Genomic DNA, 265,119 nt, shown 5'->3' with positions numbered 1-265,119 from the left:
GTGGTCAGTCACTGGGCTGCACATCTACATGACAGACCCCCAACAAAAACCGTGGACGTCAAGGCTTAAGTGAGCTTCCATAGTTCACGACACTTTGTACGTGTTGTCACGCATCATTGCTGGGAGAATAAGTGTGTCCCCTTGAGACCCCACTTGGAGGGAACGCCTGAAAACTTGAACCTGATGACTCCTGGGCCTCTCCCCATGCACCTTTTTCCTTTGCTGATTTTAATCTGTATCCTCTCACTGGATAAATAATAAACTCCAACATGCATATAACAGCCTTTCTGACTCCTTCCAGTGGCTAGGATCCCAGTTGGAAAATAAGTGCTTTTTATAATTAACTCTTGTATAATAAAACGTGCCAATGCTAATTTTCAGAGATACATAGTTTTACACTTGGAGCTTACTTACTAAATAGCATTAAATAAGAGAATTTTCAATCATTGTTGCGTTAGTTGGCAAGCATAAAGTAAACTTCCAGTTCTAACCAATTAGCTTAAGGCAAAATGCAGTAAATTAGTTTATACTGCTAAAAGTAAGACTAATTATTGCCTCATCTTTTTAGAAAATCATAGGAAATATGACTATTACATTTATTTAGAGAAGCGGTTTTGACATGTGGCATGATATAAATACCACTGATTTGAGAGTCTATAAATCTTGTTTTAGCCATGCATTAGACCTTGGTTAAATCTGACCTTCAGTGTACTCATCTATAACCTGTAATTATACTCTTCTTGTAATACCTCATTGAATCACAGTGAAGAGAAAAAGAGAGAAACCATACTAAAAAAAATGTTTGAAAACATGAAAGCATTATAATGTAAACATTATTGTATATTCTCAACTTAGTGGCAACAAAGCAGCATTTTCAATGTAGCTCAATTGTGCTCTTAAGTGGACTCTTGTATAGTAGTTACTTGAATCCTTAACCATGAAATTCATACTTCAAAGCTTAAAATTTTTACTCCTAAAAGTGACATACTTTTGTTGTTAAACTATAGGTGCAATGAGAAGGCTGGGTAAGGAAAACATGTTTTATATACTAATTTATAGCCCTAAAAGAGACAAAGATGGACCATAAGGAGAAAATGTTTCAATAAGCCCACAGTCAACACCTGCTAATATAAATATTACCTTATAAATATGAGATAAAAACACTTGAAAGTTATAATAATGCTCAAATAATCCCATATATGATATAATAATGACATAATATCTAATCAAGATAGACTAGGTTATGTTGTGGTCATATGACCTGGAAATCTCATGGATTAACAGAAGTAAGGTGTATTTCTGGCCAATCCTGTCTCATCAGAGATAGCAGAGCCTTTTGCTCTATATTATCACCCAGTTTGGGTTAATGGAGGCTCTATCACCTAGTGATGTGAATATCTCAACATGAGGCTTCTAAGGTTGTCATAGCGCAGGAAGAGGGAGCATGGCAGGCTTAAACTGGCATAAGGAACTTATGGCCCAGATACTCCGTAGAGCTCATTTTCTAAAATAACTACTGCAAAAGACTATGGTGTTGTTCAGAAAGCCAAATGTAGTCAGCACTGTTCATCTTACCCACAGGCATGTCACATGGTAATGACTTATTGCTAGTATGATATTACTGGCATGAAAAGATACACAAAGCAGATACACCCTGAGTCTCCTCTAGAACCTAGTAAAACAAACTCATATGTTCCTTGGTAGATGGTACATTGTACAATTCGATGTAACAGACACGTGTTGGCCTATACAATACATGATGTATTGGGACACTTGGGTATCTCTCCAGTGTCCATTTATTCCAACTACCTTCTTCCTTGATGAAAGTACACACTAATTTCCCAAGCAGTACATGTAACAGAGGAAGGTAATTTCACTCTATCTAAAGGATGGATCTTACATGGTTTGATGAATGGCCTTCCTTTGTCCAGAAGCTCTCATCCAGATGTAGAGATGTCAATTAAGTGGTGTGATTAAGGAGAATCTCAGTAGTCTTGCTTGAAATAGTTGGTCAACAGTTTCCTTACATGGTAGGCAGATGTAAAGCATGGAACATACCATGATAAAGTCTGAAGATCATGCTAACGCAAAATCACAACCAGTAGAACAAAAAAGAAATGGAGTCTGAAGCCCTGGATTTAGTCAATGATGAAGTCCTGCCCTTCCTCTAAACTTGCAGTCAAAGGAGTTAGCGTAAATCTTCAAAGGCCGTTGAGTCAGGTATTCTCTGTGCAGCCAAAGATATTATAACAGATTTAACACCTAAATTCTGAAAATATCTGCATGTCTACAATATTTACAATAAGTCCAAATACATGCAGTGAGCTGACCAATAAACTAAGTTTACATGACAGCGCATGTGTTTGGGATCCTAACTGAGTTAAAAATTGATAACTCTACAGGAACACTGTAATGAACCTCATTGTATTTGTCAAAGTTGTCCAGAAATAAACAGAACCAATAGGAGAGAGAGAGGGAGAGAGAAGGAGATTGATTTATAGGAATTGGCTTATCCAATTGTGGAGGCCGAGAAGTCCCATGATTTACTGTCTAAAGGCTGGAAAAGCAGAAAAAGCACTTGTGTAATTCAGTTTCAGTCTGAAGGCCTGAGAACCAAGGGAGCCAATGGTGTAAGTCTGAGTACTAAGGCCCCAATATCGGAAAGGGGACAATGGTATAAGTCTAGGTCTGAGTCTGAAAACTGGAGAATCCAAAGTGCTGCTGTTCAAGGCCATGAGAAGCTGGATGTCTGACCTCAAGCAAAAGGAGTAAATTTGAGCTTCCTCTGTCTTTTTGTTCTATTCAGGGCCTCAAACAATTGGATGACACCCACTGGCATGGGTGAGGGTATGCTAATCTCTTCTGAAAACCCCCTCAGGGACACACCAGGAAATGGTGTTTTACCAGATCTCTGGGCATCCCATAACTCAGTCAAGTTGACACATAAAATTAACCCTCACACTCATTGAATAAAATAATCTCTCAGACTAGCTCAGCCCTGATCCTTTTCTCTCCTCTCTTTACCTTTTGTGACAGACTTTAGAAAATTTCCTTATCTTTCTTTCATTTCACTCAAATATCATCCCTTTCCCACTGTCCCAACAGTCTGACTTATGCAGCAATATTTAAGAGGTACACATATTACTTTTACAAGTGGTACCTGCCAACTGCCCATACTTTATGCAAGGAGTTAATTTAACATTAACTGATATTTATCATTAATTAGCAAGCAAAAGTTTTGGTAGGAAGGAATTAAAATTAGCTGAATATGATCTTTAAAATGTGGCTACTATATCATGGTATAAATTGTTAGGGAAGTAAAATTAAAAACAAAATCTTCTTCCAACCCAGAAATCCTCTCCACAAAGGTAGTTGAGAAACACTTAAAAAAAATTGTTTTAATGTTTATTTATTTCTGAGAGAGACAGAGTGCGAGCAGGCAGAGACAGAGGGAGACAGAGTCTGAAGCAGGCTCCAGCCTCTGAGCTCCAAACTGTCAGCACAGAGCCTGAGGCAGGGCTCCAACCCAAGGACGGGAAGATCATGACCTGAGTCAAAGTCGTAGGCCCAACCAACTAACCCATCCAGGCTCCCCTAGAAAAAAAATTTTTTTAACCAATTAAGCATTAAACCAAGATGTCATACGTATCACAGGCAACACTCTAAGTGACTGCAAAAACAGAAAGGACTCACACCCCTTTAGATAGCCAAGAAGATACAACCCGTAATATACATGCTTGCCAGATAAATGATAACTACTCCTCAAGTAAGAAGATGTGACAACACCATTTGTCACACATAGTTCATCCTAACTTTACCTGGCAGTTGGGTGACCACCTATGTTAGCTAACTGGTTTTATCATGATGAAAAACAAACTTCTCATATCCTTATGACAGAAAGTAGTTTTGCAACTTGGAGCAAGGTGCCCACCAAATTAGGCCGCCATTATCTCCCCCTCCCTCGCCCCAGAAACTGGGAAACAAGGGTCCTATCTCCCTTACGTTCAAAGAGATGGTTCAAAGAGACGGTTATCAGGTCCTTGAGAAGCACATTCTCTGTCCTATCACTGACCAACTGCCAATCTAGTCCTCAAAAGGATTTATATACATTTCAAAGGGAGGAGAAAGTACTTCCAATTACAACTTTTCTGAAAAAACAAAGGGAGGAAAATCTTTTATTTTCAACAGAGAGATCAAGTCTCTCTTATTTTTAATTTATATTTATCCTTGCATTATGCATGCATTTTTATTTTATTTTAGTGTCCCAGACAATAACGTGGATGCAATGCAAATTGAACACATATTTCTAAGGACACCTACTGTGGGCAGGCATGTGCTAATCAAGTCCAAAATCTTCATCCTTATTCTAAAATCTAAAAGGCTCTGAAAATTATAAAGTTTTTATAAGTTTGGCGCAGAAATTCTTTTTTTGTTTGTTTTTTTTTTTAGCAAAACTTGACCTAAAATGACATGAGACTAAGCACAGTCTTTTATTTATTCCACTTGGTGTGAATAATTTTAATACATTTTACTGAGAATTACTAATGTGCTTCAATACCAGATAATATCCCAGACTCTGCTCAGTTAGCTTTAGTGACTGTTTTACTTTAATCTTTGAAGGAAAAAAGCATTAAAACATGACACAGTGAAAAGAAGGGGATTAGATTCAATACGCATAAATTGCATTTCTAAAAAACTTAATTCCACGTTATAGCCAGTTAATGGAGATGTAAGACGTTAAATAACAGAAGTTCAACGGAGTAAATTTTAAATATCTAACTGGCTTTATTAATTGATTCATGAATCAGGCAGGCAGCGTCCCACTTAGTAAGCAGAGGGGAGCTCCAAAGGACTACAGAAAAGGAAAGGTTTCTACAGGTAGAGAGGGAGTGAAAAAAGAGGAAATCATTAGCAAAGAATCCATTGTTTTAGGCAAGGTCACCCTTCTGGGGAAAAAAGAAGGGGACTATCGATAAATTTCCTAGTGCTGACCAGGAAATTCCCATGTCCTCCGGTTAAAGGTTCTATTTCTAGGGGGTTGAAACTGCAGTTAGGTTAGGTATTAAGTCTTGGTTTACTGATTTTGGGGCCTTTAACCTAAATGATGCCATTTGGGGTCTGTGGTTTTCTTCTTAACAAAGTAGAAAGAAAAAGAACGAAGTAGACAAACTGAAGGAAAAGGAAAAGGCAAACAGGAAATATGCATATGTGGGCAAGGATCATATTTGTTTTATTTTTTAGTTAACTATCCAGAATTTAGCACAGAGCATAAAACTAACTGAAAACTCAGTAAGTATTTGTGTAATGAAAGATACAGGCGGAAGAAGAGCTGGACAAGCACAGGAAATAGAAAAAGACATTCATAGAAAAACCACAAAGGGAAAAGGAGTGACCAGCACATTCCTGAAACTGGAGGGGGGTGCCACACTCTAGGCCACAGAAGGGCTATAAAGAGACAGGAAGGAAGGAGACAGGAGTGTCTAAACTATTAGCCTAGTGACAGCTCTATAGAGCAGGCAGAGACTTCAAGGTCTATTATCTTTGATCTTTGAAATGCTAATTCACTGATTAAAGACTTTCTGACACTTGTTATTTATACTTAAATTTTCAAGCCACAGCAGCTCACCAGGCAGGAAATTATTCTTTTAGTTGCACTGACAGTGACTGAAGAGCTGAGCTGATGGGGTGAAGTCCTGCCGAGGTCTGAGGGTATCCACCTTTTCTTTAGAAAGAGTAAAAGATACCCCAGCCTCTGAGATGTTTGCATTTGAAAAGAGATGTTACACAGTTTGGCAAGAGCATTGTGGTTTGCCTCTGGATTCTTTGTGTGTGGCAATGTCATCCACAGGCATTCACTCTCTAAGGAGACCTCCAAATATTAATTATTCAGAAGATCCTTAAACCTTCAAATTGTCCCATGGACGATGTCTCCGCTTTTGATTTTGTCCACTGTAAAATTGTGTTGTTCTTGTTAGACCCAGGAGATTTAATCCAGGCAATAGGGAAGAGCAAGAACCCAGGTCCAGGGTGATAGTAGACGCAAAAGAAATGGTGTGTGAGCAAATGAGGTTATCATCAGTTAGGTGATGTTAGTCCTAAGATGCACAAGAATATAAGAAAATTTGAACATGAGGTGAGAAGCAACTTAATGTTAGCTTTTCCCTCATCTTAGCCAGTAATTCTTCATTTTGGTGACCTACAAGAATTGCCCGAGGAAGCTTTTAAACATACTGGTTTCTTGGCTTCAGTTCCACGTATTTTGATCCAATTCCTTCAGACTGGGTCTTGGACATCCATACTAAACACACACACACACACACACACACACACACACACACACCCCTCCAGGTGATCTTAATGAAAATGCAGAATTGCGTACCTCTGCCCTAGGTGATCTGCTAGCCTCCTGCTATAATGACTACTATCCATGTGACCACAGTTACCCTTGTAACTACACGTGTTGTTTTACTCCAAACTTAACTCTTGATTTTTATACACATCTCCCCAAAATTCAACTTCATTCTTCTTGTGTCTGCCCTCTCCTCCCAGGTATCTTTATCACTTCAAACAAGCATCATCACCCCTGACTGGTGGGAAAAACCACCTGACATCTTGCTGTACCTCACACCCCCCACATTCAGTCATCAAGTCCTGCTGACTTTACTTTTGGAAAATCTACCTATTTCCCCATGTCTCTCCTGTGTTCAGAGGGCTCCAGTCCCCACTCACATGCACCTGGGTTACTAGGATCATCTCTGAACCAGCTTCTCTTCTACTCTTGTTTTCCTACAATTCATCCTCCATATACATTTGGTTATGACTCACTCTTGCTGAAGATCATTCAAGATCTTTCTCAGACTGATGGTTACCAGGGTCGAGATGGAGGAAGTAGGGAGGTATTGGTCTAAGGGTACAAATTTGCAGTTATAACATTAGCAAGTTCTGGGGCTCTTTGTGCAGCATTGTGATTATAGCTAACATTACTGTATTATATATTTAAAACTTGCTAAGAGAATAGAACTTAAATGTCCTCGCCACAAAAACAAAATGGCAATTATGTGATAGGACGGAGGTGCTGACTAATGCTACAGTGGTAATCCTCTTGCGATATATAAATGCGTCATGTCAATAGGTTATACATTGTAAACCTACACAACATTATATGTCAATTATATCTCAATAAACCCAGAATAAAAAAGATATTTCTTTTGCTCTAAGAATAAAATTCAACTTGTTTAATTTGACCTACTTGGCCCAGTCCACTTTTACAGGCTAATTTCTCAACCCCCACCCCTAACTCACCCTGTTTCTATGTCTTCACCGACTTTTTTTTCTTTTTTTATTTCTAGGCCGCATCAAATCTGGTCTCCTGTGCGGCCTTCATACGGGATCATGGTTCATTTTGCCTGAAGCACCCGTCCTCACATCTTTTCTCCCCAGTCCCACATCCCTATTCCCCATACCACTTCCCTGTCATGCTGGCCTGACCAAATTCTGGGCACCATGGGTTTCTCAAGTTAAATGTTACCCTCATTCTAAATCAGGTCCACTTAATAAATGCACTAACACCTTGTATTCTTCCTTCAAAGCATTTCCAATAATTGCAATTAAGCATTTATTTTTGTGTTTATATATTTTCCTTTCCCAGGAAAACTTGTGTTCCACGAAGTCATAGACTAGTTCTGTCTCATTGGTGCTAAGTGCCCACGAAGGATCACCGTACAGGTCTCCTAGTCCTCAAACACTAAATATTTGTTAAACAAATGATTAAAATTGGAGCTTCCTCTTTTTGTGGTATCAATATCCATGGGATTCTCTTGACTGGAAGATTGAGGAGTACTCATTATTCCTAGGTTGGCTCTCACAGGGAGGAGCTGAAGATGAGGAAATCAAGATTGTAAGAGACTTTACGATCCTAACTGGATCCTAACACTGAAGCTTCCTCGTAATCTGTGCTCTTTCAAGCCAGTCTATGGTTTGAAAGATTATCTTCCTGGATAAAACCATGTGCCTGTTTGCCCAAAGGGTCCTGGTGGATTACTGTTGAGTATTATTTTAAAGCAGAGATCTGTCAGGCAAGATGTGATGTAGCTCATAAAACATGAGCTGTGGGGGAGGTATGACAGCTAGGAATACCATTCGAATCACCCGGGGACACCAGGGGAACAAGAGATTTCCAACCATTAACATACTTTAGTGATTGCATCCCCTGCTCCAGTGACATTATTAATGTATCTCTTCTTGAGGAGCTATACAGTCTAGAATCATCCTTAACCTTTTACCACATGGACATTTCTAAAGTTCCTCCACTATTATATCAGCTATGTAACTAGAGTTTCTATTCAATAAGATTGGTTGAATCATTTCTATTTCAGAAGCTACTCACAGAAATATAAAATGCTTATGCAAATTTTGTTCTGGCCCAGCGGCATTAAAACAATCGAAGAGTAATCTATTCTTTTTTGTCAGTCATCTAATAATTTAATCACCAATGGAAAAACAATCTACTTTTTTACAGAAAATAATAAGTGTAAAAAATAAGTGAGATTGTAGTATCTAGAATTCTGTAAGATATAATTACTTATACATTTGGCAAATAGTACGTGTAAAGAAAGAAAGACTCTGGTACCTAGAACTATGTAAGAAGATAGCACAGACATAATTACCTATACATCTGGCTTCAGCTACTTGACAATGACAGAGTTAACCAGGTTCTGGAACTAAGAAATTGCTGGAACTCCTGAAAGTATTACCCAGCGGAAGAATGCAGCATGCATAACCTTCATCCTTCCAGATATCTGATATCATGAGCTCAGTCATCTTCATGAGGAGCTACAAATTTCAATATATTGAGCACCTCCTGACAGCAAATAATGGGAAGCAATCTCAGGGCAGTCAACTAATAGAGTCATCCACGGCTTGGAGACCTGTTTTCTGGTCTCAGGGGAAGCCCTGGAGAATGAATGAGACAAGTCATAAAACACCTGTAGAGACCAAGTACAACAGCAGTCCAGGCCCCCATGAGCAATCTGGGTCTCTTTGTTCAACTTTCTGGGTCATCCCTACAGATAAACAGGTAAAAGTACAAAGGTGTACAGGTATAAAGAAAAGACAAAAAATTACATAGTTTTAAGTTTATTGAGCATAGGCAAAAGATTTATTTCCCTTTTTCACCATTCTTTTATTATCAGTGTATATGTATACATATAATATAATAATGACCCATTATTGTAACATAAATCTCTTTATCCATTATTAAAAGAATTTTGTTGCTATTAACAGGTGATATGTAGTCAGTGCCTACTGGGGGCCTGACAACGCGCTAAGCATATTATATGTATTATTTCGCCTAATTGTGACTACAATTAGAGGCTAAGTAACTTGAATAACTTTATATATGAGATATATACTCTTTATATATGAGATATTGTACTATGAAATAACTTTCATCTCATTCAGCTGTGACCCTATGAGGAGTTAATAAACTTTTTCATAGGGACTATAATAACATTAATAAAGGGAGGCTTGGAGGAACATGTGTGGGAAGGCAAAACTAAGTCAAAGAAAGTAAAATCAGATTTCCATGACTTGTTTTCTGTAAACATTTGGATGAGTAACTTCGCTTTGCTAAGCTGGTTCATCAACTGTACAGTCAGATTAATACTAGCTTTATCCTACAGTGCTGCTTTGAAGATTAAAAGATAATATAATTATTTGGCCTTAGGAAATGAAGTATAATTACTGAAATGAACATTTTATTTGCCTTAGTCACATTTATGGAAACCGTGTTTGGTTACCATATGTTTTAATTTAGCAAATGTTTAAATTAGCTCTGGGTGATAAAATTCCCAATGTTGAAGAATTTTAGAAAATGGTATTATACTGCATATTTAATGATATTTGTTATATTCATCTGTTTCTAAAAGCAATTTCTGATCGATGTTAGGATGCTTGAAAATTTGGCTTTTGATCATAATTACATCTAATACTTTAGAAGAAATTTTATGTCAGCTTGATTTGGGACAGCCAGCAGACCTACTGGTGCTGCATCTCAGAGTTCCGCACACATCACCTCGTGTATTAGTTGGTGTCTTGGTCGGCTTAGGCTGCTTGCTCTAACAAACCACCATAGACCGGGTGGCTGACATGACACACATTTATTTTTCACAGTTCTGAGGCTGGGAAGTTCAAGATCAGGATGCCATGCTAGCATGCTTGGATTCTGGTGAGAACTCGCGGCTTGCAGATGGCCACCTTTTCACTGTGTCTTCACAGGGCAGAGAGATACACAGTGCATGCTCTCCGATTGTCTCTTTTTATAAGAACACTAATATAATTATGGAGAACCTACCAGCACGATCTCATCTAAACCTCATTTAACCCCTAAAAACCCTACTTTTAAGTACCATCACATGGGGAGTTAGGACTTCACCGTATGAATTTTGAAGGATGAAAACACTCAGTCCATAACATTTCTAGGGCTGTCATGACAAAGTATGACAAACTGGGTGGTATAAACAATAGAAACTTATTGTCTTCCAGGTGTGGAGGCTGAGAGTCTAAAATCAATATCAGTAGGGCTGGTTCCTGCTCAGAGTTATGCAGGAGAACCTCTTCCATGCCACTTTCTTGGCCGCTGCTAGTTTGCTGGCAAGCTCTGGCATTCCTTGGCTTCTGCTGCATCAATCTGATCTCTGCCCTCATTTTCACACAATGTTCTCCCTGCGTGTCTCTGTGTCCAATTCTCCCCAGGCCATAAGGACACCAGTCATTGGGTTAGGAGCCGACCCTGCTCCAGAATAACCTCATCTTAACTAGATACATCTGCGGTGGTCCTACTTCTGCATAGATTCACATTGTAAGGTATTAGGGGCTAGGACAGCAACATACGAATGGGGGCTACAATTCAATCCATAACACCTAGTTACCTCTAAAAGTATAAAACTTAGACAAGGATAGGAAACCTTATTTAGTTCCCATGTATTCGTAGGCCATATTAGTTTTTCACATTAAGATAAAATATTATTTAATATATTATGTGGTCTCTGTTTTCTCATTTGATGTCTTCTCTTCTTTGAGAAGTAAAGGCAATTGAAATAAAATTCTGAGCTTTGTGAATGAAAGGAAACGCTCATTTACAAAAAGAAATTGAATCCTAAGTGTCATCTGAGAACACTTTGCCAAATCAAATTAGTAATTTGCTGAGTTTCCTTGTATGGTACTTCCAGTGTTTAAAAGTGATTTCTAAATTAGCTATTAAAAAGCATTTAATTTTGCATAAAGCAGCTTTCACTACAGAGCCTTAATTAAAAGTCACTATTCAATTATTTATGTACCACTCTGGGTTTTCAAATGATTCAGAAGGAACTAGCAAGTCACATTTCACAGATTCGAGCCCAGTGGCACACAATAACCCACAGTAAATTTAAAATACTATTATGACTTTCCTTCTATGTGTTTGTATTTATTAGCCTTTAGACACAGCCACTACCCAATGCAGTCTCTAACAGAGCCAAAAAGATGCTGCAAGTATTCTGAATACTCCATAGTCTAGAGCAAGTTGGTTCTCAAAAGTTTTCACCAGCTTGCAGAACAGTAATATTGATAATACAAACAAATCTTTTAAAGTAGGCTCCACGCCCAAGGTGGGGCTCTAACTCACGATCCCAAGACCAAGAGTTGTGTGCTCTACCAACTGAGTCAGGTGCCCCGATAAAAACAAACAAATTGTTAAGAGTTAAGTAAGAATAACACCAACAGAAAGAAGACTCTGTTATCTAATGCAACAGGGCATCTGCAGCTCTTTGGTGACCAGGCAGGCTCTGGGGCTGTGGGAGGTCCCAGTCTGCTGACCTCTAGCCCCATTCAGTTACCTCAGGGGCTCTTGAAGTGAGAGGAGTTTAAGGGCATGTCATGGTCTCCAAAACAATAAGCAAAATGAATGACAGAAGTACTCACCGCTCCTCTGATACCTTGGTGATGCCCAAGAGGTGTTCTGTCATCTGGCTATGGGTGACACTGCCCATCATCGACACAGCCCAGGGAGGAGCCATAGGTATTATATTCCACATGGAAGAAGGCAAGTAGTCCCAGGTGTGGCTGCTTGGGGGCTCAAAGCCCAGAGGCTCTGTGCGAGCTCTCACCAGGTACAGCTTCAAAATTCTAAAAGTTGAGGGGCACCTGGGTGGCTGAATCAGTTGGATATCTGACTCTTGATTTTGGCTCAGGTCATGATCCTGGGGTCGTGGAATCGATTTCCATGTCAGGCTCCCCACTGAGCCTGCTAAGGATTCTCTCTTTCTCTCTCTTTCTCATTCCCTCTCTCTCTCTCTCTTTTAACGTTTATTTATTTATTCTAAGAGAGAGAGACAGAGAGAGAGAGTGCACGTATGTGTGCACAAGCAGGGGAGGGGCAGAGAGAAGGGAAGAGAGGACTCTCAACAGGCTCTTCATTCTTAGCGAGGGGCTCAGTCTTCAAAACTGTGAGATCATGACCTGAGCAGAAATCAAGGCTCAGACACTTAACCGACTCAGCCACCCAGGTGTCCCGAGGATTCTCTCTCTCCCTCTGCTCTTCTCCCCTGCTCGCACTCTCCCACTCTAAATAATAATAATAATAATAATAAAATAAAAGTTTAGGTGTATATTTTAGAATAGGTATAAAAATATATTTTTTTTTTACTTTGAAATATGAAAAGTTTCAAATGTATAAGGAAGAAAGCTGCTGGGATGATTGGATATCCACATTTAAGATTCAGTTGCATACTATTGAAGGACTTGTTGGGTCAGAAGACTCATAAAAATACAGTGTCACTGATTTTAAAAAGTTACATTTTTAAAAAAATATTTATATATTTATTTTGAGAGAGAGAGAGAGAGCAAGCAGGGGAGAGGCAGAGAGAACAAAGAATGGAGAGAATCCCAAGCAGGCTCCTTCCTGACAGGACAGAGCCTGATGAGGGGCTCAGTTTCATGAACCGTGAGATCATAACCTGATCCAAATCAGACACTTAACCAACTGAGCCACTCGAGTGCCCCTAAAAACAACTGGTTTTAAAATCAACAAACTATTTATTTACAAAATCAAGTTTTACAAGTAAGAAGGCTATGGGACACTCTCCTCATTTAAATGCCTAAACTTTTATTTTTCTATTGGCTGAGTTGCTTCTAACAGGATCAATTAAATCACAGAAATTTATTAGGGCTGGTGAGTCAGTTCAACCTCCTAAGACAAACATTGTTTACAACTCTAAGTGAACAAACAATTCTCCAGAACGAGTATTTTCACAAACACTGCTTCCCGTTAAAAAGTAGTTCTAAGGTCAAAGTAGTTCTAAGGTCAACAGTGCTTAGAGAATACTTAATAAAAACGTATTAAATATCAATACAAAAAACAAATAAAAAATTGAAATGTTAGGGGAAATTTCCCTTCTTTTAGTAAACAGGCTAAGATATTCACTTTAGGATGATAAGGAACAGAATACATGGCAAATAAAGGCCAAATATTCTTTGTTCTTTATACTTTTTCCTTATCTCTCTAAACATATAGTAATGGTTGACCTGGTACTTTGAATCCTTGGAGTTAATTGTTTCAGTACTGTTTTATTTTTCCTTTCAGGTTACATTTTAGGAATCTTTACCTACATTGGCTCTTTTCCTTTAGCTTAATCAAGGTTGAATTAAAGTATCCTGGGCTAATCGTTTCTTTTTCCTCTTATAATAGTTCATTGTGAATGAGCATTAGGACCAAGTTTCTTTATATCCTGTTGGCATTTTGACAATTGTTGCAGATTATATAATGTGACCCACTCCCTACCGAAGAGACCCCTGTCCTAATCTCCAGAACCTGTGAGTATGTTTCTTTATAGGACAAGTGGACTTTACAGATAAGGTTAAATTAAGGATTTTGAGACGGGGAGATTGTCGTGTGTATTATCCAAGTGTGATGGAATTACCATAGAAGAATCACAAGAGTCCTGTAAGAGGGAGATGCACATAGCCAGAGGCTATGCTGCTGGCTGTGAAGCTGGAGGAAGGGGCCACTAGCAGAGGAAGACAGACAGCTGCTAGAAGCTGACAAAGGCCAGGACTCTTCTCTGGAGCCTACACAAGGAACACAGTTCTGATGACCCCTTTTAGACTTCTGACCTCCAGAACAGGAAGATAATAAATTTGTGTGTTTGTAGGCTATTGCATTTGTGGTGATTTGCTACAGTGCCGGGAGGAAATTAGGACAACAATGGTCTGCAAGCAGCTTTTACTCATCCCCTTTGTGGGATCTGCATATGTTGCTTGTGGTGTTGGTTTTAGGTGTGTTTATGAGGTCAGTAATGCTCTAGGGAGCACCTCCAGTTAGTGGCCTAAAAAGTGGTTGAAACCCAAGGTGAATGGGGCTGCCTAAACTGCCTTATACTAAATAGCTGGGTTTCTCTTCCGTGTCTCTACCCAAGATACAGATTAGAAAGCTATTCACTGTAATAAAAACACTAACAAATTAATTTTAAATAAGATAGACAACTTAGAGGACCATTCAAGGAAATGGCAATACCTGAACCCAATTAGTGACTCTAATCAGTAAGTTTCAACTGCTCTTCATCACTGCTTAATCTGATTTGAGTTTCCTGTAAATTTGAGTAGAATATATTCATCTTGAACCTTTATTGTTCTGAGATAAGTCTGGAACAATCAGACCACACTGATATGAAAAATGTTTCCCAACTGCAATACTTTTATTCTCTTTAATTAAATATCGATCTTTGAGGTTTCCTCTGATTATCTTCTTTCCTATTTGGTTCAGAGCCCAGATTGTCTACGGCTTACTTCTGCTTCCACGTAAAATTAAGAGTGTGAGCCTGTCTCCTATTATTCTTCTCGGTTTTTATTCTTGCTTTTTCATCTCCTCCCTCATTTACCTTCTGAGATAATAACCTCAGAGATAGCGTGTATGTGAGTGTCTGAGTGTGTGTCTCTGTGTGTGTACGTGTGTGCCCACGTCCGCCAGTTTTGTCGGCTGAAATTCTGCTGAAAGATGGTCTCTAAGAGAAAAGATTTTTAACAAGGCATGGCAAGAAGTTATATCTAGTTGACTCTGGGTTTTACTATTCTAGAGGCTAGTACTACCTCTAAACATCCCAATCAAGTTGCAAAAATTAGATCTTTAACACTAGGTTAAATTTAATTTTTTTTAATTAATTTAATTTAATTTTAATTTAATTTAAATTAATTTAATTTAATTTTTTAATCAATTTAATTTAATTTTTAATTTAATTTTTTTTCCAGTATTTATAAGGATAAGAAAAACAAAACAAAACAAAACAAAACCTATTTTATCCCAAACAGGCACTAGTATGAAGAGTGGTGGTAGACCAGTGAGCACAGCTGCCTTCCAAAATGAACACTCATGGGCCCTACTCCTTAGTTCAGTATTGTTTTGAACAATTCAAGTTTATTACCTGAGTTTTTAAAGTCAGAGATGTACAGCGAGTTGCCTAAACTACTCCATATTTCTTAGAAAATGAGCTAGGACTTTTTCGGAAACAGTACCTTAGAGGGTTCTAGAGCCAACTCCTGAGATGGACAAAAAGAAGTGAGTCACTACAGCAAGCGCTTCATTACATCAGCCCTAACTTTGCCCCTTCATATCTCTATACCCTGAGATCCCTTTCCAATTCCTTTTTCCCTTTTTTTTTTTGTTTGTTTATTTTTGAGAGAGCGCAATTGGGGGAGGGGCAGGGAGGGGGGAGAGAGGACCCCAAATGGGTCTGGGCTGACAGGCTGACAGCAGCGAGCCTGAGGTGGGCCTTGAACTCACGAGATCATGCCCTGAGCCGAAGTCAGATGCTCAACCGACCGAGCCATCCAGGCGCCCCTGCTCTTCATTTTTGCATTGTGATCATATGTCAGAAGGAAGAAAGAATAGCACCCGGGACAAAAATGTGAAGCTAGCATGGGAGTTGACAATGGCACATGCATTTCATGTGGGAGTCAGCCTGTCCAGCTATAACTGCCAGTAGCTAACTTGATACCACTATTTGATAAGCCCTTGCCAGCTGGCTGCTAATTTTTTTTTTTTAAATCCTCATATTCGTGTATGAGTTCTATGCACTTTTCCTGAATGCCCACATTTCTAACATATTTTGCAAGCCCATCTTCAAAGACATCTACTGTATTCATTTAATTATTTACAAATCTTTCCCTATTAGAATTTTTTTTTTTTTTTAATTTTCAGCATGATTTGAAGAACCAACATAGTTTCCCCACATGTGCAAATCATAAAAAGCTCTGGGGAATTAATTGGTTTACTTGAAACTTTGTTGGTCATCGTATATGGAAAATACTTTCTTTATAAATACAAAGGGAAAAGACAAGCAAATCTTTGGACTCCATCTAAAACAACGTTAAGAATTGACATTTGACTTGAATATTTTTAACCACAGGATAGTGGAGGAACTGATCAGTGTTTTTTTTTTATTAATTTTGTTAGCATTTTTAAAAATTGTGATTGTGGTATTAACAAATCCTTAAGTCTTTTTATTATAACATTCTTTTACGGTGTCCTGAGAGCACAGATGTAGGGTTCAAAGAGGTCAGAAAGCAGTTTTGGAGTATCTCCAAGTCTCAGGTTCTATGTATGCATGGAATTATGCCATCACACATGTGTAGAAAGATATATGCTCTTAGAGGCCATCATGTCTAATCATCGGAGTTTGCAAGAGAAGTAACTCAAGAGAAGATAAGAATGAAGAACAGACAGCACATGGCCTCTTTTTTTTAATAAAAAAAATTGGGGAGGGAGAGACCATAGTCTCTTGAATCCCATATGATGCACTTGTCCCCAAAACCACATTACTCCAGCCTTTGAACATAAACAAACACGATTCTCCAAAGCTATTATAAAAATAAATGAATGATAGACATCTATCTATCTATCTATCTATCTCCTACTGGTTTTATTCTTCTGGTAGAACTCTGACCAATACAGATTTTGGTATTCTTATATCTGGATATCATATTACACTAAAAACACTGAATCATTGAATAAGTTCTGTAACATAATGAAACCCATATCTATTTTTAAAGTTGTCATCATTGTCTTTAAGTGCTTTGAATAGGCTGCCAGGAGAGGTGATATTAAAACTACGAGGATACACAGCATTAATTACAATTTTGTGTTCTTCCTATCAACTAGAAAATAACAAGGTATAATAGCTTTTTTTTTTTTTTTTTCAACGTTTTTTATTTATTTTTGGGACAGAGAGAGACAGAGCATGAACGGGGGAGGGGCAGAGAGAGAGGCAGACACAGAATCGGAAACAGGCTCCAGGCTCCGAGCCATCAGCCCAGAGCCTGACGCGGGGCTCAAACTCACGGACCGCGAGATCGTGACCTGGCTGAAGTCGGACGCTTAACCGACTGCGCCACCCAGGCGCCCCGGTATAATAGCTTTTAAAGGTGCCCATCAGAATACAAAACAATCCTGCCCCTATCTCCCACGTGTGATATTGATGCTCATTCACTGAGTTATAATAATTTTGTTACATAAATCATGACCTAAAGGACTTCTCTCTTCTCCACATAAATTCCCAGTCCTTGATCTTTTTTAAAAATTTATTATTAGTATTATCATTATTATTTTGATAGTGGTGAACATAACTGTCTTCGTGGTTAAGTTTTAATAGAGATTTTTGTCTTATGGAACTTAAGATGATTTCTGCAGAACATCTGCTTTTCTTGCTTCTGCTAAGTAACTAATGGCTGATGGGGATGACATCTAAGGTAAAAGGAGATTTCTAGAACCAGAGCTTTCTCCTTGGAACTGTGAGCAATCGATTTGAACATAAGTTAACCGACGCTCATACCTATCCCCGAGTAGGATCTAGGCGTGGTATAGAATGTGAATTTTGTTTGAGGGTCGTAGAGTCAGACACCAGTATGAAGAATGTCGGTAGAGTGGTAAGCACAGCTGCCTTCCAAAATGAACACTCATGGTCCGTACTCCTTAGTTCACTGTTGTTTTGAACAATTCAAGTCTATTACCTGAGTTTTTAAAGCCACAACTCTACAGTGAGTTCCTGACATAGGCTCTTCTTTGTTATCTCTTCGGTCTCTCTTGACTTTTGGGGTAAGCTGAATCCCACTCTAGGCCATTAACAATAATATGATAAATTGCTTCTAGTGTTAGTTCTCCAGATGTGGAACCCCCAGGTTTTTTTTTATCCCCCCCCCCCAAGGTTTTTAAATGAGACAAATGTAACAGAGTTGAAAAAAGCTTACAAGTAATAAATGTATACCTGAACAAGGAGAGGTGTGGGCATTGTATGTATATAGCTATAAGCTGGAATGTTGGGCTCGTCAATAAGATTCCTAAAAGAATTCATTGCTCAAGTTTCTGCTTCTGCTAATGACCAAGTAGTGTCTACGAGATCAAACTCTCCATAGGTAACAACTATGAACTCCAAACAAAGTAAGAGAAACAATTATGTGAAGGCACTGGAGAATGACAAGAAATCAGGCAGATGCTACTTGGGGGTCAAACAATGGGAGGAGTTGACACTTAGAAGAAGAGAAGAGCACTGGGTGGGGTATGTCTCCTCCATACTTTCAAAAAAGTGTGTGCGGGCGTAAAAGCTTTGCACGTGGGGGCAGTTCTGGAATACTGATTCGAATCTTCTCTCTGCCAACCTCTCATCCAAAAAAGTGGAGGCCAAAATGCAGTGAAACAGGCTTTTTTAAGCACTGAAAGATAAAAATCGCAATACCGGGGGCACCTGGGTGGCTTAGTTGGTAAAGCATCCAACTCTGGCTCAGGTCATAGTCTCATGGTTCGTGGGTTCAAGTCCTGTGTCGGGCTCTGTGCTGACAGCTCAGAGCCTGGAGCCTGCTTCAGATTCTGTGTCTACCTCTCTCTCTGCAACCCCCCTTGCACTCTCTCTCTGTGTCTCCTCTCTCTCAAAAATAAACATTAAAAAATAATTACTATTTCAGAACATTATATCCAGTAAAATATTATTTAATAATAAAAGCAAAATACATTTTCAAGTAAAAGTAAACTAAGATAATTTGTCAGCAGATCTATACCTTTAGAAATTCTAAAAATGGGGCTTTTTGGTTTTGATTTTATCATTAAGAAATATGATATAGGGTGAAAACTCGGACCGCAGAAAAGAAGCCCCGGAAATGGTACATAAATGGATAGGCATAAAACAAGTTTGTCTTAAATTAAAAAAAACACATGGACCTGTTAAAACAAGAGGTTATTGTTTTCTGGATGGTTTAATTTTTATAGATGCAGTATGTACAACAAGTTTTATAAGAAAGAACGGGGAAAGGGTAAAGATATCTGTACTGTTACAATATACTTATATTTTATGTAAAGTGTTACAGCATTAACTCTAACTAGACTGAAACTTTTTCATTATAATTTTGAACAATAACATTTGTTCATTATAATCCCCAGGGCAACCACTAAAAGATAACATAAAGTAGTATAGTTAGAAGGCAACAGATTTAAACGGGATTCTAACAAACATTGAATTAATTATAAAAGTAGGCAGGAAACAAAAGACAAAGGAGTAAAAACCAGAGGGGAGAAGTAGGAAAAAATTGTAAAATTGTACATTTAAATTTAATGATATCAATAATGGACCAAACACTCCATTTAAAAAGGCAAAGATTATCAGGTTGGATTTTTTTTTTTTTTTTTTTAAAGCAAGACTCAGTTACCTGCTGTGTACAAGAGTCTACCTTTAAATACAAAGGCACAGATAGCACGGATAAAAAAAGATATGCTATACAAACGGAAGCCTAAAAAGGGTGGAGGGACTATACTATCAGATAAAGTGGACTTCACAAGACAAAGATTGTCATTGGAGGTAAAGAGGAACATTTCTTAAGGAAATTTCTTAAGGAAAACATTTCTTAAGGAAAAATTGGCCAATTCATGAGAAAGCCATAGCAATCATAAATGTGTATGCATCTAATAACAGAACTTCTAGGTACATGAAGCAAAATTGATCAAATGAAATAGACAGATAATTTACAATTGAGGTTGATTTTAATACCCCTGTCTCAGCAATTAATATAACTACCAGACAAAGAAATCATTGAAGACAGAATCTCTGAACAATTCCATCAACCACCATGATCTTACATATATTCATAGAATATTCCCTCCAACAACTGCAGATTGCACATTATTCTCAAATGCACATGATACATTCACCAAGATAGACCATGTGCTGGGCTGTAAAACAAGTCCCAATAAACATAAAAACTCCGAAATCATATAGAATATGTATCTTTTCTGACTATAATGAAATTACAGTAAAAACCAGTAATGTTAGAAAAACAAATATCTGGAAATTTTATTTATTTATTTATTAAAGAGGTTTTTTTTTTTTTTTTTAAGATTTTTTTTTTTTTAAATGAAAGAGAGAGAGATGGGGCCACGAGTGTGAACAGAGGATGGACAGAGGAAGAGGGAGAGAGAATCTCAAGCAAGTTCCGGGTTCAATGTGGGCCCGACGTGGGTTCAGTCCCACGATTCAATGGGATCTTGACCTGAGTTGAAATCAAGAGTCTGATGCTTAACCAACTGAGCCACCAAGGTGTCCCTTAAGATTTTATTTTTAAGTAATCTCCAGCCAGGCGCCCCGATATCTGGAAATTTTAAAATGCACTTGTAAACAGTCCATGGGCCATTGCCATTGTTCATAATATTTCAGAAGCCATTGGGTATTCACATTCTATGATGTGAAACGTGTTTTGATATAAACAAAAGAGTAGAGACTTTTATGGGCAAAGTAAACAGCTTTTCTAAGATCCCTGGAAAACTTTAAGGTTTGGCCAAAAGAAGATAAATGATCACATATTTCATCTGTTAGTTTATCCCCAGCATTAATGCAGCATCAGAATTTAACAATCTCTTGTTACAAGCTGAGTTCATAGCTGCCAGCTACTTCCATAGTTTGATCTATGTCATATAGCTACAGGGCATTGACATCGTCTATCCTTTTATATCACTGAAGTATGCCAGGTCATCTTGTCTCGAGAGATATTTTTCAGTCTCTGATCAACCTTCAAAAAAAGTGTATCACTTCACTAACCTCTGATCTTGTGCGAAATCCTGGTCCAGCTTCTATTGTAACTGTCTTCCTACACTTATGTCTTTAGGGATGTTTTCCAAGGTGGTCACTTAAAGTTTACATCTGGCCAGTGGCTCTTATAACTAAGCATGCATCGGGATCACTCAGAGTGCTTGTTAAAATAGATTGCAGGGTCTACCCCCTAGAATTTCTGATTTAGCATGTCTGGAGGGGATTCTGACAATATCCATTTCTAGCCTCCGGGTGATGCTGATGCTGTTGGTCTAGGATTTTCCTGTTTAAAGGGAAAGAGGAATGCTAAGAAAGTATTTACTCAACAGATTTTTTTTTTTTTTCTCTTGTGAGATGTCAAGACTGAATTGTGATGTTTCAAATCCTTTCACACGTCTTGAGAATACTTTAGAATTTCAGACGAGACAGGAGTTTGAGAGAGCTAGGGAAGAAATTATAGAACTTCAAAAGCTTTCAAGCTAGTCTAACTCAAGGTTCCAGTTTATGGAATTGGGTTGCTTCCGCATCCCAGTGACAGAGGGATTAGAAACCATCTGGCCCAATGGTTCTCAGTGTGTGGTCACTGGACCAGCAGCAGCAGCAGGAGCAGGACCTGGGAACTTGTTAAGAAATGCAAATCCTCAGGCCCCACCTCAGGTGTATGAGTCAGAAACTCTGGGGGGAGGGGGTGGGTTATAGTTCAGCAACCTTAATTAACAAGCCCTCCCGGTGATTCAAATGCACTAATGCATTAGTCTGAGAGCTAGGGATCTAGCCCAGGGATATTTTACCTTTCTTAGATCCGTTCTAGAAATGGGGGGGGGGGGGGGGGGGGGGGCGGGGCGGAAGTGGGCTGAGGGGCTCACAGTTGTTCAGCACTGTGTTGTCAACACCCACAATGCACTCTTACAGAATATGGCTAGACAATACTCAGGAAAGTATTTTTGCTTCTTTCGGAAACAGATAAGGGAAAGTGTCAGGATCATTTTGTAAGTTATGGGCCCACATCTTATTGGCTCTGTTTTAGAGAAGGCACAATCAATAATGATGCATTTCTGTATAGTGCAATAATCCAAAACTCTTACTAAGTAGCAGTCAGGCTGTGGTCCCAATGCTGAACTTTTAAAAGAAGGTATAGGGAAACATTAGACTGAATTGATGATCAACCCTTTAAAAGGGAATTCTTAAGAGACTCTTAAAAACTAAGAACAAACTGAGGGTTGAAGGGGGGTGGGAGGGAGGGGAGGGTGGGTGATGGGTATTGAGGAGGGCACCTTTTGGGATGAGCACTGGGTGTTGTATGGAAACCAATTTGACAATAAACTTCATATATTGAAAAAAAAAAAGGGAATTCTTAAGGCACATTCGCTCATTTATTCATTCATTCAAACATTCACTGAACAACAACTTCTTGCCAAGCCATGCATTGTGCTGAATGGCAATCAAAGATACACAGTTGAGCAAAATACAACCCACCTCCTTTGTTGGAGACATAATAAACTGCAGAAAGCCATACTGGAACAGGCCCTACTAACCATCTGGCCCGGTGTCTGTACGGTCCTGACACCAGGAAGATCAGTGATCACCCAAAACTTGTCCTTAGACCTTGCCCCAGTTGCCCCAGATGACCTACTGAGTCAGAAACTCCCGGGGCAGGGATAGGAGAGGTGCTGCCAGAAATTGAGGTTAAGCTTTTTGGGTGATCTTGATGCATGCTGAGGTTTGAGAACCATCAACCTAGCCTAACTATATTTGACCTTTCCTAGGTCACAGACCACTCGGAGAATCTGCAGAAAACAGAGTCTCGCCTAAAACTTTGGGTGGTGTGAACTGTGAAGTCCCAGTTTAAGGGATAATTTTGAACAGACCCTTATTTTACAATTAAACACAGTAAATACTAAGAGTTAAGTGACTTGCTAATTGGTTAAACAGCTAATTAATGGCAGGATGCTGCCTCCAAGCTTAAGCCAAACAATTCCAAATGAATCTCTATCCTCCAGTAGCAGGAGCATCAAGAGCACAGTATGGGAGGCAGTACGTGTCATTGAAGCCACAGTAATCTATGATTTGAGTCTTTAAAAATCGATCTGCCCACATAAAATGGGAATCCTCCTTCAGAGAAGGGAGGGGTCATTTTCTTTTTGTAATGGCTACAGGAGGAAATGCGCGTGTTCCAAAACTATCTCTGAAAAACAGATACGTGCCTAGGAATTATTCTGTGTACCAAAATAAAATAGCACAACATTTTGGCTCATTAAAAAATAACGTTCTCACGTTACGCGTGTCCTTGCTGAAAGAGCTGAGTATTATTGTTGGTAGAGAGCCTGTGTTCACTTAATTACATACGAGAAAGGAACTAAACGCAAAGGACAACCACAAAAGAGGTAAAGCAAAGTTGAACAAAAGGAGGCATAAGCACAATATCACCGTCCGCATCCACTTTAAAGACAGACAAAGTGAATCTATGCTGTCAGAACACAGGACAATGATTACCTCGAGGAGGACGTGAAGGTGGAGTTTGGGAGAGGCATACGGGACTCTGCTCATGTTCACTGTCTCATCTGACAGCTGATTACACAGGTGTGCTGTTTCTATTTAAGCCATAGATTATGCATTTTTTATTTATTTATCAATATGGAATTGAAACACACAAAACCAAGGTATAGAGATTTTAAGTGTGTAAAGAATAGCTCTAAAAATGTCTTTTTCATGAAAGAAATGTCTTACTCAAATCTAGTCTCCAAGAAGAGGGCCATGGCAGTGTAGAAGCACCTATCCAGAGGGACCTTGAATCCTACTGTCTTTCAAAAGTGGAAAGAAGTAATGGCCATCAGCTCAGAGAAGGTGATGTCAGAGATGCTGAATCAGCTGAGCTGAGGACACCACATTGGCTCAAATCCAATGATTCTATAGCCAGGCAACACCTGAGGTCTTTCCAGACTACTGGTTTTCTTGGCTTGAAAATGAAATATTTTACTTTCCCATATTCCTATGATTTTACAAATTCAATCTGCTGAATTTCAGAAGTTTAAACTTTCATATTTTTAGAGACAAATAGAAAGTTGTAAATGACATATCGGACAAAGGTCTAGTATCCAAAATCTATAAAGAGCTCACCAAACTCCACACCCAAAGAACAAATAATCCAGTGAAGAAATGGGCAGAAGACATGAATAGACACTTCTCTAAAGAAGACATCCAGATGGCCAACAGGCACATGAAAAGATGCTCAACGTCGCTCCTCATCAGGGAAATACAAATCAAAACCACACTCAGATATCACCTCACGCCAGTCAGAGTGGCCAAGATGAACAAATCAGGAGACTATAGATGCTGGAGAGGATGTGGAGAAACGGGAACCCTCTTGCACTGTTGGTGGGAATGCAAATTGGTGCAGCCACTCTGGAAAACAGTGTGGAGGTTCCTCAGAAAATTAAAAATAGACCTACCCTAGACCCAGCAATAGCACTGCTAGGAATTTACCCAAGGGATACAGGAGTACTGATGCATAGGGGCACTTGTACCCCAATGTTTATAGCAGCACTCTCAACAATAGCCAAATAGTGGAAAAAGCCTAAATATCCATCAACTGATGAATGGATAAAGAAATTGTGGTTTATATACACAATGGAGTACTATGTGGCAATGAGAAAGAACGAAATATGGCCCTTTGTAGCAACGTGGATGGAACTGGAGAGTGTTATGCTAAGTGAAATAAGCCATACAGAGAAAGACAGATACCATATGTTTTTACTCTTACGCAGATCCTGAGAAACTTAACAGGAACCCATGGGGGAGGGGAAAGAAAAAAAAAAAAAAGAGAAGTTAGAGTGGAGAGTGCCAAAGCATAAGAGACTCTTAAAAATAGTTTTTGAGAACAAACTGAGGGCTGATGGGGGGTGGGAGGGAGGGGAGGGGGTGATGGGTATTGAAGCAGGCATCTTTTGGGATGAGCACTGGGTGTTGTATGGAAACCAATTTGACAATAAATTTCATATATTTAAAAAAAAAAAGAAAGTTGTAAAATTTGTGACTAAAATGATACTGCCTTGAACTACTCCCAAAATGGGAGTAAAACGTATTCAAATGTATAAATGCAAATTAAGAAATAAGATTACATTGTGTTAAAAATATTCAAATTCTTTAACCCAAAATCCATTTCTATTTTTCTAAATAACCATGGATAAACAAAGATTTATATAAAAATATTTTAAATGGTTATTTTTAAAGGCAAAATTATAAACTGCTTTGTATTGAACATAGAGTGATAAATATGCTCCATCCATAGCGAGAACAATTATATATATTTGAAAATCATGGTTTTGAAGAAGAGTTATTGATATGGTAAAATGTTGTAGAATAATATTTAACAGAGAGCAAGGCATAAAATTGTTACACAATGGACTTACTGTTTAAATAATTAGGGAAAACCATATTTTTAAAAATATAAAAATATTGGAAGGGCTCATCTCTGTGGCAGAAAACTATGTGGTAGCTTCTTCCAAAAGCTTTTTTACATTTTCCAAAATAAACATGCATTTACCTTTTAAATCATAAAGATAATGCATGTTTCTGCTGGTGGAAATGCAAACTGGTGCAGCCACTGTGGAAAACGGTATGGAGGTTCCTCAAAAAAGTAAAAATAGAACTACCCTACGACCCAGCAATTGTTTTACTAGGTATTTATCCAAAGGATATTGGAGGGCTGTTTCGAAGAGGCACATGCACCCCATGTTTATAGCAGCACTATCAATAGTAACCAAAGTATGGAAAGAGCCCAAATATCCATCAATGGATGGATGGATAAAGAAGATGTGGTCTATATATACAATGGAGTATTACTTGGCAATCGAAAAGAATGAACTCTTGCCATTTGCAACTACGGGGATGGAACTGGAGGGTATTATGCTAAGTGAAATTAGTCCGTCAGAGAAAGACAAATATCATATGGCTTCACTTATATATGGAATTTAAGATACAAAACAGATGAACATAAGGGAAGTGAAGCAAAAATAATATAAAAATGGGGAGGGGACAAAGCATGAGACTCTTAAATACAGAGAACAAACAGGGTTGCTGGAGGGATATGGAGTGGGGGGATGGGCTAAATGGTCAAGGGACATTGAGGAGGGTACTTGTTGGGATGAGCGGAGTGTTATATGTAGGGGATGAATCACTGGATTCTACTCCTTAAATCATTATTGTGCTATATGTTAACTGATTTGGTTGTAAATTAATTTTTTTAATTTAAAAAAAGTTAAAAAAAGATAGTGCATGTTCTTTCTAAAGAAATTCAAGTACACAGAGTAAAAAGAGAAAAATTCTCCTTTCCCTTCTCTCCTCCCGGCTCTGCCCAAGACTTACACAGGAATAACAAATATTAGAAAATATTATTCCCTTTCTATGTACTTATAAAGGTATATTATATAAACACAGCTTTCCTTAGTGGGAAAAATATTGTTTTTAACTTGCATTTTCCTTTAATGATATATTTTGAACAAATTTTTGAGTCTACCTCATTCTCTGATAAGAATTTCTATTAATTTATTCTGCTAGTCCTCTTCTCAGACATTTTGGACACTAACATTTTAAGAATGTCTCAGTTCGTTCCCGTTTCATTACTAACAGAATGATCACTACATGTAAATCTGGGGGTACACCTATGGAGTGAATTCTAGAATGAAAGTGCTGAGTCAAAGAATATGAGTTAATATTTATTTTTAAGTGTTAATATTTATTTCCAAATTATAACTCTAATGGCTGTGTGCAAAAGCAAAGAACCCATTTTTCCCATACACACGACCATTTAGTATTGGTTTTAGGAATTTTTTCCAACACCGTGAGTAAATTATTTTATCTTATTATTTTACACATACTGATTAACAATAGGATTGAACGTCTTTCCATGTTGTTCATTTTAATTGACTTTTCATACTCATTTTACATTTTCTCAATTTCTTATTGATTTATAGATGCTCTTTATGTCGTATTGTTGTTAATTCTTCATTTGTATCAAAAATTTTTTCTTCCAATCTGTTGAAACTCTACTGATACCTTAAACATTTTTAATCACATATGTTTAAATATGGAAAAAGTATTGACATTTTATAATCAGATTTTTTTTGGCTTTTGTGTTAATGTTTTTTCCATGCCTCAGTTATAAAGGTATTTCCTACACTTTTTTAGTACTTTTATTTTAACATTAAATGAAGAATTTAAATCTATCCAGAAACATTTTAAAACTTCTTTAAATTTTTAAACTTTTTAAACCTTTAAATTTTTTTAACATGAATTGACTTTTTATTTTATTTCATTTTTTATTTTTTTGTTTATTTTTGATAGACCATGCACGAGAGCATGAGTGAGGGAGTGGCAGAGAGAGAGAGAGGCAGAGAGACAGAATCCTAAACAGGCTTGGCACTGTAAGCACAGAGCCCATTGTGGTGCTGGAACTCACAAACTGAACCATAAAATCATGACCTGAGCCAAAATCAAGAGTTGAATGCTTAACTGACTGAGACACCTAGGCACTCTAAAACTTTGGAAGAATTCTTCGGATGTTTTTCTTCCTTTTTTTTTTTTTTTTTTTTTTTTTTTTGAGTAGTTGACACACAATATTACATCAGTTTCAGGTGTACAACATAGTGATTCAACTCAATTTGTTATGTTATGCTCACCACAAGTGTGGTTACCATCTACCACTATACATCGCTATTACAATACCTTTCACTGTATTCCCTATGTTGTACCTTACTCATGACTCAAGAGTAAGGTAAACTCATTCCATAACTGGAAGCCTGTGTCTCCCACTCCCCTTCACCATTTTGCCCATCACCCACCCCCTCTTGCCAACCATGTTTGTTCTTTGTATTTATTGGTCTGTTTTTGCTTTTTGCTTGTTCTTTTCTTAGATATTACATATTAGTGAAATTGTATATTTGTCTTCTCTGACTTCACTTAGCATAATACTCTCTAGGTCCATCCATGTTGTCACAAATGTCAAGGGTGTGTATATATATATATATGTATGTATATACATACATTTATGTATATATATACATGTATGTATATATATATACAATATATGTGCATATATATATATGTATATATATACACAATATCTTCTCTTTATCCATTTTTCTATTGATGCAGAAACTATTTTAGTATGTGGGTATGTACTACTGCGGTAGCCAGCCACCAAGATGGCCTTCAATTAACCCCATTAACTGGTATTCATACCTCATGCAGCAGCATTCTACATTGTACCATGGTTGTCTGTGTGACCAATAGAATGTGGCAGAAGAGATGCTATGCCATTTCCAATATTAGGTTGTTAAAGATGGCTTCCTGGGGCACCTGGATGGCTCAGTCGGTTAAGCACTCAACTCTTGATTTTGGCTCAGGTCATGATCTCACAGCTCTTGAGTTTGAGCCCTGTGTCAGGCTTGGTGGTGACAGTTCAGAGCCTGGAGTGGGCTTCAGATTCTATGTCTCCGTCATTCTCTGCCCCTCCCCAGCTCATGCTCTTTCAAAAAATAAACATTAAAAACAAAACAAAAAAATGGCTTCCTTCTAGCGCTCCCTTTCTCTCAGATTACTCATTTTGAACAGGGCCAGGGGGCAGCTGTTATGTCATGAAGACTCAGGCAGACTAAGCAGAGGACCTTGTGGTGAGGAACTAGTCTCTGGCTAATAGGAAAGGACTGAGACCCACCAAGCCCCACTGTCAACTTGGAAGTAGATCCTATAACCTTCAGATGACTGTAGTTCTAGCCAACAGCTTGCCTACAACTTGTGAGAGACCCTGAGTTATGGCCACCTAGCTAAGCTGCTCCTGGGTCCTGATCCACAGAAACCATGATGTAATTGTTATTTAAAGCTGAAAATTTTGGGGACAATCTGTTATGCAACAGATAACTAAAGCAACTACTTTTATAATTAGGACAGGTTTTATTTTTCTAAGAAAAGAGACACCTGTCCTTCAGAAAAAGAAAGGACTTTGGTTTGAGAATTTATTAAATAAGTCCTTGCTATTTGAGCATTTCCCCCCTCCATGCTTGCTTTCTTTAGAGTCACTATCTCAAATTCTGTTTGGGAAAAACATCTGTGCTAGAAAACATGGACTATTTAGTATTCTATAATTGTTACATTTTATAGTTTAGAAAATTGATTTTCTGGATATCTCCAGATGTTTATTCATTGAAAGTGGTAGTTTAGGGGCAGGCCCCTTGGTGGCTCAGTCGGTTAAGTGTCTAGCTCTTGTTTTCAGCTCAAGTTACCATCTCAGGGTCATGAGACTGAGCTTCCCATGGGCTTCAGGCTGAGTGAGGAGCCTGCTTAAGATTCTCTCTCCCTCTGTCTTTCCCCTGTTCATGAGTACTCTCTAATAAAAAAAAGTGCTTCTTAAAAACAAAAACAAAAACATTTGTTTGAACTGTAGAGACATAAGTCATTATGAATAATTTGCCTGCAGAACATAGGGGAGAAAAAGTATAAGTGTGGGACTCAGAAGATGGGACTTCTAGTTCCATCTTGGTCACTAACTCTAAGGCCCTGGACAGCTCTGTGCTTCTGTAGATCTCAGTGTGGCTACCTTTGATATAGTGGGAGAGAAGTCAAATATCCTCTAACACACTCTTTATTTGTGATCCCCTAAAATGAAGGGAAAAGCCTCTTACACATTGGCATATAAAATGCAACATGACATATATAGAATAAAAGATAAACATTGACATGAATTTTTTTATTACCAACTGCATCTAATTCTCAAAGTTCTACCTTTCATAGATCTTTTTGTCAAAATATCAGATGCAGATTTAACTTACTCTACTTGTGAAATATGCCATGTATCCCAACTGGCAGTCAGCACTTATCAAATGAGATGGCCAAATTTATTTTCCCATTAAAATTTTTCACTTCTTTTTCAATTCACATAAACACTTTTAGTATGTACTCTAGGATGTAACTATCACTTCATAATTCTAATTTTTAGATGGATGTAGGGTAGATAATGGAGACTTGTGATGAATCAATGGCCCAGAATGTATCAGACACCTCTCATGTCAGGTTCCTTCCTGCTTTTCTCTCAAAGGATTGTCCTATGAGACAATGCATTCTAGAATTGTCCCTTTGTTTATTTCCAGGTGATTTTCATCTTCAAAGCAGTGTACCATAATGGGATGGATGAGTTCATACTTTCTTCTATAAAATAGAACGGCAGACTGGGAAACAGGGGCATTTCTCAGCAGAATTTTAAGAAAGAATACATATACATACATTGGGGGTATTCTAATCACTTCAAGGTGCTGTAAGGCTCTTTATTCTGACTTCCCATCATTCCTGTCATTATTATTTCTCATGTTATGAAAATGACATTCTCACATATAGATGATTTTTCAAAAAGATCTATTCGAATCGATATTTCTCTGTTGGGACAGTGAACCTGAGAGTGCTCTATGGGAAGACAGAAAGTTATCAAAGGCTGATTACTTAAAAGACAGGAGGAATCCATCATGTTACAGATTTACGTGTGTGGTCTAGTCCTAGGGAAAAGATTTCCTTTTCTTCCTGAGGACAAACAGGAAACTAGAAAACTATCTTTTGATACAGGATGGTGACACGGTAGTGATAAAGCTCTTCATATACTTAACTTGGTGACTGTTGTTTCCAGTGTACCCTCTCCATTTCAACTCTTACTTAAAATGTTTGTCTTGAAGATTACCATTACCCTAACAGCAACAGGTGCAGCCCTTAAGTTTTCCAAGGGTTAAGAAAGAACTGTGTCCTAAAACGAAGAGCTTGACCCAACAGTAAGATGCCTCCCACTGCTACTACTGAGAACAAGATATTTTAAAGACTAAAATCCCCTAGTTATAAATATAAACAAAGATCTATTTACATATGTACATTACCTCTCATCCAAACAGGGAGGAAATTGCGCTGAGGGTAAACACAAGAAGTGTGGAACAATGTATTTACATACCTAAAAACTGTTAATACGATCATTTCCTGGTGTTTGTGCTAACGTGCATGTATTTTGGGTCAATTTCCATTTCAGTATGAAGACAACTGAGATGTGGTACTTATCATGGCAAAAGGAACAGAGTTGTTTTTATAGATGACAAGAGAGGAACCTTTCAAAATTCTGGACAGAGAAAAAAAAGCCTAACGCTGAAATGTCGTCTGTGGAAGAAGTCATGTGCTCTGAAGAAATTAAAGCTCTGAGAATATAAGCCCAGATTTTTAAAAAGCCATTTATTTTAAAAAACTGGTTTGTCAAATCACATACACGAGCAGATACACAACTACCAAAGTGGCCCTGTAATAGACACCAGTGGGGCGTTCACCACACAGTACCTGAAAAATACAGCTAAAAAAGAGGAGTCTGTTGAGTATTGAATTTCAGATACCTACTGGACTCCTTGTTGAATGGCTTTAAGTTAGCATATAGTGAGTGAGAGGTAGAGTCCCAAGTATAATAGCTGATGCCTCAGGGCTCCATTTAAAAACAAAACGAAAACAAAAACCATTTCCCCCTTCGCACAAGGGCAGCCTATCCTATTTTTTTTTTCCTTTGTGAAAACGGAAGCCAAGTTTTCTCTTCTCAAATGGTTCAGCATTCCCAGTAAAAGTGTTGTGTGGTGGCCTATTGTGCTTCTTGAGCCATCTAATTTTCTTCACCTTCTGACTCAGATTCTAGGAGAGATGAGAGAGAAAAGTCAGGTTTTTTATTCAGAGATTCCTTTTGTAAAATGTTTATTAAGTAAACGTTATGCCCAACAAGGGGCTCGAACTTTCAACCTGAGATGGAGAGTTGAAGACTCTCTCAACTGAGCCAGCCAGGGGCCCCCAAAGACTCCTTTAGAGTCATGAAAGAGTTTCCAATATGCTACCTACCCCAACCCCCAAAAGGCATTGTTTTTTGCCCTGGTCATGCATTGACTAGGAAAAACAGTCAAACATTCATTCCTTTTTTGCTTTTAAATGAACTTTGCCTTTCTATTTTTTAATTTTTATTTTATTTGTTTATTTTTTTTAAACCATTTTATTGACCTATGACTGATATACAAAAAGCTATACATATTTAACATGCACAACTTGGTGAGTTTAAGATGTGGATTTTTTTTTTTTTTTTTTTTTTTTTAATTTACATCCAAGTTAGTTAGCCTATAGTGCAATAATGATTTCAGGAGTAGATTCCTTAAGCCCCTTACCCATTTAGCCCATCCCCCCTCCCACAACCCCTCCAGTAACCCTCAGTTTGTTCTCCATATTTATGAGTCTCTTCTGTTTTGTCCCCCTCCCTGTTTTTATATTATTTTTGTTTCCCTTCCTTTATGTTAATCTATTTTGTCTCTTAAAGTCCTCATGAGTGAATTCATATATTTGTCTTTCTCTGACTAATTTCACTTAGCATAATACCCTCCAGTTCCATCCACGTAGTTGCAAATGGCAAGATTTCATTCTTTTTGATTGCCGAGTAATACTCCATTGTATATATTTACCTCTTCTTTACCCATTCATCCATCAATGGACATTTTGGCTTTTTCCATACTTTGGCTATTGTTGATAATGCTGCTGTAAACACTGGGGTGCGTGTGCCCCTTCGAAACAGCATACCTGTATCTCCTGGATAAACACCTAGTAGTTGAACTTTGCCTTTCTAATAATGCAGCATGCTCATAAATATTATTGAAGACTGTAATTACTTTTATCCTTCTGGGTCATCTAAAATAAACTTCTCAGGCTTAGTGGGATTCACTCTCATCCATTATTATTCTGCCACCTTGTGTTCCCATTTTTAGCACCAGTCAACTGGTTAATTATAATCCCATAATGTGTAATTAAGCCAAATGCTTTTTTTCCTCCTTTCACAACTGCTGATGATTTCTTCCCCCTTGTCTCCTATAGGGTGGATAATTGAAAAGGTTGTCTTTTGTTTTTTAACACATAGCACTTTTCATTGCTTTGATTTCAGAAAGGAAGGCTAAGATTATAGGCAAGATGCTTGATATGGAAGACACCCTAAGACCTTCAGTTTTAGAGAAGCAACTACAACAACAAAAATCTGTGCAAGAGGTAGATACCTTAAATTATAATGAGAAAGTATTTGCTAAATGACCACCAAAGTCGTTAAATGGAATCATACCTTCTTCTGCATTTTGTAGCCACTCAACGAATTTCTTCATCTGGTCAAGAAAAACACTTTTGCCTTTGGCAACATGTGCTTCTTTGTACCATTTCAATATTGCTTCTTCACTCAGTACATCAGCTGCAATTTCAAAGCAAAGATTTCCAAGTTACTACATAAATATGATGTTAAAAAAAAAAAAGCAACTTTATGTCTCATAATTTAATAGAAAGCAATGACTTTAAATATTGAAAGAGCTGTTATAAAAGAACTCCGTATCTGACACTTATTAAGAAAACAGGAACCAAGCTCATTTCCAATATAGCACAGTGCTGTATTTTGGGAGTTAGCTTGGCAAATACTTTAGTGATGACGATGATATATATCTCATCAGGTATGATATATTGCAAGCTTATCTGTGAGTCACTACTGGGACTTGGAAGTCTTTCTCAGTGCTAATTTGCTGGTAGGAAACTGGGTTATTTTGTAATTTTGCAAATGAATCAGCAATCCCAGCGATTCAGAACACTATGTGTCCTGCCAACTCCAAACACGTCTTGATTAAATAGCAACCTCAAATGACTGGTCTTTTAAGGCGATTTACTCTTTTAGGAGGAAAAAAAAAATGGCAAATAAAAACACATAACTAGAATGTAATAACGCTATTTACAATTAAATATGAAGATCAGCTTTCTGGGTGTATCACAGGACCAACACACTCAAAATCCTATTTTACTCTCTCTTTTTTTTTAAGTTTATATTAAGAGTGTGAGTGGGGGAAGGGGCAGAGAGAGAGAGAGAGAGAGAGAGAGAGAGAGAGAGAGAGAGATAATCTCAAGCTGGCTCCATGCTGTCAGTGCAGAGGTCTTTGTGGAGCTGAATCTCACAAACCATGAGATCATGGACCTGAGCTGAAATCAAGTGTCAGATGCTTAGCTGACCAAGCCACCCAGGTGCCCCTATGTTTATTCTACTGCTAAGTCATGAATCTCTTATAGCATAATATCTTAAGTCACAAGAGTAATGTTTTCCTTGTACTCCATTAAGAGAAAAAGAGACATTAGGTGGACTTCTTACAGGTTTCCAGCAAAATGAATTATCTACTAATACTCGTTACCTTAAATTCTAAACTCCAGAAATGTGCCTTGAAACCCTCAAGTTACCATTAATTTAGACCATTTAATGTTTAGGAAGCAAAATATGAAAATGATAGTCTACATATTTTGCCAATGTTCCAATGGGTTGTCTTTTCAGATTTCAGAGTAAGAAACGAGATGGGATGCAGATAAAAAGGATATTATTGTCCTCAATGCCTGCGCAATCCACCAAAAATGCCGATAAATCATGCTAATGATGTTTGTGCAGTTGAAAGAGAATTTTAACTTACAAAAAATGAGAAAAATAATGAGATTGTTTTCAATGAAAACACCACTATTGTTTTCATTGAAAACACCACTGATGTTTTCATAACCAAAACCTGAAGTGTTTTTTTTTTTTTTTCTTCAAAATTAATAACTGGCTTGGATTCAATGGAAGAGAATGAACTGACGAAAAATACACAGGACTGGCTTTAGAAAATATCAAGTTTGTTTTGTTTGTTTTTATTATTAAATACACTACAAAGCTTAAAGGGAGAAAAAAGTCTGGATTTACTCATCTATAAGAATTCGGTGTAAAAATCAGAATCAGTTGTCCTAGAGAATTATTGTTAGCTTTTAGCTTCCACTTCCAACTCACACCCTGCACTCACAACGATGAAAAACTGCCATCGATTCCCAGCGTTAGTTGAGGCGAGGAGCAAATGCTTCCCAGCCTGAGGAAGTGACTTGTTCTTGTGCAAGGCTGCTTTGCGCAGACTTTGAGAACACTTATTAGCTCCGATATGGATTTTATGTTATTTATTTATTTATTTACTTTAAAGTTTATTTATTTTTGAGAGAGAAAGAGACAGAGAGAGTGTGTGTGTGGGTGTGGGGGAAGAGCGGAGAAATGGGAGACACAGAATCTGAAGCAGGTTCCAGGTCCTGAGCTGTCAGCACAGAGCCCATGTGGGGCTCGAACTCACAAACCGTGAGATCATGACCTGAGCCGAAGTTGGACTAGTAATTGACTGAGCCATCTAGGTGCCCCTCCAACATGGAGCTTAAAAGTCCTATGTAGGGCTCCTGGGTGGCTCAGTCAGTCAAGCGCCCGGCTTTGCCTCAGGTCACGATCTCATGGTTTGTGGGTTTGATCCCGGCATCGGGCTCTGTGCTGACAGTGTGGAGCCTGCTTGGGATTCTCTCTCCCTCTCTGCTCCTAACCCACTTTTGTGTGCTCGCTCTCTCTCTCTCAAAAATAAATAAACTTTAAATAGATAAATGTCCTTTTTAATATTTTGTCTTTGTAGCATTTTTAAGATGCTTGTGATTTAGACAGCTTAAGTTCCAAACTTTTTTAATCATGCTCCCCTAATGGGACAATTTTGAGCGCATACAACCAACATATGTATGCTTTTCAGCTTATAAATTATATGCAAGTACTACAGAACTATTATTATAAAACAAATGGAATTTAAAATGTGACAAACACATAGGGAAATGCTATGTTAACTCCCCACTGTAATGAATTGTGGTGATACCATGCTCATGGTGGAAAGCTGATTGAGGCTGCACTTTAAGGTTATTATTTTTTTTCAGGTTTTTCTTCTGAAGATGGAGAACTCATTCATGTGTTTTATTGCCCCACAGAGGCTGAAAGAGGGCATGCAGCTACTAAAATCTTGTCAACCACAGATACTAGATCATTAGGTAAAACTTATCAGATACACTGTTAGCAGAAAAGGAGACCAGGTGCAAAGCTGAGTTCTTAGAAGAGCCTAATTTTGTAATGAATTCTGCCTGCAAGACCATACTCCTTGTAGAGGGGGGAATAAATAATAACAAAGGGACAAAAGCAACCACCCAGGGCAACTTAGGGGGCAAAGCACAAACATCAAAAAGCTTAAAAAGACACTCAACTTTGGTTTAGTGAAAAGTCTAATCTAAAGAGTAAAGAACTTCTTGAGAAATAAAGAGAGAACTTTTTTTCTCTCCACTAAGGAAAAGTGGGGAGAGTTCTCATTAATAGAAGCAGCAAAGTGTTTGCTGGGATCTCCCAGAGAAATCCTACTAGGAATACAGAATATCAGCGCAAGTCCCGTAAGAAAAGCAGACATCCTACAATTGCATGTAGAACTCCCTCAGATTAAAAAATAATTTTCTCTATCCTGTCTGGCCAACTTCCTCATCACGTCTGGTGGAATGCTGTGTGCCCTTCCTCAGTATCACCCTCTGTGTGCGCCTCATTTTAGAAATGAAACGAGGACTGTAATCCTTGGTTTTCTTCTACACTCTGAAATCCAGGAACTCAGGAACTATTCTGTTCATTAACTCACTTCCAGCATTTAATGGAAGGCCTGCCATCTCCTGTGCATTCAATAAATGTATGATGGACAGATTAATTAACTCGATGAGAACAACTACATATTTCTCAATTTGCAGAGTTAGAATTTAAATGTTAGGTTTTTGTGATGATCAAAGAGGAATTACTGTACGAGTGATTTGAGAATGGCAAAGCTTTCGAGAACATTACTTACATATTTAAGTTAAAAACTATGACTTGGAACTTAGGAAATTCATTATTTTTTAATGAACTAAAATATTCATTACGGGCATCACACAGGGACATTAAGTGAAAAATAATTTACCCTAAGAATATTGATAATGTATAGCGAGAAGGCCACTCACCTTTTTTTTTTTTTTTTTAGAATGAGAACAGGAAGTTTCTTTCAGAAAAATATCCACAAGGGACAGAAATTAACCTAAGAAGTATCTGCAAACAATAAAACCCATGACACAGATAGTGCCAGTACCTGACAGGTTTATATTTCTCTCAGATGGACATGCTGAGAGTATGGTACTTGGCTTTAGAAAGGAAGAGAAAGAAATTATTTCAAAAATGAATAATGTGATGATTGAAGGTTAGTGATGGATTTATTTTTCCTATTGCACAGAAATACAAAAATCTAGATTTAAATCAGAAAGAGAATCTTTACTAAATGACAAATCACCACTTTTTTAGTTCATTAGTGAAAAGTATTATTATTTACAGTTTATTCACTTTTATTTCCCTGTTATTTATATGTTTAAAAAAAATCTTTCAATAATGGCATTTGTTTAAAAAAAAAAAAAGTTTGTCAGAGACATGGGGAATCAAATTCCCAAGTTTCTGTCATCCTCAAGTTCTAGAAATACAGAGAAGATGTGTGTGTACATAATAGATTAAATGGGAGAGAAATTATTTCTAATACATTAAAAAAAAAACAACCCTGCTATAAAGCAAAGTGTTCCTATAGTAAATAAAAGGAATCCACATCATTACATAAAAGACACAAACAAGATACTATTTGATATTTGTTGAATGTGTATGTGTACGTGGAATTAATGAGAAGTATAATCTTGAAACATGTTACCATAGTTCACGGAATTTGTCATTTCTGGCATTTAATGACCCATCAGACAAGTGGTCCTGACCAGCAGTCACAGCATCACCTGGAAATTTCTGAAAATGCAAATTTGTGGGCCCAACCCTGGACCCACCTTCAGAACCTGAATCCCCAAAGGTTGGCTCAGTCAGTTAAGTGTCTGACTTCGGCTCAGGTCATGATCTCCTGGTTCATAATTTCGAGCCCTGTATCGGGCTACATGCTGCCAGCTCAGAGCCTGGAGCCTGCTTCAGATTCTGTGTCTCCCTCTCTCTCTGCCCCTCCCCTGCTCATGCTCTCTCTCTCAAAAAGAAACATTAAAAAATTAAAAAGAACCCAAATCCCTGGGGAATCTGTGTTTTAACAAGCTCTCCAGGTGATTCATATGTGTTATAGCGCTGGGAAAAGAGGGCTTTAATACATAACACTGTTCATCAAGCCTTTCCAGGTGTATTAAATACAGAACAAGGACATCCAAATCCTTGTAAAAACAAATAACATATGTCTCCTGGTGCCCAGATATTTGTTGGATAAAATTAGGTCAAATAAAAGACCACTATCCAAAAAAGGTAAGAAGGTAAACACCATAACTCTCTTAAAAAATGGGATGGAATAATCGCTCCTCGGGGATTCCATGTTTCCAAGAAAAAATATATATATATAATTACTTCTTTCAGAAAAAGACTAGATATATAATTTTGTGCGAAATTATGAAATTACCTAGAAAATAACATTTAGTTTTAACTTCTCAATGATTTATTTTCAGTCTTCACTTTACAGTTTCCTCATTTCATTTACAAAAAGAACGAGGCCAGAATAAAATTGACGTTGACACCTTCCTATGTTCCCGTGGGTCTGCTCATAGTTTCCACAGACCTTACTAACTTTTGATTATTTAAAAAGTGACCACCTAGCTATCAATGGCCTAAGGAAGAGTTTATTCTTCTCCTTTTTTACTTTTTGGTACCCATTTCTTGGTTATTTTATCATTTCTGGTCACTGTTCCTTAGCATATGGGGCCGAACAAGAGGAAATAACTGAAAGCAACCGGTTTTGTCAGTAGTTGTTAAAAGGAGGTCAACGGGGAAGGATGTTGACACTGATGGTTAAAATGAGAAATGTGGAAAAGTGTTTTAATAGATGCCATTACTGACAAAAAAGTAGGGTTTTTTTGTTTGTTTGTTTTGGTGAATAAGTTCAATAATAAAATGAGGTGCTCCTACAGATAAAGCTCCAACACATATGTTTCAGTTACAAAAAGATTTGGTTAGAGACACTGGTTGGGTTAGCTATTAAATGACAAGAAAGCAAATTGTGGGCTTAGGCACTAGTTTATAAAACAGTTCGCTTTTCTGTAGTGGAAAATACTAGCCACTCACAAAGCAAATGGGAAACAAATTTCAGAGGTCTCTCTACCTGTTTATAGTGGAGTCTGCTATGGTGCGTCTGGACAGAATGGCCATAGGCTAGATGGGCATGGCTTCTCCTTGGCTGCTAAAGAAGGTGGGCTAGCAATATGATCTGCAGATTTGGTTCTGATGGGTAACCATGGAGACCATTTACGCCCTAGTTTTAGGATGTTGACTCTCATGACCATGTCCAAGAGGACCTAACTTGGATCTGGCCGGAGGAAAACTCAAATTACTTCAAATGAGACTTAGCAGTCAGTACTTTCTCCTACTGATATAATAAAGATTGTGCCGAATACCTTAATGCTGAGAAAGTAAAATATCACCCAAACACCTGGGGCAAGATATATATCCATCTGAAGAATCTCAACAGCCAGTTAAGACTCTGTGAAGTACCATTAACATCTATAAAATAGTCATTAATAAATAATGTAAAATTTTTATACTAATTCGCCCAAATGATCATCCAAGATAGACAAATGTAAGAGGTACCTCAGTGGCTCAGTGGGTTGAGCACTGGACTTTGGCTCAGGTCATGATCTCACAGTTCACGAGGTTGAGCCCTGCTGACAGCAGAGAGCCTACTTTGGATCCTCTGCGTCACTCTCTCTCTCCCGCCCTCCCCAATTTGCTTGTTCGCTCTCTCTCTCTCTCTCAAAATACACATTAAAAAAGTAGACAAATTTAAGAACACATCAAAAGGAAAAGAAAGATTTGGCTGATGTTAATTTGTACTTTACTTTTTCTTTCTATATTAAATTGCCATTTAAGATTGCCGTACCTTCTACCAAACATTTTATAATGTTCAAAATGTGTTATTTCCTAAGTGTTCTTTCCTCCTCCCCCATAAAACTACATGAACTCAGACCAAAGAATAGTCCAAGATTATTTTTTATATACTGTAGGTATAGAGATGGAGATCAGTTAAAACCCTAATAGCATTCATTTATTGAAGGCAGTGCCAGTTGCCATGACAACCTAATCCTTACAAATATAATGAAAAGACAGTAAAGGGAAATCTAAAAATAGTCATTTCCTTCAAAAACAGGAGCATGGCTGGGCCAAATAATTAAAATACAAAGTAAAAAGCTAATTATTTCAATAATTTTAGTCAGCTTTATGGCATCTGAGAAGATCTCAATATACTATAGGCAGACTTTGGTAATTATAGTTATTAGAGCTAATTCTTACAATTCAAAAATAGACCTAATTACTTTCTGTTATTACAGTCTTTTTCACCACCCCCCCACCCTCCCACAAAATAATAACCGGTTTATCAGTAGTCTTCTGGCAATGTGCCCAGGGGCTTCATCAGGCTGGTTCTTGAGACCATGAATATGTGGCATATGCACTTTCTCTCTTCTAACATAATACGGCTGTCTCACTAAAACTTACAAAGTTTAGCATGAATCCCATGTCTCCCTCTGCCTTAGCCCTTGCACTGGCCCTCAAAGATCTTCAACAAAACAGGGAAACAGAGCGGTAGGGCAACATGGATAGATACCTTTATAAAAGAGAACCACGATCTTCTGAAAAGCTTTCATGAAATGGATGTTGTCATAACAATATTCTTGAACCTTCTGGAGGAGGATCAGCTCTGACTGGCCTTGGGAGCTGAACACAGCCAGGAGTGGAGCGTATTGCTGAAATACAAGTGGGGAGTAAAACCAACCATTAACTTTCTTGGAAGGTACAGAGACAATACTTGAAACACAACAGAAATCTGGAGATTTCTTTAGGAAGCTTTCACTTTAAGGGTTATCTTATTAGAACATTGTGTCCAATCAAAATTAATTTTTTAGCCCAGCATCTTATCAGATTTCTCTCAATGTACCCACTAAAAGAGACCAAATAAAATTCTGACACTATTAAAGGTAACTTATGCTGCTGTTTAAAGGGCACTATGAAAAGGAGGCAGAGTGAGGTCTTGGGGTGGCCACATTTAGTACTGGTGGAGTGTGGAGTTCTTTCCCTAGACATCCCAGACACCCTCACAGGTCATCTTTATGGCTTAGTTCCTATTGTTCCCTTTGTCCTAATTGTCCTTGGCTTCTAGTCACTGATGTTGACCCAACGTTTTCTCATTTCAACACAAATCTCCTCCAAGGAGCTTTCCCTGATCAACTTAACCTGCATATTTCACTCACTCCTCTGTTCTAAACACAAAGGATTATCTTTAATTTGTATGCTACCTAGTTTCCACTAGGCAGTCTTTTTATTTTACATTTATTTATATCTTGAGAGAAGGAAAGAGTGTGTGCATGTGAGGAGGGGAGGGGCAAAGAGAGAGGGAGAGAGAGAATCCCAAGCAGACTCTGTGCTGTCAGTGCAGAGCCCGAGGTGGGGCTTGATCCCATGAACCATGAGATCATGACCTGAGGTGAAATCAAGAGATGGATGCTCAACCGACTGAGCTAACCAGGTGCCCCTCTACTAGGTAGTCTTTGACTTCCCAATTCAAATGTAAACTCTGAAGGAAGATATGTCTTTCATTCATCTTAATATAGTTTTATAGGGAGAAGACAATTAATGAAAGCAAAAACATTTATCCTTGCTCAAAAACATGCTATTTACACAATCAGTTGATCTCTTCCACCACTCAGATACTTTTCAAATGTTTTGGAATTTTTATTTAAATGCTATTTAGTTAACATACGGTACAATACTGGTTTCAGGAGTAGAAACTTTTCAAATTCTAATACCATTTTGTAGTTTACTTAAACAAAAATATTACCAGGAATTTTTGTCATGTAAAAGGAAACCAATACAGTCAGACCATATTTCTCTTTAACTTTAATTATTCTGTGTGTTTTCTGACATTGTGTTTAGTAAGACTTTACTCTTAGACGGGAAATAATGCCTTTGGCCCAAACCTGGGTGAATGGCAGTTAGAACCCACATATCATACAGTTAAGGGCTACAATTGGTCTGTGGCCAAGACTGTTTCCTGTTGATCCCGTACCTTCAGATGCTTAAGGGCCTGCTCTGCAACGAGTTCTTCCTTCTTGTTCCATTCAACAGCATTCATTATACAGGTCCACAGAAGTCCAATCACTGCTGTTTCCGGAAGATCATTCCTCTTCATTTCTTCCTTAACATAGAGCACCACCTACATTTCATGGAAAAAGGGGTCAGAGAGTTAACAGGCAGATGGCAGTTTCCCTGTCACCATGCCTGGTCAGTAGAAGGCTTTGGGTGGATAAATATTCTGCTCAGCCCCTCCCTTCCCAGTACATACTCTCAGATTACAAGAGGGAGGAAAAACACAATGATTTGTTCTCAAAGCAGATTTATTTTTAGTTCCAAAATTAATAGGCTTATCTCTGGCCAGGAGCTGCTGGATAATAGGAAGTGAGAGGGAATCTTTGTTTCTTAGAAGTTATTCTTTTACATGCAGCACCCCTTTGGGTCCAGCAGAACAGACGACTTGAGCTGGTTTGACTCTCTGGGTTTGAAATTAGCTCACGGAGCTGTGAATCTTTACCTCCAACTCACAACTTTAAACCTCTAGATGAATAACGTTTTGGGTTTGTACAAGTCGATTTACCACAATTCATTCTTAATTATTACTTTAGACTCTCGTGAGCCATGAAAATAAGCTGTGAAGTGCCAAAGCCATTTTTTATATGATACATATTAATGCAGCAACACTGGACAGGTTATTTTCCCCTTAAAATTATGTTTGATATGCAAATTTATCCTCAAATCTGACAGTATGGAATAAAAGGTCTGCCTAGCCTAATGTATTTTATATCACACTTGTCAGGAAAAAAAACTTTTCCTTTTGAAATACAACCACAAATTGAGGTTACGTCCTCAAAAGTGATAAAACACCATAATCTATACCTCAAGTACACTACGACTTGGTGAATAACACAACTACCACTCCCCTCATTGCCCCTTTTTAGTGAAAATACATTCTTTTCTTTCCTGTTGGCCTGGGTTGCAGAGGTATCAGGAATGGGTTAAGAAGCTCTGGTTAATTCCCAGAGACCGCGCTGGCCAGAGAAAGATGCAAAGACAGGCGACATCTCTGCATCTAGAAGCATCACAGCGTTTTTTGGGTTTGCTTTTTTTTTCCACCTCATGGAAAATCACAAGGTCTTGCTTGGAGAAATGTTACTGACTATAATGCTGACCTTACTGCCATGAGACTTAGAAATATTTTTTGTTCCAACACCTCCATCTGCTGGATAGCAATCGGTCTGGAATTCTCTAGTCTTAAGCCATGTAAGGTCCCATGTGGGGCTTAGGGCACATACAGTGGTAAGGGTTTGGGACTCAGAAGTAAATGGCAAAAGGAAAGGACTTCATTTAATTTTTGGATTGTCACATAAAAGTTGTTAAAGTTCACATGGGAAGTTTTCTTCAGGCAGGAATTTTTTAAAAATTTAAAAAGATAACAGCGATAGCTACATGAACTATTATTATAAAAAATGTAGTATTTATATTATAGGGATATGCAGTTATTGTGACTATGATCAAATAAGCCATTGGTTCAACTGGTCTTTTCCCATGCTACGAATTCAAAAACCATCAAAAATTTTTGTCTTAAAATTAAAAAAAAAAAAAACCAAAACCCTATATATTCATACCCAGTGATGCACGCAATACATAGTGTTGATTTCAAACACTAATCATATACTTAACCATATTATATTATCTGTGATGAAATGGAAAAACCACCATAAATGGTGCATAACTGACAGTAGATGGCAAATCTATTCGACAGACTAAAATATTTCATTAATCACAGTAGTGTGATAAAATAAATCATTTGTGTGGAAATAACCATTAATTTCTGGAATATGCCAGAGGATTCTGAATCAACACTTTGCAATTGAGATGGTATGAACAGGTACATTAAGTTCCAAGCAGTAAACAAAGGTGGGTCTTCTTAAGGAAGGTCCAGCCTATGCTCTTCGATGTTAATCCTCTCATTCGTGTGTTCTGCAGTGATCTAATAAGTCCAGGTCCCCACCTCCTTGATTGGGCATTCCTGAGAAAGACGCTCCTGGAGCTCCTTCTGCAGTTCCTTCCTGGTGCCCAGGGACTGCTGGACTCGGAGGAAGTCGGAAAGCTCCTTCAGGCCTGCGTCAGTGAAGTATTTAGCAAAATGATCCACGCTCTGCCTGTTAACTGGAAAGAGTTCCTTGAAGACAAAAGGAAAAAGACCATTTCACAACAAACTATTCAAATGTCAGCAAGCAATAAAGGACAAACTTTTCATATTAGAATGGCACTTAGATTATCTCACACACTGGGAAGAACAGAACAAAGAATGATTTTCAAATGAATGAATCTTGGGTATCTTTCTGGAGCATTTGCTAAGCACCTTCTAAATTGGACAGGTTTACAGAGAAAGAAAAAAATGCTAATCAACTTATATAAACTAGCTTCACCTATTTTGAACCATTATTTACTTTTTCTTTCACTTTACTCAAAGTATAGCATATATGAATACAGAAGTGAACTTGCTAAATTAAATGTAAATAACGTAACTTACAAGTTAATGGACAAAAGTCAGGTTTTTCTGATATATATACTATACATACATACATACATATATACGTATGTATAGTATATATATATTTGGGAGAGAGTGCACGAGTTGGGGGCGGGGAGAGAGAGAGAAAAGAGAGAGAATCTTAAGCAAACTCCACGTTCAGCGCAGAGCCTGATGCAGGACTGAATCTCATGACCCTAGGATCATGGCCTGAGCCACCCAGGTGCCCCAAAAGTCAGTTTTAATAATGCTGAGATGACGTGAGGTAATATTAGGAAACAGTACTGACTATTATCTCAAGAACTTCTATTCACAATCTGAGAAAATGCTGCTATTAGTCTAATACTAGCTTGGAGCTAAAGAGAATTTTTGTGATATCTGTTAATGGTGGTGGCTCTAAATTAAGTAACAGGAAGATCTAATCTAGACCCACCCTCCCAACTCTTCAGTTCATTACATAATTCTGTTGGAAATTTTTAAAGAGCAATACACCATGGCTGCTTGCATATTTTTACCTCATTTCCATTTTACCTTACACAGCTTGGAAAAGTCCCAGTAACACTTAGTCATATTCTAATCCTGTGTGACTTCAACACCCAGCTAAGATATTAAGGCAATTTTCAAAGCTTTCACATTTTTCAGACTGCTGCAGTCTAAAAAGTAGATCCAAATTTTTATGGTGGTTAGATTTGCACATATATGGTTGATAGCTATATGCCTCTAGTAAAAATCTCAGTAGAAAAATCTCTAATAGTTTTGCTACCATGTAGAGGGACATAGCCAAAGGCTTCTATGACATGACTCAAATTTCAACAGTCTCTGTATCATAACTTCCCCTGTTGAGTTAGGAGTTTCAAAATGTCAGAGGAGTTGGTGGGAGCAGCTATTAAACGCATTCATGGTAAAACATACATTTCACATCAGACTGAAATTTAGTCACTGACATTGGTTCTAGCATTCAAAAGGTCTAACAAATTTGGGATTTGGGGAACGAATTTAATTTTGATTTTCTTCTAGGAATCAAAATGTGGCTATTTTCCTGAAAATTACATAAAGTAAAAACTCTTATAGAGGATAGATTAAGTCTCAACAAGGCTAAACAGCTTGACCCAAATTATGTAGTCAGGTATATTTAAGGACATAGCAGACTATGCCCATAGCCGGTAATTATTCCATTACTCCGTGCCAACATTGAGTATTCAATTTAGGAACAATGTGACTGCAAAGTTTGATCTAAAGTTATGTTCAGAGGAATATATCAAACATATTCCTGGGGGTTTATTTATGAACTATATTCAAAGTCCTTATAAATGACACATTTAAGACAGTGAGGATTATTACTCAGATTAAGCTGAAGTAAAGTCAGTCTAAGTCCTATCATGATATTTACTGGCTTGGAGCATGGTTTGCATTAGTCAGAAAAACCCTACCCAGGCACAAATCTCCATCACCTCATCCCTAGATTAAGGTCTCCCTGCTTCTGCTCTTGCTTCTGAGTCTATTCAAAGCAAAGCCAGAGTTTTCCAACTTCCACAAAGCTTTCCATTTTACTGAGAATAAAAGCCAAAGTTCCTAGATGATATGGGACCTGCTATGTCTCCATGCTGATCTATACTTTTGTTCTTACCAAACACTCCCCACTGCTGTCCCCAACATGGCATGCCCCCAAAGTCTTTGCATTCTGTTCCCTTTGCCTGGAAAACTCTTCTGGAGATATCTATAAAGCTCACTCCTCAACTCCTTCAAGTCTTTACACAAATGTCACCTTGGGGCAGCTGGGTGGCTCAGTCAGTTAAGTGTCTGGCTTTGTCTCAGGCCATAATCTCATGGTTCATGAGTTCGAGCCCCCCATTGGGATTGCTGCTGTCAGGGCAGAGCCTGCTTCAGATCATCTGTCCCCCTCTTTCTCTGCCCCTCCCCAGCTTGTGCTCTCCAAAATAAATAAAACAGTTAAAAAAAAAGTCACCTTATCAGAGAGATCTTCCTCTGCCACTGAAAACTGCCTCCTACTCTGATATTCCTTAGAGTTTTCCTAATGGTTTCCTAATCAATGGTTGATTTAGTCTGTTGCCTCCCATCCCCTCTTTTCAGAGTTGCTGTTTTTCTTGCTTCTGTATTACAGAAACGGGTAACTGCAAACTTTGAGATATGCTTCTTTTCCCCTAAAATGTACTAGTACGGCCAGAGAGAATTTTGTTGTATGTGTTAAATAAATAAAAATTTCCTCCTTGATGGTGAAATTGACCCTCTAGCTTCTCGTTCATTCACTGAGTTAGCAAATATCAAGCAGGTAGGCTCCACAGAGGATTACCTTGTCCTCATGGAGCTTACAGTGTTTCTGCTAGAAACTTCTACCTGTGCTTCTCGTACCCAAAATATATGCAGACATAGAAACCAAGTAGGAACAGTTAAATGATGTATTCCTCAAAAAGGAAAGACACTTTAAGAATAAATCTATGAAGTGACCTAATTAAGTTAACCAAGCTCTGCCATGGGCATCTTTGAGGAACGATGCCTTAAGAGATAATTGTGTCTTGGGCACCTGGGTTGCTTAGTTGGCTAAGTGTCTGACTTTGGCTCAGGTCGTGATCTCGCCGTTCGTGAGTTTGGGCTCTCTGCTATCAGCACGGAGCCTGCTTCAGATCCTCTGTGCCCCTCCCCTTCTTTTCCCTTTCTCTCTTTCAAAATAAACTTAAAAACAAACAAACAAATAAACCTGAGTCTTTTGTGGCAAACCGTAACAGACTGTATCTTTATTACCAGTCATGTGCCCCCTCTCTTTAAATGAGTATTAAAGTCCCTCCTTGCTGTGTCTGCCTGCAAGGGTGGAACAGTAAGCTGTGACAGAATGAACTTTCCTACTCCAGTGCCAGGCTTCACTCTGACTTTTGGCCAGCAGAAGGTAAGCTTTGACTGCACTGGAGGGGTTTACTTCAGTCTCCCGTGTTTCTGCCCTTTCCCATAAGGACAGAATGGCTTGCATGGGAAGTGTTCCTGCAGGCTAGGTCCCGGAATGAAAAGGTGTATAGATCACGGAGGGATCTAGCCCAGATACAGTTAATCCACAGACTCAAGGATGAGAATACGTCGCCTTCATATGAACTTCCACCCTGCTTGGCAACCTATTCACTTATCTTTTATGATTCCTCTTTCTGTACACAAGGATGTGCCCTAAGTCCAGGAGAAAGTAAGTTGCTATGAGGGCAGGGAACTTTTCCTTCCTGTTCTCTCTTGGCTCCATAGCTTCTTGGAGCATGTCTGGCACAGAAACATAGGCTGAATGAAAATAATTATCGGCAGAAATCAACTAGATGATCATCTAGTTAATCGTTGGTCTTTATCATAGTCTAAAGACTTGAAATACCCAAAGGGCTATTTGAAGGTAAATTTCAAGAGACAAAGGAACTTGAAGAGATAGAGAATAAAAGCATTTACAGTTAAAATTACTCTCAGGTTTTCTGAGGGGAGGAGCCCATTTTACAGTAATCCCTTGGACTGACAGACAGAATTGCACACTAAAACACAGTGGAAGTGAAAACCGAGAGAAAAGGTGAAGAGAAGATGGCAAGGGTGTCTTTCTTTCTTTTTTTTTTTAAATTTTTTTAATGTTTATTTATATTTGAGAGAGAGAGAGAGAGAGAGAGAGAGAGAGAGAAACTGAGTGCAAGACAGGGAGGGGCAGAGAGAGTGAGAGACACAGAATCGGAAGCGGCCTCCAGGCTCTGAGCTGTCAGCACAGAGCCCAAAGCAGGGCTCAAACCCATGAACTGCGAGATCATGACCTGAGCCGAAGTCGGACGCTCAACCGACTGAGCCACCCAGGCAGGCGCCCCAAGGGGCGTCTTTCAATTTTAGACTTTGTCCTAGACTAGAAGAGCAATGTCACTCGGAGAAATCTCTGTCTTCTGCACATGTGTGACTTCTAGCAGAAAGAAATTGTAGGGAGTGGATAGAAATATTAAGAACAAAATATTTCTCTTCATTTGTTTTTGAAAACCACAAAGAAAGAGAAATAAAAAACATAATCAAGCAACTATGATAGTGGGAGCTTCAAATCAACCATAACAAATTTGTTTGCTTTCTTAAATAGCTAAGTCATTTCCATGGTGTCTTGGTATAAACAAGGAATTCTGTTTACACTCTTATTCTGTTAACACATTAATAAGTATGTGAGATTGGTGTCACCCATCTCCAAACTAACACATCAGAAATGTTTAATTAGACTGATGGCACTTTATCATATTGCAACGTTAAATCTGCATACTTACTAGTTACAAAAAAAAAAAAAAAAAAAAAAAGGTTAATTCTGATCAATGTTAACATAATCTCAACAAATATCCAGATCCAAAAATCACAATAGACCCTATGACTCTTTAATTTTCTGATTCCATTCATTTATATGATAAATGTTAAAATGGAATTAATTTCCCTCTGCCAGTAATACAGAAATAAAAGGGACCATGCTCTGATTTAACACAGACCCAAGCACTTCAGTCTTGCATTGCCAAAGCCACGACAGAAACATCAACCCCTTATCCAGACAATACTTACAAGCAGCCTCTTATCTAAGTTGGCTTTTCTCAAAGAAGAGGTAACAGAGTTGGCATCTTTTTCTGCCATCCATGCTTTAAAAAGCTTGACCGCAAATGAGGCTGCAATGCCTGTTTAAAAAAACAGAAAAAGAAACAGTGAGAGTTGAATTCTTTTAATAAGCAAAAACACCGGTAATTGACAGACAGGGGCAAGCTGCTCACTAGGTTTCCTGAAAGGAGTCTGCTGCTCAAAGACGTGATTTGGTACAGAGGAAAAATGGATAGCTCTTTAGGCACAGTTCTGTTTCCATTACTCAAAAGAAAAGGAAAAACAGTTAAAACATTTTTCAAAGTGAGACTCCCTAATTCCAACCTGGAATAACCGTGTCTTTATTTTTACCTTGGTTCAAAACAGATTGAAAGCCCAATATTCTCTAGTTTTTTTGTTTGTTTTGTTTTTGTTTCTCTTTCACCTGTGGTTCACCAGTATTTCATGTCTATAACAGTGATCCTGAGGTATAACAACTAAATCTTGAGACATAAAAATGAAATGGCAGCACATTAATTAACATGCTGATAAATGATACTAGGCAAAATGCATTAATAGTGAAAGATATAAATAAAGCTATAGATGCACAGGCAATATTTACTTTGTAAGTTTATTTCTTGTAAAAAGCATTAAAAAAAAAAAAAAAACTCATGATGGGGTGCCTGGGTAGCTCAGTCGGTTGGGTGTCTGACTTCGGCTCAGGTCATGATCTCATAGTCCGTGAGTTCAAGCCCCGCGTTGGGCTCTGGGCTGACAGCTCAGAGCCTGGAGCCTGCTTCTGATTCTGTGTCTCCTTCTCTCTCTGCCCCTCCCCTGCTCATGCTCTGTCTCTTTCACTCTCAAAAATGAATAAATGTTAAAAAAAATTAAAAAATCAAAAAAAACCCTCATGAGTCAAGCTATAAAAATACAGATGCTGTTTCAAACTGAAGTCTTTTCTAGATATTTTAAAAGAGATTACTAAAAGAGCTAATGTTAATCAGAAAACCACTCAATTACATATCCATATTGACATTAGGATTTATTTCCAAATATAAGTAATTAGATAGCTAGAAGACAGTTCCTCTGTGAACACTACAAATTTCCAAGTTAATGTTACATTTATTAAATTTCCAAGTTAAAATGCAGCTGAAATATTGAACTGATTTTTTCTGAAGTCTTCACTGTTGCAGCCTCAATCCCTCACACCCCCTTTTTTTCCTAAGAGAATTTCTATTTTGCATAGGCCAGGTGACTTCAAGTCTAAGTCCTGGTACCATTTCCTTCTGCAATGATTAGTCGAGAGTCCTCGCTTTAAGCCCATCTGCCCAGGGTGCCTCCCTGGCAACTGCTACTGGGCCAAAACTAGTCATGTGGCCTATGGTGGCCAATCAGCTGAAGGCATGATAAATTATTCTATGTTGAGAAGTACTCTCCCACTGAATCTAAACAAGAAAGGATGTCCCATAACTGTACCAGCAGACATCGTATAATGACCAGGGAAACCATACTTGGAATAAAGTTGATAATGCTATGATTGATAGTGAGAAATAACAGGAGAAAATATCCAAGATGTGAATATTATTGTTTTGGACATAAGAAATAAAGGTTCTTATATGGAACAAAATTTCTTATACAGCAATTTGAGTTCCATCTTCTAGTTAGTTCCAAGTAAGAGCATTCAATCAATGTATCATTTATACAAACACAAACTTTGCCCAAATTTCTTCACTTGAATGAGCAGAGGAACGAGTAAAACAAAACAAAACAAAACACACACACACACACACACACACACACAAAACAAACACACACACACACCCCACAAAAAAAACCCCAAAAACCCACTATGGCTAGGACAATAAAACAGGTGTTTCGAACTGTAAACACTGTTAGTTACTTACACCCACTATCTAAATTTTATAATCATTAATATTTTATATTTGCTTCATCATTGTCCATCAAATTATTTGAGGAATTTGTAGAAATCACTTAGGATTTTAATACAACCAGAAAGACAATTATTTTCTGTTATGAAGGCTAGGGAAATCTAACATAATTAACATTTACTGTTTACATGTTATCTTGTGTTTTTCTGAGGGTAAAATGGCTCACATAAATTACAGAATCTGAACTGTCATAAATCTGAGCTATATTAAGCCCAAAACTATAGAAAATCTCTAAGATCACTCGACTCGCAATTTACTATTCTTTTCTCAGCTACAAGAAAACTACAATCCATTTCACTGCAGGCATGAAGGAGGCTGGGACTTCAACATTTGTAGGAGAGAAACTAAGTTCTAAGAAGAAACAGATGTGTTCACAAAAGCTCTTTTATTTTTAAGGAAAAAATAACTCTTTGTTTTGTGTTGCATTATAACTCGAATATCATTATCCTTCTCCAAGAGCCCACTTTTGTTTTATTCCATAACCAAGTGATTGTATATACGCCTATGAAACTCTTACTGACTTAAAATTAAAGCAAGACTTCGATGCCACCATCTGGACTTCTTTCTAAAACTGAGATAATGAATATCTTAAAAATGGGATCAAAATGAACATCGAACACAAGACTTTGAGAGGTAACGGTTTAGAAGAACGGTCCTAACCAGCGAAATAACAGTCTGGTGGGGGGGCATTTGGGAACATGAAGGGGCCTTTTTTCATTACACTAAATAGAGGTGGGTGCTAGAGCCTGGCAGTTTAAATGCCCCACAAAGTACAATGAAGCATTCTCCCAACAAAATATGCCAGTGGCAACTACATTGAGAGAAACAGTTTGGACGACATCCACTTCAGGGTATTTGATCCAGGCATTAAGCCTTACACCCTGAAATTCAGTTCACTAATAGTTTTTGTCTTTGTACAAGTGTGCATATTTTTTCTTCCAGTTTCCTCCAGTAAACATGTACGATTCTTATTGTTTAGAGATATACACACATTCGCTCATACAGATGATGGGTGGGTAGAAGAGAACACTAAGAGGAGTTGCCGGTACTTTTCTAATCACCTGTGGCTTTACTTGTCTTTTGACACATGACAGGTAAGAAAACGCAAGCGTCATTACCTTCTTTGACTAAGCTGTCGGTGAACAGACTGGTGAGGATGGTGGCGGGAAGGGTGCCGTTGCCCAGCAGGATCCCCGACAGCATCGCCAACTTTGTCTGCTCTGTTTCGGAAAAGGCTTTAAGGAAGAGGAGAAGCTGTGGGTCAAACAAAAGAAACCAGGTCTATAAAGCAAAGGACTAAGGTAGGAAAATAACAGACAAGGTACATTCATGGCTGAATGGCAGACAACGAGTCGGTCGTACGCACAGCGCAAGTATTACCCATCAGAAACACATGCGCGTGCTCACTTATAAACTGGATGCTAAGGAAAGTGACTTTCTCAGGCACAGTTCCTTGCTTCCAAGTTCACTTACGCGTAGCTATAGATAACATCCACGGGAACAAAAAGAGACATATGGAGAATGGTGTGAATAGGTTATATAAAAAATTTACATTGGACTTTGTACAGAAGAAAGGGTAAGTTTTACATAATGAGCAGAACATTTACTGAAATATATTATTGTCCTTCATATTTTTCAGTGTTGGGATGCCCTTGTCCCCATACTATAGCTACCCATTTTCTTGGGGTTTGTTACATCGTACCACACACAAAAAAACAGGGAAAGTCACTAAGCTTTGACATCAGCATATATTTTTCTGAGTTCAGAGCATATAATATTCTTTAAAACAAGACTGTTGCATGAGAAAGGGGTTTTCTAAGTTTCTGCTGCTCTTTCTAAAATAACAAGATTCAAACTCAGTATTTCTTAGAGCATGTAGTCTTAGCAGCCCTGGTGATGAGGTAATGGAGGATATGACAAAGCCTCTTAAGAAAGAAAAGCCCTCTGATGCGAGTTGGAAAGAGCAATTTCAGAGGGGGCAATTGAGAAAGTAGCAACCTCAGGATGGTTAAAGGAGAACCAAAGCAAAGGTGATTATACCCCATTTCCCATTTTTCGTTCTATGAGTTCTCAGTCATGTGGAGTACCCTCCTCTTTCTTAAGGCTACCCCCCCCCCCCCCCCCCCGCATTCCTCTGACTCTATTCCAGGCTATTTTCTCTAGTTCATCAGTTCTTAGGCATGTTACTCAGATCCCCGGGGCTCAATATCACTACTGGGGCCTTGCTCACTTTCTCATTACTTTGCACCAATGAAATGCCATTAACTCTGTACAGTGGGTAGGGCAATATTAACTTACTATCCTTGACAGTTAAAGGATTATTACATTACAGAGAAGTTATGTGAGTCTAAATATTTGTATTATGAGTAATGAGTAAGTGGCAGAACTGGAATCAAACTAGTCCATTTCACTCCCAGGTTATGCCTATTAAAGTGTCAGTGAATTAAAAACAAAGCCACCTTCAAAGTTCATAAAAAAACATGGAGGGAATGAGAGTATCAGTGTGTAAAGCTCCAGGGAATACCAGGAATGGGACACAGTAAAAGAACTGACAAAATCATAGACACTTTGTATCAATCTGGCCTTTCCCTCTGATTGAAAAGATGATTCAGATTCAAGTGAACAATGAAAAATGGTTCCCAAAATAAAATATTAAACACTACTTTTTAAGCCCATCAATATACTCTCATTCATTAAAATAGTGCAAAAGTTACATCTTTTTCTTAAATTCATATTCTCATTCATCAATTATGTTAATCAACATTAAAATCAGATGCTGCCTGTACTTCAGAATATTCCTTTTAAAATGGATATACTATGAAAAATAAATCATTCTTGAAGCATACATATACATCACGTGAATAAAATAGTAAGGAAATTTTCAAGTTACAAATGAGCTAAGAAAAGCATAAGTGGTATTATGAGACAAAAGTGGTAAAATGTCATTTAAAGGCTTTACATTCTCCCTCCCTGCTATATCAATTCCTCTGTTTAATCAGGTGCTTGTTATTTTCTAGACACCTAGCAATGTAATGGACATTTTTTTCCATTTAAGTTTTTTTTTCATATTTATAAAAGTAATACATGCTAGTAGAATAGTATCTGTCACTACAGAATAATATAAAAATGTGATTTCCTCTCTAATCCCGCTTCCTTAGAATTAATAACTGTTATTGTGTTCATTAATAACTGATGTGTCCTTCCAGATTTTTAAATGTACTTATATACCTCTATATATTATATACATAACTATATGCGTGAACAAGTATTGTTTTTACTGAATTATTCATTGATGACAGCTGAAACTTGTCAAGGGTACCAGCTATTTTTCTGAATACTTTCTGTGTATTGAAATTTACACCAGCCTTGATCTTCACTTTACAGAAAAGTAAACTGAGGCAGATAGAAATGAACTAATTTGCCTGAAGTTAAACTACCAAATGGCTGCTCCGCACCTATTTCACGTAACGATTTATCATGGACATTTTCCCCAATCAATTCATGTGGTTACACTCCATTGTTTACATGACTGTACAGTATTCCACGGTAAGGACAGACCAGAATTTAATTAATCAGTCTCCCATTAATGCATACTTAGCTTATTTCTCCAAACTGTGATAAACATCTTTATACATATAGTTTTATGTATCCATGCTGAACTATTCTTAAGAAATGGGAAAATGGAGTCATAGAGAATGCAAATTGTTTTAAAAAGGGATTTTACTGTCAAATGTTCATGATGTATGGATCTGCATTGAACATGGGGAAGCAAATAAGTAGTAAAGTAGATGCTATGGTTCCTTTATTCCCTTGGTTTATAATTTAGCAGATATCTAAAATTGGAAATAATGATCAAGCAACATGCAAATCTGTAACAAGTTAATGTAGTGAGTGCTACATACACACACACACAAGAGTTACAAATTTCAAGAGGGAACATGTTGCAATGACAGAAAGGAGGTCTTCTTTAATGAGGTGCTACTATTTATTTTGCTACTTACTAGAGGCCACTTACTCTATTCAGTACCTTATATGTGATCTCATTGATTCCTACAGCAATCCTAAGGTATGGCATCTTACCGCAGCTATTTTACAGTGAGAAACACCACTGAGACTTACACCCACAGATTATCTCCCAAGATATGCTTTTATCCTCTTTGCCAGACTGTATTTGTGAAAATTAAAGAATTTTACTGGGTATTAGCTGTTGTGCCATATACTCCTTCACATGCTTTAATTGCTTAAATCACCACATCTAGATTTCCCCCTTGATATATTTATTTTTCTTGCATATTTGGAAACTCTAGTTTTTATTTTTAAGCTCTGCAAGGTCAAGGATCAGATGCTATAAAACCACTCCTATAGAGCAAAGTATGTGGTCTTACATAAAGATGAATGAACAAAATCTAGGCTAATCGTGTATTTTCCCCTATAGCAATTAGCTAATGACCTGTTGTACTCATTCATTCAACAAACATTTTTAAAAAACTTACTATGTCCCTGGCACTTCTGCACTATCGGTGTAAATGCACTATTTTCATCCCCCTCCATTTCATTACTTTAAACAGGTAAGGCATTACATTTGAATTTTTACCTTCTTCATTTCATCCTCAAATGCTTTTTCCAAATACTTATATCTCCTGATGAGTTTATTGAAGACCTAAACATAAAACAGAAGCACTCAATATTATGTGAACAAGTTTAAAAGACAATAGGAGGTGTAGAAACTCACCATAATCACAACATGGCCCTAAGTAAAAAGATAACTGTAAAAGAACTGTAAGCATTTCAAAGGAGTTATAACAAGGGGGGAAATGTGTACATAACAATAAAAGAAATTCAAACAAAAGTATAACATGTGAGAAACCAAAAATAACGCTGATAAAAACACAATAATGTTAAACCTGTGAGATGCAGAGAAAGGCAATAGGAAATGAAGGGGGTGACATATAATCACAGAGACCATGGATACGATGGAGAGAGAAGACCTCAGACACATTGTACTCTGGGTGGACACAAAGACGTCTTTAGAAGACAAGCAAAACTTGGTATAACTTCATAGTAATAAAGGATTACTGCCTCCCCCCCACCCCATCTAGTTAGAACCCACAAACAGGGTTTGTAAGTGTGTCAGTGGAATTCTAGGCTGTTTATTTAAGTGAAATGAATGTTTGTATTCCCACTAAATTCAAATGTTGAACACTTAACTTCCAATGTGACTATATTTGCAAGTAGAGACTTTAGGAGGTGGTTAAATGAGGTCATAAGGGTAGGGCCCTAACCTGATAGAACGGATGGCCTTATAAGAGCCATAAGAGAGACTATACCAGGAACCCAATTGGCTGGCATCTTAAATGTACACTTCCCAGCCTTCTGAACTGCGAATAATGAAATTCTATTGTTTTATAGAAATCCCAGTCTATGGTATTTTGTCAAGGTAGCCTGAATAGAATAATAAGTGTTCTTATTTAAATAGAGATTTTTATAAATATTGATTATTTTTATAATTGAAAACGATTTCTGAATCTAATTCCTTTCTCTCTCTTTTTTTTTTTAATGTTTATTTATTGTTGAGAGGGAGAGTGTGTGAGTGGGGGAAGGACTGAGAGACAGGGAGACACAGAATTTGAAGCAGGCTCCAGGCTCTGAGCTGTCTGCACAGAGCCCAACGTGGGGGCTTGAACTCACGAAAGGCGAGATCATGACCTGAGCCAAAGTCAGATGCTTAATTGACTGAGCCACTTAGGTGCCCCTAATTCCTTTCTCTTCTATACACATAATACACTGTCATCTAAAACTTTTAGTTTAGATTATCCCCTAATGTGATCAAGATGGGGTACAAGAGTAAAGATTACAGTGCTGCCCTTTATGAGGAAATAGTGGCCCAGGCAGGGAAGTAGTATGCAATAAGGAAAAAGAATCAATGGTATTGAGATCCAATAAATTTGATTTGATCACTCGAGTCCTAGTACTCGCCCTTGTAGTCTAGCCGAGAACAACTGGCTGTTAACACAAGTCAGTGATAGAACAGGAACCAGCTACTCATGATGCATGTACGTTCAGCTCTATAGTGTTAACGTTTACTAGGGTGCTCCATTCTACAGTCCTGCAATGTCCAGACCTTCATTAGGGCCTAAAGACTTCTAATTTTATTTTTTTACCAATCTAATAAATGCAAAACGATATCATGATTTTACTTCCATTTCCCTAATTACTAGTAGGTTTGATTATGTCTTCATCTGATTTGGGGGAGCCTTGTGTTTCCTCTTCTTTGAAATGCCTACGTCTCTTCCTAATAGGCAGCTTGTCTTCTTCTCTAGTGACTTGCAATTTTTTTTATTTAATGCTGGTATGAATCCCTCATAGATATTACAAATATCTTCTTGTCTCTTTCTTGTTAATAGCTACATGATAGTCTAATATAGCTAATATAGCTATGAATAGCTACATTCATATCTAATATGAATTAGAAAATTTTAATGAGTACTCTACTGATAGACTTCTATGCTGTTACCAACCTTTGATACTATTACAAGCATCACTGATAATTCCCATCGTATGTGTATGTGTCATTCTACACATATGCAAGCACATCTGAGAGTGAAGTCCTAGACGTGGAGTTGCTAAGTCAAAGGGAATGTGCAGTTTTAGTTTGGAAAGATAGTGCCAAAGTGCTCTCCCTGAAGTTTGGACCAATTTATACTCTCACCAGAATTTATGTGAGCCTCTGATTCCTTGTGTTCTGTACAGATGAGAGGCAAAAAAGAAAAGAAAAGAAAAAAAAAAATATATATATATATATAAATAAATCTACCTTAGCTAAGTTTTAATATCCACTGCTTACTAAGAATGCAATTGAGTATCTTTTCATATGTGCAAGAGTTTTCTAACATTTCTACCGAAAAAGTGGCCTGTAGAATTTCTGAACCTAAGGTTTCCCTAAATCCTATTCAGATGTCTCCCTCCTCGCACAACAATCTCTCAGTGATGGGCTTTACCTGAGCATAATTTCGGATGGTTTCATGATCTTCATTTGCTGAAAACACACAGTGGTTGGTCATCTTGGTCTTGTCTCCGTCATCTATGCGTGTTCCTCCAGGGGCTGAAAAGACAAAGGTAATTACAGTTAAGACAATACTGAAATGATAGGAACATTTACAGAGCAGATGAATTCCTGCACCTCAAGGAAAACAGTAAAAGTGGATGTAAAATCTAAAAATCACATAAAAATTGATAGGATGAGGTGTACATGTAGATACATATGTTGTTATGTTTATGTTTCTAATCTAATGCAAGCTAGTTGTTCCATTTCACACTACTACCATAGTGTGTGAGATTATTGTTCTAGATCCTTGACTTCACCAGGCTCCTAACATTCTAAGTCTGGACTCATTTATTCTCAATGTAGTTCCTGGTGTTTCTGACATCAGGACATAGTTCACTTTTTAGGTTTGATAATATTTTGCCAGACTCCACTTCACCAACACTGAGACCGGCCAGAACCTGGCTCTTGTAGATCTTGTTAGTTTCTTAACTTTTTTTTTAATGTTTGTTTATTTTTGAGAGAGAGAGAGAGAGAGAGAGAGCAAGTGCGGGAGAGATGGAGACACAGAATCCAAAGTGGGCTCCAGGCTCTGAGCTGTCAGCACAGAGCCCAACATGGGGCTCGAACCCATGAACCGCAAGATCATGACCTGAGCCGGAGTCGGATGCTTACCTGACTGAGCTACTCAGGCTCCCTTAGACCTTGTTGGTTTCTACTTGAGTAGGTATTAAAACCGTTCCCTCCTCCACTAGCCCAATTATCCATGCAGGGTTGAACAGTATACACTTCGACTGCTCGCTATTTGCATTTGGTCATCAGGCAGCTGTGTTGGCTAGGAAAGTGTATTTTATTCTCTATCGTCTTTTTCCCCCTTGGCCTATACAATATCATGGAATAAATGTACTAGCATAAAAGAATGCATTTTTTTCTTATGACTCAACTTTCTACATTCAAAGGCTCCTCCTGTAAGTTTCAATCATGGCCATTAGAAACACTGGCTGATGAGAAGAACAGAATCCATACTAGGTATTTTTGTTTTCTGATTGTACTTCATTATAATTAGGGTAGGATTCTAGAAGGTTTGAATAAGCCAAGTTAGACTAATGTCTTCCATATACTCAACACATATTTGGAGAATATACACTTGTACCAGCTACTTCCTTTATGCATTTATGTAACTGCCTTTATTTAACTCGTGATTTCAGATCTTTGGATGAAAAGTGCTACACCTAGCCAAACTTTTTCAGATTCCAGCATACCATTTCATAAGCTAATTACTTTTTAGAAAAGTGAGCTCCTTCAGGAATCTATTTTCAGGCAATTAATTTATGCATAAGATTTAATTAGCCCTCTGTAATGAAAACAACCACCTGGAACAAAATTTTATTAAGATGATAATCTTCTAAAAACTCTAGGCTAATGACTCCTATCTGACAGAAGTTAGTTATATAATTGAAATTAAATCTATAGTCTTTTCTTTTAGAGGTAAGTTTTAAAAATTGTATTCTTATACAAAACATGTTATACATGAATAATATTGCTACAGCTTGCATTAAAATTTTTTCCCTCTGATATTGGGACAAAGAATTAATTACCCTTTCTAAAATTTTGGTGAGCCTGCTATTTTCCTCAAAATGTAAGTTAAAAGAAAAGAAAAATATTTCTTGTATCTACTCTTCAAAAAACACAACTGAAAAACCAAGATGACTATTGTTTTAAGAACAATGGAAGAAGGTAAATTTTGGGGTGGGTGTTAAGAAAATTCCCATACTCAATAAGTAAACAAAGTATTTATATAAAAAGAATGTGCCTGGCTGGGTTTATTCATTGTATCAAAGGTCTGGCCTCGGTAGGTACCTGGGGGTTGTACTGGCTGTGCTCCTAAGTCTTACCATACCTTTGGCCTTACCTTCTTAGATGTATGGAGGTAGAGTGAAGGAATGAAATCTGAGCTACAGATATAAATTTGCTGATCATCCTTATATAGATGGTCAATGATGCTTTGAGATCATCAAAGCAAAGTATACAGATAATTTAACAGATATATGGGGGCAGTAATATGGAAACCCAAGAGTCAGGTAAGAGGCATTCAGAGAAACACATGGTCTCATGTAGGGGAAGAAAGTAAACATTTCAAGAATGATAGGAGGGTCAGCAGTACTGCCAGGAGGGCACGAAGAACTGAAAAAGGTCTATAGGATTGACTTATACAGTCACATGTGACTTTGGCAAGTACCAAAACTCATTGAAGACTTGCATAGAATTTAGCAGTGCACCAATGAAAGTATATCGTAATTCATGAAATACAAAAGCCAATCATTGCATCAGAAAATATTCAACTTCACTATTAATTTAGAAATTTTGAAGGTAAATATCACTTACCTAATTGGCAAACACCTAAAAAACTGAAAAGCATAAGAGTACCTAATGTTGCTAAAGGTGTAGATAAACAGAACACCATTTTCGATACAATGTTAATTAGAATCTTCTTTTTGAGGGCTGGTGTCTCTCTGATAGACAGGTAGACAAAGATAGACATAGATATCTCTATTCTTCAATTCATTTATCCCTTGCTAAATATATAAAGACATAATTAGATAAAGGTACAAAGCTATGTGTATACAGATACTGATTATATATTGTGCTTACAATGAAACTAGGAACAAATTAAATATGATTCAAAATCAGTATGATTTTGGTTCTTTTCGAAATCATTCAAGGTAACACTCATAGGTATGAAAGGCAACAACAGATTGCTGAATAAATACAAAACAGTCATACAGAGTACCTTATTTGTATAATATCATCCCATTCTCAAAAATTAGCATATGTAGGTAAATAGATTTCTAGAATGGAATTAACCAAAATATTAATAACAGTTTTCTCTAGGTAATGGGATTTGAACACAATACATATAGTTCTTATGCTTGGATTTGAATGATCCACAGTGATGATGTGAGATCTTTACAAATAGTAACAACAAAAAACTAAAGCAGCAATACAGATCAAAAGGGAGCCTGGTAGTAATTAGAGCCCGCGTACCAAAATGGAAAGATTTCTCAGAAGGAGGAATTAAAATGTGGCTATACCTCAAAATGGATGAAAGTACACACTTTGTCCTAAAGTAGGCTGGCTTACACAGTGTTTCTCAATGAAAGGCACTGATAGCACACTGGGTAGGGCGAATTTTCATTGTACTGATTCCCCCTGCAAAGTAGGTGGCATGCATGCCTCCACTACCAAGTCTTTATAGCAACCCAAACACGTTCACACATTTGCAAATGTCCCCTCAGTAGTTGCAAATCACTGGCCTAGAGGATTGGACCACTTCTAGTGATTTATGGTTACCACACAAACTGATTACACAAACTAAGTTCTAAGAATAAACATGAGAGGAACAATGGGTCATTATGATACCTAATCAACATTTAGATCAACATACCATGTCACTTAGAAAAGCCTTCTACCTTGATGCCTCTGCTCTATTATTTTTATTTTGCTTTTAAACTAACTTTAACTTTTGTAGCAATGTGGATGGAACTGGAGAGTGTTATGCTAAGTGAAATAAGTCATACAGAGAAAGACAGATACCATATGTTTTCACTCTTATGTGGATCCTGAGAAACTTAGCAGAAGTCCATGGTGGAGGGGAAGGAAAAAAAAAAAAAAAAGAGGTTAGAGTGGGAGAGAGCCAAAGCATAAGAGACTCTTACAAACTGAGAACAAACTGAGGGTTGATGGGGGGTGGGAGGGCGGGGAGGGTGGGTGATGGGTACTGAGGAGGGCACCTTTTGGGATGAGCACTGGGTGTTGTATGGAAACCAATTTGACAATAAATTTCATATTAAAAAAAAAAGAAAAAAAAAAGAAAAAGAAACTAACTTTAATAATTTTCAAACTTCTACCTTTAATCCTTTTAGCTATATACTCACAATTACATATTTTAAAAAACCAGATTTAAACTATATTTCTGACATTTTTTGGATTAAACAGAATTTAAGGAAAAGCGGAGGGTTACGTTTCACTGCATGGAAAAAGGGTGGGCTTTAAGGGAAAGGGTGCTAGGGCATTTGGGGGTTAATTAAATATACTGGAAGAAACTAGTGACATACAAAAGCAGGCTTTGTTCCAGAAACATTTTGAATTAGGGACACATGGGGAAGCTGTCCTTTAGCTATAAAGCAAGTAGCCGTGTTGTAACATTAACAAAAACCATCATTTCTGTGCCTCTCTTAACAAATAACTGTTTCTACAGCCACATTACCATCCCAAATGGTAAACAAGGTAAAAATCATAGAGACTCCCATTTGCATTTTTTTTACCAACTCTCATAAATGTAAATTTATAAAGATTTTATCTTGTAAGAAACTATTTCAATGGAATTTAAAGTACTAAAGAAGAAGCTATAATGCATGGCTTACCAAGCATACTGCCAGCCACCAGGATATCAAAGAGTGTGTCTGCATAGCGACGATAATCTAATCTTGAGCCTGTGGAATCCAGAAACTTGGCTACAGCTTCAAGGTCATCACCAGCTTCATTAAGCCCCTGGACAAGTGTATCCCTGAAGACCGTGGGTTCGAATTTCTCTTTTTCATCTAAAATAAATGTTACAAATTATTCTTTTTTTTTTTTTTTTAAACACATTCTATCCCAAGAGCAACTATGCATTTCTCTGGTTCATTGTTCTTTATTTGACAGTGTAATTATTTAAAAGTTTGAAGACAACTAAGTTCTTCTACTAGATTTCGATGTTCTAAAGCCCTTGTTTAAACATTTATTAAATCAAGTAATTTACTTTCTATTTAGAGGTGCCAAAAAATACATTAATTCTATCTAATACATAATAGAATTAATAACTGATCATTTATGTCATTCAGAGAATAGGCCAATGTAATCTACTAATCCTAACCATCCGAAAAAAAATAAAGTAGAACAATCAAAACTTAAAATTTTGTTTCATCTGAGATAAAGAAAATGATCCAGGGACAACTGCCTAAGAATAAAGGAGAATATATAAATAAACAAAGGTTAGGAGGGAGGAAATAAAGAGGGACATATCTTTTAAAAATTATTTTTATTATTAACATATAACATTAGTTTCAATCATCAATATATCAATTCTATAATTGACATACTACTTTCAGATATACAACATAATGATTCAATTTTATATATTTTGCAAAATGATTACCACAATAAGTCTAGTTAATATCCACCACCATGCATTGCTAGATTTTTTTTTCTTACGATGAGAACTTGTAAGATCTACTCTCCTAACAACTTTCTCTTAAACCGTACTGTATCATTAACTACTGTACATTACATCCCTGGGACTTATTTATTTTATAACTGGAAGTTTGTTCCTTTTGACTACCTTCACTCATTGTGCCCACCCCTCCCTCTCTGCCTCCGGCAACCACCAATCTGTTTTCTATGAGTTTGGGGTTTTTTGTTTTGTTTTGAAAGACTCCACACCTAAGTAAGATCATATGGTATTTGTCTTTTTCTGACTTGTTTCATTTATCATAATGCCGTCAGGTCTATCCAAGTTGTTTCCAATGGCAAGATTTCCCTCTCTTTATGGCTCAATAATATTCTATTACATATGTATATACCACATTGTTTAATCCATTCATCCATCAATAAACACTTAGGGTGCTTCCAGATCTTGACTATTGTAAATAATACTGCAATGAACATGGGGGCGCATATATCTTTTTGAATTACTCTTTTCATTTTCTTCAGATAAAATTTTCTTAGTTCGGTATTCTTCAGTTCTAAATTTTTTGAGGAACTCCCAACCCGTTTTCCATAGTGACTGTGCCACTTTATATTCCCACCAACATTTCATGAGGATTTCCTTTTCTCCACATCTACATTAACACTTGTTATTTCTTGGAGGGATGTCTCTTTTTACAAGGTAAGTTATTCCAGGGCACACTTAAAGTATTTAATATATATCATGAACTAGATATGTATATTTATAGCTTCAGAGCAGACACTCTCAGTCTTTTTGGTCTCATGACCCTTTGCCACCCTTTACAAAAAGTACTGAGGATTCAGGGGCGCCTGGGTGGCTCAGTCGGTTAAGCATTCGACTTAGGCTCAGGTCATGATCTCTGTTCATAGGTTTGAGCCCCATGTTGGACTCTGCTGACAGCTCAGAGCCTGGAGCCTGCTTCAAATTCTTTGTCTCCTTCTCTCTCTGCCCCTTCCCTGTATCACACTCTGTTTGTCTCTGTCTTAAAAATAAACATTAAAAAAAAGCTACAAAATAAAATTACTAAAAAAAAAAGTACTGAGGATGCCAAAGAGCATTTTTGTGTAAGGAGGTTGTATCTATGGATACTTACTTTATAGAAATTAAACCAGAAAATTAAAAAATATTTATCAAATAAAAAAAAATTAGTATGAACCAGGCTTTCTTGAATCTCTTTAACACCTGGCTTAATAGCAGACAGATGGAGTCCCATATCCACTGTAATATCACACATCATGTAGCCTCTGGGAAACCACCATAAACCAGAGTAAACATGTAAAAGAGACAAATAATATCCTAGCATTATAATGACAATATTTTTGAATTTGTAGAAGCCCTGAAAGGGCTTCAGAGGATTTGGGAATAAAAATACATGTAGCTTTCTATCCTCAGCAGACTCTAGAGAGACTTCTTGTGGAAGGTCATTTGGAGTCAGATCTTTTTTTTTTTTTTTTTTAATTTTTATTTTTTAGTAATCTCTACACCCACTGCGGTACTCGAACTCATGACCTGCAGATCCAGAGTTATCAAGAGTTGCTTGAGCCAGTCAAGCACCCCTTAAACAAACCTGATCTTAAACAAAGCAAGGATCATACACTGTTGAAAAGAAGTGAAGATGATAAATTGGAGGAGGTCAGAAGAGGCAGAAAAAAAAAAAAGCTAAATTAAAGGTAAAAGTAAGATTCAATTCAAAGGACTTCTTCACCTTTACCTTCCCTTTAGGGAGAATGAGTTGGGTGTGGAAAGGGAGGGGCAAAAGATGAAACAGATACTTCACAAAAATCTTACCATAAATACCTTTAGGGAGATAAGTGGATACTGCAACTCTAAGAAGGGAAGAGGGAAAGGAGAGGAAGAAGAATATATTATATAAAGAAAAGAAACATTTCATGAATAAAAGAGTTCTTGGAAATGGGATGTATGATAAAATAAGTTAAAAACTCAATAGTAAGAGCTGAAAGACAAAGCTGAGAATATCTCTTAGAAACGAGATTTAAAAAGTCAAGAAAAAAAGACCTAGAAAATAAGTGCAAAAAAATAAGAAAAAGAGCAGACAAGTCAAATGTTTAAATAATGAGCATAATGAGAATTTTTTTAAAGCAATCTCTACACCCAAGGCGGGGCTCAAACTCACAACCCCAAGATCAAGAGTTACCCGCTCCACCAAGTGAGCAGCTGGATGCCCTCAGAATTCTTTTTTCAAAAAGGAAAGAAATGATTTAAAAATTTCAAGAAAGTTTTACAGAGTTGAAGGACATGAGTTTCCCAAAAAAGAACTGTCTAGACACCAGCACAAGGATTCAAAGTGGGCCCACAACAAGGCTCACACATTATCGAGAAATCTCAACACTGGGAATAAGGCGGCTATTGGAAGTTTCAGGGGTAAAAACCCAAATCACATACAAACTACCAAAAAACCAGAATGTCATTAAATTGCTCCACAGAAATATCAGAAACCAGATGAAATTTCTTCAAAATTCTGAGGGACAACGATTTTGAAACCACAACTCAGTGTTCAGCCAAACTGTTAACTCAGCACAAAAGCTGGATAAATGTATTTTGAGACACCTGAGGCCTCAAAAATGATGTTTCTCATAGAATCTTTTTTAAAAGAGCTACTGAAGCAGACACTCGGCCAAAAATGAGAGAATAACTCGTGATTTTAAGTCAGGAGATCCCAGGAAAAAGGAGGAAAAAAGAACATGAGCCAGGAAATAGGATTCTCCAGGACACCGGTGAAAAGACATTTCAAACATTTCATGTTGACAGCTGTACTGCAGGCCCAGGGAGCAAACTGACCTGGGGAGCTTTTCACTAAGAGTCTAACGTGATGGAGGATAAGAATTCCTAAAGTTTTTGTATTGGAAGATTTACATAACAAAGGGAAAGGTTAGTATCGACTAGTGTTAAGGCACAGAAAACTCATCAAAAAAGGGAAGATAAATTATGAAACATTAACTCCAGAGACAAAATGATGTTCAGAGAGATCAAACCAACCGCATAACAGTTGAGCTATGAATAGCAGGTATAAAGTCCCAATAATATAAACCCTAAATAGTGGCCAAGCTAAAACTGCGTCACAGAGAAAGAATTGAGAAGAGGTCTGCACATGAAAGAGAGCTAAATCTTCATCTTCCAGAGTACAAACAGGAAAGTCAGGAAATAACCATGTAAGGATGGTATTTGGTTACATGAATGTAAAAATTAAAAGAAGCACGTAAAAAGCAGAAGGCATTTCTCTGGGGGATCAGATTTGCTGTCTCTATCATGTGTCTTGCAGAATTCTTTTGACTATTTAAAACGCGTGACTGTGATACAATTAAAAACTACTTGAAAACCAGACAGCACCTGCCTGGTTTGTACAGACTCACTGTTTTCCTGATCTAGTAGAAGGGATGAGTTGTAAGGGGTTAACACCACAGCACAAGAACCAGAGAAGAATGGCATTCCCAGTACCAGTCAGAGTCACACAGCATAAGATGCCATAAAGACAGACATAAATTGAACACTATTTTTCATGAACAAGAGATAAAAGTCCTTTTGATGACATAAGCAAAACATTAAGCAGCCCAGAACATGCAAATGTTGAATGCAAAAAAAAAAAAAAATTATATATATATATATATATATATATATATATATATATATATATATATACACAAAAATTAAGGTCTTGTTTTGTAGAGGGGGAGGAAGAGAATGGGAACTCCAGAGGAATAGATTATGAGAGGCTGTTAGAGGGGGTAATCGTGACTGCACACGAGGAACTCACTGGCAAGCAAGGGAAACTTCACTCCCCACTCAGGGTCCAGATTTACCAAAAGGTAATTCTCCTTTCCACTTGGGAGAGAAAGTTTTCTTTCCTTGTAATATGAGAACATGAGAAGAAAAGACTCTACAAGTTGTTTACTGTCTTGTAACCAGCTTTCAAAATCAACTGACGCCATTCCTGCAATGGCACTACGACACATTTGGAGTTGACTCAGGTGGTAGAACAGACTTTGATGATTTGAAAATTATTAATTTGAAGCAGTGGAAAATGAAAGCTGGTACACAGGTAAAAATCTAGACTATGCTAAGAATTCATGCAGAGGGCTTTGTTTTGAATCTAAGAGACAACTTAAAAACTTGTGTCTGCACAAAGCCCTTCATTTCGGTTTTATTTTCCTAAGAGATTTGCCAAGGAAGAGGAAAGTAAAAGGAGGGAGACAGCAGGTCACGGCCGAAGATACTTCAACAGTGAGCAATAACGCAGTAGGTCAAGATGATCCCTTGTAGCTCGGGAATCTAAAGAAATCGTGATGGCATGAAAGGATTAATCATTCTTTTGTAGGCTGAAAAGCAACTCCCATCTGCTGAGATAAAATGCCCACCCAGTGGAATACAAAATTCCCCAACAAGAAAATGGCCACAACCCTGTCAAACGTTTGGAGAAACATGACATTTTACCCAAAGGTTCTTTTTTATCTGAAACAACATTATGTGTAATTTGTACTTCACATGAGGACAGTCTAGCAAAAAAACTAACAAAATCCTAATGAAAATATGCTATTACTCCTTGAGTTTCCATTTGACAGGTCAAACCTCCCTAGAAGCGGGAAGTATATAATTAGGGTCTCAAATTTATACTGTGTTGGTGAATCAGAAGTGTGACACTACAGAGTTAGTCATGCTGGCCCTTGTACTGACACTGAGAAACAGGTCTATTTCTGATGCTCAAATATGTCCATAAGTTATCTAAACAAAATGCTTTCACTGGAAACCATGGTAACTGGTTAATATAACACTTTTCCTACCTGTTAATTAAGTGATAAATAGCATAACTTACATCCCTTTTTGAATGTCACTTAGTTATAATAAATGAGTAAGAACTATGATGGGTTTTCTACCTATGTGCATACACACACACACACACACACACACACACACAGAGTTCAACATTTGAACATTTACCAGCTTAATTGCTAACACTTACTGAAAATCTAAGAGTGTTTAAAACTGTCAACACAGATGAAATGGAGTATGTGGTCACTCTGGTTGCCTGTAGTTGGTTACTTTTTTCTCTCTCCTATTTTCAGTAATTTTAATCCAATTTCTCTACAAAATTTATAAAGAGGAGAGTTCAGTCATTAACTATTTCATTTAGCTAAGCATAACAATGGCTCAGGGGAGAAATTCCATCATTTCAAATTCCCACAAGCCATACTAGAAAACATAATCTCTTTGAAGAAAGTATCATAAACAAGATGTGCATATTTTATAAAGGAAAAGAGTCTGAATGGATTTCTAAATGATGTGTCGCGTCATAATGTTTAATTTTGATCTTAGGCAATAAAAATAGTTTTGTTTCCCTGACTTGGCATGGAAGAGCATTATTAGCTTTGTTAGAAAACAATTTCAAATTGAAGACAGACCTTCAGAAGACAGCCTAGCAAAATGACCTTGAGATATCCTCACTAGATTTTTTTCCTTACCTCTACAAAACTGCCAGCCATTTATCTGAAGTCAGCCCTATCATAAGAGCAAAAGAAAAGCCAAAGCACGATAAATCATCAGGATGCAATTCACTATTATGAAGAGCAGAAATTGAGGTTGACTCCATTTTTTTTTTTTTTTTTTTGGATTTCCAACCAGCAGTTTGGCACAAAATAGCTCAAGTGCTTAAATCCCCAATAGATCTGAGTCATATGAATCCACATCAATGGCAAATAATATATATTTCTGGGTAGCTCTGAGTATTCCAGCAGCGGTAAGACACAGGCACAATCTTGCCCACTAAATGAATCAGAGATAAACCAGCTCAGATTTAGAGAAAACCTTTCTGGCTTAAAACTGAAGACTGACTCTAAGGGCCAGTTGACTTGTTGAATCACGCCTGCTGTTGTGCAATACACCCTTGGGCCCTCTCTTGGCTTTTAAGCTCAGTTACCGTGAATCAGCGTCCCACGAATAAAGCTGGAGATCCAGGTCTGAGATTAACATGTTCCCCAGTGGGCAGGCGATGGCAAACCTTTCTGCACCTCACAGTTGGACATATATTAGGTATTATCACATTACCAGGCCCAACAATACCTTAACTATAATTAGCTTTCTGAACTATATCGTTCCTTACTGATGAAATCCTTCTGAAATCATCCACATCATTTTCCCCCCATTGACTGCTTTAAACAATGAGATAAGGAAGGCACATTGACTGTAACACCTTGTGTTAATATCAGGGTCCAGATTTCAATGGGGAAATATCATGGGGACACAATTTATATGACAAAGATGGGACTAAGCAGAAGGAGATGGCTGAGGTCATATGTATATTAGTTTATAGGGATGAGCCAGGGATGGAAAAAAAATAGAAAACGGGAAAGCACAAGACAAAAATGACTGTACAAAATAACCACCTTTTGCTTAGTTTACAGTTTCTTAGTTTCATTGTTTCAGTACGAATGTGAATTCCCTGCAAGCAGCATCTACAAAGAAATCCAGCCTCACGGCTATCTAGCTACTCTCATGAACTCTTCCACTCCATTGATTGCATGGAGACTTCTTTTTCTTCTGCAAGGCTAGACTTGCTACTTATGCAGACACAATCCTTACGCAAGACAGCGGAAGGTTCAGGGGCCACCTCAACACTGGAAATGCCAAAGCCGTAACATATGGGTCATCAATTCAACAATGTAGCACATGATACCATTACATGCCATTATGTTTCATAATCAGTAGTGAGGCCTTCAGAGAGATATCCCACCATCATTTAGCTTTCTACATGATATTTCCTTAAATACGTTTCAGTTACTATCCTAGTGTTAGTCAACATAATAATCTTGTACCATGTTTCCTTTTAAAAAGTTTCCTAATCAGGTTATGGCTCAGCTATTTTTTTTTTTTTCTTTTAAGTCCAAGAGGACTTCTGTATAAGAATGCCAAACTGATTAAACACTTGAAATTTAAAACCATTCTTTATGCAGAAAGGGTAGGGAGACGAACATGACCTAACAATAAGTCATTCACACAAACAGAAATTTCCCCAGTCATTAAACAGATTCGACACTACCTTTCCACAATAAAAGACACTTGAAAATACTGAGTTTTCAAGATACTTAGGCAATACATTTAATGTGACCTCTTAAATTCTCAAGAGTAAAAACTCCTCAATATCTCCTTCCCTAGATTACCTCTCTCCTAAGTTTTACCATCTTTGCTTTCAACATTTCCTTAAAAACAACAAAGAAAGCAAAACTCAAATATAAATGTGATGTCAAAAATAGTAAAGTTTATCTAGTGTCTTCCTAGCCTCACAGGAGAGTGAGGAAACCGAACAGACAGAATCATCCTCATTTTGTAGATAGACACAAAGTTTAAACAAGTTAAATGACTTGTCTGAGGTCAGAGACCTAAATAACCTTTCAGAGGCTTGGAGGCAGAAGAACTTCAGATTTTACATTCAGAGCCCAGGAGAGTAGAACTAGTGAGCTTAGGTGTGAACAAGGATAATTTGAATCCTTCCCCAAACTCCTGTCTTGCTGAGAACTTCACCTACTCTCTCAGCCCCCCAGTCCCACAAATATGCAGCACAACCTACCCCTTTTCCGAGTTTTGAACCGCTGGCCTGTTAGCACTGGCTTCTGATGCTTATTCATAAAATTTCTGAAAACAAAGAAAAAAAGATTATATATTTCAAATAAGCAGTTCATACAAAAATGTATGGCTAATAAGCATATGTTCAACCTCACCTATACTGAATATACTTTTAAAAAGCAAGGTGTAATTAAAAAAAAATTTTTTAATGTTTATTTATTTTTGAGAGAAAGACAGAATGTGAGCAGGGGTGGGGCAGAGAGAGAGAGAGGGAGACACACAGAATCTGAAGCAGGCTCCAAGCTCTGAGCTGTCAGTACGGACATGGGGTTCAAACTAGGGAACCATGAGATCACGACCTGAGCTGAAGTCATATGTTCAACCAACTGAACCACCCAGGCACCCCAAAGCAAGGTATAGTTTTAACTGTTGAACTGGCAAAAATTTTTAAAGTTTAATAATATCTAGTGTTGACAAAAGACATAGGGAAAACCACAGACATAAACTCTGGCATAGGGAATAAGTTCCACACAATACTTTTGGGAAGCATTTGGTGAATATAAATATTTACATGTTATAACGTGTAGTCTAGCATTTCTTTTCCTAGAAATTTACCATTTTACCTGCACAAATATGCATATTTATGTGTGTGTGTGTGTATAAAGGTTTAGCTGCAGCATTGTTGAATGCATAAAAACATGCAAAGTTAAATGCTCATAAACAGTCATCTGGTTAGATAAGTTATCATAAGCCATTAAGTGGAATGTTATGAAGCTATACAGAAGAATGAGTTAAATCTAAATAAATGTATTGCACTTCTTGCTCTGGCTACCTCTCTGATTATGTTTCCCACACCTGCATCTCTCCCCATCACTCACTGTGCTCCAGCCAGACTGCCCTCTTTCTTCTTCCAATGTGCCAGAGAAGGTTTCCTCTCCTCTGGGAAGATCTCTCCCCAGCCCTTGAGGTGGCTCCCTCACTGACACACTCAAGGGCCTCTTTTTCAGAGAGGCCTTACCTGTACATCCCCACTACTGGTGTCTGTTCTTTCTCCTTTTACCTAGCTTTACTTCGCTTCACAGCCTTTAGCAGCACCTGACATTCCACTGTTATCTGTTTGCCTGAGGTCTACTTCTCCCATGAGGGTGCAACCTCTAGGTGAGTAGGGACTTTGTCCGTTCTACTAAAAGCAGTATCTTTAGCATCTAACACAATGGTAAGTAAAGAGTGAGCATTTAGTAAATACTCGTTAAATAAGCTGTTGCAGACATGGAAAGATGTTCAAGGCACAGTGTTAATGGAAAAAAGCCAGTTAAATAAAAGTGTGAAGCATAACTTTTTGGTTAAAAAGAGAGTATATGCAATATTTGCTTTTCTCTGCAAGGAAAATTTTAAAAAGAATCAATTATCTTTAAAAAAAAAAAAAAGTAAAAAAAACCCCTGCTCCATAAGATCTTTTACAAATTAAGAATAACCTTGTTGGCATTAATATTATAACCTGAAGATATATCCAGGTTGCCTAAATTATGAAGACCAAACAATTTAAGAGAATGTCAAGCAAATGATTTAATTACCTTTCAAGGGTCTTCTTTAAATTGTGATTTGAAAATGTTTAGATTTTTTTCTGATTAAGTCACTATTAAACAATCAAGAAAATTTGCAGTATTTAAGCGAATTATTTATGTCTCAAAGTTTAAAAAAAATCTTCAATAACATGGAAAAATTATTCACTTTATACACCAAAACCTTCTTTCCACAAACAAAAGAAGAAAATCTCCTATCTTCATATAGAAAGCAATCTGCTTATCACTCAAAACTTTAATCATAATTTAATTGGAATTGATTAAAAAATAAAGTAACAAACACAAAAATTTCTTCTATAGTTTCAGTACAGACAATTTTTATTAATACTATAGTGTGAACTTAATATATCATGCTTTGTGATATAAAGGTGACTAAGCCAGATTCCGTGCCCTCAAGGAGCACGCCTAGGGGAGATAAAATCCACAAACATTTACAACTCAACAGAAGTACAACCTAGAACAAGCTCAGAGAAAGTGATGGCTCTTGGTGTTTGGGGCAGCTGCTACATACTGAAATAATTACAAATGCAATAAACTCTATTTGATACAAGTCAGAAACAGAGCTTCTCATGCATTGTTTACATTCACCACAAAACTCATTCAGAAAGTTCCTCGTTGGCATTTTCAGCAGATTCACTCTGGATTAGCAAACAGGTCACTGGGGGTACATGTGATAAATGGGCGCGCACATACATGTTTATAGTTTCTACCCCCCCTCCCCAAACATTACAAATATCACATAAAATGTTTTCTTGTGCCAGCAAAGAAAAACACCTGGTAAAGAGTTTAGGGCTCATACTGAGATATAAGAAAAATAGACCCCAGGTAGCCAGAAGCTTTTCCAGCAGATGAACACGCAGGAACGAGTTACTCTTTGCCAAAGATGTCTCCATTTTGTAATCAATAAAAAATACTTTTGAAGTGTGAGCCTTCACTAAGAGTTTTATTTTAAGGTCCAGAAGATAAACTCACAGAATTCTCTACCTCTACCTTTGCATTTTGTTGCTCTTTTTTCTGCTAATGAGGAATCACCACAAAACACAGCCTACCAACGACAGAGTTACTCTATTTTAAACATCTTTAGCTCCATTTATATTTATACTTTCTTCAGTTCTAAACACAAAAGTTTGTTTCTTCGTGGTCTAGTTTCCTGGGCTTACCATTCACACTCTCCATATACTATATGTGGAAGATAACATAATAAACATGCAAACAAAAAAGTATACAAAGATCTTGACGAACACAACAGCAAATATTAAAACAAACACAAACAGAAACTCACCTACTGGTATTGAAAGACTAAATGAAGATATTCTGCTCAGCAAGTCTCTATCGCTTAGCTGTTACTATTTAGAGCAGAGGTCTGGCTTCTCTCTAAATTTAGCAATCCACGCTACATTATAATCTGCTCCAGTGAGGGTCAGGCTTTATAAGGCACTCACTGAAGCTGTGGCAAAAGAGAAGCAAGGGCACTTTGAATAAGAAACTGTGCTAGTTTAAACCTGGGAAAGTAACAAAAAGTAACAAAGACAGCTCTATTAGGCCAACATCAAAAGCTTATTTTTATTGGGTTGCATTACAATTTACAACTTGACAACAACTAGAAATGCATACTTATGTGTGTATGTGTCTATGTGTATGTATTTTAAAATCAATTTTACAGAATCCTCAGAGACAAAACTTATGTGGGGTACAACCTATGCATGCATATATGTATGCATATAAAACAATAAGCCAAACACACAGACAAAATAAAAATAAGCTCATGCTGTCCCCCAAAATGGAAAAGCTCCAGGGTTTAAAATAGTATTATTCAAGAAAACTGTATGCAAAATGGTAAAACAAAATGGATTTAAATATTTCACCTGCCATCTAAGAGACTAAATTTCTTGGATATTCCACAAGACAAAAAAGACAGTGAAGTATTAAAATGATTCAATCAACCAAAATTCAAAACTAAGCACCCTATTCATGAAATAAACTTTTTGAATACATTCCTATTTAAGTCTAAATGGAAAGAGTTTTAGGTTTAACATAATAGATGAATTTCACCCACCTCCCTCTATTAATATTCTAGCTGTCCTGGGTCCTTTGCAGATTCCATCCCTTACTCCCAACAGGACTCAGGGCCCAAGTGTGATGATGGGCCAGCACTCAGATGGACTGGCCTCTTGCCAACAGTGCACTAATTCTGCCAGTTGTCCAGCACACCGTGAGTAGACTGCCCTGTTGTATGTGCTCTTGCTGGTGCTCTCCTTCTTTCATTCCCTTCATTTTGGAAAGAATGTGATCTGCCAGAGAAGGACTTCTTACTGTTCCTAAAAGGGGATGATTGTTCTTCTGGTCTGGATAATATTTGAAGTGTGATAATCTGCCTTATGTAATATGTTACACTGCTAATATGCACATATAACTATGCTATCCAAACAACCTCAACTTTAGGAATACGCATACACAGGGGGTGCCTCGGTGGCTCAGTTGGGTGAGCATCTGACTTTGGCTCAGGTCATGAACTTACAGTTCGTGGGTTTGAGCCCCGCAACTGGCTCTGCGCTGACAGCTTAGAGCCTGGAACCTGCTTCGGATTCTGTGTCTCCCTCTCTCTCTCTCTAATATAAACAAATAAACATTAAAAAAAAAAAAGTTGTTTGGGAAAACAACTTGACCTTTAAGAATCATGAGTATGCACACAGGACAGTGGGGTGCAAATCTTCTGCAAAGGGATAAAAGAAAATTGTTTCAGCTCTGTGAGCCACATGGTCTGTTTCAACTACTCAATTCTGCTGTTATAGACTGAAAGCAGCCACAGACAATATGTAAACAGGCGGTCGTGACTGTATGGCAATAGAACTTTATTTACAGAAAACAAGTGGTAGATCAGGCTGGGCTCCCAGGTTGCAGTCTGCCACCCCCCATTCTAATACAGTGCGTCCAACAGGAGTGTCTGTGACGGTGGAAATGTTCTAGATTTGTACTGTCTAATACGGCAACTACTAGACACATGTAGCTGTTGAGCCCTTGAAATGTGGCTGGTGTAACTGAGGAATTAAAATTTAATTTTTATGAATTACAATGAAAATAGCCAATGTGGCCAGTCGTTACGGTGGGCAACCCAGTTCTAAAGCATTCATTATAGCCTAACCCACTTCAATTTAATAAAAAGGTGAAAATACATACAAAGAATATGACGTTTTTAAATAAAGTGGCTTGGAGGAGCGTTTTGCCCAAATTTCAAAACCTGGTGGCTATCGTGAGAAAAGAAGAATCCAGCAAACTTCAAAGTGAAACTCTCTCTGGGTAGTAAATAACCCTGGAGACAGTATGAAGGAAAAAAAAAAAAAAAAAAAAAAAGACTTTCCGTTCTAAGATAATAAAAGTTACCAGGCAGCAACATCATCTCCAAAGTATAAAGTGTTTGGGAATGGCACCGTAACACCAGCACACAAAACTGGCAATGTGATTGCCACTTCACGGCAACATTCCCATGAAGCACTTTGTGCTCAGGAGGAACGTTCAAGAACTACCTTTTATTCTATACTCCAAATGAGCGAAATAATGTACCATAAGAAGAATGAACTAAAAATTTCCTAAAGTTATAAACTCTCCTCCTTTCCATTAAAGCTAAAACTCTAGGAACATACATCATAAAATCCTTCACTAAAAGTTGTGTCCAGGAGTCATTCAGGTTCATAAAAATGATCTCAGAAGAAGCAAAAATAATTAAGTTGCTCTCTAAAAGTGTAAATTACTAACATTCTAAAGCAATAGACCAGATAAATGCCTACAATAACACTACACTTTGTTGCCAAGAACAACATTAACTTTTTAAATGTCCTTATGATTTTGTACCAAACAGCCTCTGTACTCAAAATCATCCCCAGCCTCTACAGAATTCTTCATTATATCTCCAGGCACATTCTATGTAAGTTTTAGTTTTTATAATAATTGGAAAAAAAAAAAAAAAAAACAACGAAATTTCAAATAGTAGCCTATCTATAAAAAAAAAAGTTTCTAAATAAAATCAGATATTCCCTTCTTTAGTACAAAAATATTAGTCACTCAAATGCCACTCTACTTAATACTGGTTCAGATTACATACATATAAACATGTTACCAAGTCTTCTTACACAGTGAATGACAAAAACATTTTCCCTCTAAAATCTAAAATAGTACTTTAAAGAAATATAGGCCAAGGTCACCTGGGTGGCTCAGTTGGTTAAGCATCTGACTTCGGCTCAGATCATGATCTCGTGGTCTGTGAGTTGGAGCCCATGTCAGGCTCTGTGCTGACAGCTCAGAGCCTGGAGCCTGTTTCATGTTTCAGATTCTGTATCTCCCTCTCTCTCTGCCCTTCCCCCACTCACACCTGTCTCTCTGTCTCTCAAAAATGAATAAACGGTAAAAAAAAAAAAAATTTAAATATCACTATTATATTCATGTCCCATTTACTCTTATCCTTAATGGTATGAAAGAACAAAAATAATCTTTCTTAAAGAGTACCAAACTTAATAATAGTTCTCCCCTCAAAAACTTGACAACCATCTCCAGAGGGATATTAATGGTGGAAATTTAAATTGTGCTAAGCAACCACCTTACAAGGGAAGAGTGACCAAAACCCAAAGGAATTGTGCTGTGGAAAAAAAGCACTAAGAGCTTACTACTCATCTAAATCTTTTTCTGATATAGAGGCATCATGATAAAATTTTCATTATCATATTTCCAAAACAATTTCACACCTTACACTTATTAGCGTATCTACCTTGGTTCTGAATGGTGATACCTTGTTTTCCTTTTAGCAAAAATAGAAATATTCTAAAAATCACATTTTAAGTATCAATGTACAACTTCTTCAGAGAAATACATTAAGACAATGTGTAATGTCTGGGAATGCAAGCTGGTGCAGCCACTCTGGAAAACAGTATGGAGGTTCCTCAAAAAACTAAAAATAGAACTACCCTACGACCCAGCAATTGCACTACTAGGCATTTATCCACGGGATACAGGTGTGCTGTTTCGAAGGGACACGTGCACCCCCACGTTTATAGCAGCACTATCAACAACAGCCAAAGTATGGAAAGAGCCGAAATGTCCATCAAGGGATGAATGGGTAAAGAAGATGTGGTATATATACACAATGGAGTATTACTTGGCAATGAAAAAGAATGAAATCTTGCCATTTGCAACTACGTGGATGGAACTGGAGGGTATTATGCTAAGTGAAATTAGTCAGAGAAAGACAAATATCATATGACTTCACTCACATGAGGACTTTAAGAGACAAAAAAATGAACATAAGGGAAGGGAAATAAAAAATAATATAAAAACAGGGAGGGGACAAAACAGAAGCGACTCATAAATGTGGAGAACAAACTGAGGGTTGCTGGAGGGGTTGTGGACAGGGGATGGGCTAAATGGGTAAGGGGCACTAAGGAATCTACTCCTGAAATCATTGGTGTACTATATGCTAGCTAATTCGGATGTAAATTTAAAAAATTAAAAAAAAAAAAAAGACAATGTGCAATGTCACTTATTTCCCCTTAAGTGAAGTTATTTTATAAAACTTTTAGGAAGTTGAATAAAACCCTAAAATGCTTTCACTCTATCAATTCATGTCCTCTGCTTAATGTAGATTGTAAGAAGTAGTTCAGGGCATGCATATTCCCTTCTCTGGGCCTTCTCCTTTCCCCAGATGGATTCTCTCCCCCAGATCCTTCCCTTCCTCCCTTAACAACTAACCAGGCATATTCATTCAACTTCACAGATAGTCTAATGTTACTGATGTGATTCTTAAAGTCTCTCAACACTTTGAAACACACACACACACACACACACACACACACACACACACACACACACCAGAGATTTATAAGAGCACACTTTGGCTTTTAGAAAGCCAGGTTCTCAAAAATAATGTTTCAAAGTATTTTAATAGCAAAACGCCCCAAAACCTCTGTTCTAGGTAAGTTAAAACATTTAGAACTTCTGTCTACAAGCAAAAGTATTGTGATGACTGCATACCTACAATATTTCAAACCACAAATTCTAAGAATTTAGAGGAAATGGTGGCATAAAATAAGTACATGCCAAAGATTGGGCAGCTGTGGTTTAAATATATATTAATTTGTATTTTGGGGGGTGCTTATTATGTGTTAAGCATTATTCCAGAGCAGTGATCTCATTCCGGGGTAATTATGTGCCCTGCAAGGGAACATGTGGCAATGTCTGTAGATATTCTTTTGTCATGCTGGGGAAGTGCAGATGCTACTGAAATCTAGTAGGTAGAGGATATAGGTGCTGCTAATAATGGACAATGCACAGGAGAGCCCCCGCCCCCCCCCCCCCAACAAAGGGTTATCTGGTCCAAAATTTTAAGTGTGCCAAGGTTGGAAAATCCCACACTAAAAAGGAAAAAAAATTGTGAGCAAAACCAGAGACAGCCTATGCTCTCCAGAGTTAAAAGCTGTGCACATACATCTAAACATACCAGAGCAGTAACCAGGCAGATATTTCCTTGAGTGACTTATTTCTGTTTGCCAAACATTGATGTTAATTTTAGAGAAAACACATTTATCACTGAGTACAGCTTGTCATAACTAAAATCAAAAGTGCAATCAGTATACAAAATAAATGCTTGCCACAGTCTTTAATACTAATTGCTGTCTTTCCACATGGATAATTGTGCATCCTCTGATGATCAGGCGGAAGACGGAGGGTAGGTAACAATGTGGGATTGAAGAGGGAGGCAGAAAATGTGGAGGGCGAGCGAACAAACTTTCCCTACTTACGGATATCACAGCACTGAGATAAAAAGACCACAAGGAAAAGATAAAAAGTATATGACTGAAAACTACAACTGTTTAATTTTTTGGACTTGGAGAAAACAATGATGTGTTAAGTAGAAAGAGAAAAAAACCTAAACGCCCACCAAATTCTATATACATGATACAATCTAAGCTACACAAAACACACGTGGTCAAGAGAGTGCATAGAGTTCAGGGAGCATTTTATTCCTGTTCTGTTATTTGTCTGTATTTTCTATAATGTAAGAATGCATAGCTTTTTTAATTAGAAAAATTGCATGTTTAAATGGGAACTCTTTAACCTCTTTTGAAGTTTAAAGCAATCCCCAAAGTGTGGCAATAATATTATCTGTGCATAAGAAGAAATATGACCTAGGCTCCAAATATCATTTCCTACTAAAGAACAAAGGTCTCTTGGATAAATGACTGATTCCAAGGTTAGAGCAGGGAAGATTCAACATGATTCTCAGAAGTCATGTGTCAGAAAGTACTGAATGGCTTTTAACAAAGAAAGATAAAAATAGATCAAACTACATAAAAACTATCCTGAAGACAATCCACTGACATCACCTGAGACAATGTGGCCACAAAAATAATTAACAACAGCGTGGAGAATAACTCAGTGAGTAAAATAAGAATCTGGAGGTCCAAACTCATTTATTTTAGCGAAAAGAAACAGATCAGTGCACAAGGGAAAGAGAAGTAATTAGACATAAATGTAAGTTTTCTTTTCAGTAGAATGCCAATGGAAAAATACAGAAGGAACATGGAGTTAGAAAATCATTGTGCCAAAAACTGATTCTTGCAAGGATCATCAATGGATGCTAAAAGTGCCCTGACACACTGTGTGCGCGTGTGCATGCGCATATGTAGAGGTGCTTGATGATCAACAGGATATTTGAAAAGCCTCAAAGCATCTTCACATCAGTTACAAAAAGAAAATGCTAACTCTGCAGTGCAGCAACAAGATAACACCTCAACCCAGGGACAACAGACATCACATGACTCCAGACGGTTTACAGTTAGAACAGGATATTATCTGCGTGGCATTCCAAACAAAAATGCATGATCTGAATCTAATGATGAGGAAACAAAGGCACGTCTAGGGACATTCTCCAAAACAACTGGCCTGTATTCTTCAAAAATGTTAATGTCTCAAAAACAAAAACAAAAACAAAATAAAAACAAAAATCAAACAACTATAGCAAATTAAAGGAGACTCAAAAGGACATTACTAAATGCAGCATGTAATCCTTGAGTGCATGCTGTACTGTGAGGAATTATATACATATTATGTGTGTGTGTGTGTGTGTGTGTGTGTGTCTATACACACACACACACGTAATGTATTTAGGATAGTACTGGGGGTAATTGATGAAACTGGAGTGTAGACTATGGCGGTAAGTATGGTATCTATTATAAATTCACTAAATTTTACTATTGTACTGTGGTTCTTTAACAGAAATATCTTGTAAAGAAATATGCTCTGATGAAAAAAGGGGCAAAGTGTATACAACCTCCTTTTACATGGACCAGAAATAAAGTGAATATGTAATTATAGAACCAAGGAGCAAAGGCAAACATTGGAAGACATACATGCTTTAATGAATGAGGGTGGGCAACAAGAGTAATTCAGAGAGCTGAAAAGGCCCAAGAACCTAAAAAACACAGGGATTTTGTATTTTTTGGGACTGCTTAGAAATAAAGCTTGCCATAGAGAGAGTTACTCTAACTTCCCAGATCCTTCAGAATTTGGTCAGCTGTGATGTAGGAAATTACCCTGCTGTATTGATTGCACACTCCAGTAAAAAAGCAAACAAACAAGCAAAATAAAACCCAACTCTAGATTTGAAGATCCTTAGAATACATTACTCTGGTTAATGTATTTCTTTCTATTTGTCCCATGTACAGTATTACACCCAAACGCTTTTACTGTAACATCATAATGAGGGTTCTTTATACTGCTGCACATACAGACTACACAAAATCCTTGGCACAGCAAGCTATATAACCTGCTTAGCAATGCCCTGCACTACGTATGTTATTCCTGCCACGGAAGTAAATATTCTTCTATATTACAGTCCTAATTGAGGAGATATTCAGAAGGATGATATGAAAGAAACTATTATTAAGGATTACCAGTAAAGTCAGCATTAAAAAAATGTGTATGTATGCAAAATATGTGAGGGTTTTTTTTAAGTGTTTTATTTATTTTTGAGACACAGAGAGAGACAGAGTGCAAATGGGGGAGGGGCAAAGAGAGAGGGAGATACAGAATCTGAAGAAGGATCCAGGCTCTGAGTTGTCAGCACAGAGCCCGAGGCAGGGGTTTGAACCCACGAACCGTGAGATCATGACCTGAGCCGAAGTTGGGTGCCTAACCGACTGAGCCACCAGGGTGCCCCAGATGTGAGGTTCTTAAAGCTAAGAAGTTCTAGCTTTGAGTAATTCAAAACAAATACCTAAAGCCAAAATTATGGTTCCTAAACAGAAAAGGCTTCTAAAATTTTTAAATAAAACAGGCCATTATTTTTTCTATATATCTAGAAAATATTTATCTAAGCAAAAACCACCTAAGCACAAAATACTACATAATAACTGATGAAGGGGTGCCTGAGTGGCTCAGTTGGTTAACCATCTGACTCTTGATTTTGGCTCAGGTCATGATCTCACACTTCTTGGAATCCAGTCCCATGGCAGCCTCGTGTTGGAATCTGTGCCGACAGTGTGGAGCCTGCTTGGAATTCTCTCTCCCTCTGTCTCTGCTTCTCCCCTGCTTGTAGGTACATACACTCTCTATCAAAATAAACAAACATTTAAAAAAAACTGATTAAAAAAAGATATATTCCAGAATTTTCCTATCAAATTACTTTTTTCCTTCAATACAAGCAATGAAAATATTTTTCAAAAAGCAATTTAAAACACTTATTGATGGGGTGCCTGGCTGGCTCATTTGGTAGAATGTGTGACTCTTCATATCAGGATTGTGAGTTCAAGTCCCACATTGTGTGTAGAGATTACTTAAATATAAATATTTAAATAAACTTAGAACAATTTATTGAGGGGCACCTGAGTGGCTCAGTTGGTTAAGCGTCCAACTTCGGCTCAGGTCATGATCTCACTGTTTGTGAGTTCAAGTCCCGCTTCGGGATCTGTGCTGACAGCTCAGAGCCTGGAGCCTCCTTCAGATTCTGTGTCTCCCTCTCTCTTCCCCCCCCCCCCCCCCCGGCTTGTGCTCTCTCTTTCAAAGATAAATAAATATTTTTTAAAAATGTATCAATCAACTGAATTATCAACAGAATAAATATAAAATCTCACAAGTTGATGATTTGGAAGGGCTATATCTATCAAGATGATTTTATGTTACTCTTTGTTTACCTTATTAACATATGGTCATACCATTTATATTATAATGCATACCACTCTATTACTTGAATAAGGTGTGAAAAAATACTTTTTATAGAGAAAATAATTCCTTAAAAATTGATAATAAGATCAGTTCATCATATATCCATGGTTGCACATTTAGAGAAAATAAGGAAAACAGATGGAGATAAAATATCTATAAATCTAACTTTAAGTAATGGCCACTGTATACATTTTAACATACTACATAATTCTCTATTAGGTTGGTACCTACATACAGAAAATATTTAAATCCAATTCTATCACCTTTTCTAACGTTACAGCAAAGAATAACCTAAAAAATGTCCTTGCATTAGAACTTGCAGTTACAAGATTTGATTCAATGACATCCTCTAGGATCTTTATTTTATTTTGTTTATTTTTTTAAGTTTATTCGCTTATTTTTGAGAGAGAGAGAGAGAGACAGAGAGCAAGCAGGGGAGGGACAGAGAGAGGGAGAGACAGAATTCCAAGCAGGCTCTGCACTTGAACCACCCAGACGCCCCACAGGATCTTTATTTTAAAACCTATGTGTTCTAAGGGGGCTCCAGGGGCTCAGACAGTTAACCATCCAGCTCTTGATTTTGGCTCAAGTCATGATCTTGCAGTTTGTGGAATCCAGCCCCTCATGGAGCTCTGCACTGACAGCGTGGAGCCTGCTTGGAATTCTCTCTCTCTCTCAATATAAATAAACTTAAAAAAATTAAAAGCTATGTGTTCCAATGCATCACTTTAGGAAAATCAGAATCATTTTATTTTATTGGACTCTGTTAAACTGTAAAGTACCACTAACACACTGATGGCATAAAAACTAACAGTATAAAAGGGCATAAAGTGAAAAATAAAGACACTTTCCAACTTTTACTCATGATCTTATGTCCATGGAGTAGCATTCCACTCCATGTAAACAATAACAAATTTAAACCTTTGACATTGTCTGACTTGTATCCTTTCAGAAAATGTCTATGCATATATGTCAACAAATTCACATACGTGTGTGCATAGAAAATGGGTTGAACATTTACAATGAGCACCCAAGATATGCCAGACCATGTGCTATCAAACGATCCATAAATTCATCAGTTTACCATGTGTACTACTCCGAGGGGAGATGGGGACGATGGCAAAGGCTACGTATGTATGGAAATAGAAGGTATACCAGAAATCTCTGCACCCTCCCCTTAATCTAGTATAAACCCAAAACTGCTCTAAAAAAGTAGTCTTAAAAAAAAAAAAAAAAAAAAAAAGAATCAGCAGGGAGTAGTGCCAAATTCCAGAGGGCAAATCATTTTATTAAAGTTGATTCTGTGTCACATGCAAAACTGGTAGGAGTCTATATGACTACTTGTTCAAGTGGGAAGTTAGAAGATAAAGTTATAGAAATGGGGATTGAAGTATATTCCATTCTTCTCTTAACCAAGGAGAGGAAAGGAGAATCTTCTAGAAAAAGGATTACACCCCTGACTAGTAACCAGTGGGAGAATTTTGCTTTGGAGCATTTGCTTAAAAAACATGATCATGGATTTGCAGGAAACTCAAAGGTGGTGGTGGGCAGGCATCCAAACATTTCCACATTTATGAGTTCTCTCAACCAAGCCTGCAACCATTCCCCCCACCCCCTCACCCTGCCCAGAAGGGGACCTGCCCAGGCCTGTCTGGCAGATGAAGCCTTATTTGAAGGGTGGCACAAAAATCACTTACCATCCACACGAGTATTTCACAATTGCCAAAGCACGAACTGAATAGAAATGTCAAAGCCAAGCCCCGGACTTGGTGGTATACAGCACACTGATGATATGGGACTGTATTCCTTGGAATAGTTTTATAGCAGTGGACTACATAAATTCAAATGTAAAAAGACAAAATCCCCAAACACTGAACAAAATGTAGCACAGACCTATAAATTCTCAAGTACATTTTTTTTTTAAGGTTCAAACATAAAGAGAATAGCTTGTTTGTATTTATTTATCAAACATATGACTGGTACTAGTCAACAGGAATTCAACAGGGGTTAATCAGACAGGTTGCACAGTGCTAGTTTTCTACCAAGTGGAGGTTTAACCCAAGCACTGCACAAAAACCTGGGGAGTGCGAGTTAACAAGAATTAATAGTCTCCAGTATGTTAAAATAATCCCATGATGCATTTGAGTTGTGGTTGTGTTTATTAATGTTTTAACAATATGTTTTACTTTTTTTTTTTAAGTTTATGGATTTGAGAGAGACAGAGACATCATGAGTAGGAGAGGGGCAGAGAGAGAGAGAGAGAGAGAGAGAGAGAGAGAGAGAAACCCTAAAGCTCCGCGGTGACAGCAGAGAGCCCAAGACAGGGCTCAAACTCACAAAACCATGAGATCATGACCTGAGCTGAAACAAAGAGTCGGATGCTTAACCAACTGAGCCACCTAAGTGCCATGTTTTTTGTTTTTGTTTTTTTTTTTTTTACTTTTTAACTTACAAGTGATAGCCATGAAGCATAGAACCCTTTGAAAACCAGGGACCCAAAACCCAGATCTTCATCTAACAATCCGATAACGCACTGATGTGTCAAACCACTTGCTTGAGGTCATGCATTCCATTCTAACATTGGTGATAAAGCAGAGATAAAAAGCAAAAAATGCCTTCCCATCAGGGGCTTCATACAGGGACCAGTCAGGGCCAGAAACTGATCAACCCGGTTTCCATTCAGTGCACTTTCCAAAAAGCCAACCAAAGTTGTAGCATGGGCTAGGGCAATTATTTACATGATACTCGAAGGCAGTTTTTTCATTATTTGCCTCATAGACTTTATGGTTTAGAATTAGATAGAGTAAAGCATAAATATTAATTTTCAAGGCTAGTTCAGCACTTGGATAAATTGAACTGGCACAGGCTACCTCCCCCAATGCCAAGTGGTTTTCCACGGAGTTCCGTTACGGAAACATGTATCTTTAGTGAGAGGATTTAACAAAAGTCCTGCTTCTGAGAGACATGTAAATAAGAAATTTATGGCACAATGGTTTCTAGTATCACAGGAGCTGGTTATCACATTGTTTCCTGCAGAGGCTCACCTCTAACAAAAGCACAATCTTCACACTCCTCAATACCAAAGCCAGACACCTTTCCCCTAGGCAGCAATTTCCTCTGTCCGTGCAACGTGGGGTTCTCCTTCCTGTTTATAATAACCTCATTCTATTACCTCGTGTACTGAGAAAAACACGTGCCATTTGTTTTTCTTAGAAACGATCACAAAAAAAAAAAAAAAAAAAAAAATCCAGGAAGCTGTCGTAGTTTGAAAAGAAGTAAGGTCCTCTGTGCAAATGAACAAGAACAGGAGGACAGTAGAATATTCTAAAACTGCTCACCCAACAGTGGCTTATGATATATTCTCTGCAGTGTGTAACAGTTTGTATTCCTTCTGATTACTCACCTCTGCCTGGTGGTTTTCTTGATATTTATTTAAAAGTCCTCAAAGATAATAGTACATCTAACCATTGTTTTTTGAAAGTCTTCATCTAACATAAAATTTGAAATATGAATAGACAAAATATAATTCTACATCTTTCAAACACTTTGCTCAACATAAGCCAAATCATTCCATTTGGCATTTAACTGCCCCAAAAATACACTTGCTGAAGAGACCCATGGCATCAGCATCAACATCAGAGTGAGCTAAGAATGAGAAGTACTTTTGCGCATACTCTGCTCACATCAGTGCATGTTATATTACAAAATCAGAAATTATTCTAAGTCATGTGTTTTATTCCCTAGTAGATGCAAAGGGAAGATACTGCAGAAACTCCTAATGACAACCACAATCCTGCATTAAAATGGTTCACATTAATCTGATTATTACATCCCTGCTTTATCTCTCAGGTTTAACTGTTTCAGCAACATCTCTAATCCACTGAATAAAAGTAGGAAAAAAATAGATCAGAACAGTCCAACTGGAAAGAAGTCAAAGTGAGAGAATAAAAACTCCTAAAATTCCTTTAAGGTATAGATTTGAAGAATTCTATGGATCAGAGATTCAGAAATATTTAAAAACTAAACTTCAGAAAGAATTTCCTGCTTATTTTCTAGGTATTTATATTTTAGTTATTTTGGAAAATTTCAAAGCATATTGTAATCAAGGACAAAATATTCCAATAGGTGGCATTTTCTTTTCCATTGTTTGTTTTCATGTCTATTATCAGCTTCCTGCTACCACCAATGCTGAAGATAGTGGTTTGTACTTTTGGATGTAGTCTTAAACATGTGATGTCACATTTTATAAACTACTCGAGAGCAAGAACATACGATCAAAGTGTGCTTTAAAATATAATCTACTACTTTCATGATCTTAAAAAGTAGACATATTGAGGAAAACATACCTTTGAATGAAATCACTGCTAGCTCCAGTATAGTTGGCTGAAAAACTGCAGCCAATATTTATTTTATAAATATTTATGATGTTATAATATTTTATGTAATTGTTTTTCTTGGGGGTTGTCCTCCCTGGAATGCTGTCCATTTTCTGGTTTGCCAAATTCATCAGCCCTTCCAGACTTGGTTCAAAATCTCACTTTCTCCAGGAATTAGCCCTCCCACTGAGCTCCACCCATTCTGGAATTCACCTTTGTGTCTGTACTGCTCTGGTTGGGGATTGGAAAAGGCTGTGGGGAGGTGGGGTCATTTGAGCTGAGAAGGATTTGAGTAAATTTGATATGCAGAAATGGGTGGAGGAAGGCATTCTAGGAGCAGGAAGCCGATGGGTGGGTAGAGGAGTAACAACATTGTTCCAAGTAGAGCTGGAAGATTGGCAGGCACCACCAGAGAAGCCACTCGAACCCACAAAGGGCTCTCAAAGGTAGGAGCTGACATAAGCAGAACCTAAGCAAACCTATGAGCTGACATAAGCAGAATAGAGCTTTAGGATAATTTCATCATTCAGTCCCTATTGGTTCAGGGGCTGATCTATCTCCTGGAGGACAGCACAAGCCTCTTGAAGATAAAGATCATGTCTTATTCCTTTCTTTTTTAAGCTTATTTATTCACTGAGAGACAGAGACACAGAGAGAGAGAGAGAGAGAGAGAGAGAGAGAGAGAGAGAGAGAAACACACACGCAGGGCTTGAACTCACAAACTGTGAGATCATGACCTGAGCTGAAACCAAGAGTCCGACATTTGACTGACTGAGCCACCCAGTCGCCCCTCATGTCTTAATCTCTGTGACTCATTGGTCATACCAGATGCACACCAAAATCTTTCTTATTAATGAGATATAATTATTGGCATATTTTTTGAGTCTCTCTTTAAAAATAATTTTTATCTTCCCAAATCTAGGAAGATGAGCATATAGCAAAACTAATGCCAATACAATTTTACACTGAAATGTTTCCTCAACTAGGCCTGTAATTGTGTTCTTCTCAACTGTAAATAGACAGGATTGACCCTAAAAATAACAACTTGTTTTTTTATAACACTTTACAGTACAGGGCATCCTCAAAGTCACCCTGCAAGTTTGGTATATATATATATATATATATATATATATATATATATATATATATATATATATATAAAGAAACTGCAAGCAAGGAAGATTGCCTTGGAAAATACATCTCATCCCGGAAGCTGGAGCCATGGTTTTCTCCAATTCCCAGGGCTATGGTTGTGCTTGGCTGTCTCCCAGAGACCATCCATAATCATTTCCTACCAGATCAGAAGAGGCTACTTAATGGGCCTGCTTTACTCCACAATCAACAGACCAGGAAGAGATTCTTCTGCTCAGAGGGTGATCAATGTAATTTAAAGGGCTGCTTTGTCTTCTGGGTTTAACACAATCCCACAATAGACAAGTGACAAGAGACAAAACTGCCAATTTTCTTCCCTAAATGTATTAATTGGGAAAGTAAATACTAACTTTTTCCTTCTGAGGCTGAAATAGCTTTCTACTTTTCATTCGTGGAGCAGTTTTGTTATACTCTGATAAGAGGCACCGGCCGAGAGGTTTAAATTCCACAGTGATACAGTTCATATAAATATGCGTTGACGATATACTAATGTATGCTTCAACAATATCTGGCCGTGATACTGGATTGGCTACATTGCCCTTAGACAGTGTGAAGACTTGGCTTTGAAGCTTCATTAAAACTTCTTTAAAATCTTCAAAGTCTGGGAAGACGTTTTAAAAATCATACATACAACAAATTTCCTTGTTGACTTTGGGAAACATCAACATTTAAAAAGTCCATAACATAATAAAAGAAACCTAAAGGTCAGGAAACACAAGTTATAAAGTTGCAAATATCCAGGGAAGTGTACGTATGAAAATAAGCAAATGCTGAGTAGAAGTCTTGCGGGCACATGTTCTGAGTGTGGCCCTTAAAAGCTTACATGAGTACACTTCTCCGAACAATGCCACTCATGACAGTTTGACCCTTCTTTTTCGGAAACGGTTTATGAGACATAGAAGAAATCAGTGTCTCTGCTTCATTCACAGCTTGCTTTTTTTGGTTAAATTAAATGTATCTGCATCCCTCGTTCAGACTTATCTGCAAATTACTTTGTCATTTTCCAAAAAGGATGAAAATTAGCTTTCGGTACGATATTCATAAGCCTGTGACACAAGCATTGAGTAATGCCACCTACCTTTGAGTTTTGTGGAGAAGTTAAAATGTGAGGTGAATAGTTTATGGAAATGCATTGTTTGGAAGACGGTCCTTTGCAAACTGAGGTGTAACTGTTTGAACATGGAAACGAGTAACTGCATAAGCTGAACTCCAAGTATAGAGAAAGAATATTTGCATTCATATTAGTCTTCTGTTTTGTTCAACAATGACAATTTTTAGAAACTATAATACTTCCAACTTCTCCTTTTAAAAAACTTCATTATGGAAAATTTCAAACACACCCCAAAGTAGAGAGAACAGTATAATGAAGTCACTGCATACATCACCCGCTTCAATTGTTAACCAGTCAGTTTTCTCATTAATATTCTTACTCTCAGTCCCTGTCCCCCATGGTCACAGAATTACACTGAAGCAAGTTTCAGATGTCATAACATTCCCTCCTTAAATAATTCAGTACTTATCTCTAAAGATAAGGGATTTTTTTAAAAAAATACAACCACAATAGTTCTTTTAATTGGAAAATCCAGGAATGGTATGCAAAATCTGTAACCACGTGCATATCAACATTTTTTTTTTCTCGGTTGACAGCATTCATCAATCAGAATGTCAAGAAGCTCGACACCCAAACATTTAAAGAACTTCAGCCCTTGGTGATGGCAGGTGTGTTCAGTGCCACATCACCTCATGATGCCAGGAGGGATTAGTCAAGTAGGTAAACAAATCCACCTAAAATAACTTAGAGATGCAACTGAACTCAATTCGGCAAGCACTGAGCATATACTAGGTGCCAGACACTGGATTATGGATTTTGAGAAACAAGGGTAAATTAGTCCTCGTTAATTCAAAGTTGAGAAGGAGAAGGGGTCAAACAGATTAATAAGAACTATAATACAACGTCATGAGAAGGGTACCTGCTTCAGGTATTTTCATGGGGATCCAGATGAAGCGGCGATGATGGGGGGTGGGGGAGCACTGGGGCTCACAAGAAGATAGGTGAGAATTCAAGAATGCCAATAATGGTACCAGCAACTCCCGTGTAAAGATTTTACTCATTCCCCTAGCTGAGGGGCACGAAGAAATGTGTTTATTATCATCTCTGATGCCCTCAGTGGATGAGGTGATCACGAAAGCCAGAGAGAATTTACATGTAAGTAGTATTTCAAAAGTTGAGCGGTCCAGCAGATATGAGGAGGAGACAAGAGACTTAGCGGTGAGGGAAGGGAGGGCATTCCAGGAAGAGAAAAGCAGGAACAAAGGGGTGGAAATTACTGGCATGTGAGGGAACCAGCAGTGTGGTGACCTCTGAGTGTGTGGGAGGGGCTGGCTGACTGGAAATGCCGGCTGGGACCAGAAGTTGGAACTAGCAAGCAAGAACTGGGCCTCTGTTCTATGGCCAGTGAAAAGCTATTGACACGTTTTAAGTGGACCGACTGGGCCTTTACAGAGTATATGTTTCATCCTTGGGTGGATGATGGTGCTCAAGGTTTATTGAACTGATGGTGCCTTGAACTACTAGCTGGATGGAGTAAGAGGAGAGAGAAGCAGGCTATGTAGCAATCCACTGTGGACAGGCCAGGAGAGGTCTAGGGTGGCACTAACAGAAAAGAGAGGAGGAGACCCCAAAATATCAGACATTTTAGAAAACATTATTTTAAAAAAGGTGATGAAAGAAACAGAAGAGAGACCAAAGCATCATGCAAACTTTATTATGCAGTGTGGAACAGTGTATTGTATGCTTCAATTTCTGTCCAAAGTGGGAATATACATCTAAGTTACAAGCATATAAAATATTTCAGTAAGGATATGAGAGAAACAGATACCAATGGTTATAGGTCATGAAGAAAGGACTAGGAAAAGAGGTAGGAAGGAGACTTCTACTTTGGTATACTGAACTACATGAATCTGTTATCTACTAGCTAGTTGAAAGAATGTATAATTTCCCCCTTCCCCTTACTGCCAGCCACATAGGCAGAAAATAGTAGGAAAAAAAGTTCTGGAGACAGATCTGGGTTCCAGTTCTGGCTCTGGCACTCCCTAACTGTGGGGCCGTGGGCAAAGTAATTAAGTTCTTCTAGTTTCTGTCCTCTCATCTGCCGAATACAGATAATACTGGCTAATTCCTGGGTCACTGTAACAATAGTTAAGATAATCCTATACAAAGCATCTGCTAGAATATCTGAAACAAACTAAATACTCCCCAAGTGGGTGGTCACTGTTTTATTATTAATGAAACTTGTTTGACATGAATACTTTCTTACTACAAGAAAAGTTCCTTGGTCTAGTTTAAGGTGTGCTCATTAGCTAATCTTATTCCTACATTAAATATTTATTCTGTACAAAATGATTAATGTAATCCATCCAATGAACGCTATCCATTACATTATCTGTTTCTAGGAACTTAAACAACATACTATTTATCTGTATTTCTTGGTAGATGTTAGTTTTTGTCTTTAAATGGCATTGACTCTAAATTTACTGAAGTCATGTATTCAGAGGCCTAAATACCAATCAGATGCCATAAAACACCAAGAAAATAGGTAATAAGTTGTTATCCTTGAGGAACTGACAACCTCAGGGAGACAAACAGGTGTGACCTTCAAGTAACCATGGCCCCAATTTGGCATAAGACATGGAAATACTGGCAATGAAGTACCCAATTCTGGACACACATCCACTGTAAGATGTTGTCACCAGTTGGGGGAGGCTCCTCTGCAAGCATTTCCTTAGGTTTGTGGGTTTCTTCTGCATGATACTATGTTCTAAATAAATTGTAACTGTGGCAGTAACAGCATTTTAAGTGTTACAAAAGATTGGTCACTCTCAAAAGCCTTACTACTTGTTGTTTGAACAGCCACATCATTATTAAAGCATCATCAAACAACAGTTTCTTTGTTATACACTGAGATGAATAATTTCAAAGTATTTTCATGTGAGATGTTAGGGCTCAGATCTGCCCCAGCATGCAAAGATGAAGCCTTAAAAAGAAAACAGCTGGAGTTTAGAAAAGATTTTGTTAAATGCAAGAAATAATGATGAACATCTTCCAGGATTTCAGAAGCGTTAGTGAATGCTTCAAAAATAAAATAAAATAAAATAAAATAAAATAAAATAAAATAAAATAAAATATAAAAAAAGAAAAAGATCAAAGGCATATGGCCAGAGGAAAATGAATTTCATTTCATATATGGCACTGTGGGGAGAAAGCGCGGTGGTAGGGATGCTTAACAAAAAAAGGTCTAGATAATTATTCAAATATTTTTCTTTGAAGCAGATGGGTCTAGGAAGAAACATCAATACTAGTCCGCAGAGAAACAACAGTGACACGTAAACACTAATTTCTAAAAGAAGCTTTCAATGATGCCATAAATATGTTACGGATGCGCGCCCTGGAGGAATGACTGACTTCGAATTAGCAAGCAAGTCTTGCTTCTGAGCCACAGGAGGTGGTACACACTTCTATTTACCCCCTAGCTACCTACGGTGGTAGCTCAAAGCTCGAGGCAACATATTACAGTTGAATGAAGGTTGGATTAAGAGGCTAATCTAAGGCTATATATAGGCAGCAACACCAATTTAATCTCCGCCCCCTTCCCCTCCCCTCCCTATTTCCATAAATCTCAAGATCAGAGTTACAAAGACTGGGAACTCTGGCAGAGCAGAGGCCCTTCCTTCCCCCCTTCCCCCAGGCCGTCTCTCATAAACGAAGTATTAGTTTAAGTGTAAATTGCTTCCAAACATCCTTAACAGGCACCACAGGGCGATCAGATCCGGTTTTCTTCCACAGCTTCCACAGAGGCCAGAGGAGATGACAAGTAGTGTGTGTGTTGGGGGGGGGGGGGGAGGAGTAGGGGGGAGGGTGTTAAGGCTTGCCAGAAGAGAACTATCTTCTTCAGACACTATTCTCACGATGCGTCCCCCTCGCGCGTACTGGGGAGCTCTCCTCGCCATCCCGCCCCTAGCCCAAAGCCCCAGCGCCGGCCTCTGGGGAGCCGCATCTGGCCGTGCCACGCACGAGACCGTAAGCACCCGCCGCTTCTCACCGCGTGGCCCGCCCCCGCCGGCTCCCTGTCCCAGGGTCTCCCGGGGCGGCCAAATGGGGCGAGCGGCGAGTCTTCAGTCCCGGGTGCGGATATGCGATATATGCGATGGCAGTCGGGTGGAGGGCAGGCTTGCCCACCGGGGGGCAGGAAGCCGCCCCAGCAGGCACATGCTTCCTCCCCGCCAGCTCCGGCCCGGATGGAAGCCCCCCGGCGGGGCGGCGCCCGCGGTTCCCGCAGCCCTCCCGGCTTCCCGTGTCCCACCCGGGTTGCTTCTCACCTGTCCGAGGAGGTAGCGGCGACGCGCGAGGCTGCAGGCTGCGGCGATCCCGGCAGCGGCGGTGGCACCCGCGGCAGTGGCGGCGGCAGACAATGGAGGAGTGAAGGACAGACACATTGACATCGACCCACGGAGCCCGGCGCAGCCCCGCCTCCCGCGCCGCCCCGCCTCCCAGCCCGCCCCTGGCCCGGGCTGCACCACTCCCGGGGAAATGGTGGGGGCTTACAGAGACAGACAGGGAGGTCTGTACGCCCCGAGTAGCCGCGGCCGGACAAAGATCATCTGAAAAGAGAATTTAAATGTGGCGTATGTCTAATATGTGAACATGGCGGCAGTATGGGGGTGGGGAACGTGGAAGAGGAGTTTCATCTCCCCCTCTGATTTTCTCCGTTGGGTTTTTCCTGGCCCGGCTGCTCCAATGGGAGCCTCTCGCTGCTTCCTCCTGTAGCTCCTCCTCCCGGCCCGGCCAATGACGCGCAGGGGGCGGTGACTGTCGCTGGGCTAGCAGCGACCGACCGCTCGGCTCGCCCGAGCTCGCCCGCTGCTCGCCCGCTGCTCGCCCGCCGGTGGGAGGGAGGAGAGAATTCGAACGCTTCCGTGGTTGGCTATTCGGGGTCCTGGGTTTCGAGCTGCCCCAGTGCGGCTGGCGTTCCTAACGCGCGCACACATATCGTTTCTTCTTAATACTTTCAAAGAAACAATCATCTTCAAGCTGGCGGGAGCAATGGTTCATATAACGAAAGGCGAGCTGACCCAGGAGGAAAAGGAGCTGCTGGAAGTCATCGGGAAAGGTATGGGTGCTGGGCTGCGACCGGGCGCTGCCTGCCTGGTCTGGGGGAGTGGCGGAGCCCTGGAGGCGCCCCTGGCCGGACTGACCCTCCGCTGCTTTTCAGCGAGGTTGGCTGCCTCGCACCGGGAAATAGCGTTTCTCTCCATGGTCTCGGACCGGTTGCGTGGGCGGAGAGGAGCGGAGCGGGAAGCACTGCTGGGACTCCAGCTGAGGTTGCAGAGGTCCGTCTCCCAAATCAGCTTTTGGAAACATACTCGTTTCCAGGCCCCAGCTCACATTGTAATGAGCGACCTCGGTGTGTGGGTCCCTGGATGCACATTCTTCAAAACTCTCAAGGTGATTTTGACCACCGTCAGTCCGGGCAACAGTGGCCTCAGGTTCTTAGAAGGGTGTCTAAAGGGCCGTTTCGACTTCCGGAGGCCGAAAGATCTGGATCCTTTAGCTGTCCCCGCCCCCGCCTGGGGGGTGGAGGGAGCTCCTAAGAAGGGTTCTTTATAAGGGCACAGAAGTAGGTCGGTAAATCGCTTCATTGAGGGTTCTACATCCTGGCCTCCCCAGCTTCCTTCCAGAAGCTCCCGGCCCCCGCAGGAACCCGCAGGGAAGCGAAGAGGTTGCCTAGGCGTCCACGGCCGTCGGCGCACTTAGCACAGCATGGATCTTCTCAGCGAGTTCTTCTGTGCTTTCCCTTCCACTCCCCCAACGCCTGTCCCACTTCCGCCGCTCCGGGTGCTGGGGCGGGAGATGCAGGCCGCGGGGACGAGCCTGAAGCCCTCAGTTCCCGAGTGGACGCCCCAGAGGAGCTCCCTGCTGAGTTCCGTTACCCGGCAGGTGACAAGAGTGTGACTTCGTGGCTTCTCCTGCACGGTCACGGCTCGGGATGGGGATGCATGGGACTGCGGACATAGTTAATGTGGTTGATTGAAGCTCAAGAGTGAGATAGCCACATCTGACCTGGAATGGCAGAGAGGCCACTTACGACAGCATAAAGGCTTCCCAGTGTCCAGTCTTGTTTCTGTTAAGCAGCCAGGGTCAAATCTGGATCCCCCAGAGACCATGGCAGATTTATTTTTCATGCTGACAAGGCAAGTCTAAATGTAAAAGAAAAATCGGATTTGAACCCAACAGGTGCTGATGAACGGATCCCACCTCATCTGATGTCAACAATTTCAAGTCAGTCACATCTACATTCATCATGACAAGAGTTCTTTGCCTAGAACTGTGTGTCCTGTAGTTGCTGCTTTTAATGTTTCTTCTGCATGGTCCTGGCCGACCTTTTTGACACTGCACTCTTTCTGTTTTTCCTGAGGCTCTGGGATTCCAGTCAGCAAACATGTAAGCCCCAGCTGTGTGCCAGGTACTTTGGTAGGCAAAAGGAAACAGGATCCACTCAAAATCCACCAGGGATGCACATTCTGCTTTTAAACAGAGCTATCAGTTTTTCAAAAGTGTAAACAAATGAACAGTTTTGTAAGGTGGGTTTCTGGAAGGGGCGGGTGGGGAGGGGGTGGAATCCTTGGAACATATTCCTAGGTGTACAGTTTTTATTTTAAAGGTGGTATGAAAGATAACTAATTAAGTTTAGTCTGGTTAGTGCTGTGATGTTTCTGGGCCCAAATGGAGCATCAAGTTGCATTGGTTCACAGACAATGTGGTTCACCAATTTCATTGGCCCAACCCATGAGAATAACTGAGATGGACTTAGTCTGTGACGCATTCTTATCAAGGGAAGGTCCATGGGATATCTCTGTACTCTCAAAGAAAAATAATGGGAGATATGAGAAAATACCAACTATAGTCAGCCTTTATTGAATGTTGGTATGAGCTAGCGTAATTCTTAGCACTTTACAAGTATCGATCCATTTAACCTTGATGAGCTAGGAACTGTTATTATTTTGTTATTTATTTTTCACACACACACACACACACACACACACACACACACACACACAGTGTGTGGGTCGGGGAGGGGCAGAGAGAGAGGCGGAGACACAGAATCCCAAGCAGGCTCCAGGCGCTGAGCTGTCAGCACAGAGCCAGACCTGGGGCTTGAACTCACAAACTGCGAGATCATGACCTGAGCCGAACAAAGTCCGACGCTTAACTGACTGATCCACCGAGGCATCATGAGCTAGGAATCCTACCACAATCATTTGCTGGTGATGTGGCCTTGGACACATTGCTTTTTCTGAGCTTCTGGTTCTACATGGTACCTACCCCACAACATTGCTAGAAGAATGCAACGAGTTAGCGTCTATAAAGCATTTAAAATGCTGTTTGTGTTGTCTGTTATTACGGTAAATGAATCGACAAGTTGGATAACTTGTCCAGTGTCACACAGGGAATAAGTGACAGAACAGAGAGATCATTTGGCCCGTAGTGCTAGAAATACGCTGGAGTTGAAAACAGACCAAACAAAAAATGATACCAATACCACAGCAGTCCTTACCATATTCACTTCTAGAGGCAATTTAATTTCAACAAAACATTATCATCTGTCAAGTTAAATTAATTTTAGTTTTAAATGTTACTGATTCCATAGTTTTGTGTGCATTTAATTTGAGAAATAACTTTTGGTTTATAGTTGAATAGAGTTCATAAGCAAAGTTTATGTTTGTACTCGTAAGAATCATTTTTTTTTTTAAGTGGGCTGGTAGCGTTCTTAATGTTTTTGCTTTTGTCTATGTTTTCCCTTTGATACATTTCTCAACCTGGAGAAGTACTAGATTAGTCAGCACTAGTACTTGGAACTGACAATAAATTTTCAGCCAAGTGTGACCTGCCATGTGGGCCAATCTCAAATAAACTCAGCACATTTTTGAGTATCCGTTTTAGGCCTGTCACTGCCCTCTAGAAGTTAAGCAGACTGCAAGTGAGACTTAAAATCCAGAGAGTACTGCGTGTTGCTTCTGGACACCTTTAGAACAATTTCTTCTTCAAGTGAATTCACTTGGTAGGTCATTTACAGGTTACCTATTTGTTAGAACACCCAGAAGAAGTTCCAGATAAAACCGGGAAGCTGTTTGGTATATACCATTTATATATTTCAGTTAATGATGGCATCCATTTTACAACTTTGAAGAAGAGAAAATTGAAATCACAGAAGCACATTTAATGGGCTTATATTAGGTGTAGATTGGCCCGTTTTTCTAAGTTCTGATATCTTTTTTGTTAAGCACTGAGGAAGCACTATTTCAAAATAAATAAAATCTTCCTTTAAGAGTATAAACCAGAAGATCTTCAATCACTTATCTTGTTTGGTACTTAACAAGAAAGGAATGTATTTACTACTTTTTTTTTTTTTTTTTTCACTGTTTGCATAAAAGGGGTTATGTAATAGTCTTGGACAATAAGGTGTATTTCACCAACGATATTGAAGTATAATGAAAGAACAATCAATGGTGCATATTTAAAGTATATTCCAGACCTTCTATATTTTCCTGCTGATGTTGTTAAGTAAGGAAGATCAAATTAGAAATCATCACAAGGTTTTCCTCTTGGGGTATTTTGCTCATCTATTTTCCAAAATCTGGAAGCCCAAACAGTTTGAAAAAAATTTTTCATCCCATTCCTTGCATTTCAGAAGGCTAACTGGTACTCAGTGATATGTGTGTGTATACCTCATCTTTTATTTACTTATTTTAAATTTCTCACTGACAGGCCAGATATAACTTAGATTGTTGGCCACTGGGCTAAGCATTTTATACAATTATTGACCTGTTCTCTCACGTGAGCCGTAATCCCCAGATTCCCCCTAACATGTAGCATGCTTTGACAGGCTCACAGTCCCTATGGTGCTCTCCATTTACTGAGCAAACATCTCCTGATCAGATGGAAAATAATTTCAATTATTTTTCACTGGCTAATGGAAATCAATTGAAGCATCTTTCTTAAGTGAAATTAGGGTGCCGGAGTTTTTGTTCTGGTTTAATTCCTTTCTAAAGATGTGGCAGAAAGTCTCTGATGAGAAGCCCAGGTATGGCTAATGTCCCATGTAGAACTTGCTCACGTGCTTGAAGGCCTTCCTCACTCATTCTTTAGCCCCTCATCCAGTAGTACTAACTGTCCTCAGATGGAGTCCAGGGTGGGAAAAATGCACTGTTTACGAGGTAGCTGCTGTTGTAATCCAGAGACTTGTAGATCATTCGCCTGACACATTTCCCCAGCAGAGCTATTTCTCTGTCAATCTAAGAGACATTTCTCTGCCTGTCCCCTGTTGGTGTCAGACAACCAGATGACCTGCCTGCAGAGCAGGTCAGGGAGAAGGAAGCAGGCTGATCTTTATTCTGCATTCCACATTTAACTCTGGAAAACTAGCCGAATTTAGCATCTTCTTGAACTGTAATTTTCAGTTAAAAGAGAGAAATAACTCCTCACTGTGGGATTCTCCTTTTATGTCCTTTCTGGAGGAGAGGCTTATCTCAACCTTTCTTCCTGAGAACATTCAATTTCATTTGTCTCGTCCCTGTCAAACCAGAAATTTTTTGGCAGAACGAGTGGCTGACTGTTATTAATGATGATAATAGCAACATTCTCTCTTGCAACTACTTGCTTCTGTCAGTATGCCTTACAGAAGACTGGAAAAACCTGACAGTTGTGGCCCAATTATGGCTTATTTCCAAATGTACAAAGGACTAACCTTCAAGTTTAAGTTAGAGGACTTTCAGTATGAGAGCCTGATTATTAACCAAAAAGCACTTTTATATGGAACCAGGCTTTAAAGATATGTTTACTTAAGCATTTCTAAACCAAGAATTCTATTATAAGTATGTTGCCATCAATTCACAGGGCCTAGTGATGACAGAGAATATAAATACTGACTGTATTTTGAACTCCAATTATTACATTGACTGGAATTTAAGCTTTAGATGGTGGGCTGGACTAGATGCCCTTTAAGATTTCAGTATTAAGAGTCTTATTTATGCTTTGTGGTTACTGTATCACTGCCAAAAAGAAAATATGGCCAATTTAATATACTCTAAGGTCAGTGGAAGTAAAAACAAGATGGGGCTATTTTAGTTACTATAACTCTGTTCTGGGTAATTACTTTGTGGGAAAAATACTATGTGTTGATGCTTTGTTTCTTAACAATCTAACCAGACTAGTTTTAGTTTTACATATAACCCTTTAAAATTTGTTTCCGTGGTGTTAGATTTTTTCTGTTATAATGATAAATAACTTTAGTTTACATTTTCTTCTTCAGTCTTCTTTTTTTTCTTTTTTTTAAAGGTACTGTTCAAGAAGCAGGAACACTGTTAGCCAGCAAGAATGTCCGTGTCAACTGTTTGGATGAGGTAAAATTAAAATTTTTTTTTTAATGTTTATTTTTGAGAGAGAAACAAAGTACGAGTGGAGGAGGTGCAAAGAGAGAGGGAGACACAGAATCCAAAGCAGGCTCCAGGCTCCGAGCTGTCAGCACAGAGCCCGACGCCAGATTTGAACCCACAGACCTGGAGATCATGACTTGAACCAAAGTCAGACGCTTAACCAACTGAGCCACCCAGGCACCCGAGGTTAGGTAAAATTTAAAAAGCAGAATAAAGTGTTTTATTTTCTATGAGACTGGATAATATATAAAATACAGTAGTAGGAGTTCTTATCTAGCATTTGTGATTAAGTTATACTGATCTCTAAACCAAGTGTAAGCAGGCAGTTTACAAAATACAAATAAGCATGTAAAAACATGTTGAATTTTATTAATAATCAAATAAGTCCAAATGAAACCAAATCATATTATTTCTTGTAAAGTGTGGGAAACATTGGACTTTTTACGTACTAATGGATTAGGTATAAATTGGCATCACATTCTGGAGAACATTTTAGAATATGTGCCATTTTTAAATGTACATACTTTTGATACAGCAATTCTACTTGTAGGGAAAGTTAACTGAACCTAACCTCAACTTTCTAGTATAGCTGCTTTCCAAAATAACTTTCTGCAATGAAGGCGATGTCTGTTCTGAGCTGTCTGATACCAGCCATTAGCCTTGGGTGGCTCGTGGCTACTTGATTATTCAGTGTGGTTCTAGTGCTGGAAAGTTTACATCACTTGCTCGTGCAGAAGGGGAAGGGGTTTTATTGATCCTTCCAGACATAGGTAGCAAAATTACTGTCAGACGAATTAAAGTTTCAAGCAAAAAATTTTAAAAATTTTTAAAAAGATGAAGACTCTCATAGATTAAATTAGTAATCCACCAAGAACATACTAGCCTTAGGTGTTCACTTTAAAGCTTATAACTTTGAGATTCATAGAGAAAAAGATAGAATTCAAAGGAGAAATTTGTAAAACTGCTGAAACACTTTGACAAACCACTAGATTAAGTAGAAAAAAAGTAGTACAGGGAAAAGAAGATTTGGATAACTAATTGACAGACAGTGTACTAAGATAGAAAAAAAACAATAGTACATTTTCTTTTACATGGAACATTGATAAAAATTAGTCTGTGTTACACTATCTTATAAAGGAAATTTTAGCTAATTTCAAAGTTTACCTAATGCAGTAGTAGACATTACAAATAAACAAAAATATGATCTGAATAATAAAGCAACTTGAAATATTAATTTTAACTGTCAGTAGTTCTTGGTTAAAAGAAGAAATAGAAGTAGGAATTGTCTACTATTTAAAACTGAGAACATTTATCAAAAGCTACTATTTATCAAAAGCTGTGGTATGTGGCCAAAGTGATATTCAGGGAAAATTTGCATTTGTCACATTTATCATCATTGCTATTATTATTATTATTATTATTATTATTATTATTTTGCAGCATTTATTGTACTTTCAACTTGTGTGGTATTCTGAGCTTTCAACTAAAAATTGTTTTAAAAGATTAGGGTATGCTCAGAGAATAAAAGGAGTGAATGAATGAATTAAAATATAAATAAACATTTAAAAAAGCCATCAGGCACAAGCAACAAAAGAAAAAAATTAAAATAAAAATGTTTGTGCTTCAAGGTATACCATTAAACAGTGAGAAGATAATCCCACAGAATGGTTCTACAAATCCTATCTGATAAGGGAATTGTAACTAGAAGCTATTATGAACTACAACTCAACAGTAAAAAAGACAAATAACACTATTAAAAACTGGACAAAGGATCTAAATAGATACTGTTCCAAAAGATACTCAAATGACCAATGTGCACATGAAAAAATGCTCAGTATGAGCTGCCCGGGAACTGCAAATCAAAACTGCAGTGAGATACCATGGGACACCTGCTGGGATGGCTATAATAAAAAAGATAAATAATAATAAGCATTGGTGAGGTTGTGAAGAAATGGGAATCCATTTCAAAACGTTGAAAAAAAAAATTAAAAAAAAAAAAAAAAAAAAAAAGGAGCGAAGGACTGGTAAATGCTACAACATGGATGAACCTTGAAAACATTTGCCAAGTCAAAGAAGCCCGTCACAGAATACTAAATATTATGATTCCATTTGTAGGAGCTGTCCAAAATAACAAATCCATAGGGACAGAAAGTAAATTAGTGGCTGCCTAGGGCTGGGTAGGAAGGTGGTGAGGTGTGTGTGTGTGTGGGGGGGGTGGTCCCTGATAATGGATAGGTGGTTCCTTGTGGGGGAAATAAAAATATCCTAAAATTGATTGTGGTGATCCTTGCACAACCCTGCAAATATACTGAAAACTATTTGATTGTATGTATTAAATGGTGAATTTTATGGTATGTGAATTATGTATCTCAATAAAGCTGTTTAAAAAGGATAGAAAAAAAAACAAAGTTCTCAGCATAAGAACAAAATATTAGACGCAGTCTGGAAAGTATGAGCCAGAAAATGATGTATATAAGTACCAAGAAAGTAAGAGAGAGTATAACTGCAGTAATAAAGGAAATTTTCATAAGTTTTTGTGTTGAAGCCAATATATATGAAAACCCATATAACAGTAACTTTATAGAAAAATAAAAATGAATATATTCATCTCATATAGAAGTAGAAAAACTAGAATAATTAAGGAAAATTTGTGTAAATATATTTAAATGCCAACCACTTCCTAAAGCTGCAAACCTGAGTATGCTTTCCAAAATGTTCAAGGACTTCTCATTTTACACAGATTGCAGTTCATAAAAAGATGGGAAGATACCCAACTCATTTGATAAGACTAGCGTAACACTGATGCCAAAATAGGAAAAAGACCAAGAAAACCTTGGGCCCAATTCAGTTTATAACTCAGATAGAAAAACTCTAAGATACTAGCAAATTGATCCAGTAGTATGTCAAAATAATAATTAAATAATAACCAAGTAAGGTTTCTCCAAAAGTGATAGGATGGTTCAATTTAAGAGAATCTTTCAATATTATCCATTATATTACAGAATAAAAGAGAATCACCTATGATTATCTCAACGGATGCTATAATACCTTTGATAACATTTAGTGTCCATTGATGGTAAAAGCTCTTAACAGATTAGGGTAGAATAGGTTTTTTTGGTAACTTGATAAAAGATTTGTGGAAACCTTCCCCAAACAGTAGCGTCCTGCTTAATGTTAAAACATTAGACACACTTTCATATTTAATGGTAAAACCTTAGAAGCATGAGAATCAGGACAAGGAGATTCCTGAAGATTCTGTGAGCAAACTGCAGATACATTAGGCCTCCTTGGTGTTCCTTGAAGGCAATACCCTTTGCTCTCAAAGTTTCCGACTTGCATTCCCTTTACCTGGAGCAGTCTTCCCCTAGTTATTTAAATTCTTTGTGTCTTCACTCCCTCAGGAAGGTTTTGTTCAAATGCCACCTCCTTAGAGGGACATTTCTTAACTGTCCTTTTATTTAAAAATAATAATCTCTTTCTCTCTGGCATTCTGTTTGCCTCTTACTCAATGTTCTTTCCCTGTAGCACTTGTGTTACCCCTGCCTTATCACCTCAATTAAAATTTAAATGTCAGGGACTTAGACTGGAGGAGCATGGGATTTGTTCATTGCTATCCACAGTGCATAAATCTGTGTCTGACATATATTAAGCACTCAGTAAAGATAATACGTAGTAATCATTGCATTCGAAGTTTATAATTTTTTGTTCTAAGTTATTATAACCCTTAATAAAAAGAAAGAAAAGCTTAGTATAAATTATCACTTAACATGTTTGGCTTCTCTTACCTAGGGTCATCCAGGCCAGCACTGAAATCTGATATGGGAAAAGCATACGCTGTGTTACAGACATGACAAAGATAACAGGTTCAGAGATTGCACAGCAAATGATATGTTTGGGTTTGCTCATTACCTCTTTGAAAAAAAGCTCTCATTGATTAGTTCTGAAAACCAATCCCTGTTACGAAGACCAATGATAAATAAGAAAGAGCAAAAATAAAGAAAAATTTAAAGGGAGAGAGAGAGAGAGAGAGAGCAGAAAAGGAGTATCAGGAAACAGGAAGGCAGTCAGGTAAATGGACAGAAGTGATCAGCAGAGAGGACAGTTAAAACACAAGCAGACATAAAAAAAGTGAAGACACTTTGCAATTGCAATGTAAGATTCAAAAACTTTGCACATCTCCTTTGTTCTTAAACATCTTTTCACACTGTGTTGAAAGCTGCTTTAGGTATATGTATTTATTTATTTTAAATATATGGGACAGTTCTGCGGTGTCAGACTATATTATAACCTTTACTTATACAATGGGATTGCTGTGTGATAAATCGCCTACCTGCCTGTACTGTGTCCTTCTTTTCCCCCAGGCTGCACCTAGCTTCTTATGTCTAGGTTATAGCATCCTACGGGGCTACCACCCTAGTCTTGCTTTGAATGCATTTTTGTCTTATTCAAAAGGTAATAACCATATAATTCATCCCCACTTCCTCAGAGCTGCCTCTGTGTAGTGAAATCCTGATTACCCATGCACACCCGAACCACTCCCAACCTTTAAATACCTCGTCCTTGTAGATACTCCCAACAAAGGGAGTCTTAACATTATAATCTTACCAGTTTTTTTATTGTTCTCAAGAAACATTGGCTACTCCTACTAAGATGTCTCTTGTACAGCCCCTTGAAAGGTCTCAGCCTTCGTATAATTCTTATATCAGTAGCACTTCTAGAATATTGATGGCTTGTGTTCATAATCATAGTGTGGACTCATAAAGAACAATTCAAATTATGTTGACATTCTAAGATTCACTACAGTAACAGATTCTACATTTTAATGTTTATTTATTTTTGAGACAGAGGGAGACAGAGTGTGAGTGGGGGAGGGGCAGAGAGAGAGAGAGGGAGACACAGAATCTGAAACAGGCTCCAGGCTCTGAGCTGTCAGCACAGAGCCCGATGCGGGGCTCGAACCCACGAACCGTGAGATCATGACCTGAGCCGAAGTCAGACGCTTAACCAACTGAGCTACCCAGGCGCCCCCAGAGTCTACATTTTAGAGAAGTCTTCATCCAGAACAACTTTGAAATTCCAGCACTTAAAGAGTTTTCCTGGTTTGCTTTGAAAATCCACTTAGAGAACACCTTGCTCATTTATCTACCACGTAGCATCAGATACTCAGAACAAATAAGGCTGGATGTTTCGCTGGATATGCACAAAACATGCAGACTAAACAATGTAGTGTGAATATGACCAATCATTTTTTGATATTTATATTGTATATATGATCAAATCATATATATAATCAAAATGTAAATGTGGTTTGGGGTGTCATTTTAAAAATGATACTATTATAATATACATTTCCTGCATCTTGTTTTTCTCATTGGCAGTAATTCGTGGAAATTTCTCCAATTCGTTAGATACAGATGCAGTCAAGAGGTTCACGATTACTCTTTTCGTGGTTATGATTTACAAGTGGATACAACATGCTTTATTCAACTTTCTCATTGATAGGCATTCTGATTGTTTGAGATGTTTTTGTTTTCATGTTTATGCATTTGTATCCATTCGTTCATTTGTTTCTCCAGTAGCTAAGTATGTGTGGTAGAGATGTGAACCCTGATGATCTAGGTTCTTGTGCCTCCCTGGCCATTTTACTGGTTATGTGAGGTTGAGCAAATTTCTTTGAAACTATTTGCTAATAAAAAATTATCATATCAGATAACAAAACTCTTATTTTTCCTCAGTAGTTTATGAAAGATCCAAGTGAGAAAGTCAACATAAAAGTACTTTATGAGTTTATTAATTCATGTTTCTTTTATCTTTTTAGTTTAATTTCAGGAGTTGTTCATAGGAGAAAAGGTAAATAAATATAATTAATACTTTTTCCCTTTTTGTTACAGAATGGAATGACTCCTCTAATGCACGCTGCATATAAAGGAAAACTTGATATGTGCAGATTACTTCTGCGACATGGAGCTGATGTAAATTGTCATCAGCATGAACATGGATACACAGCCCTCATGTTTGCTGCACTTTCTGGTGACGTTTTAGAATTTATTCTAATGTATCAGTGTCAGTCACCTATGCAAAATTTTTATAAGTACATAGATACTTTTAAATTACATGCTTTTTTATTATAGTAATTTTAAGGTCAATTCTTACAGGAAAGGTGGGAATTGGTTCTTGAAAGGTTGTAATGTATAAAGTATGTTAAATAGTTAATTTGGTGATATGTTTCTTTGCTTATTTAAATCAGCTGATTGTATGGACAATATATTTTGTGTAGAGTTAAGGAGTTGGATCATTATTCTTTCAAGTGAGTTCCATTAACGTTCTGTATCTTTGTATGTTGAAGTAATATGAAAACTTCTTTGGTCTCTTGAAAAAATAGCTGCTATGTTAGAGCTGTCTGTTTGCTTCACTGACATTTATGTCCTAAATATGCTGATCCAGTTAGAAACTTACTCTGATTTGTGAATAAAGACAATTGGGAAATATTTACAATTAAGTGGAGTCATCTGTATTTGTAGGTGTTTTTGTTTTTGTTTTTGTTTTTTTAAGAAAAGGAAGATATAATACTCTCATACCTTAAAAACAGTAATCTATATTTTTATAATCCTGGAAGAGGAAAGCATTTCTGGAGAAGGGGTGGGGATAGTTTAATAGATGATGGGGATTAAGGAATGCCCTTGATGTGATGAGCGCTGGGTGTTGTATGGAAGTGATGAATCACCAAATTCTATACCTGAGACTAATATTGCACTGTATGTTAACTAGCTTGAATTTAAATAAAAACTTGGAGGGGAAAAAAGAAGGAAAGCCTTTCTAAGTGTGATATAGAAAATATAGAATATAAAAAGGACAACATTGGCCAACTTGGTTATATATAATCTTAACATTTCCAAATAGAGAATATACCAATGTATAAAGTACAAATGAAAAACTGAGGAAAATGTTCATTACATATCTTAAAGGGTCATCTCATTATGTAGCAGGAGCTCTCATAAATCATATAGAAACAAGTACTGCAATAGAAAATTGGACAGAAAATTGAACAGAGAACAAAAGACATAGAGCTGGCCCATAAGGATATAAAATATTTCTACCAATTAGCAAAGAAATGCAGTTGGAAAAATAAATGATCATTTGTCACTCACTGTATTGGCAGAGGTTAAGGAAGAGTGATGATGTCCAGCATCAGCATAGGGACTTCTCTGCACTGTTTTGGCATATGCACATCTGCCCAACCTGCTAGAAGCCAGCCTGGCAAAATGCCTTTAAAATAGGCATAACTTTGATTCTGCAGTGTTTTCCAGGAACTGTTCTATCCTGCAGCAATTAATGGAAAATGCTGGTCACTAAGTATAGTCCATAATAGGAAAATATCTGTAATGATTACATTAGCAATAGAATGCAAATAGAATAAAAGCAAATGATAGACCGTCACCTGTTGTATCATTATTCCAGGGCCTGTGGATGTGAGGATTGGGATGGATTAGTAGTAGATATTAAGGGGAGATTTTTCATTTTATCACTCTTTGTTGTTGATATTTTTTGTTTCTTTTCACTTTATACGTTATCAGTAAAAAAAATACATTTTGTTAAAAAAAAAAGTGATACTCAGTTCTATACCATCTTTGTATTCCCTGATGTTTTTCCCCCAAAATGAGGTTAATCTCTATATGGGTTTTTGTATTATTTTACTCTTTACTCTGGTTATGATTTACATTTCAGAGAAAATGAAAATATTCACAAGATAGAAACCTAAAACTAAATGAGGAAAAAGGGTACAGATCATTTGAAGGAGGTGTTTTCAGTTGGGCATTTCCTTAATATTAACAGATACGTCCCCTTCTAACGTCAGGTAACAAAGACATTACGTGGGTAATGTTGGAAGCTGGTGCTGAGACAGATGTTGTCAACTCTGTAGGAAGAACAGCAGCTCAGATGGCAGCCTTTGTGGGTGAGTTTTTACGGCATTTTTTAATTAGGTTGTATCCAAAATGTCCTCCGTGAAGAAATAGCACTTCGCTTCTCAGAGTACAAATAGTGTCATGTTTAGTTTTAAAAGAGCAAAATGTTTACACTTTTTTGGGTTTTGTCTAACTTAATGAAACGTCCAGTGACCCTTTGGAGAAAATGAGCAAGCTATCTTGAATTTCCACCTTGTGAGATACAAAGAATAGTGGGGCCATTTTAGTTGTAGTTAAATGCTTTGATGACTGTATCTTATTTCTTTAAGGAAGTAGTTTAACCTAAAGTCAAGAACATGAACTGTGAAGTCAACAGTCCTCAATTGAAATCCTGGCTGTGCCAGTCAGTAGCAGGTTACTTAATTATTCTGACCTTTACTTTATCCATTGTAGCATGGTTCCTGGTTATTGAAAGGATTAAATGAGATGTTGACTTCCGGAGCTTTACGGGTAGCACTAAATAGGTGTCATCAGTTACTGTTGCTAATAAAAATTGCAACAATGCAGTTTTTTCATAGAAAGGAGATTAATAATAGTGTAATATATAGCTGTTTCATTTTCATGCTCATCAAGCACAAACTTTTATTGTGTTGTGCCCAGTATTTCTTGGTATATTAATCCTGTTACTGGACATAATATGAGGGGTTTGGAAGAGAGTGGCGTGAATATTTGGTCATTGGTGTTTTAGTCCAACTGAGTTAGCAGTTAAGGAAAGTCAAAAAATAGACAAGCAAATATATAAACCTCTGATTTATTGGGAATGCAGCAAGTGACCTTATAGGACTGATAAGTCATTAAACAAATAATTATTGTTTGCAACCTATATACCAAGCATCACTGTAGGTGCTTTGGATACAGTGGTGAATGAAACAGAGGCTCTTCATGTGTTCAGGCAGTTGGAGGCTAATAGCAATGACAACCATTGTGAAATTATACTTCAAGGCACAGCTTAAGGGTTTCATAGAAATACGTCAAATAGAGGGATCTTGTATCCTCTTCCAAGGGGGTTTTGAGAGAAATTACATTTAAGCCATGGAAATTAGTCTCGTACAGGAGGGCAACAACTGTGTTTTGTTAAATTTTGTTACTAAATTATCTCAAAACGCTAATAGTACCTACCAGTGATTAAGTCAGGTAGTCACTGAGTCAGCTCTGTGAGAGCGAATATCCTTATTTTATCTCAACTTCAGGAGGATTTAAGTATGGTCTTGCAGTACAAACTTCAGAGAAATATTTATCTCCCACAGTTAGAGTCTCCCTGGTTGTCCCCAGCTTACCACTAGGCTCATTTTGAGGGTGTCAGTACAAAGGGAAAATAAGACTCATCTAGGAAGCTTGGTTCTCATATTTTAGTTCACGTCTGCTGCTAATTCATTACAAGATCATGGGCACATCGCTTCTCTGCAGGACTCAGTTTTCTGATCTGTGCCCTGAGGACTAGCAGTTAGATGAAATGAGGTTCTACTGAACTCCCAGTTTTCATCATGTCCACGATGTAGCAAATGAGAACGCAGACAAAGGTTCAGTAACTTTCCTCAGGTCACAGGGCTGGAAGTGGAGAGGCCTCTTTTTTCACACATGAATACGATGCTCTTTTACTTGCCTTTCTCTTAACACCACTAGATCCATAGAAATCTAAGGTAGAAATTGTCCCCAGTCCCATCCTAAAATAAGAGAATTGTTTGCATTCCATTTGAATCTCATAGACGAGAATTAAACCCTTTTGGTCTACACGATATTTTCCATTATAGGTAGTCTTTTTAAAAAGTCATCCACCCCCTCTTATTGTCCTCAAGCGGAATGGTTTGTATCAATATGTGCACGCATATGAATGATTTTTATCTTTTAAAAAAGAAAAATCTTTTAAAAAAGATTTATCTTACAAATATATTTCTTATAACTTGTTTCCTTCACTTACTAGTATGCCATGGAAGTCCCTCTCATCTCGGTGGATATAAATTCAGTTATCTCCACTGAATTTATGTCATATTCCATATGATTCAGACATACCACAGTGCATTTGGCTGTCCCCTACTGATAGTTTTTAAAAATCATTTCACTACAAATAATGTAATAATTATCCTTGGTCATATATATTTTACACGACAGTGCTATAATACCTATAACACATACTCTCAGAAGTAAAAGGGCTGAGACACAGGGTATGTATTTTTAATTTCAGTGTAAGTCTAGATTGTCTTTTAAAAAAGGGCATAACAGTTCACATTCTTATTTTTTTATTAAAAAATATAAAAAAAATTAATTTTTTTAAATTTACATTTATTAATTTTTGAGAGACATAGAGTGCATTTGGGGGAGGGGCAGAGAGAGAGAAGGAGACACAGAATCCAAAGTAGACTCCAGGCTCTGAGCAAGCTGTCAGCACAGAGTGGGGCTCGAACAAACTGTGAGATCATGACCTGAGCCAAAATCAAGACTTGTACGCTTAACTGACTGACCCACCCAGGTGCCCCATGATTCACATTCTTTTTTTCTTTTTTTTTTTTTTTTTCTTTAAAGTTCGTTTATTTTTCAGACAGAGACAGAGTGCGAGCATGGGTGGGGTAGAGAGAGGGAGACACAGAATCTTAAGCCGACTCCAGGCTCAGAGCTGTCAGCCCAGAGCCTGATGCAGGGCTCGAACTCATGAACTGCGAGATCATGACCTGAGCCACAGTTGGACGCTTAACCAACTGAGCCACCCAGATGCACCCGCCCCCCCACGCGCCACACACATACAGTTCACATTCTTATGAACATCTTCATCAGAACTGGGTGTTTTCACTTTTTTGCCAATCTGGTAGTTGAAAAGATGGTATATTGTAAATTTACATTCCCCTCATTATTCACGAAATTAAGTTATTTTCTGCTGTCGGTCATTTCTATTTCTCTTTTCTGTGGACTCTCATACTCATTACTTATTTATCCTTTGGGTTGTCTTTTTCTTACTGTTTTGAGGAGCTTTATGTGTATTATGGATGCTAACCCTTTTTCTATAAAATGTATTTCAAATAGTTATATTTCCTTCTTTTGACTTTATGGGAACTTTTGCCATAGAAAATTTATTTTTAAGTAATCATAGTTTTTCTTTTATAGTTTCCGTGGTTCTTGTCTTGTCAGAAGAGTTCTTAAATATGGGTTAGTTGAGGATTCTCCTAAATGCCCTTCAAATTTTTTTTTTTTTTTTGTACTTTCAAAATTTAATTCTTTAGAGTTTATTTCCCCCTGGATATGTAGTTAATTGTGATAGCACCACTTACTAAACCACCCAGCATTTTCCCACTAAATTGTAATACCACTTTTGTGGTAAGTTAATTTCTCTTATATACTGGTATCTATTTCTGGGCCCCATATTCTCTTCTACAGGCCTGCTTGTCACTCTCTGTGTCAATACCATATTGTTTGATCACATTGACTTTAAACCACTTGTTCCTTTCAGGTCTTCCCGTTTGAATACCTTCCTCTGTCCCCCCATTTTTTTGGTTCTTCTTGGACTTTTATTAAATAGTTATATAATTATTTTCAGAGAATTGACCACTGTATGATAAGACATGCTATTCAATCGCATGGTATGCTGATACATTGATTTTTGTGTATGTGTGTGTGTTTTAGAACTTATTTTTGGTACCTTAATAATGTTCATTAGATTCCCTCAGATCAGTTCTTTCTTTTAAATGAAACTCCATTCTTTTAAAATTTACTTCTAGGTAATTTGTAGTTATTGCCCATATTGTAAGGAGAATTCCCACCACCACTGACTGCCACACTCTGTCATTTCTAGCTGGTTATGGATAATAAGGAGAAAGCTATTGATTTCTGTATTTTTCTTGTCATTTTTATTAGAGTCTCCTGGGTTTTATAGCTGTTCAATTGCATTTATTTTCTGTTTGAATTTGCTTCAGGCTTCAAAGTAAGAAGCAATAATAGTAGTGAAAATTGACATGTCTAGGTTTTTTTTTTCCTGTTTTTAATGGTAATATTTTTAGCTCTTCCCTTTTTATGAAATTGCTAGTAGTTTTATTGGTACAGAATCTACTAATACACTTTTTCATATATTATAACCATTCTTGATTCATTTTTGTGTTTTTGCCTTTGTCAATAACCTCTTTGCTGATCTCTTTATTTTCCATCTTTATTATTTCATTTTAGTAGTGTAACTACTTCTATACCTGTATGTTTATAAACCCATGTAGGTGTGCTCTGTTCTCTAACCCAGAATGAGATATTCTTTCTTTTAACCGGTATTCAGCTTATGCATATTTATGGTTACTGATAAACTTGACTACGTACCTCCTCTTTTACCACGTTTTTACACTTTGTTTTACTTAGTAGTTTTGTGTGCGTGTGCATGTGTGCATGTGTGTGTGTGTGTGTGTGTGTGCGTGTGTATGTGTGTGTGTGTGCTTAATGTGACTGGCCTGGTCATGTTAGAGTACACTTATTTCTTCTTTTATTAACTTGAAAGATCAAGAATGCTTTCCCATTCCACTAATTCTTACTTTCCTATTCATGACACTCCCAGTAAAACCCATATTTGTTGGTTATTTAAAAACAAGAACATGGGAATGCAAGCTGGTGCAGCCACTCTGGAAAGCTGTATGGAGGGTTCCTCAAAAAACTAAAAATAGAACTACCCTATGACCCACCAATTTCACTACTAGGCATTTATACACAGGATACAAGTGTGCTGTTTCGAAGGGACACATGCACCCCCCATGTTTATAGCAGCACTATCAACAATAGCCAAAGTATGGAAAGAGCCCAAATGTCCATCGACAGATGAAGGGATAAAGAAGATGTGGTATATATGTGTGTATATATATACATGTATATATATACACACACACATATATATATACACACACACATACAATGGAGTATTACTCGGCAATCAAAAAGAATGAAATCTTGCCATTTGAAACTGTGTGCATGGAACTGAAGGGTATTATGCTAAGTGAAATTAGTCAGAGAAAGACAAAAATCATATGACTTCACTCATATGAGGACTTCAAGAGACAAAACAGATGAACAAAAGGGAAGGGAAACAAAAATAATATAAAAACAGGGAGGGGGACAAAATAGAAGAGACTCATAAATATGGAGAACAAACTGAGGGTTACTGGAGGGGTTGTGGGAGGGGAGATGGGCTAAATGGATAAGGGGCATTAGGGAATCTACTCCAGAAATCATCGTTGCACTCTATGCTAACTAATTTGGATGTAAATTTTAAAAAATAAAAAATAAAATTAAAAAAAAAGAGCCAGGCAAGGAAAACAAACAAACAAACAAAGAAACAAGAACAAAATTTTCCTCTATGTCCCACCCCCAAGAAACTGTATTTGCCCATTTAGCAATTCGAACATGAGAAAATACTTCTAAACTCATTGATTTCTCTACTTTCTCTGTTTTGCCTTTTCAGGCCTGGGACTTTCCTTTCCTCCTCCACCACTGCCACCAGCTGTGGACTTTGCTGAGGGAGTTTAGTATTTTTAGTCCCGATATGTAATTAGAGTGTCATTCAAAGTGTGTTACTTCTCTTCCAGTAATCCTCAGAGTCAACTCATGCTGCCTCCACCCATTATTCAGACTAGCCATCTCTGCTACCAGGCGTTCTCCACTCCTCTCCCCTCCCCCCTAGCTCCATCTGGAGCTCTCTGTGTTCTCATTTAGGTTTGGGCTACAGGACCTTCTGGGATGGTTTGTAGGCTGAATCTGGTTTGAAACATATCATAACAGAAATTCTCTTTCTCTCTGAAATGTGAGTCATCCCTGGGTAGTTTCATGGTTCTTGTATCACTGTGCTTTTCCCTCAGTCATTTGTAGAACTCCCTTCACACTTTCCTACGTACTTATAAATGAGAATTTATTTTCCTTAGTAAACTTTCCATATATCGTTCTGGAAGTGTGTTTTGAATTTCAGCCTATCCTAGAAAATAAAACATTTTACTAAGATGTGTTTAGTTGTATGTGTGTGTGTGTGTGTGTGTGTGTGTGTGTGTGTGTGTGTGTTCTCAGTAATCCTTCCTAAGACTGACTCAGTGACCCTATTCAATCAGGAAGACTTAAGTCTAGTGATAGTAATTCTGGCCCCAGATTATACACTGCCCCCCCTGCCCGCCCCCAGCATATATTTTCTGTAGTGATAGTACTGTTTTATTTGTATTTACTCAGAATTTATAAATTAAATACCAGTAAAACTAAATATTTGTTTTGGTTATAAGTATATACATCACTCTAATATAAATTATTAGCAGATTATTTAAAATAAAATATCAAAATAATGTAAGCACTACCTAAAATGTAAAAAAGATTAATGCTGAAAATATTATTATTTTGTCCTTCTTACAAAGATGGAATCTCAAGAAGCCTCTCTATTCCTGTGACTGTGTCATTGATACATAGCTGGTATTTTTAATGTATCAATATTGCCAACTGCTCACAGGGACTGTCCTGACTCTATTAGTTGAGAGGCTGATGAGAACACATAGTAACAAGCTAATTCTCTATTTACCCGACTTTTTCCTCTTCAACTTTTTCTCTGTCGATTTTAAGGTTTTTAGGAGGTAATTTTAGAACTTTTTTTGTTTTTTTAAGTAGCAATACCCATCTTTTTATTGAAGCTGGATATAGACTGCCTTTTAAGGAAGGATTGTAGTTTGCCTTCATCTTGTCTGGTTTCTTTCTGCACAGTTGTAAATTTCCACATGCGGTGACCAGTGTTAATTTTGATGCCGACATGTTCATGTCCTGCTTGTACATTTGCTTGATGGACTGTTTCTGTCTTTCCCTCCGTGAATATTGTGGAGGTAGAGATGATCATTTGCTAAACAGAGCACCTCATGTTTCTAATATATCCTATTACTGTTTGACATCCCCTCAAGGTACATATATTGGAGCTTTTTGAATAAAAGAAAGAAAGAGGAAGAGAGAGAGAAAGAAACAAACACACAAACAAACAAACAAACCCTGGTGTTTGGGTACTTAAGAACAGCACTGAATACCAAAAAGGAGATTGTGGTCACTGCTAAAATTTCCCTTCAAATCAGGGACATGTTCTTCTATCATTTGTTTAATCTTTAAGTCTCGATCCATTTCTCTTTTTCTTTCTGGGACTTGTGTTATTTTTCACTACTACGTTTCTCGATCTGCCCTTCAGCTCTCGTCTCTTCCATAATGATTACCATTTCCTAATTTTTCTGTTTGGAGACATTTCATCTACTTCATCTTCTGCATTACTATTTTAGTCCTCACTACTATACTGGGTTACCTGTTTGAGTTTGTGTGTTAATTTTAAAGTTTTGAATCTTTCTGCAATCCGCGAGACTTCACATTTTGTACTCGATCTGCTTGATTTGAGTGTTCTCGTTTGGTGATTAGGGGTATGGTTTGGTGCTGGTTTGGGTCAGTGGTCGTGGTTGTAAGTGCACTTCCCACGAAAGAAGCCATCTGGTGGAGGCAGCACATAGTCTTCATGTTGCTGGATCCCTGCAGGAACTTTGCTCTGTATCTCCTAGGCAGCGAGGTAAAGCTGGAGGGTTGTGGAGCAGTGAAGAGAAGAGCCACTATCTCTATACCCGTGGGCCCACGGTCAACAAACTGGAAGATATTTTGTCCTCAAGCAGACGCTGCCAGGACCATGCATAAGCTGGGCAGGGGCCACCCAGACCACTCTCCCGGAGCCCTGGTGCCCTGGGCCCACTTCCCAGGACTTTCTGCTGCTGGTCCCTCCCACCTCAGCAGGCAGAGAAGAGGAAGAAGTCTCTCCTCCAGAGATCCCGGAAGAGTCTGCACCTACAGCTGTGCCCTGCGAGGTTCTGGCTGCTTGCCCAGAGTGGCCTCTTCCCCGCCCCAGAGAGTTAGTGGTGAGGGAGCCTGGGAAGGAGAGGCAACAGGAACACACATTCAGGCTACCAGCTTCTCCAGGGACAGTTTTGGTTTCATAGAACCAGTTTTACCTCTAGAGATGGCTTAGAGAAGTGGCATAGGGATCTGTAAGAAGTTGTAAAGCGGATTCCAGGCTGCGCCGGCAAAAGCTTTTCCTCTAATTATATTCACAAAGAGGCCAAGCTTTTCTCAAATTCAAGGGAAGGGGAGATAACAACAACAACAACAATAATAATAATAATAATCTATATATAGTGAATTTACATTCTGTGTGAAGAAAGCCAGATGTGATTAGGGAAGAATGACCATCATTTCTGTAAGGGTGGAAGAAGAGACATTTAAATAGAATAAAAAACAAACAACTTTTAATCTTTTTTTTTTAATGTTTTATTTATTTGTTTTTGAGAGAGAGAGAGAGCACAAGCAGGGGAAGGATAGAGAGAGAAAGGGAGACACAGAATCTGAACCAGGCTCCAGACTCCGAGTGGTCAGCTCAGAGCCAGATGCAGGGCTTGAACTCAGAATTGCGAGATCATGCAACACCCGGTTGCCCCCAAAACAACTTTTAAAAAATATTTAGGGTCAATTATAAATTGAACTCCCCCCCCCTTTTTTTTTGTAGTCTCCATAATCTTCCTATGTACTGTGCATTGTGTCTTTATAAGGAGATTATGTCTTGACCTCACAAAACATGCTTATAAATGTTCCTCAAAACATTTTACCTCTCCTTCTCCTCTTCTACTCTCTTTTCTTGAAAATGAAAGACGTTAATGCATGGTTACTTCACAAGAACACAGCAACATACTTAATAAAAAATTGGAAAATGTCCTATTTTGAATAATAAAATAACAGATTTCCTATTTTTCTGTTAAAAGGTCAACATGATTGTGTGACTATAATCAACAATTTCTTTCCCCGAGAGAGACTGGATTATTACACGAAACCCCAGGGACTGGATAAAGAGCCAAAACTGCCTCCAAAATTGGCAGGCCCACTGCACAAAATTATTACCACGACAAATCTTCATCCTGTCAAGGTAGCATAGTGTTTTTTATCTTCGCTTTTCATTTAAATATTGCTTCGGAGTTGCAACTTCTCTTGGTTATATAAGATCATCTTGGTTGGGCTTTGCCAGTGTAGAGCTTGTGATGGAGCTCTGTTGTTCAGTTGGTACAGTGAAGGAGTGTTCTTGGTTTAAACCTGAGAGTGAGGGACACAGGCTAGGGCAGGAGGAGAAGCTAGGCAAGGAGGTGGGTTCAGCTGAAGCATACTTTCCACCTCATCTCACGGCAGCTCTGGACTGTTAATGGTTCCAGAGGGGCAAGGGAGTCAGGCTTTTGTATCACTCAGTTGCCAGTGCCGGAAACTTGTTCCCAGAGGGAAAGGACAGCCTCCCAGCTACTGCCAAGGACAATGGCTTCCTATGGATGAAGGCAGTTCCCTGGAGAAGGAGGCAGCTCTGAGCCCATTGCAGCCAGCACACCCAGGAACTGAGGCTTAGTACACAGGCTGCTAAAAGGACCTCAGTGGGGCACCAACAGCATCTATTACAGTAAAGATCCTTCCAGGAAATGTTCTGAAATATAATCATGAGCACATTTTTTTAAAAAATATTTTTATTTTATTTTTTTGAGAGAGAGACAGAGTGTGAGTTGGGGAGGGTCAGAGAGAGAGGGAGACACAGAATCCCAAGCAGGCTCCAGGCTCTGAGCTGTCAGCACAGAGCCTGACACAGGGCTCAAACTTACGGACTGTGACATCATGACCTGAGCTGAAGTCGGACGCTTAACCGACTGAGCCACCCAGGCGCCTCAGTCATGACCACATATTTTAATGCAAGTAGCTATTTGATGCCTTTAAATAATATAGTTCTTCCAGAATTAGTTAAATCACAATAGATTTTCAGACTCTTTAGAACAACCCAGAAGTTCACATGGCTTACCTGAGAAACTTTAAGAGCCATTCTGAACTACTGTCTCTAATATTTTCTTCATAGTTTACATACAGACTTTTTTTATTTGTTTAAAAAATGCATTTTTAAATTTAATTAATTAATTTTTTCATAAATCAATCCACATGAGCATAATTTTCTCAGTGAATCATTATAGAAAACTCTGTGTGCCACAGTGATGCTGTCCTTTTTCAAATTTCAGTGATCTGTATCTTCATTTATAGCGTATAGATTTGATAGTAATTCAGAACTGTTTGGTGAGCAAGACGACAAATTGGATAAAAAATTAATAACATTAGTACAAAATGTTATTATAAATGCAGTGAATTAGATGTCCTTTAAAGTCTATTTTGGTGAATCTGTGGAACATACTGAACACCATTAAAATAAGCGGGCAGTTTGCATAAAGTAACTCTTTTAAAGACTGACACTTACCTGAAGATATAAGTTCCAAATTATATGTAATATTATTACTTTATTGATGTTTCCCTTTGCATACAGACTTTGAAGCTCAAGAAACAAACTTACAAAACATAGCTGCCATCTGCCTTCCTTCTTCAATTGTTGTACTTAATATTCTGAAAGAACCCCAGGAGGTAACACTTGTGATCCTAAGTGGGCAAAAACAGAAATTCAGCCACAAATCGTATGTTTGTATTTATGGTGGAGATTAAGTGGAACTTAGAATTTAACTTTTAGAAAATACGTAGCCCTTCTGTTACGATGGGTTTTTTTCCCTCCCAGCACACGCAGGCAAAGAGATAAGTCCCATGTAGGAGCTCCTCCTCGTCCGTGGCGCTCTTTTTCTTAGCGGTGGTGCAGGCTAGGGTAGGAAGACAAGATTTTTCCTAGGGTATAGCATTTCTCCACATGGAGAATGTGTGCGGTTTTACAAGGCCCTCCAGCCTGAACATTATGGGATCTTCTGGTTTAGACTGATTTGAAGAAGTTCCCTGTATTTTTCTGATTCACTGTCTTTTATATCTGTTTCTACCCCTTGAGACTGCAGTAATCTCAATAAATGGGAATAATTGAGTCTGTGGAGTAATTTTTTTTTAGTGTTTATTTATTTTTGAGAGAGAGAGAGAGAGAGAGAGACAGAGCATGAGTAGGGATGGGGCAGAGAGAGAGGGAGACACAGAATTTGAAGCAAGCTCCAGGTTCCGAGCTGTCAGCACAGAGCTTGATGCAGGGCTTGAACTCACAAACCATGAGATCATGACCTGAGCCGAAGTCAGACGCTTAACCGTCCGAGCCACCCAGGCGCCCCTGTGGAGTAATTTTTGATATTTATATGTAACCCAGTCTCTTCGGGTTAAATGTTTTAGTAGTTACTGTTCTTTAATGATCTTTATTACTTTTTCTTTTTTTAAATTTTTACTTCTTCTTCTTTTTTTTTTTTTTTTTGAGAAAGAGAGTGCATGCCCGTGCACACGAGCACGGGAGAGGCAGAGAGAGGGGGAGAGAGAATCTTAAGCAGGCTCCACACTGACAGCGTGTGCACTCTCTCTCAAAATATTTTTTTTTAAAACTAAATAAATATAAAAGCGCATACTTGAATAAATTAGAGTAAGGGTATATTTATACAGGCAATAAATTGTAAACATATATGAACTGAAATAGCCTACATTATATATTTTTTAGTACATTTGGTCTTAAAAGAGATTATTCTGTAATTATAGTACCTTCCTTCAAACCACACCTTGCTTTTTGTAGCTATAAATGATCTATTCACTTGGAAACCTCCCCGCCCACTTTGAATAAAAGTTGTGCAGTTGCTATCGTGGTGGCTTATTTTCATTGCTTTCCCCTTTTCAAGTCAGCAGGGGTCTTCTTGAAGCGTATTATAAAAAGGTAACTAACAGCCATTGTATAGAGTTACAGACCTTTTGAAATCACAGAGAGCCTCCTTGATACACAATTCACCCTTTCACTGCGGTGCACTTAACATAGCTGCCTGTGCGTCAAGGTTAAGTGGCTCCTGTAGCGATATGGATGTTTGTTTTCAACAGGGACTTGGAGAATTGTGCTGATGCTCAGAATACAGAGGTTATACAGGAGAAAAACAGAATCACAGGAAAAATGACAACAGAATTGAGCAGAGTCTCTAAATGGTCAGGAGACAGATGTACATAACTTTTTAAGGCCAGAATTGTTGGTATTTTTTTTAAAAGAAAAATAAAAAGAATTCAGAATGTCACTGTATAAACATATTCTTACATTCTTTGGGAGATGAGATATATCTGGCTTTTATGCTTAATGGAATATATTTATTCCTCCTCAGTAATTAATAATGAGATTTTCTTTATAATGGATTACTTTATAATGCTCAAAAGAGTAAAGGAAGGAAACTAGTTCAAATAATATTTTTTTGTGTTTATAAAATGTTTCAGTAAGCTCATAGAGCTATGGTTATGTCTTTTTTTTTTTTTTTTTTGAGTACGGTGGTATATATTACAAAGTAAATAAAGCCTAATATTTTCATAAAAGGAAAAAATGAATCTGGGTTCTAAGAATTTTTAAACAAGGTTTTATTTATAAGTTTAAGATCCTATGTTTTGATTATAAACGCTTCATGCAAAAATATACAACAGTTTCAAGTGAGTGCACTTGACAGTAGAAATACATGTAATTAACAAGCCTTCTCTGCCAAAAGTTAATTTTTGATACATGTTATTATGTAAGTTGTCAGCAAATTTACCAACCGGACTTCTCCTTATACTTATTTCATGAACTTTATTTTCTTATTGAGTGCTATATTTTAAGTAAAATATTATATTATATACCAATCTAGTGGTGTCAAAAATAAGTTCAAATCATATTTTAATTTCACAAGAACACTTAATCTATGTTAAATTTCTAATTAGGCTAGGCATGGGATTTATGTAAGTTAACAAATTATCTTCATATCTGAAGAAAAGGATCTAATACATGAAATCTGCTTTCTGTGATTACCTGATATTTACATTACCCAAGATAGGTATTTAGTTGTAACACAAAGGTTAACAAATACTGACTTTTTGCTACGTGTGTACAATTGTGCCCATGTTACACACGTGTTTGCATTACTGTTATGTCCCCATGGATGTTTACATCTGTCCTGTGCAGACCTACTTCAGGTAATCTAGCCTATAACAAAGCCAGTAAAAAAAAAAAAATTAAAAAAAAACAAACTCCTCATTACACTGATTTTGGACTTAATCTATATACATATAGGAGAAGTGTGGGACTCATAATGCATCAAATTTGATAACTCTCTAGTATTCCTCCTTTTAAAGCTATTATTGCTTTGACCTATTCTCATTACCATAGAAGATTAGAAGCATATCATAAAAATTTCCACAGAGAAATGTAGTTAATTGGAAAGTAATACACTTTTTATTTTTAGACTGCTTCTTGTGAAAATCTCATTTCTTTATAATTAATAAGAATTAATGAGAATTATAGTACTCCTAACCATGAAATTCTAAAGCTCAGTAATGTTAGCTAAAAGTAGTGATTACTTGGTGATTTGATTCTGTATATAAAGGATATGTGAGTATGCCACTTTTATCTTTGGTAGAAGTGCTTTTAACCGAGAATCTAAAATCATCTGCGTGGCATACTAACACCCTGGTTTAGCTGGATGGCAGATCACATGATAACTTAGATATAAAGAGCTCAAGAGATGTCACGATGCTACGGTCCTCTGTATTAGTTTCATAACTTTGGTCATTGGCAGTTGGCATTCTAATTTGAATTAACATAGTAAACATATGACCCTGAGAAAGACATTATTTGGTAATCTATTGAACTCAACCCAAACTGACTGCCTAATTTTGTACATGGAAAAATCTCTCATGGAATTTCTTCTTTTTTTTTTTTTCTCGTGGAATTTCTAAGCTCACTGTAATTTCTTCTAGATCGTGATGCTTATAAATGAGAATCCTCTACTGGCAGAAGAAACAGCTCTGAATAAATGCTACAAGGTGATGGATTTGATTTGTGAGAAATGTATGAAGCAGAGAGACATGAATGAAGTGTTGGCTATGAAAATGCACTACATCAGCTGTATCTTTCAGAAATGCATTAACTTTTTAAAAGATGGAGAGAATAAACTGGACACTCTCATCAAAAGGTACTGGGTTTTTTGTTTTTTTTTTTTTACCATGTCATATGTAGAACATGCTCAAATGGATAATGAATTATTATGTGAAGCCTCATTATGGATTAAAACATGAAGCCATTTAGCAGCAGTCGTTACTGTTGGGCTCACATTTAGTCTGTAAGAAACGAAAGACGATGTTACATTTAGACTGAGTGGTTATTCAGTTCTGTACTTTCTACAGTGATGCTTTTGTTATCCCCAGTTTACAGGTGAGGAATCTGAAGTTCGGAGAAGTTAAGTAGTGTGTGTAAGATGTAGAAGGTAGCCCAAGTCCAGCTTTGACGATGGGTACACCGTGCCGTAGGTTCCTGGTCCGGATTCGCCGTGGCCCTCAGTGTACCTCCGTTACTGAATCTGCGAGATCTGTGTGTTATCCTTGTTCTCTGAACCACCAGGGATCAAATTCCCTTACAATCACACTGAGAAAAGTGAACTGTGTCAGAAGGGTGTAACTTCATGAGAATTGTCGCTCTTTGTACAAATAACTGGCATGGTAATGAGTAACTAGCTAACCTGATCATGACAGTTAGTGTGTTTTATGGCAGGGGTTGCTTTTATAAATACGGCTCGGGGCCCGTAAACCTGATAAGGCCTAGCTTAGCATGCAGCTAGAAGAGCAGTTTGAATTAAGTCTGTCATCACGAGTTGAAGAGACAATGAAAATCTGAAGTAGAAAAGAAGAAACTACGAAAAGTTCATGGGTTTGGCTGTGAGGAAATGCTTAGGGATCAAACTCCAGTTATTTTGTTAAAAAAATATCTTACAGCTTGCTAAGAGGCCGAGCTTCTGATGGCTTTCCGGTATACCAAGAAAAGATCATAAGAGAAAGTATCCGAAAATTTCCTTACTGTGAAGCGACACTCCTCCAGCAACTGGTGCGAAGTATTGCTCCTGTTGAAATTGTAAGGCTCCTCACGGTCACTTAGTTAACTCTCCCAGTAAGACCTAATTACTGTATTTTGAACAATTAAAGGCAAGTTCTCTTTAGCATTAATTTATTGTTTATTTGATAGATAAACCAGTACAAAGTCCCACGCTAGATGAAAGGAGGAACTGATTGTCTAGGTTGACGGTTTCTGGTCGTGGGGGATGTGAAGGGATGGTCACGGGGAAGCTGGTTGTATGTCTTCATAAACAATCTCAAAGTGTGTCCCAGCTTCTGAGATTCTACCTTAATGCCTCTGATTATAAATTTTCCATACTTAACAAAATTCTGTTTTTACTTCCCAGCTGTAGGAAGTAAAATTTAACTTCATTGCCTGGTTTTTTTTGTATTTATTTTTTAAAGTTTATTTATTTCAAGAGAGAGACAGAGAGAGAGCATGAGGAGGAGAGGGATAGAGAAAGAGGGAGTGAGAGAGAATCCCAAGCAGGCTCCTCACTGTCAGTGTTGAGCCCGACGCAGGGCTCGATCTCATGAAACGTGAAATCATGACCTGAGCTAAACTCAAGAAATGGACGCTCAACCAGTTGAGCCACCCAGATGCCCCACTATCTGTTCTTTAAATTATTTATTGCCCTTTTGTTATATATTTATTTACGTATTTCATAAGACACTCCCTGGCTTCCTTATTGTGAACAGATTTCTGTTCACCATATCTGCACTAGTCATGCTTTTATATATTTCAATCAAAGCCTCATCAGCCTTTGTCTACTTGGTAAGAAATTGGTCCTGACACTGGTCACATCCATGGCTTCCTCCCTCCCTCTGGCAGTGTTGGTTCTCCTCCGCCTTCTCTAGTCTGTCCCATCCTTCTCAATGTGAAAAATAAGGACAAGTCAGGGTGCTTATTTATAAGGGTACCAGGTGCTCCTTTATACATTAGGAATTCATGTATTCAGAACCATGAGATAGGAAAGATCTGAAGAGACCAGATGATTTCATGAAGTTCATGCATTGATTTATCCCTGATCTCCATGATTTCGTGTAGAGAATTTTTACCTTTACTTTTTAATATATGTGGTTATTTGGTATTCAGACTTTTGGAAGATTAAGGTTAGCAAATTATGGGGGTGGTTCATCAATTATGAATGTGCTTTTGTTCACATATTAAACTCCACCTAACCATTAATTAAATTGATAGGGTTTATTTATTTGCATATACTCAGAACCATATCAGGGAGGCAGACCTGATATGTCACAGTGGCTCAAAAATGGATTCCCACTTTTCAACCCAATATCCTTTAATGTTTTTTAACCTTTATTTTAATTTTTTTGAGAGACAGAGACAGAGCGCAAGCCAGGAAGGGGCAGAGAGAGGGACACAGAATCCAAAGTAGGCTCCAAGCTCTGAGCTGTCAGCACAGAGCCTGATGAGGTGCTCAAACCTACAAACTGTGAGGTCATGACCTGAGCTGAAGTCAGATGCTTCACCAGCTGAGCTACCCAGGTGCTCCTCCACCCAATATTCTTTAGCCATAGAGATTATCGTACACATGCTTATGACCTCAGGGTTGCAAGGCATCAGTTGCTGTTCCGCCAAGCTCACGTTTTTATCCCATTAAGGCAGGAAGAGGAAAGGGGTCTGTAGCTAGAAAACAAGGTCTCCCAGAAACCCACTGCCTGTGCGATGTGACCACTCTTAGGTTCGCAGGTTGTCTGGGGAAATGAGTGGTTTTAGCTGATCTAAACCCTGCTGCTCTGAACAAAATTTTGCTTCTCTTAGTGAAGAAGTTGGGGGAATGCCTGCCATGTGGCGTTTTCAACATTAACAAGTGGTAGACGACATTACACGTTCAAAGGGGAAAACGGCAAAACTAACAGGAGCCGAGAGTACTTTAAAAAAAGTCAAAGCAGACCAACGTGGGGTTCAACAATTCATTGTAGTTCTGTATCGTGTAATAATGTTAGAGTTTATGCAGTACAGTTATTAATGTATATCCTAGCGATCTGAGTTATTGAGAAAAGGTTTATTAATAAAGATAGTGGGGCACCTGGGTGGCTCATTCGGTTAAGGATCCAACTCTTGACTTCGGCTCAGGTCATGATCTCGTGGTTCATGAGTTGGAGCCCTGCGTCGGGCTCTCCACTGACAGCACAGAGCTTGCTTGGGGTTCCTTCTGTCCCTCTCTCTCTGCTCCTTCTCCCCACCTCAAAATAAATAAACAGACTTAAAAAATAAAGATAAGATAGTATGAAATGCATTTTACACTTGATCTTAGCCAAAAGGCCGAGAAGCGATATATGAAATGCATTTTAAAACATTTTTCTCTTTAAAAATTTTTGTTCTTCCAGAATTATATATTCTCTCTGGGAAACTATATTTATCTGGAATGCTGGTAGTTGTGAATGTCCCGCGTAGCCACTGTTTACTACCTAAGGGGTTTTGTTAAACTGGCAAGTTTACAAGCCTCTGAAGCAATGCTAATCTTTTCCTGTACAACGGTAACTCTCAGGGTTGCCTGCCACGTCACCTACGGCACTTTCTGCCCACATGGGTGCCTGGGCCCTCCTGCAGAGGTTTTCATCCCCTCTGCCTCCTGTGGCTCTTGGCTTCTTCCTGTCACAAATCCCAGCAGGAAGTTTGAGGCATAGCTACATTTAAGAAGTGTTGAGTCCGCATTGTAACAGAGTATACTTTTAAAGAAGTTTGGCTTTTGTAATTGACAAAATATATTTTAACTTCTGGAAGACTAGCTAATGTCTCAGTTCTTACAGGCTGTGTTGAGTGTTTGTTTTTAAGTTGAATATCTTTCCATGAGATGAACTCTGGTACCTAAACAAATTTGTACTTAACAAAGTGGATGACAAGGTTGTGTATAACAAGAAAGTTCCTGTCCCCCCAGCAGTGACAAGAAAGGTTCCGTGACGTTGTCTAGCTGTACCATCAATTTTTTTTCTCAAGCAATAATTCACACTAATAGCCGTGCTCTTGTAACATAGGTAAAGGCTGTGTCATGTATAGCCTTATTGACTTTGTCTCTTGTGTGCCTGCTTCTGGACAACATTGTTTATGGAGTATCGTCTCCGTAGTCTTCCCATGTTGATTTGATCTGATTTGATTTGATTTATCTAAAGTTGGCAAGGTGCAGCGAGAGAGGGAGAGAAAACCCAAACAGGCTCCACTCTGTCAGCACAGAGCCCAAGGTGGGGCTCGATATCATGAACCGTGAGGTCATGACCTGAGCTGAAACCAAGAGTCAGATGGGTAACCAGCCGAGCTTCCCAGGCACCCCTCCATGGTGATTTTAAAGTGTATTTTTCTCTTCTTCATGCCTACTCTAGGGTTCTGATCCCACTGCATTCTCTGTACTTACCCAAGCCATCACTGGTCAGGTGGGTTTTGTGGATGTCGAATTTTGCACAACCTGTGGAGAAAAGGGAGCAAGTAAAAGATGTTCTGTATGCAAGATGGTAAGAATGAAGTTCTTTGAAGTTCACTGATTTGGTTTAGGTTTCATATCCGAATTGATAAACTGAGTTTTAATATTCTACATACAGTGATTGACGTTAGTTTTCTAATAGACTCTAATATAGTATAAATTCTATGCATCTCATCCTTTTTTTTTTTTTTTTTTTTTAATTTTTAATGTTTGTTTATTTTTGAGACAGAGAGAGACAGAGCATGAACAGGGGAGGGTCAGAGAGTGAGGGAGACACAGAATCTGAAACAGGCTCCGGGCTCCGAGCTGTCAGCACAGAGCCCGATGCGGGGCTCGAACCCACGGACCGTGAGATCATGACCTGGACCGAAGTCGGACACTCAACCGACTGAGCCACCCAGGCGCCCCTATGCATCTCATCCTTAAAAGTAGTTCTGGGAGAGAAGTATGGGAGAAACGTAGTTCTGTGCCTTATCTTCTCTCAAACTTCCATATTGCCACAGCTTCAGTGCTGACCACCTCCAAGAAAAAGAATGCAAGAGAGTGAATACAAAAAAGATAATCCATAAGGGATTGAGGCTGGTGCAGACCTGAGAACCTAAAGTAGGACAGTTCATAGATATGCAATCTCGACTCTTCTGATGGCGGCTTAACTGCAGTCTCTCCATCATGTCTTCTATGTAAAACTACAACTCCCTTCTTACTGCCACCGATCTTTAAGCTCTCTGGACTGTATTACCCACTTCTGTCAGAATGAACTTTGAAAGGGCATATCTAATCGGGTTCTTCTCCTCACAGATACTACCTGCAAGCATTCATCTGTGCATTCACTTTACACTATCCATTAAATCAAGTTCCTATTGTTTTTAAGGTTGAAATTCTTCAGCATATTAATAACATTCATCACATTTTGCTTTAACCTACTTCTCCGCTTCATCTCTTTTAATTACTTCTTTGGACCTTGGTTTCTTTATATGTGAAATGGGGTTAGCGTTGTAAGAATTTATTGAGACCATCTATATTGGTTAACTGTTGCTGAATATAAAACCCTCCAAAATTCAGTACTTAAAATGCAGTAATTTGCTAATTTCCCATGTTGGCGGTTGGCTGAGATGGGCTGAGAGGGGCTGGGGCACTTTTTCTCCATGTGTCTCTTATCCTCCTTAGACCAGCAGGCGGCCCGAGCCATCTCATAATGATGGCAGAAGTAAAAGAGGGCAGGTGAAAACACATGAGGTCTCCTGAAGTCTAGCCTTGAAATTGTCATGCTCTCTCATTCCTTTGGCCAAAGCAAGTCACATGGCCAAATTGTAAACTCAGTTCTTCCCTTCATTAAAAAGAACTTTGAAGTCTCATGGGAAAATGTAAACATGCAGGGAAAAATTAAGAATTGGGACCAGTGAAACAGTCTCCAGTATGTGTCATCTATTTATAAGGGCCTCGCACAATGCTTGGCATAGAATCTTACAAAACTCTAAGGTCCATTTGCACAAACTTCTTGCTGTTCCTTGAGCATATAATTCATTTCCCTTCCTCTATTTTTGTACAAGATAATCTGCCTGGAATGCTTCTTTCCCATTCCTCTGTTGACTGACTTCCTTCATTTAGAGGGAGTCACTGCTTCCTCTGTGCTCCTGTTGCTATTACTACACTTACTAGGATATAAATCATGTTGTTGAGTGTCTGCCTTCCTCCACGCTGCCCTATCCAGCTCTTTCTCAACCTACCTTCTTCTGAGATAACTATATCTCCCTTGTCATAGTACTGTATCATTTCTGACACATAGTAGGTTCTTTTTTAAAACAAATTTTTCAATTGTTTATTTATTTTTGAGAGAGAAGTAGAAAGCAAGCAGGGGAGGGGCAGAGAGAGAGGGAGACAGAGTCCCAAACAGGCTTGAACGCGGGGCTTGAACTCACAAACTGTGAGATCGTGACCTGAGCTGAAACCAAGAGTCGGACGCTTCACTGACTGAGCCACCCAGGTGTCCCCACATAGTAGGTTCTTAGTAAATCACTTGTTGGAGTCTTTGGTAGACTGTTCGTTGTATATCCATTATTGTTATAAAGCATGAGCTAAAAATTACAAATCTAAATTAGTGTACCTTATGGTTTTAAAAGAAAGCATACCAAACAGCATTTTTACAGCATAGTTGTTGGTTTAGTGTTATAGTTGGAATATCATGCAGTCACAGCTCTTGAAATGAAATAAACTTAATTGTTTTCAGGTAATATACTGCGATCAAACTTGTCAGAAAACGCACTGGTTTGCACATAAGAAAATCTGTAAGAATCTAAAGGACATTTATGAAAAACAACAATTGGAAGCTGCCAAAGAAAAGAGTGAAGAGGAAAACAGTACGTATATAAAAAGCAAGCTCATGGAGAAGAGGAATGATATTATTAATATTAACACAGGGCACCAAGGGACGGAGTATTCTCTGGGGACTGAGGAAACTTGGAGTTGACCAGCATAAGAATCACACTTAAATTTGTCCCTACTTTGGGTTGCTGGGATAATGTCTAGAATATGGTTAGCCTAGAAGTCCCTGGAAAACAAAGAGGTACAGAATTTTAAGGAATAGGGTTTATTCCATATTCTACATTTGGACTCAGGAGTGTACCCTGCAACAACAGGACTTTAAGTGAGTATTCACTTATCCTCTACTCACAAAGGATTTTAAGGTCTTCGACTAAGGAAATAATTACATTTCCCCTAATGGCTACCCACAGATTTTAAGGTTGGGAACCTTTAATTTTTTAAATTAGATTACAAAGCTGTAGGTGAAATTACAGAGCAAATTTATAAATTACAGATTACATCGCAGACCTACTGTACAGATTAGGTTTCTATAAGTGTCTGGGCATAGAGTTCCCTATTATTTTTTTCTCTCCCTCCCTCGTGAAGTATATGACTCATTTTCATCAGAAACAGTGAGTTGCTTCAGCAATGGTTCACAGACCGTAGTGGAAAACAACATCCACTCTATGCCCCACCCCTGAAAATATATCATACGTTCTGGGGAGCGCATCTAGTTTGAAAAAGTGGCCCAGGTGTCTCGGATACAAAACACTTCCCCCTCCACCCCTTAAAAAGCTGTACTGCCTTTACCACTTGCTTGAGAAACACTGTTAGTAGGATTGAATGATGTGCACAAAATGAAATTTAATTTATATAAATAAATTGTTACGAGAACAGCCAGGCTTTCTGCCACGCTTTCTCGTGTCTTCTGGACCAAACTTCTGTATGCTCTGTTTGGAGGGCAGAGGATAGCAGCTGGTCTCGTACCAGACGAGCGAGAGAGTAAGACTGTCAGGAAGCATGGGAATTCCCAGTTGCGAAGCATCAGCAGGTGCCATATGCTTTTCTAAATGTCTCACGCACCTCTACTTCCCACCAGGGTAGGATAGCCTTTATTATCCCCCACTTTACAGATGAGGAAACAACCTCGTACAGGCCATCACCTACCCAAAGACATCAAGGTAATTCACGGCAAAGCTGTATTTAAATGAAGATTTTATCAGATGCCAGACAACCATTTAGATTTCAAGGCCCGGCTGTGGAGCCAGAGGCCCGGGTCCAAATTCTGGTTTGCTCCTTCACTCTGAGTTGCCAAACCCTTCTCTTCTCAGTTTCCCCATTTGTAAAAGTCATGATAATGATAATAGAGATAATTTACCTCACATGGCTATTGGGAGGATTAAATAATTTAATACACGGAAAGCACTTAGAAGAGTGACCGACATGTGGTAGGAACAACAAAATGACTTTTTTTTTTTTGTTTTGGTCAGATGGCAAACTTGATGTCAATTCTAATTGTGTTAATGAAGAGCAGCCAGAGGCCGAAACGGGAACTTCCCAAGAGGATTGTAACCCCAAAGAGTCTGTAGAAGGGGAGGAAGAACGTCCTCAGAGTGAAGTTGGGTTGGAAGGCTTGCAGGATGCTCCTGCAGGTCCACAGGCATCTGAGGAGTAAAAGCCAGAGCCAGCACCAGTGTGGATGGTTCGTACCCTGGCAGGTAGCTGGAAATCTCATGCGACTGTATCCTCACTGCCTCGTGATACCTGCATGGCACCATGGCAGGATTCCATGTTTCCTAGAATAGACGCTTTCAAGCAAAGCTCTGTCTACCATGCCCTAATTTCCTCGTGCTCTCTGTACTGTCATTGGACCGATACCACAAGGGAAAAATTTTTATTTCAAACTATAGAAGAAACATTTTTATTCCCTTTCTGAGGCCAGCTTCCCTGCAATTGTTCTCAAAGCAAAATACATCCCTTAAAGAAGAAATAAAATATAGGCTGTGGGGAACAAAGGACCCAGCAGAATAGGTGTAGGAGAGAGATTTTCAGGAAGGAAGGATTTTTTAGCCACTGAGACGGGTAGTTAGATGAATCATAATTTATATGCGAGTAAGATGAATATAAATAGCATTTACAATAGTGAAGCCCTGCTTATTAAGATGCAATGAAATGAAGAAAAGTTTTATGTTACAGAATCTGTCCCAGTTCAGCCCATTGTAGTTTTATATAGGAATTATCCTGAGCAGTCTGAACTTTATATAGTTCCTGTGGTGACGTTGTATATACAGTATTTGTACCTTCAGAAATGTTAAATCTCCCAGAAGGAACGAAGGCATAGCCACAGTTATCTCAGCATGTGCTTTAAAAAGGATATTTCATGAAATGTTTGATTCAATAATGGCTAAACATAGTGTGTCCGCAGTTATGAAACTAATTCACGTGCCATATTCCACTTGAAAGGCTTTTATCTTCCCGTAAGCTTTTCATGTGGCTCTTCCTGTCCAGAAACTGATTTATAACTGTCACTTTTAGAATGTCCCGGCACCAGTTTTTAGCTTACACAGTACCGAAGCAGGCTAAGGTGTGATAGCCAAAGACAGTGCCGTGTTTCAGAGTTTCTTGTGATGATTGTAAAATAAATTGTGCCTACTGTATAACCAACTCTACACCTTGTTTCCTGGTTTATGCTGTCAAGGGGTGGGAAATATTAAAGAAATAATAGAGGACTTAATTTTAGGAATTTCAGCAAATACTAGAGAACAACGTAATTAGTAATTTAATGTGCACAAATGCAAATCACAGTGACTAAAATTCCCACCTCACTTCACTGATCACATTCTTCTATCTTGCTGGTTCTCCTCTTACACCGAATGACTTTTCTCCCAGTCCCAGTACTACACCTGCACTCCCGCTACCATGCTGTTCCCGGAGGACTTCTTGGGGGCAAATTCAGTGTGAAGGGTTAACTGGTTGGGAATCAGGCAGACTGCACCTAAACTTGCCAGTCATGACAAGCCTCCTTTCCCTTGTCAAGGCACCTCGTCTGCGCACTGAGAAACATTCCGCTTTGACTCGTGCGATAGTCCTCCTAGGCTCTGTTCTCCCACCAATCTGTTTTATACCTGTGTTATCTGATTGTTTTTTCGTGTGTGTTATCGCCATTTTGTGTTACCATTACGATGCCTGTCTTCGGATAACATGGAGGGTTGTGAAAAAGCAGGAGGAAATAGGAAAATCGAGAGATGTGGTGTTGTAGAGGTACCTTTTCCCTTCATTGAAGTGAATGCTAACATGAATCAACTCTAACACCGCTACAACCCCCAGTGGACAAAGAAGACTTCAGGTATAAGCCATGTCAACATGAAAATTTTCCATAGATGTGATTCAGGGAAGAGGTGGTCAGAAGATGGAGTTTAAGACACAATGGGGTTCGTTCTGATTATAATCCCTTCCTTTGTCATACTTCAATCTCAGAGTGATATTTCCAATTAAGATAGGTGGTCATCCAGTTCATTTTTTTTAAACCGTGTTGAATTACTTTTAATATGCTATCAAGAAACTTCTCAAACAAAAATATGACCTAAAGGATTAAGATAGTCTTATTATTCCAATATGTTTCATACCTAGAGCTGATGTAATAGAATATTGGTCAGCGGGTTTACTAGGAAACTGGATTTTGCTTTTTGATTCAATAGGTGATAACAGTAGTTAACACTGAAAGTTACTCTATCCCTGAAGTTATCGTTTTTAATCTTTATAACAAGCCTGTAAATTAGACTTTATAACAAGCCTGTAAATTAGACTTTATTTTAAGCCCCATAGCACAGACAAGGAAGAGGTCAATTAACTTATCCAAAAGAACAGAGCTGGAACTCATCCAGGTCTCCAGTTCTGACCACTCCATTATATACTTTTACTATGTTACCTTTGCTGTAGTATCTCTGCAGATATAAGATAATAGAGCTCTGAAGGCAGGCCATTATTTTATAGGATTTAATGAATATTTTCCAGGATCTTTAAAACATGACTGATTTTAGTCATCTATCACGTACATGGGTTTACTTGAATTTTAATATTACTGGGTACTGAACTTCATAGAAATTCTTCAAGTAGATATTCCTTTTTTTTTTTTCCTAAGTAGGTATTCTTGCAGTGTTTTTATCTTCTCAGGATCCCATCTCACCTGCATCTGAAGCCAATGAGTGCCCTTCTTGAGTGGGAGCTTGTACATCTTCCAATCCAGGTGTTTTTATGGTTGCTACTGGTAGCCGTGACCTGCTTCTTTGACCACACCCAGGCCAATCAGAGCACTTCCTAGAGGTTTTACATTCCTGAAGCTGAAGAGGGGAGGCTTTTTTTTTGTATTTTGTTTCTCTCTTACAACAGTGATTAAATACAGGGATTCAGTTCCAGAGCTGTGCTGACATGTGGAGGCACCTGAGAGAATACAGCTATTGAACACACCCAAGCAGGCAAGGGATAGAGGGAGGGAATGCTGTCTGAGCTGTTGAATCCACTGAGTCCTGGCAGTCTACACTGGGCTTACATGGTTTGGTTACATGAGCAAATTTCCCATTTGGATATCTATAATTTAAAACCAAAGAATTCTTACTAATACATTTGTGACAAGTGGAAGACAAATGGGACCAAATTTTTAAAGTTAAGTGCATATAAATAGAGCTAAAAGGAAAATGAAGTCATATAACTTAAAATTTTGAAATTTATGTGCTCTTAGAAAGAACATACAATAGCAGTTCAAGGTTTTTGATTTTTGTTTTTTGTTTTCTTAACAGTTCAAGTTTGGAATTAAATCATGGTTATCATTTTGGTTGGAAAGGAAACCACCAATGCAAGGTGTTTTTCTTTATGAATGTTTTTTCTAGAAAAACTCATTTGCTTGAAATTGTATAGAAATTAGTGCATATTTATATAAATTGTGATAATACTAAAGCATTATTTACATAGATAAAAAGCAATATCTTAATTTAGTAAAAAGCAAATTTCTTCTTCTCATAATTCCTTCAGCAGATAAATAGGAGATTTCTTTTCGTCTAAAAGGTAATTCTGGCCTAGTTTATAGGGCTGTTTTTTGGAATCCTTTAAGGACTTATATGAATACATGAAGGCATCTTTTGAATAAAAGCCAAATCATAATTTGTCTAGAATGAATCAGGTAGCTACATAACTGACCAATTCAAGGCAATGTATCTAGATAATTCATAAACTAATATGGAACCACTTAATTCCAGGATGATTTGACATGGGTAAGATTTAAATGTGAAAAAAAATGATCATTCTCTGAAAAAAACCATGAGAAAATTCTTAATGACTTTGCCTGGAAGGAGGCCTTCGTAAATAGGATCCTAAACCCAGCAGCCATAAAAGGAAACAAATACAGCTACACTTAAAACATAACCTGAACACTTCTGCCTCTGGAGAGGTAGAGTAGACATACTTTTCTCTATTCCTTCTGCTAAGTAAAACTAAAATCCCTAGATATGATACATCAAACATAAATAAGAAGACTTCTCCATAAGGTGGAGAAAGAAGGCAGACTGGCTGGGGACCTCAAGAGCCAGGCAGTGACATTCAGTTTGTTCTCTTGAGATTTTTTTTTTTTTTTTTTTTGCCTCATATATCCCAGTTTTGATGCTGAAGAAGCAGGCAACATGGAAATACCAACACTAAAAATAAAAAGTCCCTAAAAAGGCCTGCTGGCCTGCCTTGTAGATTTGTGACTCAAGACTGCAACATCAACTCATTCTTGAATTTCTAGTCTACCTAGGCCTGCCCTACAAATTTTGGATTTGTCAGCTCCTAAGATGGCATGAACCAAGTCCTTGAATCTCTTTCTCTCTCTTCCCCCTTCTCCCTCTCTCTCTCTCTCTCTCTCTCACAATATATATATATATAGGATATATATAGGATATAGATATATATAGGATATATATACATACAGTTTCTGTGGAAAGTTTCTTTGGAGAGCCCTAATGCACCAGGTGTCTTACTTTGGGTAGTTATATAACAAATAACCTGTATATAACATGTATATAACAATAAACATGTATATTTCTCACAGTTCTGGAGGCCAGAAGAGATCAGAGTGCCAGCATGGTCAAGTTTTTGGTGAGTACCCTCTTCCTGGTCTACAGAGGGCCATCTTCTTACTCTGTCCTCACATGGTGGAGATAGGGTAGCCAGCTCTCTGTCCTCTTAAAAGGGCACTAGTCCCCTTCATGAGGGCTCTACTCTCATGACCAAACTACCTCCCAAAGGCCCCATCTCCAGATACCATCATGTTGAGGGGTAGGTTTCAATATACAAATTGGGGGGGGGGGGGAGGAGGTGGGGACACAAACATTCACTCTGACATCAGATAGAGTTCATAAAGGACACAGCTGCTCCGGGGATAAGAATAACCATTAGATCAAGCACTGACTTTGAGAAAGCTACTCTACCTAACACCTTACATCCATTTATGTAACTTAATCCTTGAGATTTAATGAGTTAACTATGATTACCATTTTAAATAAGAGGAAATGAAAGCTTACAGAAGTTAGCTAACTTGTCCAAATGACGACTAGTAAGTGGAAGAGCGAAACTGGGTCTGATTCCAGAGCTGCAGCTTTTAGCCGCTTCCCTATCTACATCTATATAATATTTTCTCTTTCCTGGTCATGAGAGCTCCTGACGGATCCTAATATACTTTTGACCCACATCAGCTTGCATGTTCTCTTTTGCTTAAAACAAAGAATTTAATACCCTCTCAACTATGTGTTCCATTTTGGTAGAGTTTTAGGTTACCTCAGTAAGGATCATGTCTTTTATTTTGTGTTTCTGCCTAAATGGTGTTTTATTACAGTCACATCCATTCAGTAGCCCTTCGTTACTGAATAAAAAACATTGAGGAGTGCATTTTAAAGCAAATCTTTTTCTTCATACAAATGAGACATCTTTCCATTAGTTCCTTAAAAAGGAGATTAAGTAAAATTTGCTAGCCATATTTTTGTAATTGGAATAATTTTTTCATCCTTTTCAGTTGCTTGCAGGATTAAAAATAAAATATCAGGCTCCATATTTTTTTTTACAATTCTTTCAGTAGTTAACCTGGAGATTACAATATCTCATCTTAAAGTTACTGCAATCTATTCAAAATTAATACTGCTTATGCAGTTTATGGGCCAGCTTAAATCGGATCCCAAATGTACCATTTTCATCATGAAATAGGTTGCTGTTCTGCCCGCTCAACGTTTTTGCTTAGTGGGTCTGATAGTGCTCCACTTCTGATGAGTAACGTTAGTCAGAGTTGCCTGATGTTCTTTGATCAGATTCTTAGTACTAGGATGGATGCAGTAGCATGCCTAAAACTGCTATTTGAACAATTACTAGCTCTCTGCTGAAGGTGGTATGGCCTTATTCAAGAACCTTTTGAGGCTGCACTGTGACTTTCTTAGAGTTTGCCAGACTTCACAAATCATACTTACCTACCATAAATACTTTCAGCACCACGGATTATACCAAGTTATTCTGTTACCTGTTGCTGTATCAAGGATGCTTAAATTACACTGAAATCGATCAGCTGGAAGCATTAATAATCATTATCTCATATAGTTTCTGTAGGCCGGAAACCCAGGAGCAGCTTAACTGAGTGGTTCTGGCTTGGGGTTTCTCAGGAGGGTGTGGTGCAGCTCTTGGCCAGGGCTGCAGTCATCTGAAGGTTTAATTAGATCTGGAGAATCTGCTCTCAGGATGGCTCTTTCTTATGGTTGTTGACAATAGGCCTCAGTCTCTCACTGGCTTTTTGAAGTTGACCTCAGTTCCTCACCATTGAGCCTCTCCAGAGGATTGTGTAAGTGTCCTCATGACGTGGTAGCTGGCTTCTTGCAGAAGTGATCCAGGAGAGACAACAAGAGAACATTTCAGCTCTTACCACAACCAAATCTTGTAAGCCATGCACTATAACTTTTGTCTTGCACCACTCGTCTACATCAATGCCCAAATCTCTGGTTTTTCTTTCCCCCAAGTATAACCCTCTGCCAAGGATCATGGCTGAATTTTCAGATTCTGGCTTTGTACAGAATCCTAAGTGCCCACAGGGGAAAGGAGGTTACAGATTCTCAAGGACGGTTCACTATTCCCTCTAGGGCTTTTGTCCCTTGCCTATTTTGATTTCAGCCCCACCTATAGTGCCCACACTGTGGTGGTATCTAAGCACCACCAGATAGGAGGAAATGTCACTCTGCTCTTTGTAAGCTTTGATCTAGCTCTTTAGCTTAGCTGGGGAAAACCAGCAATGCATTTTGTCTCTCAGTACCAGGCAACTGCTAAAAGCTTTTCTGGTTCCTCTTTCCTCCAGAAGCAGGCTTCAGGATAGGCAAAGCTCAGACCACTAGCCCACACGCAGAACTGGCAACTGCCTTCAAAGGTGAGATAAAACGACAATAGACTGGATAAATAAATTGTGGTATGATCATACAATGGAATGCCGTACAGCAATGAGAATGATAGGGCTGTTGCCTCATGGGTGAATTTTACAGTATTGAGTAAGGGAAGCCAGACACAAAGTAATTCAACTTTTGTGATTCCATTTATATGCCTTTCAAAGACACACACAATTAATTTATGGTTTAGAAATCATAACAGTGGCTAGGTAATAGGTAATAAGAGTGGTGACAGACTGAGGAGGCACTTCACATGCTGGTGATAGTCTATTTCTTGTTCTAGGACTGCTGTTACCCGAACATGTTCATGTTTTGAAAACTGTTGAGCTGAACATTTAATGATTTGTGTACATTTCCATATACGTGTATTACTTCAGCAAAAATTTAAAATGTGTAGGAATTGTATTGTTGGTGTTTCTGTTTACATTTACATATTTCAAATAATATACTAATTATACAATATACTTAATCACAGAGAAGTTTAATGAAGAACTGGAAACCACTAGGTTTTCTACAGATACCAGGGTTTATCTCAGTGTAATGGTGAGCATTTGAGCAGATTCTGTGCCTTTCTCATCAAGGTATTTTTCCTCTCGTGTTGGAACTGTGTCCCAGTTGAGGGAGGTAATAGCCATAGCTGATCTCTTCATGGACCTTACAAATACAGCATCTTCTGGGTCATCAAACACAGTTCTGCAAAAATGGCAGTAATGTCAGACAAAAAAGTCATTAAGCCAAAGTGAAATTTTGATTTAAACAAATAAATGAAATCTTGCCATTTGCAAGAACATGGATGGAACTAGAATGTATTACGCTAAGTGAAATGTTAGTTCAAGAAAGACAAATACAGAATTTTACTCATATGTGGAGTTTAAGAAACAAAACATGAACATAGGGAAAGGGAAGGAAAAATAAGATAAAAACTGACAGGGAGGCAAACCATAAGGGACTCTTAACTATAGAGAACAAACTGAGGGTCGTTGGAGAGAAGTTGGGTGGGGAGATGGGCTAAATGGGCATTAAGGAGGGCATTTGTTGGGATGAGCACTGGGTGTTATATGTAAATGATGAATCAGCAAATTCTACTCTGAAACCATTATTATACTATACGTTAACTAACTTGGATTTAAGTTAAAAAATAAATAAGGAAACAACCCTCCCCCCTCCCCCACAATAAATGCCATATTTTTCTGTGTTATTGGTAGCATAGTACCACTAACAACTCTTGGCTTCTACTGATAAATGACTTTCAGACTAAGGAATGATATTTTTATTGTATATATTGTTTATTTTTAAAATACAGTTTTTTAAATATATTTGGGATTGGCTATTCCACATTCATATGTTCATGATTTAAAACCAGTGTTAAATGAGATTATTAAACTATTTGTAGATGTCATATGCTTATTAGTATTTAACTACATTTTATTAGAAAGTTGCTATTTCTCTACATTATGCTATATTTTATTATTTTTTAAATTTTTTGTTAAAAAAATTTTTTTTATTATTTTTGAGAGAGTGAGGGGGAAAGGTGTAGAGGGGAGGGGGGGAAGAAGAGGGTCCAAAGTGGGCTCTGTGCTGACAGCAGAGAGCCCAACATGGGGCTTGAACTCACATACTGTGAGATCATGACCTGAACCGAAGCTGGATTCTTAACTGACTGAGCCACCTAGCTGCCCGTACATTATGCTATATTTTATAAGTGTTCTTGGCAATAATATTTTTCAATCCTGAATCCAAAGGAAAAAAAAATACCCAAGTGTAAAATTTAAAAAGAATTAATGACTTTAAAATTCATCAATGTTCTTGAATTTGAAATGTTTTTCATAGTTTAATGAAGTATTTACTTTTGAAAATATAAATTCCCATGAATATAAAATGTTAATCTACATATCTGCTTTCACTGAACATATTTAGAGGAACATTAAACATTTGTAATTTGCTAATAATTCTTAGGTTTTATTTTTTATGCACCAAATCAGCTTTTCATTTATTTCTGGTTATAATAATAATATTAAAAACCTAAATATGTAAAATATGAATAAATAGCTTGAACTTATTTATCACAGAAAGACAGAAGTTTTTCTCATCTATTGAAGAGTTAGTCGTTTTTTAACTCATTAAAATCTATTTGGGAAATGAAGATAATTTAAAGTCAATACAATTATGAAATAATTTGATAATAAAAGTAAAGTTAAAAAAATCACTTACTTGTCTACATTATTCGCAAATGAAAAATCTATAAAAAAAATACATTTCTAAGTTAGTATTTTCCAAATAATTATTCAGCTTTTTAAAACAGTAAAACCGTGCTATAAAGGAAAAGTCTAGAGCACAACTCTCTGATTTTTGAATGAGCATTTAGATAAATAATTCAATCCATCAAAAATGCCTTGATGCTTAAGCTCAAATTGAACTTTTCTCTTAGTTATAAGTGCCTTAGGTTTGAAGCAAGTTCTTTAATTCAATACAGTTCTCAAAACTCTGAGAACAGAATGCTTAATCAATTAAGTTACCAGTGGAATCCAAGTGGGGATTTTTGTAATTATGATATTGAGTCTCATGTGCAGAAAGTGATCCTTTTTCTCAGATAGACACATGAATCTATAAATGGACTACCAGACCAAATGAGGAGAACTATTTAGGGCAGTTTAAACCTTTTGAATTCTTGGCATTAACTTCAAAGAAATAGAATAAACAAATCCTAGATCACAAGAATCTCCATCTTCCCTAGCTTTGGAGCTCAAAGGCTGGTCCACAAAGCCGGGATTTCTTATGGTATCTTCCAGAGACTGTCATTGCTTTGTTCATTCCTCTCCAGAGGCCTGGTGCCAGGCCAGACATGGAATGTACCAGCACCTGTTGGGCCACCAAAGCCCACAATACCACAAGCAGCAGGGAGCACATAGCCCCTGCCTTAGAGGAGTTCATGGAATTGTTCCCTTCACAAATGGCTGACCATTCCATTTCTGATTTCCCCAGTCTCTCTTGCTGCATTTTTTTAAGAATTTACATTTTACTTACTTACTTACTTACTTACTTATTTATTTATTTATTTATTTATTTATAAGTAATCTCTATACCCATCATGGGGCTAGAACTCACGACCCTGTGATCAAGAGTCCTGTGCTCTTCTGACTGAGCCAGCCAGGCACCCCTTCTATATGTTTTAATTATAAAATGCTCATTTTGCTGATAATGAATATAAACTAGAAAATAGTAGAAAATGAAATCTCCATTTGATCTTTCTCATTCCTCTTACCAGAGGGATCACTATTAAGAGTTTTGTGTGTAGATTTCCAGCCTCCTATGTGCATACACATGTGTACTCACATATGTGAACTCAGTTCCAATTTTGTCATACTCTGCATTTTATTAGTCCATGATGTATTTTTCTTATACTCAATACCCCATGGAATAATTCTAAAGTGCAATGGTTCATGTTGTAGGAATGTTCCATCACTTAATATTCTTCTATGAAGGACCATTCGGTGTTTTCATTATTTTTTCTTTTACTTAGAATGTTTCATTGAGCAGCTTTATACATAAATCTTTGTTGTTATGTGCAAATACTTTTGCAAAAGAGGCTTCAAATTTAAATGCTGTTTTGAATGGTTTGCACATTTTATATGTTGGTGGATGCTGCCATATGGCTAAGATGGTTAAACTAGTTTACACTCCCACCAATAATTTATAAGTTGTGCTTTTTTCTCCCTTAATCTTTACTAACCTTCTCAGCGTTTGCATATCTGCAGGACAAAATTGATATCTCATTGTTTTATTTTCCATTTATTTGCTCACTAGTAAGGCTGATTATGACACATCACATTTATTTCCTTCTCTAAATGTCTTGTTCATAGCTTTTGTCACTTTTTTTTTAAATTTGGAGTTTACAAATTGATTTATAGGAACCCTTTAATATAATAGGAATTAGCTTTTGCCTATTGTATATATTGCAAAGATTTTCTTTTAATTTTGTTCCTATATCATATAATGGTTGTCATTTTTATGTAGTTTAAATCTGTCAACTTTTCATTTTTATGGCCCTGAGTTTTGTGCAAAGCTTTGATTGTACTTCGTCTCCTTGGGATTATAAAAGTTTTTCTTTTTTCCCCCATGTACTTTTCAATTCATTTATATTTAGATATTTAATCTCTCTGGAATTTATTTTTCCTTATGATGTCTCCCGAAGAAAGTGGTTTTTGTTTATTTCTTTGGCGCAGAACTGCTCCGTGGCACAACTCCAGTGTCCCCCAGTCATGGCTTCCAAAACCTGCTCTGCTGACTGTTGATTTTTGCCTTCACAAATTCTTCTGACTCTGCAGTTTTCTCGTTGCCAACCAATCTCGAGTTCTCACATTGACCCCTGGTACCTCTCTGAGGCTTCCTGCACAAATAGCACTTGGCATTTGCTTTCCTGGATGTGCCTCATGTCGTTGCTTCTCAGAGTCAGAGATGTTTTTAAGGCCTGGATTCCCAAGGCTTCGATCCCCCAGCTCAAAAGTTTTAATTTTTACTTTTGTCTGGATTCTGGCCTCCCTGTCTTATATCTGGATTCACCCACTCTGCTGAACTATCCATTTGCTAAATAGTCTACATGAATTTTGTTGTTGTTGTTGTTTTCTTCTTCTCTCTTCCTAACACGCCTCAGCTGCTAGGCCTAGGCTCTGGGACATCATCCTCAGCTTGGTCTTAGCCCTGCAGTTCCATCTTGTTTGGGGGAGAAGAGCAAATACAGAAATCCAGCAGTTCTACTTAGACCACTACTAGTCATTTAAAAATGTTGGGGCGCCTGGGTGGCTCAGTCGGTTAAGCGTCCGACTTCAGCTCAGGTCATGATCTCGAGGTCCGTGAGTTCGAGCCCTGCGTCGGGCTCTGTGCTGACAGCCCGGAGCCTGGAGCCTGTTTCAGATTCTGTATCTCCCTCTCTCTGACCCTCCCCCATTCATGCTCTGTCTCTCTCTGTCTCAAAAATAAATAAAGGTTAAAAAAAAAATTAAAAAAAAAAAGTTATTGATATTTTCATTTATTTTAATCTCCCTTAATGTCTATCCCTATTTAGGTAGTTGGTGGGAAATCCCCCAATGTCTACTTCCTTAAAGCCGTATAAAAGCCCATAGCATTTTGATTCTGAAGTTATTGGTTATCCTGCAATAAGCATGACAATTAATGGAAATCGGTGCATGTCTTTTACCCGTTTTACAAGGATGGATACGTGGCATGTGAAGAAACTACAAGTTGACCTTACTTCTCAAGCTGTTAGAATATAATTGGTTTCTTTCCCAGTATAAGGTTAAAGATAATGAAATCAAAACGTGGTGTTAAAATTACCTTATGAACAATTTTAAGTATGGTTTCTTCCCAGTTAAAGGATTCAGAGTCCTAAATGTGCATGTCACAGCAAGATGAGATTTATATAAAAACAAATATAGAAACTATAAAACTGTAAGACATATTTTAAAAAACTTACATAGTGGGTTTTATTAGTTTCATTGTACGTGTTCAGTTATTAAGATAAGCTAAAGTAAGCCAGGCTAAATATTGGGCTAAAAATACTATTTAGTTGCTCTGATATATTGGCGTTTTGTAGGAAATGAGTAGATTAGGGCCATCCTAAGTTTTAGGAGGGCTATAGGTAACATAGCTATGAATTCAGAAGAACAACTCTCAGGTGCAGTGAAACACTCTCCGTATTCTTTCTTCCTCTGATTTCGTTTTTGGAGGTTTAATATGAAAAGTAATAAAGAGAATAATAAAAGGATAATAGTTTTTTTCTGCAATCTCGTTGCACTAAAGAAAGGTAAAGCGCTAAAGGTAGTGTTCAACCGTCTTCCTCATACTTGTAATAACAGTAGCGCTGAAAAACAGATGGAATGGCTTACATTGTTTTTAAGAGTGTGTTACCTATTTTTAAGAGTGGAGATTTTCTATCCAGAGATTCACTTCCTGCCATAGCATGGCTCACTTGCACTAATCTGATAACATTCAGTTTGTGTAGCTTACATGAAGTGAAAGAAAAACCTAGGAGGAGACTAATAGAACAGTTCAGTTTTTATCACGTCCTTCATATGTGTCAGATAGGGTGGTGGCAGTGTGTGTATATAATGAGTGTGTGTATAAGAGTCGTGACAGCCAGAGGAAGATATTGTCTGTCCCTAGTTTTAAAAATCAGAAAGCTGAAACAAGTTAGGGTCAAGATTAATAAAACTTCTACTTACTAGCACAGCTGGTATTCAAACCTAGGGGGAATCTGATCCCAAAGCTTGTGTTCTTGCCTCTATGCTAGTTGTTCTCTAACTGGGGTGTATATCAGAGTCACCTGAAAGGCTTGTTAAAACAGCTTTCTGGGTCCCATCTTTGAGTTTCTAATTTAGTCGATCTCTTTTGGGACAAGAATTTGCATTGGTCGCAAGTTCTTATGCGATGTTGCTGTTACTGGTTTAGGAACCACACTTTGAGAACCACTGCTCTACACTCTACTGCATCCAGAACATGTCCTATGGACATTTCTTCCATTCTCTGGGACATACAGTGGGTAAAGGGACAAGTTTAATGACATCTTGTGGAAACAGTCATACAAATTGATGCATTCTACAATTTAACTGGCCTGGTCCCTAAAAGAGTCATGGAAACAAATTGCAAAATTTTTAAATTTAAAAAGAGTAAAGGTCCATAACAACCACATGTTAAGAAATTTAATTGGATTCTGGTTTGAAAGAGCAGCTATAGCAGCCATCTTGGAACAACTGGGAACATTTGAATATGTATTATTATGTATTAAATAGTATGAGTACACTCATAGTTTTTTAGGTATGATAATGTCATTGGGGCTATATAGAAGAATGCCCTTATTTTTAAACTTAGAGGCTAAATTATTTAGAACTGAAGAGTTGTGATACCTGTTACTGAAACATCTAAATGGTTCAGTGGTATTTTGAGGTTTTCCAGTTAACATGGAGATTGGGGATGGCCAATCAGATGTAAGTAGAAGCTTCTGAGGAGGTCGTTCTTGAATAAAAAGGCAAAGCCTCATTTATGAAGGGTGGTGAATATGACAGAATATTAACAATTATTGAATATGTAAGTGACATTCTTTCAACTTTTCCTATGTTTTGAAATTTTCACATTAAAAAGTTGAGAGGAAAATCTTAATTTTGCCATTCTTTTCCTCTTGCTCATTTAAAAAAATGTTTTATTTTTGATAGTGCGTGCAAGCATGAGTGGGGGAGGGGGGGAGAGAGAGAGAGAGGGAGACAGAGGATCTGAGGCCAGCTCCGTGCTGACAGAAGAGAGATGGATGCAGGGGTCGAACCAGGGAACTGTGAGATCATGACCTGAGTTGAAGTTGGATGCTTAGCTGACTGAGCCACCCAGGTACCCCTCTTGCTCATTTTTGACTAGCTTAGCTAGTTGTAGAATTTTTGATTGACAATTACTTTTCCTCAGCTTTTTAAAAGCATTGGATTTGGGGCACCTGGGTGGCTCAGTCAGTTAAGCATGTGACTTCGGCTCAGGTCATGATCTCGTGGTCCATGAGTTCGAGCCCCGTGTTGGGCTCTGTGCTGACCTCAGAGCCTGGAGCCTGCTTGGGATTCTGACTCCCTCGCTCTCAGCCCCTCCCCCGCTCATGGTCTGTCACTCTCTGGCTCTTAAAAATAAATAAACATTAAAAAAAAATTTTTTTTAAAGGCATTGGATCACTGTCTTCTGACTTCCATAATTGCAGTTGGAAAGTTTATTGTGAATCTATAACTTATTATGTTATAGGTAATCTACAATTTTCAGTCTATTTTTAGATCATTTTGCCTTTGGTGTGGATTTTTGACATTGTTATATGTTATTTATGTCTTTGGATTAATTTTCTGTGATAAATCTAAAGGTTCATATCATTTGTCAAATTTGGAAAATCCTCAGTTGTTATCACCTCAAACATCAACTTATGCCCAATTTCTCTATTGTTTTCCTTCAGGATTACTAAACTGATGCTGGACCTTCTGTTTCTAATGTCTCCTTGTCTCAACAGCTAATTAATATTTTCTATCTCTTGCTTTCTCTATACTACATTCTGGGTAGTTTCTTCAAAATCTTTTTCCATTTTAATATTTTTTTCCTTCATTTCTAGAAATTTTTTTTTTTTTTTTTTTTTTTGCTTGTGGTTTTGCAAATCTATGTCATCTCTTTGGCACAGTGTCATGAGTAAAAGGGTTTTGTCTTTGCATCTTTTTTGTACCTCCTTGTGAGGCCTGGCTGTATAGCAGTCACCTTGTAACCATAAATCACACTATGAATAGAACAAAAGATAGATGTATTCTTAAATACTGATATCATTGAACTTTGCACTAACCCTGAACACCCTCCCTTTGTACTATTTGCTATGTGAGAAAAATCTCTATTTCCTTAAGTCAGTGAAGTTGGATTGCTGTTACATGTAAGAAATTAAATTCTAACTAACGAAACATCACTGAAAATATTCAAATTCTACTTGTGTATAATAAGTGTGTGTATATGAATCCAACCTAAATAGTAACAGTGATTACTTCTGGGTGAAGGAATTGTAGATGATCTTTATTTCTTCTTAATATTTTTGCCATATTATCAACAACTTATAGCTTTAATTGGTGAAATTGTCCAGTGATAGTGGTAATAATAATAAACAAAGCTTATTTACTGAGCCTTTTATAGTTACTAGATACTAAAGGAAGAATTTCAAGGTAATATCTCATTATTATCACATTACCTCATTTAATTTAATATACATAAACAGATAAAATTGCATATCACTTTAATTGGACTAATAAAATTGGAGAATATTTATTCACCATGTAGGGGCTTAGCTTATTGTCAATTGCAGCCATTATTATTATAATCAAAGTAACCAAAAGTCTGAGGAATTTTAATTTCATTTTTCTTCTGGTTTCAAAATACCTGGAGGTATTCTCTGAGCTGGTTTTTGCTTAAACGGTGATCTAGGATTCCAGGAGGCATCTACTTTTCCTCTGAATGCTATTGATTGAACAATATGAGCCTTTTTGTGATTAAAAATGGTGATCATTGATCTTCTTTCCTTCTCTGTAACTTCTGACAAATGCAAATAGTAATGTTAACTTCGTAGCATTATAGAGAAGCATTATAGAGAAGCATTATAGAGATTCAGAAGATAATTGAACACTTGGAAAAATGTGTTTATCTGAACTATGTCATATGTGAACATCCTGTCAGAACTGCGAAGGGCTATCACAGTTATTTCCTTGGAGGTAAAAGAGGCCCCCTAAAGGGTAAAATGTAACATGGTGAGGTTATTTTTGTGGTTCATATAAATGGACATACTAGTTCATCTACAATGTCTAAAGGTGTATTCACAAAGAAATTGTCATTGATTATATATGTCTTAATAAATATATTTACAGGATTTCAAAGAAAACGATTTTTAGAACTTAAATAGGCCTTAAGAGATTTAGTCCATTTCTCTCATTTTTGAAATAAAACACTAAAATGCTGGGGACAAATGATTTGGCATCCAACACATGTATGTCAAAATCAGGGCAAGGAGACCAATCCTTATGCTCAGTTAGATGGCCTTTTCAATACAGTGATCAAGAGAAATAATTCCTAAGCTAGGGAAAATTTCAGAGCAAACATTTTGAAAATAAATAATTGAAAGTCCATTTACAAAGAAAATTATTTTCAAAGACTTTCAGCATTTTTAAGCTAGTGAGCTAGAAGACTGTCCTTCACTTATTTCTCTGCCAGAGGTGTCCTTACGATTTCGATCAAGCAACTCTACTCCTGGAAGGTGGTAGATTATATATAAACGGTACAGGTTATATTGGCACAAAGGGTTTTGGTAGAGACCTGCAAAGAGAGAATCCAAGTTTAGATGTCAGATTTCAAAACAGGTTTCATGTATCACTTGCTAAAGTATGGGAAATTGCAGAATTAATATGAAACATAAGAACATGTAAAACTCTGCTCCATGGACCAAACCAATGGCCCCACTAAAACTCACTTTTCAGAGCGGCCCTTTTTTTCCCATTTGTTAAATACACTCATCCAACAAATATTTCCTGAGTGCTTACTGTATACTAAGAATGGTCCTAGGTGCTGGGGACATAGCGTCTACCCCATCTACCACAAATGATGAAAATTTTAACATGGCTATAAGTTAATTAGTAAAGAAATGACAAGATATCAGCTCTGCGGAGGCCTTAATGCTGCTGTCTGCTGAAGTATTTGTTCCCTCGGTTCTCTTCTAGTCTCAAAGGTCACAAAGGTGGCTGTGTGGAGACGGGGAGAGATGCAGTACACTGATCTAATATCGTTTTCTTCCTCCACTTTAAACCATCGCACGCAGTTCAGATTACATAAATACCAGTGGCGGCTTCAGAGCTCAGCAGGAGCAGAGCTGAACAGGTGCTGATCTTGCGTCTTGTTTACCTCTGGCCAGAAGCACGTGCTTCTGATTTCCTTTATGCAGGTGCTGTGATACCTAATGAATCATGCTGTCTAGTACAGTGGCCGGAGGTGGGAGGCAAGCACATGTGGAAGAGCTCCTGGCGTTTCTGACGTCACATACTTTAGACATCAGCGTGCAGGTGCATTTAAAAAATTTTTCAACTAAAGTTGTGAGAGTTTTATTTTCGTGGAAAGAGTGAAGTATCTTCCCTCTTCTTCCCTAGGTGTGTGAAACAGGGTTACTTTAATACAATGTGAAAGAAAGCTTTCATGATTTCCACTTGAATATCTTTAGCTACTGGATTCTGCCAACGTGCAATTTCTAGAAAAACACTTCGGGAAGATACATCTCGTGAGGAGAACCACTAGGTGGCAGTAGTAGAAAGAGTTCCAGCCGTTGTGCGACTACATCGCTATCACAAAATGGGGCTCGTGTACTGTACATGTTAAATTTAGGAGTAGTGCTCTAGCATTGGACTGTAAAATACAGAGACGCTTGATAAAAGCATGAAAACCCTAAGCATCATAAGCCCAGGAAAGAACAGTTGGCAACATGAAGAAGGTGGGGGAGTGCTTCAAAGACAATGAACTATTTTGATAAAAACTGAAAAAGTTGATCATCTGGATGTTTTCCCTGTAGGTTATAAAACATTTTGATATTTATCATATAAACACAAACTTTTCTGGCTAATGAAACCATTACATGTAGCTATTCCCTGTGGAAAACTTGAGCTTTACAGGGACTTAAAGTAGGCAATGGAAGACACCTGGTACATAATAAACAGAAGCAATCAGAATGAGGAAGGCATAAAAGAAAATGTAGATCCAGGAGCAACAAAGAATTTAAAAGAAAGGAAATATGTATGCATTGGGGGAAATAAGAGGAAAAAATGAAACAAAATTTTCAAGATTTCTTGAGTGACAAAAATGGTTTAAATTGTTAACTTGAAAGGAATTTAAAGTGGTAACAAATAATTATTACTACTGAACAGGGAATAGGACAGATGTATATTAAACCAGTAATAAGGACAGGTTTTTGTTTTTTTTTTTACGTTCATTTATTTTTGAGACAGAGAAAGACAGAGCATGAACGGGGGAGGGTCAGAGAGAGGGAGACACAGAATCTGAAACAGGCTCCAGGCTCTGAGCCGTCAGCACAGAGCCTGACGCCGGGCTCGAACTCATGGACCGCGAGATCATGACCCGAGCCGAAGTTGGCCGCTCACCCGACTGAGCCACCCAGGCGCCCCTAAGGACAGGTTTTAAAAGATCCACAGGGATCATGTATTGGAGCCAGAAAGAGAAAAGAACATCCTACAAGGATGTAAAAGCAAAACACAATTGTTTTTAATGAGAGTTTAGGAGGAAGAAAAAGTCACAGATGCTTCAGTGCGGAAGCCTGTTCTTTGGTTACCGTGTTGGAGAATCACAGCTGATGCTTCATAACCCTATTGTACATTAAAGGGGGGGGGGGGGGGATAGTCTGCCGTCGCCTGTGATGTAAATCGAAAATGTAGCTATGACGTTTCCTCTTGGTACACCCTTCCCATTCTCTTTTCCCTCTGAAAACATTCCTATTTCATTTCTTTCGGCTTTTTTTTCCTAGCCTTCAGTTAAGTAACTTCTTTATGTAAATTGAAAACCAAGCTTCGGCTCAACAAAACATCCAATTTAGATTTACTGCTGTTAGATTACTTATAAAGAAGGTGTCTCAATACTGAAGACTTGATGCGTTCATTGTGGCTCACCATTTATCTCATTCTAAAGTAAAATCTAAGTGACAGCAAGTCAGAACACTGGGCTCTTAGCCCAGCCTCTGCTTAAATTAACTTTAAAAAATAGAATTAAATCGTTTGAGAGGCATTTCATCTTTACGATTTTTCACTTTGTTTTTCCTTGCTCTTAAGTTTTAGAAAGAAGCAATCTTATTTCCAAACTCTTTTTCCCCCCTTCCATACTATTAAATACTCAACATTTTGGATTTATGAGTTTTGGATTGATGCTGTAAAATTACCATAAATTAAGTTTCTAAGATATGAAATCAGTTTCCTGTGTCTGAAAGTTCTGAAAGCCTTCCATGATGTATGGGTACATTCCTTTAGAAACTATGAAGCAAAATTGCTTACACTTTCACTTTCAATAGGTTAATACTATTTAATCCACTTTCCCTCTAGGCTACTTATAGAGTACACCTCGGTGGCGCCAGCACTGTCTTGCTTATCTTAATTTGGGATTCTGAGTCTCAGCAATTTACATCTATCCAATAATATATCAAAATGTCTTTACTACCTTACTGCACAGCTTGAATTACATGAGTCACATGTACGAAGCTACTTCTTGAAACAGAAGAGAAAAAAGTTATCTAAATAATTGGCTTCAGTTAATTTTTTAAAACTTTTAAAGCTAAATTGAAAACCATCATTTAAATGAACATTAAGGGTTTTAAGACCCCCTTTGAAGAAAGTTGATGTGATTAATAATGTACCAACATGTTCGCTTTAATAGATGGGGAAAATGATACAGAGAAGTTAAAAGCAGTTATGTTCTGTGTCTGTGCAGAACAGCCTGCAGAAGCGAGTTCAGCTGGCAATGGTCACACACTAAGATTCTGAGGTTCTGGCTCAAGGTTACTTAGCAAGGGCAGCATCTCCGTTGTTTACCACCGTCTTACTTTAACAACATCTGTGGGCCACTGCACACCACGTGCTCGTACTGAATATGGAAATCATCCCTGATTATTAAAAGGCAAACCTGGACTAAAGCAGGGGATGAAGACAGTAGAGGGGTCAGAATATTCTCTTCTTCAAGACAAACAGCAAAGACCCAGTTGGCTCTTGTTATTGGGTGGATTGTTTTGTTGTTTGGGAGGGGTGGTCCTGATGGGGTTTGGAGGGGTGGCAGGCGTTCGGAGCTGATGGCCAAGAAAATTTTTGAAGACATTTTTGGTGCAAAAAGGTGATTTTTATTAAAGCTCGGGGACAGGACCTGTGGGCAGAAAGAGCTGCACTGGGGTTGTGAAGAGTGACTGCTTATAGACCATGGAGTTGGGAGAGATGAAGTCAGGAGGAAGTTTCTTAAAGGGTTTCCATATGCTAAAGAAGGTTCATTTACTGGAGGCCTAGATTTTGTCAAGCTGAGGTCGTTTTTTCCTCTAGCAAAGCTTAATCATTGAGATGGTAGGGAGTTCCTGGAGAAGGCTATTGATAAGATTGCTTTTTTTTTTTTAATTTACTAAGATATTTGTAAACTGATGGAGACTATTAGTGTAACTGTTTGTTTTCTGCCCTTTCCTTTGTTCTTGGGCAGCTGGGAGTGCCTGGGGAATGTCACATCCCACCTGGGGGCCCAGGTGGTGTATGTGGTGTCAGCTTGCCTTACACTCCCTCATCAGTCCCACTTGAGCCATTTCAGGTAGAGGCTCGAAGGCAGAGGCCATCAAGATCATAGCCCCACCCTGATCTCAGTGTCCCTCTTCAGCCCCTGTCTATTTGCCATCTGCAGTGGACAGGGGCCAAGTGGAAAAGGATAGAAAATGTTGAAGATGGAGTCTGAAGAAAATGGAGACCATCTCTTGACAAGGTCACTCTGTCTCTAATGGTGAATCCTTAAAGGGCTTCTGGGAAGCAAACCTTAAAAATTATGCAATGCTGGGGCGCCTGGGCGGCTCAGATGGGTTAAGCGTCTGACTTCGGTTCAGGTTCATGAGTTTGAGCCCCACATTGGGCTCTGTGCTGACAGTTCAGAGCCTGGAGTCTGCTTCTGATTCTGTCTCCCTCTCTCTCTGCCCTTCCCCTGCTCATGCTCTGTCTCTCTCCCAAAAATAAATAAACATTAATAAAAAAGTATTTAGAAACTTATGCAATGCAGGTGTCTGAATGTACTTCCCAATAGTGGAGCTTAACGAAACAAAAAATTTGAGAGAAATGAGGAGAGTGAAAGTTTAGGAACAGCAGAATGTAAGTATTTTGTGGCTGCTGCTGGTGGTGTTTTCCTGCTGTGTGCTGGGAGAGAGACAGGGGGACTGAAGGTCAGGGAACATCATTAGCCAGAAAATGGGTCTTTGAAACACGTAGCTCCTGATTTAGAAAGAGTTCACAGAAAGGGAGGAAAGAGGAACATGGAGCTGGAGAGGGAGGGTGTGGAAAGGTAGACCGCCTGGAGAGAAGAGGTGGGGCCCTCCTGACTCAGCCTGGAAGTCAGGAATTCCAGTTTCCAGGACCTCACACTCGGCAGCTGGGGTAGGCCTCCCTGAAGCTCCGGGCCCTGTGTCTCCTGGGCCATCTCTTGGCAATCCTCCTCTTAAACGCCAAAGGAGGGGAAAATGCCGAAATGGATTAGAAGTTTCCCCTCCAGGCTATTTTCTCACCCTCTGAAGAACTTGTAACTGGAGTGGAATAATAACAACACTTTAGCATTTTATACGGTTTTACAACTTGGAAAGGCAAAAATGTTAACACTTGAAAATATATGGATCTCTCATTTTAATTAATGAGCTGAATCTAATCTGTGATTGCAAATGAGGCTCAGAGAAACTTAATCTGAGCACATTACTGCACAAATGCAATTAGTAGTCTAGTACATGTGAGACTTTCCCATATAATATCTTCAACCAAAATGGGGCAAGTGTTCAAAGTGTGCATATTTGCTACCAAAGCTTTTCTACAATTTTATTTTTGGGTAATTGGACATAGCATTCTCTCCCTTTCAAAAAATGATCCCACTACAAGATTCTCATTTGGAACAATTGTAGTCGTGTAACTTGAATTAGATGGCCATGATTGTAAGTAGAGGTCGCTTCAACTGTTGTGACAGGAAATGATAAGGACGTTATATGACCAGGCTGGCCAACCTAGAGAACTAGAAAAGGCAACCCCACCTCAGGGCTGACACAACTCTGTGCTCACATACTTGCTTAACAAGGGAGACGCAGGCTGGATTTCAGACTCCACTCACTTCTGCACCAAGCACTTTGTTCAGGGCATAATCCTGTTGACTCCCATAGGACAACCTTGATTGGTAACTTCCAAATCTTGTCTTGTAAAATAAATCTGATTAAATTATTGAGTTCTTACATTTAGCAAATTGTCCATTTAGTTGCACATCTAGTTCCTTCTGCTCTCTAAGAAATATTTAGGCTGAAAGTTATAAAACCATAAGCTCCAGACGGGGTCTTTTTTGTTTACTTTTGTGTTTCCGTGTAGCAGAGGGTCATATAGTGAATGTATGATAAATATTTATTGAATGAATGAATGAATGAATGAATAAATAAATGATAAATATTTATTAAACAAGTGAATGGATTGATGCTAAACAAAGAAACAAGGCATGAGTTTAAATGTTAACATTTCTTTGTAGTTTGGTTAAGTCTCTGAGACCTGCGTGCCCACCATTAAAGGGGAAATCATTCTAATCAGATCATAGGATTTCTGTGAAGATTTAAATGAGACCATGATAAGAAAGCATATTCTCAACAGGAAAGACATTCAAATATGTTGTGATTATAATGATTATTATTTAAAATGTCATTTTTTTAAAAAGTAGGCTTCCTGCCCAGCACAGAGCCTAAAGCAGGTCTTGAACTCAAGACCCTGAGATCAAGACCTGAGCTGAGATCAAGAAGTCGGGTGCTTAACTGACTGAGCCACCCAGGTGCCCCAAGTTGTTTTTCAAATCTATTTACAACTTAGCAGAATTTTCTAGACTGCATGCATCTCAATTCATTATGTAATTTACATAAACCACAGTAATACCATTTTTGTTTTTATTGCTGCTTCCAAATAACATTAATGTCAAGAAATGCTTTTTCAAAACATGTCTGACGGAGTTAGCTTACTATTTCAGACAATCTTAAGGGCTAGCTATTAGCCCATTTTATGGAAAAATGAAGGTAAGTGAGAGTTCCAGATCAGTCGTTTAATCCCAGAAGCATTTGTTCCGCACAAAAGGGCCAGATAATTCCAATATGCAGGCCAATCCTGACTATTTCCCAGACCATATCACATTTCATAAATAAGCCTGGAGTTATTTGCATGTTAAAAGGTGTCTGAGGGGGCAAGACTGCCATGTTGCCAGCTCCAGGGGACACCATTCAGTGTGTAGGCAAGATCAATGTGCCCCTTGGACCTGTACTGTGCAAGAGCTCTGAGAAGAACAAGACAGGAAGTAACCAAAGATGATGAAAACCTAAGTAGAGGAAGCAGAAAAGAAAGGGTGGTGATAGATATGTACTAACTAGTGAGTGGGTGAGGATAATAAGGGAGGGCAAATGGTCTTGACCAACTGCCCAGTTTGTGGCCCGAGTTGGTGTGCTGAGGGGAGGGATGGGGTGTAGGAGTCAACTTAGATTACTGTTTGTTTCCTAAACATCTGTCTTCAACTTCTTTCCAAAGGAAAAATCAACAAGATTTTAGATTAACAATGACAACAACAACAAAACATAGAGCTCACATGAACTTGGTGTCATTTTAACATTGGGGTTTGAACAACCTACCTATGAGCATCTAAGTCATTTTTCCCCAATACAGTAGGTGTAACTGATTAGCACTGAAAATATATGAAAACTTTAATTACTCTATGAATTGATCTGATCAGAATCTCCACCATCAACACCATTTTACACATACTCAAAACACTGTTTCAGGCAAGTCTGAGAAATAAATAGAAAATAAATAGGAAAAAAACACATCAACTTCACGACATTATGTAAACAAGTCTCCAAACTCTAAAGTTTGAAAGCCCACTCATTGGGCTGAGTGTCTTTTCCCTTGGTACACCCAAAATAATTTGTCTTCTGTTCTACCTGTGTACAGGTTATTTACCCTTCAAGAATATAAGCTTATTAGGAATGCAAGCCGGTGCAGCCACTCTGGAAAACAGTATGGAGGTTCCTCAAAAAACTAAAAATAGAACTACCTACGACCCAGCAATTGCACTACTAGGTATTTATCCAAGGAACACAAGAATGCTGTTTTGAAGGGACACATGCACCCCCATGTTTATAGCAGCACTGTCCACAATAGCCAAAGTATGGAAAGAGCCCAAATGTCCATCGACAGATGAATGGATAAAGATGTGGTATGTACACACACACACACACACACACACACACACACACACTGGAGTATTACTCGGCAATCAAAAAGAATGAAATCTTGCCATTTGTAACTACATGGATGGAACTGGAGGGTATTATGCTAAGTGAAATTAGTCAGAGAAAGACAGATATCATATGACTTCACTCATATGAGGACTTTAAGAGACAAAACAGATGAACATAAGGGAAGGGAAATAAAAATAATATATAAACAGGGAGGGGGACAAAACAGAAGAGACTCAAATATGGAGAACAAACTGAGGGTTACTGGAGGGGTTGTGGGAGGGAGGTAGGGCTAAATGGATAAGGGGCATTAAGGAATCTACTCCCGAAATCATTGTTGCACTATATGCTAACTAATTTGGATGTAAATTTAAAAAAATAAAATTAAAAAAATAGTATGAGCTTATTGAGCAAGAACTATGTATTATTTATTTTCCCAACCCATTTCACACTGTCTTCCACTACGTAGGTCACCTCCTTCCTGGGGGTGATTCAGTATACATGAATGAAATTTTCTGTTCACCCACTGGAAAGCTTTAAAAATTTTTAATTTTTTTGGTGTCAGCTTTATTAATATAATTTGCATACCACATACCACTCATTGTTAAGTATTCAATTCATGTTTTTTAGTATATTCAAAGAGTTGTGCAACCATCATCACAGTTGATTTTAAAACATTTCATCACTCCCAAAAGAACCCCTAATTCTTTAGCTATCACTCCCCAGTCCCCCCTTTCCCTCCCAGCAGTGGACAAACAGAAATCTATTTAAAAATAGTGAACTCTCAGTGTTGTTATCACAATAGATGTATGTATTCTGGACACATCATATAAATGGAATCACATAATATGTGCAAACATTTATATTTTAAATAAAACCAAACATACAGGTGTAAACATGTAAATCTTTTGTCACTTCCATCATTTCCCTTTGAGATGCCATATCAATTCTCCAAAAAATGTTTTCCACCTGTTATTCTTTCAAAAACGTATTTTTAAAACGAATAAGATTTAGTCTTCTTTTCAGGAATATTTAAGTATTTAGTTATACCACTGATCTAATTGAAACTTAAAAAAATGCAACCTTTCCTGTGTTACTACTATTTTAACTTATGGCCATATAAATATACAAATGAATACTTAGGCTCTTCAGATTGAGCATTCCCTTTAATTCCTTCACTGTTGCATCAATGTCCGTTAGCTCATTGTGGTGTAGCAGGAGGATATGCAATGAAGGTAGAGAGTGCAGGCCTGAAAAACATTATTTTGTACAAAATCTTAAATGCTTTTAATGCTAATTAAACATGCCAATTAAACAAAAGCAAAGAACACATTTCAGCTGGTAAAAGGAGTCACTACTAATGATGTGAATTGTCATTGAGAATACAACAAAACATACGACTTTGAATGATTGAGTGTGATGTGGGAATGTAGAGTCAATTTCTTCCCACTGTTATTGTTTTACATTTTTTCCTGTAGCTATCATTTTTCTGTTTGATTTCAGAGAGGTTATTTTCTTTACTCTTCTTTTTATTGTGTTTTGTTTTGTCACTGTTACTTAGATTTATAAGGCCAATCAAGGGAATAATTACTCATTTGAATTGGTACTTTCCCCGAAATTGCGCAGCTAAATATTTTCTTCACACAATAGGAAGAATATTCACATTACTTTTGTTGATTCTAAATTTCACATTTCCCCGCATTTTTAGCATAAATGAAAGTGGGTTGTGTCTTTACTATAGCCACATCATAGTTGAATTGGAAGTTTTCTTTCTTCACAGTACATGAAATCATGGTGGATCTTTTTTTTTTTTTTAATGTTTATTTATTCTGAGAGTGTCTGTGTGCAAGCAGGGGAGGGGCAGAGAGGGAGATCCCAAGCAGGCTCTGCAGTGTCAGTGCAGAGACAGAAGCAGGGCTCCATCGTGCAAACTGTAAGATCATGACCTGGGCAGAAATCAAGAGTAGGATGCCTAATGGACTGAGCCACCCAGGTGCCCCGAACTCACGGTGGATCTTAAAATTTATGGTATTTTGATCCTATGATACATGATATTAAAAAAATGTTTTGTGCTGTACCTTTTGTATTTCATGATCATAGTACATCATGTACTTTTATACCTGACTTGAAACTGTCAGCTTAGATACGTAAAATTAATTCAGAGTGAAAGAGGAATTTGTCTGGCAAAAATTATAGTCACTAAAAACATTAAGAGTATTTATAAAATCTTCATAAAGTTTATAAAGTTTGAGTGGAAAAATTTTTATTTAAAAAAATTTTTTTAACGTTTATTTATTTTTGAGACAGGGAGAGACAGGGCATGAACAGGGGAGGGTCAGAGAGAGGGAGACACAGAATCTGAAGCAGGCTCCAGGCTCTGAGCTGTCAGCACAGAGCCCGACGCGGGGCTAGAACTCACGGACTGCGAGATCATGACCTGAGCCGAAGTTGGCCGCCCAACCAACTGAGCCACCCAGGCGCCCCCAAAATTTCTATTTAAAACATTCTTTTACATTTTGAATAAGGTATATGACAATATTTCACTAGAACTGTAGTCTAAAGCACATTTCTTTCTTTTTTTTTTTAACATTTATTTATTTTTTGAGAGACAGAGTACGAGCAGGGGAGGAGCAGAGAGAGAGGGAGACACAGAATCCAAAGCAGGCTCCAGGCTTGTCAGCAAAGAGCCCGACCTGGGACTCAAACCCAGGAACTGTGAGATCATGAGCCAAACTCGGCACTTAATTAACTGAGCCACTCAGGAGCCCCTAAAGCACATTTCTTAAAATGAAATGTATATGAGAGCATTTTATTTTTATGTATTTATTTTTTTAATGTTTATTCATTTTTAGAGAGAGAGAAAGAGAGCGCACATGAGTGGGGAAGGGACAGAAAGAGAAGGAGACACAGAATCCAAAGCAGGCTCCAGGTTCTGACCTGTCAGCACAGAGCCCAATGTGGGTCTTGAACTCACAAACTGCAAGATCATGACTTGACTGGTAATCAGATGCTTAAATGACTGATCCACACAGGCATCCCCATAAGAGCATTAAAAAAAATAGATTTCACTACATATTACCAACAGAAATATTAAAATAGATCATTGCCTGCCATTAGCTATATGATAGTTACCAATTATTACTCAATTGAAAATCTATTCAAACAGCAGAAAAAATGTAAGACATACCTTCTATCTCGAATATGGCATTGTTGTTTAGATATAGTTCTGTCAGACAATAGTTTCTAGTTAGAAATGTTACTCCATGGAGCTGAAAATGAGAGATAATAATATATTTTCTATAGTAATTATATATATAAATGTGTATGTATATACATATATGTATAAAGTTATAATGAGATCATAGAAGTTTGATGTTTGCTGTTATTATTATTTGTCACCTATTGGTTTGGGCCATGATTTCACATCTGGACTGTCTGAGGACTTTGTGATGAAAAGGGTGTGTTCAGATCATTGAAGACAAACCTTTCATAATGTCTTGACCAAACGTCTTTGCATGGTTTTCGAGGCCCCTGTAATCTGGCCTAGCCCCTTTGCTCTATCTAACGTTGTTCCCTCCCAGTTCTGCCTCCTGCACTCTCATTGGAGGTGGTCCCGTGTACCCACTGATTCACCATCACACATTATTGAGTGACTAGTGTGTGCCACGGGCTCTGTCCTCAACAGTGAAGCCATTTCTGCAGCTGTGTGTGAGTCACGCCTTCTCTTTAGCCTGCTTGACTTTTCTCTCTACATTTCCCATAATTCTTAAGGATCAGCCATTGGCCGGCAGAGTGAATCAAACCATCCTTGAGTGGACCTCCGTAGGAGGTGTCCCCTCCTCGGGGGATTTGCTGAAACCATCCTTTGATCTCCTGGCATCTCACTACTGTCTTCTTCTCACCCTGTTTTGACCCACTTTTTGTTTCACGAAACTTGCACCTGCTCCAGCTCTTGGAGTCTATGAACCATCTCTGCTCCTCCAGCTCAGTGTCCTTCTGTAAGCAGATCTCAGTTTAGCAGAGGATGGTGTAATCTGAATGCACACAGGAGGGCAGGCCCAGTGCTAACAGCCTGACCAGCCACAACTCTTAGGGCAAAGAAAGGGCAAGGCACAACATCATCCTGTTGCTTAACAGCCCATCTTTTTAAACAAGGACTTTCTTGACAACCTCCACACCCATGAACCTCCATTGTCTTGACCACTCCCACACTTCATTTGACTTCTACAGTTAATCACTTACTTGATAGTTTTATGTCTTCATTAAGGAAAGGAAAACCATATTTCTTCGGTATCTTATTGCCTCCACCCCCTCCCCCATTTTCCTAACAATATGGTGAAGTCACATCTTATTTTTAAGATCAGTTTTGAAATTTAGTTATATGAACTGCAAAGAGTCAAAAGCACTCTTGAAATTCCTCAAATGAACCATTAAGTACTATACCCAGGAAATGGGGTATTCCACTCTAAACTGAATGTCAGAAGTGGCTCTGTTACTCTACCAAAACTCCATTAAAAAAAAAAAAATTGACTCTATGACTTGGGTAAAATTTAACAATTTGTTTGAGTTGTGAGGACGGATGAGTCAGAGGCAGGGCGGTATCTTCTAAAAGCTGCAGGTAAGTGAAATATAAGGCTATCTGTCTACTTAGTACAGGATCTATCAGGGAGACTATTCCCATTAATAGTTGTTGACCAAGTGCTTCGTATTTTATAAATACAAAAGTATATGCTCATGATTATACATTAGTTTTAAGTGTTTATTAAAGCTTATCATAGGAATTATTATCAGTGAAATGTTTTTGGCCTTTGATGGATTGATTCAGATAGATGCCAACCGTGTGATTGAGGATTCATTGCGAATTTTAGTCACGCCCTCTTATAGCTCAGAAAAGCTATGTTAGATTTGTGTCCCAAGTTGCACAACTGATTTCTTTAATGAATTGTTTTTTATTTTTCTGTTGTTGTTATATTTGCAACATTTGCAAATTATGAAGCTATAAAAGGCACATGTGCTGTTTATCTCATCATTTTACAGATTCATCTGCACCAAATTATGTCAGCGCCCATGCAGGAGGACCACCAGTAATTTCACCACAGCTTTTGTTAGGTCATACGAGGGGCTGTGTTCTTCCCAGGTAGGAGACCTACCAACACAATGAGGGGCGGATCCCAGTTGGCTTCCTATCCCTTTCTACTCTTCCTTCTGGCCTCCTGACAGCAACTCACTGGCTTCCTTCCCCTTACCACTCCCTGATCTAATGATAGCCACACCCGACATAAATATAGAAAACAAACCCCATTGGAAAGCATAACTTTGTCTTCTCTTCTTTTCCAGTTGCCTGCCCGACCACACATTGACAGAACATTTCTAATTAGTCAGGGCTTTAATTTCTCTTGCATTACTTATTAACGCAGGAAGAATACTAATAAACTCCATAATTTCATCTTGATTATAGCATCACAGTTTTCACAAGAGCATTAATGTCATTGTACCATGATGACTGGGATTTTAAGACTGCACTGTTTGTTGGGGTGAGATGCATAGGAGAATGGGAGGAAAGAGATAAAGCCAGACCATGAGGACCCTGGGAGCTATTACAAGATTTTGTGCACAGGAGTGTGACTGTTCAATTTTATTTTAGAAAGAAAATGGCAGAGAAGAAAATGGTCTAGAAAGGATAGTAAGTATAATGGGAGGAGTTGAAAAAAAGGGTGTTACGCTAATTCAGAAGAATATATGGTGGCCCAGAGTAAAGTAATGACAGGGAGAAGAGAGGTAGAGGGTATTGAGAGAGAGACAGCTCTAAGGTGGAATTCACAAGACTGAATAGGCATTGCAATGTAGTAAGCTGTTGAAGGCAAGATCTAGGCATGAGAATTGGACACATGCTGATTGTTCTGACATTCATACTGACAGTGTTAAAGTAAAACGTTATTATAGTTATCCATTTAGAAAAGTCTACGCTATTAATTCTAAGGATCGCCTTAGGATTTATATTGGATGTGACATTTCACAAATCATTTATTTTAGCTCAAGACTTGGCACATAACAAATGCTCAATAAATCACAGCTATTATTACTTCACCATTATTATTATTATTTTTAGAGAGAGAGAGTTGAGAGTACTTAAAGCACTTATAGGTAACCACTGAAGTACTAGTGGAGAAAAAATTATGCCAGCATGAATTTAGAATTGAAGAGGCATTCATTTATTTATTTTTAAATGTTTATTTCTTTTGGGGGAGAGAGAGAGAGAGAGGAAGCACAAGCTGGGAAAAAGGAGAGAGAGAGGAAGAGAGAGAGAATCGCAAGCAGGCTCCACACTGTCAGCACAGAACCAGATGTGGGGCATGATCCCACAAACTGAGATCACGACCTGAGCCAAAATCAAGAGTTGGACACTTAACCGACTGAGTCACCCAGGAGCCCCATGGAGGCATTCTTTTAGAACAGGGCTTCTCCACCTCTACAACTACTGACATTTTGGGCCAGAATATTCTTTGTTGGGGTTGGGAGGGCTGTCCTGTGCATTATAGTATGTTTAACAGCAAATCTAGTCTCTATCCACTAGATGCCAGTAGCACACACACACTCCACTTGTGACAGTCAAAAATGTCTCCAGAGAGTGCCACATGTCCCCTTGCAGGGGAAAGAATGGGGGTGGGGGTCTGTGTGCAAAGTCACTGCTGGTTGATAACTGCTGATTTAGAGTCAAGGGAAGAGGGAAGAGTCATATTTATTAAATGCTAACTATTAGTTGGCCCCTGACCTAGATGTTTTTACAGACATTATCTAGTGTGATGCTTACAATAGCCCTTTGTTATTTGTTTTATCCCTTATTTATCTAGGAGGAAACTGAGGCTCCGTGAAGTTAACCAACTTTCTCAAGGTAACAACAGAGCAAGGATTAAAATCCAAGTCTGTCTGACTCTTGGATCAAAAACTGGCCTATAGTACACCATAATTTGGTTCCTTAAAAAAGAGGAACCTCTATATAAAGTAACCAGAAGACATTAATTTGAACATACATACTTTGAAGTAATAGAAAATATTATCAGTTTAAGTAACGGAAAATACTCTATAAATTATTTTTCTACTATATCAGCAATGTTTTTCACCAAAAATCATATTTAAAATATACCCAAAAATATTTGGTGTGAAACTGACAAAAAATAGAAGAGAATTAATCTCTAAACATATATGTCCAGTGTATACTGAGCCAACTAAAATTCCATGATGTATATTGTAAAGCTACTTGAAAAAAAGGTAGTAATCCAAATAATTCTTTACCAATATTTAAAATAGCACATTAAATATTATTATTTCATTTTTCAAATGCTCTAAGCCGTTTTTAGAACAAGGTATGTTTTACATAAATGAATAAATAAATATATTTATACCCAAACCTTATTGAAAGAACCAATTAAAGTTGTATATATTGGCTTTTGGAATATTTTTCATCACTCAATCTAAAAGTTTCCATTACTCAAACTAAGAGTATTTTCTATTCAAAATATTTTCAAATTAATGTCTTCTGGATGATACGTATATCAATTTATTTAATCTTCATGATAAACTCATAAGGTAAGAGTACTATCATTACCTTATTTTAAGAAGTGAAACTGAGGTACAGAACTGTTGAGTAACTTGTCCAAGATTACACAGCTAGCATATGGCAGAACTGAGGTTGACTCAGGCTCCAGCGTCCTTGCTGGGAACCACTGCACTTCATTACCATCCAGAGTAGGAAGCTGAGCTGTCAGTCAAGCTCATTTCCAGGCTCAGCTTGAGTCACTGGCTTGACTTGCCCCATTCACTTGATCTAATGTTGATCTCTTGGGTAATATGGGTATCTCTCAAAAATTGCTTGCACCTGGCTGACCTACAACCTACCAAGTTTCAAAAACCTAGGGGCAAATCACCATAGGCCAGTGATTAAAAAACACGATGGGGGGTGGTGGGGGCAGCGCCTGGGTGGCTCAGTTGGTTGAGTGTCCAACTTCTGTTCAGGTCATGATCTCACGCCTATGGGTTTGAGCCCCACATTGGGTTCTGTGCTGACAGCTCAGAGCCTGGAGCCTGCTTTGGATTCTGTGTTTCCCTATCTCTCTGCCCCTCCCCTGCTCGTGTTCTGTCTCCCTCTCTCTCTCTCTCTCTCTCTCTCTCTGTCTCTCAAAAAATAAAATAAAGTGTTAAAAAATTTTAAAAAATGATGAAATTCTATAATTATGTGTTACTTAAAAGGGTATATTGTTGTATGTTTGATGACAGAAATCACAATATCTCCTAAATTTACATAAATGTCTAAGTATTAGTTGGGTAGAGTTTTAATACATATTGAATTATGTAGGAGAAGAAAAGAAAAAAGTCAATATACTTCCAGGATTCCTAAGTTCATTTTTATGGTGCTATTGTAGAAGAAATGAAAACAATGCATTCATTTGTATCTCAGTTCAAAATATGTACAATATGTGAAAATAAAATCTATACATTAAAAATATTCAGGAATAACTATATTTATCCAATACAAAGACTTTTATTCTCATGTTTTCCCCTCTGTATTCCATGTTATTGAAATTTTTGTATATGCCCTTTTACAAAATAGGTTACATTTTTTGGTTAAATCATTTTAAATCATAACTAGATACACAGTGTAGATATCTATGAATTTCATAACCATTCAGTGAAGCCTTATTTAGGTTATTTATGTTGATTTACTTTTTTGAAGAGGTTTTAAATATTTGGCAAAACATAATTCTCTCAACAAAGTTGACATAAAGGATAGAATTAATGTTGACCTGAGGCAACAGAAACATGTAAGAGCCCAAATTATATGGAATGCATGTTAGTTCATTTTATTCCTTAACAGTTCTTATGCTCTGCCATGGGATTTGTGCTGCTCTAAATTTGTTTTTCAGAACAAGGTATGTTATATATAAATGAATATATAAATATATATATCCAAACCTTATTGAAAGAACCAACTAAAATTCCATGATATATGTTGTAAAGCTACTTGAAAAAAAGTAGTAATTCAAGAACTCTTTACAAATATTTTAAACAGCACATTAAAAATAATTATTTCTTTTTTCAAATTGTGAATTGCTAATTTTGAGCATCAATGTCCCTTCCTAAAATAATCAGATTTGTGCTATTTACAAAATTCTCAATATGTGCTGAATGCTTGGGAGATAGGAAAGAGTAACGTATCTTAATGGTGTAGAAGAATGAGTCCAGGATCTTTCTTTCTTTCTTTTTTTTTAATGTTTATTTATTTTTGAGAGAGAGAGAGAAAGAGAGAGACAGAACATGAACAGGGGAGGGGCAGAGAGAGAGGGAGCCACAGAATCAGAAGCAGGCTCCGGGCTCCACGCTGTCAGCACAGAGCCCATCGTGGGGCTTGAACTCACAAATCTTGATATCATGACCTGAGCCAAAGTTGGATGCTCAACCGAGTGAGCCACCCAGGTGTCCCAGAGTCCAGCATCTTTCTCAAAGCAATTTTGCTTATTTTAATCTGACCATTCTCTGGTTAGTTAGTATGGAATATGTTATAAATAAGTATTTCAATTATTTTTTACATGATGAAGTTTATGAACAATACCTTTGCCAGAAGAGGTACTTTTATTTAGATTTAGTTTGTAAAATGTGTCACCTATTTGGTCTTTGCTACATGGCAGAAACTCAGATTCCATTTTGACAGTTGCTTGGTGAAGCAATATACGGGTTTTTCATCAAGTGCTTCTTCTAATCTGAGACAAATGAAATATACCCAAGTACTGGCCGTTCTTCCAGAAATAAAAGGATACTAGCATTGTGGCACCAATATTAAGAGTTCATTATTGGGGCACCTGGGTGGCTCCGTCGGTTGTGCGTCCGACTTTGGCTCAGGTCATGATCTCACAGTTCATGGGTTCGAGCCCTGCATCAGGTTCTGTGCAGACCGCTTGCTCAGAGCCTGGAGCCTGCTTCGGATTCTGTGTCTCCTTCTCTCTCTGCCCCTCCCCAACTCACGCTTTGTCTCACTCTGTTCCTCAAAAATAAATAAATGTAAAAAAATTTTTTTAAAAAAGAGTTCATTATTGAATGAATTAAAAAACAATTTTTGAGGTGATGAGCCCAAACACAAAAAGATCAAAAGTATAGACCACTTGAAAGTGTAGTATAAAATGCAAATCACTCAACTTCTCATGGAAGGTTGGTAAGGATTAGCTGTGGACCTAAAATTCCCTCAGTCAGTTATTCTAGAAGATGAGACAAAGAAGGGGGTATTTAAAGGGCCTCGGTTAATGTGCATCTAAGAGCAGCAACCTCCCACTAATTACATGAGGAGAGATGAGAAAAGGTGACCCAGAAATGGAGGTGCTGCAGAATTAGTGAATATCTATGCAGTATGAGGAAGAAATGGGCCCTCAGAGAGCATAATAAAGGAACCAGAGTTGCCTGAGCAAACCTAGGAAAGCTGGGGAATTGGAAGCAACTTTTACCTATTGAATCTGCAAGTCTAGGGTCAGATTAGATGCTCCAGTTTTATCACCCACTAGAGAATGATGAGGAAACATACACCTGCTTCTAGCCATGTTAGGTTCCAAATACACCAAACTACATTCATTGCCTCCCAAGAGTATAGCTTTCTCATATTCCATTCCAGGTAGTTTGCAAATGCCATGCCCTTACCATGAGTAGAGAGAGCCACTCCCTCCGCCCTTCTTAATTTTATCGTTAGAGCAGGTACCATCACATTTATTGTTACATTCTGTCAGTAGCCTAGCCATAAGTACAAAACGAGCCACATCAGACAGGATGTTTTGGCTTCAGGTAACTTCTGAGCTAAACTCAAACTGGCACATAGATGAGAACACTTATTACCCCACATACCAAGAAGTCCAGAGGCTATGAGAGCCTCAGTCCTAGTATCACAATGAGTCTCTGGGCTGTACTTTTCTCTAAATGTTGCTTACATTCTCATGCTGAGAGAATGGTTCCTGGCTTCATATCTAGGCAAGAAATTATCGAGGAACCAAGGGACCTCTCTTCTAGTGCTCCCTTTTAGGACTGAGGAAACGTCTCACAGAAGCCTCCTAGCAGATGCCTCCTCCGTCTCTATTACCATAATTGGGTTATGTGCCCATTCATTGACTAGCCACTCACAAGGAGGATGGGATTATCCCGATTGGCTTAGACAGTATAGGATCCATTCCCTGCAACTGGTGATGCGGTATCTACCTGATTAAAAAAGAGAAGTATGTACCAAAACCTAAATTCAGATTCTGCTGTTTAGGTAAAAAGAAAGAATGGATATTGGATGGACAACCAATAATATCCAATACACATTCCTCAACAAAATTCTTGAGTATAAAAGAGTAAACAACAAAGATGTGTTCATTTTACTTTACCACTTTGTGCCTTGGTTTTTCCTAAATAGAGGGTAGTTCAAGATACTCTCTAATGTAAGAACAATGCCAGTCACAGATTCTGGTCATTGTTAACAAAATGTTGCAATTCTAAATATTTACATTCCTGTGTCAGTGTTGATGTTTTTCACTGTATTTTCACACATCATTTCAATGCTGGTATATTAACTTCTTTGCGGTCATCCTAGTGCTATCTAGATTTTAAAGAAAAGTAATAATCGTGGGGCTCCTGGGTGGCTCAGTTGGTTAAGGGTCTGACTTCGGCTCAGGTCATGATCTCATGGTTAGTGGGTTCGAGCCCACAGCAGGCTTTATGCTGACAGCCCAGAACCTGGAGCCTGCTTCAGATTCTGTGTCTCCCCCTCTCTCTGCCCCTCCCCCGTTCAAGCTCTGTCTCTCTCGCTCTCTCTCTCTCTCTCTCTCTCAGAAATAAGTAAACATTAAAAAAAATAAAATTAAATAAAAAATAAAGAAAAGTAATAATCAAAATTTTACACATGGATTTTGTTGAAGTACTATCATAGCTAATATGTTCATTGGAGTTTGGGATCCTGAATAAGACTTCTTTTTTTTAAATTAATTAATTTTTGAGAGAGAGAGAGAGAGCACAGGAGTGAGCAAGGGGCAGAGAGAGAGGCAATCCCATGAGGTGCAGAGGGAGATAAAGAGAGGGAGAGAGAGTGCAGAGCCCAGAGCAGGGCTTGAGCTCACCCAAAGTGGGGCCTCAACTCACTGTCCGTGAGATCATGACCTAAGCAGAAGCCAGATGTTTAACCAACTGAGTCACCCAGGTGCCCCCTAAATTAAGGCTTTAATTTTTTATGGACTATAAGTATTCAGCAGCTTAGCAACCAGCCAATTATTGACCCATAGGAAAACTTACAGGAGCTCATTTACTTATCGAATGAACACCGGATTTTTGGATAAGGTATCTTTTCATTGCTATACGAACTAAGTAAGTCTATTTTTTAAAAGAACAAAGTTAAATGATGATGATGTTGGAAATAATATAGTGAGTTTGTTGAATGTACATAACCAGGCACATGAAGAGAAATCAGCCTCCTCCATTCCTTCCCCACCCACTGCCCTTCAGAAACAAAAGAAAGTAAAATAGTTGAGTGTGTGTACCATCCTTTCCTATGTATATAATGTGTCTCAAGTCAATTGTGTGAAAATTCAATGACTGGAAATGGGGTAGTGTTCACTAACACAAAGCTAAAAGATATTTAAGAATCCCTAATTATATCTTTCCCTGTAGACACATTGCTGATATTTGTACACGTTCTTTCCTTCAGAGATGAACACCACAAGAGGCACACGTGAAAAACAAAGAGTAGTCAGTTTGGCCATGCTTCTGATGATTTCCGTCTTTTTCTAATCAGAGGTCGCACACTGTGACCCAGGATCATTTTTGGCAGAGTGTTTAAAAGAGTTTTAAACTTGCGTGCCCTTAGGTGGTGCGTACACTTTCCATTTCAGTTGCTAGTCGCCTGGGCCTTGAAGGTGATTTGTTTGTTCTCTCAGAAATCATTTCAAGCTCACGAAACTTATACTTACACTTAATATGAGAAGCACTTTCATTTTCCATTTCCCACTTAGTTAGTTAAGAAAAAAAAAAGAGAAGACTGAAAATGCCATGTAATATTGAAATGCTTGTATAAACATGACTGCTTAGGGATTCTGTGCTTTGAGTCGGGACTACTGTTGACAAGCAGACTACTGCTGAAAACTGAAATTATTTCTTTTTAATCAGCTGGTATTTGAAAGTCGAAATTCAGAATGTTAAGATTGGATCATGAGTTCATAATGAACAAAACACAAGCTGTTGGAAAGTCAAATTTTTGAAAGTTGAGAATAACCGACTGATGATTGTCTAAGCTCGCATTTTAGTTCAGTTCTGCTCTTTGCCTTGGAAAGAACTTGGAGCCCCAGCCAGGCACCCACTATGGGGGAGGCAGTGGGAGGGCACTGCCTCCCAAACTCTAGCCTCCAAGAGAACCTTTAAGGGCCATACTCAGTGAACTTCCCTGCAGTTGGGGACATGGTGGCTTACCGTCTGGCACTTCCTGAGAAAGTAGATTGGCTTAGGTCACTGGGAGGTGACCACCTGCTTGGCTTCTGACAGCAGGAAAAAGGTGTGTGAGTGCTGGGAAGTGCATGCCAGACCACTGAAGGAATATTGATCTGGGGTACTTTACAAGGGATGCTGCCCAAGGGCGTAGTTTGCCACAGCCCAGAAACTGTCAGTTTCAGGTACCACTGGGATAAAAGGGGAGGAGGAGCTGGGAGAGGCCAACGAAGAGGAATTAGACTTGAAAAAACCTACTTTGGAATAATCCATTAAAAGAAAAAAAGTTGACTTTACACATCTGTTAGTACCAGAGGGTACAGATCATGTAAGAATTTTGTTTCTTACTTAAATTAGGAGTATAGAATATTAATACTTTTAAAGATTAGCTTCATCAAAAACATGAAATTAAGATTGTGATTTAATTATAGAGCTATTTAAAGATAAAATAGAACTACCTTATTGTGATGTAGCCATAAGTATTTTAATTTTTTAAACCTAGAGAGATCAATGACTTCCGTCAGTTCCCTGGAAAGGAATGAAAAAAATTAACATTAGCAACAATTAATTTAATTTAATTTAATTTAACTATTAATTAGCAACAATTAATTTATTCATGGGTAAGGTGGGTCATATAGTAGGTCTTTGGAATAACTGTAAAGGCCTCTGTCTTTGTTCTTTCAAAGTTGTTGGCACACCTCTCTACTAATTTCCAGAATACCATCGCTATACTTCATTCATTTGAATTAAGATTTTGTCAGCCAGTTAAAGAAAATACTTAAGGAAAACATTTGATCACATTCCTAGAAATTTACATCTCATTGTGATTACATTTATTGGCACTACAATTAAAAAAGGAGATTTGGGGGCACCTGGGTGGCTCAGTTGGTTGAGTGTCCGACTTCAGTTCAGGTCACGATCTCACAGTTTGTGAGTTCGAGCCCCGCTTTGGACTCTGTGCTGAGAGCTCAGAGCCTGGAAGCTGCTTCAGTATCTGTGTCTCCCTTCCTTTCTGTCCCTACCCCGCTCACTCGTTTGCACTTTCTCTCTCTCTCTCTTTCAAAAATAAATATTAAAAAAAAAAAAAAAAAGGTTTTACTGGGTACAGGGCAGAGGGGGAAAAGTGAGTGTGGAAGACCTTGGACTTGCACATAAATGTGGAAAACACCATCAGCTCCTACTTCCACAATGTCTTTGAGGTTCTTACTTTGGGGTTGTCCAGATCTTGGCCACATTGTACTTAAGACATGGAAATGGCAGTATGTCAAAAGACAGAGACTAGGTAGTGTTTTACTCTTCCTTTGTTGTTTATTAAATATGGGATCAAAATATCACCATCCTTTTTGAATTATACAGGTGGTCCTGAGTCCTGTTGCTATGTGGCTCACTCAGCAAAGGGACAGGCCTGGGGTGGAGAGGGGGAATTATCAGTGAAGTGGGCAAAATCCTGAGAATAGTCAGCCCTTGACTGCTATGGGCTCAAATATTCAGATCTCTTTTATTTCTAATGGCAGAAACTGTGTGCCCAGGCTGGGTACGTACACATATATGTCTTTATCAAACACTGCATAGAGCACACACTCTGTGGCAGGCACTTTTCTAAGCCCTTAAAAATCGTTAATGTTAATTAATGTTATATACATTAACTCATTGGTGGTAACATCCTTTCACAAATTTTTGTGTTTTTTTTTTTTTTAGCTTTGCGACACTGAGGGACTAGTATTTTCCTATTTTTTGTGAAAACGTATTTTCTAAATCATGCAAACAACATTTCTAAACAAAAGCAACTTTCTCACCAACTTTTCACGTGGAGAGATTTCAAAATTCAGAAAAGTTGAAGGAATAGTACATTGAAAGCTTGGATAGCCCTCACAATTTTTAATATTTTGCCACACCTCTGCTCGCTATCTCCAATCTATATAATATATGTCCTTATTGTTTGATAGTTTTCTTGGTGAACCATTTCAACATAAATTGCAGACTTATCGTAGGGCTCTCGCTCTTAAACACCTTGAGCATGCGTATCCCTCAAATAGGGACATTCTCCTGCAGAGGCACAATACCATTATCACCCCTAAAAATTAAATTGAATTCAAGAATATCATCTACCATGCTTTTCATATTCAAGTTGTCCCTGTTGCTCCTGCACATCTTTGTTTCAATCCAGAATCCCATCAATATTCATGCACTGCATTTTTAGTTGGTATACCTTAGTTTTGTTAAATTTAGAATAGTCACTCCCTCTCCTTTTATTACCTTCACACTGACTTTGTGAAGAGCCCAGGACACTTTTCTGAGAGAATGTCTCACATTCCTGATTTGTCTGATGGCTTCCTCATGATTAAATTCAAGGAGGGCCGTTTTTCAGTTACAAAGGTAATGATTGCCGCATCACATTATGAAGCAAGTGATGCCACTTTGCCCCACTCTTGGTGAAGGAAGTTCAGTCATGGGGTTCAGGCTGCATCTGCCAAGTTTCTCCATTGTAAAAGTATATGAATGTTGTCATTGAGCAGTTATGTGTGGGGCAAAACTCTAACAACTATGTGTATGTCTTGTCCCCCAATAACTTATTCAATGGATTTAGCTTCGGTTGATGATACTTAGTGAATCAGAAGATTTGGGATTATAAAATGCTGATTTTTCTGATGCTCTCATTCTTTTTACACTTATTAGCTGGTATTCTGTTCAATAGGTGATGGGTATCAAGGAGGGCACTTGTGAGGAGCACCAGATGTTATATGTAAGTGGTGAATCACTAACTTCTACACCTGAAACTAATATTACACTGCATGTTAACCAAGTGGAATTTCAGTAAAAACTTGGAAAGAACATCCACCCCTGCCCTTTCTTTCTTTCAGTCATTCTCTTCCACACCTTACTTGTATTTTTTTCTTAAACGTTTTCCGTTGTTGTTGTTGTTTTGTTTTTGTTTTTGTTTTTGTTTTTTAATTCTCAGAGTATCCCAAACAAAAGACTTCAAGCAGAGTGCATGTCCTTTAGACATGCACTCTTGGTCATTGAACACTTCTCTGGTACACAAATCAACTCCTAATAGGAGACTGATATGCATAATGCATTCTCCTCCACTGTAGATATGTAGCCTATTTCTGGGAAGAAGAATTTGGATCTTGGTACACCTAAATTATTGCACTGGGCAATAATGATAATACATTAACTTCATCCGTTCCCATGAGAAATAAAACAATCATTATGTGGTAGGAGAGAAACTCAAGTCCCACTTAGAGGATTTCCCCAAGGATTTCCCAGAAGGGTTATTTTAATACATTAATACTTTGAAATATCAATTGTGTCAAATTAATGTCATTAATTTTCTTGTACTAGTTGTATTATATAAGGTAATAAAGTTGATTCCCTTTTAAAAGGACTTTAATTCAAGTCAAAAGGGTAAATTCTGCACATAAACCTGTTAGAAATCAATAAAGGGCTGTTGCCCTTTATTTCGGGGTGATGCCAGTGGAAGACAGAGAAGAAATCCTACGACTAATGATGGCAATGACTTATGGCGACAATAACATGTTAGTTCTGTTGTCACAGTATGCATTCTCCATGATTACTCAAGGAAATAGTTGATTTTGTTGTTGTTTTATTTTGTTTTGTTTTCCTGTTTGGCAACAGAGACTCCAACAAATAACCTAGTTTACCCAGTTTAATGGTGTCCGGGCTGAGAAATACATATAGTTTTTGTACCCAGATGTATTAAATGATAACTTAGTATTCTTAGGATATAAAATGTATTGTCCTTTAGTTGAGAAGACCAGTAATTACTCACTGTCAGAGGATCAATATTTCTATTTTTTTCTAGTGTTTTAAAGCTTTTCTTATTGTTATCTGCTTACCCTTGTACTACACAGATGTTAAAATCATGAAAGGCTTAGAGATGCGATCTTTGGCCACATAAAATATGTATTATAAAGCTAATTGATCTATAGAGAGATTCAAAGCATGACTTTAAGTGTGTCAGAATTATCTACTATATCTGTTCCATTCTAAAATACCCATTTTTAAAAATCCTAAATTGGCCAGCTCTTTTTTCCGTTACTATAAAGAGATTTAGAAACGTTACCAAGATAAATATTTTTCTCTGCACTTATTAATCTAAAAAAATTATACATCACAAAAGAAATATGTTTATTAATAAAGGATTTCCACAAATCACCAGCAATAAAGTGACTGACTTCAATGATAGATAGAGTGAGACATTTGCTTTAAAAAGTAGCTGAGTTCCAAAGATTACATGAGTCGAAATATGTCTAGCCTATTTTAAAATAATACATAGAATTCATAGAGATTGAAAAGCATGAAAGGGGGGAAAGAAGAGTAGGAGTAGGGTCATTGTTATTAAATTCCAAGTATAGCCGCACAGATGTCACTTGTTGGCTAGTAAAAACTGTGGTCCAGTCCAACCCATAACTTCATCTTCCTCCTACACATGGGGTTCTATCTCAGGCATTGTGACTGCTCTGTAGAAGAGCCCACATTGCCTCTCCCACCTTGGGGAGTTGGAGGGACATGAAAGGGGGTTGTTACAGGAAGAGGTTTTCTTACTTACCTGTGAAATTAGTATAGGGGTTGTTGGCTAGGGGTATAATACAATAGGATTATTATTATAGTACAGAGGTATAATGAGCCGCCATTCTGTAATAACAGTAATAATATTAACTGTATTAATGCTCACTGAGTGCTTACTGTCAACCAGGCCCTCTACTTTCTACTATCACACCTAATCTTCACCCAACAACCTTGTGAAGCAGATAGCATTGTTATACTCAGGCAGGAGCCATGGTAGATAAAATATGGGTCCCATTTACATGTGAATTTCAGAGAAACCCAAGGAAGTGTAAGACATACTTAATACTAAAGAAAAATTATATTCATCTGTTTCTCTGAAACTCACATATAACTGGACTTGCTGTATGTTTATTTGGTAAATCTGACAATCCTAAGTTTTATGGCATGCCCAAGATTACACAGCTGGAAGAGACAGAGCTGGGATTCACACTCAGCCTGGCTCCATAATCTTTGTTTTTATCTATTTTAATTTCGCCTTTCTAATAGAGACGCCAGTGAATGGTAAAATAATTAGAGGTTGGTACTTGCCTAGCCAGTCCTTGGGGAAAACAATGGAAAAGAACATGTGAATCTGTGAAACATTATAATATGATGCTCTTCTAATTCTTATATAAAGGACACTTACTTTTGAGAAAGGAACAGCTCAAAGACATCAGCATCCCTCTTGTGGCCACATATCTTTAGCTGATCTTCAACTGCCTGATAACATATAATTAATCTGTCAAGCCACATTCCACTGAGCAAAAATACAGAGACATTTGCAGTCAATAACAATAACGTCTACAAGAAGATCAAAAGAAAGGTGAATAAGGAGGCAACCACTCTAAACTAATAAATTTCAACACTACAATTATATATTATTTAATCATTTTTGTGGTTGAATTTCATTATCCTTAATCCTGGGCACAGATGGTAAATAATTTTTTTTTTTTTTAAATTTTTTTTTTCAACGTTTTTTATTTATTTTTGGGACAGAGAGAGACAGAGCATGAACGGGGGAGGGGCAGAGAGAGAGAGGGAGACACAGAATCGGAAACAGGCTCCAGGCTCCGAGCCATCAGCCCAGAGCCTGATGCGGGGCTCGAACTCACAGACCGCGAGATCGTGACCTGGCTGAAGTCGGACGCTTAACCGACTGCGCCACCCAGGCGCCCTGGTAAATAATTTTTAATCAAAAAGAAAAAAGTTTGTATGTGTACATATTAACCAAAAGCAAGTTTTTTTTTTTTAATGTTTTATTTATTTTTGAGAGAGAGAGAGAATGTGAACAGGGGAGAGCCTGAGAGAGAGGGAGACAGAGAATCTGAAACAGGCTCCAGGCTCTGAGCTATCAGCACAGAGCCCGATGCAGGGCTCAAACCCATGAACCATGAGATCATGACCTGAGCCTAAGTTGGACGCTTAATCGACTGAGCCACCCAGGTGCTCCCAAAAGCATGTTTTTGATTTTCTATGCGGCCGAATGATTTGGTCTTTAAATATTCTTAAATGTTCTTTCAAACATGAAGAATTCATATTTGGTAGCTTTTTCATAAAGCTTACAGAAGATCCTTGGTATCACCATTGCAGGTAGAGTAGGATACAATACATATTATTGTACAGGTGTTTCACATTGTAACTTCTCAATAAACGTCAGACCAATGAATAAGTGAATAGATATCATTTCCCTTTCTTTGCGAAGGAACAGTATCTTCATTTTTCACGAGTTACTAACATACTTGCACCGTGGGAATTTTTGATGGGAAAGAAGTAATTTTTATTCCCATAGGCTTTGTTTTGAAAATACAAATCCAACAACAGCAATTTAAGTGCTTTGCTTTTTCTTTTTAAGAGCCTTTGCTAAATTACAAAATAACATTTACAAGCCACATGGCCTAAAATGATACAGAAAAATTAAAGCCCATCTATAATTTGCCATGAAGGAGTAAAGCTAACAAGACACAACAAAAGTGGAAAGTATAATTGTTGCACTACTGGAATCTTATAAACATTGTAATTATCAGAGTCAAAACAATCACCAAATTTCAGCTGGGATTTGTCGTGGGTGGTGAGGTTGTGTTGTCAGTGATTTATGAAATTTTGACAATAGCTTTGTTATTTAGTAGAGGACGTTAAGAAGAGTTAGATTTAATGGAATGAACAAATATTGAAAGAAGAGAGGAAGATAGATATACCAGGGATTGAGAGTCACTGTTAATGTATTTCCCAAACTTCCTTTGTTACCTTGTTACACAAGGTGGATCTTGGGGCTTAGAGAACTCATTGGCTCAGGTGGAGGCATTTCCATCAGGGCATTTTGTGACTCTATAAAGAGCAAGCTGAATTGGGGGCTTGGATAAACCCACTGGATCAGGCTTAGGCATCTGGATCTGGATATTTTAACTTAATCTAAACTATCAGCTTCTACTATAAACAGCCAATTGCAAGTGTGTTAAAGTGTTTGGGATGTTAAAATCCAGCCAAAGTAGAATTAACAATTTGCAGCTCTCCATGAAAGTTTTAAACGGGCTTTTAACTCAATTCCGCCATTCTACACCTAGCACTCAAAAATATACTAGTCTGTATATGTGCGTGTACCTGCACGCACACACACACACACACACACACACACACACAATGTGAAGTTCATTGTTCATCTCAGCATACATTTTCTATATTTGTGAAATATGCCCCCTTTATTGGAATATAGGTTACATTAACATGTAACTTCACAAGAATATAGTGTAGTAGCTTAAAAATATATACAGACAGATATCTAAACATATAAAGATATCCAAAAGTAAAAATGCCATTGGCAGTATAACATGTGCTAATACCATTTTTGTTATCAATGACATGTATACACATACATGTGTGCATTTGCACACACTCCAAGTCGGTAACAAAAGTTATCACTTGAGATCATGGGGGACTTTCATTTTCTAACCTGTACATTTAAAAATAATTTTGGGATATTTTAAGAAGTACATATTAATTCAGTAATTGGAAATTGACACAAACTTTGAAAATGTAGAATAAATATTGTAAGGATTTGAGTCAAATTTTGAAAATGAGATGAAAAGGGAAATTGAAACAATCAGCATAATATGCAAATCGCTGGTGTAATTATTTACACAGCTTTTAATCATGGTATGTTTCTTTCCAACCAAAAATTTGGTATGAATCTAGTAACAAGTATTAATGTCAAAGTGCCAAAGAACACGAAAACGTGCCAAGAAGTTTCAAGTTTCAGAGCATCCGTGGTGGAGCAGTTCCAGGTCCCAATCAACACACAACTTCACGAGCAGCATATCCCTTTCATCTAAAGACGCACAACAAGCATTCATTCCCTGAACTCTGTTTCTATTGTGGTAAAATATATATAACATGGAATTTACTATTTTAATGGTACAGTGCTGTGGCATTGAGTGCATTTACATGGTAGTGCAACCGTGGCCACCATCCATCTCCAGAAGTTTTTATTCTTCCCCAGATGAAACTCTGTACCCGTTAAACACTAACTGCCCACTTCCCCCTTCCTCCAGCCCTCCGGCAACCATCCTTCAGTTCTCTCTCTCTATGGATTTGACTACTCCAGGTACCTCACCTAAGCGGAATCAGACAATATCTGTCCTTTTATGCCTGGTTAATTTCACTTAGCATAATGTCTCCAGGGTCCACCCATGTCGTAGTGTGTGTCAGAATTTCCTTCTTTCTTAAGGCTGAATAATATTTTTTCATAGGTATTTACTACATTTTGTTGTTCCATTTATCAGTCTATGGACACTTGGGTTGCAACCATCTTTTGGTTTTTGCCAATAACGCCGCTATGAACATGGGTGTACAAACATCAATTTGAGTCCCAGTTTTCACTTCCTTTGAGTGTAATATACTCCGAAGTGGGATTGCTGGATCATATGGTAATCCTATGTGCAATTTTTTGAGAAAACATCGTACCATTTCCGTAGCAGCTGCAGAAAACAGCATTCTTTAAGATGGACCATTTTTAAAATAGTGGTTCCATCATTTGCTGAACCACAGACCCCCGAGTGCTTAGTTCAGGTGGTGACTAGTTTAGTTTATTAGACTAGCGAATAAATGTAGTGATGAATCAGGTAAGGTGTCCGCTGTCTGTGAGTAAAGCTTTTACTCAGAGAGCACAGGACACACAGAGCTGTAAAGGAAGGTTACAGGTGTTAAGGGATATGGGACAATGAGGATATGCTCTGATGAATACAGAGGGAGAAGAAATTACTGTCAGCCTAGGAACTCCACGAACATTTCAGGGCATGAGTGACAGTTAGGCTGGACCTGAAAGGGTAATGAGAAATTAAAAACAGAATATTGATGAGCGTGCTTCTAATCAGAAGGGAGCAAATACACAATGGAGAAGAAGCAAGGAAAGAAAGTATGACACATGTATGGTTTGTGGTCTTTGAATGCAGTGAAAGGCCTGTGGAAGGTAATTGTGAGAAATATACTAAGAAAGGTGGATTGGCGTCATATTATCTGTGCTCGGAAGTGTGCACTTACTCACCGTGCAAACAAAACTTTTATAGGCCCGAAGAACTCAAACTTAAAATCACATGTTGTATGTAATCTGTAACTTAAAATCAATTTCATTTTATAAGATATATATGAAATACATATTTTAGCAACATGATAAAGTCAGCGCAAGAGAGTCCAACAAAGTTCTCTTTTTTTCCCATCATAACTACATCCATGCTTTTAAACACTCTCCAATATCAAGTCATTTGAAAGACATTTTTCTTCCATCTCTTTTGGTGCCCTTGCTGTGCTGGTACTCTAAAACAAGGGGCTTGAGAACTCTGGAGTGATTAATTCAGCACTGGACTCCATTCTGGGGCAATAGGAATTAAGGGATGTTTAAACTGCAGAAAAGTTGTGACAAAGCAAGGCCTCAGGAAGAAGACTCTAGCAGGCGGAACAGGTACGATCGGCTGAGGCACAGAGACAACGGCAGGTGGGAGGCACGGCTGCCACTGGCAAATCAGGGCGAGGCCCCAGGAGAGTGGCAAGCGGGAATGAGCGCCGAACAGACAGGACAGAGGGTGTGCGGAGAGAAGGGAGAGAACGGATGGCAACTGGCAAATAAGAAGGTTGAGAACAAGGGTGAGCAAAGTCACAGGTGGTGATGATCATGTGAGGACATGAAGAGGAGGAGGTGTCTTGGAAGGGAAAGTGAATTCAGCTGGAAATGCTGAAACTGTGGCGCTGGCGGCTGGGACACACGGGTCGAGACATCCACCAGAAAGCTGCAGGTGGAAGTGTGGATCTCACCAGAGATGTCAGGGTGGGTATGCACAGCGTGGTGAGTCAGGTCCTTACAGAGGAGGGAGCGGGACCCAGGTTAGATGGTTGGCAGGTGTCTCCATTTATAGACAGGAGGGAATTGGGTTGGGAGAGCGGAAGGAAGGGGGTTTGGGAGAATGCTCACAAAGTTAGGAGAAACAAGAGCAGAGTGGGAGCCAAGAAAGCAAATTTCAAGAAGGTAGGATTTGTTATTTTTTTAATGTTTTTTAATTTAATTTAATTTAATTTAATTTAATTTAATTTAATTTAATTTAATTTAATTTTACTTTTGAGAGAGAGAGAGCAAGGAAGGAGCAGGGGGTGCGGACAGAGGATATGAAGCAGGTTCTATACTGTCAGCAGAGAGCCTGATGCAGAGCTTGAACTCAGGAACCAGAAGATCATGACCTAAGCGGAAACCAAGAATTGGATGCTTAACCGACTGAGCCACCCTGGTGCCCCTCAAGAAAATAGAATCTGAATCTGCAGTGTTATGTAAGGTAGTAGGTAGAGGGTATTTATTACTCAGAAAAGGTGTTGAATCTGGACAACAATGTCAGTTGTCTGATGAGTGCAAACAGATTTCCAATTAACTGGTTAACAAACCAGGGAAATAAAAGCAATCCAACATGGAATTGGGGTGTGGGCAGTTCTGGCACAGGGAAGATAGCAGCAAGCTTCCTCCACTGCCCTGATGCCTTAGGATCTAGATAAAACAGAAAAAAAAATGTTTGATAATTGTGGAATTGTTAAATCCCAGAAGAATTAAGTCCACATCAGAATCTATAGAAGAAAGATTCTCTTTGATGATTTATGTATTCTGATGATAAACTCCTATAGCTACATGCAACTCACATGCACCATAGCTTAGTTAGGACTTACTGTCAGGAGCTTCAGTTCCTTAGAGAACCCCAGCCTTGATTTCCATGGTAGCCCCAAGCCTTTCCAGACAAATCCAAGAACCCTTCAACACTTGGCTAGCTCCTATGTCTAACACTTCTGACATTTTTTCCCCAAACATTCTTTAAGCCTTTATCTTAACTGCCCTCAACTCTGCTTTTACTGTCCATCAAAGAAGAAATGCCATTTCAGGGAATGGCATTTCTGGGTTATATATATTTGTTGGAGAGTCAAGACTCCAAGATTATGTCTTTCTCGCCTACTCCCTAAACCGCCATTGTTATATATGCGGCAGATGGCAAGCCGGAAAAGGTTCATGTCGGTCCACTAGTGTGGAACAGAGGCACCCCCAAACCCTACCCCGGAGATTACGGACCCCGAGCCCCAGCGCAGGGCCTGGGGTTTGCCGTGGTTGCACCCCCTCCGGCCCGACCCCACCTGGCAGCCTCCAACTGACTGGGGCTTTCGCGCAGGATTCCAAGGGTTCGTGGCCTGGAGAAGAGGGCACCGCTCACCCTGAGGCTGATCTCCAGGGCAGTTTCCGGAACACTGACTATGCGCGTTGAGTGAATGCGCGGGCCAGATGGTCAGGGGCCCAGGCCATCCGGGCACCCAGGAGGCCAGCAGTACCTCCTATCCAGCCAGCCCGGCCCGCAGCTCATTGTTCTGTTACCAACAGTTACCGCAAAGTCGGCAACTAGAAACCAATCCAAACTAGGGAGGATTTGAAGGCAGTCGCTGACTTCTGTGACGTTTTCACGTGTGGCCCTGCAGCGTCCTTCACGTTACACCCTGGATGCACTCCTGTTTCCCCGGGGTGCGGGGAAGCGTGCTGTGGATGCCAGAGAGCAGGTGATCAGCTATATATACCAGAGTGCGAGAGAGCACCCCAAAGGCAGTCTCCCAGTAATAATAATGTCATTGATTTGAGCTCTAAGTATCAGAAAACGCAGCTCTCTGAAAATTAGATGTACCACTGACCGCCACGAGGAGGCTGGGGATGAAGGTACACCCTGTGGAACCCTAGTGGAGCTTGTAGGAAAAAGGAAAAAATCAGTACCGCTAATCCTGCCTTTATTTAAAATGTTGACATTCCGCCTCTCATGAATGCTGCTGTATTAATTTTGAATTTCTAAGAAAAAATATTGCCTAAGACATTTATTTTGATTGCTGACTTTGAATACCTTACGTTTTTGAACTAAGGCCAATGTCTAACTTGCTTAATCCTAGACCTAGTCTTAGGATGGGCACGGAGGTGGCATTATGGAGGAGTCCCACGATTCCAGGTGCACAGAAAAATGGAACTCTTGGAGGATCTTATTGTGAAGAGCATGTTGGCTGAGTAGCTGAGAAGTCCTCCCTCTGACAGAAAATGGGTAAGTTGAGTCACTGTTTTTGCAAGTCTCTTCCAATCTCTAAGTCTTTTTTTTTTTTTTTTTTTTTTTTTTTTTACTTTTTGGATCCCCTAGTTCCATTGGAACCTCTTGCATAGGCTGTCATGTGATCTTGTTCATGTGAGTTTTGTTTCCCTCTAGCTTGGGATGCTTGAGATCTGTCTGTGCCATCACTATTTTCTGCCAAGGCCGAGTACACTGCATTTAGTAAACGTTGGTTCAATTGTATGAGTTGGTTGCGTGGGTCCAAATTTGAACTTGAAATCTAAAAATTAAATGTAGCTTTTAGAAATAAGTCAGGCTACTTGCATTAAAAAAAAATGCTGGTGTTGGGATAGAGTGTTCAAAACTGTCTCGGTAGAGAAATCAAACACACACTCTTTTAGTACTTCTTAGAAGTATTTGGGTCTGGTGGAGGTGGGTGGGTAAGCGTCTACCCAGTTATCACAGGAGTAATTATCTGAGAGTGTTGAAGTCGTTTTTATCCCAGAAGTAAAAATCAGTTGAGAGGAATGATCCACTGAGAAAATGCATAAAATAATTTATTGGTCCCTTTTTGCTGTGAATATGAGTTATATAATTTCAGATTATCATTCACGTAGATGCTACATGAAAAAATGGGAGTACATACTATTTGCTCGTTTTTGTACATTATACACATGCGAGTATTAGAATCATATGCAAAATACTTTTATGGAGCATCTTACGTAAGTAAACTACTAAGCAGATAATTTCTACTAAGATTACGTTTAAAAATTTTATCCTTATTTAAAAAATCTTTTTACTTAATGTTGATTAAGAAGAAAAAAGAAATTAAAAAAAATCTATTTTAGTAAAGGAACTCAGGAATTCATTTATTATAGGGTCTTAATGTGTTCTCTCTTGGAGAAAAATTCACCATTTAACTGACCATGAAGACTAAAATAATGCAAATTTAATTATGGAATGTCAAAGATGGAGGTTAGTGAAGTACTTTTTTGGTAAAGGAACATCATAGAAATCCTCACATGGGTGGTATCACGTTTTTATAAAAGAAGCATCCTTAGCAGAGTGAGCAGAGAGATTTTTTTTACCTCCATGAGATGGGAGTCTAGCCTGAGGAATTCAGCTTGAATTTTGAAAAATCCATGTAAAATGTACATTCTGCTTTATAATCAATCTTGTTTTAGTATAAAAATAAAGTTGCTCCCCCTAACTTCCCTCAAATCTTTGAGTAATATTTACATTGAGGCAAGACACCCTGTGTTTATCCTGTGGCTTTACCTCCCTGGCACGCTGCCATTGCCTGCAGGGGTATGCATACCCCAGTTTGAAAGCTCTATCGTATCATGTATGTGGCTTTGGATAAGAAGAAAGAGCCTGTGCTCCAAGTCAGGGCATGTGGGGTTTGGTCTCAGCTCTAACATTAACTAGTTGTTGGCCACTGTCAGGTCACTTAATGTCTCTGCGGATTAAGTGTTCCTTTAATAGTAAAATGAAGAAGTTGAAAGTTTAGCACAAAAATCTATTATTTAATTACATTCTTCTAGACAGGTAATGTGTGTTATTCTCAGAATGAAAGATTCTTGTTGAGTTGTTGACATATAATTGTTTTTTAAGAACCATTTTTCAGTGGAAAATATGTGAGAAAAAAATATGCATGTGATGGTTATCTTTAAAGCTAAATAATTTTTTTAAATATTATCTTCCTAATTTTTCCCTGAGTAATTAGGGCAGTAATAAGTCTGGATGCTATTTTTCCAAGTGGCTAAAAAATATTTATTATATAAAATCATCATTATCTGTCATTTTCTACTGTAAAGAATGTACAGAGAATGAGCAACATAATCACCCACAATCAAAGCATATTCTTATATGTATAAATATATCTTTTTATGATATTTGATAAGCAGAGTATCAACATTTTCATTGTTTTAAGTTTTGGTAAAATGATATATCATTTTAATTGACAGCTACAATTTTTTTGTTTGTTGACACAAAATGCGAATGAAATAGAATATTGAGAATTCATGGAATTCTCCGTGAGTCTTTCATGTTACTGCAAGTCTTACAGGAAGAGGCACTGACTGCTTTTATTCAGGACTATATTTAAAATTTTTATAATGAATAGCCTTGGAAGATATAGTGTCTGCCTCCTGAGCAAAGAGTAGGTGTGTTTTTGGTTTTTTACTAAGCAGCATAATAAATGTAATGTCTCCCTTATGATAAAGATGAGACCAGGCAGGCTTTTACTGCCTAGTATAAAATATTTGGGTTTTCCAAGTTCAGGGTTCCTCTCCTCCAACATAACCCATTATATGTGACCACATCATCTGGCCTGATTCTCAGGTCTCTGGAAATTGTGGCTGGAGGAATTGGTGCAAATACACATACTCTGGTTGTGCTTGTTACTGTGAATACTAAACCGTCCCTAGTCTCTGACCCAGAACTCTCATATCATCTTCCAGCCTCTATGAAACTGTGGCTCACTCACTTGCTTCTGCCTATGTAGGTTTTTTCCTTTTAATGAAAAGTGTCCATATAATTTATTCAGCCTTCATATTTCTCTTTACCATCTCATGAACTTCCATCTTTTAAACTCAACTACTGAATTGAATTTTTGTATTATATTCCATTGTAATTATTCTTATGGTTTATTTATTCATTACTATATTGATGGACATTTATGTTGGGCCAATTTTTTTTTTCTTTTTTGCTGTGATAATCAATGCTGTAATAAATGCTTCTGGATGTTACATCAGGTGAAATTCCTTGATGGTATTAATGAGTCATATCTAGGAATGTTCCTATCTCTATAGGATGACATTTTATTGAATTTTGCCAAACTAATTGGAGAAAAATTTTATCTCAGTGCTTTAATTTGTTTAGTGAAGATGAGTAGCTTTGAAATGCCTATTAGTTATCTGTATTTTTTTTCTTTGATTTTTCTTTTTTCTTTTTCTTTTTCTTTTTTAATTTACATCCAAGTAAGTTAGAATATAGTGTAATAATGATTTCAGACCTAGAATCTGGTGATTCATCCCCTATGTATAACACCCAGTGCTCATCCCAACAAGCACCTTCCTTAATGCCCATTGCCCATTTAGCCATCCCAGCACCCACAACCCCTACAGCAACCCTCAGTTTGTTCTCTGTGTTTAAGAGTCTCTTATGTTTTGTTCTCCTCCCTGTTTTTATATTATTTTTGCTTCCCTTCCCTTATGTTCATCTGTTTTGTATCTTAAATTCCATCATATGAAAGAAGTCATATGATATTTGTCTTTCTCTAACTGGCTAATTTCACTTAGCGTAATAGCCTCTAGTTCCATCCACGTTGTTACAAATGGGAAGATTTCTTTTCTTTTTTTTTTTTTTGATTTGACATCTAGGCTCTTTTCATACTTTGGCTATTGTCAACAGCGCGGTTATAAACATTGGGGTGCATGTGATCCTTCAAAACAGCATACCTGTATCTTCTGGATAAATACTTAGTAGTGCAATTGCTGGGTCATAGAGTAGTTCTATTTTTAGTTTTTTGAGTAACCTCCATACTGTTTTCCAGAGTAGCTGCACCAGTTTGCATTCCCACCAGCAGTGCAAAAGAGTTCCCCTTTCTCCACATCCTCGCCAGTATCTGTTGTTGCCTGAGTTGTTAATTTTAGCCTTTCTGACTGGTGTGAGGTGGTATCTCATGTGGTTTTGATTTGTATTTCACTGACGATGAGTGATGTTGAGCATTTTTTTATGTATCTGTTAGCCATCTGGTTGTCTTCTTTGGAAAAGTGTCTATTCATGTCTTTTGCCTATTTCTTCACTGGATTGTTTGTTTATTGGGTGTTGAGTTTGATAGGTTCTTTATAGATGTTGAATACTAACCCTTTATCTGATATGTCATTTGCAAATAACTTCTCCCATTCCTTCGGTTTCCTTTTAGTTTTGCTGATTGTTTCCTTCACTGTGCAGAAGATTATTATTTTGATGAGGTCCCAATAGTTCATTTTTGGTTTTGTTTCCCTTGCCTCTGCAGATGTGTTGAATAAGAAGTTTCTGTGGCCGAGGTCAAAGAGGTTTTGGCCTGCTTTCATCTCTGGGATTTTGATGGCTTCCTTTCTCATGCTTAGGTCTTTCATTTCTGTGAATCTTCATTTCATGTTAGTTGTTTAACTTTTAACATGCAGATGGAAATGACTTAAGCCCTACAAGCTAGATCTATAGAGCTTCCCAGTTCTTTCTTTTTAAAAAAAATTTTTTTTTAAACTTTATTTATTTTTAAGACAGAGACAGAGTGTGAGCAGAGGAGGAGCAGAGAGAGAGGGAGACACAGAATCCGAAGCAGGCCCCAAGCCCTGAGCTGTCAGCACAGAGCCTGACGCGGGGCTCGAACCCACAAACCGCGAGATCATGACCTGAACCGAAGTCAGACGCTCAACGGACTGAGCCACCCAGGCCCCTCCGCGCCCCCCCCCCCAGTTATTTCTTAAAGTCACCCAGTGATTCAGATCATCTTGTAGCATCCTGTACAACTGTCTTCCCTTGCTTTCCTCTTCCTGGCTAATGCCTGCTGCCTAGCAGACTGCTGAGATAAACTATTTCTCTGTCCTCAAAGTACCCCTTCGCTGATCCCCAGAATCTATGCCCAAGATGCTATTACCTGATGTTCTAAGTGTTGCCATTGTTTAAATTGTCAGAGTGATTGTGGGTTCTGAGCAAATAGAGAAGCATCAGTCTCTTGCCAACCCTGTGACACATTTGTCACCATGGTTCTAAAGGAATATTGCCCATATGTATTTTTCTTGAAGTCTCTCAGGAAAAGAGTCATTTTAGTGCTTACTTACATAAACCCATTTTCTCCCAAAATTCACACACAATCCTCCAAATAGCTACCTTAATAGGAACAGGAGGTGGTTCAAGTTTGGAAACATTCCTAGACTACCTGGAACAGCTAAAAAACCTCTAGACAGAACTCCAGCTTAACCAAATAATATAATTTTCAATTCTAAACCTGTGCTGGCTTCAGTGTGGTTTTACATTTTCTCCCAAGATCAGTGGGCTCCATGTCTACTCTCTATCTATGCCCTCACAAAGCCACCCTTTGACTATCCCTTGTGAATAGAGGAGAACATGCCCATCAGGGTTCTAGGTATAGAGTGTGGAAAAGATGAGGGGACAAGAACTCCTGGTGAGCTCATCCACTTGTCCCATGGGGTGGGCAGGATCAGGGGGTGGGGAGGCCAGAGGAAGACCTGAGCAGGAGCTTTTATCTTTTAATTTAATTTAATTTAATTTAATTTAATTTAATTTAATTTAATTTAGTTTTTTAAGTAGGCCCATGCCTAGCATGAAGCCCAACATGGGGCTTGAACTCATGACCCTGAGATCAAGACCTGAGCTGAGATCAAAGTAAATTGTTTAACCAACTGAGCCACCCAGGCATCCTGAGAGCAGGGGATTTTAAATCATGGAGCCTGGAACAGAAGACCTCCTACCTGAAATTAGCATGGTAACTGGGTAGAGAAGTCATCTGGTTCTTTAAAATGAATTTCCATTATAGGATTTCATTGTGTGATGTCATTAAAATAACCAATCCTTCCCTTACCTTGTTAAATTTAGATTTCATGAATTATTGATACAGAGAAATTTATCCTAAATTGGCAGAGAAGTCTTATAAATGCTAGTCAGAATACTGTATTTTGTCACATATATGATTTAACAATCAGACATCTGAAGCATAAGTTCTCTCTCTATACATGTGTGGGAGTATGTACATGCATGCATGTATGTATGTATACATATACATTCACACACATACGTGCGCACACACACACACACACACACACCTTATTACTAGACAACATTTCAATGCCCCCAATGATCTCTCTCTCCTGGTTTTCATATCCTTGTGTAATCCTCTCCCCTTGCACATGGGCTGGATTTATGGACTCACTTCTAGTAAATAGAATGTGGCAGGAGGATGGGATATCACTTCTGAAATTAGGTTATAAAAGGACTGTAATTTCTGTCTTGAGGACCCTCTGTCTTGTTCTGTGGCCTGGTCTGAGGTAAACTTGCATGATGTTGTGAGCTGACCTATAGACCCACATGACAAGGTATTGTTGTCTCTGGCCAACAGCCGGAGAGAGGACCTGAAGTCTGCCAATAGCTGTGTGAGTCAGTTTGGGAGTAGATGCCCCTCTACTGAAGCCTTGAGATAACTATAGCCCTGGCCTGGCTTGCTGCCTTCTGAGAGATTCTGACCCAGAGGCACCCAGGTGAGCCACACTCAGAGTCCTGACACTCAAAATGGAAATAATAAATGTTTACTATTTGCAGCTGCTAAATTTTGAAGTAATTTGTTATGCAGCAATAGATAACTAATGCATTTATATGTGTATTATTCTATTATATGTATGTGTGAATTTAAATTACAAGTACAAGGAAGGCCAAAAAGTCACATTTCTCTAGTCAATTCAGTTATTTTCAAAAGAATCCTTGTCCCTGTTACCATATGTAGTAAACATTTGACAAAATTTCTCATCCTGACAATTTCCAGATTAATATTTAAATCTGGAAAGATAAATTTACTCTTGGAATGTTAGCTACATGCAACCACATGTTTAGATGTAAAAATAAATTTGACTCTTTTATCATAATGTAATTTAATTGAAGGATAACTTCAAAAAATTTTTTTTATTAAACTACAACTTAATCTAAATTGTGTTGTGTTGACTTTAAAAAAAATCATTACCCAAATAATACTATTGGCAAGTCAATAAACAATTTTTTAAAATCTTTTTATGAAAACTTTTTAAATGCAATATATATTTTTAAAAAATGGGACAGAATAGAGTACTATTGTTTTGTCAAACTTTGGGTATTATATTGGGGATGTTTTATGTCTCAATACATTGTTTTCTCCGAAACTCTTTTTTAAAGTTTTTTTTTTCCCTTTATTTAAGAGAGAAACAGTGGGGGGAGAGGGGCAGAGGAAGAGAAAGACAGAGAGAGAGAGAGAGAGAGAGAGAGAGAGAGAGAGAGAATCCTAAGCAGGCTTCACACTCAGAGTGGAGCCCAACACAGGGCTCAATCACACGACCCTGGGATCATGACCTGAGAGAAAATCAAGAGTCGAACACTCAACTGAGTGAGGCACTCAGGCGCCCCATCTCAGAGGCTCAGGGATCCAAAACTGCTAAGATTTTCTTCTCTATACTCCCATAGATTTTAAAGTAAATTTTAGAATGAAGACTCAGCTTGGAAGTCATTTTCCTTTATGGCTTAGATTAGTTTTGCATAATAAGATCATTGTTAGCAGTGGCATCCAGGATTCTTGGGGACAGATTATTTGTTGCTCTTATTTCCTTCCATACTAAAGTGACAGGGAGAGACTCCCAAATTAGCTCCAGGAAGCCTAGGTTACCGTGTGTGGCCAGCTTGGGCCATCAAGCCATTTAAAGGAGTCTTCTTTCTGCATGAGATGACCCAACATCCTTCCTTTATGCACTCATTCATTCAGTCAGGCATTGAAATTGACTGAATCCCTACCATCAATCAGATACTCTGCCAAGGACTGGAGAATGTGAATAAGGCACTCTCCAAAGAAAAGGAGTTATGAAGCAAATAGTATTAGTACCCATAGCTCTAAACATACTTTAATTATGTTTGGTTCTGCTTGATATTGGCTGGTATTCAAATAGATTATTAAAGATGTTTCTATTATTTTCTCAGAGCCTGAAGTGTTTCAATTACTCTTGTACATAATTCCAAACTGTCTTATTGACTGTAATAACTGTGTGCTCTTTATTGCCTTTATTCAGCTGTAAGGTTCTTATTAAAGATGCTTTCATTACCAACTTTTCACACAAAGCAAGTAGGAGACAAAGGTTCAATAATCATTTTAATTATAGACACTACATTTTGGAAAGTAGTTCAGAAGAAATCTTTTTCAGAAGAAGTACAAAGACATTGAGAGGTTTTTTGCATTTCAAGTTTAATGCTTCTAAAGTTTTAGAAAATAATTTTTGTTTCATGAATCCTTTTTAGGTTATAACGAAGAAATAAAATGTGTTTCCACATTGGGGAATGGTTTCCAAGATGCTTGGCAATTTTCCTTATATTTGGATAGAAAAGATAGACAAACAGCTCATTTAGGCTCTGTCCAATTTAGCCTTTCCCTAGTGATCTGGATTATGCAGGAAGAAGCAGAAATCAAGCTAAAGGCCACCAGATCCCTACCATTTGTATAGGTGATGGCTTCATGTCACTTTTGCAGGCACAGATTATTAAAAACGGGTGGGGAAATATGGGAAGGAGAGTGAGCTAATAAAACAAAGGAGAGAGAGCAAAAGGGGAGAAAAACATAAAGGAAAGGGAGTGAAGAGAAGAGAGGAGACAGAGTCAAGACAAGAAAAAAGACAGCAGAAATACAGAGAAACAGGAGAGAGAGAAAGGAAAGATGATCCGGAATTATATTGTCTCTTGATCACCCTCACCATTTGAAAAGAGAGGCACTACTTCATCCTGGATCTCATGGCCCAGGGAGGCTGGTAATTACAGCTCTCTAAACTCCTGGCATCAAGAATGGGCACATAATCCAAGATAGGCTAAGTAGAATAATCACTCCTAGATTTTTCAAGTTGTAACTAAGGGGAAAGGTGGGGGGTGTCTATTCGTGGTGGTGAAGCTATGTGGTGTAAGACCTAAAGTTAATATTACACGTACTGCCTTAATATCCAAACCTGGGAGGGCCTAGAATGACCTAACTGCATGTCCCCCTCCTCACTCTCTTCCCACAGGCAGAGTGTCCTAGCCAAGCAACCCTCCTTATCCAACAGAATGAATACAATTGCTGCCTGTCCCTGAGTGGCAGGTTTCACTTCCTTGCCAGCCCAAACAATGATTCAAACAATCCAATCACATCCTTGTGTGGGAACGAAGGCATCTCACTCTCTTGTCACTACAGACTCTGCCTCCCACAGGCCCTGGCTATTCACTCTGTTCCAGAGCACACCCCCTGTGTGGTCTTGCATGTTATGCAGCAGCGTCCTCCCCTGGGCTGTGAGTGTAGGGCACTAATAGACTGCTACCCGTCGTATCTCTCCAGAGTCAGGTGTTATGCATTTGGTCATCCCCATGAGCCTGGGGTGAAGATCCTGCCCTTACCAATAATTTGAAGAGAAGGCAATTAAAACAAGCTGTGATATAAACCGGGGGCTGCTGGGCATGTTTCCAGCCATGTATAGTAGCTGGGCTGAGAATGAAAACGTAGCTCACGAAGAGTGGCAGAACTGGGAGAAAATGGGAGAAAATGATTTGGAATTCCTGGCTCTAGTCACCACTGAGGTCCTGCCTTTCCAGCAGTTTTCCACCTTTTTTTTTTTTTTTTCTTAACTTCTTATCGCTTGATGAGGGGTTCTTTCAATGGCATCCAAGAGTTTAGATGGATGTAGGCAGCCAGGGGAAAGAGGGGAAAGAAGGAAAAGTAAAGAAAGAAAAGTTGTACATGGTGAGTCGGAATCAAGAACCAGCTACAGTCACCTCACTGTGAATCAGTGAAGTCAATATTTGGTTGCCTTCATTTGAATGGAAGTTAATGGCCTTTTATTTACTAAGTACCTAACTGTGTGACCTGTACAGTTCTTGTAGAATGAGAAGATATATAACAGGTGTAGAAGGCTGCTTATAGTCCAATATCATGAACAGGGAAAAATATCTCCAGACACATAAGGTATATTCTATAGTGGGATAAGGAAGATATCACCCCATGTGGAAAGTCAAGTATAAAGAAATTAGAATATTACTTTTCAGGATTTATATTTGAAAGCACTGAAGTTCTTTCTTGAAGGCCCACAGTTTTCTGTATAGAAAATGAAGGAATCTTAAAGTTTATATGCTGATGAACATTAGAAAATTTTTTTCTCACTGAGGTGAAAGTCACATAGAAAGCATTGTTTTGATTTTTTTTTGTTTGTTTCTTTATTTTGAGAGTGAGAGAGAGAGAGCACAAGCAGGGAAGGGCAGAGACAGAGTGAGAGAGAATCCCAAGCAGGCCCTGGGCTGTCCCTGTGGAGTCTGACACGGGGCTTGAACCCACAAACCACGAGATCATGACCTGAGCCGAAACCAAGAGTGGGATGGTTGACCAACTGAGCCACCCAGACATCCCATAGAAAACATTTTAAAATGAACAATTCAGTGGCATTTAGTACAGTTACAATGCAACCATCACCTTTATCTGGTTCTAAAACACTTTCATCATGCTCAGAGGAGATCCATCCCTATCCCCATTTCTCCCTCCACCCAAACCTCCCCCACCCCAACCCTGGCAACCACTAATCTACTCTCTATCTTTATGAACGGCCTTGTTGTGGATGTTCCATATGAATGGAATATATGTCTAGCTTCTTTCACTTAGCAGAATGTTTTGGAGGTTCATCCATGTTTCAGCATGCTTCAGCAATTCATTCTTTTTAAGGCTAAATAGTGAACCTTTGTAACAATGTACCACAGTTTGTTTATTCTTTCATCTGTTGATAGATACTTGGGTTGTTTCTGTCTTTTAGCTATTGTGAATAGTGCTGCTAGGTAAATTTATTGGAACGCTTTGTTATTTGTTAGAACACTTGTCTTCAGTTTTTTAAGGTATATGCCTAAGAGTGGAATTACTGGGTTATGTGCCAATTCTGGTTAACTGTTGGAGGTGCCATCAAATTATTCTCTAAATGTGGCAGCCTAAATGTAACTGGATTTCACAACCCTAGCCACAACTATTGGTCAGTCACAGAAGCTAGTACAATCAGTTTTTGCCTAGACTCTTTCCATTGTCTTATCATTAAACTGTTAGTGTATGATCTTAGAAGCTGCTGTTAGCCATGTTTCTACCTAGAAGGTGGACTTAAAATAGAAGAAAATGAAAGTAACATACAGAGCAAGAGCAGGTCAAGTTTAATGGTGTTAGTTCTTCCTTCTAGCTAGTTCTACTCCTGCTTTACTTCACTGCAGTTTGGTTATGGAAGTTAATATACTTTCCTTTTGGTTCAAGCTACTTGACATTAGATTTCTCTACTTTAAATCAAAAGTCCGACCAAGTTAGTTGATGTGGTAATATTATCTTGAGGTGAACTTCTTAATACCCTGGCATTTTCACATGCGTGTGTCGTTTCTTGGGTCTATATCTGGCCCAAACTGACCCTAATTTCTAGTATAATGCTTGCCAGAACTTCTGTCTACTGATAGCCCTGCTCCTACCCTCCACCACATTGAGAACTAATAAGAAAATGTGAAAATATTTCTGGTAGAATTGTATCTTTTTTCTTTCTCTTTAAAAATTTACATTACTGTAGTTGGAGAGCTGCCAAGAGCTTGAAGTACAGCTGCATTTTTGAATTAATTAAATATCATAATCCTGTTTGCAGTTTCTATCAGTAACTAGAATGAATGTTATAGAAAGAGCATTTACTAAAAGGAATGTGTTGTGTAATTTAATGTATGCTAAATGTAGGTGGTCTAAAGACTATTTTACTGCATTCCTAATTTTACCCATAAACTTTAAAAATTCTGTCACTGAAGTGTGAATACCATTCAACAAAAGGAAGTCAACTAAGCCCTTTATATAACATTATTTTAAATAATCTTTTCTATATTTTCGAAGTCAGATTGTATAGTTAGTTAATCCATCTACCTATTGTAATATTAGGTGGTGAAAAATGTCCTGCATCCTGTCTCTATACATTCTTTTTCAATTCCCTTTTGTTGACTTTTCTTATATTTTGTATCATAGCTTTGGTAACTAGGATGTCGTTGGGTGAAGAAAATCCCTTATTTCCGATCTTTGTCATTTACAAATTAGTGACTCAAAGTATTACATGTGCACTCCCATAATTGTTTATCTTGGTGTGGCCCATGCTGAAAATTATTTCTGCTATCAAAATTATTTTGTTCTTTGACTTGATCTCTTGGTATTTTTTGGTTATGTTTTCTCTAGAAGTCAGGAATTGCTTGTCGGAAATCCCTTGACAAGAAAATTTACTAAGAACGTTACTGTTTTGGTAAACTTGACAGTTTCTTTGCTAACAAATTCTAGCTTCCATAGCTTAACTTCTTACCCTACAGCTATTTTTTCCTCTCGCATGATTTTCTTCATATACTATTGTGGTTTGGATACTTTTTTATTAACTTTGTGTTGTTACTTAGATATGGATCACACTTAAACTGTATAGCTATGATAACTTAACACTTTGTATTACTTAAGATAATTTAAGACACTTTCTTTAACTGGTGGAATGATCCTGAGGCTCTTGTCTGGAGCTCCATTGGAGGAGACCCATTGGAAAATCACACAGTCTGGCTACGGCTTTTTCCTACAGTGGCTTTTATAACCTGGATCATATTCCGTTTATCTATAAATGATCTCGGTTGTTGTTTCCAACAACCCTGAGTATAAGTCCCTGTGATTTATCATGTACAGAGTCACTAACTGGTTCATTGTCAGTGATAGGTGCTAACTTTGGAGTAAAGGGGTTGTCCTAAGTTATGAAATTTTCATTATAATATCAGGACACTAAGCTTTACTTGTTTACACAGTAAAGAACAGTAAAGAAGTATCTTGTGTCTATTAATAAGAAATCCAAAGGGCGATCAGTTCTCAGGGTCAGAGCTCTAGATCTCTGCTAGTTTTATTTTTAATTTTTTTAAGTTTATTTATTTATTTTGAAAGAGAGAGTATGGGGGTGGGAGCAGAGAGAGAGGGGGAGAGAGAGAATCCCATCAAGGCTCTGCACTGTCAGCGCAGAGCCTGATGCAGTGCTCAAATTCATGAACCACGAGGTCATGACCAGAGCTGAAATCGAGAATCAGATGCTTAGCCCACTGAGCCACCCAGTTTTCCCTAGATCTCTGCTAACTCTATTTTTTAATTTTTATTTATTTTTACTTGTTGATTTATCTTTTAATTTTTTAGAGGGAAAGAGAGCACAAACAGGGGAGAGGAGCAGAGGGACAGAGAAAGAGAGGGAGAGACAGTGTATCCTAAGTAGGCTCTATGCTCAGTGCAGACCTGACGACCTGGGATCATGACCCGAGCTGAAATCAAGAGACTGAAGTCAAGAGACCAACTGAGTCACCCAGACACCCCTCTGCTAACTTTAAGTCCTATACTCCTCTAAGTTGATTTTCTTTTCAGGTTTTCAGTTAGCCTTTCCCATCCCAAAACAGTATTAGCAGCTCCAGATTTTACTTCTGATATGCCACTATTGAGAGGAGTGCTTACTTTCTATTATCACCTTATGGAAGGGGAAACATTTCCCTAAATGCTTCCCTTCCATGTATCCTTGGGCAGAATGGAGTTACATGCCCACCTAAAATCAGTCACTGGTGGGGTGCCTCGGTGCCTGGGTGGCTTGGTTGAGTGTCTGACTCTTGATTTTGGCTCAGGTCATGATCCCAGAGTCATGGGATTGAGCCCCCCATCAGGCTCTGTGCTAAGCATGGAGCCTGCTTAAGTTTCTCTCTCTCTCTCCCTCTCTCTCTCTCTCTCTCTCTCTCTGCCCCTTTCCCTGGCTCTCTCTTTCTCTCATTCTCTAAAAAAAAATCAAATCAAATCAAATCAATCACTGGCAAGGAGAGTGGTATTGCTATGATTGGTAGACAATCAAGATCCTCTCTGATGTGCTATATGCCAGGGGGACTCACCCTTCACTGAACTGGGAAGATGATAGTTTGCACTCATCTGCCTGGACTCCCACATAGATGCCCTCCTCCACCTGCTAGAGTTCTACACCACCCAATGGGCTGTCCTCCTTCCCCAAGGACATGATCCTCCTGTGGCTTGAACTCTGACACTATATCCACTTGTCTATCCATCTATGCTCCCCCTACTCTTGGGGAGATGCTCTGCCAGTGTGCTGAGGCTGAATTCCCTGTATGGGCCCACTGTGTGCATGGACGCCTTCCTCATCTGCTTGGGCTGTGACGCCTGTGACCTCCTTCACACCAATGAGATTTGACTGCTTGCCCAGCCGTGTTCTGTTCCAGAAAGAGTTAAACTATGCTCAGATGCAATTTTTATAGAAGTCTATTTAAAGAATAACAAATAGCTATCTATTTAAAGAATGGCAAATAGCTATGTACAAAGTAAAAATAAAGCAATGAGACTTTTCCACTCACAGAAAAAAAAAGGAGTTGTCAGAATAGAAAGCTGTGATAGTGTATGTATACTGTTGCTATAAGACATACAGCTAATACGTATGGTGTTCATAGAATAAGAAAAATATAACTATTCCCCCCAACCCATCAGCAGTATCTCATGTTGCAGATGAGATACAGAGAATAGCAATTTAAAATGACATTTGAACTTTTCTTTATTGTTAAAATTTTTTTTAAATGTTTATTTAAAACCCCACGGGGGTGGGGGGGCGGGGGCACAAGCAGAGTGTGAGTGGAGAAGGGGCAGAGAGATGGAGACACAGAATCCGAAGCAGGCTCCCGGCTCTCAGCTGTCAGCACAGAGCCAGACAGATGCAGGGCTCAAACCCATGAACCATGAGATCATGACCCGAGCTGAAGTCGGATGTTCTACTGACTGAGCCACCCAGGTGCCCCTCAAATAACATTTTAATGTTTAAAACTGTGTAGCAACCCTTGACAGTTAGAAAAATAAGAATAAGAACCTGGCCCTATTGTTCCCAGAAATGAATTTAAAATAAAATAGTTGCTTTTTAAGTTGATGTCATGGTACTTAATAGTCCCCAGCACAGCTGCATTGCAAGAAGGCAACTTTGAGTGGCAATAAAATAAACCTTTTATGTTGCTATCTTAGCTGCAAGATTTCCACAGCATATTCATTTTACAGATGAGAAGCCCGAGGCATGGAGCGTTAAGTACGAGGTCCAAGATCACACAGCAAGCAGGCAGAACAGGCAGGACCCACTCCCATGCAGCCTGGCTCCTGTGCCCTTCTCTATAGTGACTGCTGACCTGTGGGAAAAATACCCAACTGCGGTATTATCTTTAATAGGAGAAAGCTGGGAAGTAACTATAGAAGAGAAAAGGTTAATGAATCATCTGTTCTGTGGAAATTAAACAGCTGTTAAAGAATGATGCAACCAAGTCACATTTATTGACAAGCAAAGGTGTTTAGTTTATCACCCAATGTTTGCTGTAAACACTGAGTAAGACCATCTATAGATTATAGGGAGAGTAGTTGTGTAAACCTATAAATGCCCAAAGCAGGATGGAAAGATTCCAGGCAAATTGTCCTCAGGGTCAGTTGGGAGAAGAGCAGGATCTGGGATGTGAGAAGAGGAATCTCAGGGGATAGAGGTATATCAACATGATGCAGGAAGGAAAGGTCAAACACATCCCCTGAGGTAGAGGAATGCTCAAGAGGGTTACACTGTCCAGAGGTGGGGGTGGACCCCACAGGCTGGAGGCAAGGGCTTGTCCTCTCTCAGTTTCATGCAGGGACATCACCTGCCCAGACCAGCTCCAGGGTGATGTCAGGCATATGTAGGCCAGGAGTGCTCACCTAGATCCTTCATCTTTTCAGGGCTAACAGGCACCCTGTGCCTACCAGCGTCTCTCGGGTAAATGCTGCAAAGAGCTTGGGTTCATGGAGAGTCCCTCACGAGACAAAAAAAGCTCAGATGGGTCCAAGACTCAGGTGTCCCTTTTGGAGCCTCTGTTGGGGATTGAGCAGCCCTTACTCATGAATGGTCTACTCAGAATATCCTGACCTGGCTTCTGTTTAACTCCCTTCAGGGGAAGTTCAGGAACCTCCATCATGTTCTGAACACGTGGCTGGTGCAGGGTAGGGGAGCTACACACAGGAATGAGACTCAGTTCTTGGCCTGGGGAGGTGAGTGGCCAGGGTTAATTTGCCAGTCTGTTGCCTGTGAATCTTGTGTCATTCCATTGGAGTGGTTTTCTTTTTGACAGTGAGTAAGGACCCACTTCCAGAATGTCAGGCCAAATGGGTAAGGCCAGGAGACTTGGAGCCCTTCTGTCATAGTGGCTTCTTCTGTTTTCATACCTGTCACTGCATGATGTTACTTGTCAACATATGAGTAGCATTGGGCTTCCCTGCTGGAGTTAAACTCCACAATGGCAGATCTTTCCATGCAGCCCAGATCCTGAACCCAGGATCAGAGAGGGAAGACTCAGCCTGGCCCCTCTGGCTGGCTCCCTCTAACTAGTCACAAGGTCCATTGGGTAGTTGAGAGAGTCCTGGGGCCTCATAAGGGGGGAAGGTCCCCATGCTTGATGTCTCCATTGGTACACTCTGAAGGTGGCCCTAGGATGGGAGAGGATAGGGCTCCAAGGCTTCTCCCAAGATGGCATGGTGGTTATCCGCATATGGTTTCATTTCTTACAAATTCACTGCACAGTTTCAGGGGTATTGGAGCTCTCTGTTTAGCAAATGTCAGAGACATTTTAGGTAACATTTGGGGACCTGTGGAAGTTAGGAACTTGATGAAATTAAAATGGAAATAATTTTATGGAGAAAAAAGTCCAACTGGAGTTTCAACTGGGATTTCACTAAATTTATGGATTAATTTAGGGAAAATTCAGATCATTATAAATTATTAAGATTTCCAATACAGGTGCAGGAGCATGAAATCTTACTTGTTTTGAGATTGGTATCTGAGAGGGCAAGATCATCTTTTTTTTGCTCCTTTTTTTTCTGTTTTTTTTTTTTTTTTAAGACTGACTTGGCTATTTTTTTAAAAAAAAATTTAAATGTTTATTTTTGAGACAGACAGAGAGAGAGAGCACAAGTGGGGGAGGAGCAGAGAGAGGGGGAGACACAGAATCTGAAGCAGACTCCAGGCTCTGAGCTGTCAGCACAGAGCCTGACGCGGGGCTCGAACTCAGAGACCATGGGATTGTGATCTGAGCCGAAGTTGGATGCTTAACCGACTGAGCCACCTAGGTGCCCCCTGACTTGGCTATTTTTGGTTAAATATGTGATATTGGGCATGGTCTGTGACAGAATTTGTACTTGATCTTGGAGTAAGCCTTCAGGAGCAGCATGAGGAAGTGGTGACAGCATTATTCTAATATCTTCGGTGAATCGCTTGACTATGGAAGGTTCTTCCTTAGTGATTTTTGATATAATGAATAGCAAGTTAGCCATAGTGATTCTATTAAATATTTTTTGACATTTTTAACATTTAATATTTCATATTTGACATTAAATATTCTAACATTACTATTAGCTCTCTTCTTTCTGTCTGTTCTTACTCCTCACAAGAGTTTTATTTACCCGAATGTATTTGCTTAAAGTCTCCTATTTTATAAGCACTGTTTTAAGCCCTAGGGACTTAACCAGGAAAAATTAAAAATCAAAATCTTTTGCCCTTATTAAGATTACGTTTTAGTGAGTACAACTCAGTTATACAACATGATGTATCTTTGGCCAGAGATGTGTCCATGAAAATAGGAAAAAGTTGATGCTCGATGAAGATGTATTTAATTTGAGCTATGTGTCATATTTCTGGCCTCTCCCACTTCCCAGCACGTGGTTAAGTTGCCCTTCCTTGATCTCTTTTGATTGAGTGGGGCCAGATAACTAATTATTACTTATGAGTTGTAAATAAAGATAATTTGGGGCACTTCTGGGTGGGAGCATTGAAATGCCAGTGTAAGATAATCTGGGACACTTCTTTTGCTCTGATCTGAGGGTGGGCAACATAGGAGATGGTGGCTGCTTCATCAGCCTGGGCTCCTGAATGACTGAGACAGTTTGTGATATTGATCCTCTGAGATTTTGTGGGGGACACATTGTTTGTTCCTGCAGGATAGCTCAGCCTGTGCTCACTGATATAACAGGTTTAAAGGAAAGCAAAATGAAACATGTTATATTAGGATTTGTGAGCAGTAAGGTGCCAAATTATACTTGTACAGCACAAGGAGGCAGATATAGATCAGGTTTCGTACAATATTCCTTCCACTAGAATCCATGGGAATCCTCTACTAACTGCCTCTCATTGTCTTTTCCATTTTCCTGTTTCTGGTCACTGGCCCCACATTCCATGCTCGCAGCTCTGGTTCATTCCCTATTTAGTGCCTGGCACCTTCTCTTCATACACTCTCTGATGCTGTTGAATTAGAGCTGGCATTGACCTTTTATTATGGATACCACATATTTCTGGTTTCAGTCATTCGATACTCTACATTGTGCCAAGTACAAACATGAACATCTTCTTTGCAGCCTAATAGGTCATTTGGTCTAGCTGATATGCTAATTTATTTGAGAGGGCCAAGGTAATGCTGCAGTATTCCACTGCATGTTGATACACTTAGGCTGACTTTCTTATTTTCATCATTATTACTTTATTAGTAAATGACATTTTGGTTCTCTTATGTCCATTCCATTTTCCTCCCCAATTTAAATGAATGAGGATTGGTAATATTGGAGAACCACTTAGGCAACTAGAACTGTGGGATATGTTGCTAGGGCAGTATTGTTCAACATTGGTTCTCTGATAGAATTAAGAGCTCTAAAAGACTCCAGACCCAGGCAGAACTCCAGACCAATTGCAATGGAATGACTGTGCCAGGACTTTGGCATCAGTATTTTTTAACCCCCTCTCCCCTCCTGTTGATTCCAATATGCAGTTGAAGTTGAGAATCACTCTTGTAGACATTAGTGCTGGGTCAGGTGAGGGCAGGTAGCCAAGGTAACTAGCTGCAGAAGGACACAGAGGAGAATGAGGACTAGGAGATAAAGTCTTGCAGGGCCTCCCAGTGAATACTGGCATGCTATACATCTTATTCCTGACGTGCATCAAAGTTGGGCTTAGACACACTTGACGTCTACCAGGATTCTGTATTTTGTGCTGGCTTCTCCTTCTCTCTTCTCCTCCAGCCAGAGCTTGAAAAGCTACTCCTAGGGTAGCAAATATTTAAAAGGCAAATCTAGGTGAATAGAATCATATTGCAAAGTCCATTAGGAGAGAGGCAACGCCTAAAGGATAAAACAAAAAAAAAAAAATTGGGAAGACACCAGAATGGAGTCGGGAGGTTGAGCAAAGGTGAGAAGGAAGGGTGGATTTTTACACGCAATGGTACAATGAGGCTGGGAACCCCAGCTCCATTGTTGGGGCAGCCACCTTCAAAGAGCACGGTGAGCCTGGGCAGGGAAGAAAGAGCAGATGGCATGTGGCATATTTTGAAATAGAAGCCAATCCTTAGCAAGTAATAAAAACTGACTTTAGCAAAATTGTTTCTATATCTATTCTTCTTGAATGATAGAATAGGGCTATATTAACATTTTTTTAAGCAAAGAAAATCATTCATTTATGAGGAAAAACCTCCAGCAGTTGAATGTCTCATAAAAATGACACCTCTTAGACAGAAAGTAACCTGTGTTCACCTAGATCTTGTACCTCAATATAATTCTACTAGGGTGGGTTAGGGGTAAGTGTTTTACACCTTAAAGGTATAGAAAGATACTCTGTAGGCTGGGTTGGCACCCACTTCCTTGCTTACGTGCTTTTCCCTTCTCCTTCTAACATCCTTTTCCGACATTCTCTCTCTTTTTCTCATCTTTTTCTAGCCTTCTGCGCTTAGGAGATCCCCTGCCTGCCACAGTGACTCCACCCATCAGATCAACACCCTGGGAGGTTCTTGCCCTCCCTTCTGTTCTGGTGTTTCCTTTCATCAGTATCATCCTTTCTTGCCACTTGTGTCTGTTCTCTAATCTCAAATTCTTGTCTCTGTCAGGAGGCTTTTTCTAAACTGTGTGATTTCATTTCTCTGCTGCTTCCATGAGCTCCCTGAGAAGCCTGAAGCTCAGCTAAATCTCTCCAGGACTATGTGCAGTAACGTACCCAGTGAAGCTTTGTTTAGCATTCCCGAGAAGTGAGTCACCTGAGCCCTCCATGTGTAGAGAAAGCTGAGAAGGCCTACCTGAGTGGCCGAATGCTCCCTGAACCTGAAGTCTGCAACCCTCAGTTGAGAGTGTCATTATGTCCTCTCCTTGATCTTCTTGCTTTGGATCTAGTAGAATATCTCCTTGTTCTGTCTGTTCCAACCAAAGGAAGACTGCCAGAAGTCTGTCTGGGCATGATTTCCTGGATGCTTTGTTTCTATATTTTGTAGTGAGAAAAAATGATGAGGTTTCATGTAGAGGATGTTGGTGGTAGTTCCCACGTTCATTCTGCCTCTGTGTCTTACTCTTTGATGCCTGGGACCACTTGCCTCTCTGCTCTGTCTACTATCTCCCTGACTTCTGCCATTAAATGGAATTTCTTCTTAATGTTTATTTATTTATTTTCAGAGAGAGAAATAGAGAGTGTATGCACGTACATGCACGCAAGCCAGGGAGGGGCAGAGGCCAACAGGGGGCTCGATCCCATGAACCATGAGATCATGACCTGAGCCAAAATCAAGAGTTGGGCAATTAACCAACTGAGCAACCCAGGCGCCCCTAAATGGAGATTTTTAACTTCATTAAGGGGGGAAAGTGGGGTAGGAGAGAAAAAGTACAGAACAGCTCAGAATCTCTGGGGGCGGGAAATAATTTAAAAACTTTTCCACTATTATAAGATTATTGTATATTTTTATAAGAAACAAAAAGTCTTGCTTTTTTAAAAATTATGCTCCAGTGACTTTATATTGGTTAACTGCAAACATTTTTAAAGGAATCTTTTTTTTTTCTCATAATAGGGTCAATTTTTTTACTGCTCAGTGTAAAATTCCTTATTTGGTTCACATTTGTTACAAATTAGATCATTAAATTCTTAATGCCCTATTAAAGAACTTCCACATCTCACATATTCAATATGCCCTTAACATAATTTTCCAGCGTATTCCTATGTACTGACTTAAATTTTTTTAAGTATAACATATATTTTTAAACTAATGAATCCTGGCTCTATTCTTTTTCCCTTATGGCATTCCTTTATCATCACCACTGGTGACATTTTTTTTTCTGTTCTTTCTCAACTTCTTTAATTTTTTTTTTTTCTTGTGTGTGTGTGTGTATGACAGAGAGCATGTGTGTGCATCCATGAGTGGGGAAGGGGCAAAGAGAGAATCTTAAGCAGGCTCAATGCTCAATGCAGAGTCTGATGCGGGGCTCTATCTCATGAACTGAGAGATCATGACCTGAGCTGAAATCAAGAGTCAGTTGCTCAACCAACTGAGCCTCTCCGGCATCCCCCCAACTTCTTTTAAAAAAACATTTCAAACATACCTGTAGAGAGAATATCTTGCCAATCTTGTTTTATCTATCTTTATATATTTTTAAAGAGTATTTGAAAACAAATCCCAAATATATCATTTTACCTTTGGTAAAATTTGGTAACTGTAAGAGGTAAGGACTTTTAAACGTGAAATGAATATTAGATGACATTAAGCAAGAATTTAAATTATTTAGGTACAAATGTGGTTAAAACAACTAAATAATTTAAATTCTTGCTTGATGTCATCTAATATTCATATCATCCTTGGATTTCCTCAGCTCTCTCAAAAACATCCTTTTATGATTGATTTGTTTCATTCAGGATCCAAGTAAAGTCCTCAGTTAGAATTTAGTTAATGTGTTTGTTCGGTCTCTTCAAGCTACCTTCACTTACTACCCTCCCCACTTTTTAATTTAATTTAATTAATTTAATTTAATTTAATTTACAATTTATTTATTTTGAGAGAGAAGGAGGCAGTATGAATGAAGGAGGAATAGAGAGAGAGAGGAAGACAGAGAATCCCAAGCAGTCTCTACACTGCCAGTACAGAGCCTGATGCAGGGTCTGAACTCACAAATGCGCAAGATCATGACCTGAACCGAAACCCAGTCAGATGCTTTACCGACTGAGCCCCCCCAGGCGTCCCCCCACTTTAATATTTTCTACTTGTTGGATAAGCTAACTCGCTGGTCCTGGGTAATAGCTCGTCTTCTGCACTTGTTTGCTCCCTAAATGATAGTATTTATCTTATGCTTCTGTCAGCTGTTTTTTCCTATAAATAGGAGCTAGAGCTTTTCAGAGGATTGAGTAAATTTTGGTGCTTTTCTTTCTCTCTTTTTTTTTTTTTTAGGGAGAAATACATTATAGATGGCATTTTGTATGTCTTGTTACAATATTGAAGGGACCCACAAGGTCTTCTGTCCTGTTTTTGGTGATACTAAGAGGGATCCACAGATTCAGGAGATACCAGCCAGGTTATCACATTGTAACATTCTTATCCACTTTTTAGCTAAAGGTGTAGCAGCCTTTAATATTGTTGAATTCCTTTATTTCATTAGGGGTTGCAAAATGGTGACTTTTCTTGCAGTCTCTCTGTATTTATTAGCCATCGATTCTCCATAAAGAACTTTCTCTTGTCAGCAATTTATTACCCAGAAATACAGTTTGTACAGGCACAACAGAACAAGTGCTTTATTTTTTTCAGTGTATTGATTCATTTTCAGAATGGTGGATTGGTATTAGAAATGTCCAAGGATGACCAATGAATTTTTGTTAAAGTTTTAATATGAATTCATGGATTTTCAGGTGTTTCAATCCACCATAGTCATTATTATTTTTTTCATCTACTGTCATTGTAGTTCAAATAACAGAATATTAAGCTTTTCCAAATTTTCTTATCTGGTGGGCATAGACAGATGACAGAGCAGAAATTCTTAAGGTGACCTGTGTGTCAGACTCTGATGAGTAAGAATTGATAGTTGTTTTATGTTTATGAAAATTGGCGTGCGTATGGTAAAAGACCAATGATAAGGTTTTGATAAAAAGTTGTGGATATATGCGTATTCACCATAAAATTCTTTCAGCTTTGTTGTAAGTTTGAAATTTTTCACAGGTAAAAAAAAAATAAAGAACTTGGATATTACGTTAAGACTCTCTGAAATAAACAAGTTGGGCTACATCCAGCTAAAAAGCTTCTGCACAGGAAAGGAAACCATCAACAAATGAAAAGGCAACCTATAGAATGGGCAAAAATGTTTGCAACTCATATATCTGATAAGGGGTGAATATGAAAAAAATTTAAAGAACTCACACAACTCAATAGCAAGAAAGCCAAATAATCCAATTTAAAAATAGGCTGAGGAGCTGAATAGACACGTTTCCAAAGAAGACAAACAGATGGCCAACAGGTACATCAAAAGATGCTCAACGGCACTAATCATAGGGGAAATGCAAATCCAAACCACAATGAGGATTCACCTCACACCTGTTAGAATGGCTGTCATCAAAAAGATAAGAGATATCAAGTGTGGGTGAGGATATGAAAAAAAGGTAACTCTTGTACACTGTTGGTGGGAATGTAAATTGGTGCAGCCACTGCGGAAAAGCAGTATGGAGGTTCCTCAATAAATTAAAAATAGAACTACGATATGATCCAGCAGTCCCATTTCTGGGTATGTATCCAAAGGAAATAAAAACAGGATTTCGAAGGGATACCTGCACTCCCATGTTCATTGCAGCATTATTCACAATCGCAAAGATATATAAACAACCTAAGGGTTTGTCAACAGATAAGTGGATAAAGAAGATGAGGAATATTATCCAGCCACAAGGAAAAAGGAAATCCTGCCATTTGTGACAACATGGATGGACCTTGAGGGCATTATGCTAAGTGAAATAAGCCACACAGAGAGAGACAAATACTTCATGGTATTGCTTATATGTGGAATCTCATAGAAACGGAGAGTAGAAAAGTAGTTACCAGGGGCTGGGAGGTGAGGGAAATAGGGAGATGTTGGTAAAAGGGTATCACCTTTCAGCTGTAAGATGAGTAAGGTCTGAGAATCTAATGTATAACATGGTGACTATAGTTGATAACACTGTATTGTATCACTGAAATTTGCTAAAAGAGTAGAATGCTTAGAATTTCTCTGCCCTTCCACCGCCACAAAATAGGTAAATATGTGAGGTAATGGCTTTGTTAATTAAGTTGATGGGGAGAATCCTTTCAAAATATATATGTATGTCAAATTGTTATGATGTGCACTTTAAATATCGTACAATTGTGTTTATCAACCATACCTCAGTAAAGGTGAAAAAAGCATCCTTTAGTGAACACATTGAAAATTATAGCATAACACAAGAAAAAAATGAGTGAAAGCGTTTTTAGATTTTGGGTATAAAGGGAGATGTATGTGTTTCCATTAGTGCATTGAAATTTCGAACAGTGGCACTCAGACATCTACAATGTCTGTTGACCTCTGATATGTGAAATTTTTCTCAAATTAAATCAAGACTATTGAGCTGTGTAGGGATAAAAGAATCTTGATTTGTTTGAGAAACACATTTTGAAAAGTTATGATGAAGTTTAATGGGAAACATACTTGTATAGAAGCCTGGGCATAAGGTTGAAATTGATCATCACATTGTTTGTTTAGAAAAGAAAACATAACATTCAAAGAATATGTTGGAAGCATTGAATTTCTTCACATGAGAACACACACATTGAAAATGATGAGGCTTGGATAAAGCATAAATTACAGACTCTTTTTTTTCTTAGAAGTGTTGAGCTTTAAAAAATATGCATATATTATTGGGAATACTAAAAATCAGAATATTTTTGCATAGGGAATACTTTTGAGGAAAAAAAAAGATACAAAATAATGGGAACATTTTGTTAACAATACCAATGATTAGACTCTGACAATTATTCTACCAATGGAAGAATAAAATGACAGAGAATTTACAGCATGCCAAATACATAGATTTTCAGCAGTAGCCTATCATTGCTTGCCTGGGTGGTCTCCCATTTCCCAGAAGAGAGAATCACTGAGTTTCATGATAGTCATGATGTACTCTGCACCAAAAGGTCCTCTGTGTGGGGGGAAGGTGGGGGGGAGGGGGAATGACTTTTTAAAAAGTCATAGAAGGGGGTAAAAAAAAAACCATAGAAAAAATTTTGTGAGTTATGTAAACCAACCCATTTACCCCTAAGAAAAACCACACCTAACTTCTTCCAGACAGATTAGAATCTTTCTTATTTCCAAAGACCTCCTGAGAAGGAGTTTCCATTTCCTTACTTTAGTATTTGACAGGCTTCACGCTCAAGAAGACTGCTCTTTCGCCTGTGTTAAATCTTTCATGGTACTGCCAAGATTTTGTTCGTATAATTTCCTCTAAGGGAAGACAGGCAGACGACTGTCTTCAGGAGATCTTTGTACCTCTGTTCCCCTTGGCCTCCTTTTTTCTACACTCACAATTTCCATCTTTTAAGGCAAAGATTGCAATGCCTTAGGGGTTAGGTGGATAATACATAACTTACCGGATTTGAGATTGTAGGGAGTGGTGGCAAAGTGGAGAGTCAGTGCTCCTCCGAAGGCATTTAATTGCATCGTCATTTTATGTACTGGTGAGGCCAAGCCAATGAAGACTTTGGGGTGAATTCTGCTTATGAGCTGCCCACTTCCATCCTTGCTATAGGCCTTCCTACCAGGGTAGAACATGTTAATAAGGTTGTATTTGCCTGTGCATACAGTGGAATACCCAAGTCTTAGTTTAACTCTGGTGAAAGATGTTTGTCTAGATTTCATATCTTCTGCAGGAGATTTTAATGTATGCATTAGCCCCAAGATGGCCTTCCGTGCCCTTGTCTCCTGGTGTTCATACCCTTATGTGCTAGGCCTGTGTGAGTAGCAGGATACATTGGAGATGAGGATGCATACCTTCCAGTGCTAAGTCCTATAAGTCATGAGCAGCTTTCCCTCTGTCTCTTAAATCACTCGCTCTGGAGGAAGCTGCAGCTATGCAGTGAGGAACCTCAAACAGCCCTGGGCGAAAGACATGAGGCCCCCAACCAACAGCCCAAACTAACCTGCCACTCTGATGAGTGAGCCGTCTTGAAAATGTATCCTCCAGTTCCAACCAACCCTTCAAATGCCTATGGGACCAGCCAACAGCTGACTAAAACTGAATGAGAGACTTCAGGTGAGCTCTGCCCACAAAAGACCTGAGGTCTTGACCAATGGAAACCTGATGTGTAATAAATGCTTAGTATTGTTTTAAACCACTGAGTTTTAGAGGAGATTCGCTGGGCAGCAATAGATAATTTGACAAGTAAAGCTGGTGGATTTAGAGCTATAAATCCACAACTGCAGGCATCTATTACCTAAAAGGAGTAGAACAACAGTCCTGGTGACCCATTCCTCTCAGTTTCCCTTTTAAACAACATTTTCTGGAGTGCCAGGGTGGCGCAGTCCGTTAAGTGCCTGACTCTTGACCTTGGCTCAGGTCATGATCTCATGGTTTGTGAGTTCGAGCTCCACATTGGGCTCTGTGCTGACAGCGTGGCGCTTGCTTGGGCTTCTGCCTCCTCTTTCTGCCCCTCCCCCACTTGTGCACACACTTCCTCTCTCTTTCTCTCTCTCTCTCAAAAATAAATAAACTTGGAGCACCTGGGTGGCTCAGTTGGTTAAGCGTCCGAGTTAGGCTCAGGTCATGATCTCACTGTTCGTGGGTTTGAGCCCCAAGTCGGGCTCTGTGCTGACAGCTCAGAGCCTGGAGCCTGCTTTGGATTCTGTGTCTCCCTCTCTGCCCCATCTGCTGCTTGTGCTCTCTGTTTCTCAAAAATGAATAAAAATGTTAAAAAAAATTTTTTTAATTAAAAACTAATTAATTAATTAATTAAAAAAGAGAAATTTCCCTAGTTTAATGAGATATAATTGATATAGTATTATGTAATATTAAGGTGTACAACATGATGATTTGATATATGTACATATTGTGAAACTATGGCCACAGTTAAGAGTTAACACATCCATTGACTGATTTACCCTCCCAGTTTCTTTGGCAATGGGGATAGAGATGTTTTGTTCTTCCTCAGGAATGGAAGCTAGAGATCATGTAGAAAGCATGGTGATCTTACATGGATCCATGTCATATTTTTTCCCATGTCACACTGGCTTTTAATTATCATTCTTTAATAGCGAATATTAATTGAACTTTTACTGTGTGGCAGCATTATGCTAAGAGTTCTGCCTGAGTTATCGTCATATAATCCTCCTAATAGCCCTAAGAGGTAGCTATTATTCTTATTTTCCAGTTTACTGCAAGACAGCTCTAAGGACCTGGTGAAGTAAGCTGATGTCTAAGTAGTTGTGAGTTTTTAAAAAATGCTCTATGACTTTTCTGCCCCCAAATATCTGTACAAATCACACATCACAGTTACTTCTATTTCATAAGTACGAGCCTTGAATGTTTTTCAAAATAATCTCTTAACAGGGTAGTTGGTCACTTCATGGATATATGTTTAGCAGATGTGTTTCGTACCCCTTCTTGGGAAAACGGGTGTGTGGCCCTTGCCCGGGAAAGCGAGGCATACAGGTCTGCGATTCCAGGGAGCCCAGCTGAACGAGGGTGCCAGCTGCTGTGCTCCTCCACCCATCCCTGTCTGCACTGAATTCCTATTTCCCATGGGCCATTCCTGGCCAGTGATTGAGTTGGCAGGGTCAGCAATACATTCCTGTTCTGCGGGATGCAGGGCTCCTCTGAAGGATGATGCCAGATGGTCCTGCCAAAATCTCTCACGACTACACTGCAGTCTCATACTCTCCTACCCATCCTGTCTCCTTGCCTCTCTCATTCACCTGAGGTTGGACATGCATAACGGTCTAAAAAGCACCCCTTTCCCCCTTGCCTGTCCTTAGGCCTCTCACAGGTGTGGTTGCCTCAAATTTATCTCCTGCATATTTAGTTCTGTCTTGGCATCTGCTTCTTAGAAGGCATGGACTGGCTCATAGTGGTAGCACATGAAGCATCTATGGTGACAATGTGACGAGAAGATATCATGAGCAAGCCTAAAAGGACTTGGGGAGGATTCAAAAGATAAGTAACACATTGTATAATTTTGGTTAAGCAAAACTCATGCTGTGCTTAGAAACAAATCAAAGATTATTTATGGGGAAGTTAAGAGGAACCCTATTAACAATAGAATTGTTGATCAAAAAAAAATGAAGATACGTAAGGATGGGGGTACGTGGTCTGTCTGATAAAGTTAGGTACATTTAGTCATCTAAAATAAAGAATACTCACATATAGCAGATGTTTTTGGTGCCCTGCTTTATCTTGCCCTCGGCCCATTTCTGATTTTAGCTGTGGCAGGTGTGGACAATTCTGGACAGACTCAGGCTTGTGACGACAGCATCCTACCTCAAGCACATGCCAGGAGAAGAGTTACCAGATTTAGAAAATAAAGAAGAAGGAGAAGGAGAGGAAGAAGAGGAATACAGGACACTCAATTAAATTTGAATTTCAGATAAATAATGAATAATTTTTAGTGTAAATATGTCTCATGTAATATATGTATTGAAAAAATATTTACTATTTATCTGAAGTCCTAATGTACCTGGAATCTTGTATCTTACTGGCACTCCTAGCCAGGAAGGTCTCCACTTTTCTGTCTTGGAGCTTTTTTTGAGGCCATGGGAGCTCTCTCACCCTGAACTGATGCAGCCTGACTGTGAAATGGATTTAATGTCCCAGGAGTAACCCTCAACTAATGGAGAACTGTAGCTAAGGGATCAATACTCAGCAACCTGTCCTTCCAAAGGAGAAGTGAGCATTGTGTCTGTTTCTGATGTCCCTGCAATATCGAGTCTCTGTTTCCTACAGCAGCAATCTCAGTAACACAAGCCTATACTGGCATCTCCTTGCCTTCTTATTCCCCCGGCTTCACCTCTCCTGCTTCCTGTGATTGTCCTTCTGATAAATATAATTCCATGTCTTAGGATCTGCATTTGGAGGGATCTAAATTAAGACAACGTAATTATGCATTAGGCAAGTATATGCAATCCCTTTTCCCAAAAATAATTCCAAGCACTCATAAAGCTGAAAAATGAGTTTGCATAAATAGATGGTCACCTAATTATATGAAGATATAATTTTAGATTCTAGTAAATAAAAAATAAGGCAATTTGCCTTTCAGGAAGACCATTTTCCTTATTTGGCTGTAAATAAAATAAACCACACATTAATTTATGGTCAAAAAAAATTCTCATGAAAACAGTAACCCACAAGTATGTAAAAAGGGAGCAAGTGGAGTTAAGCAAATCCATTTTCTAATATATGCACTTTGAAGGCAATATGAGTTTTGTTTAAAGAAGTGATAAAAAACAGTTTGTATGGGTGTCTGTAGAGGGTTTGGGAAGTTTGTGATTATTAGCTCTCAAGTACTTCTGGTCATCAGTATAAATATTGTGTTACTATTGAAGAGTTACATTCATTTTTGGCACTGTTTTGCACTTCATCACAGTTTTCCAGTACTTTTAGACTATGCGAGGTTGTGCATAAAACAATCAATCATCCCCTGTTGGCTGTTTGGCAGAGACAGCCAATGACTTGTTCTGTCATGAACCGAATTCATATATATTCATGAGGCCCAGAGAAACACTTCATTGTTTCAGATTGTTTTGTTATTTTAGAATAAATCATAAAGACACCATCCCACCCATAGCTGGTAAAGAAATATTTGTCCTATGATCCTCACTTTTGTGGTTTGTAGTGTTTTAACTTGCACAGGTTAGCCCACATTACATGTCTTTTTTTTTTTTTTTTTTAACAGTAAGTTACATACCTTTTTAAAAAACGCCATGCCTGTGTTCCCTTGTATCAGCAAAAATTAGAGACATCTAAAAACTGAAATGACCTGTGTCCTAAGGTAGGGTGATTTAATTTTCAGATTGGGGGGGGGCATGGTAGAATGGTAAACTTCATACAGGCAGGTGTTGTGTAAGCTTCCAAATTCTAAACATTTCAACCTTTTTGTCCCTCATTTATTTGTGCAGAACCTTCCAAGAATCAGTTGTAATTGTGTAATTTTATATTCTGCCAGGATGTCTGCATGAACCTCAATAAAAGCAAAAATATCACCATCAGCATGAAAACAACTTACTGAGAAAGCTATTTTAACACCTCTGATTAACAGAAGAGGTGAATAGTTCTATTTAAAGCCATCCAAATTCCTCACATTGTCTGTCTTTCCTAATCAGTAATCATATGCTCATAAAATCTTGTAAAATCTAGGGAAATAAAATCCAGAGACAGTGAATCCCAGAAACATAAAAGTCATAGAACATTCTTAATCACCACCAATGTGATTCTCAGAAAAGACAGTTTATTGGATCGTCCCTATGAATTATGAGTTCAGCAATAAGACTTGATTTAAACATTTACTGTCTTTGCTTCTAACAATGGCTATTTGTTTAGGTGGCACAGTGCCTATTTAAAACTTAGTCAACTTCTTGCCATAGGGATCAACAATATTTAAAAGGACAAATGGTAATATAAATGTGGCTCCACACAGGGTTGGGATCAGACTACTTGGGTTTAAATCCTGACCCTGGGTGTATTAGATGGTGAAATTCAGACAACTTACTTGATTTTTAACCCTCAATTTTCTCATCTGTATAATATGGATACTAGTGTTTATCTTATTATTATGCAAAAATATGCTGGCCATAAAGTAAGAAGTAGAAATTTTAGCTATTGTTTTCATTCTTATTAACTAGTGTGCTTAGCTGCAAAAAAAAAAAAAAAAAAAAAAAAAAAAAAAAAAAAAAGGAACAAGAAGAACCCACCCCAACTAGATTAAACAGAAGATGTATTTACATATTTATTTTTTAGGAAAAAAATGTATTAAAGGAGACCAAATGGCTCATACATTTTGGAAGTGGAAGGTACAGAGAATCTGACTTGGAAGTGATATGAAATGGGCAATGTCTAAGTCATTCTGACGAGGCTGCCAAGGGGCATATATACTGGAGCTCACACAGGAGTTACATAAATCATGGAGCACAATGCAAAGTGAAAATATGAGGCCGCTTGTTCAAAAAGTAGGAAAATTTCCATTTAAAGACACTGAAATAGAGAGCTCCTTTTTCCTGCAGGCTCCCTCACCACCTGTCATGGTGTTTTGTTTTGTTTTTTTTATTTGCTATTTCATGTTGTTCAAAGCAAAGAAAAGTGAAATTAAAAAAAAAAATTTACTATGAGTTTTATTCATCTTCATGTTGTACCATGTCAATCTTAAATGCAGATATAGGAGCATTTAGCTTATATGCAGAATTACTGAAATCTCAATTCATCTATCATAATCTGTACCTGCATATGTATTTCATTCTTACCAGAGGCGTAGAAACATTGCCCCAAATTAACTTTTTTTTGACTTCTTGATATGTGGGTATTCTACCAAAACTCACTCTGTGAGCCATCCTGATAAGCAGGAAGGACTGATAAGAAAAGGAGACTTGGGTTGTCCCATCTGTCCCTTTTCTTCTGTCACAGTTCTGTCAGTTGGCTACTGCAGAGGAATAACATGAGTGAGAAGACCTAGGAGAAGGTTCCTTGGTTGTGTTTCTTGGAACGACATTGTCTTTTTTCTGTTTTGGAAGCAAGATCTGGTTCGAATGGGGAAGTGTGGCTTCTCAGGGCTGTCGGCGCTTGTCACCCCCACACCTGTCACTCCGTAGCAGACATGACACATTTGTTTTGTCCTTGCTTTGAACCTTGCTGGGCTCCTACACATCGTGGGTCTATGGAATGCTACTCTTACAGGTCACTAAATGCAGATGGGCAGTAAGGAATTAGGTCAGACACAAATACTGTGCAAATTGTTACATTTAGCATAACCTGGTTGGGGTATTCCCTGAAGATTTTATTTTTAATTTAGGAAGGCATATACTTTACTGTCTGAATATTCTTTTCCAAGAAAGTAAATGCTACTTAAAGGAACACACATCAGGCTACATGAGACTAAGCAGAAGAAATGTGTGTATAAATTCATCATTGTCCTGTTAGGTGCAGAGAACTTAATGACAAATGTCATCTGACAGAGTCAGATTTATGATCCAGAATTAAAAAAAAACAAATCCCTATTGGAAAAATGTACAGTAGCTTAAGCTACCTGTGTTATCTCATAAAGTCAGTTTGATAGAGAGATATACTCTCACTCAGTTCCCAAGGATCTTCTCTTGTGACCTGTCATCAATATGTACCCTCAATATTGATGAGCTGAACTCAAATAAAAGAAATGCCTTCCCTCTAATAACTGGAGTTGAATGTGTAAAGTCATCATGGTAGGGTGTCCTGAATTCTTGAAATTCATTTTCAAACTCATTTTTCATTCTTTTTTAAACTTCTATTATCCTTTCAATTAAAATTTGTTGGTTTCTTTTTTCATTTTAAGACACGTTAATTTTGATGTGTTGCATATTTCACTCCATCAGATGTATTACTCAGATTTTGTAAAGAATTTCTTGGCTATAAGATTGTTGGAATATTAAATCTTCCTTTTTGTTTTATTTTACTACTCTAAAGACCTTACATTCTGCGTGCTGTAACAAAATGTTAAATTAAGTCAGAAATACACAATTCTTTTTTTCTGTAGATAAACTGGCTTCCATTTCGTGACTAAAATTTATCAATTCTGATGATTTGGATGAAAATATATAATACAGATACACACACACACACACACACACACACATACACGGCACACTGGGAGCCTACTTTGTTACTTTATTTTCGGCGTGTTTTTCAGAACTGACATAACTTATTGCTCAATAAATATTTGTTAGGACAGATGACTCTGTGAGTAACTTACGAGCATTCTCATGAAGATGTTAATTCACCTCAGAATGGATAATAGATTTAGGTGAAGAAACTTCACAAAATTAGGTTTCTCATTTTGCATTACTAGCATTTTCAATTACATTTAAAACAATTTTTTAAAAGGGGTTAGATCAAGAACTCAAAGAAAACAAGAAACTTTTCTGGAAAAGTGGTTGTGTGGGTGCTTTTCTAAACGGAATCATGAAGTTATTGAGCACAACATTGATACTCCACCAGCTCTACCTTAATCCTCAGTAAAAAAAAAAAAAAAAAAAAAATTTAGCTGAGCTCATGATGACCCATATTAAATTTCCCAGACACTCTTGATGCTAGAGTGACTAGATTTTAAGACCAATGAGATATGAGCAGAAGTGACATATACAATTCAGATTGCACTGTTAAAGGTAGAAGATTAAAAATTAATCGTAGAAAAGTGCCTGTGATTTGGGATTTATAGTACATACAGCCAAATTTTGGTTCTAAATAATGCAATGCCCAAGATAGAATGTTTTTGGGCAAAAATATGGTAAGAACTCGTTAATTTTTCAGTGAACAAATTAATGTAAGATGGGAATCGTTGACCTATATATATACATGCATATGTGTATGTGTATGTATATGCTAGTTATAATAATTAAGTATTTATCTTCCAAATAATTTGCCACAATTCTCTTGATTTTGGAGCTCCAGTTTTCATCAAATACTTGCTTGGACCATCTCTGTCTGGCCTTTCGAGGAGATTGAGTGCCAGTGAGGTGATCCTGAAGAGCTAAAAAAAAATAAAGTTGATTTCCTATACTTACATGGAAAGACTTAGAGGCAATGTTAAGTGAGAAAAGCAAGTTACAAAATAATGCATAAAGTATAAATCCAGTAGAATAACAAGTACAAAATAAATTTATGTATAGCTTGGCATGCATATATGCCAACTCATATGAGTGTATGTATGTGTGGGTGTGTGTATGCATGTGAATGTATAAATTAATAGAAACTTTTTAACAGTATATGGAGAATTGTTAATAGTAGTTACCTCTGTGGAAGAGCAAGCATTGGGAAGGGAGTTAGATGAAGGCGATACATAATTTTTTAGTCCCTGTGCTTCGTTTGTTTGAATACTGTAGAATGAATATGCATTTAGAAATTACTCGGGGAGTTTCTATTTATATGTATGTGTAGAGTGAAATAAAAATATGTATCATCAAAGTTAAATATATATCCTATTACTTATTAAATATTTATATATGATAGAAGTAAAAGCAAACTCAAGAAGGTTTAGTTTAACTATATTGCCTGTGGAAAAAGATTTTAGATTTTTTTACTTCCATAGTAAAATCGTCCCTGGTTTGACTCCTCATTCAATAATTTGCTGGAAACAGCTAATGGGTGAGTTAAATGCATTATTTGAAAAGCATAGGTCATGATGTAACCTTGCAGACTGGCTGTTAGTATTATAGGTAATATCACCAGATCATTCATGCACCATCGACTGGTACATTAGAGGCACTCGGTGGATGCTATTATTACTGAGATTATTCTTAAGTGTGAAAAACTGAAATTAAACCTTTTTGATACATCATAGTTATAATTTCATTAATCCAGGAAAAAAATTATGATGTAGGGAAAGACAGAGCTTGACAGGAAAAATGTAGGCAATGTTTTAAATAAGCATACTTCGTAAATGACTTCAGTAAAGTTACAATTAAAAATGTTTTATAACAGGGCACCTGGGTGGCTCAGTCAGTTAAGCATCTGACTTTGGCTGAGGTCATGATCTTGCAGTTTGTGAGTTCAAACCCCTCATTGGGCTCCTTGCTGACAGCTCAGAGCCTGGAGCCTGTTTCAGATTCTGTGTCTCCCTCTCTTTCTCTGCCCCTCTTCCACTCATACTTTGTCTCTCTCTCTCTCTCTCTCTCTCTGTCTCTCAAAAATAAGGAAACATTAAAAATTTTTTAAAAATGCTTTATAATATATATGATGCTATTTGTAAATTAATTTAGGGGACACCTGAGTGGGTCAGTCAGTTAAGCATCTGACTTCAGCTCAGGTCACGATCTCACGGTTCGTGGGTTCAAGCCCTGCATCTGGCTCTGTGCTGACAGCTCAGAGCCTGGAGCCTGCTTCAGATTCTGTGTCTCCCTCTCTCTCTCTCTGCACCTCCCCCACTTGCACTCTGTTTCTCTCTGTCTCTCAAAAATGTATAAATGTTTAAAAAAATAAAATTAATTTATAATTTTATGTATCACATAGAAGATAAAATGAAAAAGTTCTATTCATAATAAAGAAATCAATAATAGCAGCAAACAGGGGCGCCTGGGTGGCTTAGTCGGTTAAGCGGCCGACTTCGGCTCAGGTCATGATCTCACGGTCCGTGAGTTCGAGCCCCGCGTCGGGCTCTGTGCTGACAGCTTAGAGCCTGGAGCCTGTTTCAGATTCTGTGTCTCCCTCTCTCTCTGCCCCTCCCCTGTTCATGCTCTGTCTCTCTCTGTCTCAAAAATAAATAAATGTTAAAAAAAATTAAAAAAAAAAAAATAATAGCAGCAAACACAAAGGAACCAAAAAGACTCTAAACTCTGTCAACCCTATCTAAGGAAGATCAAATAAAAAGTAATGTTTAATCATCTTAGATCATATATATGGGTTAAAATTAATTATTATTAAAATTAATTAATCATTAAAGCTAACAACTAAATTAATTAACAAGTAATTACGATTAATTATTAAAATAAACCAATAACTTAAATAATTTTAAGTGTAATTTAAAATAATTAAAATATCACAAATTATATAAAATTCCTAAAAATCTGATGAGTTCTAGTATAACATTATCAGATATAATTTAAGAATATGTCATAAAAATATTTGTCAATTGCATCATTTTTGTATGTGTGTATAAACTTTCAGCAGATCCCAAGCACAGCTATTTGTCTTTTGCCATTTACAGTTGTTTTACTCTGATGCTTTTGCAAAAGTGCTCTTGAAAAAATGCTTCATCTTCAAAGAGATTCATGGAAAAGACCCTGATATATACTCTAAAATACAGGTTTCTGATAACTTTAAGATTATAACATTAAACTGAGTAAGAGTTTCTAAAACTCCAATGGAAAACTGATTCATAATGCTGTTAATCCAAGATGAAGCAAAACAAGAATTATATACATAAGATGAATGAACTATAAAAATGATTATAATTTTTATGACTTCATTTATTTATTTTTATGTATTTAGATATAATTTTTTGTCACATTGGTTTCCATACAACACCCAGTGCTCATCCCAACAAGTGCCCTCCTCATTGCCCATCACCCACTTTCCCCTCTCCCTCAGCCTCCATCAACCCTCAGTTTTTTCTCTGGATTCAAGGGTCTCTTATGGTTTGCCTCCCTCCCTCTCTGTTTGTAACTTTTTTTCCCCTTCCCCTCCCCTGTGGTCTTCTGTTAAGCTTCTCAAGATCCACATATGATTGAAAACATATGGTATCTGACTGACTTATCTCACTTAGCATAATACCCTCCAGTTCCATCCACGTTGCTGCACATGGCATGATTTAATTCTTTCTCATTGCCAAATAGTTTTCCATTGTATACATAAACCACATCTTCTTTATCCATTCATCAGTTGATGGACATTTAGGCTCTTTCCATAATCTGGCTATTGTTGAAAGTGCTGCTATAAACATTGGGGTACATGTGTCCCTATGCATCACCACCCCTGTATCCCTTGGGTAAATTCCTAGCAATGCTGGGTCCTAGGGTAGTTCTATTTTTAACTTTTTGAGGAACCTCCGCACTGTTTTCCAGAGTGGCTGCACCAGTTTATATTCCCATCAACAGTGCAAGAGGGTTCCCATTTCTCCACATCCTTGCCAGCATCTATAGTTTCCTGATTTGTTCATTTTAGCTACTCTGACCAGCGTGAGGTGGTATCTCAGTGTGGCTTTAATTTGTATTTCCCTGATGGTGAGTGACGTTGAAACATCGTTTCATGAGTTTGTTGGCCACCTGGATGTCCTCTTTGGAAAAGTGTCTATCATGTCTTCTGCCCATTTTTTCACTGGGTTATTTGTTTTTCGGGTGTGGAGTTTGGTGAGTTCTTTTTAGATTTTGGATACTAGCCCTTTATCCATTTGCAAATATCTTTTCCTGTTCTGTCAGTTGCCTTTTAGTTTTGTTGATTGTTTCCTTTGCAGTGCAGAAGCTTTTCATCTTCATGAGGTCCCAATAGTTCATTTTTGCGTTTTATTCCCTTGCCTTTGGAGATGTGTCGAGTAAGAAATTGCTGCAGCTGAGGTCAGAGAGGTTGTTGCCTGCTTTCTCCTCTAGGGTTTTGATGGATTCCTATCTCACATTTAGGTCCTTCATACATTTTGAGTTTATTTTTATGTATGGTGTAAGAAAGCGGTCTAGTTTCATTCTTCTGCATGTTGTGGTCCAGCTCTCCTGGAACCATTTGTTAGAGAGACTGTCTTTTTTCCATTGGATACTCTTTCCTGCTTTGTAGAAAATTAGTTGGCCATACATTTGTGGGTCCAATTCTGGGTTCTCTATTCTATTCCACTGGTCTGTGTGTCTGTTTTTGTGCCAAATACCATACCGTTTTGATGATTACAGCTTTGTAGTAGAGGCTAAAGTCTGGGATTGTGATGCCTCCTGCTTTGGTTTTCTTCTTCAATATTATTTTGACTATTGGGGTCTTTTGTGGTTCCATACAAATTTTAGGATTGTTTGTTCTACCTTTGAGAAGAATGCCGGTGCAATTTTGATTGGGATTGCACTGAAGGTGTAGATCGCTTCGGGTAGTATTGACATTTTAATAATATTTATTCTTCCAATCCATGGGCATGGGATGTTTTTGCCATAAAATACCTAGGGATAAACCTAACCAAACATGTAGAAGATCTATATGCTGAAAACTATAGAAAGCTTATGAAGGAAATTGAAGAAGACACAAGGAAATATGACTTCATTTAAAACATTGCTGGTTCTTAATGTGTTGTTTTATAGATTTAAAGTACTGCTTTTTCTATTCTCTTTTAAGCTATCTGCAACTTACTGTAGTTTGGTAAAGTATTTAAATACTTTAAAGCTAAAGTATTTAGGGGTGCCTGGGTGGCTCAGTCAGTTAAGTGTCCGACTTCAGCACAGGTCATGATCTTGTGGTTAGTGAATTTGAGCCCCGTGTCAGGCTCTGTGCTGACAGCTCAGAGCTTGGAGCCTGTTTTGGATTCTGTGTCTCCTTCTCTCTCTGCCCCTCCCCTGCTTGTGCTGTCTCTCAAAAATAAATAAACATAAAAAAAAGAAAGTATTTATCTTTTTTCCCTACCCGATTCTTCCAGAATTCAGAAAGTCTTATTAAATATTCTTATTTATCATGACAATGTATGTATGTTACATATGTTCAATAAGAATCTGTTTTTCTTGTAACAAGACACAATTGAACAAGTCCTTGGCTTGGCTTCCTAGCCTAAAGAAGCTTTTGAAAGTCCCACCTGAGATTCCTTATTAAAAGTTCCAGCAAGAAATATTTAAAACAACCTATATGAGGAGTGCCTGGGTGGCTCAGTTGGTTAAGCTTCCAACTTCGGCTCAGGTCATGATCTCAGGGTTGGTGAGTTTGAGCCCTACACTGGGCTCTCTGCTGTCAGCACAGAGGCTGCTCCAGATCCTCTCTCCCCCTCTCTCTGCCCCTCCCTGTCCCCTTCTCATGCTCTGTCCTCCTCTCTACGCCCCTCCCAGGCTCCTGTGCGAAAACCCATGTGCATGCTTTCTCTCTCTCTGTCCATCTCTCTCTCTCCCTCCCTCTCTCTCTCAAAAAATGAATAAACATTGGGGTGCCTGTGTGGCTTAATCACTTAAGCGACTGACTCTTGATTTCAGCTCAGGTCATGATCTCACAGTTTGTGAGATACAGCCCCCTGTAGGGTTCCTCACTGACAGTGTGGAGCCTGCTTAGGATTCTCTCTCTCTGTCTCTGTCTCTGTCTCTGTCTCTCTCTCTCTCTGCCCCTACCCTGTTTTGTTCTGTGTTTATGTGCTCAGGCCAAGTTTATTGAAACTGGAAACTAGACTTGATTTGCAAACAAATTAGTTTTACTATGGTTATCTTTGATAGAAAGGAGGTGATTACAAAGAGAAAAACATATGTTTTAGCAATACTCCTTTGTGGATACCAGATCTAGGGCTATTAGTTATCTTTGAGGTTTTGTTTTCCATCCATAAAATGGACCGAATCCTAATTCTTCTGATTTCCTCCAGTATCTGCCTAGAACTCTCCAAAATAGCATTTCCAAATTTCTCCTACTCTTTTGACTTGGAATCACTATAAGACTAAAACTGCCATTTCCCTGAATCCAGGCAAGGTAAAGCTAGACAGCTAGATATACACTTTAGGGAAATCACAACAGCTTATGTGTGGACAGTCTCCATGCCTTGTTGCTCCGTGACCACTTGGGAAGAGCACCAGAGACGTTGACTCTCTGCCCTCTGACCTTTCTGCCCTCACTCTATCTGAACATGCTTTGAACCGACATCTAGAAATTTTCTCAACTGATTGCTGTCCATACTCAGAAACTGAATGTATAATTTGTTCAAACTATGAACACTTGTTTTCTTTTTGTTTCCGTAGGAAGGCATCTTATTAAAGTACTTGACTGCTCACATCACATAGAGGCCTAATCTATGCACTACCATCTCCCAAAATAAAATATCCTCCCATTCATTCTGTCCTAAATAATCATGGGGATATATGATTGCTAATATATCATGTTATGCCAATGTAAAACAAAAACTTTTAAAAATTATAATTCATCTGAGTTGTTTGCTTAAATCTTGGCTCCTGGGAATCTCTACTCTGGGCAATTTTTAATCCTTGGCTGTTGTTTTTATAGTCCTCATATTAACCTCTCTGGTGTGTTATATACTCTCGAGGGTTTTACATGCCTCTCGTCAGCTGCTCATGCACCAAATGGTGTCCATCAGGATTGAACAACTGAATGAAATCAACAATAACCACATAAATGATGAAGACAGTGACTACATGACCCTCCAGCCTGATGACTCAACTAATGGAAACAGCGAATGTGTGATTCTTCAGTCTGACTACATCAACGGTGCTAACCGAGAAGAACTATTAATGCTCTTCTGGTTGGTCATATTCTCAGCCTGCCAACAGGGGAGAATTGTTAAAATAAAAAACAGAGACTGACTTTGAAAATTCCCTGAGCAGACAAAACCGGTTTAGTCTTTCAAGCAAAGCTTAATTTAACATATTTTGCAAGACTGACTTGACCTGGGCTATTTCTTGCTTATGCCTCTGAAAATCAAAAGGAAAACTTAAACTGTTTCTCAAGGTTGATATGAGGTAACCCCTGACCAGTTCCCTATCATTTAAGAAAATTCTACTATTATGACCAACCACTGTGAAGAATAAAGTCACTGGTTTCTCATTATATAAGGTGCTTTATAACAAAATACCCCTGAGCCTCATTCGACATTTTGGTTTGAGTGCTTCTCACTTGCAAACTGTTTTTTTGGTGTGTGCACAATAAAATTTCACTAATTACTACTTCGGTGCTTCATCGGTTTCACTGTGACTATTTCTGAACTTCTGACAACTAGTACTTCTCCCAGTTACTCAATGGAAGTGGCCAATGGAAGAGTTGCTGACATCCGGAAGGTGTCTATGCAGTCCCCACAGATGGGCAACAAGCCCTTCCTTGAAAGGGCATCAGGGTGGAGGGTTGCACCTCTGCATCTGCCACATTGTTAAGAGAACTTGACAAAGTAATTTTAAATCTCAACTGGAAGCATAAGCAAACCAGAAGACCCAACAAATTTTGGAAAAAGGAAAATAGTGAGAAAGGATTTGCTCTTTCAGGTATTAAAACATATTTTAAAAGCCTCAGTAATCCTTGTCATAGGAATAGACTGAAACCTCAGTGACACAGATCTGAAGGCCAAAAACAACCACCTGCACCAGAATATTTAGTGAGTGATTGTGGGACAGCAGTTCATTTTTTGTTTGTTTTATTTTTAGCTATTTTTTTTTTGAGATACTCAGATTAAGGCAATGATGTATATCATGAATATCAGGGTACTGTCCATTTCTTACAGTCGACCTCCATGTTGTAGTGGCCTTGCTGATAATCAGGTTTCTTTAAAAAAAAAGAAAACCCCAATAATTTCATGTTCATAAAAGTGTCCATAAATGGAGGCGATTAGGTTGTTGATGTAAGATCTTCTTAGTTGAGGATATAAACCCCAAATGTTTAAGACTTACAGAAAGCTGTAGGTCGGCTGTTTACTCTGCTGTGACAAGCGTCTGTGTGGTAGGTCACCAGCAGCTGTGAGTCCAGTGTGGAAACCAAGAAAAAGCACCAAGATATAGTACATCTGCTCCAGTTGTGTGGATCTTTGCATTTATGTATATTTGGCTAATTAAATCATAATTCTAGTATTATGAAGTAGAGTAGGCGTGAGAGGCTTAGTTTCTTCTTGTTAATCTGTAATTCTCTTTAAGTCTGAAATGTTAATGGATAAAATCAGTGGGAAAGGTTTAGATGTTCAGTAAGACTTTATTTAAAAATTTACTTAAAAATTTCGGGGGGAAGCATAACAAATAAGTTCGCTACCTTGCACCCTATCAAATAAACGTTATATAATAAAGTCTGTGAATCACAAAGAAGTAAAGTGTGCATATATGTATACCTGACCCTGGTGATAGGGAAAGCTTTTGTAAACATGAAGATATAATCAGAAACTATAAAATAAATGAATTATATATGTCATCATATATACCCATGCCACGCGTAGACATAGACTAAGTCTTATATGTAAAAACCATATATGATTTAGCCTCTAAGCAGTCTAAGACAAAGATTCACGTGTGGGTTTTTTTTAGAAATGTGATCCCAGATGGCAGCAGTGAGTGGCAGAAGCAGAAAAAGTCAATACAAGGATACATTATTCAGTTTGCTCCTCTTTGTGTGTTAAATTACTCTGTACCTAGAGATGTTCTGAGAAGACTACAAATATCCTTGTACTTGGAGGCACAAGGAAAAAGTTCCACTGCCCGTGGACCTTCTTAGTCCACGGTGGCAGTAACCAGAGAGTATTGATTCTGCCATGTTTTCACGTTGCAAAACTGAGCACAAGTGAGTGCCTGGGGGTGTGCTACTATCAGGGCAAAGAGAGCCCAGAGCAGGAAGCAAGAGGTTCAGGGACAAGGTCTTCAGGTGAGTGTTCTCAGGCTGCACCCAAAGGAAGCTGGGTGAAGCCAGCAGGGAAATGGACTTCACAACAGTGCTGGGAATAGGAGAGGAGGCTGGAGCCCGAGACGGTGCCCACGAAATGCTCAATGCTACAAACAAGGAAGACCACCAGCATGATTAAGTTGAAAAAACAAACAAACAAAACAAAACACTGTCTATTCATGATAAAGCATTTGTAATAACTTCATAGGTAAAGACCTCTTACAAATACATGGAAAGAATAAAGTAAATACAATTTAAAGATGAAGAGGCAAGTTATAAAGGAAGAAAAAACCTGATGGCAGACATGAAAAATGGTCCCATTCATGAACAATTTTAGAGATGAAGTGAAATATTCAACACACAATTTTCACCCATTAAATTGGCAATTCAATAAAAAATTATTCTTCTCAGGTTTAGGGTGGATCGAAAGAAATGGGCCCTTTCACTTATGGCTGATGATTATCCAATAGAATATTTTTGAAGAGCAACTTGGCATTATTCACAAATAGGCTAAAGTGAGCACACAGAATAATCAAGGAATCATTTTTTTTACTATAGTTTTCAGAACTTAAACTACATAAAAATATGGATTAATTTTCAGAGTAGTTAAAATTGCCAATTAATAAATGAAAAAAGAACCAATGCAATAATGAGCAAAGAAATGAAAACTTATAGTGTCTATTACCCATTTAATTTAAAAATATTCTTTATCAATTAAATCACGAGAATATTAAAAATTGACAATCCTAAATGCTTATAAAGATGGGACATCTACAGTGTAGGTAAGTTTGTACATGAAGCGTTGGAAACAATTGGGTATCTGGAACCAAACATTATGGAACCCATTTTAAGGAAATGATAAGAGATACAAATATTGATGCACAAAGATGTTTTCTTCAGTATATTTGAATTGTCAAAGAATTAGAGACAACTAAAAAGTGTCTGTTTGAAATACAGACACTTTGAAATATCTATCCACATGAAACCTAAGGATGAAATATTAGAATCTTTCCATGTTAAGTCAGGAAAAATCTAAGATTGCCTACCCATCATCGCTGCTTTAAATTAACATCGGTGGAAAGTTTTAACCAGAGGCATAAATAACAACATAGGATGAGAAAAAAAGTACAAAATAGTGAAAAGACAGGAACAAAGTTATCATTATTGCCAGATGATGTGATTATCAGGAAATACTGAGATAGTTAACTAAAAATGTATTAAACAGCATCAGTACTGTGGTCAGTTACAAGATCAATTATCCAATTCTGTAGCTTTTCAATGAACATTTAGAAAATATGATGTAAGAGACTCTCATTTCAACAGCAGCCTAAAACATAAAATATGCTTCTGATTAAACTTAAAAAATGTATAGACAGATACAAATAAAACTACAAAACCTGAATAAAGGACAGAAATAAACAGAACACATGGACAAAAACTTAAGAAAAAATAAAGGAAGTGGGAGGAAACCTTTGGAGGTGATTAGATAAGTTTATGGCCTTGATTGGGGTGATAGTTTCACAGTGTGCATCTATCTTCAAATCACCAAGTTGTGTACATTCTGTATGTACAGCTTTTTATATGTCAATCGTACCTCAATAAAGTGTTTTTTCTAAAAGAAAATAATTTGTGTCTTTTTGAAGACCTAGAACACCGTTGGAATATCCTGACTCTGACCTCCCAGCCCCTTGTCTGTCGCCAGTAGGAGAGCTATGATTTATGCAGCCAGAGTTTGTCCCAAATCACCTCCACTTTCCCTCCCTCTTTTTCTTTTCTCCTCTCTCCAGTTCTTCAGTCCCCTCGTTTTCCCTTCCCCCCCTGTCCTTTTCAGTTTTCCCTCTTTAGTTTTTCTTTCTTAATGATACTCCTGACCTACAGAGGTGATGGTTCAACCCTCAGCTTTTAGCCCAGCCCTGTTTTCAGGCCTGGATTCTCTCCTCAGTCCTCCATTTGATTAGGGTTATGCTCACCCTATGCTAAATATTTCTGAAATTTAAATTTCTTCTACAACCCCTCAGAGTTATCTGTCCAAAACCCCAAACTACTCATGTCACTTCTTTGCTCAAAATTCTAGGAGTTCACGTTGATTTTAGAGTAAAATTCAAAGGGCGGCTGGGTGGCTCAGTCAGTTAAGCATCTGACTTTGGCTCAGGTCATGATCTCACAGTTCGTGATTCGGAGCCCTGCTTCAGGTGAGCCCTGCTTCTCTCTCTCTCTCTCTCTCTCTTCCTCTGCCCCTTGTGGGATTCTCTCTTTCTCTCCCACTATCTGTTTGCCCCTCACTCCCTTGTGCCCTGTCTCTCTGTCTCTCAAACAAAAAATAAACAAAATAAAGAATCAAATTAAAACTCCTTAGGCTGAGAAAATGTTGTTCAAATTCTTCCAGTGCTTATTTCTCTGGCCTCTTCTAACTACTCCATGGGAGGCATTTCAAGGCAAGCAAGACGGGTTTAGTTTCTAAAATTTGCTGTGCTTTCTGTCACTGCCAGATCTTTGAGCACATACTATTTCTTCTGTCTAGAATACTGCAACTTACTTGCTTTTTAATCTGCCTCCTTCTGTTTATCCTTAATACTGTGCTCGGAATTCACACCCCGTGGAAATCTTTCTGGTCCTCACCAGTGACTTTGAGCTCTAGATCAATTCTTTGATTCTCTCCTGCCCTGACTTCTAGCCCTATACTGTAATTATCTGTTTAACTGACTGTCTTAATCTTGTGCAGTGAATTTAGGGGAGGCAGTTTATTCTATCACTGCAGGGCAAGCCACAATCTCTCGTACATACTGAGTACTCAGTATATGTTAGCTGTAGTGGTAAATAAATGAAGGGCAACAAAGAAAGCATATTATAAATCCCACAGTGAAAAAAATGTATCCCTTTGGCATTGATAAGGAAAAATCAATTTTTAGGTCCAACGTGGAGAGGTTGAGCAATGAAGATGAGGATTTAAGATGTGAATTCTTGAAAGGCTGTAGGCCTTGTTTTGAATCATATGATGATTTCACTGGATCAAAGAGTGGTTTGGCAAGCAGTTGTTAAGGAACACTGAAACAGTGCCAACATTTCTGAGCTGATCTACTCCAGAGTGAATAAATTTTAAGGAACTGTAATTATCATGTGCATTAGCCACCTTTATAATTGGAAAGGGAAAATAGCGTTGAGATCGTGCCGTAAATGACAACATTTATGTGCTTAAGGGTTGTCTTTAAAGGCTCAATCTTATGAAGATTTCATCTGGAGGGACGCAAGCCTTTCAAGTGCTTCAGCCTCGGACTTGTATGGTATTTGGAGACAGTCACCCTAGGGCGTGGCTGTGCACAGTTGTATTTTGTTTTGCTCAACTTCTGAGACTAGCAAGATTCCCAGGACTACCAAGTATGGCAACAAAACCAGCAGAACATTTCGATGGTCACTAAACAGCTTGCAATGTCCTGGCAGGAGCGGACTTTCCCCAGTCTGTTTTAACTTCTTCTTTGGCTGTTTGTCAGAAGAGCCTTTTCTCCCCGACCACCGTCAGGCCAACAGCCCCAACTGCTGTATAAACAGGCTGGAGAGTTAGGCCCGAAGGCAATCTAAACTGTTAGTTGACATAATAAAATTCTAAGCCATAAGATGTTTTAAGGATCCTCTCTGTCTTTCCTTGTTGAAAGCAATTTTAATCAATGCTTCTTAATCAGAGAATAATGGTTAAATTGTTTCCATGAGATTTTTAATTGACTTAATCTTTTGCCAACCTTAAACGAAGCTAAAGCCTTCAATAAAGATTGCAAAAGTACCAATTAAAGGTAAAAGCAATGGCAAACAAAAAAAAAATTAATGATCATAATGCAGACATGGATTTTCCATAAATAAATTATTTTTTCTCTTCAAAATAAACTATTAAATCTTTTCTCTTCATATTATGTGTTCCAAGCCATGCTTGATGTCAGTATGAAATCAAAGTGATATAATAAATCCTTAAAGTAGCAAAGGCATGGTTTATTTTTGTTGGAATTATATTTTAAGAGAGCAAATGGATGTCAGAAAATTCCACATGTAACTATGTCGAGATAAAGGAACACTATTTTAAGTGGGGATTGTTTTGTTAATCAATGTAAAAGAACTATCTTCTAATGGATAAAAAGTCTCAAAAATTGACATGCAACTTTAAAATATCAAGATAGATAAAATAACTTGGTATTTTGGAAATTGCAAATGTTTATGAAGATGGTATGAATTCTGGTGTAGAAGCTTAGATATGAAAATATATATATTGTGATATATATGTATGTATATACATATGCATATGTATATAATGCATATATACATGTATGCATTTCTTTATATTTTTAAATCAATTTAATTTAAAAACCTGGCCCTCATTTTCTTTTCACTCCTTCCCTTGCCCCTCATCAAGGGCTTTGCAGAGTTTTCTCCATAAGGCTAAGGCACTGGGGAGGTTCCTCTAGGCACTGGTGGTCATCAGCAGTCATTCCCTACTGGATACCCATTTCTAGGCTACATGTTCCCTTCAGGTTCAGAGGCTATGGAATTACATTTTTTTGGGGGGAAGATGGCGGCATAGGAGGATGCTGGGCTCACTGCGTCCTGCTGATCACTTAGATTCCACCCACATCTGCCTAAATAACCCAGAAAACTGCCAGAAGACTAGCTGAACAGACTCTCTGGAGCCAAGCATAGACGAGAGGCCCACGGAAGAGGGTAGGAAGGGCGGAGAGGCGGTGGGCACTACAGGGACTGGTGGGAGGGAGCCAGGGTGGTGGAGGGGCAGCCTGCCCAGCAAGGCAGAGCCCCCAAGTCTGACTTGCAAAAGTGGAGAGGCCGGACTGCATGAGTTCTGACAGCCAGTGGGACTTAACATCTGGAATGTTATAAGCCAACAGCTCTGCTCAGAGAGCGGGAGGGCGAGAGGACAATGGGAGGGAGAGGTGTTGAGCCCCAGAAGACAGAGCTCAGCTCGGTGGGGAACAAAGGCTCTGGGCAGTGCCATCTCCCTCTCCCATCCCCCAGCTGAAATCCCAAAGGGAACCAGTTCCCCACACGGAACTTGCTTGCGCCTCTCAAACACCCAACGCTGTGCTTCTGTGGATCCATCCCTCCGACGGGTCTGCCTGTCTCCCTCCTGGTGCTGCAGGACCCCTCCCACAGGGGACCACCGATGGCAAAGGGAGCTAAGCCTGCCCCTCCCGCCCCTGTGCACCTTGCGGATCCACCCCGGCTAATATGCCAGATCCCATCAAAGCAGCACCACAAGCCTGGATGTGTGCAAGTAGCCCAGACAGAGGCCACACCACTCCACAGTGAGTCCTGCCCCTGGGAGAGGGGAAGATAAGGTACACACCAGTCTGACTGTGGCCCCAGCGATGGGCTGAGGGCAGACATCAGATCTGACTGCGGCCCCGCCCATCAACACAAGTTACTCCAGACAGCACAGGGGAGTGCCCTACAGTTTGGAGCCACCACAGGGACTACCCAAAATGACAAAATGGAAGAATTCTCCTCAAAAGAAACTCCAGGAAGTAGAGACAGCTAACAAATTGACCAAAAACGTTTTAAGCAATATAATGGAACATGAATTTAGAATAATAGTCATAAAACGAACCGCTGGACTTGCAAAAAGTGTAGAGGACAGCTGAGAATCTATTGCTACAGAGATCAAGGGACTAAGAAATAGTCAGGAGGAGCTAAAAAATGCTATAAATGAGGTACAAAATAAAATGGAGGCAACCACAGCTTGGATTGAAGAGGCAGAGGAGAGAATAGGTGAATTAGAAGATAAAATTATGGAAAAAGTGGAAGCTGAGAAAAAGATAAAAAAATCCAGGAGTTTGAGGGGAGAATTAGAGAACTAGGTGATGCAATGAAATGGAACAATATCCGTATAATAGGAATTCCAGAAGAGGAAGAGAGAGAGAAAGGGGCTGAAAGTGTACTTGAACAAATCATAGCTGAGAACTTCCCTGATCTGGGGAAGGAAAAAGGCATTAAAATCCAAGAGGCACAGAGAACTCCCTTCAGACATAACTTGAATCGATCTTATGCATGATATATCATAGTGAAACTGGCAAAATACAAGGATAAAGAGAAAATTCTGAAAGCAGCTAGGGAAAAACATGCTCTAACATATAAAGGGAGACCAATAAGACTAGTGGCAGACCTATCTACTGAAACTTGGCAGGCCAGAAAGGAATGGCAGGAAATCTTCAATGTGATGAACAGAAAAAATATGCAGCTGAGAATCCTTTATCCAGCAAGTCTGTCATTCAGAATAGAAGAAGAGATAAAGGTCTTGCCAAACAAACAGAAACTGAAGGAATTCATCACCACTAAATCAGCCCCACAAGAGATCCTAAGGGGGATTCTGAGAGTGAAATGTTGCAAGGACCACAAAGTACCAGAGACATCACTACAAGCATGAAACCTACAGACATCACAATGACTCTAAACCCATATCTTTCTATAATAACACTGAATGCAAATGGACTAAATGCTCCAACCAAAAGGCATAGGGTATCAAAATGGATAAAAAACAAGACCCAGGGGCGCCTGGGTGGCTCAGTCGGTTAAGCGTCCGCCTTCAACTCAGGTCACGATCTCGCGGTCCGTGAGTTCGAGCCCCGCGTTGGGCTCTGGGCTGATGGCTCAGAGCCTGGAGCCTGTTTCAGATTCTGTGTCTCCCTCTCTCTGCCCCTCCCCTGTTCATGCTCTGTCTCTCTCTGTCTCAAAAATAAATAAACGTTAAAAAAAAAAAATTAAAAAAAAAAAAAAAAACAAGACCCATACATTCGCTGTCTACAAGAGACTCATTTTAGACCTGAGAACACCTTCAGATTGAAAGTGAGGGGATGGAGAACTATCTATCATGCTACTGGAACTCACAGGAAAGCTGGAGTAGCCCTACTCATATCAGACAAACTAGAATTTAAATTAAAGGTTGTAGGGGCGCCTGGGTGGCTCATTCAGTTGAGTGTCCGACTGCAGCTCAGGGCATGATCTCACACTCCGTGAGTTTGAGCCCCATGTCAGGCCCTGTGCTGACAGCTCAGAGCCTGGAGCCTGCTTCGGATTCTGTGTCTCCCTCTCTGACCCTCCCCTGTTCATGTTCTGTCTCTCTCTGTTTCAAAAATAAATAGACATTAAAAAAAAATTTTAAATAAATAAATAAATAAATTAATTAATTAATTAAAGGTTGTAACAAGAGATGAAGAAGGGCATTATATAATAATTACAGGGTCTATCCATCAGGAAGAGCTAACAATTATAAATGTCTATGCACCAAATACGGGAGCCCCCAAATATATAAAACAATTAATCACAAACATAAGCAACCTTATTGATAAGAATGTGGTAATTGCAGGGGACTTTAACACTCCACTTACAACAATGGATAGATCATCTAGACACATGGTCAATAAAAAAACAAGGGCCCTGAATGAAACATTGGATCAGATGGAGTTGACAGATATATTTAGAACTCTGCATCCCAAAGCAACAGAATATACTTTCTTCTCGAGTGCACATGGAACTTTCTCCAAGATAGATCACATACTGGGTCACAAAACAGCCCTTCATAAGTATACAAGAATTGAGATCATACCATGCATACTTTCAGACCACAGTGCTATGAAGCTTGAAATCAACCACAGGAAAAAGTCTGGAAAACCTCCAAAAGCATGGAGGTTAAAGAACACCCTACTAAAGAATGAATGGGTCAACCAGGCAATTAGAGAAGAAATTAAGAAGTATATGGAAACAAATGAAAATGAAAATACAACAATCCAAACTCTTTAGGACGCAGCGAAGGCAGTCCTGAGAGGAAAATACATTGCAATCCAGGCCTATCTCAAGAAACAAGAAAAATCCCAAATACAAAATCTAACAGCACACCTAAAGGAAATAAACAAAACAGCAAAGACACCCCAAATCCAGCAGAAGAAGAGAAATCATAAAGATCAGAGCAGAAATAAACAATATAGAATCTAAAAAAACTGTAGAGCAGATCAATGAAACCAAGAGTTGGTTTTTTGAAAAAATAAACAAAATTGGTAAACCTCTAGCCAGGCTTTCTCAAAAAGAAAAGGGAGATGACCCAAATAGATAAAATCATGAATGAAAATGGAATTATTACAACCAATCCCTCAGAAATACAAGCAATTATCAGGGAGTACTATGAAAAATTATATGCCAACAAACTGGACAACCTGGAAGAAATGGACAAATTCCTAAGCACCCACACACTTCCAAAACTGAAACAGGAGGAAATAGAAAACTTGAACAGACCCATAACCAGCAAAGAAATTGAATCAGTTATCAAAAATCTCCCAACAAATAAGAGTCCAGGACCAGATGGCTTCCCAGGGGAATTCTACCAGGCATTTAAAGCAGATTGCAATCGCAATCAAAATTGCACCAGCATTCTTCTTGAAGCTAGAACAAGCAATCCTAAAATTCGTATGGAACCACAAAAGGCCCCGAATAGCCAAAGTAATTTTGAAGAAGAAGACCAAAGCAGGAGGCATCACAATCCCAGACTTTAGCCTCTACCACAGAGGCTCTGGAATTACATATCCTACTGGAACTTTAATGAAGGTGGTTATCGTGCCTTTCTGAATATTAGCCACCTGTCTGGGACACTGTCAGGGAGTAGGGCTTGGCCTCTGGTCTTTCATGAAGCATATATACCCAACCCCAGTCCTTCCTTCCCAATTCTACCTCCTCCTCAACTTCCTGGATGAAGGCAAAGGAAAAAAATGGACGCTAAGTGATTGTCTAGAACAAATATCCTGCCACATATATAAAGGAGATCATCTAAAAACAATCTAAATATTTTATCAGAAGAGAATTAATGGATAGTTTATATAAGATCCATGTAGCCCATCCAATGCTAAGGTTGAAAAGAATGAGGTAAACCTGTATGTTCTGATACAGGAAAATGTCCAAGATAGGTCATTAAATACTCAATGTAATTTGAGAAATCCTATGTATAGCATGTTCCTGTCTTTATGACAAAAGTTAAAAATATATATGTGTATGTATATGCATATCATATTTAAATTAGCTTATAAATGCACAAAATGTTGGAAAACATCACAAGACACTCCTAACTGATTATTCCTGGGTAGTGGGGTTGGAGGAGAAATGGGAAGAGGTGACTTTATCCTACTTAATGAACTATTGACACAGTTTATAACATGCATGTATCCTTTTCATAATTTTATAATCCTATTTCTTAAAAAGGTAGAAATCTGATGATGCAACTCTTTTCCATAATACAATAAGCTTAAATATTATGAAGTAATCAGCTTAATTTTCTTGTTAATCGTATGAGATCATTAAGAAGGACACTTGTTTAGAAAATTTAAAAATATAAAGCAGTATTCTCTTTCAAGGTTCATAAATAAAATATTCTGTGCTGAAAATCTGCGTATATCCTTTTCTCTATTTTAATAATTATATTTTAAATAATTTTACTGATCTTAAATACATTGTGCTGTGTATTAGGATTAGAAATGTAAATCACCTGATTTTACTGAGATTAAAATAAATGTCTTTGTCATATGAGGACTTTAAGATACAAAACAGATGAACATAAGGGAAAGGAAGGAAAAATAATATAAAGACAGGGAGGGGGACAAAAACATAAGAGACTCTTAAATATGGAGAAGAAACAGAGGGTTACTGGAGGGGTTGTGGGAGGGGGATGGGCTAAATGGGTAAGGGGAACTGAGGAATCTACTCCTGAAATCATTGTTGCACTATATGCTAACTTGGATGTAAATTTAAAAAAATAAATTAAATAAATATAAAAAAATAAAAACTAAATGTCTTTATATTATTCTAAATTGTAATACCTAATCCTCAGAGACCCATCTCCCAAATATTCTTCTTTTTCCCCCAATTGTCCTTTCCTTTGTATTTCACCATTTGTTAATTTAGTCTATATTTTCAATAAAGCCTTCCAAGAACAGAATTTTGAATAATGAAAAGAGCATTTGCAGGAATGAAAGGCATAAAGGCATTAAATTGAATGGTGAGCATGAAAAACTACTATAGAAACATAAATCTAAGGAATGGAAAGAAAGGAGGATAGCTGGCTCATGAAGATGTTTGTTCTGCAAGTAAAAGGATCTAACTGACTTTTTTTTCTAGAGAGAAAGAGAGAGAGAGAGAGAGAGAGAGAGCACGCAAGCAGGGGAGGGGCCCAGAGAGAGGGAGAGAGAGAATCCCAGGCAGGCTCTGTGCTGTGTGCTGTGAGCATGGAGATGATGACCTGAGCTCACATCAAGAATCAGACGCTTAACCCATTGAGCCACCCAGGAGCGCCTCGACTAACATTTTTAAATGAGATGCTCTGATATCCATTTTTAAAAGATCCTGCTGTTGAGCACCTGGGTGGCTTAGTTGGTTAGGCGACCAACTTTGGCTCAGGTCATGGTCTCACAGTTCATGAGTTCAAGCCCCAGGTCAGACTCTGTGCTGACAGCTCAGAGCCTGGAGCCTACTTCAGATTCTCTGTCTCCCCTCTCTCTACCCCTCCCATGCTCACACTCTGTGTCTCTCTGTCTCTCAATAATAAATAAACATTAAAAAAAAATTTAATAAATAAAAGATCCTGCTGTATCTTATTCTGGAGAGTGCATTTTAAGGTGATGAGCCTGTAAGATGAGAGATCAGTTAAGTAGTTAATGACAGTAGCCCAGGCAAATAATGATGAAAACTTGAACTAAGCCAGTTGCTATCTGGGTGATAAAAAAAGAAGGGATGTTGAGAGATGTTTGTTATTTATGGTTTTGCAAAAAACACAGGGCATAAGTTTTATAAGCTTATACAAATATGTCTACACAGTAGTTTATACTACTTGAGAATTCCTGAAAGTAGGGAATTAGGTTTAAAAAATCTAGGGGCAGGATTACATGACAGTAGGTATGTAAATGAAAGTGTTTGTGTTACTTGACAAAAGGTTTCTAAACCAAGTTCTAGCATTCTACTCTAAGAAAGCATCCGACTAATTTGCTGCCCGTCGCTGGATAGATTTCTTGAGCTTTGATTCTAGCTGTCTCTTAGACAATTTCTCTTGGTTTTCCACCAGCACCGTAACCACATCCTAATGCAGTCTAAACTCATTATTAAACTTTAAACTCTTCCAGCCTGGTTCCCCTGACCCCACCATTTCCCTAGTCACCCAGCTTTACAACTTTATTTTCACCTTTGCCTTCATTTCCAATCAACTGCCAACCTATTCTCAGTGTCTCTGATCTTTGTCCTAGCCTTCCCTCTCTCTTTCAAGTTCAGGATTTTTTTTTTTTTCACCTGAGTTCTCGAAATAATGTGCCTCCTTCCTATGTTGCAGTGTAACTCTGCCTAACCCATATCACGCATTGCATCTAGAATCAGTGTTCTGAAACCATGTGTGTGCTCTTGACCTTCCCCTGCTTATAATCTGTCGGGGCGAGTGAATATTTCATTTAATGAGATTGCTTTGGAAAACTTTGTTATTATCTACTAAAGTTGAATATACAAATTCTCTATTTCATCCACTTCACAACTAGATTTATATTTAACAAAAATATATATCTATAGATGCATCAAAAGACAGGCACTAGAATGTTTATAACAACTTTATTCATAATAGCCACAAGCTAGAACCAATCCAGTCTAGACTAGATAAATGAATTGTGGATGTCAATGCAATTCAATAGTATACAACAATGAAAAAAGTCATTCTTATATCAAATTCTAAAACAGGCAAAATTAATAACTGGTGTCAGAAATCAGAATAGTAATTTTATTTTAGGGAGGAAGAAGAAAGTGGTTACTAGGAAAGGGGACAGGAGAGAAACTTTGGGGTACTGGAAATTTTCTATCACTTTACCTGTATGTAAGTTACATGGTGTTTTTACTTTGTGAAAATAAAAAACAAAACACATATATTCACATTCACATCCTTCAGTGACTCTTCACTGTTTACCAAATTATCTCCAAACTTTTAAACCTGCAAAGCAGGACTGTAGTTAATGATGTGCTCCAATCTGCCTTTCCAATCAATGTAGACACAATTGTTTTCCATGTTCCCTAACACATATCCTTCATTCCAGCTATATAGTAGCTGTGGGACCCCTACACCACACCTCCCATCTACACAGAACTTGGAAGCAAATTACTTCATTAAAACATACCAGAATTGAAATTAGGAAGTTTCTGCAGCAACTTTATTTCCCAGAAAAGCTGTAGTGGTATTGGGCCAGATTCTCTGCTACGTTCTTTTTGTCCTCCAGTTTTCTGACATACCAAGGAACTACAGATTGTTAGGCTTCTACTACTGGTGAGGTAAGGTCCTAATAGGTTTAGGCTTGGCCAGGAAACCCATTGGTACTTGAATAAGAGATTCCTCAGGAAAGAGTGAAACGAGACTGCATGCTGCCAGGGCTAGGAGCCTGACTTGGCTGTGGAATGCTCCTGAGGTTGGTGGACAACAATCAAAACCACAATGATCAAAGTATTTTGCCAAAATCTGGGTCAACATTGATAGCTGTGAGAATCAGATATGGCTGCCAAAATTTCTAGTGAGCAATGGTATCACCGTAGGTGGTAATTTTTGTGTCCATCTCTGTGGAACAAAGCATTAATCAGTCACTGGAAGACACCAAGAATATCCAGGCCCTAGGGAGAAATAAATACAGGAAAAAGAAATGGGTTCAGGTTTTGGCCAACTGAGCTGAGCTTCAGGGCAGGGCTTCCATCTGACTGTACAAACTGGAAGAGTCTGGAGCAGAGTCCTAGTTAAACAGATGAGGTAACTGTGATGGAGACTATGGGGACAGGGCATGTGTGCAGTCTACTGTCGTGCATCTCACACCTTAGCACGCAGAACAAGGACTGGGAGAGTTGTTAGAACACAGGTTCCTGGATTCTACCCCAGGGGGTTCTGATTCAAGGTCTCAGGACCTTTTTTAAAGCTTAATTATTTTTGAGGGGGGGGGGAGGGGCAGAGAGAGATGGAGACACAGAATCTGAAGCAGGCTCTAGGCTGAGCTGTCAGCACAGAGCCAGATGTGGGGCTCAAATCCATGGACTGCGAGATCACGACCTGAACCGAAGTCGGCCACTTAACCAACTGAGCTACCAGGTGCCCCTAAAATACGGTTTTAGAAGAACTATCAGGGTTGTGTGGTACAAAACGAATTCTAGCTCCCATTATTGGGGACAGGATATTTAATATGCTACCAACCATGCTCACACTGAGTTCAGGGACTTGTGTGAGCTGAATGTACGGTGAAGAGATCAGTTCTTACTGTGCAAGGTAGCAAACGCCAGTGAAAAGGACAACTTACTAGTTTCCCTAATTTTTACAACCATATGGAAGCCCTCTTCTTACTGTCTTGACATGTTCCCTAGAGCTTGCATATAAGGTTTTCCTTAATAGCAGCTTGCTGGCATTTTTAGGAAGTTTCCTGGAGAATTTGCCTAGGCTGGTGGTTTATAACCCAGGACCGTTTTGCACATCGGGGACATTTGGCAATGTCTGAAGAAGATATTTTTGTTGTTCACAGCTGGGTGAGGGAGGTACAAGTGGCATCTAGCGGAGAAAGCCCAGGGTTGCCGCTAAACCCCCTACAATACACAGGACAGGTCCCATAACAATGACCTGGCCCAGAATGTCGCTAGTGCCAAGACTGAGAACTATATCTAGGGATGTATCCACTGGATTTTGAATTTCCACTTGGGTCTTGTGTCAGGCTACACAGCGCCTTATAAACAGCACTATGTAAATTAATATTATCAGTGTTGGGGATGCTTATAACAACAACAAAAACACATTTATTCTACAAATAAAACCAAAAAACATTTAAACAAAATAAAAGAGACAACTAATAACGGTGGTGAGGGAGGAAGAAAATGCTACAGAAGGATCAAGTTAAGGGGAATTCCTTTAGTGGAATTCTAAACAGGAGCTTTAGGGAAAAGGCAAGAGGGTAAGCGCTGTGCCTCATTCAGCTTTGCAGACCCTGAACTGCAGCATCTTTGACAAATACTGGACTCGACACATATTGACATGAAATGAATGAAAGATGTTAATCCATCCTCTTTTAAGGATTTTTATGCATGAAGATTCTCTAGTAGTTTTCTTTCTCTTCTAAACTAATGGTGGTCAATGCCATAAGTTCTCTTATTAATTGGAACACTCTGAACATAGTTTAAGTCCATAGAGAACGAGATATAGCTCATTATTGCATTCAGTAAACATATTTTGTTTATATTTATTCTGGTTCTTCCCCTGTCAGAGATAAAAAAACAATTGGTCAGTCTAATTATTTTTAACCAAAGAACATTTACACATTCTTTAGTGTTTAATCAAACTAAACAATCTCTTTCCTTTTAACTTTTGTTCTCCATCTTAAACTGAATAATTGTGTTTGTTGGAGACTTCTCTAACCTTTGAAAAATCACTTTTAAATTCAAAGACTCTAATGAGAAACAGGACTTTTAAACTCATATTCAGTGACTATTTTTTCCATTTCTTCTGGGCCTGGTTTTATGCTAGACACTTTCATTTTTTTTTTTTTTAATTTCTTATTGAGATAGGTAAGTTTAGTGATGTTTTACACATGAAACAACTAACTTAGTTTCAGGAAATATAACCAGTTCATACAGATTACAAATGCCAGAAATAAGATTCAAATTCAGTTTTTCTGATTCCAGTGCTAGGAGTCACATGATCAACAATACTATTAGAGCATTTAAATTCCAGCTTTTGCACATCAGAGTAATAGCGGTAATTCTATACCATTATTTGATTATTAATAATAGAACAACATCGATGACTCAACGGAGGACCAGAAAATAGATTTCAAAGCCTAAAAACAGAAGTTGCCCAACCACCATATTGAATGGTGCCACATCTAATGCTTTCAAGGTCCTAGCATTATTCACAAAATTAATAGCTTAATTACTGTATCTTCATTTTCAAACAGATAATATTGTCTTAATTATCTATGGATATGTAACAAATTACCCCAAACCTTAGTTAGAACAACGTTTACTATCTCATAGCTGCTGAGATGGCTCTGGCTTAAAGTCTTTCATAAGGTCACAAGGTATAAGCTGGGGCTGCAGGCCTCACGTGAAAGATGGGCTGTGAGATTTGCTTTCAAACTTATCCATGTGGTTGTTGATAGAATTCAGGTCTTCATGGTTTGTTTAGTGGAAGGCTCCCCTTCCTTGTTGGCAAGAGACATCCATTCCTTGCCACTTGGGCCAACTCTCCATAGGAAAACTTATAACATGGCAGCTGGTTTCTAGCAAAGCAAGTGAGGGAGCTACAGCAGGTAAGGAAGACAGAAGTCACAGTCTTTTGGTATAACCTAAGCATAAAATTCACATCTCATCACGATATTATATTCATTAGAAGTTAGTCACTAGGTCCAATGTACACTGAAGAGAAGCAGATTGCCTCAGGGGTGTGAATATCATGAGTTGAAGGTTATTAGGGGCCATTTTTCTGATTGCCTACCATAAGTATTAACCAATTTTTGAGTATGTGAAAGGACAGTTTTTCTATATTTCTTAAATAATTTATCCACTTGTTGAACATTATTCGTAAGATAAAAATCATTCTTGTATCACAAGGCTTTCAAAGCCATCAGACAATTGGCCACTCTGATACAATGGATGGGGTGCTGACTCCAGACTTGAGGAGGTAGAGGGCAAGGGACTTTCTTTACTCCTAGTTCTATCTAAAGTGAGTCTTGGAGGAAAGATATGTATTAGCCAATGAGGAAGGGAATGAGGAAAGTGATAGAGGGAGATTTTCCAAATAGAAGGAGAACCATGCGCATACGAAGTTTTGGAGATGAGAAAGAACATAGCTTGCTCAGGGCAATACTTTCTTAATCAATTATGTCAAACATTTATACCCATAATCTTAGAGTTTGTGGTTGTTCTTAATGAAGTACTGTTAAACTGCTCAGAAGAACTGTTAAATAGCAAATTTGTGATTATTTCTATTTTATCAAAGTAGTTTTCTAATTTGATCCTGTATGATGTATTGGATCTAAGAACTCTAAATTTTTCCTGTCCACATGCACCAACCATATTGCCCTCATCCTGGCAATTTTGCTTCTGCCTGAGGTAATATCCTAAGGCTGAGTCTGCAAAATACCAGATGCAAAACAGAGTTAACAATTATAAATAAATTTGGTCAATCGGATTAATCCACCATAATAATTAAACTGCAAGGGGAGCCTGGGTGTCTCCGTTGGTTAAGCATCTGACTTTGGCTCAGGTCATGATCTCATGGTTTGTGAGTTTGAGCCCCGCGTCGGGCTCTGTGCTGACAGTGTGAGCCTACTTTGTATTCTGTGTCTCCCTCTCTCTGTATCCCTCCCCCACTAGTGCTCTGTCTGTCTCTCTCTCTCTCTCTCTGTCTCAAAATGAATAAATAAACTTTAAAAAATCAGAAAAAAGGAATTAAACTGCAAATTAAAATATCTTGTTTTACTGTGACACACAGACACACAACAGAGTAATGGTGAAGAGATTAGATTCTTTTGACCCCCTTGCTTCATTTAGGCATTGGGTCTACTGGTAAATGGTTAATAGTAACATCCTTCATGTAATTAATATCAAGTACTCTGATAAGCAGGATAAAAACTTCTTCAGTTAGTATTTTAAGAGGATGCCTAGTATATAATCTCCATGTGCATACAGTAAACTGATGTATTGTTTTTCAGGAAGGATGTTAGAATAAATGACTACATACAACCTTAGGATAGGGATCTGATTGTTATGAAGAAGACATACACATTAAATTGAATTTTTTTTACTTTAGTTTTTATAATTTTGATTATGTAGAATTTTGAACATTTGAACCCTTAACCCATGACCAGTCTTGCCCCACCTACACCTCTAACTAACCTCCTCCCAAATTATTTTTGAAGTTTATTCCAGACATCCTATCATTTTGTCTAAGAATATTTCAGCATATACCTCTAACAGAGAAATAGATGCTGATTCTAAACAAAACCATAATAATACTTTCCTTCTTGAAAAACTCAGTAATTTCTTAGTATTATTAAATAGTCTTTATTCTTAATTTTACTTTCTTTTTATATTGAGAGAGATAGATGGATAGATGATTTTGGCCGGCAGGAGATATTTGGAAAAGTCTGGAGACATTTTTGGTTATAATGGAGGGGGTGGGGATATAGTACTGGCATCTGGTGTGTAGAAGCCAGCCAGGTATGCTGCTAAATACACAGAACAGGGGCGCCTGGGTGGCTCAGTCGGTTAAGCGTCCGGCTTCGGCTCAGGTCATGATCTCGCGGTCTGTGGGTTCGAGCCCCGTGTCAGGCTCTGTGCTGACAGCTCAGAGCCTGGAGCCTGTTTCAGATTCTATGTCTCCCTCTTCCTCTGACACTCCCCTGTTCATGCTCTCTCTCTCTCTCTCTCTCTCTCTGTCTCAAAAATAAATAACTATTTAAAAAAAAAAAGTTTAAATACACAGAACAGCCCTCCATAATAAAGAATTATCTATTTCAAAGTGTCAATAGTGCCATTTGGAGAAACATAGATGGATAGATGGATAGATAGCTGAATAGATACGTAGGTAGGTGGGCAGGTAGATAGGTAGATAGATAGGAATAGCAGCTATAACAGACCCAAGTTTATAAAGGGGAGAGATACAAAATATCTATGCTATCAGGTCATGTCAGTAACTGCACAGAAGGCAAAAATAGATCTAAAATTGAAAAGATGATTCAGAGTGTGTAATTATTCCAATCAAAATATCCCATAAACCAGAGGAAATTTCGTGACTTTTTTTTAAAAGAATGGAGAATGGTAAGTAATATTAATGGAACATCTGTTGCAGGTGTGGATAAAGAAGGTCAGGGAAGTATGTTTCTTATGTGTGCAGCAGAGTCAAAGGCAGCAATGAACAAAATGCTTAGTAAATACAGATAGAACATGTGTTGGGCAGCTAATGAAAAACCTAGAAAAAATTATTTTGAATTTGCTAAACAATGATCTGTCCGGAATGGCTTTTTTTATGCTAAATGCTATGAATTTTCACAATTGTGACATATTTTTAAGATGAAAATTGATAGTATTTCTTTACTGCAGAAAGAGCTATGCTCATTATTCTCCACACAGAACCCCTGGCAATAATTTACCTAGTGGAGCAGCAGTTCATGCAGATCAAAGCTGCATTATTTAAGTGTGTCCAGGGGGCAGATTTTAGCTCCATATGCCTTATACTTTAAAGGAAAAAAAATATATCGGTTTGCTTCTTGAGAAACAAAATATGTTTAATAGGTGCTTACTGCAAGTCTAGCAAAACTCACCCGAACTCCTTCCTATTATCTGGGAAGAACCCGCTCCCTACCCTAAATACTCTAAAATCTGGGGGGAGTGCGGAACAATTGTGGGAATGTAAATCTCTTCAAATGAACAGCAGTGTATTTTCATTTAAATTAAACCCGAATGTGAACTAGATTCAGGAAAGGAAATGGCAGAGAGGGAGATAGTCTGGAGTTGCTATAGAATGTGCCTGGCTGCTTTAGCTCCCAGACAACTGATGAAGCGCAACTCTGAAATTTCAGGCCATTTGTATACCAAGCTCCTCCTTTTCTGTAGTCTTCTCTTCTATTGGTAAAATTCTTTTGCAGGGTCATGTAGGGATCCCACCCCTTCTCTGTGTTTTCACTCTGAAGCTCTATACAACTTTACACCTGAATGAACGCCAAACCTCACTGGATATATAAAGGGAACCTTGAAGAGGAATTTCACAGTTACAGTGCAGAAGCAGAGGGAAAGGAATTAACCAGCTCTCCAGCCAAGCAAATCCTCTCCTCACCATGCTTCCTCCTGCCATTCATTTCTATCTCATTCCCTTTGCATGCATCCTAATGAAAAGCTGTTTGGCTTTTAAAAATGATGCCACAGAAATCCTTTATTCACATGTGGTTAAACCTGTTCCAGCACACCCCAGCAGCAACAGCACGATGAATCAAGCCAGAAATGGAGGCAGGCATTTCAGTAACACTGGACTGGATCGGAACAGTAAGTGTGTTTTACTTGCATGGATTTTGTTTTTTTTCTCTTTTGGTAGCATTAGCTCACATTCCTATAGAATCGTTTCATTGCTAACTAACCTGAACCATGTATATTTTGCTAAACAATCTGGGAGTAATCTACTGCATGTGTAGATTGGCATTCTTCCCTACAAAGTTAATGTAACTAAAACAGTGATTTGATAATGCAGGCGAGGACTTAAGTTCTATCAAACATCCAAAAAAGAAAATGTTTCTAGGAATTAAACTGTTGCTTTTTAAAAAATCATGCAAAACAAGAATTTTTAAAAAAGTGTTCTTCTACGTAGTGTACATTCGGGTTGTTTTCTGTGTATTTCAGGACATGTACAATTGTGGTAAAGTGCATAAACATGACTAACCAAAGTATGTATAGGAAATCATAAGCTTTCCGGGAAAAAAAAAATGGCTCACAAGGATTTCTAAAATATGTCTAGTGAAATGGTTGAAAGTTTTGATGATGACCAATGTAAAAGAGAGATGTAACTAAAAATATTGGAGAATCCTATTTTTCCAACATAATTACTTATTAACCAGATCCAAATTGGGCTAATTGTATACTTCTGTGAAAGAGTGGGGAAACTTTTATAACTTTAGAGATTTAAAATAATAGCAGTACAATAATATTTTGTACAGGGAGTATTTGTTTTCTTTTCTGTTTGCTGAATTGACACACTAATCAAACATTACTTAGAGGGATTCAAATTTCTTCTCCTAACTTTTGCTTTACTCCTTTCAGGAAAAGTTCACATGCTAGCAAACAGGTTTTCATAGAGACACAGAAAAACAGTGCACAGGAAATCTTACACAAATCTTTTGCTCCACCTCAATTCCATTCAACTGCTAGAAGTAATTTTGACCTTTGAGAAGTCCACGCAAATAGGGCTGTTAATGTCTTTCTAAGAAAACCAAGGTGTTTTCACTTTCTTGAGGATAGTTGCTCTTATGTACAAAGGCGGTATCTGATTATTATTAGATTACTGAGCAATGTGGTGGGTATTCATGGTCAATGAACTGTCACTGCAAAAATGCCAAATCGGTATATACTTGGGGAACAAAAAGCTAGGCAAGTCAAATTCATCTCCGGCTCTTTCCAGGTGCATTCCTAAGGCAGATGCAGGAAGGGAAGCTGGAATCAGAATGAGACAGGCAGAGCACACTGACCAGTCAGCTAGTTTACCCTTTCACTTTAATCCCATGCTCTATACGGATGTATGTGTGTCTACATAAATTGTTTTACAGCTACTGCATCCCTTTAGGCTATGTCTCCCACCTCAGAGCTACTGAGGCCGAGAGACAAAGTCCAACTCCTCATTCAGGATCTACTTCAAATTAGCCTTCAGGATTCCACTTCAAGGCAAGACTACTTCACCGGTCCTTAGCATTTTTATCTTTTAAATTTCAGCAGTCTATCCTTATAAACATTTTTTTTTTTCTGGTTAACAAACTTTGATTTCTTTTCAAGATTGTTACAGGCAATTTTCCTCAAGTTTGGGTAACAAAGCAATGGAAAGGAACACTCAAACATTTCAAGATTAATTTTTGCTTTAATTGCATAAGGCATGTAACAAGAAACAGCTGATTAGAGAACATACTTAACAGATTCAAATAACTAAACAAAAAGTTTGCCATGACCAGCCTTCAGGAAACGAACACCATGGTTCCTTTTGCAGTTGTAAATCAGACATGTTAGGCATTTTTCTGCCATAAAATTCATGGAAATGTAGCCAAGTTGTTATGGCAACCATACGTTCCTGATTTAGGGGCTTTTATATTCTTCAAATTTTGAGTTGTAGTGACATTTTGCCTTTCAAACATTTTAATATTTGTTTTTAAAAGATAGCTTGGGAATTTAGGTTTAAAATGTAGTTATTAAGGTTGATATGCAAAATGTCAGACTTTGTACACACATGTATGTATGATTCTCTGCAGCTGAATTTTATAATTGAAACAAAATAGAGAGAGAGCATACACATTGTACACAATATTTAAATACTTTTCACATTTTCCCAGGAGATTTTTTTAAAAACCTAATTAAAAGCACTTGCAGATATTAACTGATATGACCTGTGAGAAAAAGAACATTATAGTCTCTTAGCTCACTGAAGAAGGAATATTTACACAAGTGTAAGAACTGTTTAACCCTTACTGGGGAGTAAGACTAAAAAACAATGGGATTTTCAAACACTTCAGTAAGCAATTAGTTAATGTTACCCATGAAAACAAAAATCAGGCCTAGTTCATTTTATTTCAAAAATGTACAGCCATTTGAACTGATCATTTTCACGGAAGTTATCTCTACACCCATCCAGGCAGATTTTTGCATTGTGAAAATGAAATAGATGTTCCCTTTCTATTTAACAACTTGCTATCATTTGGATACAGTTTTTGCCATTGCAGATGCCTTTGTTGTTGTTGTTTTTGAAGCGTTCATTTGCTTCTTCTCTTTCATGCACGCTCTTCCGTTTCCTGTAGGTAGAGTTCAAGTGGGTTGCCGGGAGCTGCGTTCCACCAAATACATCTCCGATGGCCAGTGCACCAGCATCAGCCCCCTGAAAGAGCTGGTGTGTGCTGGTGAGTGCTTGCCCCTGCCGGTGCTGCCCAACTGGATAGGGGGAGGCTATGGAACCAAGTACTGGAGCAGGAGGAGCTCCCAGGAATGGAGGTGTGTCAATGACAAAACACGCACCCAGAGAATCCAGCTTCAGTGCCAAGATGGCAGCACGCGCACCTACAAAATCACAGTGGTCACCGCCTGCAAGTGCAAGAGGTACACTCGGCAGCACAATGAGTCCAGTCATAACTTTGAGAGCATGTCGCCTGCCAAGCCAGCCCAGCATCACAGAGAGCGGAAAAGAGCCAGCAAATCCAGCAAGCACAGCCTGAGTTAGAACTCAGACTCTCGACACCAGACTGGCTAGTAACCATCTGCTTTACAGATCTTATTGCTTGGAAGACTCAAGCCTGCCATTGCTATTTTCTTACTTGAAAATAGATGCTTTGTGCTTTGATCAAACCCACCAAGCTGTCCTAAGTATCAGGACCTTCTCTGGGAATAGCTTTTCTTTTTCAAGTTTTTCAAGATGTATGCATATCCTTGAGTGCAATTTGCATTTAAATTCCATGCAACCTGTAGTTTTAATTCCCCATGGTTCTCGAAAGACTGGTGATACTATATACATCACTGAATCATTACTTTTTAAAGCAGAAAAGGGCTTCTTGGTTATCCTCCACTCTCCAGCCCATCCCCCACCCCACACCATCCCCAGCAAAACCCTTTCATAATTAAAGAGTTAAAAAAAAATTGTTGCCATGAATCTTCACAGTAACATTTCAGAAAGGTGCTTTTTTTTTTTTTTTTTTTTTTTTTTTGGTAATTTTCATGGGAAGTTTAGCAGCCATGAGTGATCTCCTTTGAAAGAGTGAAAGATATTGTGACATTTCACTTCAAAAATAAGCCCTGTAGCTTTTTACAGTCTCATAGTATGAAATTATACCCTGCATGCTGACCCTTGCTTACAATGGAATGCCAGAAATGCATGGCAGCAGCTAATAAGTAAAACTGATGAACTATTTATTTGTCAATGTTATTATTTAATGAGCTTTCACATGTGATTTTTTTTCAAACTGTTAATTTTTTATGTTTTGAAGCTTTTCCATGTACCTAAATATTTTCCTGTATGATTTGTGGTTGATCTAGAAATATGAGAATACGTGTAGATATGTAAAATAAATATTTTAGTCTCCTTTTTACATATATGTTTTATCATGAACTTTATCAATAGTATGGATCCTTTTAAATCAATAAGATGCTTTGTAAAACTGAAATATATAATACCTTTTTGTTTAATCTGTGCAATCCGAAGGTGAATTAACCTTCAATTCCATCAGTTTCTTTTAAAGAAAATAAACACTGCTAAAAGTTGTTGTCCTTGCCTTTAACATGTATGAAAAAGGTGCACGTGTACCAAAATTAGAATTTATGTATCAGAATAATTGATTTCTTTGATAAGGCACATTCAAGTTTTGAAAAAAAAAGTTCTTCAGTAACAGAGGAGAGAAAGAAAGACAATCTTTTCAGTAAAGGGATGATTTAAAAAGTTGGGTGACAATCCAGTTGTAGTGAGTTGTAATGAGAATATCATATGTATATACACCTGGGATGCCAAGTCTGCTGCCCATTATAATCACCTGGAGGAGATAATTTAAGACCCAATGTCCAGGCTGGCATCCAAATTACATCATACTTTCTGGGGGTAGAACTCAGATAGCAGCAGATTTTAAGGTTTTCCAGGTGATTCCAGCATACAGCTAAATTTGAGAAAGGACTTGTGAAAAAACTACTATCATCTGTTAGGGGAATTTTGAATACTATTGCGTGCCCCTCCCCCACTCCCAAACAACAAATAAAACCAAATAAAAACAACAAAGGAAACAAAAACTAATTTTTCAGTATTTTCGAGTCTGACATGTTGAAACATTAAGCAACCTAGCCCCAGTCTTGAACCAGATTGTACAGTTATATAACTGATGTGCCAATTCAATCAAATGATTCAGCCCATCGCTCCGCATGAAAACCAAAGGGGCTTGGTTATGGGCTGATAAGATCTTCTGGGTTTTCCCTTTTGGATTTTGAACACAAAGGGGTCCTTGCTCCTCTTCTGTAGCAGGTTGTGCTTTTGTAATTGCAAATTTAAACATCACATGCGTATCACACATGGCATTATAAATTAAATAAGGACATTTTGTCCCTTTCCTATGAGAGGTAGGAGAGTCTCAACCTATATGAAGACAGAAAACCTCTCTAGATTTTATAATAATGCTATTATACCATCAGATAATGTAACAATTCATAGTCCACTATTGATTTATCTTCCAGTCTTACTAACTAGATATTAAACTATCTCATATTATATCATATTAATACTTGAGACACTTATAATAATTATATCACAGGTTGAATATACCAAAAATGTATTGTTTCATATGTCTATTTCAGTGGTTTAACATTGCTCAATATGGGATATTTCATATAACAGACATTGAAGACACTGTAGCCATTTCTTCTGTCTCAACAAGAAGGCACTTTTAATAGCCTTAGAGTTAATCTTAAAAATTAGTGTGTTCCAAGATCTGAGGCATAAAAAGGACTTGACCTGACAATGGCTTTTCAGAATCAAGAAGATTCTGCTGTTGCCTTGAAAAAAAAAAGTTTATTTACTTTTGAGAGAGAGAGAGAGAGAGACAGAGGAGAGCCCGGAGCAGGTTCCCAGCTGTCAGCGCAGAGCCTGACACAGGGCCACAGGGCTTGATCTCACAAACTGTGAGGTCATGACCTGAGCTGAAATCAAGAGTTGGCTGCTTTACCCACTGAGGCACCCAGATGCCCTTGTTGTTTACCTTTTAATAAGAAAATGTTGAAACATAAGTTTGGGTGATAATAAAATGCTAAAATCTTCACTGATTTGACTGCTAATGTGAATTAGTAAACAAATGTACTAGGAAAAATGAAATGGAGTAAAAAGATTATAAGACTTCTCTCGTCTCTGCTAAGTCAAGAATTAGATCGATTTCTCATGGTCACATTTAATTTACTGATCTGTTTCTGGCGGTGTTACATTGATGATACATCCATTGTGTGGTATTTGACATCAAATGAGAGGAAAAGGTCAGCAATCAATAAGAAAGGCCTAGGATACAATCAAGCTCCCAGAGAAGAGTGCAAATTAAAAGTCAACAGAAAGAGTAGCTTTACAGTTATTTAAAAAGGCGAAAAAGCACTTGCATCTGAATTGCTGATTTTATTTGAGGTTTTTTTTTTTTTTTTCTGATTAAAATATACGTAATTGTCCTCTCACCTTAGTAGCTATCATTTCAAAATGGTGAATTGTGATAATTTCAGCAGATTCTGACCTCTAGTTCACATTCATGATATCTATCCATGAAGGATTTGTTTGTCAAATTTATTTTTGTTGCTGTGAATAAGGACTTTTTCAAGAGGCTTCGTAGATAGAATATAGATACTAATATTGATATTTATACATACATTAGATATATAGATAGATGTGTATATTAATAACAAAAATGAAAGAAAAGTTAATAGCACATATACAAATAAATAATACAGATAGTGTGCTATACCCTAGTTAAACATGCACATAGAACCTTTAGAAATACCTACTTACAAAAGAATTAACATTTTTCTACAAATTACTTATATTTATTCATTTACATTAATTACAAATAATTGCTAATTGGCAATATTCTATCAGCCATGTTTATTTTACTGTGTATTTTTTGAAAAGCAATGAAATTTAAGTTGCTTTAAAAAATTTAATTTTGAGAGAGAGAGAGAGAGAATGTGAGCGGGGGAAGGACAGAGAGAGAGGGAGACAGAATCTGAAGCAGGCTCCAGGCTCTGAGCTGTCAGCACAGAGCCCGATGCAGGTCTCGAACCCACAAATGGTGAGATCACTACCTAAGCCAAAGTCGGACTCTTAACTGACTGAGCCATCCAGGTGACCCGCTTTTTTTTTTTAATATTAAAAAGAAACTTAATCTATTCCAGCTCAATGTCAAATTAATAAGGTTTTACTAGACGGTCTTGCTGTATCATTCATTCTATCTGCTACTAGAATTATTATTTTTTAATTACATAACCTGATATATCTATTTAGCATGATATTTACTTGAATAGGTATTGAATAGAATGGTTAAACTAGGTAGTTATGGTGGAAAGAATAGCACTCTGTCAAAGCAAAACCAGGAAACTTCCTAACAGCTGAATAAAGTCTTTGAACATTTAAATTTGCCATATGAAATACCCTTTTTTTTGCAATCACTATGAAATTTAGGTATCAAAATCAAATTCATTATAGTTGGATTTAAAACATTATTTGAATTTGAAGTAACTCTTGAAACTGTTTTTTAGCACTAAAGTGGCAACTCATTGCATACCTTAAATTTGGCATTTATATGCTTCCTGTAGTCATACAGTTCTAATGGAAAGTGAAATGCATGGAAAATCTTTGATGAAATCCTTGTAGACACTCAGAAGGAATTCAGAGGGAAAATGATTTAGGATCCTCAGTGCTAGAGTGTATTCTCTTGTTAGGATGTTTACTTCCCTTAAGTGTAGACAGGTGACTTCCATCTTGGTCCTGTTGAAACCTATTTAAAATACAGCTCTGTGTTGTGTTAAATGAGTCGAGACTTGTGAACTAAGTAGACATTTGGCCACTGTTATTACATTCACAAAGGGAGACCTTCTAGAATAGATACTGCAAAAGGCATTCTCCTTGTCAGTATCATTTTCAATTCCATTGGTTTATCCATTATTCCTGACTCTTTATCTAACGTTGCATTTGGTGCCTTTACCTGCATAGTTTGTAAATTGTCTTGAAGAGCTACAGGATGGCAAGTACTGCAGAAATCCCAATGGAAGGATGTTTTAGCTTCCTGGTTCAAGAATTGTTTAAAATGAATGCCAAACTGACTGCATAATTATCTCCAGTGCAAATTAGACTGAGTGTTCATCCTCCACATTGGCAGACCTGCTTGCTGAAGGATTTGTTTTCTGTCACAAACAAAGAAGAACGAAACAGTTTGGGAGATTTATGAAGAAACTTTAATGTTTTCCTTTGAATTTTAGTAACTACACACTAAGGATTACCTTATATTAGTGATTTCATTTTTTTAGCAATTGGATTAGGCCCTTGAATCTGAGGCAGAGTGTCTAAATTGAATGATATCATCAGTGATATAAATATATTCAACCCAAATTCATTGTTATTAAAACTGATCAAGGGTTTGATAGGCTTAAAGATATTTATTTATTCACTGTTAAAACTATAACTGTCACTTTTTTTTTCAGTAGGAATAAATGCCTTTTTTCGGGAATTTGTTATTAAATTCACACAAATTTAAAACTCTTTTACATTGCAATCTTGGTTAATTTTCACACAGTGATCATTTGAGTCCTCTTATTCATTGAGGTGTTGATCTAAATTTGGCACTGAGAGACAGACTAAAACACAGAACCCAGCAGTCTAGTAACCAGAACTTTTTGACAATCCATGCAATCTTTAATTTGCACTCTATGTCTATACCGTTGACCCTTGAACAACATGGGTTGGAAGGTGTCGGTCCAGTAACACATGGATTTGTTATGGTACAGTACTATAAATGTATTTTCTTTTACGATTTTCTTTTTTTTGTTGTTTTAATTTTTAATTTTGTAAAAAAATTACAATCAAATTAATTAGCATATAGTGCAACAATGATTTCACAAGTAGATTCCCTTTACCCATTTAGCCCATCCCCCACCCACACCCCCTCCCGTAGCCCTCTGTTTGTTCTCCATATTTATGAGTCTCTTCTGTTTTGTTCCCCTTCCTGTTTTTGTATTATTTTTGTTTCCTTTCCCTTATGTTCATCTGTTTTGTCTCTTAAAGTCCTCATATGAGTGAAGTCATAGGATACTTGTCTTTCTCTGACTGACTAATTTCACTTAGCATAATACCCTCCAGTTCCATACACGTAGTTGCAAATGGCAAGATTTCATTCTTTTTGATTGCCAAGTAATACTCCATTGTATGTATATATATACCACATCTTCTTATCCATTCATCCATCGATGGACATTTGTGCTCTTTCCATACTTTGGCTATTGTGGATAGTGCTGCTATAAACATTGGGGTGCATGTGTCCCTTTGAAACAGCACACCTGTATCCTGTGGATAAAGTGTACCTAGTAATGCAATTGCTGGGTCATAGGGTAGTTCTATTTTTAGTTTTTTGCGGAAACTCCATACTGTTTTCCAGAGTGGCTGCACCAGCTTGCATTCCCACAGACAATGCAAAAGAGATCCTCTTTCTCCAGATCCTTACCAACATTTGTTGTTGCCTGAGTTGTTCATGTTAGCCATTCTGACAGGTGTAAGGTGATATCTCATTGTGGTTTTGATTTGTATTTCCCTGATGATGAGTGAAGTTGAGCATTTTGTCATGTGTCGGTTGGCCATCTGGATGTCTTCTTTGGAGAAATGTCTATTCATGTCTTTTGCCCATTTCTTCACTGGATTCTTTGTTTTTTGGCTGTTAAGTTTGATAAGTTCTTTATAGATTTTGGATACTAACCCTTTATCTGATATGTCATTTGCAAATATCTTCTCCCATTCTGTCAGTTGCCTTTCTCTTACGATTTTCTTAACATTTTTTCTCTAGCTTACTTTATTTTAAAAATATAGCATATAATATATATAACATAAAAATGTGTGTTAACTGTTTTTGTTATTGATAAGGCTTCTGGTCAACAGTAGGCTATCAGTAGTTAAATTTGGGGGGAGTCACAAGTTATACATGAATTTTTGACTGCAAGAGGTTGGTTTCACTAGGGGCTCCTGGGTGGCTCAGTCGTTTGAGCATCAAACTTCAGCTTAGGTCATGATCTGGCGTCCATGGGTTCAAGCCCCACATCAGGTTCTGTGCTGACAGCTCAGAGCCTCGAGCCTGCTTCGGATTCTGTGTCTTCCTCTCTCTCTGCCCCTCCCCCACTCACTCTCTCTGTCTCTCTCTGTCTCTCTCTCTCTCAAAAATAAATAATAAAAAAACATTAAAAAAAAAAAAAAGAGTTTGGTATTCCTAACCTCCATGTTGTTCAAGGGTCAGCTTTGACTGACAATCTTTACCAGCTGGAGATTTCAATATATTTGTTTGCTTTGTTTCCTCTCTTACTTCTCATATGTAGCTTATATAAAATATTTCAAGTTTTTTTAATTCCTCAAGTTTAAAGTAAAAAAAAAATAACCAACTCTTCCTTGCTACGGATTTCTTTGTTGCAATCCAAAGATAAACGTGCCAGATGCATTTAATCATCAAATGAAGTTCCATTTTGCTTGTTCAATACTGTCTTTCCTAAGAATTGGTTAATTTTGACAAGTTTGTATACTGATTAAGAAGTGTTTTACATTTAATCTGTGACTTAGTTTGACCTTAATGTTTATTTTAGAGAGAGAGAGAGTGAGGGAGAGACAGAGTGTGAGTGGGGGAGGGGCCAAGAGAGAGGGAGACACAGAATCTGAAGCAGGCTCCAGGCTCCTAGCTGTCAGCACAGAGCCCGATGCAGGGCCCAAACCCACAAACTGTGAGATCGTGACCTGAGCCGAAGTTGGACGCTTAACCAACTGAGCCACCCAGGTACCCCTTAATTTGACATTCTAAAAAAGTAATAAACAATGAAGTTTTCAATTTAACTTATTTGCAGCTTAAAACAAATTTTTTTTTTTTTACATTTATTTATTTTGAGAGAGACAGAGATAGTGTTAAGGAGGGGCAGAGAGAGAGGGAAACAGAGAATCCCAAGCAGGCTCTGCACTGTCATTGCGAAGTCTCATGCGGGGCTCGGACTCATGAAACTGTGAGATCATGACCTGAGAGGAAATCAAGAGTCGGACTTTTAACTGAGCCACGCAGGCCCCCCTGCAGCTTTTTTATGTAGTCTTTTTATACAAGTGACTTCAAGACATGCAAACTTGTTTTGTTTCTAAGTTTTTGTTTAAATTTCAGTTAACATACAGTGTAATATTAGTTTCAAGTGTACAATATAGTGATTCAATACTTCCATACAACACCCGGTGCTCATCACCAGGAGTGCCTACCTAAATCCCCTCCCCTATTTAACCCATTCACCCCACCCACCTCTCCTCTAGTAAACATCAGTTTGTTCTCTGTAGTTAGGAGTCTGTTTCTTAGTTTACCTCTCTCTCTCTTTTTTTCCCTTTGCTCATATGTTTTGCTTCTTAAATTCCACATATGAGTGAAATAATATGGTATTTGTAGTTCTCTGATTTATTTTGCTTAGCTTAATACTCTCTAGCTCCATCCATGTCATTGTAAATGGCAAGATTTCATTCTTTTTTTAATGGCTACACACACATACACACACACACACACCACACACACACCACACACCACACACACATATCACATCTTCTTTATCCATTCATTAGTTGGTGGACACGGGCTATTTCCATGATTTGGCTACTGTAAACAATGCTTCTATAAACATTGAGGTGTGTGAGTATTTGAATGGGTATTTTTGTATTCTTTGGGTAAATACCTAGTAGTGGATTGCTGGATCGCAGAGTATCCAGCAATTTTTTTGAAGAGCCTCCACACTGTTTTCCAGAGTGGCTGTACCATTTGTGTTCCCATCAACAGTGCAGGAGGGTTTCCCTTTCTTCACATCCTCGCCAACACCTCTTGTTTCTTGTGTTGTTGATTTTAGCCATTCTGACAAGTGTGAGGTGATATCTCATTATACTTTTTATTTGCATTTACCTGATGATCATGTCTCTTGGCCATCTATAGTCTTCTTTGGAAAAATGTCTATTGATGTCTTCTGCCCATTTTTAGTTGGATTATTTGTTTTTTGGGTGCTGAGTTTTACAAGTTTTTCTTTTTCTTTAAGTAGGCTTTATGTCCAATGTGGAGATCAATGCAGAGCCCAAAGCAGAGCCTGACATGGGGATTGAACTCATGACCCTGAGATCAAGACCTAAGCTGAGATCAAGAGTCAGATGTTTGTTTAACTAACTGAGTTACCCAGGCACCCATACATACTTAATATATTTGGATACTAGTCTTTTATGAAATATATCATTTGCAAATATTTTCTCTCATTCCATAGGTTGCCTTTTAGTTTTGTTGATTGTTTCCTTTGTTGTGCAGAAGCTTTTTATTTTGATGTAGTCCCAATAGTTTATTTTTGCTTTCATTTCCCTTACCTCAACAGACATATCTAGAAAAATGTTGCTATGGTCAGTGTCAAAGAGGTTACTGCCTGTGTTCTCTTCTAGGATTTTTATAGTTGCAGGTTTCACATTTAGGTCTTTCATCCATTTTGGATTTATTTTTATGTATCATTTAAGAAAGTGGTCCAGTTTCATTCTTTTGGATGTTGCTGTCCAGTTTTCTCAACACGATTTGCTGCAGAGCCTGTCTTTTCCCCATTGGATATCCTTGCTTCCTTTGTCAGGGACTAATGAAGTTGGGAATTGTGATGTCTCCAGCTTTGCTCTTCTTTTTCAAGATTGCTTTGGCTATTTGGGTTCTTTTGTGGTTCTATATACATTTACGTTTGTTTTTTCTAACTCTGTGAAAAATGCTGACGTGAACTTGTAAACAGAAGATCTGGGATATAGTTTAAACTCTGCTGCTGCTAGTCAGTGGGGTGAAATTATATTTGTGTCTTAATGTTCCTAAGGCTCAATTACTTTATCTATAAAATAAGCGACGTGGACCAGATAATGTCTAATGTGCCTTCTAGCCTAAAATATTCACATTCTGTTATCCTCCAAAATTAGGCCATATTTTCAACCGCACTGACACCCACAAAGGCAGAATTGACTAATGCTACTCTCTGGTTCTGATGATCTTTCCAGTTCATTCAATTGTGAAATTTCAGAGTAAGATTTTGGTCAGACTTGTTATGGAATTGACATACTTCATCATAATCAATACCTTGTTAAGGTAGGCAATATAAAACAAAATTGGAGACCCAGCTCCAGGAGGGCTGAAACTATAGCCTGTTACTGGACATCTCTCACATTTTGTCTAAACTTGAGCAAACACCAGGAACATGTTAAAGACCAGGCAAAGGTGAGGCAACTTTGCACAAAACAGACTAGAAATTTTCTCTATAAAAAATAGTATTGCTACTCTATTGCCTACTCATTTCTAGAAAAATAATAACAGAAAGCAGCTATAATCTAATACAGAGAAGTGGGTTTTATTGGAAAATAATGTTATGTTCTGTTGACAGTTTTCATTTTGAAAACCTTAAATATAAATACATATTATTATGTAAGTGGTCAAAATATTTTGTGATATTTGGAATTCATTCATTAATCTATTCATTTGTTTAATATTTGTTGAAAATCTAGTCTGTGTCTACTAGGTTCTAAGAACATATTGGTAAAAAAATGGTAATCCATTTAAGAAGATAAAAAAATGCCCTCCTACAAAATGCAAAAGTAATTACATATGATCTCGTTTTTGAGCAAGATTCATAGGACATCATTGCTATGATCCATTATCTAAATTGCACTATCTGGACTTAGAGCAGAAAAAAAATATTTAAAAAGGGAACACTAACATTGTCATAAAAATTTGAGGTAGACTATAACAAACAATAAACGTATACTGGAAAAAAGTTTTTTTTTTTTTCCTTATGATTTTTAGGTCAGCCAAATTGAGCTGAAGCCTTTATTTTCAAGCAGACATAATCTTAGCACTAACTTCCTGAAAAGAACCTATCTTTTTGTACAAAGTTGTTATCAATTTTATACAGATTTTTCTCCTTATTTAGATATCCTAATAAATTGTTTTTTAAAAGACCGTCTTTTTCTGAACAATATTAAATATAAAAATTCCTGTTTCCTAATAGCTTCCATATATTAAGTGGAATCATTTTATTTTGCTGATGATAGCATGACTAAAGGCAATAGCTATAGACAATTTCAGCAAAATATTTATTTATTTATTTAAAAAATTTCACTGTTTATTTTTGAGAGAGAGAGAGACAGAGTGCAAGTGGGGGAGGAGCAGAGAGAGAGGGGGACACAGAATCCGAAGCTGGCTCCAGGCTTCAGGCTGTCAGCACAGAGCCTGGACTCTGGGCTTGAACTCATGAGCAATGAGATCATGACCTGAGCCAAAGTCAGACGCTTAACTGACTGAGCCACCCAGGCACCTTAGCAAACAAAATATTTAGATATTTGTTCATCTAGGGCACCAAATATTGCTTGTATCCAACATTTGCATAGATATTTTAAAATAATTGTACACTTTAGAAATAATGTCATGGAAATCAATTTGCTCGGGAGAGGAGTCGTGGGGTGATCGGGCTGCCTGATTAGGGTAAACTCCCAGCAAAGTACTCTCCCCAAATGTGGAGATGTTTATAGATTACAGCAGTAGGTCGCAGTGATACCATGCAAACCATACTGATATTGCGTAACTTAAGTTGGTTCTCAGTCATTAACTTACGTTTGAGGGTACTACTTTTTTAAAGACGTGGATTGCATTTGTGTAAATTTATATCATATCCCCATTCTTCAATCCATATAATGGGAAAGAAAAGTCAAGAGAATGCCTCTGGCAGATGTTGGAACTGGAAGAAGGCTCTTTTTTGATCATAGTGTTCCTTTGGAGTTAAGACATTTATGATTCAGTAATATTATTAAACTGAAACAGGTGTGCTTTCTGGACCTTCTGGGTTAAGGATTTTCTGTTTTGTTTTATTGTCTCTTTTATTACCAGTAGTCGTGATAAGTATGTTCAATGGGAGGATGACCACAGTACCAGAAGAGCTGTGTGTTAAGTTGAAATGAAGAGCTGGAAAATGCTGATGACAGGGGAAAAAGGCTTGTAAGGGCACACAATCAACACCATAACACAGCTTTGGAATGAGTTCCGAAAAGCCACAGTCTCTCAGGACTGCTGCCCAGAAGAGGAATTTTCAGAGGCTGTTCAATTTCAAGGTCATGAGATGACCTGCTCCTCTCCTTCCCTGGTGAAAACAACAAACAAACAAAACAAATATAAACAAACAAAAATCCTCTCTCCAGCCCTTTTTTAACTACTGGGACCTAGTATCCTACACTAGGTCATTTCCATTTTTTAACATTTTTGATTCCTCTCAAATACAAACATGTCTGGAAGAGAAAGTACATGAAGGGAAGGTTTGCAAAGTCAGTGGCTACTAGGACCAGTAGCTTAGAAGTAAGACAAGGGAAAATGATGAGGATGATAGAAAAAAAAACCCCTGCATAACAGAGTGCTCTGCCATACAGTAGCAAAAATTCCACCAAAAGTCCAAATACTTTGTATGAACTTTCCTAATTTTTAAATATTAGCAGTAGACTTAAAAACAACAACAACAGCACTGTACCTACTGAACTCTGCATACCAATCTACTTATTGGGTTTAAGTTTTTAAAGCTGTTTAAAATTAGGCTAAACTGGTCTGTGGGCCACATGTGGCTACTTAAATGATTTCTCCCTCAGGAGTTAGGAGACCTTAATTCCAATCTCAAGTCTACTGTTTCTGAATGGCTTTAGCTAAAATTCAGCTAAAGTATAAACCTCTCAAGATCTGAGTTGACATCTCTGTATTAGTTGGCATCCCCAAAAGAAAACAGACAACACACTCAGAATAAGTTAAGGAAGATTTATTTACAGGGGGATTAATTATACAAGTCTGGGGTGGGGGTGGGCATGTCAGGAAAGCACAAGACAATGGTAGAGGAGCAGCAGAGGAGCACAGCAAAGCTGTCACAGCCTGAGACCATAAGAAAAGAGGGAAGGATGAGGTATGGGACTTTGGCAGGCAAGGGCACCCAGGAAGAGGAGCAGAGGGCTATGGTCGATTTGAGGAGTCATTTAGAGGAACCTGCAAATCAAGGGAACCAAGAGAATAATAGCCTCCTCACTTTCCTTTCTCCTTCCTCCTCTGATTGATCCCCTGGCCGGTCTCTCCACTGGCAGTCTCCACCAGAGGCCGTGGGCTTGGGAGTGGTGGATGTAATCCATATAGATTAATCTTAGGGGAGGGTGAAGAGTAGAGGGTGGATATGGAGAGCAAAACCTAAGTTGTCTGGCACAATCTCCTCTAGCATACTTTTCTTTACAATGTCTGGAACAGTGTATTACATTAAGTAGGCACTGAGTTGTTATAGAATCTTTGTTTTTAATTCCTAGAATGTAGATACAGTAAAACCTTGGATTGTGAGGAACTTGTTCTGCCAGTGTTCTGCAAGACGAGCAAACGTTTTAAAAAACTTAACTTGATAAACGAGCAACGTTTTGCCATACAAGTAGCACGTGATGCCGAATGTCACATGATCACAGCTGAGCCAATGGTTCTCTCTCACGTGCTACAGGATTGTGGGTGATCATCTCCCGTGCTCCGATGCTCTGCCTCAGGCCTCAGGCCGAGGTGACCACTGACAAACTGATGGATCTGCATCGGGAGCAACAGCAAGAGGTTATGGAGGAAATCTCATCTGCAGAGGAAGAAGAAAAAAAGGTGGAGGAATCACTCAGTTCAAATGAGATTAGGCAGATGTGTAAAATGTAGGAAACAATGCAAAATTCTGTAGAAAAGCACCACCCAAATAAGGCAGTAGCAGTGAAAGGGGTGAGTCTGTTTAATGACAATGCAATGTACCATTTCCCCGAAATCCTCAAAAGAAGGCAAAAGTAAGTGTTATTGGATAGGTTCCTTGTTAAAGTTGCACGAAAAGAAAAAGATTCCATTGAACCCATAGATAGCAGTGATTCTGTTAGTGATGGTGAAAGTCGTCCTACACAATAACCTCCCTGTATCTCGTCTCCCTCAAACCAGCCACAAAGGGTTTTAAAGGTAAGTGCAGGTTATTTGTTTATTTTTCTCTATATTTCGTATTTTCTTTATTATTTTGTATTAGATTACAGTATTGTAGTCATTTTTATATGAATATTTTTGGATTGTGGAACAAATCATCTGATCTTCCATGATTTCTTATGGGGAAATTTGCTTTGATATACAAGTGCTTTGGATTACAAACATGTTTCCGGAATGAATTATGCTCTCAAGCCAAGGTTTTACTGTACTAAGATGCTCTCCAAGTTCCCTTCCCTCATTAGTCTTCCTCACTTCATTATTTTCTACTCGAGGCAAAAATCTGAAAGAGACATTTGGGAGAAATTCTGAGAGTTTTAGATGCCCTGCCTTAAGGTTAGATATCATGTGATTCAAGAAACCGGCCAAAAAGACAAAATCTGAGATAACATTTTGACCAATATCTCATGTAGCACTTGAAAAAGTGGACCATGTATACTGTAGACTCCTATAGCCTCTGAGAAATTTTCATACACTTACATTCTATGTAGGAGGTAGTAGTTGGGTGTTTATTTTTGCTATTATTGTTGTTACATATTTTAATAACAACCATGTCATTAGAACATGCAGTCACAGGTGAATGACTAACTACAAATCAATTTCTATTTGAAAGTTTATTTCATGAAGGCCATTCAAGCTCTGGAATAGTCTATTCATTAGAAGAAGAAGGAACCATCTGTTCCATAAATTTCCTGGAAATCAAATGAGAACAATTCACCAAATATGATAATGCTCACTAAAAGGTATTATCTAGAATACAAATATATACTATGTTAGGGTTGTTCCACAACCTTAGAAAATAAAGCATTTGAATCAGGCAGCATTTAAGCTTGGCAGCCGTCGTGATCTATGGTGAGAAGGAAACTTAAGATCTAAAACCACAAGGTTGAAGGTCTCCAGATTAAAAGAAGGGTGGCTACATTACTCCTGCATGATTTCAAAACATGTAACCCTTACCCATTCACGCTATACTCTCCAGCACTCATCAGTGTAACCCACGACCTACATGAAGTTATAGATTATCATCATGGTTCCATATGCAGCTGGCTTCTTCATTTGGGACTGGGACGATCATATCACAGTTTCACAGAGTGGGACGGATCCAGGGAATGATGGCAGAGGAATGCGAAGACACTTTAAATACACATCAAAGCCAATTTTGAAAGTTGGCTTAGGTGTGGAATGATGGGAAATGAAGCACTCGGCTTTCAGAATTTCAAAGACTCACTTTAAGAGGAAGCACTACATAGATAAAAGACGAGGAGAAAGAATGAACAGCTGTGCCAGGCTTTGCTTAGTGGTTACACTGCCGAGCAGAGCTTTTAGATGTACAAAGGATAAGAAGTACTGCCAACTTTGCAATTTCTTCTTTACCTACATCTGAATGCATAGCAATAACATCTGTAAGTGGAATAGTTCCCTGTTCCTCTTCTTCCATTCCCTTATACTTGAAAGGCCATATGTTGGGCTTAATCCACTAATGATAATATTACTTGATCAAACAAAGGTTCTAAAATGTTAAGATCCTAGGAATGGGAAGACAAGGAAAAGATTAAATGTGGAATCTATTCAAACCACTTGTATTTTATGTGGCATACTGTTAGTATTGAATAGTAGTCAAGAGTACAAGTACTGGAGCTATAATACCTGGGTATGAATCCTGGCCTTGTGCTTAGGTACTGTTTGAACGACATGTACCTCAATTTCCTCATCTATAAAATGGGGTAATTATACGTGGCTTAAACGAGTTTCTGAATGTAAGCGCTGACAGTGTTAGTGGTTACTGCTATTGTTATTGTTATTATTGTGTTTCTTTGTTAAGACCAGCTAGCTGAGTGGGGGAGAATGTAGACTTGGATAGGGATTTCTTCTCCAAGCTCTTGATTCAGAAAGTAGACTAGGAGTAAGAAGGGGAGAAGCACATTAAAGAAGGAAGAGTTTGCAAGATAGGAGAATGCAAGATGGAGGACAGAAATATTTTTGGAAGATATTCTGAACTGATTTTATTTTATTTTATTTTATTTTATTTTATTTATTTTTTAATTTTTTAATTTTTTTTTTTTTTTTTTTTTTTGAGAGAGAGAAAAAGAGAGAATGAGAAAGAGAGCATGTGAATAGAGGAGTGGCAGAGAGAGAGGGAGACAGAGGATCTGGAGCAGACTCTGTGCTGACAGCTCAAACACACAAACTGTGAGATCATGACCTGAGTCAAAGTCAGATGCTTAGCCAGCTGAGCCACCCAGGCACCCCTGGGCTGATCTTAATTAATTTAAAATAAAAATGAAAAGCTTTGGCATCTTTCAAGGAAGGAGATCTCCTCTCTCTCTCTCTCTCTCTCTCTCTCTCTCTCTCTCTCAAACACACACACACGCACACACAGTTAATGCCTTTATCCATTGCCTTTTTGAATCATCCTAAGTTTGTTTTTCTTGGCTATGTTGTCATTTCCTATTTATTTCATGTATCTTGTGACACAAAAATTGAGGTAGGATGTATTTTCATGCATTTATGCTCCTTTCACCCCTATACTTAATCCTGAAAACTATTGTATTTGTTTACTTTACCAATAGGTCACCAAAGGCTCACGCTTTATCATTAATTTCTTTAACAACAGAAATAGTAGTTTCTCGCTTCATTTCTGCTTTTTCATAATTCCAATGCAATGTATCAATCTAATTTTAAATGCTCAGACTATTGCTTTATTCTATTTTTTCTTTTTATAATCTGTGTTAACTGATAGCTAATAACCCTCTAAAGTCATTCTCTAAATTTTTTGAGCATATTCTCCACAAGAAAAAAAAAGCAAACTATGATTACCTTTTTCCAATACACATTTACTTACTTACAAATTATATAACCATATTAATGTGTTATATACATTATGAAATAAATTTAAAAACAGGAATAGAATAAAATGAGTTAAAATGAATACACATTATTTTTCCTGTATTCCAATGGATCATTAAAGCTTAATAACATTAACAATAATTAATAATGCAAAATAAGATAACACATGAACTTGAGTATATTCTCTGAAAATAGTAAACGTCATATAATTTTGGGAAACTTGTGCAAGATTTTATAGTTTATTTAAACTACACTTCTAAGTATTTCTTGCACATTTCTCAGTCTTCTATTATAACCTCCTTAAAATGCTCTATGCTATCAGTAGTTATGCCTTACAAATAAATTATAGTCTTCTTTGACACCCTGATTAATCTTTCCCTTATTTACTAATTTCTGTGTCATATATATTTTCTTCTATATTCCAAGATGATTTTGTGAAGAGAAATCCAGAAGACAATGACATAAATAGAAGTAAAACATTTAACATCATTCTAAAAAGTAATGGCAAAATTCCAGGTTAATGTGCCTGCTATATCTGGAAGTATATCTTATCCTTGGCCTCACAAGAAGATATTTAGAAGGTATCAATAGAGGCTTTGTTACTAAGGATTCTTTCAACATAGTTTATTGGCATAAAGAAAGTGATGAAACTTTTTTATACCAGTATAACCTTAATATACTTGGCAAATTTGTTTTATATCTTTTAGAAACCTTACATTCCTAATTAATGCCTGCATTTAATAGGGGTATTAACTCTCCCTTGGTTCTTTTTTATATTAGAAAAGGAAGGAACACTAGGAACATTAGAATTTTCATTTCTATAGATGAAAAAACTTCATGTTTTAATTATTCTATACTAGAAATAGGGTATGACTTGGTAATTTTGAAATAGTAGTTGGCTATTAATCACTTTTTTTTTTCCCCTCCTGTTTGGTATTTGCTTTCCGTAGGGGAAACTAGAAATTGCATACAAGGTATAGCAGCTATGACTAGTAAGCTATTTCGATTACCCTAGAACACCTAAACCTTGGAATAACAAATTCCTTTGAAATGGAAACAGAAATATTATGGGATGTCTGTCTCATCTGTTGCAACCATGTAATCAACCACTTCGTTGCACAGGTTTTGTGTACATCGTTTTTTTACCCTTCAATTAGACTGAAGTCTCTTAGAGAGGTAAGCGATGTTTTGTATCATTTGTGTAGCTCTTACATAACAAGTTGGTAGCCTCCTGGGGAGGAACAATTTCCTTAGTTTTTCCAAACCAGAGAATCCCTTAGTGGATGAGGGAGTTGGGACTGACTGTTCCTATGAAACAGGCAGAGGCTGTTGAGACCCTGTTGAGACAGCAAGATGCCCACAGCTGCCACCTCATATTCTTCCCACCATGGGAAATGAGGGCTGAGACTCCACCCTCCTGTTGATGGTAGGCCTTGCACAATCCCTGATTCCTGGCTGGTTGGGATCTCATTGAGCAGATGAATGCTACAGACAGCTGTAAATTAACGATAGAAAAAAACAAAAAACAAAAAGTGCTGGTGAGGCTTGCTGGAAGAGGCGGTTCAATGCTAAGATTGGATCCAGCCTTTGTCAAGGATTGATGGAAAGTCTGTTTCATGTGGATGGTGTTTTCCCCAATGTTTCTTATTTTCTTCCAACTTTTCCCAGGCTTATTACTTCAACTTATTATTCCACACTCCCAGTTCCCTTCTATGTTTCTTGATTCTATAATTCTGTCCTTTTGGGAGGTGAAATCAGCATCTCAAGCAGATTTTTGAAGCCCAGACAGATGACTAATTACAGTGTATACCACCGCCCTTAACACAAAGAATCATTGTCTAATAAAACAGAAAAATCTTAGCAATGTGGATGAAACAAAGTAGGTTTTTGTGCAAGTCTAACTGATGCATGTTCTCTTTGATATGGTTTTCTATATCAAAATAGGGTTAGTTGAATCAGTCAGTTGTATTTTAATTGTTTGGTTCCTTCTTTCTTAGTCCTAAGCTTCTTTTAAGGGTGTTCATACAAAAATCTGTTTTCAAACCATATCAAATAAAGTGTCAGTACTGGCATATTCTTTTAACTTGATGAAACTTGGGATAGCTTAGATAGTCCTTCACTTTAGCCCTTGCTTTTTGCAATTTATTATTTCTTGAAAAAAGTTGTTTTTTTAAACTACGGTCAAGACCTGAGATTTAATAGGCCTTAGTAATGGCCTAAGGTGAGTCAGTAGTTTACTCTTACACAGCATCTACTATGTTTCTGGAAAAACAAACATGGCACATAAAATGTGTTAGTAATAAGATTAGATGGGTGGAAAGGATTCAGAGCTATAAGACATTATAAAAATCACTTTGGGGCTGGTGGTATGCCTCATGATCTCATTTCTGTGAAAGATCTACGAAGAGTTGTTTGTTGATATTTCAGTTTGTTTAGTGTTTTTACTTGTTGTTAGAACAGAATGTGACCTCTAAGCTCTATATGCTGAACTGTAGTCCCATTTTTAAGATTCTCTCTACTTAGATAAGCCTCTTACTGACAAGTTGCCTTGCTGTGGCACCCGTGCCTTTTACCGTCTTCTGGTAAACATGGTCATAATCAAGCTGTGCTTACCTAATGATACTGTGTCAGTTAACTGTCTTCAATGCCACTCCTTTACAACAACCACAAAATTCCAATGGCATAAAATAATAACTACTTATTTAGATCATAGGTCTAAGGGTTTCCTGGGGGTCACTTGATCTAGATGGGTTTTTGGATTAGCCTGGTTGATATCAGGGTAATCATTTATAAATCTGGAGGACAGCTGGAGTTCAGGTGATATAGTTTAGGTTCAGCTGGGGCAGTTAAGCTCTGCTTCTTGCTTTCCTGCAAGAACTGGCCTGCTAGCTAGGGTATCTCATGGAGAGGTTTTTTGTTTGTTTGTTTGTTTGTTTTTTCTTCCCCCCCACCCTCCACCCTCACATGGAGAGGTTTATAGGAGAGGCTCAAGAGAGCCTAGTAGCAGAGGTACTTTTTAAGAATTTGGTCACTCATGTCCCTTAACATTCCATTTTCTAAAGAAAGTCACATAACTGAATTTAAAGTCAAAGAGGGGGGAAGTATACTCCGTTTCTTTACTGGAAATAACTGCAGGTAACATGCCAAAGGGTGTTGATACTCTAGAAGGGGTAAAGTTCTGATGCAATTAGTAGAATATACTACGTGTATCTTTATCCACATTCAGTCTTTGTCCCAGAACTTGAAACCCTTCAGACTCCACCCTCCTCAGTGTATTTATAGTTGTTGAGGAAGAGCACAGTAAATGTGGAACTGAATTTCTCTCCATTTTCATTGCATGTACTATGAAGTGCTGATTCTTTAGATGAAAGACTGAAAACTTTATTATTCTTCAACATGATTTGATTTGTTAGATGCATTTGGTAAAAAGAAATGGACAAATAAAAATTTCATCCAAAAAATCCCACCAATCCTTAAACTGATTTTGATCAGACCATGTGAAAAAGAGAGCAAACCTCATCCCAAAGAGACAATCTAAGCAATTTTACAAAAATAATTTCTTCTATTTAAGTAATGAAAAGAAGAAAAGGGTCTCGGAGGGCAATCACAGTAAAAATATGAATCTTATACTAATGAAATAAAATCTCCAGTCTGTTCTTGGCCAAACACATTTTATACATGTCGAATAATCATTTAACCCAAAGTTTTAAAGAAACAAAACATATGTCCATTTATAAATCCCAAGAATGTTTTCTTAATCTTAGGGAACCTAATTTGGTTTATTTAGGCCTCTGTGTCTTCAACTATATAAAGACAAGTTGGAAAAGTTGAGATTGATATGCCTTCTTGTGCTAATGTATCCACATTTTGTTGCATTGTCAGAGCGATATTGCATCAGCTAATTGTGCTGGAGAACAGCATTCAATGAAGAGATCTTTTTTTTCAGGGACAGATTACCTGTGGGTGGCTTTGGGCAAAAGTATAAAGTGGGCTAGTTTTGGCTTCTTACAAACCTTAAAAATGAGTGAAAAGTTAATAGTCATTTAGCTACTTCTAATAACTATCAATTGAATTTATTCAGCCAAAACTGACCAGCACTATGACAGGTGTAGGAGATACATTGATAAATGAGCCAGTTACGATTCCTCATTCACATACTGCTGGTAAAGGTGGAAATTGGTGTAACCACTTTGGGAAACTTGTCTGGCACATCCACTGAAATTGAACATATCTTGTGGTCCAACAATTGCAGTGCTTGGTATATATACCACAGAGATATGTACATATGTTCACCAAAAGACACATAGCAGTATCATTTGGAATAGAAATTACCTAAATGCAAATCAGCAGAAGGGATAAATTGTGGTGTTTTCACACAAGTGATAACATACAGCAGTAAGGATGATTTACAACTACACAAAACAAAATGAATCTGATAAAAGTTATGTTGAACAAAAGAAGCCAGACACAAAATAGCACACACCATATAATTTTATTTATATCAAGTCCAAGAAGACGCAAAAGAAATCTTAGCTTTTAAGATGTCAGAAAATATTTACCTTTGGAGTGTAACAAACTTAGAACATAATACCCAGAGTTCTGGCATGTTGCTAATCTTCAGGGTTTTAATTTGGTACTTGTTATACAATTGTGCTCGATTTGTGAAAATTTGTCCACCTCTACACTAAGGGTGTGTGTACTCTTATGCGTGAATATTATAATTCGATAAGCAAATTTTTTCCCTTCCTACAAAAATTGATCATGGTTAGTTTACAGTTCACAGTGGCAAATAGGAAATAAGAAAATAGATATTTATCTGTTTTCAGTAAGTGCAGTGAAGGCAGTGAAGAATGTATAGCAAATATTAATCAAGTATCTACAATGGG

At 38.1% G+C, this 265,119-nt stretch overlaps 4 protein-coding genes and 1 pseudogene across 11 annotated transcripts; 2 read left to right on the top strand and 3 right to left on the bottom strand.

Moving 5' to 3' along the window:
- Nucleotides 1-31,334: 31,334 nt before the first annotated feature.
- On the bottom strand, nucleotides 31,335-93,864 carry BZW2 (basic leucine zipper and W2 domains 2). 3 transcript variants are annotated; one of them, XM_042967686.1, is made up of 12 exons: nucleotides 93,730-93,864; nucleotides 71,038-71,102; nucleotides 62,620-62,796; nucleotides 58,152-58,255; nucleotides 55,748-55,813; nucleotides 52,272-52,407; nucleotides 49,196-49,305; nucleotides 44,120-44,290; nucleotides 42,101-42,247; nucleotides 40,643-40,781; nucleotides 33,244-33,366; nucleotides 31,335-31,790 (listed from the first exon to the last, which is right to left on the bottom strand). In XM_042967686.1, the coding sequence occupies exons 2-12, from the start codon at nucleotides 71,093-71,095 to the stop codon at nucleotides 31,762-31,764; spliced, it is 1,260 nt and encodes a 419-aa protein (XP_042823620.1). In that variant the 5' UTR covers nucleotides 71,096-71,102; nucleotides 93,730-93,864; the 3' UTR covers nucleotides 31,335-31,761. The 3 variants fall into 3 exon arrangements, with proteins under 3 accessions (XP_042823620.1, XP_007089145.2, XP_015396142.2); XM_007089083.3 differs by lacking the exon at nucleotides 93,730-93,864 and adding an exon at nucleotides 73,899-73,980; XM_015540656.2 differs by lacking the exon at nucleotides 93,730-93,864 and adding an exon at nucleotides 71,912-72,090.
- A 263-nt stretch (nucleotides 93,865-94,127) lies between these two features.
- Nucleotides 94,128-131,070, top strand: ANKMY2 (ankyrin repeat and MYND domain containing 2). 3 transcript variants are annotated; one of them, XM_007089084.2, is made up of 10 exons: nucleotides 94,128-94,520; nucleotides 99,746-99,810; nucleotides 105,735-105,873; nucleotides 107,699-107,797; nucleotides 116,567-116,727; nucleotides 121,545-121,759; nucleotides 122,556-122,691; nucleotides 126,015-126,143; nucleotides 128,340-128,469; nucleotides 129,904-131,070. In XM_007089084.2, the coding sequence occupies exons 1-10, from the start codon at nucleotides 94,454-94,456 to the stop codon at nucleotides 130,086-130,088; spliced, it is 1,326 nt and encodes a 441-aa protein (XP_007089146.1). In that variant the 5' UTR covers nucleotides 94,128-94,453; the 3' UTR covers nucleotides 130,089-131,070. The 3 variants fall into 3 exon arrangements, with proteins under 3 accessions (XP_007089146.1, XP_042823589.1, XP_042823607.1); XM_042967655.1 differs by lacking the exon at nucleotides 94,128-94,520 and adding an exon at nucleotides 95,024-95,851; XM_042967673.1 differs by lacking the exon at nucleotides 94,128-94,520 and adding an exon at nucleotides 95,962-95,991.
- On the bottom strand, nucleotides 124,792-124,971 carry LOC122236846 (annotated as a pseudogene).
- Nucleotides 131,071-137,319: 6,249 nt separating the features above from the next.
- On the bottom strand, nucleotides 137,320-179,423 carry LRRC72 (leucine rich repeat containing 72). Its single transcript, XM_007089086.2, is given in 10 exon segments — nucleotides 137,320-137,550; nucleotides 139,069-139,096; nucleotides 145,783-145,935; nucleotides 146,620-146,709; nucleotides 155,545-155,655; nucleotides 157,593-157,674; nucleotides 168,349-168,418; nucleotides 173,109-173,182; nucleotides 179,191-179,246; nucleotides 179,249-179,423. Coding segments are annotated over 10 exon segments (861 nt in total). The 5' UTR covers nucleotides 179,280-179,423; the 3' UTR covers nucleotides 137,320-137,384.
- Nucleotides 179,424-179,448: 25 nt separating this feature from the next.
- Nucleotides 179,449-244,933, top strand: SOSTDC1 (sclerostin domain containing 1). 4 transcript variants are annotated; one of them, XM_007089087.3, is made up of 4 exons: nucleotides 179,449-179,527; nucleotides 179,906-180,051; nucleotides 240,566-240,914; nucleotides 243,419-244,933. In XM_007089087.3, the coding sequence occupies exons 3-4, from the start codon at nucleotides 240,710-240,712 to the stop codon at nucleotides 243,832-243,834; spliced, it is 621 nt and encodes a 206-aa protein (XP_007089149.1). In that variant the 5' UTR covers nucleotides 179,449-179,527; nucleotides 179,906-180,051; nucleotides 240,566-240,709; the 3' UTR covers nucleotides 243,835-244,933. The 4 variants fall into 4 exon arrangements, with proteins under 4 accessions (XP_007089149.1, XP_042823559.1, XP_042823576.1 ...); XM_042967625.1 differs by having other exon boundaries at nucleotides 240,521-240,914; XM_042967642.1 differs by having other exon boundaries at nucleotides 240,834-240,914; nucleotides 243,419-244,931.
- Nucleotides 244,934-265,119: the final 20,186 nt, after the last annotated feature.

This window comes from Panthera tigris, chromosome A2 (genome assembly GCF_018350195.1).
Source record: "Panthera tigris isolate Pti1 chromosome A2, P.tigris_Pti1_mat1.1, whole genome shotgun sequence".
Taxonomy (NCBI): domain Eukaryota; kingdom Metazoa; phylum Chordata; class Mammalia; order Carnivora; family Felidae; genus Panthera; species Panthera tigris.
This window is presented reverse-complemented; position numbering and strand designations above follow the sequence as displayed.

Bases quoted from the DNA above. Each gene is read 5' to 3' on its own strand.
- BZW2 (XM_042967686.1), bottom strand. From the start codon at position 71,095: ATGAATAAGCATCAGAAGCCAGTGCTAACAGGCCAGCGGTTCAAAACT. The intron at 55,814-58,151 runs GTAAAGCCCATC...TTTTATGTTTAG, and splicing joins CCATCCGAAATTATGCTCAG to GTCTTCAATAAACTCATCAG. The intron at 40,782-42,100 runs GTACGGGATCAA...CTTGTATTTCAG, and splicing joins AGGCCCTTAAGCATCTGAAG to CAATACGCTCCACTCCTGGC.
- ANKMY2 (XM_042967655.1), top strand. From the start codon at position 95,776: ATGGTCCTGGCCGACCTTTTTGACACTGCACTCTTTCTGTTTTTCCTG. The intron at 99,811-105,734 runs GTAAAATTAAAA...TTTTTGTTACAG, and splicing joins GTGTCAACTGTTTGGATGAG to AATGGAATGACTCCTCTAAT. The intron at 116,728-121,544 runs GTAGCATAGTGT...AATTTCTTCTAG, and splicing joins CAAATCTTCATCCTGTCAAG to ATCGTGATGCTTATAAATGA.
- SOSTDC1 (XM_007089087.3), top strand. From the start codon at position 240,710: ATGCTTCCTCCTGCCATTCATTTCTATCTCATTCCCTTTGCATGCATC. The intron at 240,915-243,418 runs GTAAGTGTGTTT...CGTTTCCTGTAG, and splicing joins CACTGGACTGGATCGGAACA to GTAGAGTTCAAGTGGGTTGC.